This window comes from Aphelocoma coerulescens, chromosome 7 (assembly GCF_041296385.1).
Source record: "Aphelocoma coerulescens isolate FSJ_1873_10779 chromosome 7, UR_Acoe_1.0, whole genome shotgun sequence".
Taxonomy (NCBI): Eukaryota; Metazoa; Chordata; class Aves; order Passeriformes; family Corvidae; genus Aphelocoma; species Aphelocoma coerulescens.
Window position 1 is genome coordinate 644,575 of NC_091021.1, and position 281,264 is coordinate 925,838.

At 51.0% G+C, this 281,264-nt stretch overlaps 2 protein-coding genes and 1 pseudogene across 22 annotated transcripts; 2 read left to right on the plus strand and 1 right to left on the minus strand.

The window, feature by feature from the left end:
- Positions 1-39,269: 39,269 nt before the first annotated feature.
- Positions 39,270-218,123, plus strand: HDAC4 (histone deacetylase 4). Of its 21 annotated transcripts, XM_069021647.1 has the most exons (30): positions 41,289-41,360; positions 41,557-41,774; positions 42,026-42,345; positions 42,623-42,681; positions 65,296-65,545; positions 112,780-112,851; positions 135,874-136,118; positions 147,327-147,477; positions 150,413-150,533; positions 155,344-155,465; positions 164,090-164,230; positions 166,077-166,189; positions 169,700-169,816; positions 169,942-170,140; positions 173,065-173,294; positions 179,178-179,435; positions 180,215-180,401; positions 185,634-185,767; positions 187,109-187,229; positions 190,533-190,579; positions 195,744-195,851; positions 196,087-196,142; positions 196,650-196,737; positions 197,635-197,754; positions 199,529-199,626; positions 206,605-206,723; positions 208,316-208,449; positions 211,984-212,068; positions 213,128-213,269; positions 213,747-218,123. In XM_069021647.1, exons 5-30 carry the CDS (start codon positions 65,524-65,526, stop codon positions 213,784-213,786), a joined length of 3,270 nt encoding a protein of 1,089 aa, XP_068877748.1. In that variant the 5' UTR covers positions 41,289-41,360; positions 41,557-41,774; positions 42,026-42,345; positions 42,623-42,681; positions 65,296-65,523; the 3' UTR covers positions 213,787-218,123. The 21 variants fall into 21 exon arrangements, with proteins under 21 accessions (XP_068877747.1, XP_068877746.1, XP_068877749.1 ...); XM_069021651.1 differs by lacking the exons at positions 41,289-41,360; positions 41,557-41,774; positions 42,026-42,345; positions 42,623-42,681; positions 65,296-65,545 and adding exons at positions 83,234-83,462; positions 92,228-92,518; positions 93,040-93,146; XM_069021646.1 differs by lacking the exons at positions 41,289-41,360; positions 41,557-41,774; positions 42,026-42,345; positions 42,623-42,681 and adding an exon at positions 39,270-39,399.
- On the plus strand, positions 215,938-231,404 carry LOC138113288 (uncharacterized; annotated as a pseudogene).
- Positions 231,405-244,058: 12,654 nt separating this feature from the next.
- TWIST2 (twist family bHLH transcription factor 2) lies at positions 244,059-272,430 on the minus strand. The gene is made up of 2 exons (XM_069021441.1): positions 271,680-272,430; positions 244,059-244,848 (listed from the first exon to the last, which is right to left on the minus strand). The coding sequence occupies exon 1, from the start codon at positions 272,189-272,191 to the stop codon at positions 271,709-271,711; it is 483 nt and encodes a 160-aa protein (XP_068877542.1). The 5' UTR covers positions 272,192-272,430; the 3' UTR covers positions 244,059-244,848; positions 271,680-271,708.
- Positions 272,431-281,264: the final 8,834 nt, after the last annotated feature.

Genomic DNA, 281,264 nt, shown 5'->3' on the forward strand with positions numbered 1-281,264 from the left:
TGCCTGCTCGCAACAGCCTGGAGCAGTCATTCAGAATATTTTAAGAGTGTCTTTCATGCCGTCTGAAATACCTGGCAGTGCACAAAGGCCGAAAGTGGGAGTAATTGACTGCAGGATTATTCTCTGCTGCCTGAAATAAAAGTACCGTGTCTGCGAGTGTGACACGGAGTCAGAGCCACACCGAGAGCTTCGTGGAGTCTTTTGGTGTAATTAGACACAATTATCCCGGTGCCACGACGCGCTGCTTCCACACATCCCACCTTGGCTGGGAAATCAGGGGCTAGCAGACAGCAATCAAGGTCCCGGAGGCTGGGAGCTTGGGAGATTTGTAGGAGCATGGCATTCGTCCTCGGGCAGGGACTCTGGGAGATGGATCTTGACGGGGAAAACCTCCTGGGAGGATCTCAGAGGAGTTCCCGTGAACTTCAAAGGCTGCTCTGCCTGTGCCACTCCGATGGCTGCTGCAGCTGTGGGCTGCTTGCATTTCACAGCCAGCATCCTTTGGGACAGTCACCTGGGATCGTCCTGGCCCCTGGAACACGGATCCCAGAGCCCCGATGGTGTGTCAGGCCACGCCTGTGTCTTGGGGGTACTCGGCCCAGCCTCTCAAACAGCCAGAAGGTGTTTTACCGGAGTTTTCCCTCTCCCAGCCAGATGCCTGTCTCCATCCCTCCGTCATCTCTGAGAGTGCTCTTAAATCAGTCCGGGCTCATAAAGCATTACAAAACCTCGATGAAAGCCAGAGCTCCTCTAAAATGGGAAAGGTGTGTGAGAAGAAAAGGGGTGGGTGTGGTGAGAAAATGAGTGGCTGGGCTGGGAGGGGAGAAAGCCACACCTTCTCATCAGCAGAGGTGTATCCTTAGCGAGGAATCACGGGCTGGTTTGGGTTGGGAGGGGCCGTAAAGCTCACCCTGTTCCACCCCCTGCCATGGACCTTCCACTGGGCCAGGTTGCTCCCAGCCCTGTCCAGCCTGATCTTTTTACAGCAAGGGATGAATCTTTGAAGAGTAAAGGGTCAGACCTGCTGTAGATGAACCTCCGTGAGCTCTGCCGCGGCACAGCCTCCCAGCTGTGTTTTTTAGGCTCTGCCAGGTCAACAGATCCAAGCCCCCCCAGGAATAATATCCACCAGCACTAATGCAATTAGGAGAAGTAAAGAGTGGAATGAGGGTAATGAGGGGGGACAATATGGAAGCAGGCAAGCGCACCATCCAGGGAGACGTTTCCCTGGAAGGACAACTCCTTGGGAACAATCTCCACAAGGCACTCTGGAGTTAAAAGTGCGTTTTTAAAGTGTATTTGTCAGGTAGCACGGCTTCCAGCTTAAGATCTTCCTCTTCTTTTCAGGATTATGCTTTTATTGTGTGACTGTAGGGGAGGAAAAGCGTGCAAATAAGCCAGATGTGACTCCTGCAGCTTGGCAGGAGCCACGACTTGACCCCGTCGCTTAATCAAAATGCTTTCACTGGTTTTTATTCTTTCCTAGAGGTAGGCACTGATTGGTGCTGCTGACAGATGTGCACAGAGGCTTTCAGCTTTCCTCAGAGCTCCGAGCTCTCCTGAAAGCAGCCCATGAATTATTAAGGCAGGAGATTACCTTAACTGGAATGGATGTGGCTCCTTCCTCTGTGAAGTTGGGGCTCACTCCGAGGGGTGGGCGGGCTGCCCGGGGAGGGTTGGAAACCCGAAATGGGAAAGGCTCTCCTTGCTTTTACGGGAAGTTTGCAGCAGCTTCGGCTCCAGAGTGGATACGGAGCCTTCAGGTTGGATGGTCCCATTTTTGTGTTCTAAAAAATTCCTTCCAAAGACTCTCCTTGGCGCTGCTTTTACTTATTTATTTATTTTACCTTTCTTTTTGATTCAGAGATGAAAGGTTCTGGGGTGCCCATTGATGGGATTCCTCCTGGCCATGGCTTTGGTGTTCTTGGGGCAGCACAGCCCCAAGCACTGCTCTTCCTTGCTCTCCCTGAGCAACAAACTCCTTATCAGAGCAGGGCCATGATCCTTCTGGCCTCCCTGATGGATGCCTTCACCAGGGACCCATGGAATTAAAGGATTTGAGGGGGAGCAGGGAGGATGGAACAGCAGCAGAGCCCTGCCAGGGCAGAGCCCAAGATGCATTTCAGAACCCCCCAGGGCAGCAGGGCCTCCCTGGTGGGACAGGCTGTGCTGGGAGAGGGGCCCTCATGGCTTTGGGGGGTGGCTTTGGAGGGGTGGCTTTGGAGGGGTGGCTCAGACCTCGCTGCCCACCTGCCCCTTCCCCAGCCTCCCCGTGGCCAGGGCTGGGGGATATCACTGCCCCCCATCAGCTAGGCAGGCTTTGGGGAAATCAGAGCCTGAGACCCCAAGCTGGCAGCCCCGAGGCTCCTCTTGGAGCTTCGAGCTCCCTGCTCTCCTTCCAAATCCATCACCGGGACAAACATCCAACTCTGCATTAAGGCAAAGCTGTCCCTTGGGCCCCATAGGTGCTGATAGGAACATCTCAGCTCCGAGTTTATATTCTCATAAATCTTGAGGAGGGTGATTTTTCTGTTGGGTTTTTTTTTTTTTTTAATCTTCTCTCCCGTTCCCTGCTTTAATTACCAGCCGCAGGCAGCGAGCTAACGAACAGCCCGGCGCAGGGCACGCTCTCCTTGCCACGGAGCTGCCAGCAGAGCCCGGGCTTAGGGAATTGCTGGAATCCCTGAAATTCCACCACAGAGCTTTCCAAGGAGCCTGGTTAGGAGCGGCAGGGAGAGCTGAGGGGATGCTGGGCACACCTGGGCGCAGAGCTGTGGATTCAGCCTTTTTCTGGGCTGCTCCCTTCCTGGTCATTCACAGCACCATGGATTGGGCTGGAAGAGACTTTAAGGATCATCTGAGGGACACCTTCCACCAGGTGAGGTTGCTCTGGAGGCAGGCTGTGCTTCCCACCCTCTCCTCTCAGCCACCTCCCTTCACCCCACGGGATTTTCCTCTGGGTGAGGAAGTATTTCAGGGGGATAATTTTAATGGAATCTTGTGCCAAATCGGCCAAACAAAGGCTCCAGAGCACAAGACACAGCACACTGGGATTCCTGGGATGTGCAGGGCCACGAGTTGGGCTCGAGGATCCCTGTGGGGCCCTTCCAGCCCGGGATAGTCCATGACTCTCTGGTTTTACCTCCCCTGCTGCAGGTGCCTCCTGGGAACTCCACCTCTGGATGCTCCCAGGGAGGCAGCTGCTTCCCAAACTCTGCTGAGGATTCGCCCTGCTCAAGGAGCACTGAGTGACTGAGAAGCACTCTGTGCTGCTTCGCTCTCCACCTCGCACAGATCCATTTAGACAGGGAGATGTTTGATTGCAAACCCATTTAGGACTTGTTTTCATGGTTTTAGGTTCTTCCTTCACTGTAAAGTGCTCCAAGACTGCAGCCAACCACTAAAATGCAAAACCACCCATAAGAAAATATACATTAAATGGAGCAAAACAAAGAAAACCCTAAACCCACGACTCAGATAAATTAAGTGGAACACACCATAAAACAATAGGAACTATTATAAATCACACCTAACCAACAGAATCAACATACCAGTATCTGGTTTGCCAGCACATACTTCTCTGATAAAAATAAACTGTTCTTGGAATGAACCCCTGCTTTGATTTATATCTCACAGTCCAAGTACACACAAGGAGGATGTAAAATCTGCTAATATAAATACCACTGGTCTCAGGCTTTTATCAGATGCCTTCTACCAGGAAAGAAAAGGCTCTTTTTTCCCTGCTCAGGTAATTAGTGTGTTCCTTTGAGCTGAGCTCCCGTGTTTCCTCCTTTTTCAAAGCCATAATCCTGGGTGTGGGCCTCACAGAAAATTACCCCAGCACTCCGTGCCAGGGAACATCTCAGAGCCCCAAGCCCAGCCAGGCTCACAGAAAGGGTGGGCAGGCCCTGGGGAAACACGGCCACAACTGAAGGCCCCAAAGGGGGCTTAGACCCACCCTTGCACTGGCTGAACCCCCAAGGGCCGTGCTCAGTGTGTGCTGGCTGGGATTTTTGGGGAGATGCTGGGGGAGTGCCTGCTCTCTCCATAGCCATGGCAGGACCGTGCTGGTCATCATGGAGCGGTTTGGGTGGGAAGGGACATCAAAGCCTGTCCTGTTCCACCCCCTGCCATGGGCAGGGACACCTCCCACTGTCCCAGGCTGCTCCAAGCCCCAATGTCCAGCCTGGCCTTGGACACTGCCAGGGATCCAGGGGCAGCCCCAGCTGCTCTGGGCACCCTGTGCCAGGGCCTGCCCACCCTCACAGGGAAGGATTTGTCCCCAAAATCCAACCTTAACCTCCCCTCCTTCAGCTTAAAGCCATTCCCCTTGTCCTGTCACTCTGGGCCTGTGCAATACACTGCACATGGAGGAGACATCTCCCCATCCCAATTTTAACCCAGGGAGCAGGGCAGAGAATGAGGAGAATGTCCTGGAGCTGTGGGGTGCCTGTGCTTGCACCTCATCCTTCGGTAAAGCAGCAGAAACGCTGCCCAGCCGCTGCCTCTTGGAGCTTTTGGAACGCTCCCTCCCTTCTCACTTGATCCTGGGCAAACAACCTGTGATTAATAATTTATCCCGTGAGTTTTACCTCTGCGGCTTAAATCTAATTATCCCAGCTGAAGGCTGGCCAGGCTTCAGAAACAGCGCATGGACTGAGAGGGGTTTTATCCCAGAGCTGCCATTTACCCTTCTCCATCTCCTCGGAGAGGCAGCCGGGATGATGGAGCTTTTACCCGCACTCCACAGAGCTGTGCTCACACTTCCATCCTCTCTCCGTGTTCACAGCTCTGCACTGCTTGTGCAGGGGCCTCAGGGAGGAATTTCTGTGCGTGTGCTCCCCCGTGGCAGCTGAGTGGTCAGGAGGGGCTTTGGGCTGGTGCAGGGCTGGCGACCAGGGGAGCATCGTGCAACAGATCCCTCCTGGCTGGGATAATTCAGCCTGCCGGGATTTACAGAGGGCTGCGCTCAGCATGGGGTCGTGGAGCTGGGAAAGGGCACACCTGCAGTGCAACGAAAACCACAGCCCAAAAGCTGGGGGAGCTGCTAGAAAACACGGCTTTGCCTTCCTCTGCTTTTCCCTCTGAAGGCTGCGCTGCCAGGACATTTGGCACTCCTGTGCCTCCTGCCCCCTGAGCGTTCCTCATCCCCCTACAGCCTTGCTGGGGCTGTAGCTTTCCTCTGAAACAAACCAAACCCATTAATTTCATTCTCTTCCAGTGAATATATTTATTATTCTCTTCCATTCTAAAGAACACGGGCAACTACACAGGATTCATTCCTCTCTCTCCCCTTCCTACCTTGCTTACTTTCGCTATTTTTCCCGTGGATTTATGACTACGCTCCAGTTTTTAGTGGAGCCAGGGGAAGGGCTGCGCTCCCTCTGTGCCTCAGGATTTACAGTCACGGGAGTGCTGTTCCAGCGCTGGCACGGGAAGGACAATGCTCGGGAGCAGCAGGGCGTGACCAGCCGCATCCACCCGGCCGCAGGAGGATCTTTTGGGGCATGGGGAGGGATGCCTCGTTCGGGTCAGGTTATCCCGACATTCCCGGGGCTCCTGTGATGCGCTGCCAGCCGCCCGTGCCGAGGCTGCCTCGCTGATGGGCTGAGGAGACGCAGACCTCCCTTCCCCCGATGGTAATCGCTGGGCGATGCGGGAGGGACGGCGGCGCCGATATTTACTCTGCTGGTTTTCTGGGTGACTCCCCCTTTTTGGGTTTATTTTGGAGCCCCGTGGTTTTCCGTAGAGAGGCGAGTTCCAGCTGTGTCTCCCGTGCCTCCGGGGTTTGCCAGTGCCAGGGGAGAGGCACGAGGGTGTCCGAAATGGGGAGATGGGAGCACACACACCCCCCAACTTCCTGCCGCTGCACAGCTACCGAGAGCCCTCGACTGTTTTGAATCCTGTCCTGATTAGTAATGATGTTTTTAATTGAAATTTCAAGGTTCATTACTGAATGCAGATTAATTAAATTGCGAGGAGAGATAATGAGAAACGTTCCCTTTGGAGCCATAAAGGAGCACACGTGTCCTAGCGGGACTTTCCCAGCCCGACCTGCTGCCCATCTCCCCAGAGAGCCTCTTCCAGGGTGGAAAGCTGCCGTGGAGAGGGGCTTCATCCCCCTGGGCTGAGCACCAGGCACAGGGGGGCACGCTTGGCACCCTCTAAAACCAGGCCAGCAGCATCTGTGAGTCAGACTTTCCAGGTTTTTCCCAGTCTCTGCTCCGGGAGAAGCTGGAAACCTGTGGGTGTCCCTGTGGGAAAGGTTAATTGAAAACTCAAGGCTGGGAGCTGGAGACTTCCCGGCCTGGTTTCGGGGGACTGGGTGATGTGCATCACTTGCTGAGCTGACTGGGACGTCCCCAGGCTGGTGTCACCCTCCTGCACACCCACAGCGGGGCAGGAGGGCAGTGAGGGTCCCCATGGCCCCACTCCCCCTCCCACAAAGTCACCTCTTCGCTTGGAGCCCTCAAACCACGGGGGAGGTGACCCTGACTCTGATTCTGTGGGAGGGGTTTTGTTTTTATGGGTTTTCCCTTCTGCCCCCTTGGTGAAAAAATCTTGGTGAGCCCTGCTGGGCCTTGGAGAGCTGGGTGTCCGTAGTGAGTTTGCTTTCTCAGCCCCAAATTCCAGCCAAATAGGGCCAATCCTACCAGCCCTGCTCTGCAAACGTGGCAGGAAAGGTCTGCCGTCCCTCCTTGAGGAGCTGCAGACAGCTGATGGATTTCTTGCAGGTATTTGATGGTCTGGTGGACACCTCCATGCTCCTGAGGACAGTGTGGGACCTGGAAGAAGCCCCAGTGTGTGGCACAGCAAATCACAGCCAGGCTTGTCACTGTCACCAGAGGAAGGAGTGAGCACCAACACAGCCTCCACGAGGTCTCCGTGACTTCTGTACACCAGATATTTTCTGGGGAGGTCTGTGAAAATCAGAAAGCTTTAACTGGGCTCATCTGGACCCTGGTAAAATCTCTCCTGACTGCAGGATGATGGAGCAGATAAAACAGCACTGAAGATATTATTTCCTGGAAGCTTTTCTATTTCTGTCAGCTCTTACTTGCTAGCTCTGCCCTCCCTGGGGGATGAGCTCTGCTTTCACACACTAGTGGGTTTTTATTTTGGCAAAAAAAATTGTGGGTTTTGGCAGAAAAAAGAGACAGTACATCAATGAAGAAGGGAAACCAATTTTTTTCCAAATGCTTCAAAGCTACCAGTTAAGGGTTTCCAAAAAGCTTTGGCGTGGGGAATAAGTGGATGCTAAAAGAGATGGGAGTTGGCTCCCATCCTGCACAACTTCCACGATTGCTGGAAAAAGCACCGGAGTTCTGCCAGGGTGTTTGTGCAGACCCCGGTGCTGGAGACTCCCTGCTGAGGGACGGGGTTGTTTTACCCAGACCCTGCACACAATTCCCAGGAGCAGAGATGTGAACAAACCTCGTCAAGGAGCAGGCACACACCAGCGAGAGACTGCCCAGGCCCTGCCCTACTTGCAAGGCTCCTTCATGGCCAGAGAGCCCCAAAAACCCCAAAAATTGTGGTAGGTGGTTCTGTGCCTGCTGGCTCCCCGCTGTCCCCACGGGCCCCTCTGCAGCAGGACGTGCTGGGGGACACTGAGGCACCTGGCACATGTGGCCCAAAGCAGCTTGGAAGGTGGGGCCCAGGCGCTGTCCCCCTGTCACAGAAGGCCCTGGTCCCTCGCTCGGGAGGGGCAGGCTCGGGAGTGCCCCTCTGGCACGCGCGGTGTGGTGGCATTTGGGATTTCAGGCCAGCACAGGCTGCTGAGACTTGGCACAGGGGCTTTAGGGGAGCTCCACACCCAGCCAGCGACGTGCAATGGGTTATCCAGCCAAAAACACTTCCCTCCTTAATCCCATTTATTTATTTATTTATTTATTTATTTATTTATTTATTTATTTATTTATTTATTTCCCAGCAGGCTGACTGGGCCTGGGATAGCACAGGGGTGAACTCCTGCACTGTGCCCAGGCAAAGCCAGGGATGCTGCTGCTCCTCCTGCCTGTAGGGCCAGCAGGGAGACCCCCTCAGGCACCTGCTTCTGTTTCTGTCCTCTGGAAAACCAAAATCCCGATGTTTCCTGGGTTTTTCCAGCCCCCACCGAGCAGCATTTCTTACCTTGCAGGGTTCTGCAGCTCAGCATTAGTCAATATTCCAGTGGGAGGGGAATTGGGCAATTGGGCAGGGCTAGGGTTTGCCAGCCCGGGGCGGAGGCTGATGCCTGCCCCGGGAAATCTTGGTATAAGGCTCCAGCTCCCACATCCAGAGGGAAATTAGGATGGACCCATGGCCCAAAAGACCGTTCCCAAACCTTGCCTGGTGATCAATAACTGCACAGGTATCACTGCCCACTGCCCGTGGGGGAAAAAATCCCAAAAGCACCTGGAGCACAGGCGCCGAGACATGGTTTTGTCTGTGTGCTGCCTGAAAAGCTGCAGAGCATCCCCCGGTCCCGGGATGCTGCTGAAGATCCTGGGATGTGGCAGCAGGAGCCCAGCGCTTTGTGCACTTGGCAAACAGCCAGCCCAGTCCGTAACACTTAAGCTGAATGGGAGACTAAATAAAGATTAAATGGAGACTGATGCTCCCATTTGCGCCGGGAAAGGTCTTGAGTCTCCTTCAGCTGCCTCCTCCAGGATAAATCCTGGGTTTGCCTTGTTTCCAGTAGACCTCTTAATTACAGGGAATTAAAACTTAAACGAGGGGATGGCAGCGAGCAGTGGGTTGGATTTGTCAACAACTGGCCGTGATGTGGGCTACAGGACCCAGGGCATTGCTCCAGAGATCCTATTTACACTGAAATAAGGACAGGGATGAACTGGGGATAGGGAAATAACCCCATCGAGCTTGTTTGCGTATCACTAACCCCAAATTTTTCAGCCAAGTCGCTTGCTGTTTAGCCAAAGTGGAGCCTTGTCCTGGGGAGGTATTATTGGGATGAAATCCTGCCTTATTGGCAAACACAGTGAAACGCCCCAGTCCTTCCTTTCACGGGAATTTGGGGTTTGCTTTCTTTAGAAACCCCTGACCTAAATGGTAGTTACAGAATTTTGAGAATTGGCTGGAACAGGAATAAAAAGGGGAACGTTCTTGCTTGTCCCGGCACATTTTATTTTCCTCCCAAGTGCAAGGAAAATGAACGGGCAAAGCACGAGTCTGGGTTTTGACTTCCCCCCGTGCCGACATCTGGAACGAGATGCAAACGCCAACAATCGATCTCCGAATCCCACAAAGTCAGGGCAGATCCCTCACAAATCAACACAGAACTTCTCCAGCTTCCCCTCCCAGAGGGGTTTGGCTTCGAGGGGAGACCCATCCAGCTTCTTTGCAAACCCTCTCCTTCCCCCTCATCCCGTGGAAATGCACCGGCCCAGGGAGGTGCCGGGCGCATAAATGGAGAGAGCAGAGTGATTGCCAATTAAATGCTCTTTAAAATTTAATCTGAGCATTAAACCTAGCAGAGAGCTGCACTTAGGGCTCTGCCTGCTGCTGACCCCCTTGTCTGTGGGGCACAGAGGGCCCCAGGGAAGGGCCTCTGTCCCGTGTTTTGTGGGGAGCACAGCTGGCTGGGAAAAGGGGTCCTCGAACAGCAGCAACAGGGGGAGTGAGGCATGGGGGCAATTTTTTGGGGGCTGGTGACCAAACTGGGACGTCCTTCCCTGAAGAAGGACACACTGCCCTGAGAGAAGCGCCCAAAGTGTTGTCATTTAGATGGGATATTGGGAAGGAATTGTTCCCTGGGAGGGTGGGCAGGCCCTGGCACAGGGTGCCCAGAGCAGCTGTGGCTGCCCCTGGATCCTGGCAGTGCCCAAGGCCAGGCTGGACATTGGGGCTGGGAGCAGCCTGGGCTAGTGGATGGTGTCCCTTGCCTGTGTCAGGGGTGGGACTGGGTCATCTTTAAGGTCCCTTCCCACCCAAACCACTCCATGATTCTCTGGAAGCTGCTCCATGACAACCAGAGCATACCAGGAGGGCAGTTTGGAGACTTGACCTGGCAGGGATTGGCTGTGGATATAAAAATAAAGGTACTTTGGAAGCGACAAATCTTCCTTTCCATGAAGGTTTGGGGCAGCATCCACAACCATTCCCAAGACCTGGGAGCAGGCAAGGACACAGCCGCAGCTCAGGCTGGGAATCCGCGTTTTTCACCCCATTTTTTTTCGCCGCTGCTGCCGCGGTTTTTGAGCTGCGCCGTTCGCAGTGTTGTTCTCCTGCCATTAGATGTCCCTGTGTCCTGCACGGAGCTCAGGCAGGAGGTCACTCCTGGCAGGCAGAGGTCACCGAGCTGCAGCAGCGCAGAGACCGGGTTTAACCGGGTAGCACGGATGGGCTCGGGGGGCTCTGCGGAGCCGGGCTGTGCCGCATCCCTGGCACATCCAGCGGCAGGAAGGATGGAGATTGGGAGCCGCACGTCCTGCCAGCTCTCCGGGAGAGAAAGGGCCGTGCTCTGACAGCTCTCCAGGGGACACTGGGAACGGCACACGCCTGTCTGTAGCCGCGCAGGGTTCCTTCCACATTTGTAATTGCAGCCTTTTTCCCCTTTTGGTTGTTATTAATGTTGTTCGTTTCCTCAAAAATTGCATCTGTTTAGATGTTAATTGAGTTAATTGTTACCATTCAGCAGCTGGAGCAGCAATTTAGCACCTGCTAATAAAGATGCTGGGTTTGGAGCTGGGTGAAAATGACCATATTGGAGGATGGCTGCTGTGCCGTGGTGCCAGAAGTGAGGGGATGGGGTGGAGGGATGCGCTGGGGGGTGGCTTCTTTGAGCACGGCGTCAACTTTTGGAGTCAGGGATCGGTGGAGAAGCGGTGGAATCACGATAAAAACCCACTGAAGCTGCCGGGGGGGGGGGGAGCAAACAGCAGCAGAGGAAATAGAGGTGGCAAGCACAGAGTCAGCAATAAACATCATCCCTCTCCCAGGGAAGGAATGCAGCTTCCCCGCGATGGGCTAATGGGTGGAATCAAACGAGGGCAGAAACGGAATAAAAAAGAGGGACTGAGGGCACATGTGAGGAGGAGACCTTTTACCAAGGCTTTTCACGCCTAATTGTGGGAAGACCTTCCCGCGGGGAAAATTCCCAGGGAAAGGAGAGGATGGTGCTGGAGCAGAGTAGCTCGGGGATGAGCGATGGTGGCCACAGAGAGCAGCAGGGCCTGGCTGCAGATTCCCCGATGCTTTTCCCTTCTTTTCACTCTAAAATCGTGCCACGCCATGGGGCACACGGGCTCTGAGAGCTGTGACACCACCAGCGAGGAGGCACTGCAGGCTTGGGGTGCTCACCCCAAGCAGGAGGGTGAGCACATCCCACCTCGCTCCTGCCTGGAAGGGTTAATTAGGTGCCTCATTACTGACCCAGGCTGTAATCGAGTGGCAATTAAAAACTGTTGAATAAAGGTTTAAAAGGAAGGGCAGGGCTGCAGCCAGGCCTTGGGGAGGTGCTGCGTGGCAGAGCAGGGGGCTGTGTTGGCCGCAGGGCTGCTGGAGCTGCATGAGCCAGAGGTAAGGAGCCCAGCTGGGGTTTTGGGATGGTAGGAGGGGAATATCTTCCTGGGAAAGACGGGAGCAGCTGGGGAGGGAGGTGGAGATGGGCTGATGGGGCTCACAGGGAGAGTGAGGTTTGGGGAGCACAGTGGGGAGTGTTTGGTGCTCGGTGGCAGAGAGCGCCTGCCTGGCTCTTAGAACTGGGGATATCCCAGTGCTTTTTCTTTCGTGTTTTTTTTTTTTTGGTTTTTTTTTTTTTTTTTTTTTGTTTTTGTTTTGTTTTTTTTTTTTTTTTTTTTTTTTTTTTTTTTTTTTTTTTTTTTTTTTTTTGCATTCCCATTAGCTCATTTCTTTGGGGTCTGGACTCTGGAGCCCTGTGCTGCTGCCTGCTGACAGGTGTGGCTGAAACGTGGCTTTCTTGAGACTTCCAGGAGGCCAAGGGGAGGAAAGAGCAAGCTCGGCCCCGGGCCACCACGCTACAACCTCAGCAAGCTACAGGGGGTTTTTGGTGTCAGAGAGGCAACCCTACAGCCCAGTGCCACGAGGGATTTGGGGTTTGCTTCCAGGAGCTGGCTGAGCTGCCATGCCTGTGTTTTCCCACTGAGGGGAAGGCGCTGGGCTCCATCTCCGGGCTGGGTTGTTGCTCCAGTGCCCAGCACTGTGGTTCTGCTTCTGGGTGTTGGGGCTGGGCGTGCCGAGGATAAAATGGTGGATTTTAATACTCTCCAGCCCCCGGCATTCCGAAACCCGGCATGAAATCCCCGCTTATGTTTAAATAATCTGTATGTTTGAGGAGAGGATTATGAGTCAGCGGAGGAGGCAGCGCTTTCTGTGCTTCCTGCAGGGAAATGCAGAAGGGAGTCCTTGGGAATTGGAGAGCAGGAAGGGCAATCCAGGGATGCTTCCAGCAAGCTCCAAACGCGCGAGAGAGCCGGGAGACAGCTGCTCACAGAGGCAGGGGAAGCAATAGTAGCGAGAAATAACATTTAATTACTTCTCACTGCCGCCGGTCTGGGAAAGGAGGGCTCTGATGCCCGGTGGAAAGGGACTGTGCTCTGGCTGTGGCTGGGTGCTGGTACCCGGGGGCCGTGGCTCTGCGGCCGGGCACCTCCCTGGTGTCACCTCCGCTGTCGCTCGCTTCCCAGACGGGACTTTGGGGAGCGCCAGAGGTGAATTAAGCAGCGGGGTAACCAGGGGCTGTGGCAAGGGACTGCGTGCGGCCGGGCTGGGAGGAGCTGCCCCGTGGAAGGGGAGGCGGAGAGCAGCGCTCGCTCGCTCGGAAACGGCGCTTACCGCGTAATTACCGCGTGGTAATCACTCTGTAATTAGGTGGTCAGCAGGTACCGTCTGAACAAAGAGGGCTTAAGTGACATCCCTGTGCTGAGGCTTAAAATATTCCAGTGTGGTAAAGGCAGGGGGGGAATGGGGACGGGAAGGTATCGATGGAAGTGTGATGGGTGTAGCAACTCCGGCTCCCCTGAGTGAGAGGAGGAAACATCCAATTTGTTGGTGCCAGGTGGAGAACAAGGGGCCGGTGTTTAGGGCAGGAACGGAGATTATAAACTCAGGGCGGGCCGGATTGATGTGGAATCACTGAACAACCTGAGCGGGAAGGGACACGCAGGGATCATCACCAGAGTCGTGCTGGCTCTGACGGGACATGCACGTCCCTTGTCCCAGCTCACAGAGGTCCGTCAGTGCGTGAGCCTGTGGATGCTCCTCCTCGGGCATCCCGCGCCCCTCAGCCCCAGTTCCCACTCCTGTCCCTGCCGGCGGCTCGGAGGCTGCTCGGAGGAGCCTTGGAAAGCTCCTTCTCGCCGCGCTGCGCCTTGTCCTCGCCTGACTCCTGCTACAACTAATTAGCACCTTGACATTTGCGCGGCGAGCGCGGCAGCCTTGATGTTTGCGAGGGAACAGAAGGCACATCTGTCTGCGTGCGCCGCTCGGAGGGGAGGAACGCGGCTCCGCGCTGTTTAGAGCAGGCGCTTGGGGGAGGAATTAATTTACAGAATTTTTTTGAATGAAAACAATTCCAATAACTCGAGTGCCCTCTCCCTCCCACGTCAGCTGTTTACAAACTGTCGAGTGGAATCTGTCCCACATGTCCCCTGAACCTACCAGCAAGGCAGGGAAACAAAATCGAAATGCATCATGAAAAACTAATTTTGAAAGGAGCGGGGGGCGGGGGGGGGGGAAAGAAAAAAGAGAAATAATCCTGCCCACGGAGTTCAAACAACCTGTCTTGCCTCAGCTTATACCGATTTTCATGCGTTCAGACAAATGTCACCAGCGGCAGACTTAATTGACTTCATTTTGATCTTTATCCTCATTAAAGAGGAACGCCGTTGTTCCTCGCTGTCTCTGCGCCCGCCCCGTGAAGGTGCTCTGTGTGAGGCACCGATTAACTCTATTTGTTAAAGACCTCTGGAGTCTGAGGGCGCCCAAATGCCACGGTGGTGATGGGGCTGGGGAATCTCCTCCTTCCCGGGGCACCGCGCTTGGAATCGTGGGGTTGGAAGGGACCTCAAAGCCCATCCCACTCCACTCTCTGCCAAGGGCAGGGACACCTCCCACTGTCCCAGGCTGCTCCAAGCCCCAATGTCCAGCCTGGCCTTGGGCAGTGCCAGGGATCCAGGGGCAGCCCCAGCTGCTCTGGGCACCCTGTGCCAGGGCCTGCCCACCCTCCCAGGGAACGATTCTTTCCCCATCTCTAACCTCAATTTCCCCTCTTTCACATGCAGCCCATTACTCCTTGTCCTATCGCACCGCTCCTGATGAGGAATCTTGCCCTGCCCTTTCTCCCTAGGGAGGTTATGCTTTGTGGTACAACCACGGAGGCTTTCAAGGGTCTTAAAAATGTGCTTGGGGGGAAATAGAATGGGTGGAGAAGCGCAGCAGAGGCTGGTGGGTGAGTCCTGCTTGCATCCCAAGCTCAGGCTGCTGTGGAACACCAGTTTTCTCAGGCTTGCCTGGAATTTCTGATCTCTCATTCCTGCTTTTAAATGGAGGGAAGCTAATTGAAGGGAAAGGGCTGCAATTAACATGGTTTCTTGGAGTTTTTTTTCTTCCTTGAGGACGTCTCTGGCTCATTAGGGTTGTGTAAGTGTCTCTTGCACGATGTCCCTTGAAGCTTTCCAGACTCAGAGTTAACTCTGCCCTCTGCTATTTGGAGGCCTGCTGCAGCCAAGCCACATGGTGAAGCATGGGGGGAAAACCGACTTCCCCAGCCCTCCGTGCAAGGAGGACCAAGGAAAGGCAAGCCCCTATCCCTGCCCCCCCCAAAACGGGCCAAGTTGATGGGGAAACACTTTCGTAGGGAGCTGAGGGCTTTGACCTGGGGTTCCCTGCCTGCAGGTGATGAGCAGAACACATCTGAGCATGGCAGGGAGGACCTGTAACACTCAATTTTAGGATGCTGGACAACCTTGAAGAGTCTTTGATGGGTTTTGAATGCGTTTGAGAGGAAGCCCATGAGGTTCTTGTGGTAGTGCCGGGTCGAGGCCACCCCACGTGCAGAACAACCTCCTCTGAAACCAGATCCAGGGTGGCAAAGCTGCTCCAGTGTCACTGACGTGCAATCCAGCAGTCCAGGTCAGCCTCCTGCATCACTGGGGCTTGGACTGGGGGAACCTTAAAGGCCTGTTCCGCCCCAAGCTGTTCCAGGATCACGGGGGAAACGCCCAGCTCTGAATGCCTGCCCTGCATCGCACGGGATGCCACTCGCAGGGGTGGGTGCGGAGGGTGGGGCTGCTCCGTGGGTGATGCCGAGCTGCCGTGCCCCCTTCTCCCCCGGGCTGAAACGCCTGTCCGAGCGGGCCTTTGGTGGGGACGAGGCTTTATTCACTGGTGAAAGGTGACTCGGAAGGCGCAGGAGGAGCGGAGCTGAGGGCAGAACGTGCAGCAGGACGAGAAGCTGGGCTTGGGAGGCTCTGGGATGGCTCCACGTGCAGCAGGACGAGAAGCTGGGCTTGGGAGGCTCTGGGATGGCTCCACGTGCAGCAGGACGAGAAGCTGGGCTTGGGAGGCTCTGGGATGGCTCCACGTGCAGCAGGACGAGAAGCTGGGCTTGGGAGGCTCTGGGATGGCTCCTATTCCCCGCGCTGCCGGCTGCTCCTAGGCAGCAGTGCCCATAGCAACTGGTGCGAGCCAGGCTGGAGTGATCCCGCGGGCATCCCTGCCGTGCCAGGGACCTGGATGGAGGTGCTGCCTGCTGCTGCTTTGCCCCCGAAAGCCGTCTGAGCGGCGCCCGTGCCGAGCGTCCCGTCGGGAGGAGGTGAGGGAACTTTCATCCACCAGGGATGCTGAATGAGAGCCACACCTCTCCCGCCCGCGAATGCAGCAGATTTACAAACCTTCCCCCTTTTTTATTAGCAGCTTCTCCCCGTGTAGCCACGTTCCTGTGGGCTGGGGTTGAATGAAGAGAAGCTCCTGTTTTAATTTTTGCTGTCAGGAGTAACGGGTAAGTGTAGGAGGAGGAATATTAATCATCCCCAGCAGGCATTCTTCAAACTTAGAAACAGCATAAGGAAGGAGCCCAAATGGTTTAAACATTGCGGGGACCATTTGTATGGGAGTCTCATGCTTGGAAACGTGCAGGGTACTCTTTCCATTTTTTGCTTTCCCCCTGCTTTACTTTAAAGGGGAAGTTGTTGCTCTCCCACCTGCTTCCTGCAGCAGGACCGGGGCCTGGTGTGCCTGCAGAGACCAGGGAGGTGTGCAGGGGTCATCGTTGCTGCTGTTAAATTCTCTGTGGCACCAATTAGCTGCTGCTGCTCCAAATTAATTTGCTATCTGGATGCAAAAGAAAAAGAGAGGGAGTATTTTGGGTTTTGCTGGTTGAAATCTTGGCACCGGTGTTGTAGCAGGTGTAGTGCTGCCATAGCAAAATGGAGCTTTTTGCTTCTTTGGGGTGATTTGAGGCACCACTGGAGGTTCAGGAGGGACCTGAGTTGGGCACTGTGGGTTTTTATGGGTCCACCATGTGAAGACAGGGTGGCTTTAATCCCCCTCTGGGGCTTTGGGAGTCCCCCAAAGCTCATCCCCTGCCCTACAGGTGTGCAGGCTTGCTCACATCTTACCCGTGACCGAGGAATTGGTCCTCACCAGGAGAACTGCAACATCCTTGTGTGACTCTTTCCCTTCCCTTTTTGCTTTTCTCTACCCTATTTTGGTTTTTTTTTGGTGGTTTTGTTTTTTGGGGTTTTTTTTATACAAGAAGCCCCTGGGGAAGGGCACAGGGTGAGTTTTTGCTATCTGAAGGCTTCCTGTGTTTTCTCACAGAGCTGGAGCCTTTGCACCTCCAGCTGAAGGGTGAGAGCTGCCTGAACACCCCCACCAGTCCTGGCCCCACCGTGCTGACCTGGGGCCACTAAGAACAAACCCCCCTTAGCCAGGGTGCAGGGGCTCTTCCCTGGGGCAGGACACGAGGCTTTGGGCCTTATCCCAGCCCCTGTGCTGTGTTTGTTCATCCCTCACAGCCGCCTCTCTGGGGCCGGCAGGAGGCTGCAGGAACGCCACCGCACCGCTGTGCAAAATCGCTCCTCTCTCGCGCTGCGCCGCGGCTGAAATTGGTTAAGAGCCTCTGACTGGGAACCAAGTTTCCTCTCCATCTCCTCAAGCACACAGGAAAGATTGCTTGGCAGCCTTTAGCGTGCCTCGAACGTGGGTAAAGAAACGAGGGATGAGTTGTTCGTCGCAGCGCTGAGATCCCGCGATGAGCTTTCCCAAACAGAGTGCAGCCGTGCCGGTGCTGAGCCAGTTTGTCTCGCTGGGCTCCCCAAAGGGCAGCCCTCAGCATGCTGGGCTTTCCCAGCAAGCTGGTTCCTGCCTTTTACCGGGGGTCATCCAAACAGATGGGGGAGAGCAGTGGTTTTGGGACAAAGCTGCGTTCTCCCAGCCTAATCAGCGTCCCTGCAGCGCTCCCGGCCCCTTCTGGTAAGGCGTCCCGGCCGCGGGGCCTGCGGGAGGCTGCAGCATTCCTTGCTCGCAGAGGTTTGGGGCCTGGTTCCACGTGTGCAAAATGAGTTTATTCTTCTGCAGCAGCTCGTGTTCTCCTCCAGCCACACGGGGTTTGTTTGGGTAGGGAGCACATCCACCGAGGATGCCGCAGTCGGAGAGCAGGGCAAAGGGAAGAAAAAGCCCTTGTGCGGCTGTGGGCAGGCACGGCCCGGCAGCAGGAGCTGAAAGAATTGCGGCACCTGGAGCTGGTCAGACTCCCAGATCCTGTTGTCTTGCCCCAAACCTCTCTCCAGGGGCTTGTGGGCCCCCCTGCCCCACGTTTGGTCCCCCCCTGACAGCATCATTCAGTGCAGCAGCACGAGGAGCAGCAAGCTGTAATTTGCCAATGGGCCCGTGTCCCTCAATGAACGCTTCCTACGTGTCTCTTGGAAGATTATCCTATCAAATCCCCTCCTGCTCTGAAAGGTACGCATTTAAAGCATGACTAATGCCGAGAGATGCTATTATTCTATTTTATTCTGCAGCTTGTGAGTAATGTCTCATTATAGATGGGGATGCATTCAGAAAAACATCATCTGCCTGCCGGAGCGTGGGCCGCGCGGCACGGGCGGCTTGTGCCGGAGCAGCCAGCGCCCGGCGGCACGTGGACGGCTACGGGAGGGTGGCAGCACCCTGGGAGCCCTGAGCCGGCCTCGGGCTCTGCTTGCTGCCCAGGCTCTGCTTTGGAGTGGTTTTGGCAGCCCACAACATCCCAGTGGCAGCAGGGATAGCGACTCGTGAGCCCAGGCTGCGGAGCCAGCGCTGCTGGGAGCTGAGGGCAGTGGCAAAGCCAGCAGAGTCGTGCTGTGGAGGTGTTTGGTGACCTCCATGAGGTCTGTGCTTCCCTGCTAAGTGCTGTTCTCAAAGCACAGCTTTCCCTGTGGCTGAATACCTGGGAAAGTTCACCGTAATGGGATGAACGGGCTCCTGCCAGCTTTCCTGCCTCCCCAGCTGGGGATGTGGGTCTGTGCTGCTCCTCTTGAGGCCACTCAGGTGTAAAGACTCCTTGTCTGGGGATGGGCACTGTTATCCGGCTCTAAAGGAATCCTGTGTGTGTGGGAGCCGGCATCCTCTCCCTCATCCCATGGGATATGTCTGCTGTCCTCCACTTGCTTCCTTCTCCTGCAGTGCAAACCACTTGCATTTTTGGGGTGTTCACCACAAGGTGAATGACTGGTTCCACTGTGGAGTGGGAAGGTGTCAGGTTCTGCAAGCCCAGCGGGATGTCCCTGGCAGTAGTGCAGCCATCATCACATCCATGGGATCTGCTGGAGCTGCTTGGAACCACCAAGCAGACAAAATGCCTCCTCTCACCCTCACCTGGATAATATGTGTCTGCCTGATTCCCATGCCTGGGCTGGTGTGTCAGCTCTCCAGGGGATACAGTCAGGGAGCTGCAGGCTGCCCGGGGCAGTGGTGGTGGAGTCACCGTCCTTGGAAGTGCTCAAAAATGAGTGGATGTGGCACTCTGCAGCATGGTTTAGTGGGCATGGTGGTCCTTGGCTGAAGTCAGACTTGGCGATCTTGGAGGTTGTTTCCAACCCTAAGGATTCCCTGTGGCAGAGAGTCTGCCTTTGGAGGTGCCTGAGGGGGTGGGCGCTGTCAGGGCTGGGGCTGCCACGCTGATGTTGCCCAGCTTTCGGTTCAGCCTCTTCCCAGGTGTCCAGTCCTCCTCCTAAAAGGAGCTCCCCAAAGCCCCGGTGCCCGTGGTCAGTGCTGGCTAAGTGGCTTGTTTAGTTTAAGTGCCATCCTGCCCAGCTCTCTGGGGTTTGGTGGAGTGGGGTGAGGTGGCACTGACCTTCCCCTAGGACTGGTGCAGCCCAATCCCCTTGTCCTGTGCTCAGCATCACTGGTCCAGGGTCCTACCATCAACCATCTATCCTTAACAATTCTCTTTTTTAGGAAGGAATCCTTCCCTGGGAGGGTGGGGAGGCCCTGGCACAGGGTGCCCAGAGCAGCTGTGGCTGTCCCTGGATCCCTGGCAGTGTCCAAGGCCAGGCTGGACATTGGGGCTTGGAGCAGCCTGGGACAGTGGGAGGTGTCCCTGCCATGGCAGGGAATAGAACAGGATGAGCTCTCAGCTCCCTCCCAGCCCAAACCATTCTGAGATTTATCTGCCTCGTGCAAAAGAAAATGAGATTCAATTATTTATTGATATATTTTTTTCCAGGCGTTGTTTTTCCTTCACCTCCTGCTGCGGAGGTTTTGGGGTGGGGTTTTTTGTTGTTTTTTTTTTTTTTTTTCTCCCCCTTCCTTTTCTGCTGATATTGTTGGATCATTTATTTCCCCTGCTGTTTTTCTCTGTGCCCCTGAGGTGTTATTAAGCTGAAAGGCTGGGATTTGACTGAGGCACGCTTGCACCTCCCACACCCGTGCAGCCGGTGACGCACGCCAGCATCAATGGAGAGGGGATGAATAAACCCAGCTCTGCTCCCAGAAAGAAGGGGGTGGAGGAGAGAGGGAAAACTGCTCCGGGCACGCAGTTTTCCGGGCTGTTTCCCTACAGCCAAGGGGTGCCAAAGCATCCCCATGCCTTCACAGGTTCTCTGTCTCATGGGGCTGCTGCAAGTGTGGCTTTGGTGTCCCTCATGCCACCAGGCTCTTTCTGGAGCTGCGGACCCCAAGCCATACTGGCCTGGTGTGGGTGGCTTGTGGCTCTCCTCCGCTTCTAGCCGGTGCTGGAAGGATGGGAAAGGGGCTTCCACCTGCTGCACGGCTCCTGGTGATGCCAGCCTGAGAGGCTGAGTTCAATAACTCATCTTTTGGCTGTGCAATGGTCCTCAGCAGCGTATTCCAGACTGGAGGGTTCCCCTTCCCTTAATGGGATGCCAGTCTCAGGGCCCTTGAGGAGTGGAAGTGCATGATCCTGCCTGTGAAAGATGGATGTGCTTAGGCTGGACAGGGCGGAGGTGGTGGTCCCACTGACATGAGGGACAGGAGGTGGGGAATGCTGATCTCCAGGATTTGTGCACCTCCTGCCTGCCTGAAAGCAGCCCCCAGAAACAGAACATGGGACAGGGACCCACCTGGGACCCTCCATGCTGAATAAATGGCTGAACTGGAATCAGATGCTGGGCTCCAGAGGCTTCCCACAGCACTGAGAGGATCAGACCTTCCTCCTGCTCCTTAGAGTGTTCTCCAGCCCCAGGAGTTCCTCTTTTCTGAGGGGAAAGTAGCTGAAACACTGAATAATTAACCACTGCCACTTGGGTTTTTTTCTTTTTTTCTTTTTTCTTTTTTTTTTTTTAATTGTTTTTCTGCCCTGCTCTCGCCTTCCTGCATGTGCATGATTTCCCTGTGTGACCTCAAGCTCTTCCCTGTGGTGCTGGCCCTATAAAATTATGGGCCTGGAGTGGGATGAGAGGAGATCTTTTGCTTCTGGTTCAGATCATGCAATCCACAGTTCAACAGGGCAGCACTTCCCTTTGAAAGACATCAGTCCTTGTTTCTCTCCTCAAGTTCACAGGGATAGGGGCCTAAGGAGGGATGGTGGGATCATCCTCCATCATCCCTGGATCATGGGCAGGTGATCCAAGAGCTCTGCTGAGGAAACAGAGGGGAGAGTGCAGGATGATGCTGCCTGGAGTCCCCTGGTCAGCTCCTCAGCAGAGTGGGAATGGGCAGCGTGGAGCACGGAAAGTCATCATCTCCAGGCTCGTGTCTCTGCTGGATCTCACAGCTCCTCATTTCCTGTGGTGTCTGAGCCGGTTTCCAGCTCGTTTGCGTGTGGCTGCTGTCAGGGAAGCTCGTGGGACCACGTGCAGCGCTCTGTTATCCCTTATTGCCAGGTAATTGATGGCTTCTCCCTGTCCTGCATCAAACCACAAACATTCTCTGGGCTCCTGCGCTCCCAGCCTTGGCCTCGACCAAACCCTCTGGCAGCGCACCTGGGGCTGGATCTCCTCTGCACTCCGTGGACACCTCCAGGTCGGGCCCTGTTTCCCAGGAGTTCCAGCACTGAAAACACGGTGCTGGCTCCAGCTGAGGCGCTGCCCTCCTTCCACACAGCATCAGTAAGGTTGGGAAAGCCCTCTCCGAACATTGTCCCCCACTAATCCGTGTCCCCAAGCTCCACATCCACGTGGCTCGCTCTGTGCCCTGACCCTTCAGCCTGAGGGTTGCTCTTTACCTTGTTCTCCCACCCTATTTCGAGGCATTCCTCTAGAGTTGGGACACCTCTAGGTGTCCATGGCTTTCTCTGTTTGCAGGAATTCTACCCCAAAACCCACATCTCCAAAGGAACTGTTGCACATTCAGAGTTATCTTTGAGTGTTTCTGTCTTGCTAATCCCCTTCCCACCATGGGCCCAGTAAAGCCCAGCACCCCTGCAGCCCACCCCAGGCTGTTCTCACCACGTGGGCTGCCTCAGGTGTATAATCCTGGCGATGGCATCCCACCCCATTCCCTTTGGAAAATACTCCTTTTCCATCCCTCTCCTGCTTGTAGCCACTTCTGTGTCTACTTCGTGCTCACACCCTCCTGTAGCTTTTGTGGCAATTCTGGGGAGCTGGGCTCTCTCTGCTGCTCTTTTCTTCTGGTCCTTTAGCCCCCAGGACTTACAGGTGTGGAAAAGAGGAGCAGAACCTTCATGGACCGCTCCTTGTAGAACCACAGAATTGTTCAGGTTGGAAAAGGCTCCCAGGACTGAGTCCAACCTTTAACCTAACACAGCGTGTTTTCACAGCCAGAACTGGTGTGCTCTTGGAGAGAGGAGCATCCTGAAGATCCATCTGGGGCCGGGATGCCTCCAGGGACCTGTGGAGACATCCTCTGCTGGATCACCTCGTGAGAAACCCTTCAGGCAAATGGGAATTCTGACGGGGTTGGGGCAGGAACCCTCTTGTGCTGATATGGAGATGTTTTGTGGGCTGAATTTGGCAACAAGGAGCCCAGGGAGGTTTCCCTGGATGCCCACCTGCTTTCTTCCTGCTTTTCTACTCCTGTCTGCCTGTTGGGCAGAGAGGAGGGAAGGGTCCCAGTGTCTGCTTCCTCTGCTGCTGGGCAAGCTGCTTATCCTCGAGCCCACCCTGGCTCAACCCTGGCACTTGGCTGCCTCCCCTTCCACGAAAATCCAGACCCCAAACCGACCCAAACCCCCTGAAATGACACTCCATTTCTGGCTGCCCTCTGAAAAGGCAGCGCTTTCCTTTCCATGCAGCTCTCACAATGTCCCTCTTTGCTGTCTGGAACACTAAACCCTCTCCCCCGATGTCTCGGTGGGTCCCTGCAGGATTTAGGTACTTTGATGGGTATTTTCAGGCCCTCTCTGCCACCCCCTTGCCAAGGGTATTTTTAAATAGCCGTTCTGTTGGTTGGACACGCGAAAAGCCAAGCTCCTTCTGTTGCTGGCTGTGCCAATGCTGCTCCTGAGGCAGGGTGAGGGCAGTGGTGGGTTTGGCACTGCTGGCAGCTGGACCTGCCCTTAGCAGGGGCAGCCCAGATGTTTGTTTCATCTCTGCTGATGGCGAGGGGCTGGGTGGGAAGGCAGGGATTGGTGTTTGTGACAGGGGGGGGCAACAAAAGGAGAAAAATTGACACCATCAGGGTGTTTTGGAGGCACTACGAAGAACGGGGAGAAACCCTCTGCCACCGACATCTTCTCAACACGGTTCAGCTTCTGCTTCCCTTGGTCTTTCTAGGGACTCCTGCCTTCTCTCCTGAGAACCACAGCAAAATTTCTAGCTGCCTGTGAAGCAGCTGCTGTCCTCAGTGTGGAAGAGTGGGTTTATTTAGGGCTGCTGTTGGAACTGGGGAAGGCAACCCGGCTGGTCAGATGGAGAGAGTTTATATCGGGCTCACAGCAAAGTGTGCTTGGCTGGGACAATTTCCTGGGGATGTCGCAGGGGGGTTTTGATTGCAGCTGGAATAACCAGCTGAGAAGTGCCAGTAAGAGGCTGTGGCAACATCCCTGGCAGTGTCCAAGGCCGGGCTGGACAGGGCTTGGAGCAGCCTGGGATAGTGCAAGGTGTCCCTACCCATGGCAGGGGGGTGGAATGAGATGGATTTTAAGGTTGCTTCCAATCCCAACCATTTTGTGATGGAAGACAGCAGCATTGTGTGATCTGGGTGTTCATGAAGGCCCCATTTCTACCATCTATTTACAAAAAACACCATTACCTGCTGGAATGGTAGCTGTGGCTACCACGGACCTGATCAACTGAGCTTGTTTTAAACCATTACAGATGGTTTAACCTCACGTGGTGTCCTAAACACACCCTGAAATGTCAGCATCGCCGATGGCAGCTTCCATCTCCAGGATGTCTTCATGGCAGCCTGCTGGATGTGTTATTTTTCCAAGTGGTTTCAGGTAATAACAGGGTAGGAAGTGTTCTGCTGTCAGTGAAACATCAACACAGGCAGCTCTCAGCAGGTAGCTGGTAATAAAAGAATCAATTGCTGGCAGTTTTAACAATCTACGGATTCAGTGCCGAGCTGCTAAAACCAAAATGCTAATGCTGAATCTGATTTCTTTTTTTCCCCCCGTATTTTTAGATATCAGTGTATCTCGCTGTAGTTTTAATTAATTTTTTAGGGGGAGGGAGTTCTCAGCAGTAAACTGAACCTTAGCAAATCCGTCTCTTTATTCTTAGCAGGGAGGTCCAGGTCCATCGGGACACGCACAGGTTGTGTGTATTTTCTGCTGTTCGGGCAGTCTAGAAATGATTTTTTTTTTTTTTTTTTTTTGAGGTCACAAGTATTTGTGGCCAGAAGCTCTGGTAAAAAACAGCCAGGGCTGGTGGCTACGGGTTAAACAGCTCAGCTGAGTGGGGAGGACAACACTCCTGTGTGAATCCCCTGATTTATCCCTCTGTTCTTCCCGACTTCCAGAGCGGTGCTGGCCGCACAAGGGACTCCTGTGGCCAAGCCTGCCGTGCTGGCTGCCTGAGGAAGGAGCTGAGCAGCCCTCAGCCCTCTCCTATAATTAACTTGTGAGGGAAAGGCTGTTTCTCAGCCGAGCTGGCTGGGACCGCTGAAGGAGCCCGGTTTCCTACGGAAAGCGGGAAACTGTCAAGGAATAACCGATCACAGGAGAATCCCTCTAAGAAACAAACAAACAAACAAAAACAAAACCAACCTGGAAATAAATTAATTGGGAGTGAAGTGCTGCTCTGTAGCTTTCGGCTTTTAAAGAGGTTTCTCTGCCTCGGAGCTCCTGTAGTTCTGAGGGGTGGATAATTGTCCAGCCTGGCCTTGGGCACTGCCAGGGATCCAGGGGCAGCCACAGCTGCTCTGGGCACCCTGTGCCAGGGCCTCCCCACCCTCCCAGGGAACAATTCCTGCCCAATATCCCATCCAAACCTCATCTCTTCCAGTTTAAAGCCATTCCCTGTGCCCTGTCTCTTCATCCCTCATCCCCAGTCCCTCTGCAGCTCTCTTAGAGCCCCTTCAGGCCCTGCAAAATCTCCCTGGATCCTTCCCTTCTCCAGGTGAGCACCCCCAGCTCTCCCAGCCTGTCAAGTTAAAGTCTTGCAGCTCCTTGGTTTTGTCTCAGTCCCATACAAGGGATTGATTTGATTCCTTGTCCCCAAATTCTCAAGCCCTTCTCCCTTCCAGTGTAATTTCCTGAATTCCCACAGGCTGCAGCCACTCTGTGAGGAAACTCTGATTTGAATTAAATTTGGTTTGCTATCTTGCTGAGGATAGAAAGGAGCGATTCTCTCAAGGGTGGACAGCCTTACTTTTAATTTCTGGGATCCTGTGGTTTGTAGAGCAGCATCTCATCCTGTGGGCAGTGATCACAGGGCTCCCTGATAACAGCAATCATCTCATCAGAGCAAAAGGGCTTGGTTTTGGTGTTAGTGTAATGCTATCACCTTTCCATCACCAAGAAATACAGTCTGTGATTGCTAGCAGAGCCTTCAGGTGGGCAATAACTCAGCTGAGTGCAAACAAATCTCCATAATGCTCCCCAACACGAGGAGTCAGCTCCTCAAGCAGAACCCAAGGCGCAGCGGTAGATCACCAAAAATGTATTGCAGGTATTAGAGCAGCTTCTCACAGGACTCAAACGATCTCCTGGGGCCATTTGGCTCTCTTCAGTTCTTGAGGGAAGTGTTCCCCTAGCTGAGATAATTCCAGCTCTCTGGTCATTGCAGACAAGTGAAGGAATTGCGTTGTGTGGTAAAACACGGAAGGAAAATAATCCAGCCCCTGTGGGAGCTTCATACTGGAAGGGGAGAGAGTCTGATCTCGCTCCAGGAAGCTGTGATGCCCCAAAAAGACACAGGTTTTTAAACAGTGCCTGTCCTCTGGAACAGGCTTTTTAGCAAAATCTCTCTTTTGGGCTGAGATTGGTCTGGGGTGGTTGGGCAGGGCTCTGTGTTCCACTCCTGGAGCAGAGACAGAGCCTCCCTGAGCTCAGCCCCAGGGAGTCCCTGAGCCCGCTTCTCCCAAACCCAGGAGCCCTCTTTTGCTGAAAGTTCCTCCAGTGCTGGCTGTGCTGGCCTTGTCAGAGCACCTCTCCAGCCTGAGATGAGAGGAGCTGTTTCAGCCTTGCACTTCAGGGCAGGTTTTTCCAAGCTTCCAGTGAGATCTGTGCCTCTCCCCCCGAGAGCTGCTTCCCAGACGTGCTTTCTGCACTCTCCCAGCCGTGGGCTTGGCAAGGTGCTCTGCTGGTTTTCTGCTCTGCCATCTCTGAGCGCTGACACGAGCTCTCCCTCTCTCCCTTCAGGTCCCTGTGCAGCCAGGGACTCTGGTTTTGGTCCCCTCTTCCTTGAGCAAGGACCAAAACCTCTGATCCCAAGGCTCCTCAGAGCCCCCAGTGAAAAAGACTGGAAATGTTTTTGGAAACCCAGGAAAACCAGAACAACTCATCCAGGTGTCAACTCCTTCACAGGACCACCATGGTTTGGTGAGGCAAAACCTCCCTTTATGGGGATGATGCTGATTCTCCAGGGCTGTGTCCCTGTCCATCCGTGTGCCCTCCTTTTTTAAATGTAAAATTTGGGAAGAGGAACAGCTTAGGGTGACTGCTTACAAGTTCAATTATTTCATCTTTAATTTCCTTTACAAGGCACAAATGACTTTGTCAATGAGAAGTAATTGATTCCAGTGACTTTATTGTTTGTTTTATCCATCTAAACTCTTTCCCAGACACTTTAACACACAAGGTTCTCTCCCTGACTGTCCTCCAGCAAGGAAGTCATGGGGAAAAAAAAAATCCCATTGCTCCAAACTCTCCTTTTCCCTACCCCAGCAGCATGCCTTGGAAGTTACATCCATGCCTAAATGCTCTTGCCATCGGGGTGTTTTGGGGGGCTCTGTTTGGAGGAGCTGCTTTGAAAGGCCTGGCCCCATTAGGGCCGCACGCTGGACATTCTCTGCCAGCTCCTCTCAATGTGTCCCGCATCCAGAGGTAATCTGTGAAACGTGGGCTGGAGGCAGCCTTTGCTCCCTGGCACTGCCTGGCAAGGGATGCTTGATGGAAGAGGGTGTTCAATGGAATATTTGCATGGGGAAAGGGCATGCATTATTTCGGTCTTCAACCCGCATCACCTCAGAAACGTGCATTAAAAGTGCTGTGGTACTGTTAGAAGGAGCCACCACCACACAACTCCTGATTCCCAAGGGCCTGGAGTGCCAGGACACAGGGAATGGCTTCCACTGCCAGAGAGCAGGGTTGGATGAGATATTGGGAAGGAATTGTTCCCTGGCAGGGTGGGGAGGCTGTGGCTGCCCCTGGATCCCTGGCAGTGCCCAAGGCCAGGCTGGACACTGGGGCTTGGAGCAGCCTGGGACAGTGGGAGGTGTCCCTGCCCATGGCAGGGGGTGGCACTGGATGATTTTAGGGTCCCTTCCAGCCCAAACCATTCCATAATTCTGTGAATTCCTTGTGCTCTGTCCATTCCTTTGCTCGCTGCTTGGGAGTGAACTGAGGCTTGCTTTGGATTCTCTCTTTCTTTGGGAATACTGAGGGAGGGGCTGAGGTGAACTCAGCCTGGTTTTGTGTTCCTGCACCTGGGACTCTCTTTTATTGCCATGTCCCACAGTCCTTTGCAGTTTTTTTCTAATTCTCACCAATTTCTGCTGCTTTAAGTCATTATTTTTTTTCTTCTGCAAATTGCTCCAATACCCCTTTTCCTGATCCTTTAGGCTCTGAGAACAGCACATGCCACAGCCCAAACTGCTCAGGGATTCCACTGGGATTCCCTCTGCCATGAAAAATCACCATTTATTCCTACCTGCCCCTTCCTGTTTCCTACTGGTTTGGAATTCACCCGAGAACCTTTCTTCTAATCCCAGGGGAGATTAATTTCCAAGGTGCCCCCAGTGAGGGAGCTTTTGAGAAACCAGAGTACATGGTATCAAGTAAATTGCCCCCATTCTGCACGCATTGGTGGCCACAAAGGATTCCCCAGGAGCCACGATTCCAGCTACCAAAAGAATGGTTTCCTTCCATCCCACTTTTCTAATTATCTGTAATGTTGTTGCACAGCCTCAGTGTTGAACTCAGTGATAAGTAGCTCAATTCATTCTTCTTTGGATTTTTTTTAAATTTGTTTTTGTTGTTGGTTTTATTTAATTTTATTTTTTAAACTGGACACTTCCCTCCTTCTGCAGCTGACAGCCCCAGAGCTGATGCCTCCTTGTTCCTGGGTCATCCCTCGTTTCCCCTGGTGAGGGAAAAGGTGACACCTGGATGTGAAATTGTGTTTTCTGCAATACTGAGGGAGAATATGTGGGCTATGAATGCTTAAGGTTTATGGGAATCACACAAAACAAGTGCTGGAGACACTTCAAGGTCTTTCAGATGTTTTGGTGTGAGGTGCAGAGGGCGAGCACCACGTACACCTGTCCCTCCCTGTGTGTCTGATGCTGCCAAACAATCCTTGATTTTAGGGCTACCTTTGCAGGAAAGCTGGTGCCACCGTAACCAAAGCTGGCTCTGCAGGCCCCAGGAGCTGCACAGAGGTGTTGTCCCAGGATCCCTCCTGCTCCTCTCCCATCCAGGATCCTGTTGTCCCAGGATCCCTCCTGCTCATCTCCCAGCAGGAATGGATTTTCAGAGTACACTCCAGCCTGGCTCTGCAAATTCACGTGAAACAGCCCTGTTTAGAGGTGATTTTTTCCCGAGGCAGTGCAGGAATGCTGTTGAGGTTGCTGAGCTATCTCAGCTTGAGGAGCTGAGCTCTCCTTCAGCCTGCAGCAGGCAGCCCGCCAGGCATTTTTCTTATAAATATTTTCAGCATTTCTTTGAAGCCACATATTTTGGGAGGGGGTTCCACCCCCCTCTCCTCATTCCCATTGTGTCACCCCCCCATCCTTTATTTTTTCCCCATGGAGGACATCTTATGGTCTCAGGAGAGATCCCACCGAGGGCTAGAGCCCAGCGTGGAATTCCTGCAATCCTGAACCACTCTCTCAGTGTTCCCAGGGCTGGATTCAATTGACAAGAGGCTCTGCAGCCAACCCCCTTGGACTGCACATGTGTTTATTTAAATGTCAGTGGCCCACACAAGCTGAATACCTATTAGCTGCAGCATGCCTCAAATCCAAAGCAGAGCTCCAGTTCATATTTATTGTTCAAAGTACAGATCCCTTTATTGTTGTCATTTCAGTCCCCTCGTATTTATGGAATTATTCAGGCAGCTCTGAGAAGTTAACTAGCACTTTGCAGCGTTCCTTTACTGCCAGGGTATAATATCTGTCTGTAATAAATATATAGGTAAGGGATTTCAGAAACAAAACAAAACAGCAACAACATACTGCATGTGAAAACTTTACTAAGCAAATAAAACACTCCCTGCCAGAGAGGCAGAAAAAACAACAGCAAGCTGGTACCATCTGAAGCCAGTTAATGCGCAGGGGATGGGTAATTCCACTCCATTCTTTTAACTCTGTTGTTTTCTGTCAGTCTCCAGGGTTTCTGTACCCCACTCGCTGCAAAACACCCAGGCAGGCTGGAAATAAATTGCTGAGGGTTGTAACGAGAGGTTTTTTAAGGGCTGCTGGGAGCTGAGGGTTCTGCAACTCCCTGACAGGAGGGGGCAGCCAGGTGGGGGTCGGGCTCTGCTCCCAGGGAACAGGGACAGGAGGAGAGGGAACGGCCCCAGGTTGTGCCAGGGGAGGTTTAGACTGGATTTAAGGGAATATTCCTTCATGGGAAGGGTCGCAAAGAGTTGGCACAGGCTGCCCAAGGCAGTGGTGGAGTCACCAGTCCTGGAAGTGTTCAGCAACTGCGTGGATGTGGTTTGGTGGAGAATGTGGTGGTGGTGCTGGGGTGGCAGCTGGACTCAGCAATCCCAAATGTCTTTTACAACATAAATGATTCTTCTGTGACCTCAAGGCAGCCAGGCTGGGTGTAAGTGTGGCCCTTCTGGCACTGGGATTTCTGGGCATGAGTAACATTGGAAATGCCACTACCTGGTATGAGCAAAGCAGCAGTGACAGGGAGGGTTTGTTTTTGCCAGCAAAGCTCCTGGTGGCCCTGGGAACGAAGGGAGCAGCTGTGGCAAGCGGGGTGTTTTGGGCATGATCACCCCTCCACGACACGAGGAGCTGCAGCATCCTCATTTCTCTAGGCTTGGTTTATCTCTTCTGAAGGAGGAATGCAGACAGAAAACATCTTCTGCACTTGACAGTCTAAAAACCTGCCCCACTTCAGTTCCAACCGTTGGCTCGGTGAAGAGGCATCCAGCAAAAAAAAAAAAAAAAAAAAAAAAAAAAAAAAAAAAAGATACTTTCTGCTTAAAGCAAAGCTGTCTCAAGAGAGTTTTTAATTTCACTGGCAGCATTCACCTGTGATCTTTCTGAGTTTGGAATGAGGAGAATGCTCGCATTTGATTTGAGAGACTAACAGTTTAATTAAAGGGGAAGAAAAAAACAAAAAGGGAGAACTTTCTGTTTGGCTGGGGTTGTTCTGCTGACGTGAATGTGAGTTACTCCAAGCGGGACTTTGGGCTCAAGTCCAGGAGAGCAAAAATGCTCCTTTAAACCCAACTGTAAGGCTGCTGTTCTGCAGCGGGGGCTGTCCTGCTGGCTCATTAAAGCCCACGGAAGATGGGATGCCTCGGGAGCAGGGATGGTTTCTCTGCTGGTTTGAATCCCGTCCAGGCTGGCAGTGAGGGGAAGCTGCGAGGCTCCCGTGTTCCCTGGTGGCCTGGTGCCCGTTCCGGGCGCTCAGGTGGGTGCATCCCAGAAACCAGCACTTCACCTGGCTGCCACCCGATTCCGAGAGCTGCAGGTACGTATCCTGCCAAGGGTGCGGCCTCACGCTCCGTACAGCTGCATGCTGAAGACTAAGGATGCCTTTGGAGAGGTTTCCAGGTCCGACTTTGTAGGAGAAACCTCAGGGGAGGTTTTTGGAGTGTGACTTCAGAGATGGATTCGTAGACAGTCAGTAACTGAGGCACCCCAAACTGATGGATGCTCTGGGAATTCAGCTTGGGAATACGTAAGAGATCTTCAGAGAACTTCTTTCATGTTGGCACAGGAGTCCACCTTCCAAAATCCTCAGTCCTGTGGCAAGATCCCTGTGGCCAAGCATGGGAGAATGTATCACTGCAGATCCCTGCCACATCCAAACTAGATTCTGGTACCTGTGTTGGACACAGCTCCTTCCTGTGGTCTGATAATTGCAGTTCCATGAGTTTTCCAACCTTGGGAATCCTTCTTCTGTCATGTGAAGGCTACCCAGCTCCATTTTATTTTTGGCTGGCTGCATAGCACCAGCATCCGAGCCAAAACTCAATGGTAAATCTGTGACAGTCTCTATCAGGAAAAAGGATAATGATGGCACCCAGGAGTTTTATCAGCCACAGCTGTTGCACTGTTTGCTGGAGAAACTGTTCTTTGAAATATACGACCAAAATAAAGAGCTGAGCATCTGTAGCACTGTGGATAATTTAACAAGTAAACTCCTCTGAAAGAGCTGTCTGGGTTTACTGAAAGCAAGGTGATAAAAAGTGTTCTTGTGCTGGAGATAAGACAGGAGACAAGCTGGGAGTGTTCACCTTGGAGAAGGAAGAAGGCTCTGGAGAGAGCTTAGAGCCCATTTTAGTGTCTAAAGGGGCTCCAAGAGAGTGGGAGAGGGGCTTTGGACAAAAGATGGAGGGACAGGACACAGGGAATGGCTTCCACTGAAGTAGGATAGATTTGGATTAGACATGAGAAAGGAATTGATCCCTGTGAGGGAGGCGAGGCCCTGGCACAGGGTGCCCAGAGCAGCTGTGGCTGCCCCTGGATCCCTGGCAGTGTCCAAGGCCAGGCTGGACATTGGGGCTTGGAACAACCTGGGCTAGTGGGAGGTGTCCCTGCCCGTGGCAGGAGGTGGCACTGGATGGGCTTTAAGGCCTCTTCCAACCCAAACCATTTTGGGATTCTAGGATTCCCTTGACCAGAGAAGCAGGGGAAAAAAGCCCCAACACCTTCTGTCTCCCCAGTTCCACAGAAGCACATCCCAGTTTTGGAGCACTACACTTCCCACCACATGATCGCTGCTCCTTGGGCTCTGGGTATGAGCAGAACACATCCTGCCCCTCGTCCCGATCCAAGACAAGGGCTCTGCTGATAACCGAGTCTTTAATGTGCAGCAGGCCACCAGATAAGAAGCTCCTGATAAGGATGAATCGAGGTCCATGTGCCTCATCTCCTCGGATCACAGTGTGAACATCCTAAACCAATCCCCGTGCAATGATGCACACACATCCCCTTGGATCTACTCCAGGCCTCCACGGGGTTTCTGTGATCTGCTGTGTTTCAGAATGGGAAGTCTGCCTTTTTTCTTCCTTTTTTCCCTTGTGGAACCTCCTGGTCTTTCGCAGACCTGATCTTGCCTAGTGATCCTGGAGGAGGGAAGTAGCTCTCCTTTCTGCCCGTGTTTTACAGTCACACACACAGACATTTCCAGGGCTGCAGAGGTTTTGACTCCCCTGACCTCTCATCCTAATACATTCTAAACTTTATTTTTGTCGGTAATGGGCCAGCACTCACTTCTTACATTTCTATTAAACAACCTATCTGCAAATGAGGGCCGGATTCCAGAGTCCCACCCAGCTCCTTGACAGGGTCTGAGTGCAACCCTTCAATGGCTTTTCAGACATTCCTCTCATGATTTCGATGCCACTGCTGCTATTCCGGACACTTCTGCTGGCACGTCCTGCTCTACTGTGATGCTTTTTAAGAACTCGGTGAAGGTGCTCGTAAGGAACATGAATTTTCAAGATACCACATTTAAGGAGCTTGCATTAGGAAAAAACTCCTTGCTCCTTGATGAGCAGACAGAGAAAATTTGAGGTATTTTAGTGCTTTCTAGTGGATTCCAGTCCACAGCTGGCTAATTTTGGTTTTGCCATAGGAAAGGGAAAACAGGTCGGCCGAGGTTTTGCCAAATGCAAAGCACAGGTACCTTTTAATAGATATTGGTATTCAGGAAATGCTGTGACCCACATGAAATGAGATTAAACAGCCCTTGGAGCAACAGAGCAGAGGAGAGAAAAACTGGGAAATTGAAAGGTCTGTGCAATTCTGTCCCCACACATCATCTATCAGTGCAACTTCAGTCTCAAGTGCTCAAAACCGTGAGGTCATCTTGGTACCTTATCACGAAGGCAGCAATTCAGTGCTCTCCAGAGCTTGGCTTCTGGAGTGCTGAGCTCTAAAACACCTTGGTGCTCTGCTGCTGGCCCCCTTGAAACCTAAGCTCAGATCATGGGAAGATGATTTAGAAGGAAATTCTTTAGTATAAGGGCAGTGAGGCCCTGGCACAGGGTGCCCAGAGCAGCTGTGGCTGCCCTGAATCCCTGTCAGTGCCCAAGGCCAGGTTGGACAGGGCTCGGAGCACCCTGGGACAGTGGAAGGTGTCCCCATGGCAGGGGGGTGGGACTGGCTGAGCTTTAGGGTCCCTTCCAACCCAAACCATTCCATGATTCTGTGCTGATATTCCAGAACCCAAACATTCCCCAACCCTCTGTGTATCAGCTAAGCACGTTAACATCCTGCCCGCTCTGTCCTCTCGTGCACCCTGCCCACCCTGCTGCTCTGTGGTCCATCTCTGCAGCAGGAGGGACGCTGTCCTGCGCCACCACGGCCACGGTCCCTCGGGAGGAGGAACCTGTCAGGCAGAAGAGGGATCTTGGCGGGCTTGGGTCCCCCGTTCCGTGGTTGCGTGCTCTGAGCTTGAACGTGCTGCAAGGCCTGGGCATCTCCACAAACAGTCCAGGGACTCTAATTTGGCTCCTGAATAGGAGAGTGAGGGGTGGGTCCCTGGTGGAGGGCAGAACCTCCCCACCCGCAGGCCTTGGTGACAAGCTGTACTGAGGGCTTGCTCCCGTGCTCAGCGCTCCCTGCCTCCGGAACACCCCGAACCCAGGCTGCTCCCCGTGCTGGCCATTGTGGAGCCCATCCTGCCACATCCTGGCTGTGCTTGCACGCTCTCCCAGAGAGCCCTGGGCTCCCTTCCGGGGGCTGCCATTGTCGGCTTGGCTTTTTATTCCAGCTTTGGCCCAAAGTAGATTGGACCCGAGACAGGAAAGACTCCAAGCACAAGCTCTGCCAGCTGCTCCTCGTCTGCAAAATCTAAAAGTTGCTGCTCCTTGAAACCAGGCATTTTTATTTGCATGAGAAAGCTGGAGCTGAGTGTAAGATAGTCTGTGATCTGATTTTAAAAGAAAAGGATAAAAATAAGTCTAATTGTGTTCTCGTTCTGCCTCAATTTAGCTGCTGGCCGTTCTCCTTTGTGCTCCCCGCATTTCTGGAGAGCTGGTTGACACTTATTTAGGTTGGCACAAACTAAATATAACCAAGTGTGTGTGAAAGAGCACGGACTGGGTCACAGCTTCCAGAGCAGCAGAAAGAAGCATTTTGCCCTAAAATACGAAAACCCAGCTCTTCCGAGACAGCTCAATGAAACACACACAACCTGAACAAAAAGTAAGCATTCCATTCAACTCCTGAATGCTGCTGAAATTTTTTTTTTTTGATTTTTTTTTTTTTGCCAGCTTTTACAGTCCACAGCCTTCTCATTCAATCCTGAATAATAGCTTTGAATCGAGCTGTAAAAGCTTCCGAAGTTTGAAGTCTTTTGACAAGTTAATTTAGCTGTATGGTAAAAAGTTTTTCCCCCAGATAGAATAAAGCCATCATCTCATGAATGTAGTAGTCAGCCAAGGGAAAGAAAACACCATTAGGATTAGAAATGATGGGCTTTCTGGAGATAGTTTGTGGTTTAGTGTAATCTACTATCAATATTTCAGTAGAAAAATATCCTACTCATCATTCAGCTGCAAGTCAGTATCTTCATGTAAAACCAACACCCAGGGGCCAGGCTGCAAATATTTTCATTTCTAGCTTGGTTTTTTTCTTTTGGTCACGTTTTTCTTACACTTATTTAGATTTTAATTGGTTTTCACCCTGGATGATGTCTTTTTTTGTTGCCTTTTTTTTTTCTGGGTGAAAGAGACAGAATAGAAAAATGGATCAATATTTCCTCTAAGGTTCCCACTACAGAGAGACACACCCCACATTTTTCTCCCAGCAGCTGCCATGGATGAAAATAAATATAATAAATTGATACCCATTTCCCTTGTTTTTACCATTAAGAATCAGAAAATGAGCACTGATAAACGAAGTGTATCCCACAGTTACCCTAGCCTTGACTTCACAAAGATTCCATATTTATTTTAGACTTACTTCTGCTTTTTATCTAAATTTAAGCCTTAAGCGTGCTACTAAAATTGACTGAACCAAAAAAAACAGTTGAGGGGGGAAAAGAGATTTCTGTCATGCTCTTAATTCTTCAGTGCAATTTAGAGGGATGATGGCACGGTAAGAACTTTTGGGCAGTGGTTTGTAATGGCCCCAGAATAATTTTTCTCTCTGCAGTAGGAATCCTTGTGGATCCCTTCCAAGTCAGGATGTTCCATAACACAGTCGAGAGCATAGCTGCTAAACAAATAGGAAGTTTATACAAATCCAGAAAAATATTAAAAACAAACTTCAGCAAGGAGTTTTATTTTAAAAGTGCATTGCAAAATGACCGCCGTAACAACCCAGTGTATCTCCGTCAGCAAAAATAAAGTGTAAATATGGAGAAGAAAGCAAACTTTACATTGTGACCTTCATTTTGAACTTCACTTGCTCTTTTTTTCCACCCAAGTGGGGGACAGGGACTTGCTTTTGCCCAAAACAACAGCAAGAACTTGTTTCTGAGAGTCTGGCTCGTAGTGCTTCAGGATTCCAGCTCTTCAGGCCCTGAGTGCTGCAGACTTGATGAAGTGTCGGGTGTGCAGCCAAGCTGGGGAACGGCTCCTGCAGCCAAACACAGGCGTGGGGGGCTCAGGAGTGGAGGAGAACCCCCTCGTTCTGCCTCACAGCTCGCTCTGAGCCACACAGGGCTGCACGGGGGGTGGATATTGCAGCACGGTAAGGAAGAGGTGTGTGTATCTCGGAAAGAGTTGTGCAAGGAGAGGAGGAGGAGATCCAGCTGAAGCAAAATTCACCAGGATTAAAAAGAAACCCCAGTAACAACAGAGCAAAACTCCACAATAAAAGGTATGTTGGGGCAGAACACGGGAGAGGGGCGATGTAAATGTAACACTGCCTGTCCCATCAGAGCTGCGTTGTGAGTTCGGGGGGCTTGATGGGGTTTTCCTTTTGCCAGCGAAAAGGAGTAAAGCAGTGTGCTCTGGGAAAGATGGAGAACACGGAATGGGAGGTTAAGCACAGAAGGGTGATGGGTGGGGCAGGAAAACCAAGGGAGGTCAGTGATGGTGTTTGAATGATCAGGAGGAAGAAGAAGAAGCCATCACCAGGCTGGAAATTGTGTCTAGGCTTGACTTTCTCCACAGAACCAAGTGGCACCGGCACATCTTTGGTGTCTAGGCTCCAGAGGAAGTTCCTGCTGGCTCTCTTCCTAACTTTATCCTCCTTTTTTTTTAGGCTGTGGAGTGGCAGGATTGGAGTGGAAAGCTGAAGCACCCTATTTTACTTTCACCAGCTCCCTGTGACTAGCGAGGGAAATTAGCTGGAGTGTTGTGATGGCTGTTTCCTGCTTGAGAACAGAAAAAATGGAATCATTCCTGACAAACAAGGAGTTCAGCTAAAGATGAGGTGGAGGTAGGCGGGAAGTTCTGTAATTGCTTTTTATTTAAATCTTTATGAATTAGCTCTGCCAGGGTTGGATTTTTTTTTAGATTTTTATTTTCTGCTTCAACTGGCTTCTGAGTAAGTTCTTCAGCTACAATTACAGTAAAAACAGACTATATACAGCTATAGCCAATATGTTGGGTTTAACATGTAGCAAGGAGCCTTTCCCTCGTGAATCTCTGAGGTCTAATTCACACGAGCAACAACAAAGGTTTAGCTTTCTGCCATTATGCACAGGTTAGCCTAGACTGGGTATTAACAGAGACGTGTACTCACACCCACAGCCACAGGTACGGCATCAATCAAAACCTGAAGGTAAAACTCACACTCCATGGCAACTTTCAGGGCACAGCTTGCTCCTCTCGTTTCCTGTTTCCAAACTGCTCCAGCAGTGCAGAGAGGGAAGGCAGCTGGTGTGGCCAGGAGAGTGCTCTGCACCACAGCCCCCAGCTGGGCTGGGGACACAGGTGGGGCACACTTACAACCTGCAGTGACCACCGGGGCAGAAATACTGGTTGTAAGCCATGTTTAAAGGGTTTGGGACCAAATCACCCCCCAGCTGCAGCAGAAATGGGGACCACAAGGGAGGGCAGACGCTCACCTGGCTGCTGCAGGTGTGTCCTATGCCAACCTCCAGCAGCAGAGCTGTTGCCGTGGCAAATATTACCCTGCCTTGGTAACCTTCTAGCCCCAAAGCCCTTCCACCCACAGGTCTCCTGACACTCAAAAATAATTTGGGAGGTTATTTATACACATATTCCCCCATCCCTCCGAGCACACAAGCTGGCCCCGAATAAAGAGGGCAGAACAACCACGCGAGGAAACCCAAAACCTCACCAGCCAAAGAACAACAAACAAGCCCACGAGCCCAAAGAAGCTGAAAATGAAACAGAAAGGGCTTCAGCTTTAGGCAGAAGGGGTGTTCTTAGTGCCAGTGGTGCTCTCAGGTGTGTATTCCAGGGAAAATAGCCCCAAACTCCCGGCCTGCTCCAGGGCAAGCCATGCTGCCCGTGTGCTCGAGCCTAGAGCTGTCAAAGTGTAATGGTTGGAAGCCGGTGGGAATAAATTGTTATCTTAAAATTAAAGTAAGATGGAAAGCTGAAGTTAACGGGATGCTTTTGCTGACGGGACTGTCAGAGTCCACCCCCTGCCATGGGCAGGGACACTTTCCACTATTCCAGGTTGCTCCAAGCCCCAGTGTCCAACCTGGCCTTGGACACTGCCAGGGATGGAGAAATTATTGATGGATCATCCAGTCCAAGCCCTGGCCCTGCTCAGGCACCCCACCAATCCCACCCTGGGCATCCCTGAGAGCGTTGTCCAAGCGCTCCTGGAGCTCTGGCAGCCTCGGGGCCGGGACCATTCCCTGGGGAGCCTGTTCACAGCCATGAAAAAGAAAGCAATTTTAAGGGTTGGATCAATATGCCAGGGATTTTTATAAGGGCAGCCCTTTCAAATGAAAATTTAAATGCTAAATATCTCAAAAAAGGTAAAAGAGAGAAGGAGCGGTGTATATACACCACCACATATATGCAGATTTTGAGAGAGGGACAAAGTTGTTAGCAATTCCCATCAGGTCCCAGAATTTATGTAAATCCAGATGGCTGAACGACACGAGTTCATTTTTTTTTTTTTTTTTTTTCTGCTTTAAGGAAAATCTGGAAGTTTTAAAAACAATTTAGCCCGAGCCAATTAATCAAGCCCACCAGAAGCATGCTGGGACGGCTGCCTGCGAATAAGGAATGTCATGTTTCAGCTTGTCTTAGGCAAGGATGGGAAGAAACTCCTTGGAAGCTTAGCAGGGAAGTCTCCTTGCCATCATCCCAGGCTGCTCCAAGCCCCAGTGTCCAGCCTGGCCTCGGACGCTCCCAGGGATGCCGGGGCAGCCCCAGCTCTCTGGGGATAACGGGATAATGCATCCCAGGCGGGATGTTCCCATCGGATTGTGTCCCACAGGTCCCCCCCAGATACACTTGGGCTTCCCCGCATCGGGAATGCTCGGAGCAGGACCCGGGGGGCTCTGGGCAGCGGGCGAATGGAAGGTGAAACAACGAAACATGAGTTTTATGAGACGAGGTGTGTCAGTTCGATGGGGTAATTCCACGTGCGGCTGAAAGATCGATTAAATGTTCGATGGTGGCCGCGAAAACACGGCTAGTGGGAAGCGCGCCGGACAACTCCTTTTAAACTGTCTTTATTTATTTCCTCTCGGTAATTCAGGCAAAGACGTTGAGCCATGCCCTGCCCTTTCTGTCCTTTATCCGCCGCTTCAGCTGTTTGCCGTTGCGGACCACACCTGAGGGATAAAACAAAACAGCCCACTCGGGAGCGGCATCGCGGCTGCGGAAAACCGGAGGGGGAAAAAAAAAAAAACAACCCGAAGTTTCACGTTTGGCTGCAATACCGTCGAACCGGTATGGATTGCATGTGCTGTGGGCTCGCAGCCCGCCTCGGCGGGGTCGGGACCCCGCTCCGGCCACCCCGATCCTCAACCCCGACCCCGCCGAGGCCGCGGGCTCGGCGCCAACATGGCGGCCCCCGGCCCGCCCCCCGGTCGCCACGGCGACGGGCCGCGCGCCACGGGGCGTGGCCGGGGGCGCGCGGGGCGGGGCCCGATTGGCTCCCTTCCCCCCGCGCGGCTATAAATAACCCGCGCCCGCTGATTGGCCGCGGGGAAAAAATGGTTGCACCACGTGACTCCCCATCTAAAAAAATTTCCAAGATGGCGGAACCCGTCACGGGCTGAGTCCGTCGGTGGCGCGCTCCGCGCCGGGGGGGCCATCGCCGCGCAGCTTCCCCGCCTCGCCCGCCGCTCAGGTCAGTACGCGGCGCTCCGCTGCCCCCGAGCCGCGCCGTCCCCGCCGCCGTGCCCGGGCGGCCCGCGGCGCGGGCCCTTTAAGGCCGCTTGCCTCCCCGCCCGCCGGGCTCGCGGCGCGGCGGGGCCGCTCCCGGGGGCGGCTGGTCCGCGCTGCGCCCCGGCCGTGGGAGGGGGCGGTGACGGGCAGCTCCCGCCGCCAATCGGAGGCGCCCGCGCGGAGGTGGCGGGCGGATTTGAGCCGCGCGGCGCCCCAGCCCGCGCGCTGATTGGGCGGCGCGCCGGGCGGGGCGGGGCCGCCGCGCGCCATCAGCCCGGCCCGGGCGTGGCGGGCGGGGTGGGCGGGGCGCGGGGGGCGTGACGGGCAGCGCCGCCGCCCACTCAGCGCGCGGGGCCCGGTTTTTGTGAATGGGGCGGGCGGGGCCGGCGCTGCTTCCAGCCCCGCCCCCTGCGCGCCCGCCCCGCCCCTCCCGGGCGGCCGCGGCTCCGCCTCGTCCCCCCCGGCGGCGGCGGCGGCGGCGGCGGCGCTCGGTCCGTGCGGGGCTCGGCGGGGCGATGCGGGCAGCGGTGAGTGACCGGCCGAGCGAGCGAGCGCCCGGCCGCGGGCAGCGCCGCACGGGGGCCCGGCCCCGCGGCTCGGCGGGGCGGGCGCGGCCCTGCGGCGGGGGCGACGCCCGCGGCGGGGCCCTGCGGCGCCGGGCGGGCCGCGGCCCGGGGTCGGTTCTTCCATCCTCTCTCCCCCCGTGCCTCCTTCCCTTGTCCTTATCCTGGGAATAACGCGGGACTTGGGGAAAGTTTGTGTCCTCTCGCCCCGCTCCCCGGGGCTGCCGGGCTCGGCCGAGGGCCCCGCGGGACCCATCGCCTCTTAAAAAAAAAAAAAAGCCCCAAAATGGCTTTTTTTTTTTTTTTTTTTTTTTTTTTTTGTGCCTGGGAGGAGAAAACAGGGGGTGCTGCCCTCGGCAGCGCGGCGCTCTCGGGGAGCCCGGAGGTGGCGGTGACAGGTCCGAGGCCCAGGGCTGCAGCCTCGCCGCCAGAAGTCCGGTTTTGGGGGGCCGAGGGGGGACAAGCCGCGTGTGCCGCCGCGAAACCTCCAGCCTTGGCTCGCACGGGGCGAAACGAAGCAGAAAAAGCTGAGGTTTGGGGCTGGCGGAGGAGCGCGGAGGGAGGTGTTGCCCGGCAGCCGCGTGTGGGTTTTGCTGCAGGGATTTATCAGGGAAGATGCTGCGCGATCCCGGCGCTGCCCCCGAAATGTTGCCCGCGCCCCAGATGTGGTGTGCGGGGTGTTGGCCGGCGCCCTGACAGCCCCGCGGAGCAGATGGATTTACATAACAATAATTTGGCGCTGTCAGAGCTCGGCGCTGGGCAGCGTCTGGAGGGGAAGGGAACCTGCCCTTCGCTCAAAGCACTTGCGTAATTGTGTTGTGCGCCCACTCCGCGGTAGTGGAAGGTGCTGCCTTCGGTGGGGTTTTTGCCTGTCAGTAGGCTGTTTTGGCAGATTTGCATAAATTAGGCTCGTCACCGCTAACGCCCGTACGAGCGGATTTCATCTTCCAGCCTTGCCTCATATTCCAGGCTGGATTACAGCTCTGAAAACGCTCCCAAGGAGTGGGGATCTGTGTCGGGAAGGTGTGGGTGGATTCAGGGTGTGAAAATGCCTTGTAAAACCCTGGGATGGGGCGTGCGGCGAGGCACTGGTTCTCTCCCGTCTTCCCCACTTCTTTCCCACCAGGCAGCTCGGTGCCGTGCTCGTTTCCCACAGCTGCATCCCGTTGTCCTCATAGCGCTGATTTGAGGCCGGGGAGATGGAGCAAGCATTATTTTGGCCCTGGGAGCCACAGCGAGTGGATAATCCCCTGGCCAACGCGTTTTGATTTACTGGCATTATGCCCTGTCAATAAATGGGACTCGTGCTGCATTATTCCCTGCCCTCAAAGTGCTTCGCTCGGTGCCAAAGCTACCTGGAGTTAATTATCTGAATTGTGCTTTTTTTCCTTGTTGTTGTTGTAACGGCAATATTTTTTAAAAGCTAAGGAGCTCTGAAGTTTATATAATAATCTGGTTCTTGGCAGGGTTTCGTGGTGGGGTTTTTTCTGCGTGTGTGTGTGTGTGTAATGCGGTCGGTCGCGGCGCTGAGTTTTAATCGTTTCTGATGTTTCCAGCACCACTGTTCGGAGTTCTCAGCCTAAAAAGCTGCCGTCGCTGCTCCGCAGCCTCGCTGGAAGAGTTGAGGGCATTGAATTAAAGAAAGCTCAGCTGCTTGTATACAAATATACAGCAATTACAAGGCAACAAAGTTATTGCAGAACCCTGCTGTCGCCATGGCAACACGCTCACTCAATTACATTTGGAAATGTAAAATGCCACCCAGTTAGAAAGAGTAAGTTTTAGCGACTGCAGATTTTCTGGATAAAGTGAAATGTGGAAGATGCAGCTTTCCAGGATTCTCTGCTTTTTCCCTTCGTCCTTGGATGGCATGTTTTAGCATGTGCATCTGACAGATTCCTGGTGTTGATATTAAGCTGTGCTCTTGCTGGGCTAAACTTAGGGAAAAAATATATTTAAATTTTCAAAATTTTAACTTTGCCACCCTGGGTTTTTTTGTTTGTTTGTTTGTTTGTTTTGCTTCAGGATTTAGCTTTAGAAAGGATTAGAAAAAGCATTTTGAAAATCAGCTCAGAAGGCCAGAAGAATTGGTCATTTGCTCAGAGGGATGGAGGCATGGAAAGCAAGCACACGTATGGCATGGAAAGCTTGTATTCCCTTGGGAGGAGATGTTTGTTGGGCAGTCTGTGTCTGTGTGCTGCCATCTCCTAAAATCTCCTAAACAGACTATCCTAAAGTAGAGGAACACTACCAGGTGTGAATTATCAAGTTCTTGAGAAGCCCAGGGAGTGTCCAGGGTAGGAGATAACAGGTGGAGGACACCAAGATTCTGCTGTGGGATGCAGGTGAGCTCCTTAGTGGGGAAATTAGTTTCACTTTCTTGCTTGCCTTTTGATGGTGAATCACTAGGAAAATAAAAAAGGGCCAGGTTGGACAGGGCTTGGAGCAACCTGGGATAGGGGAAGGTGTCCCTGCCCATGGCAGGGGGGTGGAACAAGATGGGTTTTAAGGTCCCTTTTCACCCAAACCATTCTATGAGTAGATAAAACCAGTAAAAGTAGTTTCTTGCATAATCTTTTTGCTGGTGAAGATGCAACTCTCTGCTGTGCTTACGTTTCACAGGTAGCGTCCTATTAATGTGGGAAAGATAAAAACCAACAGTGCAGTAACAGCAGGAAAAGGTAAATACAAGAAAAGGTAAACACAAGAATGAGGGACTTTTTTAAACTAGGAGTGATGTGTTTACAGACACCTGGAGATTGATGAACTCCTGAAGAAGTTACCTGGTAGCAGGAGCTGATAAGAGATATTTAGGTAGGTGCAGATTGCAGTGCGTTGTCCTGAAGCAAGGTGTTTTGCCCAAATCTTCAGGGGCTTGAACTCCAGCTTGCCTCCTGAGCCTTGGAGCACCTGGCTGGGGAGGTTTGCAGGTCCCATGGACCTGTGTTAGCTGAGGGATGGTTTTGGGTGGAGGTTTTGCCCAACTGGTCAGGTTGTTCTGCTTGCAGCACCGGCCCGTGACGTGCCAGCCGTGTGGTTTGCCCCCTCCTCGAGAGCAGCAGCTTGAGCACGAGTGACTTCAGCCCCCATGGTCAGTGCCTGTTTTTCTCCCAGCCTTCTGCCATAAAATCATGGAATAGTTGGGGTTGGGAGGGACCTTAAAGCCCATCCAGTGCCACCTCCTGCCATGCCCAGGGACACCTTCCACTGTCCTAGGCTGCTCCAAGCCCCAATGTCCAGCCTGGCCTTGGGCACTGCCAGGGATCCAGGGGCAGCCCCAGCTGCTCTGGGCACCCTGTGCCAGGGCCTGCCCACCCTCCCAGGGGAGGATTCCTTCCTCCCAGGGGCAGAGGTGGAAGCGCAGGAGCTGCCTGTTTATAGCCTGCTGAAAAGCTGGAGTTGAGTCTTCAGCCTTAAGTCCCCTGTGGCACTGCAGGGGTGAGGAGTAGGGCTTGTTCAAAATAAAGGTTAAAACTGCCCCTGGGTTTAGCTGAGTTTGCCCTCTTTATCTCTCTTTCAAATGCTTTGTGCTTTCCAGGGAATAGACCTTTTAAAGCCAGCTTAAGGTATATCTGTGATCCAGAAACTTGGTGCAGTGCCTGAGACTTATCCTCAAGGTTCATTTGCAGGTTTTGAATCAGGGGAAGCTGCAGACTTTCTATACGTGAAGTGCCCAAACACGTTGCAGATGAAGTGTTGAGACTAAAACTTGCCCTTAAATATGTAAGATGGGATAGAAGCAAATATTTCAGGACAGTTTTCCTTCGTCTTCCAGTGTTCCTCCCATGCTGGTGTGCCACGCTGTACCTCTGTACGGTCACTGGAACCCGTTGTCCCCACTTTTTGTTGAGGTCACCCTGGGTCTGTGTGGGTTAAGTGATGCTCCCTTCAAGGTTTGAGAACCTGAGTGCTCACTGCCCAGCTGTGCCAGCTTCATCTTGGGGTTAAAGCACTTCTTTGGTGTCCTCCTCCAGCTAAAGAAGTGTTTGTGTGCTCCTTGGCACTGTGTATGTTGTATTTATATATAAAAAATACAAACCCCAGCCCTCGGGACTGTATTTCCCTCGTCTTGTACCCATGGTTGAATATACACAGAGGAGTTCATTTGCTCAGTGGGATCTGTTGCTCGCCTGTTCCAAGTGGCAGAGCTTGTCCCAAACCACAAGGAAATATTAATTGAAGATGTTATTGGGCCACTGGTAATGACATTTGTTAAATATTTGCCAAGTATTCTTCTTGCTGGCTTCTTTAGCGGTGTCATATTCTACTTTCTTGCTCTGCCAGTTCACCTTTAGCTTGTTTCCAGTTACCCCATCGCTTTTCCGTCATCCTTTTCAGTCCTGCTACCTAGTGTACGTGGGTTTAGATTTTATCAGAGTCCTGCTGGAATCCCTTGAGTTTGTGCCTTTTGTAAGGCTGTGTTTCACTGGGCAGAGAAGCTGGTGGGATGTGTCGTGCCACTGAATGCACAATTGCTTTTCAGTCTTGAGCCCCCTTCCCTCATGGATAGCTTCTGTCTTGCATGTACCTTTGCTTCCAGGTTCCCCAGCATGCCAGTGCTCCAGAGCAGTGGAAGGAAACAGAGCAGTGCAAGGTTCCCCTCACTTGCTGAGCTTAGAGGTCTGGCTTGGGGGGGGGGAAAAACCCCCATGAAAATATGTGTGTTTGCCACAAATAGCTGAAGCTGACAAACAGCAGAAACACGAAAGCTGTCTGCTTTAATAATTAGAAATGTGACAATATTGGAAACCAGTAAAAGGGGAAAATAGTCCTTTAAAATATTAAAGTAAAAGCTGTGTGTGGTGGGGGAGGAAATGGCTGTTAGCATTTTGGTTCGATTTACGTTTCCTCATATATATATATATATATATAACACTATATATGTATATATAGCCTATATTGAATCCTTGGATGAGGGAACTCCTCAGAGCCCTCCTGTAATTACTGCCACTTGCATTTTGATTGTGTTATGCACAGCCCCAAAGTGGGCCAGGTTTACTTTCTCCTGCAGTGGACCGTGTTGATAAGGCAATATATAACAGATGATTCATGAAGTGCTGCTTGTCATTGCCAGGGCTGCTTGAATAGCGAGCAGATTTTGGGCAATGCTTCTTCACCGGAAAGATTTGGGCAGTTTAAACTGAGAGGAGGAGGAGGAGGAGAGAAAAATCTGCACTGTATTTCTGGCTGTCTTAAAGGAGCTGCCTCACAGCATTTAGAAGAAGTTGGGGGGGGGGAGAATGGGTGAAATAAAGGGGGGTAGAGAAGCAGGAAAGCACACGGAGGTTGCATAATGATGTTGAAAAAGGGAACAATTAGAAAAAGACTGTAAAAATCTCTTGGAAAGCTTCCGTGGTTTTCCCTTTGCAAGGAATTACAGCTTGGCCTTCCCCTCTGAAAATTCAGGCCTTTTTCATGGCATTCAGTACTGGCATGTCTCGATCAGCTTCATTCTTTGTAGTTCATTTTCATATTGGATATTACCTCAGAGAAGTTTGAGTAAAATGTGCTCCAAGGAGCCATCTCCCAGTGCAGAGGAAATGTGTGTTGGCTCGTGGGCCTGGGCACACTCAGCCCTCTGCCCGTCTCCCCAATGGCTGAACCTTTGTTCCTCACATCAGAAGCATTTAAACCCCAAAAAGTTGCAGTTTGAAAACTGGATCTTTGGGTCACGAGAATCCTCTTTTTAGTTTGGCCAAAATTAGGTTGTCTTAATTTAGTTTAGTTTTCTAATAACAAGCCAGTTATTTTATCTATCTATTTATCTATCTATCTGTCTGTATCTGCTGGGTGAAGAATTGTATTTTAAGGGTGCCATCACAGGATAAAATAACGTGCAGGGGCTGAGCATCTCAGCCTGGCTTTTGGCAGCACAGCAATGTGTTGTTTTAAATGTCTTTTTAAGCGTGTCACTCCTTCATTCCAGGGAGCACCGACATCCAGTTGAACTGAACTCCATGTATCTTTCATGAGGAGTGAAAAACCCCTATATTTCACACGTAGGAAATAATTCACTTTATTAATTTTTCTGCAGAAGTGGTGCTTTAATGAGGTGTCTGTCAGCGAGACTTAATTACAGTTAAATTCTGTGAGCATTAGCACACTGTGTCTTGTTCCGTGTAAAATGAGCTTCCATTTGTCACGTGAGAGCGTTGGTTTGCTGGTAGAATTGGTGCTGCCTTCACTTTGAGGAATAGTGGTTACTCATAACTGGGCTCTCACCAGTCACTTCACCTCCTTCTCCTGCCTGGAGTTTCCTGATGTGCTGCAACAGCTTATGCTGCCTTTGCTCAGGGAAAATAATGCTCAGGTTAGTTCTGGGGTTGCGCTGGACAAAACTTTGTCTCCAAGGGAAGGGTCCTCCTCAATGTGAGCCTGAAGCAAGGAATTCATCCTGGTGTGTGCTGTTCCCAAGAAATTCTCAGAAAAGGAGTGAGGTTACATTTTTCCCCCCGTGGGAGCTACAGTTATCTAGTTTTTCTTACTGTCCGCTGTGGATTCTGGTGAAATCCTCAACACAGGTGGTTCTCCTGGAGAGCAAAAATAATTAGGCTGCCTTTTGCTGCAGGTTCATGTGCACGTGGAGTGGTGAGATTGGCTTCTCTGCTCAACTAATGTGGACAGAAGTGAAGAAAAATGGCATTATTCACAGCTTTATGACAATGAGGATTCTGCAAAGTGGAACAGTGTGTGAGTTTTAGACTTGGGAGCTCAGGGCAGGGAGAAGGGAGAAGGAACACGGCGGCAGCGGGCAGGTGTTTGAGAACACTGGTTTGGAAGGGAGTGGGATGAGGTGGGCTGTTGGTCCCACTTTGGATGCAGTGGGTCCAACTGTAGACAGATAGGGATGCAAAGATCATGGAGTTCCCAGGGAGCACTGGAAGGGGCAGAGCTGTACGCAGACTGTCCCTCAGGAGGGGTCCTGAAGGAAGAATTTGGGAGTAAAACTGAGCTTTCCTGCAGGCTGGGTTATATTTTACAGCTCTGCGTATGTGCAACTCATTTGTTCAAATGAAGAGAGTCGTTTCTCCAGGCAGCAGAGACTTGCAATAAAATAAAATCACTGCCCCTAGTGCTGTGGGTGAGTCAGGAGAGGGGACCTCTCCAAGTCACGGCGTGACCAAGGTCACCAGGACGGTGACACGGAGCTCGGCCTCGTGCGGCACAGCGGGGTGTGCGTCCTGCTGGGAGGCCTGGCTCATTTCTTCAGGCTGCTCCGGGAAAAGGCAGTGCAGAATGCTTTGGAGTAACTCGGAGGATACTGGTTCATGTTTCTTGGGGAGGTCTTGCTGGAGGGGATGAAGGCTGGGAGCTTTTCTAAAGCTGGAGAGGGTGAGAACACAGTGAAGTGCAGTTTCCTGCTGCCTTCCCAGGGAGATGGCGCAGTCTGAGTGTGGGTTGTGCTGCTGGGGCATCTTCAGGGGCAGGGAAAGAAACAGCTCTGGCTGAGGTAATGGTTGGACTCGATGGTCCTAGAGGGCTTTTCCGACCTTAATGATTCCATGAATGTGAGCGGGATCTCTCTTGGGTTGTTGCAAAGCTCAGCCCTTCTTTGCTCCCCATGCAAAGCAGAAAGCCTGGTCCAACCCTGCTATTCCTGCTGTCGGTCAGCAAACCAGCCCCTGGATCCTGTGCTCCTGAGCTCTGCTGTGGGTGGGATTGCTGCATGGATCATCCAAGTTCTCCAGTTTTAGGGCTGCTGCTGCTCTTACTCAGCAGGGCAATGAGGGACCAGGTGTGTTGGGTGGTGAGAATGCTCAAACTTGGTGTCTTGTCCTTGCTGTGTGCTGAAGAGGAAGGGAAGGCAAGGGAAAGAGGCTGCACAGAGTGAGGTGTGTTGGGATGTGGTGTTGGATGTCCTGCTGAGTGACCAGCCCTTCCAGTGGGCTGGGACAGGCACTGGCTACCGTGATCTGCGTTTGCCTCTCTGTTCTTCCTCACCACTTGATGCATGTGAACCTCCCAGACTAAATGACTCTCCATATGGATTCTGTTGTGCAGTTCTCCTACCCAAGACAGATTTCCTATTTGAATCAAAGAGCAGTGCTTCGGTTGGGAGGAAATGTTCTTTACTTATTTATTTCCACAACTGGTACCTGCTGTCAGATCCTGGTGGGGGCTGAAGGAAACGTTTGAGTCAGGACTGCCTCTCACAAGATATTGACCTGGAAGCATGATCAAAGGAGGAGGGAGAGGACTAGAAAGGAGTATTTATTCTGATTGTACATGGTAGGTATCTAATGCTTCCTTGGGGGCTGTGTGTGCCTCTCGTTGTCAGGCTTTTCTTCATCCCCTTGTTCATCCCTGCTGCCTCATCTGCTCCCTGTGCCTCGGATGGAGCCTTCGAGGATGGGATTAATCATAACAGTGAATGAAATATTCAACATTAGGAAAAACACTTCCTGCTTGAAGCTTTGCAAAAACCACCAGCTCGTGACAGGGAGAAGTAATCTGAGTTTTTATGTTATAAATTATCCAACCTGCAGGAAAGCTGGAGACTTCTGGGCCAGTGGACAAAAAGGCTTGATGTGATTTCAGGGCAAAGTGTGGCTCTGTCCCTGACTGTTTTATACCTTGGAGAAGATGGCCTTGTCACTGCAGTCTTGTTCACGAGGACATTCCGTGAGCTGTTGAGAGTAGAAAAGACTTTTACTGTGCAATTTTCTGAGCCATCCCTGCAGATTTTGGGTGGATTTGCACAGATCACATGGTCTCGTTCATCTCAGTTGTTATGTCTGGGTGTCTTTGCTGCTGTGGCCTCTACTAGGTTGTGTTGTGTCAACAGGAAAAGGTGGTGGTGGTACCTGGTGGAGCTGATTCTGTTATTCTATAATTGCACCGAAAACAACAAGCTGTAGTAAAAAGAAGGCAAATATTGGTATTTAGAACTCCAAAACCACCTCTGACCCCAGAAAGCTGACGATAAAGCTGGGCAGGAGCCTCATTTTGTATATTGGGGCACTTCTCCTTGTCTGTGTTGGTGGTTAAGGGCTTGTTCCAGCACCTGGTAAAGCCAGCAGGGATCTCCCCTTTGCCCTGAGCTGGCTGTGAGTGGTGACCCCAAATTATAAATGTTCATGTGGACCCAGGGGGGAAGCTGTTGGCTCTCCTGGGCCAGCACAGTTCTCTGTCTGGACTTTCAGGGTGGACATCAGGAGGAATTTCTTCTCTAAACAGTTGTCAGGTGTTGGAAGGAGCTGCCCAGGAAGTGGCAGAGTCACCATCCCTGGGGGTGTTCAAGAAACACCTGGATGTGGCACTCGGTGCTCTGAGGTTGGAGTTGATGACCTTGGAGGTCTTTTCCAGCCTCAGTGGTTCTGTGATCTTGCCTGGTTCATGGCACTGCCGGTGTGAAGAGAGGGGGGATCAGATCCTTCTCCGTGCAGAGGGCTGCAAACACACAGGGAAAAACAGTTCCTTTGCTGGAGAGGGGACTGGTGTGGCAATATTGGGCTGAGCCTTGTGGCCACCCAGGGCCCGTGGTGCGTGCAGCTGGGAGAGCACTGCAGGAAAAGCCCAGGGGTCAGCAGTGGCCCTGGGTGGCAGCCACGGAGCCACACCAATATTCTGTGGCCACCAAACCCGAGGGTCCTCCTGTCAGCTGACAGCATTAGAATCACAGCTGAATTCTGTTTGGCACCGAAAGTGTGCTGCTTCTGGGCTTTGCTCTAAAAATGCTGGTCTAAAAATAAACTGCTGTGCAGGGATGCTGGAAGCAGGGGAGCAAACGGAGAACTTGTGCACGGAACATAAGGCTTGGCTGACTGCAGGGATGGGATCATGGAGCAACACCAGCCCTGGCAGCAGCCAGGCCGAGGCAGGAAAGTTCTGCACGGGGTAGTAATTCCCTGGGAAGGGGAGGAGGAAGTAAGGGAACTGAGAGTGGCAGGTAGACATTGAACTCTTCCATCGGCCCGCCGGCGGCTGGGCTGCCCCACTTCAAAGGGAGCGGGCCATAAAAGCCCAAACAGCAGTTGGGTGAGGAAAATTGCACCTCAGATATGAGATCCTGCAGTGTAACAGCTCAGCCAGGCTGGCCTCGTGCTGGTCCTGGTAGAAACAGGCGTTTGGACTGCGCAGGCAGTGCAGCAGGAAAAGCACTCGTGTTGGATGAGGTGGCTACCGGGTCTGGAATGGCAGCAAACCCCCCAGCAGCCTGAGCCATGGTGGCTACCTGGTCTGGAATGGCAGCAAACCCCCCAGCAGCCTGAGCCATGGTGGCTACCTGGTCTGGAATGGCAGCAAACCCCAGCAGCCTGAGCCAGGCAGGAATGAGAGCATCTCCTTACCACCCTCTTCGGGACAGGGATATCCAGTCACTGTGCACTCCCCATTCCTCGATCTTCCCAAGTGCCAGTATGAATGACATTCTCCACATTCTTTCCTTAGCTGGAAGGAGCTGATCAGGCCTGGAGGTTGGGAGTCCTGCTGGAAGCTCTGAGATAGCTCAGGCTTTAGCTGCTGGGCTTCCTCTTCCCTCTGCTGAGGGTATTCCCGGTGTGGGAAGCCCCAGACCAAGGAGTTGGATATGGACATCTGAGCTTCCTTGCTGCCTTTTTGCTCCAGTAAGAAAAATCTTCAGTGTCTGCTTTCGCTAGAGGAATGTCTAAGAGCAGCAACTTAGACTATATTTAAATAAATAAAAAAAAGCAGCATATTCTTGGCAATAATTTAGACTTTTGCTATAAACTGTCTACATTCCCTGGGGGATGAGGTCTCCTTTTGAGAAAATCTGTTCTGGATTCAGCATGTTTGACAATTTCTCTGTGTGACTACCTTCAGGTTTTTGTTTTGGTGGGGTAAATGAGCACAATAATGTGTGTGTGCTTCTAAGTGCTCAGCTTGGGGGTTTATGTCTAATTTTTTTCTTTTAAATATCAAAACCCTCTCTTTAGGATACCAGGACTGACAAGGTTTGCGTTCCAGTATTGCAACACAAGGTGTTCTCTGTTTCAGACTGTAAATATTTATCTCTTGTCAAAGCAGAGCAGTTACTATTGGGAACTGATCTGGCATGTGAAAAGGTTTTCCTTAAGGAATTTGTTTCCTTTTATTTACAGTGTTATCGTATATTTAAATTCCAGGGCCTCAGCATATAGCTCTGAGGCTCCTTCCTAGCACTGGCAACGAAAATGGGAATTATCGCAGCCTCGGAACAGGGATAAGGGAATTCTGAGCATATGCTGGAGCCAGCCAGCGAGCGTGGCTGTGGATCTGAGGCACACACAGGGACAGCTCCTGTGTTTTCCTGCCAGGGCGGTGCTGGGGCTGGCTGGGATGGAAGGAGCAGGGATTGAGCTCAGGTGAGCGCAGGTGTTTCTTGGGCTGGGTTATTCCCTCTTCCCGAGGCTCTTCTCTCCTGGAGCAGGCCCTCACAGCCCCTGTCCGTGTCTCTGTCTCTCCTCCCTGCTGGCAAACCTGCTTTGTCATAACCTTCCTGCAGCACTGGGAGCCTTCCCCAGCCATCTCCCGTTGGATTGCTCTCTGTTGTGTTTGCCACAGGTTCGGGGATGGGTTCCTGCTCCTGGGAATCCCAGAGGCCTCCCTGCTCCTGGAGAGCTGGAGCCTGCTTTCATCTCCCTGCAGCGCCTGGCATTGCTGGGGAGATCGCTCCTGTTGTAGTGTGCCGCACGTGGGAGGCTTATTCAGCCCCCAGAGGTCTGGTTTTTGTTTTTTACATCTCCCTACCTTCGCTACATGCTTGTTTTTTGATGCTGGCAGTCGCTTGAAGTCCTCGATGCTCTTCCCTGCGTGCTGGAATCTCAGAGGAGCGGCCAAGGGCTGTTGAGGAGGGTGCAGGTTGTACTGTTTTCCCTCTGCTAGGGAACAGCCTCGCTGAATGGAATCAGTTGTGGAGGCCGAGTTCAGTCGCTGCCGTGGCAGGGGGAGAGCTGCTTTTGCTCTTGCTTAGCAGTGTGCAAAGTGTGTGTCTCAGACTGTAGCCAGCACTGGCCTTTGAGCTCATCTCGCTGATTCAGAGGTGGTAGGCAGATAAAATGGAGTGAAAATAAGAAATGCTTTCTTTGCCTCCGGTGCTTGAATATACATCTGTTTATTTCACACGTATATACTTCATATGTATGAAAACAAATCATGTCTATATTTAATATTTTCATCTCTCTCTCTCTCTATATATATATTTCTGCCCAGTGTGTCTGTCCAAACCCCAGGGGCAACAGATGGATGTCCAGGGAATGCCTTTATCATCTCCTGAGTTTATCATCTGCTATCAGGTCACATCAACTTCAGTTCTTGCTCTGTAATCTCTATCTCCGGGGATGCACATTCAATCCACCCTTTATTTTCTCCTCTCTGACATCTCGTGTGAAATTTGCTGCTTGTGGCTTCGGGGCAACAAGCCCTTTCCTGGTTTGGGGAAGGATTTGTGGCTGGTACTGGATGCAGCTTTTCCAGGGCGGTTTATGGCTTTATGGAGAGTTTTTAGTAGTACTTGCAAATCAGACTACGAAAAGGTAAATGGCCAAAGTTATTCATAAACACTGTGATAGTCAGTGTGGAGACTCTTAGAATAGAAAGCTTTGTTCAGGATTCCCTGGAGTGAGAAGTAAAGCTGTCTTGGTCAAAGGGAGCTGCTCTGTGTGGATTCGGTGCTGGGCTTATCTCCCTTGTTTAATGCGATATATTTTAGCAGAATCAAAGTTGGTTCTGAGTGTTGCTGGCAGAAATGGCAGCCCATTTGCATATTTACTGGCTTCTGGGAGTCTAGATATGTCAGCAGCCTCTGCTCCTTTTCACTCGATCTTATCTCCCCATTCCATTTCAGGAAAAAATTCCTGCAATCTCCTTCCCCCCCCCCCCCCGCCCCAGCCTTGGAGTGTGCTTGGCATGCCGAGTGCTCTGAGGTAATGGGAGTCGTGTTTGCTTTGCAGTGGCCCCGCACTTTGCTTGAATGTAGAACGGGTGCTGAAATGTCAATTTTCAGCCGCCTGACATCCAGAGGAGGTGTTTGTCTGTCGGCTGTGCGTGGTTTCCTTCAGGAAGGGGCTGCACCTGGCTGGAGGTGGCTGCAGGCATTGGCTGCCAGGCCATGTTTTTTCCCCCTCTGCCATAATGTAACTCGTTCATCATTATGTTCGCAGAAACACAGGATCGTTTAGGTTGGAGAAGTTCTTTAAGATCATCAAATCCAGCCGTTCCCCTGGCACGGCCACTGTCCCATGTCCCATGTCCCATGTGCTTTTAAATCCCTCCATGGACGGGGTCTCCAGCACTGCCCAGGGACTCACAGCTCTCTCCATGCAGAACTTTTTCTAAATATCCGAAGTTAACCTCCCCTGGCACAGCCTGAGGCTGTTTCCTCCTGTCCCGTCACTTGTTACCACGGAGAAAAGACCAACCCCCACCTCAGTACAGGCTCCTGTCAGGTACAAGATGTATCCAGATTAACGCTTACATGCAAAGCCTTTGGATTTGTTTTGTTTTCACCTTGTATCCTTTCCTGTTCGTTTATTTCAGAGTATCCCAAGCAGCAGGGGATCAGGTGGATCAGGTGAGAGGGGATTCTGCAGAGCAGAGCTTTGGTGACTAATGGCAGCTTCTCTTGGAAGCCGAGCAATTCCTCCTGGAAGCTGGAGCTGTTAGCGAGAAGTTACGGGAGGAGATTTAGGAGCATGCAAAGGTGCAAAATCCCAAGCACCAGGAAAGTGAAAAAAAGACCCCCAAGATTGGGCTTTGATGTTTTAAAAGGCTGAAGAAGGACAAGAGCAGGTGTAAATTACTTTGCTTCATTCCCACCCTGAAAGGGGAGCGAGTTGCAGGGAGGAATATTCTGTCTGTGCTGTGTAGTATGAAAAGCCATTAATGGCTCGGAGGTGTTGGTGGATGAGAAGCTCAACATGACCCCAAAGAGCAAAGTGCTCTGCAGCCCAGAAATCCCAAACCCCATATCCTGAGCTGCATCAAAACAAGTGTGACCAGCAAGGGAGGGGGGATTCTGCCCCTCTGTCCTGCTCAGGTGACATCCCCCTGCAGAGCTGCCCCAGCCCTGGGGCCAAAGCAGAAGGACCTGGAGCTGCTGGAGAGAGTCCAGAGCAGGCACAGAGATGCTCCAAGGGCTGGAGCCCCTCTGGAGCCAGGCTGGGAGAGCTGGGGAAGAGAAGAGAATGCTCCAGGGAGAGCTCAGAGCCCCTTCCAGGGCCTAAATGGGCTCCAGGAGAACTGCAGAGGGACTTGGGGACAAGGGCTGGAGGGACAGGACACAGGGAAGGGCTTTCCACTGCCAGAGGGCAGGGCTGGATGGGATATTGGGAAGGAATTGTTCCCTGGGAGGGTGGGCAGGCCCTGGCACAGGGTGCCCAGAGCAGCTGGGGCTGCCCCTGGATCCCTGGCAGTGCCCAAGGCCAGGCTGGATACTGGGGCTTGGAGCAGCCTGGGGCAGTGGGAGGTGTCCCTGCCCATGGCAGGGGGTGGGATGGGATGGGCTTTGAGGTCCCTCCCAACTCAAACCCTAAGTTAGGGCTCTAAGGCTTCCTTGGGGACACAGAGCTGAAGTCCCTTTCCAGCTGGTGACGGACAGTATTGTAAAACACACCTTAAAAAGCCCCCGTGGCAGGTACTGCGTCAGTCCTTGAAATGTGTCCAGTGTTTTGTGTGGCTTTGCAGTCCAGTTTTCTTATTTCAAAGGACAGTTCCAGTTTGCCTTGCTGTGTTCACGTTGTGCAAACAGGCAGAATGGGCCACATAAAATGTGGTGTAAATCCTAAAGTAAATGGAGCCCTTCCTTCTCACTGAGTTAAGGAACCACTGTGGTGTTGGGAGCAACACCTGGAAAGGAAATTCCCAAAAGTTTGCTGGCATTGTCTATCAGGGTAACCTGCAGGTACTTCTTTAAAGGGTTTTGTTCCTTTTTGGCTTTGGTGGTGTTATAAAACATAAATATATGATAAACAACCTGAAACCCCCTGGAGTCTGAGTAGTTCCTTCCTCGCTTTTCTTGCTTGTCAGCTTTTAAGACTGAAATATTTGCCTGAAGATCCTAGATTTTATTAAAGGGTGATGCTGGTCATGAAAAATGTAACCCTGTTCAGAGGGGTATGCCAGAGGGACTTAGAGGTTTGTGGTGACTGACTTGGTTTTCTATTGTTGCTGTGGATGTGGCTCAAAAATGTTACTTGTGATTTAGAACTGGAAGTTGTTGAACCCCTGTGAATATACAGCCATCTCTTTTATTTCAGCTTCCTGAGGGAATTCCTGCCTGTTCAGTTTTCAGCAGTCTGGGGCTTGGAGTCCCAGCAGCTTTGGCAGAGGAGCTGGGACTGAGCAGGGTGCCTCGACTGCCGTGTGTGCTGAGGGATGAGCTGTGAGTGGGTACAGGTCAGCATCACATTTTCACATGATGCTGGTGAGAGGAGAACAGGTTTTCCCAACAAATAAAAGGAAATTACGTTGCACTTTAAAAGGTGAAGTTGTGATTTCTTGCTTTCTGCTTGGTGCATTATTTATGGTCATATGTAAAATTTGGATTTAGGCAGAGTTCCTTTGAGTAAGATACACAAATGCACAATGCACCCACTGGCTGTAAGACAATTTTACTGGCTGTAGACCCTTTAAAAGGAGAAGTGGCAGAGTGGCACCAACGTGTTGGGGCTGGAATGAGGTGCTCTTTCGGGTCCCTTCCAACCCAAACCATTCTGAGGTTCCATGATCCCGTGTGGTCCCTCAGGGCCGGGGTCTGGCCGATGGGGTGGCTGTGGGAAGTGCAGTGTTTTGGTATTGTTATTCGCATGCAGTGCCAGACAGGAGAAATAAAGCACGCAAAAATGTAAACTTGGGAACCCATGATGGGATCCCAGAGCTTTTGTGGGTGAGGGTGTGCTGTGCCTGAGGAGCTGGGCAGCAGCCAAGGTCGAGGGCGCTCGAGTGAACCGCACACGTTCCTGCAGGGCGAGTTGGGAAGCAGGGCCCGGGTTTGGGGGCAGAGTTAGGGGATACTGGGGGACAGGAGTGACAGGGGATGCCCTCAAGGAAAATAGCTTCTTGGAGGTGGACAGTGAGTGAGTGAGCCAGTAAGCTCAGTGAGCATGAAGAAATGTAATAAATACCGAGTTAAAGTGGCTCCTCCAGGGAGAGTGGCTGGACCAGGCTCTGTGAGCAGGTGCAGAGAGGGACCCCTCTGCCTGGCAGGAAGGTGAGCTCATGCTGGGGCCAGGAGGTGATCTCAGTGAGCCTCTGAAGCAGGGGGACAGTCCAGGGGCAAGTTGGCATTGCGCTGTGTGGCTCCTGAGTGGTTTTATGTGCTGGCAGCAGATCTGCTGCAGATGAGAACGCACAGAACAGCTGTGATCTCTCTGTGCCACTGTTTTGCAGCCGGCAGCAAAGGGCTGAATGTCCACTCCACAGTGATGCAACGTGTTTGTGGAGACCTTGGGGCATGTTTCTTTCCCAGAGCATGGCAAAGGTCAGGACTTCCAGAGGCACGGGGGCAGTAGGTGGGAACGGCGGCGTGGTGAGCACGGGGCTCTGGAGAACAGCACGAAGCTTCTGGATCAAACTGGCCCTTCCAGAAAGGGATTTGGGGAAATGTCTCCTGCACCAGTTATGTGGCAGGGTTGCTTGAGTGTTCAGACTAAGTCATTTTCTCTTGGTAATCAGATAGCATTCAATTAAAAGCAAAAAAAAAAAAAAAAAAAAAAAAGAACTAGACTGACCTTAAACAATGTTTGTTCTTTAAAAAAAAGTCAATATTCGTTTTCCAAGTTAATGAAGTAATTAACAGTGATTGATGACACATGTACTCAGCTATTTTATGCTGGGAGACCAGATGGGTTAGGCACAGCTAGTGACCAGTAATTCTGATTCTTTGTCAGAAGGAACAAGAAGTTCAGATGTGGCTGGAACAGCTCAAGTACGTGAAGAGAAAAGGTAAATGTTTTTCTCTCTGCCTTTGCCTACCTGAGGAGCTGAAAAACAACCCCAGGTAAAGAATTGCTTCCAGCCAGTGAGGTGAGCTCCCCGTCTGCTGGCCACACAACCTCTTCCTGGCACTGGAAATGTCGTTGGGGGGATTCTGGATAAAAAGAATACGGAATTACAGAATTACAGAAGGGTTTGGGTCGGAAGGGACCTGAGAGACCATCTAGTCCCACCCCCCTGCCTCACTGGTTCAGGTTCCAACCCGGCCTCCAGTATTCCATTTTTAATCACTTCTCAGTCAAGCATTTAAAAGGAGTTTTGATTTTTGTGCTCCTGAGTGTGTGTAGCGAGGGTGATCCGCAAGGCAGGAATGAAGAATCGGGATAAACTCCCAGTCTGCATTCGCCTTCTGTCAGGCACTACTTTCAGCTATCTGATTTGGACTCCTTCGAATGTGGAAATAGTAGGATGGAGGAAAAACATGGAATCAGGAAAGAAGAGGGCTTCAGAAGAAGCCAAGGCAGTAGATTTTTATAGGTAGCTCTGCCCAATTTGTGCCGACTCCTGCAAGGCTCCGGTAGCAGCTGGAACAGGCTCCCGAGGCAGACTTTTATCCTTTCTCCCTCCCACGCGGATCCATCTGTGAGACTGCTTGTTCTTGCTGCTCTTGCTGAGAAACTGGATCGAGCTCAGAAGCATCCTGCTCTTTCAGACCCTCTGCCAGAGTCTTGCTAGTCAAGGAGGGCTCTGTATTCCTGCAGATTTGCACAGTCCCAGGTTTCAAACAGTCGCCCGTGTTTCTGAATCTGCAGCTCTTCCTGCTTGACTCTGAAAAAAATAATTTCCAAGCTGTTGGCCACTCTAAATTGGAGCTCCCACAGAGTGAGCACGAGGTGGTATTTCCAGATTTGCTCAGGATCTTTTGTTCAGAGTCTTGGGTGACGCATGGGAGGATTTGGGTTCACTCCTCATGCACTCGGTTGTTCCCAAAGTGTTTTTGCTTCTCTGTGTGTCTGGGATACCTGCAGTGGTTTCAACATCAATACTTGTCGAGGTCTAAAAATGGATGAGAGATCTACCCAGTGGTGCTGCTGGGAAATCTGTGGAAGAAGAAATCGTGTGGATGCTCTCCTGTACTCCTAGCAAGGAAGGAGAAGGGGCACAAAACTTTTGGGGTTTTGGGTGTCCACCAGAAGATTTTTCTTTTTAGGGTGTGGAGGCACCTTCGGTTTTCAGAGCAGCTCTGAGTGCTGGTCAGGGTGGTGATTTGCAAAAGTACAAGGTACTGTGAGGAATTTCCTCAGTTTCAGACTTAGTGAGAAAATACTTCCGGGGGCAAACTCAATAATGTCAGTTTTGTGTTAATTTAACATGGAAATGGGAGCAGGGTGTCTTCACTTCTGCTGAGGTACCACGTCTTCAGTTTGGGCTGGTGTCTCAGTGCTTGGATTTCCAGAAGTACAGGACTGCCACCAGAGATCAGTGTGAGCACCTGGCTTTGAGACACAGCTGACAAGAGCCTGGGAAAAGCAGCTTTACTCAGGGAACCCGTGTGCCCTGGAAATTAGTTGCGGAGCGTTACTTGACAGTAAGAAGCAAAAGGATGGGAACCTGTAGAAAGCGTTTGCCTTGAATTGCTTTTATGGAGAATTTCTGTTGCAGGCAATGAGATTAATTATTTCCATCCAGGTTTGCTGCCTTTAGACAGCTGCGGGTTAGCTCTGCGTTGATGAAGTAGCTCACAGTCAGCTAACAGCGTCCTGCCATTTGTGGCTCTTGCTCATTTGGGTTCCTCTGCGTGCCTGACGGTGCCTTCAGCGCAGGTGTAGCACTGCTTGCCTGGGGTAACAGCGGGATCGCTCCAGAGCAGCTCCCGGGGACGGCCCAGGAAGGCACCGCGGCTCCTGGGGGAGCTGTGGAAGTTCAGAGCAGGTGCTGGTTACTCCTTGGTTTAGCACGGAGGACGGACACGGCTGGAGGTGCCGTGTGTGTGTGACCATTCCAGCACACAGCGCCTGGCACGGGGTCACAGCGCTCGGTGTGAGCACACAAGCAGTCACTCTTCACCGTGTGTGTGTGTGCTGGAAGGTTCAGGGAGAGGCGGAAGCACCATGTTTGTTCGGCTCTGGGCTGTCATGTGAGAGTCTCTTGTGATGGCTGGCAGGGAAATGTCAGCATTTGCTAAACAAATGCACCGGGGGCTGATTCCTTGAAGTGCTGGCTGAACCTTGCTGTGTTTCTGAGGTGCTTTGTGCGTTTGAATCACCGTGCTGAGCTTTTGATGTTGAAGGCAGGCACCCCTGGTTCTGGTGCTGCAGGGTTTGGCAAAGATGGGATGTCCTGGCAGAGAGGGCTGGACTGGTCAGTCTGGATCCTCCTCACCCGGGCATGTTTGTACCTGGTGTTCCCCTGGAGAGGAGCTGTTGGTAACAGCTGGGTTAGGGTGGGTTTCCTGTTTAATTGTTACTTACACAGTTCTAACTGTGGTGAAGGCTTTGGTGCTCACACTGCTTGTGCTCCCTGTCCCCCTTCTGTGAGGATTCCTGAGTTTTGTGTCAGGACTTCCATCTGCCAGTATTTTCCTTAACTTCCTGAGTGCAGGTGTGGAAACTGTGAAGAATCTGATACATGATTTCAGTGCAATATAGAAAGCTTTACAGAGCAAACTTTGTGTTTGATGAGATGGGACTGTCACTTTTGTGTGGGACAAAGCAGAGCTGGGTTGGTTTGGTGACTGTAGGTTGGTGTCCAGGTGAGATTTGAAGGTTTTTCAAGGTCTTTGAAAGTACTTGATTGCCATGTTCTCCAGCAGCATCCAAGAGGGAGGCATTTCACAACAGGACATGCGCTGTCACTGAAGGTGACACTTCTCAAACATGCCTGAGAGCCAGTGACTTGTCCCATGGGTTTCCTGGCCTTCCCTGCTGTGTCCACCCAGCTTCTCACCCAGCAAAAGCAGGGGAAAAACTTCTAGCTCTGAAAGAAATAGATGGAAAGCAGAGCAATGAGTGATTTGTCTGTATTAATCATGACTCTGCATCACTGTGATATCTCTAAGTCACCTCTGTCTGGGCCGCAGGTTTATCATCTGCTTCACCTGCATGAGGAATTTGTGACACACCTCTGGTGGTGTTTTTCTTGCCCTTTTGAAGCTCTTATACTCTGTACTTGGCAAAGGAAGGGGAATGTCCAGGTCTGCACAAAATCCGCGTGGGTTTGGAGGAACTGGGCTAACGCAGCAGCAAATTCGCTGCTCTATTTTTATTTTCCATTATTCTGTGATATTCTGGTGGCTCTTCTGGCCCCAGCTGAGTGTGAAGCTGATAGTAGATTTTACAGTGTCACCTGTTGCTCTCACAGTGTGTGTTTAGACACAGAAAACTGCCTAGAGACTCCGAACTCTTTGAGGGTCTGATGATATTTGAGGTTTGCAAACGTATTTCCTGGAAGAGGTCTGGTTATTGCTGAAACTGCAGGAAAAGCAGCACGTGTGGAAGTGGGCAGTGCTTGTGAAACCGGCTCTCCTGGGACAGATCCAGTAAAGCTGTATTCTGCTGCAGAGACAGGAGCTCAGGGGATGTTGTCAGAGGGCTGTGGGGGGTCCTGGGGATGGCTGCCACTCTTTTTGTCACCTTGCAAGGTGGTGGCTGGGAGATGTGGTCCCCGGAGGGGAGATCAGCTCGGGAGGCTGTTCCACCCTGGCTCTGCTCTAAACAAAGCAGCCTGGCCTAGTGGAAGGTGTCCCTGCCTGGGTTTGGAATGAGATGGGCTTTGAGGTCCCTTCCAGCCCAAGCCGTTCCATCATTCTAAATAAAGACGCAGTAAATCTTCCTGTGATCACGGTGAATTGTTTTCAGGCACCTCTAAGCCTCTTCCTTCCCTCTTCTTTTCATGTATGGATCCTGTGCTGGCAGTATTTTATAAACAAACCCTGAAAAGCAAAGGCAGCTTTCCCCTGCTCCGGTTGAAGTGCAGGATCTGTTGTCAGAAGAGAGAGTTAATCAATAAAGCTCTGAGAGAGGCTGTGCCCCCCTTCAGGTCGGCGAGTGCTGAGCACGTGTGTGCTGCAGCGCTGGGCTGTCTGCAGGCTGCCTGCTACGAGCAGGAATCCAGGGAAACATCAGGGTGATGCTGGCATCTTACGTGGAGCACGTGGGATCGAGCTTGGGGCTGTTTGCTTCTGAGTGCAGCAAGGAAGGTAATTTTGGGGGAAAAAATAATGATCTTGCCGTAATCAATCCGTGGCAGGCAGGAGGAGCGGCGCTGACGCCGTCTGGAAGGTGGTGGTGGTGTTTCCATGGCTTTTGGAGAGCAAGCACCACGGTGCTGGAGTGCTGCTAAAGGAGTGCCAGGATGGGGAAGCATCCCTTCTAGCATCGCTTTGTTTCACCCAGGGCTCCGAGGGATCCTGGCTGCTGTGTCTGAGAGAGGGATCCTGGCTGCTGTGTCTGAGAGAGCCGGGGCATCAGAGCTCCTGGTCCTGGAGCAGCCCGGCTGACTCAGCCCTGAAACCTCAGCCCCAGGCCAAGATTCTTATCTGGGCTGGAGAGCAATTAAAGCTCTGAAAAATGGAGCTCTGTGTAAATAAAGTTCTGTGGTAAGTGTCATTAGTGGTTCTGCACATCTGGGCTTGTGACTAGCACTGCCACAGAATCACAGAACCCTGAGGGGTTGGAAGGGACCTTAAAGATCATCTTGTTCCACCCCTCTTCCCCTATGCCAGGTTGCTCCAAGCCCCGTCCAGCCTGGCCTTGGACACTTCCAGGGATGGGGCAGCCACAGCTTCTTGGGCAACCTGTGCCAGTGTCTCAGACCACCCTCGTAGTAAAACATTTGTTCCTAATATATAACCTAAACTTCCACTCTTTTCAGTTTGAACCCATTATTCCTTGTCCCCTCACTGCAGTTCCAGGTGCAGAGTCCCTCTCCAGCTTCCTCACAGCCCCTTCAGGCAGTGGAATGTCGCTTTGAGGTCTCCACACAGCCTTCTCCAGGCTGAACAGTCCCAGCTTTCTCAGCCTGTCTTTGTAGGGGAGCTGCTCCAGGCCTCCTGTCAACAAACCATCCTTGTGGCAGAACTGTAAGATTCTTGAGTAAAAGAAAAAAAAAAAGCTTTCTGTGGGGGTAAGAGGAGAGCTGGAATTACTTTTCATCCAGGGAAGGTGCCTGACAGGAGCTGGTGGTTTGCTGGGACACCAAACCAGTGAGAGACGAGGCGCTTTGGCAGAGGCTGCAGCCCCTCGGCCCTCGGTCCTACTCTGTGCTGGCTGCAGGGAGAGGCTCGCTTGGGATGGTGACAGGGAGGTGACAGCGTGCTCAGAGCACGGCCACCCTCTGCTCCAGGGATGTGGGGAGGATGCAGCTGCTGAAGCACCAGCCCAGTGGTTTCAGGGAGCCTGTGCTCTCAGGTGTGCCCTGCCAGAAGCAGGTTGAAATAAACAGGTGGTTCCTTGTGCTCCTGTTCCTGAGTTTGTTAAAAATCCAGTGGTGACCAGACTCCGAAAATTCTGCAAGGCAGGAGGCTGTGCCCAGGCAAGTGCCAACCCTGGCACGGCCACCATGGCCCCGCGTGCTGTCTGCCAGGACAGTTCCTGTAGCCAGCAGTAATCCTGGGGCTCGCGGCGCGCTCCGGTGGCAGCGGCTGTCCGTGCCCAGCTCTGCTCCCAGCAAAGCCCGATGTGCCCCGACCCCCCAAAACCCAGGGCTGAGCCTTGCTGAGACCCGTCTGTCCAAGGCAGTGGGGTCTGAGGTTCCTCCTGCACGCTGGGATGGCAGCGGGCAGGCGGCCCTGAGCCGGTGCCGGAGGGGAATGTGCCTCTGGAACGATGCTTGGGGTGCACTCGCTGTTCCTCAGGCCAGAGGTGATCGTCCTTGTCCTGGGAGGCACTGGAGTAGAAGTTAAACAAACTCGGGTTTGTTTTTCTTTTTAATCTTTTTTTTTTTTTTCCCAACGAGATAATTGGCTTGGAAAACCCTCCAGACCTCCAGAGAGCCGAGGCATAGGGACAGGCAGCCTTTCGCTCCTTTCGGTTTAAGGAGTGTGTTCCTTGAGACAGTGGCAAAAGGACACATGTACACGGGAATTGTTGCAGGTGGAGGCCTGGCAGCGGCTCTTTGGTCTGCACTGAGGTCAGTGCAAGGGCTGCCTGAAAATTAGAGTTTGGGGGGAGGTCACTTGGGACGTTACTGCTGTGTCCTGGAGAGAATTGTGGAATCACAGAGTGATTGGAAGGGACCTTAATATCCATCTCCTGCCATGGGCAGGGACATTTCCCACTATCCCAGGGTGCTCCAAGCCCCTGGCCTTGAACACTTCCAGGGATGGGGCAGCAGTGGGAATAGATGAAACCATTAAATGGTGCTGTTGAATGGATTTGGTGGTACTGATTGAGTCCATTTCCTTTGGGAAACTTCCCACTGTTCATGCTCACATTTTCATTCTTGTGCTGGGAAAATGAGGACATGGGGATCTGGTAACTCCACTCCAAATCCTTCTTGTCTGCAGCTGAGATGGCTTATGCTACAACAGTACCTGCTGGTTCTAATGGAAATAAATTATGTTAGTGTCTTGCTAATGCCTGGTCTAAGCTGACCCAGCTCTGTTTAGCAGGATGTGCTCATTAATGGGACTGGAACATCTTGAACATTTGGGATGGCAGAGACCTGCAGGGGTTAGAAATGACATTTAAGTGATTTTCTCTTGAATTTGACGCGTACCATGGAACGCGTTCCAGGTCTCTAAGAATGCAAGATGGGCAGAGAGGAACTTGGAGAGTGGTGATGCTGAGACACTTGGGCTGCAGAGAAACAGCCAATTAAAGAGGGCTTTAAATGAAGCACAGCGAGGAAGGGACTGTGTTCAGCAGCGCCTGCCGGGGCGCTTTGCTGCCCTGACCTCAGAAAGCCCATCCTGAGTGACTGTGCCGGTGCTGGAAGGCTCAGACCTGGTTTTGCTTCTTGGAAAGGAGCACACAAACCCGAGTGTGCTAAGAGCTCTTCCAGGAACAGCCAGCACTGCCTGAAACACCGTGGCACAGCCCTGCTGTGGACAGATGCTCCTTGTGCAAGGCAGGAGCAGTTCCCATCGCAGTTCCCATCGCAGTTCCCATCGCAGCCGTCCCCCGCCCCAGCGCTGCTGGAGGGCACCACTCCTTTTGGGATCTGCTGCCAGAGCAGTTTGGGGTGAGCAGAGTCAGCTGGATCCGTGGGGATGGGTTGGAGCTGGCTGCTGACAGCAGGGTGACCTCATCCCAGCGCTGAGTGATGCCTGGCCAGGCAGGAGGAGCTCACGCCGTGCCCCTGGTGCCCAGGAGGGCTGGGCTGCTGGTTCGATGGTGTTTTATGGTGCAAAGAAGGGAAATCACCTGTGGCTGTGGGGTGCTCTGCATGAAGGACACAGCTGGGTTTAAGCTGGGTCAGCTGGCTGGGAGCAGAATCCCTGAGATACTCTGCCTGTGAAACAGGGATGTCCAGGAATCCCAGAATGGTTTGGGTGGCAAGGGATCTCAAAGCCCATCCCACTCCACCCCCTGCCACAGGCAGAGACACCTTCTACTTGACCAGGTTGCTCCCAGCCCCCTCCAGCCTGGCCTGGGACACTTCCTAGGATGGGGAAAACTGGATGTCACTTGGTATAGTGCCAAAAAGCCCCTGACCACACCCAAAACTGATCTTGAGCAGGTTGTTTTGGTGCAAGGGTGGCTGGCTGGGTCAGCGTGGGTGTCTCAGGTGGGGTTTCTCCAAGCCAGGGTATCTACTGCTTCTACACTTCCATTTTTTGGGGGCCAGGGGTCAGGGCTTGCTGACTTCTGGGGGTTATTTCCCCTCTGTTCTCTCTCCCTCCCTTTAATATACAGCTTCAAAATAATTGGGAATGGTGGGGTTTTTTTCCCCCCAGGGCAGTATGGAGCTGCTCCTCAGTAATCTGCTGGAGGCTTGGGTAGAGTGGGAGTGGAATTGATTGTGTGGGTTTTTTCCTTCCTGCTCCAAGACCACTTCTTGGCACTGAGGAATTTTTCTTTAGACTTCTTCGGGGAACAGATGCGTGAAGTACAGTTACCACTCATACATATGGCTTTTAAAATATGGAAGCTGTTGGACTGAAGTGGCTTCATATGGTGCTGTTGGAGGATGAGAATTAACACGGAATTTTGGGTTTCTGAGACTTGAATGTGTTGTTGGAAAGTGTTGGTTTTTTTTTTTTGATTGTTTTTTTTCCTAAATAATGTTAAGTATTAATCTGCATCTTTATGGTTATTAATCAAAGTAACATTTACAACTCTGAAAATTACTCTCTCTGCAATCCTTAATGCCTAAAATAGCATTGTAGTTTAATCTAGGGGATAAACAGGTTACATAATGTACAATTTAAATGGTTGTTAATCTTAATTTGCTAACGCAGACATCTTTTTCTTTAATTGCAGGTTCCCATTTTAAAAGCCATTGGAAGATACTCTGCCACCCTCTTGGATTACTTCCCATACAACTCAGCATGTCACTGTGCCCTGGATTTTACAAGGTGGCCATGATTTAACCCCCCCTTCCCATTCCTATGTATTGGTGAAGCACTGGAGCTCTTTCGAGCTGCTGTTACTCCCGTGGAAACTGATCCGTCTCGAATCCCTTCTCCCAAGGACTAGACATTGCCAGCAATGAGCTCCCAAAGCCATCCAGGTAAGGGCAGGGCCACTTGGGATCCCAGCAGCGACCCCAAGGCACAGTTGGCTGCATGGACACGCCTTTTCCCGTGCTGAGAGCATCATCCAGCCCCCTCCCTTCGCTGCCTTTGCTGTGAGGGTGGAAAGCGCTGTTGCTGTTACCAGGAGTTAACAGGGAAGCTTTACCATGTCAGGTTTCTATAATCGTGCTAAAATTCAGCTCTCTAATTGTTGCATCAGTGCAAATTGTTGGTATTTTCTGAGTCATTAGCCAGATGTTTAATTTGTTAAATCAGCGTTAACGATGTGCAGTGTACCTCCCAGGAATGGGCACGGTTCTGCTGCTGCCTTTAGTGATATTTAAGAAAACCCTTCGACTTTTAAAGTACTTCTTAATAGGAAGGAATAGTTTTGCTGGAACAAAAGTCAATTGATCCACCTCAATGCTGGCTGGGGGATTACCCCTAATGTGTCTTGCAATTGGAGGCGTGATTCATCACTACCAAATGGTGCATTGCTGTCTGTCAGCACGCTCTGTAGCTACTCAGTTACCTGCTTTTGAGCTTAAAGGTGCCTCATACATTTGTTTTTGGGGAGTTTGGGGCAACTTTTGTGACAGGCAGAGCTTTGTAGGAGGAATTTTAATGGTGCTTGGACTGTTTGAGTTTATGGTACAGAACTGGCTGCTGGGAAGCAAATAATCCAACAACAACGGGGCACGTGGAAGGACTTACTTAACTCTGCCTCTGAGAGATTACTCTGTGACTTCAGTTTAATCAGGGTTGGGTTAACAAGTAAGGCTGAAGTGCTAAAAGCCAGAGAGCAGCTCCTAAGATTTAAGGAACTGCTTATTTGTGGGGGAAGAAATCCTGCAATAAATAGGGGTGCTGGAGTTCACTGGCAGCAGGGGTAGATCTGACCCTCTCCTCACGACTGAAAGGAGTTTGTAAGTCTCTAAAATCATCACAATTATCAAAAAGAAAAAAAAAGTGGTCTCTGCTTCCATAATGTAGCAGCCTTAGGTTTTGCAACTTGTTGGCACTATGAGGAGTTGGGAAGCTGAAGTGTGTTTGTATGAGTTCACCTGGGACACAAATGCAGAGCGGTGTTTTTCAGGAGCTCTGCTCTTCAGATAGCAGATAATTGTTGTTCAGTGTTTTCCTGCCTCTGCAGTGAGGCTGGGCAGCTGGGGCCGCCTGCTTTTCTCTCGCCGTGGCGGGGGGACACCTGAAACACCCACCTGCAGTCCAAACCCAACCATGGCTATTGCTTGGCTCCTTGAGGAGCAGCTCTCCAGAGGTTTGGGAAGTGCTGATGTCCTTCCTGGCTGGGCTGTTACTCAGTGGAAGCCTGCTGCTGGTTTTTCTGGCTTTCCTTTATAATTCCTCGCCGAACCCTTGTTTCTCCTGCCTCTTTCTGCTGGGTCTGCTGCTTCGGCTCAGCTCTAAAAACCAGTTTGAGCTTCATTTTCCCAACAACCCTGTCTAGAATGGTGCTGAGAAGGGTGGTCTGACCATAACCCAGGGGTGCAGCAGCGGGGCAGGATGGTGTTGGACATCCGTGTGCCCTTCCTGGGTGCTGGGTTCTGACTCTGGTTGTATTTCCAAGGGCTGGGCTGGAGCTCCGCCGTGTTCCGTGGTGGCTTTTCACCCCCGGTGTTCCTGTTGCTCGTTTCTCTTTCAAGAGTCAGTTGCATAATGAGGAGCAGAAACATTTCCCAACCCTTGCCAAAGATGACATCTGGACTTCTCATGTCAGTTATCATAGCCACGGTGATTATACAGCTACAGGTAATTATCCCTAATGATGGGCATTGTTTAAGGGAAGGCTCTGGCTTAACTCGAGAGCCTATTAAGCCTTGCTTCAGTGGGTTCAAGCTTTCTTCTCTAATCTTCTCCAAGCCCAGCACTAATGGGATGTTTTAGGAGCTGTGCCATAAAGTTGTTGCGGCGTAGATGAATGGAAGTGGTTTGGGTTGGGTTTCTTTCTGTGCTTTTTTGATTTTTCATTTCACTCTGCAAAGCTTTTGTGAGAAGTGTTGGGCACTGAGGGCTTCTCACCCTCAGGTGAAAGAATACGGAGGAGATTTAAGTTGGCTAAGAAAAGTGTGGCTTCTTCCCCCCTCACTGCCTCCTCTCTCGTTGTGGTTTGGAGTAAGATTCCTCAGGGAACAAGAAACAGCTTTTGGAGAAGAAGAATACCCAGGTGGGAGAAAGCTTCCAGTGGCTAAATCAGTCTGAGCCCTGGCCACACGGTATAGACCTTGAGCTTTGTTTTCTGGGCTCTCCCCACAGCCTCCTTCTTGACTCTGGGGTTGGGACCAGCAGCTCTTGTGCACACGTGGAGCGGGAGAAGCCGGTGGGCTGCCGGTGCCCCTCGTGCCACGGGCACCATGCTGGTGTGGTCCAGAGGAACAAGCAGCTCCCTGCAGCTGGCTGGAGGTGGGGAGAGGGGCTGGATCTGGCTTTTGCCCACGGTGATGGGAGCAGGAGGCTGTGCAGATCCAGTCAGGAGCGAGCTGGGAGGCGTCACGCGCCCTTTGGCTCCTGGCTGAGGAGTCGCCGCCTCTTCCAGCGCTGGAGCGAAGCTGGAGAAAAGCGCTGGAATTGTGCTGCGAAGGCTCAAGTTGCTGCGAAGTATAATTAAGAAAATTAGGCTAATTAAGATAACATTTAGGATTATGACAAAGCTTGGGGGGGGCGGGGGAAAGCGTGTTTAGTTTCACTCCTTAGCCTGGTAACGTTGGCCACAATTTAAACTTGCCTCACGTAACCCGTGGTGCTCACCTTACCCAGGCTGACTGCGTTGTGAGTAGTGTGGGGTTTTTTTATAGGGGTTTTTTTGTGTTTTGGGTTTTTTCCCCTCTCTTATTGACCTTAAATGATTCCTTGCAGTCTCCTTCTACCTCCCTCCTTAATATTCAGTGGCTTGAGTTTCACTGTCGTTCGCTTCTTTAATCAGTAAAGATTGTTCTGCTGATACTAGTTATACATAAAGATTAGTTTTAAAAAACCAAAACACTTAAAGTTAATCACTCAACTGATTTGTATTTGTTTAAAGTTCACTTTCCTTTGTAAAAGCTGAAAACCTCCATGTTCAATGAAGCATTTTGTTTATGAAATGTTATCTTGCAGGAATTAACCAGTCTGAATGCAAATGCTCCATCCTTTCTTCAGAGCCACTCTTGCAGAGATGCAAATTTCAGCTACATTTTGCAGGGCTGAATGTTCGATAATTAGGAATATTGAAGTTTTAAGAATGAGCTGCCTGGCTGATAGGGGAAAATCTGCAGCAGGGATCATTAAGGCTGAGAGGAGCTCCTGGAGGAAGCAGAAAGCTCCAGGATCACATGGCACCGGGAGAACGAGTTAGGGAGTCACGTACTGTGATTTGCTGGGCAGATAAGGACTTTTGTACGGGGCTTTATCTGCACCCAGCCACTCTCCTCCCCTACTCCAGGGCTCGGTGAGGCATGGAAAGCCATTTCATGCAGCACACAGAAGAGCTCTCCCCGTGAGCGTCTCCCGGCGTTTTGCACCGCCCAATAAATATTTGATGCGTTCTCTTTTTAAAGATTAAGAAGTTTCTGTGGAGATGCATTTCAAGCCGGCTTTAAATGACACTGACCTACTTTCTGGCAGTAATGAGTCTGTCTGGGGAAGTTATCTGGGGGCAAGAGCATCATTTCAAATAAACACAGGGGCTGTGGGGGTAGATTCCAGCCCTCCTTCAGCAGGGCCAGGGCGGCTATTGGCTGTGGAAGAGCATCCGGACGTGGTGTATCACAGAGTCGTGGAGTGGTGTGGGTGGGAAGGGGCCTTAAAGCCCATCCCACCCCCTGCCATGGGCAGGGACACCTCCCACTATCCCAGGTTGGCCTGGAACATTTCCACGGAGCCCTGCTTCCCCTTACCAGTCTGGTGCTCTGCTTTTACTGGATTATTCTAGACTGGGAATTCAGAGGCTGTTCCCCTGAGCAGTCTGGTCCCCCGGTTTTGGGGGGGCCTTTGGGGTTGTCTGTGGAGTAAACTCAGTTAGAAGAGCTGAGAACTCCAGCAGATGGGAACTGGCCATGCCTCCATTCCCTTTTCTTTCCCCAGCCCACGACAGAACACCTATTCCAGCTGCTTTCCTGTTCGTACCTACGTGGGAGCTGAGCCTGTCCTGGATTTCCTCTAGGAACGGTGTCATTCTGAGGTCCTTGAAAGTTTTCAGTCTGCTCACACTAAACCTGTGAAGTTTTTCCTTTCTGGAGCATCAAATAGCTGGGACTTTCTGTGCAAGGGTTTTACTGTACCCTCAAAAGAGAAGAATTGTTTTGTGCTTCAACTTGGGGTTCAAGTTGAAGTTCCTGCTAGGTCAGTGTCCCTGCCAAGTGCATTCCTCTCATTTCTGCTTTTTCTTTAAATGCAGTTCTCGCACTTAGGAATTCTTTAAAAGCCTGTTTCTAAAGTAAGTTTTTTAGCCTGTGATGTTTCCTGCAGTGCAAAGATGAGAAGCAGGTACTTGTGATGAGAGGCAGAGAACTCTGGATTATTTTGAATGAAGTACAGGGTAGGAAAAGGATATATAAAAGGTCGTACTTTTAAAGTCAGGAGATTCTGTAATAATGGTTGAGATAGTCCTTGGGATCTTGTGTCTCACTTGGAAAGGAGACAAACCTTTTTCTACGAGGTGTTACTACATTTTTGTTACTCACTTTTGCTCAACCCCTGTTTGCCCATACTTCCCCAAATTAAGTTTGTTACCGGCCTTAACAAGGAGTGTTTTCTCAGGGTTTGTTTTAAATTATTCAGCTTGTCACCTTTGGGGCCAGGCTCTCACAGCAGTGAGGCTTGTTGGGGTGTCCTGGATGTGGATAACTGGGACAGAGCTGATGGCAAAGGACTGTCTCAGTCACCCTGCTGATTCTGAAAGTGATTTGAGAGCAGGGGCAGAAAATCCACTTATTCCCAGAGGGATGTCAGCCAGACATGGCACTCTGCATCCTTTAAGTCTAGGACTGGCTACCTGTGCTTGGCAGGTGCTGCTCACCCTTGCTGCAAAAGGGGAAAGAGGGCCTTATTTTTGAGAGCTCTTGGTCAAACTCTTTTGGAGATTTATTTTTATTTGAAGATGTTTCCATGTAGGACCCGAGGGAGTGGCTGGAGCTGGGCCAGGGCAGGGTTAGGTTGGAGAGCAGGGAAAGGTTCTTCCCCCAGAGGGTGCTGGGCACTGCCCAGGCTCCCCAGGGAACGGGCACGGCCCCGAGGCTGCCAGAGCTGCAGGAGCGTTTGGACAGCGCTGCCAGGGATGCCCAGGGTGGGACTGGTGGGGTGCAGGGCCAGGAGCTGGATCAATGATCCCCGTGGGTCCCTTCCAGCTCTGGAGATTCTGTGGTTCTCTGATTCTGTGGTGCTGGGTCAGGAAGAAGAGTGGAGAGACAATTGCAATGACGTTTCTTATTTTAGTGTAGTTTTTAGTATGTTTTTTTCATCCCCTAACAGCTGTAGAAACTGCTTTCACAGTCAGAGGATAGCCAGGAGTGAGGGAACGTGGAGTAGCAGGTGCCTGGCTGGAGAATGAACAATATTGAGTTGGTAACTCTCCCATCCTTCAGGAAAGGCTTTGCAAGTCCCTTTCTCCCCATAGCTTGCCACATACCAGGAATTTCCTCCCTCCCCCTCCCCCCCTTTATTTATTCATTTTATTATTTCTATGTAGGCCATTAAGCAAGAAAGGCCTTGACACCTGCAAGGTTCGAGGTGCCAGGTGGGGTGGTCAAACTACAGGGAAATGGGGCACACAATTTATTCTTCCCTTAAGAAAGCTAAAATTAATACATCAGCAGGTCTTCTAAAGCTTTTGTTTCCATAACCAAAACTAAAATCCTGTTGTTTCATCAGTTCCTGGGAAAATCACTGCTTTACCTGCAGTGCCCTGGTTTGCTTTGAGATGCTCAGCAGCTCTTGGGGTTGCCCCTGGGGATTGCTGTCACCCTTTGGCTTGATGGACTGATTTGCTCAGGTGTGGGAGCAGATTTTTTTAGCCTCTCAGAAGGATGAGGCTGATATTAAACTTCAGCCCTATTGAAAGCTGAATTCCATGCAGGAATAACCCCAGGGGGGCTTTTCTGAGATCCTCCTGTCTCAGCTCAGTTCTTGTGGGAGTTTTCGGGAGCCCTGGAGTGTGTTTGGGGTTCAGTGGGGCACTGCTGATCCTGCTTTGAACCCTGTTGACCCGGGCTTTTCCAGGGAATCCGCAGGCCAGGCTTAATCAGTGTTTGTAGCTGCCCTGCTGCACTTTGATGTAGCAACATCAGCTTTGTTTTGAAGGCTGGAATTGCCAGGCGTGGGGAGGTTCTGCCAGGATGGCTGGGCAAGGTCAGCCTGGGGAGACAGGAGCCTGACCACAGCCACCTGTGGATGCCTGGGGAAGGGGGGAAGGACAGGCAGGATTGTGCCAACAGCCGTTAGCACATCCTCTCAACCTCTGGTCGTGTGTGATGTGGATTTTTGTGGGGGGGGCTGATAAAGTGAATTTTACTTTTGTTAGTTGTTCTGTTGTTTTTTGGGTTTTTTTTTCCCCTGTCATTTTGGTTGTACCAAGAGCTGAATAATCCCAGCACTGCAGAACAATTTCCTTTGTTGACTTGCCCGTGAACAAGCGGTGTTTTGCCAGTGCCACCCTCTCCTCCAGGAGAAACCTCCAGCCATGGGCAAGGTAGAGTTGCTTGCAGTGGAGAGGACTGCTGGAAACCCCCTGTGCTCTCTGTGGCAAGGCTGGCATCAGGGTGCTGGAGAAATTGCAGTCGAATTCAAAGAAATCACTTGTTTGAAAAAAAAAAAAAAAAAAAATCAATCCTGACCCTTTCACTCTCCCGGAATCTGTGGACTCACGTTGTTTGTAGCTGCTGTGCTGCCAAACCGCATAAATAGCTTTATGGGGCAGACTGTAATGGGGGCGAGGTGTGCTGTGGGAGCTCTGAACTGCCAGCCTTGGCTTCAGGTACCCTTTGTGCCCTCCAAGGCGGCTGCTGTGGCCGTGTGACCCCACCAGGATCAGAGGCGCGGGGCGAGGGCCCTGTGCTCGCCGTGCTGAGCGTTGTGACTCTCCCTTCCCCAGCTGCTGCTGTCCCTGAGCTCCTGTGTGGTGCCTCTGTGCCGCCAGGCTTCACCCCGTGATCAATAGCCCCAGATCAATGCGGCTGTGGGGCTGCGGGCAGCCGGCAAATTGGGGCAGCTGGGAGATGGGGAGTGCTCCCTCGGCTGGGTTACTTGCTCCGAGATCTGAGGGCAGGTGGTTTTTTTGTCTGCTGCTGGAAAAGGTGGCTTCAGTAGTTCTGATCAACGGACAATTCTTCAGGCAGGAAACCCTTAAAGCCTGCTGATGTTAAAATAATCCATTGGGAATTATATTTTGCTCTTCTGTTTCAGCATTCAAAACTTGCACTTTCTACTCAAACAGACTTAACCCCCTCTGTTAACTGTGACCTTTATTTTATGCTGCCTATAAAGAGAAACAGTTTTAAACTTTTTTTTCCACTCCTGATCTACAAAATGCTTGAGCTGCTCCTGTGGGAAGACATAAAAGCCTGAACTAGACCAACCGTCCCTTCTCTGGTCATAAAATCATCCAAAACAGTAAAAAGACCATACACCAAACTCCACAAGTCCATCCAAGTACTGAATCCTTCACGTCTGTCACTTCAGGAGAAATCTCTGAAACTTCCAAGAACTCGCTTTTTTCTAACTAAGGTGCCACTGGTCTCACAGAACCTCTGCCAGGGGGAAGCATGTGATCCTCACAGCTTACCAAACCCAGGAGAAGGGCTCTGGCATCTCTTCCCTGCCAGCAGCAAGAATCTGATTGGCATTAGATGGCTTTTTCCTTTCCTTTTTTTTTTTCCTTTCCAGCAGGTGCAAGGCCTGTTCTGCAGGCTCGTAACTCTTGACAGGTTTATCGTGATGTCTTCTTGGCAGGTAGGGCTGATGCTGTTCCTTCAGTCTGCATTAAGGATTCTTTTCCTTTTTATTTTTTCCCTTCAAAGTGGAGCTCTGTGCAGCAGCTCTTTCAAGGAGGTGATGGGACTGTTGCCTCTGCTTTCCTTCTTTTTGTCCGGAATTGCAGCAGATAGAGCCAACTCGCAGGGTCACCCCCCCCTCCACCTCCCCCAAATATACTTGAGACCCGTTGATCTGGACAAACACAGCCCCAGGTTGTGTTGACAGAGGTTTGGGAAAGCTCTGATTTATTCCTCTCATGTATTTTCTTTCTCACAAGGAAAGTTATGCAGGGCAGTTCTGCTCAGGCACTGCCTGATTCCTGAGTCTTTCTAAAGAAGCTGCTGGGTGAAAGTTGCCCTTTTAATTTTTTTTTTCTTTCCCTCTCTTTTTGATGGTGTTTGCCATGGGAGACCTCAGCCTGTTGTTTTTAGCAGCTCACCAAAGCGCTTAAAGAGAATTCCTCCTCCTCCACTGATTAATTTCTGGCATGGAGCACAAAATAGCTCTTGCGTCAATAAATCGTCACAACCTTTGCTTGTCTCTGTCAGCGTAAATACAGTTGGACTCTAACATGCCCCAAAGTAGGCCAGAGGTTGCCAATTTTGCAGCTGCAGAGTGGTCAAGTCCAAGAGTGCCTGCTTGGGGCGTCAGAGCTGCTGCAGTTCGTGTTGCAAGCCCCTCTGGCCCCCTCCTTAACCCCTCCTTTGGGCTCTGCTCAGGGACTCCCAGCCCTCCTTTCACCGCTTCACCTCCCAGCACCTGAGGGGCTCCTTTTCGAGCTGCTTGCTCAGACTCCTTTTATTTTTATTTATTATTTTTTACTGGTAGTCCCAGTGTTTGCTCTTGTCGGGGAGACCGCGGATGGCAGTTGCACAAAAGAACGTGATGTTTTGGGAAGGATTGCCCAAACCGTTGGGCAACAGGGACTTGATCTTTAGATGTTCCAGCCGCCAGATGAAAGAAACTTTCTGCAAAAGCCATTTGCTGGAACAACTGTTGTGCAAAGCGGGTGCTGAATGCTGCTGGAAATGGTGGGGGGTGAGAAAACCTGGGAAATGGGTGATCCTTCTGCACTGGGATTCTTGCAGGGAAGCTTGAGGGAGCTGCTGGCGAGGCTGGGATGATCCACTGGCAGCTTCTGAGTCAGAGAGTGGGATGGAACCTGCTGGTTCTCCCAGGCTCCAGAGGTTTCTCCCTGGAGAATGCCCTGATGAAACTGCTCGTCTGGGCTTTCCTGGAGCACGTTCCTCCTCCCACTGGCATCGCTGCCCCCACAGCTGCCCTGCCTCTAAATGGAGCAGTTGAGCAGACTTGAGAATAAGAATGATTTAGAAATGTTTCTAAAATTTAGATTTTTTGTTGTTGTTTATTATTCTCTCAATCTATATCTAAATACAAACACAAACTGCTGGTGGAGGGGTGGGAGCAAATTCCTCCATATCCCACCCGTGGTTGAAAGTAGCAGTTATTTTGGCCAGTTTTGAGAAACCGGCTGTAGCTGCTCTAAACTGAACTGTTTGTTTCGTCACAAACTTCTGCATGTATTCCTTCTGTCCCTGGAAAAACAGCCAGCCTGTGGATGCCAATGGGTCAACTCTGGAGGCCCCTGGAAGGGCAGGCCTCGATGTGATTTGGGTCTGGAAGTACTTCCAGAGGTAGAACACCTATTTTGACGAGGAAACTGTCTGCTCAGAGTTGACTTGCCTTGCCAGAAAGGAGAGCATGGCTTGCTCTCGGCCTGATGCGGGGATTTGATAAATTCTGTATTTTCTAGGGTTTTTCATCTTGTTCCCTTGGCCTTCCTCCTCCTCCTCTCTGGAGCTGCAAGCTAATATTCACTAATAGATGTACGTGTTTTGGCCAAAACGCAGAACGTGTGCCAAGAATACCCCCCCTGCCCTTTGTCCCCCCTCGAGCTCGAGGCTTAGAGTGGAAATACAGGTTTGGAAGTGTTTCCCTGTCGGTGCGTTCGCTGCCCGGCCGCGCTGCGCGGGGCGGTGCCGGGGGAGCGCGAGGCTGCAGGAAAGGCAGCGCTGCTTGTGTCACCGGGCCTTTCTGGCAGCTGCCTGCCCGTGCCTGTGTCGGGGTGCAGGCTGCGTGGGCTTTTCCCTCTTTTCCCTGCCAGGCAGGCGTTGCTGCCGATGCCAGGGCGGTGTTTTGGCTCTGCAGCGGGCGCACAGCAGCTCCCGCTCCCCTGATGTGGCTGCGCTGCCGCTCAGCCGTGCGTCTGTCCAGGCTCCTCCTGTCTGAACTGGCCAGAGGTTATTCCTTAGGGCCGTGCTTTTCCACAGCCTGGTGTGGGGTCGGGGTGTTGGAGCCTGCTGATCACACTCACATGCTCATTTCCCCATCTCTGGGGTGTCTGTTGTGCAGGGAGTGATGTGGGGGTGAAGACAGACCTGTAGCTGCCGAGTGAAGCTGTGCCAGCTCAGGGTGTGCTCGGCTTCTCCTTCTCCCCAGGACCTGGGCGCTGCAGAGCTGGAGCTCCCCTACCCCCACTGATCTGGCTGGGGCATGGGGTGCTGAGGGTTGGTTCAGGGAGCTCTCTGGGCTGCCCATCACACACTGAGGAGTCTTTGACTTCCTTTGTGCCTGAGGTCAAATATTTTCCTTGTAAAGCACTGGAACAGGCTGCTCAGTGGAGTCGCCGTCCCTGGAAGTGTTCGAAGGAACGTGTGGACTCTAAAATTCCTAACTTCCTTCCTGTTTGTGTTTGTACTTGACTGTTGGAGCGGCTTTCTTCAGGAGAGGCAGGCAGGAGAATCCCTTCAGGAGCCATCAGTCCCTAAAGCTGGGTTCTGTAGCGGCAGCAGCCTGGCTCTGCTGTGGGATGAGCCCTCCCTCCTGGGGAAGGTGAGCTGGGATAAAGGAGCGTGGCTGGGGTGTCTCGTTTGGCTTTTCAGGCTGCTGAAGCGAGGGAGCTCTGCAGAAGGAGTTTGTTTTTATTCAGAAATAGTGATGTAGTGGCTGGTTTAGGCACATAAACGTTTGTGGCTCGAGCAGGCAGGTATGAGACACACTTGTGCTGGGAGATGAGTCCCATCGCGCTAGAAACTCCTTTTCCTCTTGCAAGAAACACCTGGGGGACTCTTTCTTTTGGGCTGCAGTGGGTTTTTCACCCCCCCAAAACCTTCAACTGGTTTTATTTTGCAGTAAGAAGCAGTAGGTAGTGTTTAGGAACCGTTGTTGGTGAGATGGTATCTGGCAAAGATACCATCTCACCGACAGCTTTCAGAGATTCTGAAAGAGGCAGAATGCTCAGTATTCGCTCCTCTAATATTTTTTCTTTCTGTTTCCCACCAAGCCGGTGTTTTCATCGTGCCTGCGAGCTTCACTGCTTTTGTCACATTTGCAAGTTGTTAATAACATTTTGGTTTGTTAATATATTCTCGGTATTGGCAAATTCTCCGTGATTTATCTGCTTAGATCCGCATTATTTACTGCTGTGCCTCTTCCAAGTTAATGATTCCCCTGACTAAGGATACCTTTGTGCACAGGGAAGATGCAGGGAGGAAAAATTTGCCCGGGATATTTCTCCTCCCAAACTGAAACTAGGGGAGGCTGCTGGCCACTTCCACTGAGTCCTTTAATTGGAACATTTCTGACTCGGAGCTTCCACATCTCCTGGCTCAGGCCTTGCATGCAGTCAGAGGCATTTGAGCTGCGCTGTCTCTGGTCTCCAAATCATAATTTCAGCTCAAGCCCCCTTTTTAGATGCTGGGAAAATGGAATTGAGCTGTGTGAGGCATTTCACCCCTCAGTCCTGGGCTCAGAAATGCTGCTTTGGGTGCAGGATGACAAACGCTGCGGCGCCTACTGACGGATCACCCCGAGCATGCCATGCCTTGATTCACTGTGCAGCTTCTTGGAGCTGCTGACCTCGGCCGAGTGCCCTTGGCCGTGCCAGCCCAGCCTCGTGCTGGCAGCTGGGTGATGTTTTGTCTGGCAGAAGGGAAAACTTGGTGCTGGTGGGAAGAGCTGAGAGGGCAGAACGAGGGCGTGCGCCGGGTTTGGGATGGCCGGCGGTGCCTGGCGCGGCCGTGGCAGCTCGACCCTGGTGGCCAGAGGTGCCATCAGTGCCAAAAGCTCAGGGGTGCAGCACACACGGCACTGGGGCTCGCTGGCCACGTGTGGCTCTGGATTGATTGGCCCGTGCTCTGAATGAGTGGTTGTACACGGAGCGGGCACGTGGCACGGCTCTGCTCTCAGCAGGTGAAGGCACAGCAGGAAAACACCTCCGGCTCGGGAAGACACAATGGCAGAGCGCAGGGAGCTGGGGTGAGGCATGTGAAGGATGTGGGATTTGTGATACCGGAGGCTCAAAGGCAAAAATAGCACCATTTATAATAGTAAAAGAGAAGGCTCCTGCGCTACGCCTTTGCATTCTGCCAGTCTGTAGTGAATGGAGGAGTAGTTTGCTTACAGATGACAAGCAGGGATGAATAAGCACTTAAAATTTTTTGGTGCTGGAGGAACAGCTTTTCCATCTTGGCCTCTGAGCGAGTCGGAGTCTTGCAGTCCCTTTCCTCGCAGTGCCACTTGCTGCTCCAAAGACAGGCGTTGGGAAGCATGGAACTAAAACTCCGCATCCCTCGGCCTCCCCGTGTGGTTCCCTGTTCTGCTCTTGGCATGCTCTGGGACCTGTTCTGACTGGGCTGTGTGCTGATTTTGGAGAGGACCCCTGTGCTGCCCGGGTTGCCCCCCAGCAGCAGGAGGAGGTATCTGAAGCACAGTCCATGAACTCCTTCACCAGCTGTAAACATCCCGGCAGCACGGACTAGATAGATCCTGATGTGTTTCAGTGGATGGCCGCCTGAGGATCTCCTGGAGGTGAAATGCCAGAGCAGACACGTTAATTTGGATGCTTGAAGAGGAGCAGCAAAGTGTGGGTAGCTGTAAGGTTACGTCTGGAGTAAGGAACTGCCCTCCCTTGAGGTGTCAGTGCTGGGGCTGTTGGCTACAGCAACTCTGCCTCTGCTCCTTGCTCTTGTCCTCTGTGCTTAGTTTCCACAGGATTTCCTTGGGACACCTGAAATATTTTAGTTGTTGGAGTTTTGTAATGGGAAGGTGGCATTGTTTGGTTGGATTTTTTTCCTTTATTTTTTTGCTTTTCCCTTCTTTCTTCCCCTAAGCTGGTCCTTTGTGGGCTTTCTAGGAACCTAGTCCAGGGTGGAAACAGAGGGAAAACCACCTCCTGGTAAGGAGGGGAATGCATCTAGTGCTGTGTGTTCCTTCTAAGTTAATACTATTAATTGCTTTCTTGATGCTTAATTGTTAAGATGTGTCCAGAAGGGGTTCTCTGACCAGGAAAATGTCCTTTTTTTGCTGTTGTGTTTGCCTGAGCTGGCAGCAGAGAGACACGTGTAGTACCTGAAGAACAGGCCTCCTGAAAACTGGTGTTTTGGAGTGTTTTTCCACTTGCCTGCCCATGACTGCCACCTGCACCACTTCTGGTGCCGTCCTCCCACCACGGCGCGTGGCTGCGTGCAGATTTGGGTGGGGATAATGTGAGGAGAAAAGCCAGCCACCGGCCTTTGGATGTCAGCAGGCATTGCAGCAACGTCCATCAGGGCTTTCATTATTTTCATATTTGGCTCCAGCTGAAATGTCAGTGACCTCCTGCTCGGAGAGGTCCCGTCCGCAGGGAGCCTTGGCAGGCGTTTCCCAAACACAGCACGGGGATCTTGCACCCTCTTACAGGACACATTTTACACCCTTGGGGTGTAGCTGGGAGAGGGTCCCGTGTTTGCTTCCTTCAAAAATAACCTGAGGTGGTGAGGTTGGCAAGTCCCCGTGGGAATTGGTCTCTCCTGAAGGTATAAATCCAGTCCTAGACTGGGTTGTACCTGAGGAAGCTGAACGTTGACCTGGACCAGTGTCCTGCCTGACAGTGACGAGCATGAGGTGTTTATGGCCTCTAAGAAGCAAAACAGGGAGCCCAAAATGAGTATAGAATATAGAGTAATATGTGAGATGAGTTAATAATTCTGGCAGTTTTGGTGCTTGATAATCCGGTGCTTTTGCTGGCCCAAGAAGTGAGGGTAAAGGAGGCCAAGCTGGCAATTAAAGGTGCAAGGAGAAGCTTGGGGATGACTTAAAGTCTGGGGACACTTGCTGTTTGTGCGGACCATAGAAAATCCTTTGTGAATGAAATTTCCCGTTAATATTGGACTCCAGAATAATTCAGGATTATTCCGGATCGAACTGGAGAGAGAAGCTCCGGAACACCGCGAGCTCCACAATTTTCCAGCTCTTGCTGCGATCATTGCTGCGTGCCGGTGTTTCGGGGAGGGAAGAGGGATTCTGTGGCACCTGTGCTCAGCTGAGTCAGCTTTATTAGCACTGCACGACTTCCTGAATTGCTGCCGAGGAAGGATGTGCTGTTGACTCAGAAGAAAGCCTGCGATGTCTGGGGACGGGGTCAGTGGAGTGGATGCCTGAGTTCCAGCGCTGGCCACGCGCTCTCGAGGCTGTGAATCACCGTGACAGCAGAAGTGAGTGAAGTTTTCTTCTTCTTCAGAAGAAAACCAAACCCCCGATGAGAAGGTGGAGGAAGGCCCCGGAGGTCGCGCTCGGTTAGATAACGGGGCAGGGTGGAATTTGTGTTTGCATCATTAAATTTGGCACTGGCTTCACCCGAGCGTTTCGCCCGGCTGTAAGCTCGGTGTGTTCCCGGTGGCTCGCTCCTATCAACTCCGTCTGCACAGCTGCGAGCGCCGTCGAGTGCAGACTCAATTCCCAAACTGGATCGGGACAGCGGAGGATTTTCTGCACGGAATCTTCTCTGAAAAACACGCCCACACTCCCCAATCAGCCTCACTTTTCCTCTGCAGGCGCTCGTTTGTCTCCGAGCGCTCTGTCTGCCTCGAACATGCCCGTGTGTGTGGCATAGCTTGAATTTTTATGCCGAGGAATGTAAACACCAAATCCGCACAAGACTTGCCGAAGAACTCCGGGGCTCTGGTGCATCATCTGTTTGTTATGTAACCTGATAGAATGGGAGCGAAATAGAAACCAGATGTCAAGGCAGAGCAATTACAGTTTTTCATCCGCGAGTGTTACAGTAAATGCACTTTGTGTTCCTTCTCCCCCTCCCCGAATGGGGCGTTTTATTTGGGAAAGTGCTGCGGGGGACCTCGGAGCACTCAGCATGGCTCTTGCTTAAAGACTTTGTTATTCTGTACTTGTGTTCTTTTATGTAATTAGGGCCTGTGTGCTACTCCAGATCCACGAGCCAGCGTATTCCCATCTTGAAATGAGCTGGACACGAGTGCCGAGTCCCGGGAGAGCCCCTCCGCGTGTCCGGCTCTGTGGGTTACACGGTCAAGCTGCACTAAATTTAGCATTCCAAGGGAAGCTGCTTTGCTTGTCATGTTTAAATTTGGCAAGAGAATCCCGTCAGGACAGGTTTGGTGCGGGCTCTGCCGGGGATTCCGGAGCTGGAGGAACATCTGGGAGGGGAGCAGATGGGAGCTGCAGTTAGCTCGTTTGCTCCAATTCGCCGTGTGACGAGGAGGATAAAAGGGAAAATGGATAATCATTGATTCTCTCTGGTGGGGAAATGGATTCTTCCACCGCTGGTTTATCCTGGAGGTTTATCTCTGCTGTATCCCATTAAATAAGGCAAGCCCTGGGTTGAGAGAGGGATCGATGCACATCTATCTTGGTCTTCATGTGCATCTTCACGAGTCGAGGCGTGTGTGTGATCTCACCGAGTGGGAGCTGACGGGAATTTTCCTCTTCCCTTCCCTCGTGTTTTTCATCCTCCTGCGCTCATTTTTGTGCTTTTGCTGCTGGAGATGAATTTCCTTCTGTCTGGTGAAGCTTGGAAGCCCAGCAGAACCTTGCCGGTGGAGTTTGGGCTTGGATGAGGCCGCAGGGGCTGGAGATCCAGTTTTTCTGTGGGAGCAGAACCTGTTTCAGGCACCCCTTTGTTAAGTACAGGTAACTTCAAGAAACCCTTAAATCAGTTGCACGTTGCAGATGAAGGAAGAATTAAAGATTCTTGCTCCTCCTAAACAGCAAGTTTCTTCCTCTTAAAACCAGCAAACAAGTGGAAGAGATCAGTGTGAGCCCTTGCTGCCAGCCATTCCCAACAGCATCCAACCCGTGCCACCTCTCCTTTCACGGACAGCATGGAAAGAGGACTTGGGCTCATTGTATGTGGTCACTGCTCAGCTCTGCCGACACCCAGGAGTGACTTCTACAAGTTCCCTGTGGAGCCTGAGCTTAAACTGAGGATTTAAGGAGGCACTTTTCCCCCACATGAAGCATTTGTAGAAGGCTTTACAACTGCAAGGAAGCAGCAGAGCCTCTTGCAGCTCTGAAGTCCAGAATCGGGTGTTCCCAGTTGGAATTGCTTCCTTTTCAACTCCCATTCTGGAGAAGAAGAGGCTCAGTGGGGAACCTCATCGCTGTCTATAAGTACCTGACAAGAGGTTGTAGTGAAGTGGGGCTCGGGCTCTTCTGCTGTGCCTCAAGTGAAGATGAGGGGAGGTGGCCTCAAGTTGCACCAGGGGAGGTTCAGATTGGATATTAGAAAAGAAAAAAAAACACTGAAAGAGTGGTTAGGTACTGCAGTAAGTTGCCCAGGGATGTGGTGGAGTCTCTGGAAGCATTCTGGAAACACTTGGGGATATCACTAGGGGGGATTAGGGTGGTGCTGTGTGGGTGTTTGGACTGGGTGATCTTGAAGGCCTCTTCCAACCTTGAGGATTCTGTGGTTTCTTTCTAAATGGAGACCGTGGAGAGCCCAGACATGGTCACCATGGAGAACATCCCCTCAGGCTGGTCATGGTGGATGTTTGACCAGCTCTCCTGCAAAGGTGTGGGCGCTCCTCTCTCCTCGCTGAGCTCTGCAAGGCCTGAAGGTTGGAGCTCTGTGGGAACACTGCCGTGTTACTGACACCGGGCCCTGCTGCAGCGGGCCTTAAAACCATGGGAATGCAGAACGGGAATGTTGGCCAGCGGGCAGGAACGACTCCTTTCAGTGTCAGTCACAGAGGACTGGTTTTGAGAAGGAAAACAGGTCCATCGAGGAAGTGCTGGGCTCGGCCTGTCTGCCGTGGCACTGCTGCGTTGGTCCTGAGCAGCCTCCGTGACCGTCGCCGTGAGCCAGGGGATCCCGGCGTGTGCTGGGACACAAATCCTGGCAATGGCACTCGTGTGTCGCCGGCAGCTCCTACTACAAAAACAGCAGCTCCGCCGAGAGCGACCTTCAGCATGGCTCCCAACGTTCCCCGTGTTATTTTTAACCTGTCTGGGTAAATTTCCAATACAAAGGCCAGTGCCAATCTGATGTGTTCGCTTTCCCAAATCCTTATCTTCTGCTTTCTAGTGCACTGACGCATCAGATGGAACAGCGAGTTTCGGGCTCGGGTCAAGCTTCGCTTGTATGGCCACAGCATGGCAGAGAAAGAAATATTTCAGCTCTGTTTTAGTGCTAAATACATTTATTTTTCAAGGGGGTTTTTTGTTGTTTTTTTTTTTTTCCTAAGATGGGTTTTAACAATATTTCTTTTTTTTTTTTTCCTCTTTTTAAAAAAAAATACTTTAACTGGGGTTTAAAAATAGCTGAAGGCTGTACTTTGATTAGGTTGCTGTGGCACTGACGTCAGCGGGTGACATTTATCTCTGTACGGATTTGTCGCCCTGTTGACTAAGGCTGTATTTACACAAATGGGGATATTTCTGTCCCCTGTGGGGGGAACCAGCAACAGCTCTGCCCCAGCCATGTCCTTGCCCTCAGTATTCCTGATCTCTGCCTCTCTCCCATGCTGCTTCATTCCATGCAGCAGCAGCAGCAGGGGTTTTTTGAAGTGTTGGAGAGGCCTTTTAGGTATTTATGTTGCTGTGATGGTCCAGGCATGATGATGATGGTGATGGCTCGGTGGAGAAGGACGCTGGCAGAGAGATGCTGAACTTGACTTGGACTTGGGAAAGCATCAGGTACGAGCCTGGGTGGGTCCTGGCTGGATGGCTTCGTGAATAGGCAGGTAATGGATGTTGTCCAACCAGGAATTATAGAAAATAGGCCCTAAACAAGTGAAATGAATGGGAAAAAGGAAGGAAGAGCAGTGAGCAGTTTCAGACCAGCATGGCTTCGAGAGCAGTGTATTTCTCTGTCACTTATTTAATGTTTCCATCCAGCATAGCTGCTGTAATTCACTTTTTTTTCAAGCTTTAATTACTGCTCTTGGGGTTTCCCTGGCCCCAAATCCCACTGTTCGAACAGCAGCAGAGAGCAGTGATAGCTTCCTACAAGCACTCTTGTCTAAAATCCGATTCCTGGAGCCTAAGGTTTCCCAAAAGGAGGTTTCCACAGAATCCCAGAATGGTTTGGGCTGCGAAGGACCTCAAAGCCCATCCAGTTCCATGGGCAGGGACACCTTCCACTATCCTGGAGTGCTCCAGGCCCTGTCCAGGCTGGCCTTGGATGCTGCCAGGGATCCAGGGGCAGCCCCAGCTGCTCTGGGCAAGTGCTGTCAAAGCTGTGCCTGTTATTAGGGGGATGCACTTGGAATAACTTTCAAGTTATCCTTGACACTGGGACAGTAAGAAAGGGAAACCTCCAGAAAGGAGCATAATTAAAGGCTGATACAAATGAACTTGCAGACCTTTTCAATTTATCATACTATTCCAGTCTGCTTTGCAAGGAATCGTGGGTTTCAGTCCTGAGCCTTGTCAGCTCTGCGGGGAGGAGGCAGCTGATGCCGGCTGGCTTCAGGAAGGCATGAAATGTGTTTGTGTCTTCTGGAGCTGTGAATTAACTGTGTGACTCCTCTGTGATGGGCAGCCAATCACAGATTTGGCAGGTTAATCACAGTGACTTGTGCAGAGCTTTTACCTGGCCCTCATCCCGTGGCAGGAGGGAAAGGAGCACTAATTAACATCCTGGACACAGCCTGCTGGCCCAGGAGGAAATTTTGGTGCTGGTTTCAGGCAGCAGGTAGTGTACGTGTGGAATATATTTTCCCCAGATTTCACAGTGGATGAGACCTGCGGAGTGAAATGCCATTATCTCTGCTGCTAAGCCGTCTGTATTTGGGGACTTTTTTCCCAAACAGCAGTTCTTTGGGCTGCACTCACCTGCAGGCTCGCTGCCACTGCTGCAAATGATGTTTTCTCTGCGAGCTGGAGCATGGCACGGAGTCAAGCTGGTTGTTTCACGTCTCACCCCAAGGCAGCTGCTGCTTTCTAAACCTTCGTAATCTTCCCTTAAAAAGACAAGGGAGCTCGGGGGAGCTGCTGGCTGGTGGCATCCATGCTGGGAGGGAGGGCTTGCTTCCATCCCCTTGCCACCTTCCCCCCACATTCCAGCTTTTCCAGTGTCTTGCCATGTAAGTGTCTGGATGCAGACTGTAAGGTCAGTGCAGCATTTTGTGGGTGTGAGGACAATTAGAATCGGGTAAATCTTTACCTTGTTGAAGAAGGGGTTGGGTCCACATATTTCAGGTGGCTGTTAGGGATACAAGGCTTTCCATACTGTGGAAGGGACCTTAGACCTCATCCCATCCCACCCCTGCCATGGGCAGGGACACCTCCCACTGTCCCAGGCTGCTCCAAGCCCCAATGTCCAGCCTGGCCTTGGGTACTGCCAGGGATCCAGGGGCAGCCACAGCTGCTCTGGGCACCCTGTGCCAGGGCCTGCCCACCCTCCCAGGGAACGATTCCTTCCCAATATTCCATCCATCCCTGCCCTCTGGCAGTGGGAAGCCTTTCCCCCTTTTCCCAGCTCTCCAGGCCCGTACAAAAAGCACAGGGATCTGTCTGAGTGAAAGCAGCAGCGGTGGCTAATGGGGTTTCCATGATAAATGGGAATTTCTGCTGGTGTTAAATATGCTTGTAGGTGCAAAGCACACTTTGAATATGGATACATGCACATCTGTAGCGATGCATATGTGCATCTCCCGTGCAGAAACCAGCGTCTGGTGACATCCCTGTCCACGGCAGGAGGGTTGGAATGAGATGATCCAAACCATTCTATGATTCCATGATCTTGTTTCCATCCCCAGAGAGAGGCAGCAGCCAGCAGGGAGGACAACACTGGTTAAACACAACATTTTGCATTCGTTCGGCCAGGGCTGACTTGAGCTTGCCTTTTTAGTGTCTAAAGGAATGAGGAAAGGTCTTCTGGGGCCTTCTTGTTAAGATGTGAGGAGGGAAATGCCTTCTCACCTGCTGAGGCTGCAGCCTCAGTGGGGTGTGTTAGCCTGGAGGTCAAAGGGTTTCTGACTCCTTGGGAAGGCTTTTCCAGGCTCGGAGGGTGTAGGAATGGGTGTTTAGGGATTTCTGTTGGGGTGGGTCTGCTGTTTTGGTGCTGGCTGGTCAGCTGAGCTCCTCTGGGTTTCAAAGCAGCTGCTCAGGTGCAACCTTGGGATCCCTAATGTGATGCACTGCTGCCTCAGCTGGAGGAGATGGATTTTCTCCAGCAGGGCTCAGAATTAACTTCTGCAGTTGTGACAGAGGTCAGAGAGTGTTGCTCAACAGCTCGGCAGCCCTTCAGGTGAGCGCTGCTTTTGCAATGCACAGCCAGCAGAGTTAACCTGGGCACATCACTGAGGGGAAAATGAAGGCTTGCTGGTGGTTTTTCCCCTCTTTTCCAGTGGCTTCTGCCGTAGATGAAAGCGAGTTTCAGGGCCCCGAGCTCTGAGTGTACAGTAACCAGGCTGCAGCCTTGGCTCTCTGCTCCAGTTTGTCATTAAATTTTAAAATGGAGAAGCGATAAGGAATCTCTGTGCAGGGAACATTCCTCATACCGTGGAGTTAAACTGCAGCTTTTGGGCCCTGCTCTGAAAATCTGATTAACCTGAAAGAGATGAGGTGTGCCCTGGATGATGCCAGATAAAGCAGAGCGCTCACACGGGTGGTTATTGCTTCTCTACCTGTTTATAGCAGCTCCCCAGCCTTTATTTGCTCTGATAGAATCATTGGAGAGTGCTGTGGGGCAGGAGCAAATAACTATTGAAGTAGAAGGAATAGCCTTCAAAGAAATTGGACTGGCTTTCCCCAAAACAGAGGCTGGATGCGGAGCTTCCCATCGACATCGTCCAAAAGACTCGTACAGATAGGCTTAAACGAGGATTTATGGTGAGTGAAATGGAGAAAATTGGCTTTGGGGGCTTTTAAACAGCAGCAGAATCGCGTGGAAGGAGATGATGGCTCTCCTCTGCCTGCATCCAGCTTGTGACGTGACGGCTTCGCAGCTGTATTTTTGGAACATCTTTCCCGAACTCACCTAGAGCTCCCAGCTCGAGGCGCCGCAGCTGCTGCCAGCTCTGCTGCCTGCGAGCAGCTGCTGTATTGACAGGCACGTTTTTACCCCGGGAGATGCCGGCGGTGTGGAAATGAGCAAGAAACAACTGTTTATATAATCCGCCCGTGCAGATCAATTCCTGGGAAAACAAGCTGCTCCCTGTCTGCAGCAGCGGCGGCAGCACACACCTTGAGCTGCTATAAATAGCTCCAGAGCCTCTTCCCAGGGCCAGCTCCGGGCCCTTTGTGTTCTTCCCGGGCTGGAAAACTGCTCAGCAAACCGGCAGTGATTCCCACCGAGGGTGAAGCAGGGCCTGAGAGTCTCCCTGCTCCTCGGGGAGTTCCTTGGGAAAGTGCCCCTTCCTCACCTGCATCTCTGCTCTACTGAATTTCAGGGAATTATGGAATAGCCTGGGTGGGAAGGGACACTGAACCCATCCCATTCCTCACCCTGCCATGGGCAGGGACACCTTCCACTATCCCAGGCTGCTCCAAGCCCCAGTGTCCTGGCCTTGGACACTGCCAGGGATCCAGGGGCAGCCAGAGCTGCTCTGGGCACCCTGTGCCAGGGCCTGCCCACCCTCCCAGGGAACAATTCCTTCCCAATATCCCATCTAAACCCTGCCCTCTTTCAGCTTAAAGCCATTCCCTGTGTCCTGTCCCTTCAGGCCCAGTCCCTCTGCAGCTCTCCTGGAGCCCCTTTAGGCCCTGCAAGGGGCTCTGAGATCTCCCTGGATTGTTTTCTTCTCCAAGTGAGCACCCCCAGCTCTCCCTCCTTCCCCTAAATGCCACATTGGTACCCAAGTGATGTAAATGACTGATCAGCCAAAGCTCTTCAGGAATCATGTCCCTGACGTGTCTAGAAAATTCTTTGCAGTTTTACAGTAAATATTTGGAGTTGGTGGTTCTTTGAGTGGCAGTCAAAGCCCCACGTGTCAGGAACATGACTGGGGTCAGCTCTGCAGACAGTTCCTGCTCGCTGGTGGCAATATTTGCTTTATGTGGGTGACTGACACATTTTTAATCAGACAGAGCAGGCACAAAACAAACAAACCAGTACCGAGGGTTTCAGCCACACGAAGCAGAGCAGAGTTGAGGAACTGCAGCCTTGAGCCACGGCACTTGTGGTGGTCTCTGGCTTTCAATGGCTTCATCCTGTGTTCGCCTCGTGGGCTGGTCACTCATTACACGGGCAGGGGAGTCCTGTTCCTCCATCGTGCCCTGAGCTGGAGTTCCAGGAGAAGCTCCTTGGAGCCAGGGGAAAACACTGCTGACCATGGCAGGGACTCTGCTCTTGCTGACCTCCTGTAAATTAGGATTTGGGTTTTTTACCATAATGGGGTTTTTTGTGTTTCAGCTGGAGGTGGACTGGGGAGTCCTGGGAGGGGTTTGCTGTGCTGCAGGATCACTTCCTTGGGTAACTTCTCTCTGCAGCAGGAGTCTTGACAGCTTAGCAAAACCAAATTTTCTTTCCACAATCATAATTCCTTACCCTTTCTCTCTTCCCTCTCCTTTCTCTTCTCTGATGCTGGACAGAGGGGCTCAAGCAAAATCTTTTATTTTTTTTTTTTTTCCTGAAGCTTTTCAACCATCGCTCCTGCTTAAAATTTCTAAAAGAAAGCAAAATCCAACCCATATATCTGCTGCAGATTGGATTATTATTGGAAATTACCCACGTGACAAGAATGATAAAAACCAGATATGGCAATCCCAGACTGGGTTGGGTGGGAAGGGATCTTAAAGCCCATCCCATTCCACCCTTTCTGTGGGCAGGGACACCTTCCACTATCCCAGGGTGCTCCAAATCCCATCCAGCCTGGCCTTGGACACTTCCAGGGATGGAGCAGCCACGGTTTCCCTGGGAAGCCTCTGACAGTGCCTCACCACCCAATCCCATTGGGCAACACAGATCCTGAATTGGCTCAGTATTTTTAGGATTTCACACAGTCCCAAGTCCTATCATTAGAAGAAGCTTCTGAATAGATGAAAGATTCTTGTAAGAACATTTTTTTAGGGAGCATTGTGTGCAGGAAGATGTTAAAAGCCACACGAGGTTTAAGGGATGCCTGGCAGGATGAAACCTTTGGGAGCTGCTGCTTCCACTTGGAAAATCGTGGAAGGATTATTGGGTACCAAACAGCAAACTAGTTCAGTGGCCTAAAACTGCTTAACTTTTAAAACCTTTGCTTTTTTAAAATTCTTTTCAAGTGACTTGATTCTTTTTTAACAGAGTGTAATTTGAGGTGATTCCTCACGGATTTGAAGTTTTTGAACGCTGTCATCACAAGGTTTAACACAGTAGAAGAATACAGGATATGTAAAATATTGATAGGAAAGGGGTAAGGATTTAAGCTAAAAGAGGATTGATTTGGATCAGATTTAAAAAAAGAAGGGTTTTTTACATTGAGGGTGGGAGGCCCTGGCACAGGGTGCCCAGGGAAGCTGTGGCTGCTTCTGGATCCCTGGCAGTGTCCAAGGCCAGGGTGGACAGGGCTGGGAGCAGCCTGGGACAGTGGAAGGTGTCCCTGCCCATGGAACAAGAGGAACTCTGAGGTCCCTTCCAACCCAAACCGTTCTGGGATTCCATGAAAACCAGTTGGACAGTGGTTATTCTTGATGATGAAAAATCAGTGGTTGTGGTTGTGCAAAGTGCAAAACTTCTGATGTTAAGTACCAGGAAAAGCTGGAGTATAAAAAGGTGATGGAATTGCTTTGAAATAATTTTTTTGGTCTCTTTTCTTGAGGTGTCAGTGTGTGCGTTAAGCATTCTGTGCAGCTGGGAAAAATGTTTTGTTTTTAATTTTAGCCCTGCTAACAAAGTCTTGTCATGTATGTCAATGAAGCAGAAAGAAAATTACTCCAGAGCTAACTGTAGGTTGTCATTAAAGCTGATTTCCTGCTTTAAGCCAAAAACAAGGCAAGATTTCATTTCTGGACTTCCTAAAGATGTTAGTCACACTGACGGCTTCCTAAGCCCCAAACCCTGAGAGCTATAGAAATTTATCCTATAAATGAAAGTGTTTGCTCTTGTGTGTCACCTTGTCCTGTTCTTCACATGTTGATCTCCTGCTGCCCTCTCTATTTTTAAAATAATTTGCCTCAGCTTCCAGCTGTTGACTCTTGCAGGCAGCTGCTTGTAGGGTCCTGCCTGCAGAATCCCTTCCTCTCCCCGTTTGGCCAGCGGAACAAGAAGTGATCTGTTGTTGGGAGAGCACAGCTGAAGGCACATCCTGCCAAATTCCTGGGCAGCAGTGCCGGGGGGAGAACTCCTGCCATGACTGCCAGGGCACTGCTAAACTTCAGGAGGGTTTTGAGTCGTGTTTGGGTTTGTTTTCAACGATGACTAAGCCAGAACCTGAGGAGTGGTGACAACTGCAGTGCTGAGGGATTAAACTTCGTGTACTTCACTCTTCCATGGTAATGCGTTTCTGAGAAATCTCTCCTGGTGTTCTGCTCCCTCTCTCTATTTTCACCCTCAGGAGTTAGTTCTGATGTGCTGGAGCTGTTGGAATGACTTTTCCTTAGGCTGCTCCAGCTGCAGCAGTGCAGAGGTGCTGAAGCAATTTTTGACTTCTCTTTGGGAAGCTCAGGTGCAAACATGAGCTTGTTCCGGCAAAGCCAGCTCAGGTTCCAGAGGCTTTGGCATGGATTGCCGTGCTAGCAGAGCTGAAGGCTGAGGAGCAGAGGTTTGGTGCAGGCCACTGGGCAGATCCTGACACTTTTCTCCAGCCCTGATCCACTGAAAGCCACTTTTCCACCCCAGGGTGCTCCTTGGATTGATGAGTGACCTCAGAAGTCATGGCTGTTGGAATTTTCTTACCTACAGTCACGTTTGTCTTGAAATGGTTTATGAGAAAATTAGTATGAAACAATGTCTTCAGTTTATTTTGTGGTGTTGGCAGGATCTTTGTACATTCTCTTTTGTCTCCTAATTGTTTGCAGGAACATAATGGTGTCATTTTCATGAGTTAATTATGGTAGAAATTTGTTTGCTCTCTTTGTGTGTGGTGGGAGAGCTGCAGCAGCGCAGCACCAGCCTGCTGCTGGTGGCAGGGACCCTCCTGTGACCCAGCAGCTCTTTCCCTAATTCCCACTCTTTTCCAGCTAGGAGAACTAGGTATTTGTGATCCGTGCTGTTTCTGACAAATTTGCAGGTCTTTAATTAAGTTGGACTGAGATCCACGGGGAGCAGGAAGGATCCTTGTGCAGCGTGCTCCAGGATGATCCTGCTTTCCAGCCTGAGCCACTCTGTGATCCCAGCTTTATCTACATCCGTGGCTACCCTGTGCAGAGCTTCCTGAAGTGCAAGGAAAGTGGGACCAGTTCAGGGTCAGCACAAGAGCCGCGGTTTGGGGCTCTTTCCGAAGGCCCCCCTCATGGAATGGGACGAAAACGTTTGTGCCTCAGCCCCAAACCAGCCTGGCCCTGCTCTCGAGAAGCTCGTGGGATAGGAAAAGAGGAGGGAAAGCGTCTTTAGTGTGGAGAGAGAGGGAGTAGGCTGGGGTTGGGCACAGAAAGGTCAGAACACGTCCGTCAAACAGCAGGAATTCGGTGGGGTGCGGCCATGGGTTATCCCTCAGCTCCGCTGGGATTACGCCTTCACTTTATTTGACACACTAATCCTCCCTGCCAAGCTGTGGGGAGGTGCAGCAAGCTGCTAATTACACATTCGTGTCCCGAGACTTATTACAACCTGGGAAAATCCAGAACGTCTTTGGGAGGGGGGCAGAGAGGGGGAACAAGCGCTCCCCTCCCGCTGAGGGGGGCCTGCGCTGGTGCCGGCCGCGCTGCCGATGGCGCCGGCTGTTGGAGCGCATCGGCGGCTTCGTCCCCGCGCTGGTTCTGCGCGAGTGCTGCGCTCTGACAGCCATGAATCACCCGCTCAGCTCTTGATTTGCGTCAATCAAACCACATTTAAGGGCGCCTTTGTTCGCAGCTTGGAACGCCGGGCCCGGGCGGGTGCGCGAGCGCTGCTTCCAGCGGCTCCTCTCCAAGCCGGGTCCGGCAGCCCGCGCTGCAGCTCTGGGGGGAGAGCCTGTGGTTTGAGGGAGAGGTGGGAAGTTGCTGCTCTTTTCCTTCCAGCCCTCTCCCGCTGGATGTTGGGTGTGTAAATTCATCTTGGAATGCACAGATTTGGGCTTGTCTTCGAGGGACTGATCCGTGAGGTTTCGGCGTGGCAGCACGGGGTTTCTGCCCAGGGTTGCTGTGGATAAGTGTTCCTATGTGAAGGGACGCAGGTTTATCTTTGCATTCGATTACTTGTGAGTTTTAGTTTCTTGTTTTTTCTTAGGAAGAATTTCAGTCGAATTAAAATTTCTCCAGGAGCGTTCAGGGATGCACAGGGTGGGATTCTTGGGGTTGTCCTGTGCAGGGCTAGGTGCCGGACTGGATGATCCTTGTGGGTGTCTTCCAACTCGATAAATCCTGTGATTGTTACAGAAAGCCTTTTTCTGACCTAGAAACTGTGACTGCCGTGGGATCACGAGCCAGGCAAAGGCAGTGCCGAAATGCGACTCCCAGCTCGAGGGGGATTGCAAGCCCAGAAATAAATCCTGTTGGCAAACCCAGCCCTGGGGCGGGACACAACTTGCTGCTCCTGCTGCTGTGCAGGAAGGCTTTTGGAGAGGTGTTAAAAAACCCAAAGGACAGCCAAACCCTGCAAGAGTCTTGCCTGCTCTTCACTTCAAGTCTCTGGTACCTTAGAGAGGTCTCCAAGCTGGATACAGAGCTGGTCCTGGGAGCTGGCTGAGGTTTGTGGGTTCCCTTTGAGCCATCCTGGTAAGGGCTACCTTGGGCAGATGGTGCTTCTCTTGTTGTGTGCAAAGTCCACTGTAAATCCTTCTCCTTTCCTCCTCTAAGAGCCCTCCTTTCACTTGCAGGTGAGAGCCACCACATTCCCTCCTGTCATCTTTCCTCCCAGCCTTCGGGGCCGGTGGCTGAGGTCCCACCAGCTCCCATGTCCCTGTCCAGGCATTCCCTGCTCTCCCTTGTCCTAAACGCACCCCTGACCTAATTCATTCCCAAACCACTTCCCTGCCTCTTCCTCTCTCCATGCTTTCAGCCCATTGAAGTCTCTTCTCCTGCTTCCCGTCCCCTTCTGGCACAAGTCCTTGTGCTCATCAAAACATTGATCTCATGGGCTGTAGCCTTGCCAGCATAATAAGGCCACTGCTCTTCCAAGCACTTCTCCCCCCCCTCCGCCCCCCTTACAAATGCAGAAACAATTTTTATTTTTATTTTCTTCGTTGGGCTTGCTCTCACTCTTTTTCAGGCTGAAATGAGAGGATTAATTCCTGCTTTCCTGCTGACAGTTGTGAAAACGAGCTAATTTCCAAGTGTCAGGATGCTGTTCCTTCTCCCATTCAGTTCCCAAAGAAGGTAATAAAAGAACTATAAGAATAAATCGCTGTAGCAGATGCAGCACGTGGGCATATGGTGGTCTATTAATTCCCTGTGTTCCACCCAGCTTTTAAAATAAATCAATAAATGTTGATAAAACACTAGAGAGCATGCAGGGTTTTCCCCCTCCACCCATCTTTTCCTGCTCTGGACTCTCCGATCGTTAATTTTGGCGGTTTTCGGACGACCTCAGAGTTTCCCCATGGAAATGAACACTCCCAGGTCTGCCTGCCTCCTTCTCCACACTTGGGGATCGTGTTTTCCTCCTTGGAGGCAGACTAGCTGGGAGGGAGCTGTTTTCATAGAGTATCCTGAGTTGGGAGGGACCCACAGGGATCACCCAGTCCAACCCCTGTCCCTGCCCAGGACACCCCAACAATCCCACCCTGGGCATCCCTGAGAGCGGTGTCCAGACTCTCCCTGAGCTCTGGCAGCCTCGGGGCTGTGACCATTCCCTGGGGGGCCTCTTCCAGTGCCTGGCCACCCTCAGGGGGAAGAACCTTTTCCTTTTTGTCAGTTCATTGCATCACCTGTTTGCAGGGTGGGAGTTCATGGCAGACCTGAAAAACTGGGAGCTGTAGAGCAACCAGCCTTCCTGAACACTGCAGAGGACCCTCATGTGCCCAGCTGGCTTTTATTCCTCACACAGATCCCTCTTTCTGAGTTGTTCCAGCAGTTAATCCCCAGCTCTTCCACAGATGGGCTCCTCTTGGACTCAAGTTGCACAGGGTGGGTTTAGGTTGGGTATTAGGGAAAATTTCTTCATGGAAAAGGTGGTCAGTCCCTGGCACAGCTGTCCAGGGCGGTGGTGGAGTGCCCATCCCTGGAGGGATGTAAAAGACGAGCGGATGTGGCACCTGGGGACATGATTTAGTGGCAGCCCTGGCAGTGCTGGGGGAACAGTTGGATCTGATGATGGCAGAGGGCTGTTTTTGATTTTGTGATTCTGTCAAAAAGGTCTTTTCTTTAGAATCTTGTGCTGATCCCTTGTCCCTGTTTACAGGTGTGTCAGAGGAGGTGTTTGGGGTGTGTGTGTAGAAACTGCGCCTGCCCTTTCTTGGGGCCTGTAGGAGACAGCATCTTGTTCTCCCTGGCTTAAAGAAGGGAGCCGTTCTCTCGTTGTGTTTTGTCACCCACACCCCCCTGCACACGCGGCTGTTGTGCGAGGCAAAAGAAGCTCTTTGCAAGCTGCAGTGTTACTCCCACCTCCGTGTTCAGGAGCCCCTCAGGGAGCTGCCCTTCCTCAGCCTGGCTGGGGTGGGAGACAGGACAGAGGAGCCCTCTGGAATCAGGTGCATCCCTAGGGCACCTTTGTGGGTTATTTAACAAGTTCTAATTGCTTAATGAAGCACCCAAGTGGATTTCTAGCATCTTCTGGCTCACCTTGTCGTGCAGGACAAGTGGCTGCTTAATCCCCCAGTGCTTTCATGGATCCTTGGCCACCTAACCCTGCTTCTCCAGGTTACCCAACCCTCAGGAATACAGCCTAAAGCCAGAGAGGAGCTGGGGACCTGCCCAGACTGATGCTGCTGCTCCTCTGCCCGGAGTTCCAGAGCTGTAAAGCTCAGTGGCCACAGCTACAGGGAGAGGATTGTTGTGGAGGCCCTGCTGACCTTTGGTTTGTGAACAAGTGCATTTTGAAATTGGGTATGGCTGCAGTTAAGGCTCAGGAGTGAGCAAAAGGGCAGCCTGTCACAAAAAGGCAGGGACACCTCCCACTGTCCCAGGCTGCTCCAAGCCCCAATGTCCAGCCTGGCCTTGGACACTGCCAGGGATCCAGGGGCAGCCACAGCTGCTCTGGGCACCCTGTGCCAGGGCCTCACCTCCCTCACAGCCAGGAATTCCTTCCCAATATCTCATCTGACCCTGCCCTCCTTCAGCTTAAGGCCATTCCCTTTGTCCTGTCACTCTGTGCCCTTGTGCAAATCTCCTTTCCTCACTGTCTATCCTGAACAAGCTGAAAAAGCAGGAGGGAGAATGCTTTTTCCATCCTCAACTAAAGGAAAGCTTTTGGCAGTAATTCAGTGGAAATTAAAGTTCAATCTTTCTATTAGCTTGACTTAAGTGGAAATTGTTAAATGCTCCAGGATGCTGTCATTCTGGAACCTAAGACTGCACTTACAAGTTGTTTTGGGATGTTTCTGCTTTTTTCACCATTTTCTGAGTCTTTGATTTACTCCTCAACTTTTTCGAGCTCTTCACAACAAAAAGTCTTCATGTTGGGTTTTTCTTTATTCTTTCACTCTTCTCAGTGATACTTCTGAGCTCCAGCCTGTCAATATTAACACGGAATCCATAGGCCAGGGCCTCCTGTTTTATGCTGGTTTAGTGAGTGACTTTCCCTTTGATTTGAGAACTGCAGATGCTTCAAGAACCCTTTTACCCTTCGGCAGCAGAGCTGCTGGAGTGCTCTTGGAGTGCAGGCTGGAGCCTGGCTCCTTGCACTTCCCAGGATTAGGCAGACAGAAACTGGTGAAAAATGGAATCATAAAATCTCAGAATCTCCTGAGCTGGAAGGAAGCCACAAGGATCATCCAGTCCAGCTCCTGGCCCTTCACAGGACTCCCCAACAACTCCACCCTGTGCATCCCTGAGAGTGTTTCCCAAATGCTCCTTGAACTCTGGGTAGTGTGTGTACGACCAGAATTTCTAGCTGGGACTTTGACTTGAAATGAAGATGGTTTATTTCTGAGAAGTTGTACAAATGCTCTCTGTCCTTCGGAAATACAAACTTAGCTTTGACTGACTTGTTCCTGGTACTTTAAAGTGTGGGTCTTAACTTGTATTAAGAGTCTATTATATGGAGGGGGGTTGTTATATTATTGCTTTGTTTTAATTAATCCTCTTACTGGTCTGCAGGCACAGTTGTTTTGCTTCAGTCAAAAAGTTATCGCAGAGGCAGAAATGAGATGCAGGAGCAAGATGGGGAAAGGAAGGATTCTCACAAGAAAGCTGGAGAGGGAATTTCACAAAGCTGTAGACTGATGGGATGAGGGGGATTGGCCTTAAGCTGGAGGAGGGCAGGGTTTGATGAGATATTGGGGAGCAATTGTTCCCTGGGAGGGTGGGCAGGCCCTGGCACAGCGTGCCCAGAGCAGCTGGGGCTGCCCCTGGATCCCTGGCAGTGTCCAAGGCCAGGCTGGACACTGGGGCTTGGAGCAGCCTGGGACAGTGGAAGGTGTCCTTGCCCATGGCAGGGGGTGGAACACCAGCACCACACTGAGATCCCTAAACTGTGGGCAAACAAGAGCCCTGTGGGTCTGTGTGTTTCCAAACTGCATGTTCAAAGTCCTTTCTGGTGGTTTCCATACAGAGCATCAACTTGTGAGGACAGATGATAATTCTGTGTGTGCAGAATAAAACCAGCTTGTGTTTCCAGTGGAGTCTGTGAAGTAAAACCAGCTTTGCCTCAGGGGGTTCTGTTCATGGTTTTTGATGTGTGTTCAGGGAACCCGGCCTAAGGGGCTGCCCCAGGCGGGACCTGGCTCAGCTCCCCCTCTCTGGGAGCCACCTTGAGTCCTGGGGTCACTTCTGAGCCCCTTGTGACAAGAAACACTGAGGGGCTGGAGCATGTCCAGGGCAGGGAACGGAGCTGGGGAGGGGCTGGAGCCCCAGGAGCGGCTGAGGGAGCTGGGAAAGGGGCTCAGCCTGGAGCAAAGGAGGCTCAGGGGGGACCTTGTGGCTCTGCACAAGTCCCTGACAGGAGGGGGCAGCCGGGGGGGAAATCGGGCTCTGCTCCCAGGGAACAGGGACAGGAGGAGAGGGAACAACCCCAAGTTACGCCAGTGGAGGCTTAGGATATTGGATATTAGGGGAAATTTCTTCCCTGAAAGGGTGGTCAAGCATTGGACCAGGCTGCCCAGGGTAGTGGTGGAGTCACTCACCATGCCTGGAAGTGACAAGGTGTGTGGATGTGGCACTCAGGGACACGGTTTGGGGCCTGTTCTGAAAACCCCCATTTCTGTGCCCCCATCCTGGTGTGTTTTTGCTTTGCCTGGTGTGTTTTTGGTTTTCCTGGTGTGTTTTTCCCCTGTTAGCTGGGGCAAAGTGCAGGGCTGGTGTCTCCAGCACTCATGGCTGTGGAGCTGCCCGTGTGGTCACAGCTTTGTGGCCTGTGAAGCTGATCCTACCCGTGAACAGTTGGGGTTTGTTTGAGTGGAACTGAACTGAATCAAGGACAGACCTGGCTGGAGGACACCAAACAAACTCAGAAAAGCCACCCCAAACTCCCCTCTCTTCTACATCTCCTTCCAAGCGTGGAGGGAATAATTCCAGCTGTCTGAACTAATCTCTGATCCCACACATCTCTTTGGAGCTCCACTTAGCCCCAGATGATGGAATTGGTGGTGGTAATCACAAGTTAAGAAGGAGTAAAACAACCTGGCAGCCTGTTGATAATTTGTTCTCTTCTTGGTGCACTACAGCTTTTAATTTCTTGGGGTGAAAAAATCAGCCACCCTTTGGAGACTTCGAGGAGCTGCTTCTGCTTCCTGCGGTGTTTGTTCAGCACATGGCACTGGGATTGAGAGAACTGTGTGCACAGCATAGCCCAAACTGCCAGAGAAACCCCCACCCAGGCCCTGCTCTGCTGCCTGGTTTTTGGAAGGGCAGGGATGTGTAGGACCAGCAGGTCCCAGGGAGATTCCCCCTGCTTGGGACAAAGCTCTGTTGAGGCTCTCACTTCTTTGGCTGCTTTGCTCGAAAGCTTGTGGATGCTGTGAAGTCTCCCTTTCACAGGCAGAGCTTCCCAAGCAATGCTGAAATGCAGCTCTTAGCCCCAAGCAGGACTAGGAAGGTGTTGTTTTAACCACCTGTGTCCAATTTTCCTACTTCTTTTCCCCTTTCCTAGAGTTCGTGCTTCCCATCTCCCTTCTGACAGTAATCCTCTGCCGCGGGAGCTGCCTTCTTTGCAGTGAGCTCTCAATTCCTCATCCTCTCTTTACCTTTCTGCTGGGTTTTGGTGGCTGACACTGATCAATGGATCTTATTGATGGTGGACAAGATGGATAGAGTGTGCACAGCAGGAGTATTACAGGGAAAAAATTGCTGAAAGCAGAGGCAGATGCTCCTGGTCTGTAACAGTGTTGTACAAGCACACTGGTGTCTTGTGCTGGAAATACCGACAGGTGATGAAATAGAAAATGTTCTGGGTCTCACTCATTCATTGTAAATGGCAGATGAATTTGTTCTCAGGTTATTGGAGACTGTGGATGTGGCACTTGGGGACACAGTTTAGTGGTGGAGCTGGCAGTGCTGGGGGAATGCTTGGGCGTGGTCTTAGAGGTCTTTTCCAGCTGTAAGGATTCCATGATTTGGTAGGAGACCAGTGACTGGCAGGGTGGTGGGTCTGGGGTAGGGCATCTGGAGAAGTGGCTTGGGGAATGCTGCCATTCCTTGAGCTTAGCCTTTCCTCTTCGTGCCCTTGATTTTCCCTGTTAAAAAATGAGACACATCAAAAGGCTTAATTGGGCACGGTGTTTTGTGGCACTGAAGGGCATTTAGGGCTGGGGAAGCCAAAGTTTGTGGTACCTTTACAAGCCAAGCCCAGGAATTGGTGTGTCTGAGGAGGACCATGGTTATCCAGAGCTGATTGTCCTTATCCAAGAGCCTGTTTCTGCTCTCATGTGGTCTCATAGCATGGGAGTGCTGGAAAATCACAGAATCATGGAATGGTTTGGGTTGGAAGGGACCTTAAAGCCCATCCCATTCCACCCCTGCCACAGGCAGGGACACCTCCCACTATCCCAGGCTGCTCCAGGCCCCATCCAGCCTGGCCTTTGGCACTGCCAGGGATCCAGGGGCAGCCACAGCTGCTCTGGGCACCCTGTGCCAGGGCCTCCCCACGCTCACAGGGAACAATTTCCTCCCAGTATCCCATCCATCCCTGCCCTCTGTCAGAGGGAAGCCATTCCCTGTGTCCTGTCCCTCCAAGCCTTGTTAAAATCCAGAGCTTTGGGGTTTTTTCGTGTGTTGTGAGTGATGGATGTGTTAGGAAAAGCGTGCCTGCCTCCCTCTGGGGGCTGGATGGGAGAGGAAGCTCTGCTCCGGGCTGGGGGAACACACTGAGGCTCTGTGTGGTGCAGAGACAGCTGGGTGGAAGGGATCCACATAAATTAGGGACACCAGGAAAACAAGCACAGCATCTGCAGCACAAAGGGAAGGGAGAAGGAAGGGAGAAGCGGGAGGCTGGGTGCATGGTGGGACACTTTTGGAAGTGCCTGGCTTTCCTTCCTTCGGTTGGAAATCCAGCTGCTGGGCTGCATTTTTTTGTTCCTGCCGCATTCTTCATTTGGAGCATTGTTTGTGCTACCCTTGAACAGTGACTGACGAAGCTTCTTCGCTTGTGTGGGCAGCCCTGGAAGTCTGTTTTCCATCTTTCAGAAGATTCCAGCTAGTTAGGGTTCCTTTGTCATTCAATTTTCTCTTGTTTACCAGGGTATTAGGAAGCTGGAATAGAAGCAGTGTGTGTTTTGCCTTAGGAAACATCAGCAGTCCAGTCACCATTCCAGAAATTCCTCTCAATTCATTTTTTTTCCTGTCTGTAGTGAAGCTCACAAGGATTGTGAACGCTGTAAATGTAAATCTGAAAAGGTCAAACCTCATGTATGCCAGACAGGAGTACAGGATGACAGCGATGCAGGGCCACAGTGAATTTTAAACCATGGCTCGAGAACAATATGTTCAAAAAAACCTGTCCAAGGACATGCCTTGGGAATCGAGGAGGAGTTTGAGGGAAAGCAGCGAGGATTTACTTGCGTTACTCGATGGTTTAACATGCAGTAGAGAGGGCTCAAACCACAGGGTGAGGTTGGAGATCAGGGAAAGGTTCTTCCCCCAGAGGGTGCTGGGCACTGCCCAGGCTCCCCAGGGAATGGGCACGGCCCCGAGGCTGCCAGAGCTCCAGGAGTGTTTGGACAGTGCTGCCAGGGATGCCCAGGGTGGGATTGGTGGGGTGTCTGTGCAGGGCCAGGGGTTGGACTCCATGATCCTGGTGGGTTCCTTTCAGGATGTTCTCTGGCTTTGGGTTGGATGAGTCCTTGTGCAGAGCTGCAGTGATGCCGGGATCAGCTCTGCCCTGCTGCATTTCCAATTCCAGGAGCGAGCACCCCTTCCCAGCGCCGAGGGAACCTCATCCGGGTTGACACATGTCAAGTGTTCTCAGCTGCTGCTTTGCACGTGGCACACAAAGGATCAACAATTCCTGCTGGCTGGGTGCTGGGGGGATCGAAATGTGGGCCAGGATTGATTTTTTTGGGGAGGCCATTGATTGGTGCTGCTGGTTGGGTGGGAGTGTCAGCAGGGCCAGCAAAAGGCAGCACTGCAGTGTGTGATTCCACGGACAGTGATGGATTCTCCATCAGTGGCTGGGGGAAGGCAACCCAGAAATAGCTGTTGGTGTAAAACACTGGAGGATGCAGCCAGAACTGATGGAGGTCTTTGCTGTTTAGTAGATTTGTAGTCACTGTGGTTTCTTATTGTAAATAACATCCAGGTGGGATAATAGGTTCAGGCTCGCCGTGTGCACTGGTTCTGGGGAATGGGAAACTGAGCCTCCTGTTCTCCAGGCCCAGCACATTCTGATTATTATGTGGGGCCCACTCCCCCATTTGCTGATCACCTTGTTTGCCGTGTTTTTCCCCTCCCATGATAAGCAGGGACCTCTTGGCTGCAGAAGCTCTAAAGGAATTCTGATGGATTTCTGGGAGGTGCCAGCTGGTTTTCAGTTGGGGCACACAGAAGGCTAGGGGAGGAATGGCTTTAAGTGAGAAATGGGAGAGAAATAACTCCAGGTTAAGAAAAAACTCGTAAAAACAATAAGAAAGCAAAACCTGAAATCATCCCTTTTTTGTCTGACTACTTCTGAGTAAATGGTGCCTTAAGGAGCAACTTAAGTAGTAAACCCAAGTGTCTTAATTTATGCTTTTCTACTTGCAGTGATGAAGCAAAAACCAACATAATGACACAGAAGTGAGTTAAAATGAAAAATCAAGGCTTTTTCTTTGTTGTTTCCCATCTATTTTTTGCTTACCAAGAACAGTGGCACTTCTTGGCACTGCTGTTGGTACAGATGTGCTGGTGGTGCTGCCTGTAACTCTCAGCCTTCGCTGTGTTTACCTGTGGGGTTTAATTCCCTGCTCGTGCTGGGGTATGGGATTGTCAAGTGCTCCCAGGGCTGGAGCCCCCCTGCCCTGGAGCCAGGCTGGGAGAGCTGGGGGCACTCACCTGGAGAAGGGAAGGCTCCAGGGAGACCTCAGAGCCTCTCCAGAGCTTAAAGGGGCTCCAGGAGAGCTGCAGAGGGACTGGGGACAAGGCATGGAGGGACAGGACACAGGGAATGGCTTCCCAGTGCCAGAGGGCAGGGCTGGATGGGATATTGGGAAGGAATTGTTCCCTGGGAGGGTGGGGAGGGGCTGGGATGGATTTCCCAGAGCAGCTGAGGCTGCCCCTGCATCCCTGGCAGTGTCCAAGGCCAGGCTGGACATTGGGGCTTGGAGCAGCCTGGGACAGTGGGAGGTGTCCCTGCCCATGGCAGCGGGTGGGACGGGATGAGCTTTAAGGTCCCTTCCCACCCAAATCACCTATTCACAATTCCATTCACAATCTCCAAGGGAGACCTCTGCCCAGTACTTTCTAGAACACTTGTTTCCTTTTGTAACACACAAAAAGTATTTCATCATGCTGATGGTTCACTCAGGGAGATCCTCAGGGACTCCGAGGTCCCCCGGGTGTTGCAGCTCCTGAGATTCTCGATTCCCTGTGAAGGCTGTCTCCAGACAGACCCGGAGCAATCCGGGCAGCCATGGCATTATCAAAGTGCAGCCCATGAGGTGTTCGGTGCTGCTTAGCCCCCTGTGAAGGCTGCACCTTGTGGATAAAAGTTCTGTGCCCTAAAGGAGCAGGCAATAATACTCATTAAAATGCTTTTTAGTTTCTTTTCTCCTCTTTGTCACATTATTTCGAACATACACAAAGTCCAGCGTTGGGGCTGCGCCTTGGATCCAGTGGGTTCAGTTTTGGTCCCTCACAAAAAGAGGGACGTGGAGGGGCTGGAGCGTGTCCAGGGCAGGGAACGGAGCTGGGGAGGGGCTGGAGCCCCAGGAGCGGCTGAGGGAGCTGGGAAAGGGGCTCAGCCTGGAGCAAAGGAGGCTCAGGGGGGACCTTGTGGCTCTGCACAAGTCCCTGACAGGAGGGGGCAGCCGGGGGGGAAATCGGGCTCTGCTCCCAGGGAACAGGGACAGGAGGAGAGGGAACGGCCTCAGGCTGGGCCAGGGGAGGGGCAGGGTGGATATTGGGGAAAATGTCTTGCCTGAAATGAAGGCATCATGCCCAGGGCACCATCTCTGGAAGAGTTCAAACACACATGGGATGCAGCACTTGGGATGCAGCACTCGGGGACGAGGTTTAGCGGCGATGCTGAGCTGATGGTGGGACTCCGTGATCTTGGAGGGCCTCTCCAGCCTTTTCTGTGATTCCATGATTTTGGATCAGCCTCGTGGTAAGACAGACTTGCTTCTCCTTGGCTTGGAAACAGGAGCAGCTCCTCTACACACCGGGAATTAGAAATATCCGTTTCAAAACGTGCCATTCTCGTGTTGCTGTGTTTAATGCAATTTCAAATGCTTTTACTAAAGCAAATCCATATTACTGGTATTATCTACTATTACTGTATTAGATTGCCATGCAATAATGATCCATTGTGGTAAGGAAAACCCATTATGCGTTGCATGAGCATTTCAGCTTGTGTTAACCCCTTATGTGCCACAGAGCCGGAATAAAGGGGATTTTTGAGCGCGAAGGAGCTGTGGATTGTGCCTTTCCGGTGGCATTGGTGAGATTTTCTTCTCTTGGAGCTTTCTGCTCCATCATCAGGATGAAACAGAGAAGGTGCTGAGGGTAGGTGCTGGGAGCTGTGCTTTGGGTTGGGATTTGATGGTCTCCATCCAGAGTTCTCTGTAGGAAGTGTCCAACTTCTTCATGGTTCTAATTTAAGGACAGTAATTCCCACAGAAATACTTAGTGTGAGTATTTTAAAGCAAAACAGTCTTTTTGATGAATGACTCCACGTTCTTATCTTCAGTTAAAAGTAACCTCTGGTGCTTGGCACTCTTGGGGGGTTTGTTTCTTTTGAGGGTGAAGAGCCAGTGTTGGAAGTTTGGAATATGGGCACTCTGGACATGACTGGTTTTAATTGCGTGATTGGTTTAATTGCTGTTTGTTTGTGTGCTTCCAGGATTGTTGAACTGATGATTTCGGTTTTGACCAAGCACTATCTCCAGTTTTGTTTTGAGCACCCTGAATTAGCGTGTTGGGACAGGATCTGCATTTCTGGGTGCCAGCAATTTCTGGTCCAAGCTTTGTACACAAACTTACTCAATTTTTACGTGCACCTGCTTGAAATCTGGGCAAAGCAGGGAGAAACCTTGTCTTCCTCCCTGTCTGAGGGTGAGGGTGGCACTCAGATGTGTTGTTGTCACCTTCAACAGGCGTAGAGTGACTTGCAGTTCAGGCTGCTCACAAGCACGGTCAGCTGGCCTGTGGTCCTTAAAATGTTAGACCAAAAGGCTTTTTCCCTGATGAGCCACAGATGTTCTGCTGTTACAGGCTTGGATGTGGTATTGCATGTGAGGATGAGTTTTCCACCCTGAGACATGGGGAGTGTAGCAGAAAGGATGGTGGGGCACTGGGAAGGGTTGGGTCTGGAAGCCTTTGGAGCCTGGCAGGCACCTGGGACCTGCAGCCCCATCAAACCCAAGGCCTGATCTGTTTGCTGACCCTCCTGTTTCCATATCTCCGTATTTATTTCCCTCAATGAAAAATTCCCCCTTTTTTTCCCTCTGCTCTTTCCAGTTCTGCCATGTGCTCAGGGAGCTCCTAAGGCCAGCAGGCATCTGCTTACTCATGAAATCCTGGATGGTTCCCGTTGCCAGCAGTGCCCAGGGAGGGCTCCAAGCCTCAGTTTCCTTTGCCTCTGTTCTCCCTGCCCTCTGCTGCATCCAGGAGTTTCTCCTGGGTTAGTGTGAGTGTAATGGGTTGCTGAGTAAGTATCCTCGCTTCCCTTTCCTGCACTGGAAAGGATTGGAACCTTTGGATGCAGCCTGCATTGGAAGCAGTTCATAGAATCATGGAATCTCCAGAGCTGGAAGGGACCCACAAGGATTGCAAAGTCCTGCTGCTGTCCCTGCACAGACACCCCACCACTCCCACCCTGGGCATCCCTGGCAGCGCTGTCCAAACCCTCCTGGAGCTCTGGCAGCCTCGGGGCTGTGCCCATTCCCTGGGGAGCCTGGGCAGTGCCCAGCACCCTCTGGGGAAAGAACCTTTCCCTGCTCTCCAGCCTGATACCCAACCTGACCCTGCCCAGAATCATCACTTGTGTGGATCAGTCTCATTTAGCACGTGTGCTAGCCGGCCACGGGGCTGGAAGGCAATCCATGCTCTTTGCTTCCCATCACAGACATTTTGTTCCCTCCTGGAAGGAAGGAAGCCTCTTCTTCCCGTGGCATCTCGTTAGCTCGAACATCGCGTCCTGTGAGTGCGTGGGCAGGAGCTGGAGCCTCGTTTGAAGCTGTGGAAGAGCCAGGCTATCTTTCAGCTGGATTTCTTCCTGACAGTTTATTCATCCAGAGAGAAGGGAAAATTAAGCAGGTTATTGACCCTTCTCTCCTGCCTCGAAGATGTGCTTCGCCTCTCTCCCGCTGCTGACAATCGCAGATAATTTCAAGGTGCTTCTTTTCCCCCCCCTCCCCCCTTCCCTTGCTTCGTTCTTGTACCAGCAATCAGTTTTGAAGAACCTGCTGGAATATTGCTTTGGATCCAAGGGGCGCTCTGTCTGCGGATCCGTGGCGCTGCAGTGGGGATTCACGTGCTGTGAATAGCGGGTGATTGGGGAATGGCCGGCTGCCAGCAGCACCTCTCCCGCTCAACGCCCAGGCAGTCCTGGGGAGTCGGCTTTTTTTACTGTGCTCAAGTTCACGGGACCTGTCTCAGCAGATTGAACACCTCGCTTTGATAACGCCGATCTCCCGGAGAAGCATTTAACCGGGAGGGTGGTGGAGTCCTGCCTTTACCCCGTTCGCCTCCCAGGGAGGATGGAAAATTTTATCCACTTTTGTTTAAAGGCTGCGTTAAAACTTAAAAAAAACCCCCAAACCCAGCACCGTGCAGGGAGCAGGAACATTCTGCAGAATGGCTCTGGAAAGAGCCTGTTGGTTGAACATAATATTCCAGAGTGAAGTTAAATGCTTGGACTATGCTAATTTCTTGAGGACAGTCACCTTTTCAGATGGATTGCACCCTGCAGATGGTGGCAGATTGTGCCCTCCTCCACTCCTGCCAGGAGCGTGTGCTCACTGACAGAATCAAAGCAGCAAAAGGATGAAGCTCTCCAGAAGAGTTGATGAATCTCTTGCCTTTAAAATTGAAGTGCTTTGTGCCAGGGAAAATATCTATGAATATATTTATAGTCATGAGCAGCGGAGTCTCGGCTCCTTCGTCGCAAGTGGGGAAATTGCTGTTCCACCAAGTCTGTGAAAGTGGAATCTACTTTTAGATGCTTTGAAATGGGAGTCTGTTTTTTTTTTTTTATCTGGGATTTAAAAATATCTGAAGTCCAAATTTTAGAAATCTGTACATAATTGACACGAAGATGATGTATACAGACAGCCTAAAGCTGGCGGGTAGCAGCAGGTATTATGGAATCACAGAATCCCAGGGCGGGTTGGGTTGAGAGGGACCTTAAATCTCATCCCATTCCACCCCCTGCCATGGGTAGGGACACCTCCCACTGTCCCAGGCTGCTCCAAGCCCCAATGTCCAACCTGGCCTTGGGCACTGCCAGGGATCCAGGGGCAGCCACAGCTGCTCTGGGCACCCTGTGCCAGGGCCTGCCCACCCTCCCAGGGAACAATTCCTTCCCAATATCCCATCCAGCCCTGCCCTCTATCAGAGGGAAGCCATTCCCCGTGTCCTGTCCCTCCATCCCTTGTCTCCAGTCCCTCTCCAGCTCTCCTGGAGCCCCTTTAGGTCCTGGAAGAGGCTCTGAGCTCTCCCTGGAGCATTCCCTTCTCTTCCCCAGCTCTCCCAGCCTGGCTCCAGGGCAGAGGGGCTCCAGCCTTGTGATAAGGAAATTATGTCAGGAACAGGTAGACAGGGGTGCTTTTCCTGCTGCCCGGTGTTGATCCCGGCTGGCTCTGTATGGGATAAGGCTGGGGTAGCGGGGAGGTGCTGTGCAGAGTGCCAGGCTGATCCTGCAGCATCTCACCGGGGACCGATGGTGCATCCTGCAGATCCCACTGCGAGTCTCCCAGCGCCCTGGGAACACCGGGAATGCTGGCAGCAGAAGCCCTGAGCTGTGCGTTGGGGTTTGCTGTGCGCTGGCCAGCGGGAGGTGTTGGGTGGCCACCAGCAGAGGCCTTCTGGCCTTGGCCACGGCAGAGAGACTGCGGGACACGGCTCGGCCTGAAACAGAGCCGGGTCTGGGACAGGGCTCCGTGCCTGGGAATGTCACTCCGTGGGCGGCGCCTGCGAGGGGAAACCAGAGCTCAGCCTTTCCTGGCAGCGGAGAGGCCAGACGGGCTGAGGCTGGCCGGCAGCAGAGCGCCCGGGCTCGGGATCCCGCTGCTCTGGGAATGGTCGGGACGCCGCTGCTCCCCGGGCCCGCACAGCTCTGTGGGAGGCTGTGCCTGCCAGGTGCGTGTGAGGCGGTGCGTGGGGACAGGCGCTTGGAAGGGAAAATAGACATGAAATGTGTAGTGCACATTCTCTCCCTTTACCGTGTTTTATTCCTCCTCCCCTGCTTGCTTTGTTGGGGGGCAGTGGGAAGGCTGGCTGGGGGGAGGTTTCTGGCTTTCCTTGCCCACAGGGGAAGGGAATCAAATCTCCTGGAATGGGCAGCTCCTCCTTCTGGCTGTCTCCGGTGGAGTCGATGGGTTGCTCCCAGCCTCTGCTCACTCGCGTTTACACGTAAAGGATTATTTTGTTCCCGTGGATCTCCAGAGTGACACATCTCCTCAGCTGTGTGCGGATGAAGTCATCGGAGTCTGCTGAGGAGGCTGAAGATTGTCATGTTTGGTGGGAGTTGCTTCGTCCTCCCACTGCAGGGAATTAAGGAAAATAATGGCATAGGAAGTGGAACACAATGCTTCCAGGGAAAAGTGGTGTCTTGTCATTTGGATATCAGCCTGTCAACACCTTGAGGACCGCAGCTTCCTGTTTAAACGCTTCTTAGGTATTTTGGCTTCTAGGATCACTTCCTAGCAGTAAATTAAGTGTTGCTTTTTGTGTTAGCAGCTGCTGAGCATTAGAATCCCAGGAGGGTTTGGGTTGGAAGGGACCTTGAAGACCGTCCAGTTCCAAGCCCCTGCCATGGCCAGGGGTGCCTCTCACTGGATGGGGTTGCTCAGAGCTCCATCCAACCCGGCCTTGAACTTTTTTATGTTTCCTTTTATGCTTTTACCTTGATGTTAACCAAACTGTGACCTGCAGGATTTATCTTTACAGGGTCCAGGGTAGGAGAGCAGTACCAAGCTCTTGTAGATGTTTACCTGAGTACCTTCAGATTCTTGTGAGGTATTTGTGTGGATTCTAATGCAAAAGAAAGCTTGGGCCCCATCCTGGTTCTCACTAGTGAGGTGCTGAGTGCTGGGGTGGGCTCCTGGCTTCAGTGGAACTGACATCTGGATATCTGGACCCTGGAATGTCTCTGGAGCAGTCAGGATTGTCAAGGGCACGAGGGGATTTGCTATTCCAAGTGTGCCAGCCTTCTCCAGAGCTGAGGAAGCCACCAGCCTGACCTACTTTCTACTGCATCCACAGCAAGCAGTCAGAATGAAAGCAAATTAAACACACACACACATATATATATATATATATTTATTTATATATTTATATATTTATATATATATATATATATATATATATATACCAGGCCATCCTGGTGATGGTGATGCACGATGGCACTCCCTGGCAAGGCACTTCAGTATTAGCTGTAGTTGTAGTAACCCTAATAGTTAAAAAATTCCCCCAAACAACCCCACACAGACGGGGTTGGGTTAACTCTCCTCTAAACGGGTGTTCTGGTAACTCCAGCAGACCCATCTCTTTTTCACTTGTCTCCCCTCCTCCTGTGCCCCGTTCTGCCCGTGCGTGGCTGCAGCGTTTTTATTTTTACCATCCACCTTTAAGGGATGAGTAAACAGTGCTTAAATCCCGGGTTTGTTTGCGCGGAGTTCCGCGGGCCGGGGCGGCGCGCTGGGTTTTTATAGCAGTCGCAGTCGGTTCCAGCCGAAGCCATAATTGGTATTTGGGCTTGATGGCTGCTGTAAATCTCCGAGAAGGGAAGGGAAAGGATGCTCTCATTTTGTTAGGCTGCTTCTCTTTCGGATGCAGAGTGCATCTTCCAGCTCTCTGGGCTAATTAAAATGCCATTACAGTACATGTGGTGCTACAATACAGTCTAGGGAGACTTCCAAAAATAGCTCCTTGAGTGCAGACAAATTAGAGAGGAAATATGCACTGAGCATTTTCTCATAGGTTTAAAGAGAAATAATCCATTTGCTGCCCTAATTGCTTTCTTGTAAACGTTGAAGGATTTTTTTTTCATCATTTTTTTTCTCCCCCCTCTGTAAATTTCGCGTGAGCAGACAAATAAATAACGCGCCCATGGTAATTAGCGTTCTCATTGCTAATATTGTAACTTGTCACACACGCTTGATATGCAAGTCAGGGTGTTCCAGTGGCCTGTGCTTAACGGTCAGGGGTGGAGGCTTTTTAATTCCTCAGCCAGCCTGTTTTAGCTGCCTGGCATCCCAAGGCTCCAAGGGTAGTGCATGATCTGGTTTTTAAATTCAGCCAAACGTTCGAGCAGAGCCACCCACGGACCCTCCCCAGATCCTGCCCGGAAGGGACGCAGAGAAGCCCTGTGTGCACGTTGTGCCCCCCGGCCCGGCTCGGGGACAGAATGCAAGGTGCTTTTTATAGCCTGGCTCTGGTGCGTGGATACTGATAGCAGGGGGAAGGACACCCCACGTTCCTGTGCCTGGAGGAGATCCATGGAATTGCTGTGGGCTGACACGTGTAATGGAGACAGCACAGAGCTGCTGGGCACTGCCAGGGCTCTCGTGTGGCACAGCCTGGGCCTCTCTGTGAACAGCCTGGTGACAAGGGATGAGGCTTGTGCTGGCTTGTGGAGCACTGGGCAGCCTTGCTTAGGGGCAAGGAGCATGATTTGGGGCCTCAAAGCTCATCTGCTTCCCCCCCTGCCGTGGGCAGGGACACCTCCCACTGTCCCAGGCTGCTCCAAGCCCTGTCCAACCTGGCCTTGGACACTGCCAGGGATCCAGGGGTAGCCACAGCTTCTCTGGGCACCCTGTGCCAGGGCCTGCCCACCCTCCCAGGGAACAATTCCCTGCCTGCTCAGAGGCCCCTGATTGCTGTTGTGCAGTGAGGTGCTGTCCAGAAGATTTATGAGCAAAGGAGACAGAAGTTGGTCGAGTGGTCTCAAACTCGCAGCGTTAGCAGAAAACTGCTCATCCTGAAAACGCCTCTGGACCACTCTGTTGCCTTCCCTCAATGGAGAACCAGGCTGATGCTGGCAAAACTGAGTTCTGCAGCTCCTCTGTCCCATTAAAAAAAAAAAAAATCTTCTCTCTGAGGTTTCTCTCTTGGTTGCCCATAATTCATCTTCAGGTGTTGAACCTGAAGCCGTGGCCGCTGAGGCTGCTGCGTCCCCGAGGGGTGACCTTGCATGTGCCCCTGTTCATGCGTCCAGGAGGGAGCTTGGATCCTCTGCATCACTGCTGAGTGGGGACTGCTTGGTTTGGGGAAATCCTTTTGGCTTTTCCTTCTTCTGGCCTTGCTTGGCCAGCTATTTCCCATTGGTAGTTGTACTATTTTCTGTCTCCATCACCGTGGGAAGGTTTTACTCTTCTGTCACTGCATCTCCCATCCATCTGTTTTTCAGCTTGGATTCTGCATGTCGAGCTCCAAAGGGAGCAAATCCGAGTCACTAATGCTGATCTTCTCTACCCTTTGCTCCTGCCTTTCTCCCTGTCTTCCCTAAACTTTTACTTCTGCACCTCTGTAGAATTTTTCCTCTACTGCAGGTATCCTTTAAAGATAATTTTTAGTTGCTCATCACTTCCCTCCAGGAATTCAGGTAGGCCAGGGTGATTTGCATCAGGTCGAAAGATCTGAATACATGGAAAACTATTTAAATAACCTCTTCATTCCCAGTTCTGCCCTACATTTTTAAGCTCATCAGAGTTAATTATAGTCAGGCTGCTTGCAGTTTTCTTTAAGACCTCATTGAATGTTTCAGCCTTCTATTCCTCTTCATTTCTTGTCTTTTTTAAGCGGTGAAGTTGTATTTCCTTGTCCTCATCTGGTTTGGTTTTGCCCTGGATGGACTTGATGATCTCAGAGGTCTTTTCCAACCTTGACAATTCTCTGATTCTGTGAAATCGTTCATTTTGCTGCTTCATCCTTTCTGAGGGTTTTTATCTGTCATGTTTCTGGTTTGTTCTGGAGTGAACTTGTAAATATTTTGCCTTTGTTTTGCTATTTTCAACATCTTTAAATCCTGCAAGCTCAGCTACTTCCAAACCTGTCCTGGCTATATTTTCTGAATAACTTAAACAACTCTTTGGAACAGATTAAGATAAAAACAACGTGTTCGAGTTTCCATCAATGAATTATGGCTTCATTTTGTTAATTAATGAGTAGAAATACCCATCTGGAAATTAAGCTCCACTAAATGTTCCCTGACTCGAGCCATGAATCAGACAGGCTGGTGTCTGCCTCCCTCCAGGCTCGGTGGACAGAGCACTTTGTTGCAGAGTTTTGGGGAAATCATCAGCCTGATTCACACAGAGCCAATTTGGGAGGATGTTTCCTGGCCAGTTCTTTTTAGTAGCTTAGGACCAATTTGACCAGCAGAGAGCTGGGGAATATTTTGTAGCTTGTCTGGGTTGTCTCAGTATTCAAACCAGGGTCTGTGGCTTGTAAGAAGAGTCAAACCCTGATTATGTGGCTTGACCTCTCTGCACTGCTCCAGCAGCTCCACATCCTTGTGCTGAGGGAGGACTCCAGAGATTCAGAGCTTTATTTTTTATTTTATACTTAATGTTTTCTTTTATAGAGCTTTATTTGGACAGCAAAGACAGAACCTCAGTCTCGCATCGCTCGGTTTTGCTTCGAGTCTTTCAGGTGTCAGTGCTTTAAAAGATGTTCCTGAATGTTCTGCTGTGATTAATCTAATCCTCATTTTGAAACAAAGGTGGCAAAGCGTTGGTTTTTGGGTTTGGGTTTTTTTTAAATGAGTGGAAAGGAATACTTTTTTTTTAATCAGTGGAAAAAATTCTTTATTTCTTAGAATTAAACAGGTCTTAAAAGTCCCTGAAATTGACCTGGATTTGTCTCACGGAGCACCTGGGTGCTGCTGCAGGGCTCTGCTTAGTCCATGGGTTCTTCTCCTCTGAAGGCTCGTCTTCATCTGAAACTGCTCAGCAGAGAAGCTGAAAATACTCTGCTCCCCAGGAAAACTGGGAATTTTCCTGGGCTGTGCTCTCCACTGACTCTGATGGCTCAATTACATTTGAAATAGTGATGTTTTGCTCTTCCCCTTCAATCCGTGGTCAGTGGAGGTGAACCCAGGCAAGACATGGAGAAATCCCCGACTGTGCTTTCTCTCCAGAAAAATGGAGAAAACGGGGAGAAGAAAACAAATCTTAACGTTTTTCTAACACTGTCCTTTGCCTGAGAGAGATGGAGTGGCTTCTTTGATGTCTCCAGACAGGGTTTGGCTTGATCCTATCAGAGCTGCAGCACAGAAAGGGGTTGGAGGGGAAAAGTGAGACAGACTGGCAGAGGTGGAACAAATGGGTTTGAGATAAATTTTGTGTATTCCAGTGTTCATAATTGCACTGAAAACATAATTTAGCACTTTTTGCTTCAGCTTTCCTGGGAGGGGAATGGGTGACTAGAAACTCAGGTGTGGCAGTCTCCAACACTGGTTGTTCTGTTTAACTCTACCTGGATGCAAGATATGATCTTGGAAATATTTTAAATAGGGAACTGCTTCAGCAAGATGGATTTGTGCATCTCATTTACAAAGTATGTTTTTAATGCCTTTCTGAGATCCAAACTTATGCAAAATGGGGCTTGTTATGCATGTCTCTGCATTTTAATCTCCTGCAGTGATTTGTCAGTTTTCCTTAACATCTCCCTGGCATATTCCAGCCATTCCTCAACTTTGCTCCGTGGGGCTGCGTCTCTGTCTTACCTCAGTTCTCCCAGCAAGGAAGGATGGCAGTTTAGCTGTTCTCTGGTAAGGTCTGTGAGCTGACATCCCTATTTCCTCAGGTTGGGATCAGCACCAGCTGTGGGCTTAAAGACCAGGAAAACCTGAGCGTAATTCGGGGTAGAGCCTCCTTTATTTCCTGCTTTAGCTGTCCTGGGAATGTTCTTGTTTCCATTGATTCATGCTACTTGTGTTTCTGCTCTGCATCGATAATTGGTTGCTGATTATTTTTTCTGCTTGGAATGGCTAAAAATAGCTCAGCTACCCAAAGTGTTGATGTGATTTTATTTTTTTTTTTCCCTCCCCTCTTTCCAGATGGGCTTTCTGGCAGAGACCAGCCAGTGGAGCTGTTGAATCCACCTCGAGTGAACCACATGCCCAGCTCTGGTAAGGAAAAAGCTTCCTATTAAGCCTCGTTCCTGTGCTGGGGGTGCAGGAAAACTCTCTGCAGCTCTGCCTTGCGAGTGGGAGAGCAGAATGCAAATGCAGAGTGCTGGAACAAAGTCTGTTAGGACTTGCACACCTCTGCTTTCCCATGCTGGGAGAGTGGGATTTGGGAATGGAGCACAGCAGTCCTGGAAGTCTTGCAGGGCGCTGAGGGGAGCCCAGCCTGGTTGGGGATGCTTGGTTTGCCTTGGAAAGGAGAGGACGGGAGCACAAAGCAGCATCTGAACGAGTCCTTCCCCAGCCCAGAAGGAGCACTGGGGAGCTGAGGAGGTTTTGGAGCTGCTGTTCTCGTTAGGGAGAAGGGACAGGGAGCCAAGGCTGGGCTGATCAAAGCGTGTCACGCCGGGCTCCGGGCTGTTTGCTGTTCTCCCTCTCCTAATGATCCTGCCACGGCGTCTCCTGGGGCTTGTCCTCCTGCTCCTCGTCCTGGCTGCTCCTCACCAGGCTGGGGGAGCTCTTAAAGGCTCATGGCTGCAGCTCTGTGAGTGATGGAGACCAAAGTTCTGCTCCCAGCACATGGAATTCTGTGGGAAACAATCTGCTGCTGGCTGTTGTGTTTCCCCCTTCTGTCTTCCAGGTACAAGCAGGTATTTGTACCAGGGGTGATAGGATACAGGAAACTTTATCTGCTCTGCAGGGAGCAGCTCAGATCTTCCAAACCCCCAACTTTCCCTTCTCTGTTGCCTCCCAAAATTCCCTCAGGCCCTTTTCTCTTAAGGATGAGATCTTGCAGAAGATCTGAGCACTTCTGGTAGTGCCAGTTGGAAAGATGTAAACGAAGTTTATTCAAAACAACTTCGCTACATTGGGAGGGGGAGAAGAAAGTGGGCTGTGACCTAACCTAGATTTTTGTGGCCTCAAATGCATATCTGGGGAAGGAAACTTTCAAGGAGGTAGAGTTGTAGCATTGGGGGGAAAAAGGAAGAGATGGTTGTTCACCAGGCACGGGCGTTTGGCTTCAGACTGTGAGAAATCCCTGTCCCCTCCGCGTGCTCCCAAACGTGTCCGTCAGGTAAGGGAGGTTCTGTTGTCCAAACCCTCACAGGCATTCTCGTTTTAACATCCCTGTGGTAGCACAGGTCAACTTACAGGTTTTACTGCCCTCACCTCGCTCGTGAGCCAGGCTGGATTTTGTGGCTCTGTGGATCATCGGCCAGGACTGGGAAAGGGATGGGTTGGAATCTTCAATCCCCTTTATTTTGGCATTGGTTTTGATTGCTGGCTAAATTTAATGTTTCTTTCTGAGGTATTTCAGGCCAAAGGCTGGTGCTGGTTGAGAGCTTGGGGAGCCTGATGGTAGAGTCTGTTCTGGCTGGTTTTGCCCAGGTGAAATGAGGCTGTTTAATGGAGCCATGCAGGATTTGGGGAGTTCCTGCTGTTTGGACTCCATTTTGACAATTTCTAATAGCTCACCTCTGTGCTTTTGGAAGAACAGCAAGGCAGGGATCCCTGGGGAGCTGTGCTGGTGTGACGTGGGTGGGATGAGAGGTGGGCAGTCCCATCTCTTTGGCAGATGGTTCTCCCAGTATTTGAGCTGTGGGAATGGAACTCAGGCTGGGAGAGCTGGGGATGCTCACCTGGAGGAGAGAAGGCTCCAGGGAGAGCTCAGAGCCCCTTGCAGGGCCTAAAGGGGCTCCAGGAGAGCTGCAGAGGCACTGGGGACAAGGCATGGAGGGACAGGACACAGGGAATGGCTTCCCAGTGCCAGAGGGCAGGGCTGGATGGGATATTGGGAAGGAATTGTTCTCTGGGAGGGTGGGCAGGCCCTGGCACAGGGTGCCCAGAGCAGCTGTGGCTGCCCCTGGATCCCTGGCAGTGTCCAAGGCCAGGTTGGACATTGGGGCTTGGAGCAGCCTGGGACAGTGGGAGGTGTCCCTGCCCATGGCAGGGGTGGGATGGGATGGACTTTGAGGTCCTTCCCAACCCAAACCATCCTGGGATTGCCGTATCTGGTTTTTATCATTCTTGTCTTTAGGAGTTTGCTGCAGATCTTTGTGAGAGAAGAAATGAGAAGCAACACCAAGCATTGCTCTGGAAAAATGAGTTGTGTGTGGGATTGTGGGGTGGTGTTCCAAGTCTCAGGCATGACTGAAATAATGGTGTTAAAAAACAGCTTAAGGAGAAAAAAAAGGCTTGATTGTGTCCTGGGATATTTTGATTAAAACATTCTCCTGCCCAGGTCAGGGTAAGGTTGAATGAGCTTGAGTGGTCCTTGAGCTTTTATGCTGCATTTCTATTTCAGATAAAATCACTGTGGTGTGCTTGTAGGAAACCAAAATGTTTTTCTCTTCACCATGAACCAAGTGAAGGAGAGGTTTGACCCTTGTTAGTTGTTTTTCTCTGATGTGAAATGGTGAGAAAGTTCTAAAAATCCTCCATCCTGCAGGGCATTTCAGCTACAAACCGAGAAATATTTACAGCAGTTTTATGAGATGGTTTTTAGGAGCGAATTTGGTTGAGTAGAACCGAGTTCAGTCATCGGCAGTGAAAATTATTTCTATCTTCTTTTCTGTATAAATTAAGGATTAATTGGAGGAAGGGAAACATTTTCCCTTTTCAAAGGCGCATCAGCCGTAATTGGTGCTTCTGAATTTCTGAGGTGCTCGCAGAAGTACAACAAGACAAAGCCCCCACAGCCCACATCCTGCTCAGGAGTGCAATCATCATCTGTCTGATAGCGCTGCCTCTCTGCCTCGGGCTCCCGAGGATCGCTGCGCCTTTGGCCCGGGGGAGGAAAAGGAATAGATTAACTTTATTCAGCAATGTTGCTTCCCTTCATTCTTTTTTTTTTTAAAATCAGAGGCTGGTGAGGCCCTGGTACAGATTTCCCAGAGAAGCTGTGGCTGCCTCTGCATCCCTGGAAGTGTCCGAGGCCAGGCTGGACACTGGGGCTTGGAGCAGCCTGGGATAGTGGAAGGTGTCCCTTGCCTGTGGAAGGGGATGAGGTCCCTTCCAATGCAGAGCATTAAGTGGGAGATTTCAGCTCCCTGCTGCTTTTTCTCCTTGCTAGATCTAATTATCCACTCTCACTTCCACAGCCATTCGCAAAAATAATGTTGATGTATGTGGGAATAAATGGTTGGTACGAGCCTCTGGACTAATGCTGTCGCCTGGTTTTGCAGCCAGAGATTAATCCCTGTCTGTGAGGGGAAGGAGGGGTGTTCCAGCTGGTCTGGGCTGTCGTTAATTCCCCCTCTCAGAGGAAGGGGATGCCCTCATGGCTCCCCACCTTCAAACCCTCCTTCAGCACCTCCTCCAGAAAGGCACCAAGCAGCTCTGAAGCAGGTCCAGGGAGCTGCCCAGGCAGCAGGGACTTGGGCTCCTGACAGGATCCTGTCCTGGTTCACACTGGGACGTGTCAGCTCAGGAGCAACATGAGCATTTGTTGTGCCCCAGAAGTAGCTCCCCCTCAGAAGGGCTTTCCTTTAGTGTTCAGAATATCCTGATGTATAATATGGATATACACATGAAGCCCAGGATGGGGGACAAACCCATCCAAACCCTCCAAATTATCATCAAAAGTGAGTTCTAGGAAAAATAATTTTAATGTCACACCTGGACACTAAGCAGGTTCAACCCTGTCCTCTCGTTAGGTTATTGAAAAGCTGCAGCTCCTTTTGTCAGCGGCCTTGGTGTGGTAATTTTGCCACCACTTTAGATGCTCTGGTGTAAGGTAAGATTCCCAGAGAAGCTGTGGCTGCCCCTGGATCCCTGGAAGTGTCCAAGGCCAGGCTTGGAGCAGCCTGGGATGGTGGAAGGTGTCCCTGCCCGTGGCAGGGGGTGGCACTGGATGGGCTTTAAGGTCCCTTCCCACCCAAACCATTCCATGATTCCAAGGAAGCAGGGAAACTGCAGGTTAGTGCAGCTTAAAGCCTTGAGAGTTAAAATCAGCTCAGCATTACATTTCCTGCGATACTTATGGTTTATTAATGTTTGTCTTTCATTTCTAGCCCTAAGCCAAGTGGACAAACCACAGCCCCTGCAATGAGAAAAGGAGTGTTTCACCTGCTAGAGGCTCTCCTGAAGTGTGCCCAGCCTCAGAGCCGTTCCTCAGCAAGGAAAGCCCTGCACAGCCCTTCAGCCAGCTCCCAGGTTTCCACTGGGGATTTGCTGAACTGCTGTGCTTCTATTAAAAGCCCTTTGCATTCAGTGAATTTGGGGTTATTTGTGCAGGAGAGGGGAGGGAACTGCCACATCCAGAGGCCCTGGGCAGCTTCCTGCAGAGGAGCAGGGAAGTTCAAGCTTCAGAACCTCTTCTCTGGACTATTACTGTCCCCAAACTCATATTTTGTTGGTCACAGGATAATTTAATGACCCTCTAACTCTGCCTCAGCGCTTTGTGCATGTGCAGGGCTGTATGGAAGAGGGATGAGCTTTTTGGCCACCTCTGCCTCAACTTCAGTGTCCATGTTCCACATGGAATGAAACCACTCCTCTGGCCAGGCTGGAAATCGGAGAATCACGGACTGGTTTGGGTTGGGATGGACCTTGGAGCCCATCTTGTCCCGTGGGCAAGGACACCTTCCACTATCCCAGGCTGCTCCAAGCCCTGTCCAGCCTGGCCTTGGACACTTCCAGGGATGGGCAGTCCTGAACTGATCTTACTTCTGGAGCCCAGAAAGTGGATCTCCTGATCCCCGTGGGTTGGGAAGAGCAGGAGCCCACAGCTCCTCAGCTCTGGTTTTGTTGTCTTTTGTCTCAGAAAATGTATTTATCTGTCATGATTTATCTGTCTCCTTTTCTTACCCACGAGGAAATGGTTATCAGTTAGAGGAGCTGGGATGAATTATTAATGATTATCCCTCTTTTAACAGCTGAAAGCAGCACTTAAATGTGAAGCTCGTGAATGCAGTGCTGCTTTCCTGGATGAAAGGCAGGAAAGTTTGCTCTGCTGCAAGCCCCAACTTGCTATTTTTCTTTCTTCTTCCCTCACCTTGCTTAGTTCATGAATTCACACTGAGCAGCTCCGGAATTCACTGGGTTCTCTCAGTCCTGACTCTCCACCAAGTGTAATTTTCAAAAATAAGAATTCTCACCGATTCCCTGCCACAGGAAAGGCTGTTTTGTGCTTTTGATTTATATAAAAGCAGGTGGTGAAGGGAAGAGCCTTTGAATGCTAAAATTTTGTGGCTTCTTAGGGAAGGAGGAGATGGCAGGATACGAGCAGGCAGGCGTGGAAAGGCTCCCTTGAATGGTTATTCAGGAATTTGTTCCCGTTGCCTCTGGCTTTGCTAAAAATAACAGCACTGTGAGGTGAATGAGGAGTGATAAATGTTTCATGGAAATCGATCATGGGTTGAGGCGTTTCTTGGGGAAGAATTTCCGTGTGTCTCAGACGGGATCTTGGAGGCGACGCTGCCATGGCCTGTGTGCCGTGTGTGTTTCCAGCCCGGGTGTTCCACCTGGATTTGCAAGCTCAAAGAGGCAATTGGGGTGGAACCTTTGCAGTCTTGGTTTTATTTCATTTTTAGTCCCTTCCGTTTTTCGAGGTAACGCTTGTCCTGGGGCTGTAGTGGTCCCACACAGCGGTGCTCGATTCCTCTTTTCCATCAGCTTCTCCTGACAGATGGATGCCAGCATTGGCTGGAGGATGAGGATGGGCTGTTCTTTATTTCCAGGAGTTGTGTCTCCTTTGTCTGCCTGCCCTTTCCGTGGCTGTGCCCTGCACTGCAGAGCTCCCCAGGGTGCTTTCTGCCAAAATTAACTGGGGGTACTTTATTGCCGAGGGGGGAACGAGCAGCCACCTGCGTTCCCAGGATTTTAGGAATTCCTCCTCTAGCGTGACACGCATTTATCAAGATCCTGGAGGCTCTTCCCCAGCGTATATTGATTTTCAGGGCTATATTTGGCTCTGCTTTGTCTTTGGGCAGTGGAGGGAATATCAGGTGAATGCTTTGTGCAGCGATGCCTAAAATACAGCAGCAGTCTCCAGATGCTTCCCTGGGGAATTGCTGATGGTTCATTAAAGAGACCTTTCCTTGTTGCCCAGAGAAGCTGTGGATTCCCCATCCCCGGAAGTGCCCAGGGTCAGGTTGGATGGGGCTTGGAGCACCCTGGGATAGTGGGAGGTGTCCTTGCCCATGGCAGGGGGTGGAATGGGATGAGCTTTAAGGTCCCTTCCAACCCAAACCATTCCATGATTCTGTGATTAAATATCTCCTCCTTTGGCTTAACTAATATCTTGTGATCTAAACCACTTAATCATCACTACTTTTCCATCTGTTTCTCATTCAAGGAATTGTGTCATATCAGATGATTCATTCATATTTGATTAGGGATTTCATTATAAGCTGGCCTGAAGTTTTTTATGATCTAATGAAAGGCTTTGGAATCACTGATTTGGAACTGCAGTTGTAATATGCAGAATAAATGTACTGCACATTCTAATGATACTTTTCCTAGGTGTTTTTTAAAGCTCTGGCAGTTCTTGCCAGTGAATTGTGTACACTGAATTTTTTTAAAAGTTTCTGATGAAATGCAGTGATCTTTTCCATTGCAGAGAGGAACTCCCAAGCTACTACCGGACTTCTCCAGGTTGCACTGATTGACCAAACAGAGAAATTTAGATCAAAACTTGCTTTTTTTGACCCATTTGTAGTCCTACTCATAGACAGTAACACTGTAATGATACTAACCATCTTGAGGATCCTGAGTTGTCAGGGCACTGCTTAAGTGACACATGGGAGGATTTTTATGTTCACTGCGGAGTCATCTGCCACCTGTGTGCAAATTACTCCTCAGATTAAGGAAATTACTACAATTTTTTTTCATTTTTTTTTGAAAGCCAGATGAAGTGGTTGCAATAATGTGTTTTTAAAAATATTAATGGGGCAGAGTTGGAGGCGTTTGCCCAGGGAGTGCTGGGCCTCTGACGATACGGATCATGCCAGGCTCGGCTGGGGTTTTTTTTCCCTCTGTCTCTGAAACTCTCCTCTGACGAGCAGTGGGATTCTCTGTTTGTTTTCTGCTGGCAGAAGGGGCTGAGATGAGCTCTGGGGCTCAGCAGCCGCTTTGGGAAGGTGTTTGTGACGCACTGAGAGGGGACAGCGAGCACAGCCAATTCCTGCCCTTCCGCAGTGATCCCGGGAGCTGCTGTGCCTGTCACTTAAATGGGGCCTTTCTGAGGGTGCCATCAGACCTGCCCTGTCTGCCTCAGCCCGGCGTGGGTCCCAGGGGTTTTGCTGAACTGAGCAGCAGAGTTTTGCTGGTAGAGCTCAGCTCAGAGAGCAGCAGGAATTCCCTTCACGGAATGTGCTGAGCCCTCGGACAGGTTCCCCTCACAGACGTGGCTGGCTGAGTCCTGGGCTCCAGCAGCACATGGGCTGGATACCTCCAAATCCTCAGCAGTCACAGAATCCCAGGATGGTTTGGGTTGGGAGGGACCTCAAACCCATCCATCTAGCCCCACCCCTGCCATGGCCAGGGACACCTCCCACTGTCCCAGGCTGCTCCAAGCCCCAATGTCCAGCCTGGCCTTGGGCACTGCCAGGGATCCAGGGGCAGCCACAGCTGCTCTGGGCACCCTGTGCCAGGGCCTGCCCACCCTCCCAGGGAACAATTCCTTCCCAGTATCCCACCTAACCCTGCCCCTCCTTCTGCCTAATGGCTTTATAGTGGGAGCAGGATATTGGGAGCAGCACCCAGCTCTGTCCCTGGAATTCAGCCAGACCATGGTGTCCACGTTGCCTCTCCAGTGGAATTTTGTGTGTGTGTGAGGACATTTAATCTCACAAATCACGTTTAGGGCTGTGAATCCAGTTCAGATGTTCCAGAGGGAAAGGCTCCTTGTCTCCCTGTCCTGCCTTTGATAGCCCATAGGGTCTAAAAAGCTGCCAGCTTTTCCTGGTGGGAAACACCAGGCTCGACCTTCGACCAAATGTTGTGCTGGCACACTACAAGTGGAATATTATCAAAAAAATACCCCTAACCACGGTATCAAATGTCTGATACCGTGCTTGGAGGTATCAAACGTTTTTGTAGATGGAAAAAATAAAATTCCTTTCACGTTCTGTGTAAATCCCTGATCCAGGGATTTGTATATACTTGTATATGTACATATATGTGTATATATTTGTATTACGTCTGTATAATCCCTGTCCCAGGGATTTATCATGTCTTGAATTAGTGCTCAGCAGAACTCAGATCCCTCTCCTCCATCCCTGGCTGTGCCTGTAACAAAGTCTCTAAAGCCTCAGGAGTTCAAAGCCCATCGGAGCTGCCGGGTTAGGAGATAACACTGTGGAAAAGGTAGAAGGAAAGGTTGTTGCTAACAAATAAGTAAATAGATTTAAAAAAAAAAAAAAAATTCCTTTGGGGACCTTGAGGACTTTACCTTGGTGACCCCACGCTGGCACGGAGTAATCCTTAAAACTGCAGAGAAGGAAACTCTAGAATTCTCTGGCGTTTCCTTTCCAGCGTGGCAGCACAGGGGAAGGTTTAACTCCTGTTCAGAGCCTTGATACACGATCTGGCCGTGTCCTGCTGCTGATAAGGGATGGGAGTGACATGGCAGGGAAGGTGCTGGCTGTGTTGACACAAGTGTCAGGTGTCCTGGGTGAGCAGCCAAGAGACTTCATCTGCTTGCATGTGCAGCCACGAGTGCAGCGTGTCCGTAAGGAGCCGCTGCACCTCCATCCGTACGGCAGCAATTGGGGAACCACCCCCAAAACTGGCACTTTTTCTGGGTCTGGGAACACATGGATGAATCCACCCTGCTTTTAACCATCCTCTGCTGGAATCAGGCTGCTCCAAGCCCCAGTGTCCAGCCTGGCCTTGGACACTTCCAGGAATCCAGGGGCAGCCGCAGCTTCCCTGGGCACCCTGTGCCAGAGCCTCACAACCTTCCCAGGGAACAATTCCTTCCCAATATCCACCTAACCCTTCCCTTTATTTCAGGAAGGCACAGGCAGGTGAAGCTGCCTTTCTGCCCTATACTGAAGGGGATTTTGGTCATTCAAGACACCATTCCCCCTGCCTTTCCCAAATATTCCCTCGCAGGTGCCAGCTGTACGCTGTCAGGGTCAATAACGTGGGGTTTACTCATATCCCAAGCCCCCCATATTTGTTGGATAATCTCTGTTTTCCCTTTAGTTTCAGCAGGAATTGTGTTCCTTGGTACAGAGGGGCAGCTTTGGAGTTGGGCTGCTGTTTGCTGGGTTGGAAAAGGCTCGTTGCAGCAGAGAAAAAGAAAATGCAGTTACTTGGCAACTTCTCTGCACCTCATTGAACCCCTCAGCAAGTTCCTGCAGCTTGTAAATACTCATATACTCAAATATTCATGGACTTTTGCCAAGCAAAAGGGTTTTTTTGCACTGTTTCTTCAAGCAATACGTTCAAGCAATACATTCAAGCAATGTATACTTTTCCTCGTTGCTTCGCTTTCTTTTCATTTTTAATTTTATTATTTCTTTATTATTATTTTGAAATCATTTGGGCTTCAATGTAGAGATCTGGCTACGTGTTCTAACGAAGTTACTGCTGCTGGGCAGGATGCTGGTGCAGGAACTGCACCATGGTTCTGTTCCACAAGAGAAAAATGACTTTTTAAGTGAGGTGCATGAGGTGACAGACAAATAAGTATTAACAGGTGATTTAAAAATCACCATAACATCAAGACAAATTCTAGTCCTTTCAAAGCAGCTTTAACAGGGGTTTCAGCCAGTCCTGGAGCACGGTGGATATTAAGTTTCTGTGCAGTTTAGAATGCGCTTTACTCTTTATCCCACAAAATAAGTTCTTGCTCAGGATGGGAATTTCAGCCTCTGAGGAGCTGTTCCATAATGCAGGGTGCTGTTTACACCTTGGAATTAAGTACTAACTGCTGGTTGCTATCCAAATGCTGCTTTACACCCGAAATCCCCAGCTGTGCATCTCTGGGTGGATATGGCAGGTATTGAGGACAGGTTTCTGACTTAGAATGAGCAGGTTAAACCCAGCTTAAAGGTGTCAGCTGCTTCATGGATTCAGCACCATCAACACCAGTGTGGGTTCCAAGTGCCCAAGGCCATTTTGGACAAGGCTGGAGCAGCCTGGGATAGTGGGAGGTGTCCCTGGGGGTGGAATGGGATGGGCTTTAAGGTCCCTTCCAACCCAAACCATTCCAGGAGCCTTTGCAGTCCATCGCTCCAGGTTCTCCTTTAGCTGTAAACAGATTTAGCCTCCCTGGGCACAGCAGTCTGAAGGAGTGCAGCATTTTAGGGGAAGCTGAACTTGTTTGTTCTTTGAGCCACTGCAAACGCTGATTTTTGAGACGCTGATCTCCACAAGCAGCAGATACTTTGTCTTACACGCGCTGGCGTCGCTCGTGAGATTATGGTCAAGACAAGGACAAATCCGCTACAAAATTCCAAGACCTTACTGTATGATTTTGTGTTTGCCTTCCCAAGGATCAGCTAGTTGTCACAGTGCTTTCTTTTGTCGCTGTCAGGGTGGCTGGTAAAGCTTCTTCAGGCATCTGAGATGGGCTGGCAGTGAGGGGAGAGGCCTTGCAGTGAAGGATCTCTCCCAGCCCAGGTTTCATTTCCTAATAAACTTCACATTCTTTTTATATTTACTAAGGTCATTGTAGAAGGTTGCCAAACTTTTGGGCCTGCAGGAGAGCTGGAGAGGGACTTTTTACAAGGACACTGAGTGGCAGGACAAGGGGTAATGGCTTCTCACTGAGCACCCCCAAGCTTTTGCTGCACCCTTTTTCCATGATCCAGGAGTATCCCACGCTTCCACTGCGGTGATACGAACCCAAGCTGCTGCTGGTTCCGACGTCTTCCAGTGCGTGTAGGGCACTGGGGATTTCGGAGACAGCACTTTCCTTAAGCAGAAATTAAGGCAGATGGTAGAACCGAGTGACCTACAAAATATAACCGGTTTTCTCACCACAAATGTACAGTACAAACAAGTGTACTGTCCCCTAAAAATACCGAGATAGCGTTTCTGACAGAGTGATGATCGTACGGGGAAGTCAAAGTTTGGGTGAGGTCAGGAATGAATCCTGCATCCTCTAAGAACACACTGGTGATCAAACTGACTGCAGCGAGCTTCAGCCTCTTGTTTCTTCCTCCTTGGGGCTTGGTTTGCTCGGGTTTGTCTGGTTCTGTTGGATCTGTGAATTCAGTCATTGCCTAAAGTTGCCTGTGCTGATGTGAACACCTCAGTGTCTTGTGGCCAACAGCACTGGCTGGGACAGTTTGTGTTCTTTTCCTCTGAAAATGTGGCCCAACTTCCTTTCTAAATAACGCTCTTCATCTGCCAGCCGTGGGCTTTTCTATCTGTCCCTCATGGATCCATCCTCACAAAGGACAGAATCATGGAATCAGCAAGACTGGGAAAGACCTCCTGAGTCCAGCTGCTCCCCCAGTGCTGCCACCACTAAGCCATGTCCCCAAGTGCCACATCCACACGACTCTGGAGCACTTCCAGGGGTGGTGGCTCCACCACTGCCCTGGGCAGCCCATTCCAAGGCCTGACCATCCTTTCAGGGAAGAAATTTCTCCTAATTCCTCCCCTGAAGGCCGTTCCCTCTCCTCCTGTCCCTGTTCCCTGGGAGCAGAGCCCGATTTCCCCCCCGGCTGCCCCCTCCTGTCAGGGACTTGTGCAGAGCCACAAGGTCCCCCCTGAGCCTCCTTTGCTCCAGGCTGAGCCCCTTTCCCAGCTCCCTCAGGAATTCTCCAGCCCCTTCCCAGCTCTGCTCCCTGCCCTGGCCACGTTCCAGCCCCTCAGGGTCCAGCTCCTGCAGCTTCATCCCTCCCTCATTTTTCAAGCATCACTTCTGGACCCTGAATCTTTATGAAATCTCCCAGGGCTTGGGATCCGTGGCCAGGAGCTGGTGCTGTCTCACGGTCCCCGCCAAAGCCGGGCTCTCTGCAGTTGAAGGCCACTGCCACAAGCGAAGCAAACTTGAGGCAAATCGGCTGTGAAGTGGAAACATGGGAATGAAAACAGGCGAAATCAGGGGAGGATTAGGCTGTGGTGGTTTAAGGCAGCTTTATTTTGGGATGGAAACACTGACGCAGGATTTAACGCACTTGGAGTTTGGCTCGTTATCTCCCTCGTTCAGAGGGCTGGTCTGACACAGGCGTGTGCAGGAATCCATCTCCCTGCAGACCTTTCTATATGCAAAAAAATGGTAATAATGGCATTTTGGAAATGCTGTTCCCCGTGTTGGCTCCTTGAGCTGACCAGCTGGGAGAGCAGGGGGGCTCTTGTAGGCATCACGTCCCATGGACTTCTGGAACGCTGGGAGATGCTGTGGCATTCACGTAGCAAACATGGATACAGCAACCTGGGCTAGTGCAAGGTGTCCCTGCCCACGGGACAAGCCCCATCCAACCCTGGACACTGCCAGGGATCCAGGGGCAGCCACAGCTGCTCTGGGCAGCACTGTCACTCACGGTGTTCTGTTCTGTGCGTGTTTCAGCTGGTCTGGCTTTCCCTGCAAGGACTTGTTTCTGTAACCTTTAGGAGGAATGGGCTCCCAAACTTGAGGGATGAACCTGTAGAGTGCAGAGCTTCATTAAAGTGGCCTGAAAATCAAATGCAGTTAATGCAAGATGTGGTTTGCTCGGTGGAGGAGGGATTATCTGTGTGTTGGGATCAAGCAGGAGTTTTGTCTAAAGAAGGTTTTGGTAGTGATTATCTGTTTTCTTTGGCGCCTCTTTACACAGTGTCTTAGCCAGGAATGTTGAAGCGAACCTGAATGTCCCATTTCCATCACTTATTGCTAATACCCAGGGTGTGCAGTGCTTCAGGGAGGCAGCAGATAAGCCACTGCCATCTCTGCTTGCCTCCAGATACCACTGAACCAGATTTAACCTCCTTAGACTTGCTTTCAGACGCCTTCCTCTCCAGCTTGCCTCCTGCAGCTGTCCCTCAGCTGCTGCCTGGATGTCCTTTTTATCTCTTCCTCCAACCTTCCGAATGCCTTTTGTCTGGGGTGTCCTCCTAAGCCTGGCTTGGCTGAATCCCTGAACCCCTTTCAGCTCCTTCCCCGAGTCGTTTATCTTTTTCTGAGTGCTCTGAAAAGTGAGTCACTGTTATTTTGGGTACATATAGGAGCTCCGTCCTTATATAGATATTTTATGTCTCTCACCTTCGGGCTTCTCACAGCATCCTGTTTCTTTTTGTGGAAGGACCAGGCTGCAGTCAACTCCTTGGCAGGGGAGTTTGGTGCCTGAACGTAGCTGGAGCAGAGTTGTAGCCTCCCACTGAAAGAGGCAGGCACCATTTAATTTGCCAGCATCCCTAAACCCTATATTAGGTCCAAGTTTCACAGCTGAAATGGCATTTTTAAGCCAGATAATCCAGAATTTATTGGAATTTCTGAGGGAGGACTCGCTCCCCTCTTGCTGTGGTTGTAGTAGACGCAGTGTAGGTGTATTGTGGTTTGGGAAGCTGCTTGACACTCTCAGCAGGCGACCACCCAGCTCAGAGCTTTTAATAAAAGAAACGAGAGCTTTGAGTCCAGAAGCTTCCAGGGACAAAAGGAAGCTTTTTGTCCATTCACAGAGGTGTTCATCGCTGCACTGTTCCTTCCTTGGGAAGGCCAGTTTAAAATGAGTTGGAAAACAGCATTCAGAGAGTCATGGGATCACGGAATGGGCTGGGTTGGAACCAACCTTAAAGAGCATCTGGTGCCTCTCCCTTGCCATGGGCAGGGACACCTCCCACTGTCCCAGGCTGCTCCCAGCCCCAATGTCCAGCCTGGCCTTGGACACTGCCAGGGATCCAGGGGCAGCCCCAGCTGCTCTGGGCACCCTGTGCCAGGGCCTGCCCACCCTCCCAGGGAACAATTCCTTCCCAATATCCCATCCAGCCCTACCCTCTGGCACTGGGAAGCCATTCCCTGTGTCCTGTCCCTCCATGCCTTGTCCCCAGTGCCTCTGCAGCTCTCCTGGAGCCCCTTTAGGCCCTGCAAGGGGCTCTGAGCTCTCCCTGGAGCCTTCTCTCCTCCAGGTGAGCACCCCCAGCTCTCCCAGCCTGGCTCCAGAGCAGAGGGGCTCCAGCCTTTGGCAGCCTCTGCCCTTGTTCCAGCAGCTTCACATCCTTCTTATGCTGGGGTTTCCAGGGCTGGAGGCAGCTCTGCAGGTGGGCTCTCGCCAGAGCAAGGTAGAGATGGAGAATCCCTGTGAAATTCCTTGTGGGAAACACCTAAATCTCTTTACAACCACACCTGGGTTTAACCTGTTGTCATGTTAAAACCCACCTTAAAGCCGATCCCTGGGTGGCTCTGTTGGAGGAGCAGCACCTGGCTGGCTCTGCTGAAGGAAAATGCAGTTCCCTGGCCACAGGCTGGGCAGATACTCAGCAGAAGCAGCACTGGGCTTTTGTGCCATGTCTAAAAGGCCACCTGATGTCAGTGGTTTGGGCATGAATGCCAAGGGAGAGCTCGGTTTGAGAAGAGCCGTGACGTGGGGAAGCCTTGTCATGCGTGGATCACTGCTAGCACGGGGAATGCAGGGAACATCTGCCCTGTCCTTTAGGATTTGGGTAGCAGGATTGTGGGTTTTCATGTGCTCAGTTCCTCTGGTGGGTCTTGGGAAAAAATAAAGGAAAATTTTTTAAGGAAGAAGGCAAGTTTTTAAAGAGAAGTCTTAACTCAGCTGTGTGTTTTGGTGTGTGCATCCAGGCACGGCAAGCCCTGCCTGTTCTGCCAGAATAAAAAGGTGCTTTAGTGCCATTTCTTGTGCTGTCCTGGGGTTTGAGTGGTTGGAGGTTACTTGAATTTCTCTGGGAAACTGCCTGTGTTTGACAGTCTCTTAAAAGACTTTTTTTTGTATTTTCATGTGTGTCTTCATTGCACTGAATGGACACCAAGTAGCATCCTGGTCCTAGCGCAGCTGATACCTGAGAACATCCATTATCTGGAAGTAAAGCCCTTCCAGAGGGGGCTACAGGAAGCTGTGGGCTACTTGCCCATGTGGATGGGCTTCTCTTTCACCAGTCTGGATTTCTACTCAAAACTGCAGCCTTTGAGCAATCTACGAGTTCTCAAGAGCTGTGGAATAGCTTTCCTGTTACAATTTGCTGTTTAGCTGCTCCTTTTGCTGCTTTTACTTTATTTCTGCCGTGATGGAGGATGTAGCATTGCACATTTTGGGGCTTCTTGGACAGCTGGGAGTCCCTTGGCTGGTGACAGAAGGTAGCTCACTGTCCTGGTAGTAATAACCATTTATTTGCTGTATTTGAAATACAGTGGGACAGGTAATTCCTCAGAATTTTGTTTCACCTTCTCTTTTGACAAAGGGGAATGGCCTTAAGCTGAGGGAGGGCAGGGCTGGATGGGATATTGGGAAGGAATTGTTCCCTGGGAGGGTGGGCAGGCCCTGGCACAGGGTGCCCAGAGCAGCTGGGGCTGCCCCTGGATCCCTGGCAGTGTCCCAGGCCAGGCTGGACATTGGGGCTTGGAGCAGCCTGGGACAGCGGGAGGTGTCCCGTGGCAGGGGGTTGGAATAGGATGGGCTTTAAGGACCCAAACCATGCTGTGCCACTGGCTCATCAGTGGCTTTGTTCCTGCTATCGGAGGGGTCACCCCTTTGGAGGCTCCAGGGAAAACTCCCGAGGACCTGGTGAGAATGTCCAGGTGTTTGTCCAACCCCACCTTTCCTGGGCATCCCTCAACTCCCCCATGCTGACCCAACCCGGTGGATTATTTTCTTTTCTCATGGGAGGTTTTTCATGTATAATCTTGGGATGAGACTTTCTGGCTCCTGCTGCATCTCTTCCATGTTTAATTCTCTTCTCCAAAGCATCATTTTCCCTTGAAGGAAGCTCAGAGTGAGTTTAGAGAGAGGCATGTGGGAAGTCCACATGGGTTTGGCTCTACAGAAGTGCAGCTGAGCTTCCTTCAACTCTGCTTTTTGTCCTGGGGATGTGCTGAGGGGAGAAGTTTCCTGTTCTGAAACCAAGACAGATCCATCAAAGAGGTTCAGTTGCTGGGTAATGCCTGAGGCAAAGAGGCAGGTGAAATTACATTCCCAGGAATCACAGAATCCCAGGATGGTTTGGGTTGGAAGGAACTTTAAACATCATCCAGCACCACCCCTGCCATGGGCAGGGACACCTCTCCCTGTCCCAGGCTGCTCCAACCCCAATGTCCAACCTGGCCTTGGACACTGCCAGGGATCCAGGGGCAGCCACAGCTTCCTGACCCTTTTGAGAAGAGCTATACATTTATTTTTGTTGTTTTCTGGTTTATTATTTATTATTTATTTAGCTTTTTTTTTTTTTAATGGAAACTCAAGTGGGTTTTGCTTACCCACTCTGTTCAAGGAAACTGTGGCAGGAGAGGTTTCCCACAATTGTATGAAGTTTGAAATGAGAAATAGTCTGAGCCGACTCCTTCCATTCCATTATCTTTAATTTCACAGAAAGCTCTGGCTCCATCCAAGACACTCATTTGTTAGAGATGTCACTGATGAAACCAGCAAGGAGATGAAGTGGGATAATGGTTGAAAAGGAGGTGGAGAAGCTGGTGTGTCTCCTTTGGAGCTGCTCTGTCCTGCACAGGCTCATCTGTTGGAGACATCTCTGTTGGAGGCATCTGTGCCATCAAGGGTTTGGAGCTGGCCTTGAACTCTCCACATTCTCATTAAGGAAATACCCCTGGATATTTGTCCATGAAAGTTTATAATTTTCCAAACTCTGATGTCCTGCTCTGAGGCGAGAGGGGTTGGAACCAGATCCCTTCCAGCCCAAACCGTTCTGGGATTCCTTGCAAACTCTGGAAAATGTGGTTTTCTGTCTGTTGTGTTTGTAGCTTGGTGGGTGTTCTTTTTCTTCAAGTGAAGAGACTTTTTTTAATGCTTCAGATCTAAGATGGAGATAGTAAGATAAGTGGTCTGCTCTTCAAGTTTTGGCTTCCTTGTCATCATGAACAAAATCTCCATGCAGGTTCCTGATAAACTCTAATGAGGTCCGTTCAGGGGAGGAATTGGGCTCGGAAAAGCTGAGGACGATAGAAATCCCGAATCTCTGCGCCCTTATTGTGTCTGCAGGTCTCGGTAGTAATCAGGGAGAAGTTTTGCTTGTGATGAATGAGAGAGTGACATTTAAAGCTCCATCTGTTGCCTGCAGAGCGCTGCCTCACGACGTGTTTCCATGGCTGATGGGATGATTAATTTCGGTTCCCATTCACAGAGCAGGGAACACTCCCCGAGCAGGGAGTGACTCCAGCTCGCTGAACTGCAGCGTGCGTGGAGCTCGTAGGAAACCTCGGCTGCTGTTTACTCCCAGTCTGTGCTCCCAGACAGGATCCAGGCTGCCTCTGCAGCCACCCACCTGGGCTGTCCAAAAATTCCCGGGGTGCTGACCTGCCTTTGGCTCTAGCTGGGCTGCCATGCTCAAGCTTGTTGGCTGATTCCAGCCCGGAATACCCTCCCCTGGTCCTTGGAAATGGCATAACAGAGGTAAGAATTCAGTGGGACAGAAGTAACCACTTCCTCCTGCTGTCCCACCTGGCAGGGGTTTGGAACCGGGTGATTTTAAGGTTCCTTCCAACCCAGGCCATCCCATAATTCTGTGACAGTCCTTTAGTTTGCCCTGGCGTGGTGTGGATCCGCGGAGGAGCAGGGCAGGAGTCTGCCTTCATCCAGCCCCCGCCTGGTGCTCGGGATGTGCTCCAGAGGATGTTGGTGTCCTGCCGTGACCTGCTCCCACCACCTGCTCTGGGACAAGCCCAGCTTGGCACAATCTTGTCCAGAGAATAAACTGAGGGAAGCTGGTAATGCGTTGTTTCCCCCTCCTGTGTTAATTTCTCCCTGTGTGTGGGACATGGCCCGTGCTGGAGGTGGAACCAGCTCTGGGGGTGCTGTGCCGCGGCTTCGTTCCGCTTCCCCACCGAGGCCGCTGCTTTTATCCCGGCACTGCAGTCACATACTGCAGTAGCTCCGTGCTATTTATAGCTCTGATCTCACCGTCTCACAGTGTTTCGGGGAGTTTTGGCAATTTGGGAAAGGGGAGCCCCGCTGGAAAAGGATCCCTGGGTCGGCCGGGTGGCGGAGGGGATCCCAGCATTCCAGCCACTGCCGGGAGGGATGGGTTTAATTCACAGTAATCCAGTGATGCTCGACTGACACACATCTTCCTGCCAGAATAAACCACCTCAAGTGCTCCCTTGGCTGTGCTCGGAGTCAGCAGTAGCTGCTCGCCTCCCTTTCCAGGCTGATTCTGAGCAAAACTGGGGTGATGGGTTATAGGAACGGTGTTCCGAGGATTCGGAGCCAGCCTCACGCTCCCCACATGCCCAAGTCATTCCTGCAGGCAGCAGCTTGGTGTTTAAATGTCTTTAAACTATTGCTGGACACCAAGGACAGCCCTGAGGAATAAAGTCAGGGAATAAACACACGATTTTCTTGCTTTTCCCCGGGGATGGAAGAGCTGGGAATAATGCTGAGAGGGGGAGGTCTGTGCACACGCTTCCCCAGCGTCCCACTGGGTGGTTCAGTGGGATGGGCATGATCCGACGGCAGCAGCCAAGAGTTTGGGATACTGAGCACATCCTCTGGCTTTGTGTTTGCCCAAAGGCTGACGTGCTGCTCCTGGCAGAGCCTGGCCCGAGGGCACGGCTGGCACAGCGGTAATTAAGCAGCAAACTCATTAGCTGGGAATAAAGCCCCGGCCCGGAAAGGATGGGAAAGGTGGGGAAATTGAGTCCACGGGCTCTGGAAAGCCCTGGCTGGGGAAGGTCAGCCACAGCCAGCCCCAGGAACATCTCATTCCTGGTGGGCAGCAATCTGGGAGGGCACCAGGCACTGGAGAGTCACCGGAGGAGCTGGAATGCTCTTTCCTTGGGATTTTGGGAATCTCCCAGGCTCGCTCTGTCATGGGCAGGTGGGATGTGTCCTGGAGAGGGAGCTGCTTTCTTCCTCCAGCCTTGCCCTGACTCTCATCCCCAGGGTTTTGCAGCAGATTTGGGGAGGTTGATGGGATTTTTTCCCTTCTCCAAAGGGAATTGCCGGAGGAAGAAGAGCTGGGAAGGAGCTGTTTGTGTTCAGCAGGACTCGCTCTGTGCCGGAGGGAGGGAGAGCTCAGGGAAAGCATTTCCTGCACTTTCCCTTTGAAGGTGATGTTGGGTTTCAAATGTGAGAGGCAGTTTTCTGTGCTGCTTAAATTTAAATTATATTAAAAAAAAAAGATAGAAGAACAAGTTAAAAAAAAAAAAGGAAAGGAAAGAGTAATTTTGGCAACAGCATTTGGTTAAAAAAACCTCCAGTTTGATGTCTAGTGGAAAGTGTCCCTGCCCATGGCAGGGGGCTGGAATGTGATGGTCTCTAAGGTCCCTTCCAACAAAACCCCTCTGTGGTTCTGTGATTCTGTGAATATTTTTTGAATTAACCTTAAGTGAAGGTTATGCTGAAACAAGGTTTGAATTTAAACACTCATTTGGTGCCTCTCATACTGAATTTTTGGTTTAACATTTTAGTGTGTTCCAGGACTCAATCCTGTATTTCCATCCTTTAAAGACCAGCATGAAAAGGCTGTATCAGAGAAGGGGAAGGAAATTCAATTATAGATGTTAGTTTTATTGAAAAGTGTATTCACAGGTTTAGTGTCACCTTCCCCTAATCCCTTCCAAAACACTCAGGGTTTACGGAGAAGTTTATTTCCATTTTGGAGTGTGGAAGAATCTCAAGGTACAACTTCCCTGATAATGTCTTATCTACAGCCTTTGTGTGAAACGTTTTTGATTTTTCCAGTGGAGCCAGGCTGGGACAGCTGGGAATGTTCACCAGGAGAGGAGAAGGCTCCAGGGAGAGCTCAGAGCCTCTTGCAGGGCCTGAAGGGGCTCCAGGAGAGCTGCAGAGGGACTGGGGACAAGGGCTGGAGGGACAGGACACAGGGAATGGCTTCCCAGTGCCAGAGGGCAGGGATGGATGGGATATTGGGCAGGAATTGTTCCCTGGGAGGGTGGGGAGGGGCTGGGATGGATTTCCCAGAGCAGCTGTGGCTGCCCCTGGATCCCTGGCAGTGCCCAAGGCCAGGCTGGACATTGGGGCTTGGAGCAGCCTGGGACAGTGGAACCCCCATGGCAGGGGTGGCACTGGAGGGGCTTTAAGATCCCTTCCAGCCCAGACCATTCTGATTCCATGATAAATACTTTTTGTAGGACGTGCACTTTGCTTGCAGGTCGGGGATTGTCACTTCATTTCCCCATTTTGGGTTATTCCCCTCAGTGTGTCACAGACAAGCTGGGAGGTGTCGAATTTCCAGTCTCCATCAGCAGCGAGGGGGACTGAAGTGCTTTAGGTCTTAATTAACGTGCAGCATGCAAGCAGGCTTTGATGTACAGCCATGTTTTATTTATTTGGGAAGGGAAACACCAGCAGAGTGGTTCCAACTCAGTATAAAAAATCATCGTAACATGACCGTGGAATCAAAATCAGGCTAACTTGACCACGGGGAAGAAATAATTCCCTATATGGCAAGGGTGGCAGGGGGGAAAAAAAATTAAAAAATTAACATTTCTCTGTTCCTGCAGGGAAGAAAAAAAGCAGGGAGAGACCGTGAGATAGTTTATTATTCATAATCAGGATCTTGTCTCCTAATTCCTGGCTTTGGCATTTCTCGTCCCGGCCCTGAATGTCGTCTTTGTGCCCTGGCTCACGTCACGGCTGCGATTGTGCTCGTGTGTTCTCAGGGCAGAGCCTGGAGCAGCGATTCCGAGTGTCCCGGCAAGCGCTGCCCGCAGCACAGGCTGTGTTTGTTGTGGGGCACGGAGGGCTGGCTGCTCCCGGCGGGCCAGAGAGGGGCTTTTTTGGAGCCTGGAACAGTCGGGAGTCAGGGATGACGCAGCTCTGCCGGAGCCCTGAATGGGAATTGTGATCCCCGTCCCTGCGGCTGTGGGGGGATGAGTCCCTTTGGATGGGAAATGGGAGGTTGGTCAAGTTCTCTCAGGAGCGTTTTCCGGCGGGGAACAGCAACTTCAGGCTCTTCTTAGGGAGTAAAGCAGGAGGAATGGATCTCAGGGCACGCTCACGAGTGGCAGGGTGTACCTTCTGCTGGAAACTGGACTGATTTTTGCATGCTTGGGAGGGTTGGGGGTGTTCACTTGGAGAAGAGGAGGATTCGGAGACACCTTAGAGCCTCTTCCAGGGCCTGAAGGGGCTCCAGGAGAGCTGGAGAGGGACTGGGGACAAGGCATGGAGGGACAGGACAAGGGGAACACATGAGATCCCAGAATGGTTTGGGTTGGAAGGGACCTTAAAGCCCATCCCATTCCACCCCTGCCATGGCAGGGACACTTTCCACTGTCCCAGGCTGCTCCATGCCCCAGTGTCCAGCCTGGCCTTGGACACTGCCAGGGATCCAGGGGCAGCCCCAGCTGCTCTGGGCACCCTGTGCCAGGGCCTGCCCACCCTCCCAGGGAACAATTCCTTCCCAATATTCCATCCATCTCTGCCCTCTGTCAGAGGGAAGCCATTCCCTGTGTCCTGTCCCTCCATGCTTTGTCCCCAGTCCCTCTGCAGCTCTCCTGGAGCCCCTTTAGGCTCTGGAAGGGGCTCTGAGCTCTCCCCAGAGCCCTCAAACACACTGTTTAGGTGAGTTAGAGCAGTTATCTGTAGGTGAGAGTGTGCTGCTCTCCCCAGAATCCCTGGCCATGGCTCGGGAATCCATGGCAAGGAGTCCTTGCTCTGGTCCTGCGGGGGAGAGGGGGGAGCAGAGAAAAGGCCACAGGAAGGAAAACAGTAGGGAAGTGGAGGGAAGAGCTTGTGGGTTGAAAAATAGCAACACTTCCAGTAATGTGACCTTTTGCTGAAAATGTTTCCATCAAAAAAAGAAAGTCTCCTCCTCCTCCTCCCTGGCCGAGCCGGGTGCAGGGAGGGGTGAACACGCTCCTGGACCTCTGCTCCACGAGAGTGTTTGGGAAAAACCCTACGAAAACTCTTTCCCCTGGGATGGGTAAGATTAATGTCCTGATGGAGGATATGGAGAAAAAAACTTTATTTTCCAGTTGTGCTGAAGCCCAGTGTTTCTGAGGGATTAGCCTCTTTACCCTGTAACTGGTGTTCATTCAGAGCTCTCAGCAGAGTTATTGAGGGATTGCCCCGGAGAGAGAGAGAGACAGCAAATGTTGCGAATACAGAATGCCTGTGAAAGGCAGAACTGTCATGCAGGTGAAATTTAGAAGATTTTTAGTCATTCATGGGGTAGGAGTAATTTCTTTTTTTGGGAGATACAAGCTGAGTTCAGTTGTTGCAAAGGGAGAATGGCTTGCCACTGCCGGAGAGCAGGGTTACATTGGATATTGGGATTGGGAAGGAATTCCTGGCTGGGAGGGTGGGGAGGCCCTGGCACAGCGTGCCCAGAGCAGCTGTGGCTGCCCCTGGATCCCTGGCAGCGTCCAAGGCCAGGCTGGACACTGGGGCTTGGAGCAGCCTGGGATAGTGGAAGGTGTCCCTGCCCATGGCAGGGGTGGTGCTGGATGGGCTTTGAGGTCCTTCCCAAGCTAAACCAGTTTGGGATTTATCACGTAACACATTGTGGTTTTCTGCATAAATCTCTTGAAGTGAGAGCCTCATGTTCCTGACCAGGGGAGTCCATCAGCTCATCCATCGCGAGTCTAGATGAATCCTTTCTGTGAAGTCTTGGAATAATCTTTATCCTCCTTATTTCCAGTGGTGCTGGATGGGTGGAACGGAGGTGTGTGTGTGTTTTGAAGGCACAGATGGGTCACACGCGATGCTCTTTGCTTGTAGCAAACACATGGGTTTGTGGGAGGTGGTGCCTCGTTGATCCCTGAATTCCTGTAGTCCTTGGCTACCAGTAAAGGAGCGGTGTGAGTTTCATGGTGCTGCCCTTGGTTCAGTCCGTGGTTCCTCAGGGCTGGGTGAGGACCCCACTCAGCCGTGCCCTTGTTTCCCCCGTAGCTGACGTGAGCACAGCGCTGTCCTTGGTTCAGCCCATGGTTCCTCAAGGTTCCTTTGCTGGATGAGGACCCCACTGAGCCCTGCCCTTGTGTTCTCCCCGCAGTTGACGTGAGCACAGCGCTGCCCTTGCAAGTGGCGCCGAGCTCGGTGCCCATGGACCTGCGGCTGGACCACCAGTTCTCCATGCCGGTGACGGAGCCCACGCTGCGCGAGCAGCAGCTGCAGCAGGAGCTGCTGGCCCTCAAGCAGAAGCAGCAGATCCAGAGGCAGATCCTGATCGCCGAGTTCCAGCGGCAGCACGAGCAGCTTTCCCGGCAGCACGAGGCGCAGCTGCACGAGCACATCAAGGTAAGGGCGGCTGGGGACCAGGGCACTGTGGAATTGTTGAGGTTGGAAAAGTGCTCCAAGATCGTGGAGCCCAGCCACCACCCCAGCACCACCACCACCACACTGCATCCCACACCTTCGGAGCAATTCCAGGCATGGTGACTCCACCACTGCCCTGAGGAACCTGTTCCAATGCCTGGCCACCGTTTCAGAGAAGATGTTTTCCCTGATCTCCAACCTAAACTTTCCCCAGCACAGCTCAACGCCATTTCCTCTTGTCCTGTCCCTTGCTCTCCACCCTCCTGTCAGGGAGTTGCGCAGAGCCACAAGGTCCCCCCTGAGCCTTCTTTTCTCCAGGCTGAGCCCCTTTCGCTGCTCAGCTGCTCCTGGTGCTCCGTACCCTTCCCCATCTCCACTCCCTTCCCTGGACACAAAAAAAAATGCCCCAAACTGGGAAGTTCCAGCAGAATTGAGCCCTGGAGGGAGTTGCCTGTTACTGTGGTCACACATTTGGGAGTGGAGTGGCACAGGAACTCCTCGCTGCACATTTGCCATCAGCACGAGGTGCACAGCGAGCCTGTGGGCCGTGGTGGGAGTGCGGGACCAGGGAATGCAGAGGCAGCGCCTGCGGGTGGGTCTGCACACACAGAGTCAGGCACCAGGCAGGTGCTGTGCCCTGCGTGGGACAGGGAGGGAGCACCAGGCAGGGTCAGCGGGCAGTCCAGTTTGGAAGATGGCTGTGGCAGAGTGAAAACAGGAGACATTATATAAATATTTCCCAGTGCTGGACTATTGCTATGGCAACGTAAGCTTTCCGAATTGCTAATAGGCTCCTTTTTTCAAAGGGGGATTAGTGCTGCACATGGTAAATAGCCTTAATGTAATATTGAAAAGCAACCTCGATTCAACCTTATATAACTTTCATTTTAATACAAAAAGCATGTCAGAGTGGGGAAGATGGGATTAAAAGTTAATGGGGTGTTATTTACAGACTTCTCAGTACAGAGAGGAGCTGGGGTTTGTAAGAGGTGTCCCTGTTTGAGGCTGGATTAGCAGCAAACTCCCCTGTCCCTGGGTGAGTCCTCTGTGCTGTTGCCAGGGCAGAGGTGAGGAGGTGCCTGGGTGTAGCTGTATTTATACATGGATGCATAATGTGGGCATCTCTGGGGGCGTGTGTGGAATGTTGGTGTATCCCCACGTTCGTCCACGGCTGGTGCAAGCACTTGGCGGGGGGGGGAAAGGATGGGGAACTCCTGTGGCAAATATTTGCATTCTTCCCTTCTAATTGCCCGTGCCTGTAGTTATTTGTCTATGAAAAATGAGGCCAGCCCATTCCCATTTAATGGCCAGGCTCAAAGCTGATAGGAACATATTTACTCTCACTTATGGTAAAGCTCTGACTGCCTCTGCTCAAAATCTGTGTTAGGTGGAAGCTGAGCTCTAATTTTGAGAGGCCACGGTGTATCCAGCCCATTAGGTAATGAAGCTGTTCATCTCGTGTGTAAGCCTGGCTAAATGAGAGCCTTAAAATAGGGATGATATAATCCTGTGCAGAAGGGTGGCCTGCAAGGTGATCTCTGAGAGTAGGAAGTGTGTCAGTGGGACCCGAGTTGCTTTAAAAATCAAACAGCCCCTTGTTGAAATAAGCACTGTGATGCCTCACAGAGGAAACAACCCCACACCCTGCCCCAGCGTGTGGCTGTGGTGTGCTTTCTCTGGGGAAATGTCCTGCCTGTCTCTGTGTGCAGAAGCCAGCCCACATTTAGGTGACTCTTACAACTGGCAGCTGTGTTAAGTCCAGTGGCTGTGATTGCAGGGAAGCGATTATTGTGCCCAGAGAAATAAAATATATAACTTTAAATTTGGGCTTGGAGCTGCCCAGCTCCTTTATGGCTCATGAAGAAAGCAGGGTGGGGATGTTAAAGCAAATAAAACCCATTTATCTTCTGCAGGAGAAGCACTTGAGCTGTGAAACCTGGTATAGGAATAGTCCTGAGTGAAGATGCAGAGCTCTTTTTGGAGAAATTTAGTCGTTTTTTTGGGTTTTTTTAATCCCATGTCCACACAGGCATGAACACCCCCATGGCAGGGGTTGGGAATGGGATGAGCTTTCGGGTCCCTCCCAATCCAAACCATTCTGTGATTCTATGGTACTGTTAAACCTGCAATTGCTTTGGAAACTGCTTCTGTGAAGGAGGAAGAATTTCTGCATTTTACTCTGTTCTGTGTATCTGCTGCTGTCTAGAATCGATTAATTTGGCTCTTTCCATTCCAGCCTGGCATCCACCATTTTACTCAACAAGTGCAAAGCTTTCATGGAATCCCCAAATGCTTTGGGTTGGAAGGGACCCTGAGGATCATCTAATTCCCACCCCTGCCATGGGCAGGGACACCTCCCACTGTCCCAGGCTGCTCCAAGCCCCAGTGTCCAGCCTGGCCTTGGGCACTGCCAGGGATCCAGCGGCAGCCCCAGCTGCTCTGGGCACCCTGTGCCAGGGCCTGCCCACCCTCCCAGGGAACAATTCCTGCCGAATATCCCATCCAGCCCTGCCCTCTGTCAGAGGGAAGCCATTCCCTGTGTCCTCTCCCTCCATCCCCAGTCCCTCTGCAGCTCTCCTGGAGCCCCTTTAGGCCCTGGAAGAGGCTCTGAGCTCTCCCTGGAGCCTTCCCTTCTCCAGGTGAGCACCCCCAGCTCTCCCAGGTGGTGAAGCTTTCAAACAGCTCCTTTGTTTCCAGTGCTGATTTCTGTGCTGGTACAGGGGAAATCGTGGTTTGGGGTCATTTTATTTCCTTTTATTGCCGTGGTGTTGGTGGGAACAGAGGAACTGGTCTGACTTGACAGGAAGTGAGAAGGGGGGGAACATCCCTCCATCCCACCCCCCAAACAAAGCAGGAGTGTGAAGAACACTTAAGTGAGTGAAGTTTGGCCTGGAAAATGCTGGCATGACTTGCCTGTTTTTCTATCCCAGTAGATAACTTTTTCCTATTGAGAGCTGAAGTTTTGGCTTTTTCCAGAGCTTGGAATCGCTTCCATCAGCTCAGTTTTAATCATCTGACCTAGTGCAGGAGGAGAAGACGATGACTGCCTGAGCATGTGATCCTTTCTCTGGTGTGTCCCAGTGCTTGCTGTTAGAGACGCTGTGTTTTGGCCTTCACATGAAAGTGCCAAATTCCCCAAAGTGGTGCAATTTGGAGAGAGCCAGGAAATGAGTGAAAAAATATTTGTGGAAGGGCTCTATAATGGACACAGAGTTCGGCACAGGGGCTAAGTGGGAGGGTAAGGAGAAAACAGGGGCATGGAGAGAGAGATGGGAGAAGGGGGAATGGCTTTAAACTGAAAGAGAGGTAAGTTTAGATTGGATATTTGGAAGAAGTTAATGAGGAGGGATGGGGCTTGGAGCAGACTGGTCTAGGGGGAGGTGTCCCTGCCACAGCAGGGGGTTGGAGTGGGATGAGCTTTAAGGTCCCTTCCAACCCAAACCATTCTGTGGCGATTCTGTGAAAAGCCTGACGTGTTTAGGGAAAGTAAGAGGAGCCTTTTGAAGGCTTCACACCATACAGAGCAGGGCAGGCTGCTTCTTCCACAGCTCCAGAGCAGCTCTGCAGATTGCCCAGGCCTGACTCCGGAGAGCGCCGGGGGCTGGAGGCACCAGCAGTGGCTGCTCTCTCCTGTAGCCACTCACCTTCAGCCAGATGGATTTTCCATTCCTCTCTGCCTCGCCAGATGTGGGACAGACAATATTTATGGCCTTCAAATCTGCCTTCCTAAACAAAACCAAGGATGGAACAAGGAGCCTGGCTCTCGGGTGAGATGGTGGAAAGCCTCTCCGCAGGTCCCGCTGTGAGCTCTGCCTGACCTTTGGTTGTGGAGGAACCGGCAGGGAATTTTTTCCTTTGTGAGTCACTCATTCCCAGCCAAGATCAGCTGGAAGTTACCAAAAGCTTTTCCGTTCGCCCTTCTGGTCAAGGGCTGGAGCAGGGCGATGGAAGAGGGGCAGGATGGGCGCTTTGGCAGGGCCAGAGGCACCTCGGGCGCTGTGAGCTCAGCGGGAAGGGAAGGACGTTGTGGGGAATGTGGTTCATCTCCTCTGTCCGAGCTTGGAGCAGGGCTCTTCCCAGCTCTGGCTGTTTTATAGCCACAGCCGGAAACTTCTGGGGGATGCTGACGCACGTCGGCGGGAGGGATAACAGTGCAGGGAAGCAGCTGAGCCTCCCAGCTCCTTGTGGGCCTGAAATCCTCACCCGCGGCTGTGCAACCCCATTCCCAGTTTCCCCACCATTGGAGAAAGGACTGTGTGCAGAGGGAGTGCTGGGCTGTGCAGCCAGCCTGGACGGGATGGGCAGGGAAGCAGCAGCAGGGAAAGGAGCTTTGAGAGGACGTTTGCTGTGCAGTGATCCTGAAATTGTTCTCTTTCCCTTGACAGAATGAATTCCTGCATTGAGTGAGGGGTGGTAACACCTCCGAGGGATCAGCCTCTTGTTCAGAGACACGGGGTGAAACTCTTGAGCCATTCCTTTGGTTACAGAGAGAGAAAATCTTGCAGGGAATCTTCCAGGCGGATTTTGCTGTGCTGTAAAGAAATGTAATTCTTTCCCAAAGATGTCTAGACTTGATAGTTGTCATGCTGATGCTGAGGGGAGAAACTGCTCCTTGCTTTCATGTGGAGCCGCCTGCCTGTGGAATGGCAGGTTTGCCTGCAGGATACCCCTGGAGCTGCTCAAGGCCAGGCTGGACGGGGTTGTGGTGGAAGGTGTCCCTGCCTGTGGCAGGGTGTGGAACTGGATCATCTCTAAGGTCCCTCCCAACCCAACCCAACGCATTCCATGATTCCGTGGTAGCTCACTGGGCCCAAATAACATCGTCCTGTAGTGGGGCTGCTCTCAGCGTAGCCCCGACGGTGCCCAGAGCTTCTCTTTGGTGGCCTCTCCAGGTTGATTCCCGCTCAGCAGGGAAGGCTGGGCATGTTCCAGTTCTGCTGCTGGGACCGGTGTCACCTGCTGATCCCCTGTGGCACCGGCGGGACGGTGCCAGCAGTACCGTGGCTCCTGCAAAGCACCCGCTTCCCTCGGACTCCAGAAGGGCAGGCTCCCGTCTCACCCCCCGATATCCCAGCTCCCCATCCCGGGCCTGTCTGCTCCGTGCTCTCTTCCTGCAGCAGCCAGTGTGGAGGGGCTCCCTCTGCTCATTTTTGCGCGGCTCTTCCGCAGCGCGCCCGTTGCTCGCGGCCTGCGTCCTTTTCAAGAGCAACTTTAAAAGCCTGGAGATACCAGGTGTCTGCCTCTGTCTGGATTCTGGGATGATAGGATTATTCATCTTAGGAAGCTGCAGCTGGGTACAGTCGGTGGTAAAAGACCAGACTGAACATTTTGTGCCTCGTTACCACTCGAGCGCCTTGGAACTCGCGCTATTTCCAGACGGCTTCCTGTTCTTTCTCAGTGACCTTGCCTTGCTTTTCTGGCACACCGAGCCGGCTCCAAAACTTACACCTTAGATCCTGCAAAACTTAACTTCTGATGGAAGCAGCCCTGGGGAAGACCTTTGGAAGATCAGAGCGTTTGCTGCCTTTGAAGGGGGTGGGTGGTGACTTCTCCTCAGCCTCAAAGTCAGGATCTTTTCCGAGAGCGGTGAGGACAAAGCTGCACAGGGAGGGCTGGGTTCTGTCAACAAATCCATGGAGCAGCTTGGACACCTTTTACCCCATCTCTCCGCTGAAGGAGTCCTGCTTCAGGCTGGGATAATTCAGGCATCCTGCTGCCATCCAAGCACTGTTGGTGGTGTCAGGAGTGAAGCTGGAGTGCTCATCCAGGGGAGTTTGTCTGCTCTGGTCCTTACAGAGCCACTGGAAATTGGTGAAAGAAACGTCTCCTGGTGGTTTCTTCTGAGATGGGCCACGGTTGCTTGGCTGGAAGGAGCACAATGAGAACTTCAGCCCTGTCTGGAGTAAAATACGTGTGGGGCACCATGATTGTTTCTTTGCCAGCTTGGAATTCCGAAGTAAACGGCAGCAGAAGGGATATTCTGGCAGTTCCCACACCTGAATGTTCGACTCCAGTTTTATCTTACTTTTGAACTTACAAAACATTTGGAAGTAGTCAAAGACAACACAAAGAATCAGGGCAGGGATGAGGAAATATGCCACTGGATCCTGCTGTTACGCCAGGAATACTGACCTGTTAATGTAGACCACTGCTGATCCAGAAACGTGGAGTTCCTGTAATACCCAAAATACTCCCAAAACAATTCACAGAGGATGTAACTGCTCCTCCAAGGACCCAGGTCTCATCTCTTATTTAGCATTAAACATCTGGGGTTCCTCCTTTACGTGGTTTTTTTATGTGGTCCTTTGGTTTGCAGGGCTTTGGTCTAAGTCAAATTTTCTGATTTACTTATTGCCATCCATGCTGGGATGGGCATTCCCTGCTCCTGATTGTCTCCCCTTCAACAATAACCACGTAAAGCCCAGCAGAGGCAAACTCAAAGGAGTTTTCCTCACTTTTAAAGGGGAAAGTTGGAGAAGGAGCTGAATGTGCTGGAGACTACAAACGGAGCTTGCTGCTTTCTGAAAAGGCTGTGGGATATTCTGCTTCCAGAGAGAGGGAAAAGTTAGGCTGGAGTGGGAATCAGGGAGCAAGAGGCTCATACAAAAGCATTCCCAGTGCTGAACCTTTGCAGGTATTCAGGACCCAGAGGGCTTCCGGCCTTTTAGGAGAGGTAATGGCACGGGAAGGAGTCTGGGATACAAGATTCCATATCCACATATGAGCTGCCAAAGTAAAAGCACGGGATCTTATCACCGTCATTCCTGGTCCTGGAGACGGTTTAGCCTCATAAACCTGAACAGCAGACGTTCTCAGTAGGTGTCTGACCGAGATCAGCCTCTTGCCCAGGGAGCTGTCGGCTGGGAGGGATTGTTTCCCTGTGGAAAATTCCCTGCCCATGGGAATTTCTGGCACGGGATCGCTGGCTGTCAGCTGCCCGATGGCGGGAAGGGGGCACGCGGGATGCGTGTCCCAGAAAAGAGATGAGAGGTGCTCGCTCTCCCAGATCTTTGTGTCTCGGCTGCTGCTGGAAGCCACAATGATCCCCCCTCCCCGTGTCCCAGCACAGCTGATTTGTTCTGCCCGGCCTCTGGTGCTCCAGGAGATATCCCAAACACGCCGCCACGGAGCCAAGAGAGCGGATCCTGAAACCGGAGCCACAGCGCGAGGCTTCAGTAAACAGGATGGGGGAGCACGAAGCAGAGAGTCCAGCCAGCGCTGGGATCGTTGTAAAACAACCCAGCAGAGCAGTGCTCCCAGAAATCCACCTCCCAGAAATCCCAGTGTCTGTGCTTTGCTTCCACCCGTAACCACAGATTTTTCAGGAGGTGGTTTGATGTGTACGTTCTTGGTGAGTTTTTCTTCATCCTCACCTACGACTTGACTTTATTTTTAAAGAACCTGAGCTTGAGATCACTTTAAATACCTGATTTAAGCTCCCCAAACCGTAGAATTTGGCCAGAACAGGTGGCAGAAGATCCCTTCCCTGGTATCCCCCCGTGCTGGAGCTGATCTCAGGTGTGGGTTGAGGCGCAAGTTGGGAGCTGGACACAGAAACTTTGGGTGCCAGGGAATATTTGTCAGCCAGAAGTGTTCCAGCTGCCGTTCACCCAGGCTCGTGCTTATCTCCACAAGCTGTCTGGGCACGGATTATTTTGCTCTCCCTTCCACTAATTGCTGCTATTCAAAATAATCTCTTATAAACACCCAGGAGCCAGTCTGAGCTCGGGGGGGGGGGGGGGCAGGAAGGATCTCTGTGCTTGGCTTCTTGTTTGGCAGCTGGAGGAGTGGTTGTGAAAGTCTCCATGAAATACATCCCGGTTCTCTCCGGGAAATGGGATCTTGGTGGCAGCACCCCACTCTTCCTGGGAGGGCACTGCCTGGCTGCTGGAGGATTTTGGAACATGACCTTTCCACCTCTAATGACTAAAGGGAGCCATTTTAGCTGCGTTTCCCTTAAAAAGAGGTTTCTCTGTGACAGTTTCCCCACTGATAAGGTGTCGGTCCCCCTCCCAGGCTGAGAAGCTGGAGCACTGAAGACAATTGAGGAGTGTGATGGCAAAATCCTCTGGATTGCTGAGTGCTCACGGCAGGCTGGCAGTTGATAAATACCTGGAAATGCTCTGCATTCTCCCTGTTACCTCTATTAATATTAATATATGCTAAAGGAGCACCAGCAGCACTAACTGCAGGTACAGTTGAACATTTGTGCAGTTTTCAGAAATAGTGGGAGCAGTGACATTAAACATATGCAGGAATCCCCATAGTTATGAATATTTACAAATATTGATTTTGGCAGGAGCACCTAATTCAGATGTTCTGAGCTCCCTGATGCAGCGTGTGCGTCTGTCACATGGTGCTCCTCAAACTCAGGGCTGAGTTAGTCTCAGATCCTGAGGGATTTCCCTCAGTGAATGAACTTTGTGATGACATTTCAGTGTTTGGGAAATACAGTTGGGGAATAAACCCCCTGCCCCAGCTGCCTGTGATGAACACACAGGGTCTGAGTGGGCAGTGCCTGTTCAAATTGGCCTCGGTTGCTTTAAATGAACCAGAAATTGATGTTTTTCTGATGTTTTTTTCTGACAACCCGACACTCCTGGAGCTCTGGCAGCCTCGGGGCCGTGCCCATTCCCTGGGGAGCCTGAGCAGTGCCCAGCACCCTCTGGGGGAAGAACCTTTCCCTGAGATCCAACCTAAATTTCTGTTTCCCCATAACATTCTTGGTAAGTGTGGAGAAATATTCATGCTCTGAGAAGACACCCGGATGGGTTTTCTTCTCTCGTTTTCCCAGGCTACAGCAGACACCAACAGTGATTTCTTCTCATTTTTCATGGATACAATCGGAGACATGGCTTCATTATTTTATTTTTTAAATTTTTTCTTTTTTCAACTTCGAAATGATTCGAAAAACTATATTAAGAATAGGCTTTGTGGAAACTGGGGTCAAAACGAGCAGAGACAATACATCCCTAATGAAACTTCCCTAAACCATCCAGCTACAAATTGGGCTTTTCATTCCCATTTCGCTCCAGATGTCAGTGAAAGCACAGCTCCTCCTAAAGCAGCCTAATGTATGTAAACCATCGCAGGAAGCAGAGCCCGCGGAGCCTAGGAGACTGCAGATGGAGAGAAAAGGCTCCTGATTCCATAAAAATAACAAAACCTGTTTTACCATATTGTGCATTAAATATTGTTCATTTGCATACTTTCCATGGCGAGGTTCTCAAAGCCCACCATGTGGTGGACTTGTTGGAAGTCGGAAAAGAGACTCTTTCCCCAAATGGAGACGTGTTAGTAGAAGCTGCTGCTTAATTAGAAAACAAAAATAGCTGGTTTCCTCTATTTTTTTCCTCCTTTTCTAGGTTTTTTTTTTGAGTGTGGATTTTCGGTTGTTTACACATAATTCAATAGAATTAGGAGGGGAGGCATAGGTGCAGTCGCTGCAAATAACTGGATTTTCGGTGTTTTACAACAGCCTGCCTGCTTGGAACAGGCAGCAGCAGGGATTTCTCCATGGAGAGTTTCCAGCAGATAGCCAGGCAGATTGTAAATACTTCTTAGATTGTGGTTTTTTGCATCTTTATATAGAATGGTGTGATTTTATTTGTATCTGTGGTGCATCCGTGGCTCAAGCATTGAGTGGGGCAAGTGTGCAATGCCACAAGTTAATCAGAGGATCCTAGAATATCCACTCCTGGAAGGGACTCACAAGGCTCATCAAGTCCAACTCCTGGCCCTGCACAGGACACCCCAAGAATCACAATTAGAGGGATTAAAAGGAAGATGAGCTCAAGGAGAAGGAAAACCTGTGGGGTGGGAGTCTCGTGTCTGCAGGAGCTGGCAGGGTCTGGAGAAGGATGGATTGAGAGCTTGGAGAGAGCAGGTTCCCTGTCCCAACAGCCGTGGCTTGGACCCTGCCCACAGCAGGGGCTTGGAACGAGGTGATGCTTCAGGCCCCTTCCAACCCAAACCATTCCACAATTCCGTGCTCCCGATCCCTCTCCGCCGCGGGGATTTCTCGGGAGCGGTGGGTGGTATCCGAGCACAGGCCCCCATTAAGCGCAGCCCTGGAGAGCTCGGGGCTCTGAGGCTGGAGGCTGCCAGCTCCCAGTCAATCCCTCGGTTTATAAGCTGCCAACGTAAAGAGTGCTGGGTGGGCGCCGTGCTCCGGAGGGCTCCGGAGGGCTCCGGCATTCCGGCCCTTGGCGGGAGGCCGAGGAGCGGCCCACGCGCTTGGCTGCGGCCTGCGCCTCGCCGGGGAGGGTGCAGATCAAGCGGGCAGCTGCGGACTCAAACGGATCAAAGCTCGGCTTTTGTAGGGAAAAGCGGTTTTAGATCCCCACGGAGATCCCTCCACAGCTCTGCAGGCCGCCGGGCCGCGCCCTTCGTCGCCTGCTTTTCCACAGCCTGGCGCGCTCCCGGCCGGCGCTCGGGACACGGGGCGCTCCCTCACGCCGTCCCGGGGCACAGCGCACCCGACCGCCGCCCTCCGTCCCGTGGGAATGCCCTCTGCGCCCAAACGGGGGGACACGCACCCCAAATTGCCCAGGAGCCTGGTGGGGACGCTGACGCCTTCCAGCTGCTGGGACTTGGGGACCCATGGCGGGACTTGCGCTGGGGTAGGAGCCTCTGGTGCTTCCAGCCTTGAAGGTCCCGTTTGATGGAAGCTTTGCAAATAATTACCTTAATTAGACATCGTGTCTCCTGATTATTCCCATGGATGTGGGAGAATCGAGAGGCTCAGGGTAAATCCTTCCTGGAGAAATTATTGGAGGACTTATTTTTTTTTATATATTGAGGAAATGATTTTATAATTAATCACAGAATCCCAGCGTGGTTGGAGTTAGGTGGGACATGAAATTCCACCTTGTTCCACCCCCTGCCATGGGCAGGGGCAGCTTCCACTATCCCAGGTTGCTCCAAGCCCCATCCAACCTGGCTTGGAACACTCTCCAGGGATCCAGGGGCAGCCACAATTTCCACAACTTCCCCGTACAACAAATAATACTGAAGGTGCCCTAGTGGGGTTTTATCTAAAACAGGTGATGGAGATAAAAGGAAGGCCCGTGCTTGTCCTTATTTCCATGAATTAAGCACTGTCCTTGTCACCTGCCTGCAGCCTCTGCTTTGGCCCTGGGAAGGCTGATGGTGTTAATTTGCTCCTTTTCCCCGTTCCCTTCTCCGCAGCAGCAGCAGGAGATGCTGGCCATGAAGCATCAGCAGGAGCTGCTGGAGCACCAGAGGAAGTTGGAGCAGCACCGACAGGAGCAGGAGCTGGAGAAGCAGCACCGGGAGCAGAAACTGCAGCAGCTGAAAAACAAAGAGAAAGGGAAAGAGAGTAAGTGGCCAAAGCTCCCTCGTTTGGGTGGTGACAGGTGGATGGGAGCCATGGAAGAGCCTCAGAAAGCTGGAGGAACCTCCTTGAGGGCACGGGGAGCTTGTGAGGACTCATCGGGGGGATTGAGGGGAAGAGAGAAACGTATTTCTCTGCTTTATCTTCATTTTCGTCTCGCTAAATGCCATTTTAGCGTTTTTCAAAAGGAAGCGTATCCTCTCTTCCCTTGATTTAACATTTTTTGAAGTATTTTTGGCAGCATTCCTAATGGAGGCAGAATATTAAGCCCATGAAATACACCAGATGCACGCTGCACTCCTTTTCTCTTTCTGCTGCTCTGAATTCCACTCCTTTTAAGACGTAGCCTGAGTTCTCAGCTCTCCCCTTTTTGAAGCATTTCCATTCAGCAGGAGCCTTTTTTTCAGGAGGTGACAGCTTGTGGGTGCCTTCCCCACTATGTGTCATTATGCACTTGAGGAGATCATTGTGGCCTCACAATGTCCCTTATCAGAGACGCTCGGGGCTGCTTGTTCGGGCTTCTTTTGCAAGTGAATGGGGGGAAAAAAATACCTCCCCGAGTTGTGCCATCAACTCCTCGGGTCTGGTTTCATGATGGGAGGAGTGGTGGAAGGAGGATGGGATGCTGGCTGGAAACTGGGAATAAGATAAAGCTCCGAGAACTTTTTTAGTAGGGAAAGACTGGGGTCTGGGAGACCTTTCTAAGTCCTAGAAAGACCAGAGGTCCAGAATCCCTCAGCGTTTCCCCTGCCCCCTGCTGCTCCCATCAGCTGTTGATGTTTGATCCATGTTTTGCTGGGCCTCTCCTCAGAACTGATACCTGCCCATCCTCATTAAAGTAATCTGGAAAGGAATTTAAATGCCCGAATCTCTGGAAAATAGGAGCAAAGCATCTTTTGGGTGAAACACAGAGGTGTAGAGGAAAAAGCCCCGAATTTGGGGATGTGAAGTTGAAGATCCTGTTCCCATGGCTACGGGTTTATTTTTAAATTACTTTTTGTTTAAGAAGTGCTGTGGTGTAGAATCATTATCGCACCTCGGCTTTTAAGGACACTTAAGTTATTTTTCTCACATCACAGAATTTGGTGAAGAGAAGCTAAAATTGTCCTGATCTGAAATATGAAGAGAGTGTGAGAGAGGTAGAGTTTGTTCTTCCTCCTTGTTAACACCTCTGCTCTGGAGCCAGGCTGGGAGAGCTGGGGGTGTTCACCTGGAGAAGAGAGCAATCCAGGGAGAGCTGCAGAGCCTAGAGGGGCTCCAGGAGAGCTGGAGAGGGACTGGGGACAAGGCCTGGAGGGACAGGACACAGGGAATGGCTTCCCACTGCCAGAGGGCAGGGCTGGATGGGACATTGGGAAGGAATTGTTCCCTGGGAGGGTGGGCAGGCCCTGAATGACCCCAGCTGCCCCTGGATCCCTGGCAGTGTCCCAGGCCAGGCTGGATGGGGCTTGGAGCAGCCTGGGATAGTGGAAGGTGTCCCTGCCCATGGCAGGGAGTTGGATTTAGAGGATCCTCAGGGTCCCTCCCAACCCAAAGCACTCTGAGGTTCCATGGTATCTTTCAGCTTCCAGTAAAGGAGGAAGAGCTTCCAGGGGAGCCTTTGTAAACCTCCCAGTCCAAAAATGTTGAGCTTCAAGTCTTCGAAGCACCGGGTTTATCCCAAACTGCCAGAACACAGCCAGGTTTGGTTGTTGTGAGGATGCTAATGGATTAAGGGTGACACATTCTGCAGAGAGAAGGCTTTTAAGCATGCATTTGTCACCTCTTCTGCCACTCAGGGGTTTATCTCCATCTCTTTGCTTGAACTTTCCTCCAAGCCTGTGTTCGTAGAGCTGGTGAGAAATGCAGGGCTCCAAAAAAAGGGAATTTTCTCGCTTTGGTGTTTGAGCAGTTTTACACCTTCAGGCAGTGCCTTGTGGAATTGCTGCAGCCCCCTGCTCCCGGGGAGAGCCCAGGGCTTGTTCCCCCAGCGTGTCAGATGTCACCACATCGTCGAGCACGGCGCGGGAGACGAGAACATGGCGGGGTGATCTTTTAGTTCTCACTCCCAGCAGAGCAGGCAGCTTCCCCGGCCTTTTCCTTTCATCCCAGCTTGGATATTTTCCATTGGAGCTCCTGCCTTACGCCACGGTGTGGATGAACCATCATTTTCCACGTGTTCCCCTGCCAAACTTTGGCTGCATGGCTCTGTCAGGAGCCCTGCCTGGGAGTCTGGGCTGTCAACCTGATGATCACTGGGATCCATCATGGCAGGGAAGCAGCCTGCTCTCCATTGTGCAGGGAATCATGAGCGGGGATTACGCAGTTGACATTTTAGCTCTGCAGAATCACTGACTCCCTTATTTTTTGTTTTCTTTTTTGTTCAGTGTTAGGTTTTCCATTTGCAGCGAGAGATTTGCGCGCCCGTAAATGAAGCGAAATCCTGCGTCGGTCGGGGTGTACACAGACTCTTGGGAACAAAGAGGTCCCTGTTTACAGGAGTTTGCAAGACAAAACCTACATATGAGCCATTGGGCTCATTCCCCTCCTGCTTTCAGATGTGACATTTAACAACTTGAGGGTGCACAAGACCCCTTTTCTTAAATAACTGTGGTTCAAAGAGAGCTAGGATACCCCGGACAAGTGCTTTATTCTGAGTGTGCTTCTATGCAAGTGTAACATCCTCTTCTAGTGAAATAAACCCGATTTCATCTCTGTTTTCAAGCATAACTTGTGAATATATGCCAAGCTAAAGGGATGAAAAGGGAGAGCTCCTTTCTGGAGGCACTTTGTTCTTCTCGCTTTGAAAGCAAAGTTCCTTTTTTTCAGGCTGGCAATGAAAGATTTGATTCGGAATCTTTTTTAGAAATCTAAAATTCCTTCAAGTGTGTGAGCTGGTTTAATAGCCTTTCTAATGCATTTCTTTTTTTTTTAATCCCAGGTGCAGTGGCAAGCACAGAAGTGAAGATGAAGCTGCAGGAATTTGTGTTAAACAAGAAGAAGGCTCTGGCCCACCGGAATCTCAACCACTGCATATCCAGCGACCCTCGCTTCTGGTACGGGTAAGTGGTGCTGGGCTTCCTGCAGGGTTCAGCCAGTGCCACCTTTGTCCCCCATTCCCTGAGGGAACAGACCTGGTGTGCTTGTGGGATGAGCCAGAGCAGTGACAGGAGTGCTGTGCATTCCCAAAATGCATTTTTCAGAGGGTCCCAGTGCGAGTGGTTTTTGTGCCTGCTGTGATGGTCACGGTGCTCTGTGTGTACAGAGAGGTCTTTGCTGTCATCCTGAATCCTAAATGATTCAAGCTCACAAGTTCTACAGTCAGAGATCAGTTTTTTGTAAGTCCTCCAGCTTTTCACCCAGGATTTGATCCTGCCTGGTGTTATAAAACTCGAACTTTAGTCAAATGAGGAGTCATTTTTTCTCTTCAGGAGTTGGAATTCGATGATTCTTGTGAGTCCCTTCCAGCTCAGGATGTTCTGTGATTCAGTGAATTCCTGCAACTCAGGATAGTCAAGCTTTGCATTTTAAAGCCTTTAACACTTATTGCTCTTCTGAATCTCTCAAAGTTGGAAGTGTTGTTTTCTTGGCTCTTACTGGAAACATCCAGTGGGTCCAGTGTGCACTTTCAATCACAACTGTCCCAACATCTCTGTTTTCAACTGAAAATATTCAACTGCTGGTCTCCAGTTTCAATTTCAGAAATTAACTTCTTCGCTGTACTAAAGACAATCAGAAAATTTGATGTGCCTTGAAAGCTTCCGCTGCTATGGCTTTGTCGCTGTCTACGTTAAATAAAAACCCGAAGTGCTTTGGATGTTGGCTTTAGTGACCTTAAAACTCGTGAGATTTTGAGCTGCAAAAGTCATTTCATTTTGCCATGAAACTCGTGTTCAAGCTGAGGCACTGACAGTGTTTTAGGTCTTAAGAAATGAACGTGTGTACAGGGAGGATGAGGTCATAGCCAGGAGATGTTTCCAAATTCCAGAAACTAAGCTGAAATGAAATTTGAAATCTGTCCCAGCTCTGAGCCAGGACAGAAATGCTGAAGTGGAGTTGGCAGAAGAATTCAGATGTTACTGGAGGCAAAGTGAGATTGAGCACTTTTAATACATCTCTGAAAATCTAATCTGAGGCTTGGGGATTTCATTAAAGGTGGTTGAAAGCTCTGAGCCCCCATTTCTTTAAAAACTGGTTAAAATAACAGTTAATGCAGGAGTGGTACAAGGTCAGTTAGAATTCAGGGTGCCCAGAGAAGCTGGGGCTGCCCCTGGATCTCTGGCAGTGTCCAAGGCCAGGCTGGATGGGGCTTGGAGCATCCTGGGACAGTGGAAGGTGTCCCTGCCATGGCAGGGGTGGAATGGGATGGGATTTAAGGACCAAATCCCACCCAAACCATCTGGGATCCTGTGATGCAAGGCCAGGGGTGCTGCAGGTTTTTGGCCACGTCGTGTTTGGGGTTTCAGGATGGTCTGGGTTTGTTGTGGCACTTAATAATCCAAGCACCCCTTTCCTGTGATGCTACGAGGTGCCAGCAGGCAGAGACAGCACCCAAAGCATCACACAAGGGCTTAAGGTCATGCCATCCCCTCATTTTCCATCTGTTTTGGGGTGGGGTGAGGGTTGGTATTCTGGATTCCAACACAAGATGGACAAAGCCTTGGGGCCTCACACAGATCTTTCTTGCTGCTGAGTTGTCCTGCTGAGCCCTCAAAGGAGGGCAGCAGTGCAGGCTTTTTTAAATGCACCCTTCACTTGTTAAAGCAGAAGTTGAGGATTTTTCTCTTTCCATCCTATTATTAAAAAAAAAAAAATCCTTTTTCTTTTTTTTTTTCCCCTCAAGAAGAGAAACAACCTTAAAATTCCTGACATGTTAGTATTTATTTATATGGCATCTCATAGGTTACCAGCTGAGCTCTGGAGGCATTCCTGTCCCCACATAGCTGTGATGTGATGCAGTTGGGTGGTGGTTGGGTTGAGCACACGCGAGCGGGGCTTGCAGGAGATCCACTCCACGCTCCCACTGTGAGCAGGCGAGGCAATTAAGTGGGAACAGATGCTGGAAGAGCCTCTCGAAGCACCACGCCTGCTTTTAAGCACTTCCCTCGGTCTTATTAAGGTTTGTGAATTCCTTTTTTTTTTTTAAAAATGGAAAGCATTGCTTGGAAAAAAAAAAAAAAACAACCAAAAACGTCTCCTGAGGGTATTGAACACCATGATGGTCTGACGTCAGTGGCTGTGGCAGCAAAAATGTTCTGCTGACACGGAATCACAGAGGTGTTAGAGTTGGAAAAGACCTCTAGGATGGTGTCCCATCCCTGGAAATGCTCAAGGCCGGGTTGGACAGGGCTTGGAGCAACCTGGGAGAGTGGAAGGGGGTGAGCAAGGTGGTCTTTAATGTCCCTTCCAGCCCAAACCACTCTGGGATTTTGTGCTAGGCAACAGCAGAAGAGGTTCTCTGGAACTGCATTGTCAGACTGTGCCTCCCGTGGGTCCTGATCCCACTGGGCAGCGCAGCTCCCAGGAATTTCTGCTCCCTGTGATTTCCCTGGGCAGTTGTCAGCAGTGCTTGGCAAGCAGCCGCTCCGTGTGCAAACAGCCGTGAGTGGAGTTTCTCTGTCTGCCTGGTGAGGAGGTGGAGAGGTACAATTACACTTCGAGTTACACACCCAGTTACCCACTGAACGGTCCCAGCATCCACAGGTGCGAGCACAGAGCATCCCAGCACGGGTACACGTGTCTGCATGTGTGTCCAGTGCACCTTGGTGAACACGTTGGAGGGAGGATCTAGCAAGTCATGGAATCGTCAGGGTTGGAAAAGACCTCCAAGATCATCCCTCCCTTTCTGTCTGTGCACGTGGGTGTCTGAAGGAGCTCAGGGGACAGGGCATGCCTCGAATGAAGGGATGTGCTTTCAGGAATGCCTGCAAGCTCCGTGGAGTGTCCAATTTCCTCTCGTTCCAGAGCTCTGAAATTCCTGAAGGGGCACGCAGAGCAGTGCATGCTGCTGGGAGCAGCGTCAGCTCCCAGTCCTGGAGCCAGGGAATGTGTTCCTGTTTGCAGAGCTCAATATCTGTCATTCAGCAGCCCCAGAGCACATCTAAACAGGCCCTTTGAATTCCTGCACATTCCCTAACAAAGTGGTGAAAATAGCTTCAATGTACCCGATTGTGCTGCTTAGGTCATGGTTTAAAGAAAGAAAAAGAGGGGGGGGAAGGTCTGTTGCTCATAAAGAGCCAAAAATGTCATTGTGGGACTCGATGGGGCTCGGGGCTCTTGGATCACAGCGTCCAGGGTTCCTGGGAGTGAAACATCTCCGCATGCTGCCTTCCCACGGAATGAGTGGATCCTGGCAGGAAAAGCCACGTCTCCTTCCAGGAGGGACTCAAACATTTTTCTGTTTGGGTCTGTTTTGATTGCAGGTGAAGATTGAAGTGCCAGTGGGGGCATTCAGGGGCAGGTGTGGGTGGCAGTGGGAAACACAGCCCTGCAAGAGCCCCAAAAGTCATGTATGTTCAGAGAAATCTGGGATATGAACAGGGAGCATCAGGGAACCACGGTCATTCATACCTCCAGAGAATCCCAGAATGGTTTGGGTTGACAGGACCCTAAAGCCCATCCCCTTCCACGCCCTGCCATGGGCAGGGACACCTCCCACAAGAAGGTCTGTGGGAGTAGAAAATGTTGAAGTAGGTGTTGGAATAAAAATTTCAGAGGTTTTTTTCCTTTTTGTAGTAAAATTATGTAGAAAATTCAATGTGTTTTCCTGGTATTTCATTAGCCCCTTATTTTTTGAAGGCTTTGACTTGCAGTGGAATTGATGCTCTGGATCTCAGCAAAGAGCCAACCTGTGAGCTGAGCTTGCCCTCCAAGGGTTGGTACTGCTCGAGAAGTTGCAGGAACTTGTGCAATTTTCAGCTGGGAATGGCTCATTTTGGTTCCTTGAAGAGCCTTTTGTAGGAGACCATTTTCAGCTTGGTTTTTAGGCAGTATAAAATTGTAAATATTCACCTTTTTTTTTTTCTTTTTTTTTTCTCCACAAAATGCTTGCTTTCTGTTGTTCCGAATCCTTCAGTTCTTAGAAGAAATACAGGGTTTAAATTCTATTTATTTAAAGTTAAGTTGTGAGAGCCCAGTGAGTGCCACCTGCACGGCTGAATCAGTCATTCTGCTGATGGAGCTGCTCTGCTGACTGGAGACTTCTCCCAGGCTGGTGAAGCTCCTGAGAAACAGCAAAGCTGGGCACAAGTCATTAAGCAGGAAAGATGCAGCCAACAAACTGGTAGGAGGCTGAGAAAACTCATTCATTATTTAATATCCTCAGCAAACAGACTGTAATTTACTTCCAGCAGCCTGCTCAAACAAAGCCATAAATTATCAGCTCGGAGAAGTTCAGCTGGAAAGGTGCTGAGTGCTTTGGCCCTGTCTCTGCTGAGCTCCTGGGATGGGAGGACAGGCAGGAGGAGAGGCAGGAGCCACCTGTGTGGCCTTGGACTTTGTCTGCTAAGCCTGGAGTTTATTTTAGGGAGGGAAGTGGTTCACTTGCTCTGAAGTTGAGGGGGGTAACACCACCTGTGCTGAGATTCAGGAACATGACTTAGCAAAACCCAGCCCAGGTTACAGGCTTAGAATTTGTACTCGTGGTTCAGTACCTGCACAAGCTGAGCCAAGGTGGAGTCTTACGCTGAAAACTAAGTTGATTCCTTCCCGTAGATTGGATTTTAGTGGGGTTTTTTGTAGGAGCACCAGGAGGAGAAAGCCAAAGCCTTTGCCTGTGCCCCGTTCCTCGCTCCCTGAGGCGGCAGGCACTGTGCTCGTCCCCTCTGTGTGTCACCGGTGTAAAGCTTGTCCCTTCTCTTTCCTTCTGTGCAGGAAGACCCAGCACAGCTCTCTGGACCAGAGCTCCCCACCCCAAAGCGGCGTCTCCGGCACCTACAACCACCCAGTCCTGGGGATGTACGATTCCAAAGACGACTTCCCACTCAGAAAAACAGGTAGGGCTGCCCTTCCCTCGCTGCTCTCCCCACCGTCACGCTCGGCCCGCTGGTCTGATTTTCCTGAAAAAGAAGGGCTGTTGCCAAAAACCCGGATTCCAGGCCACGCTTCATTTACCAAGCCCCCTCTCCATCTGCTCCCCCTTCACCTGCCCCTGCGCTCCCAGTGTTCCAGGGAGCCTGGGGCTGCTCTGAGCTGTGCGAGGAGCGCGGGAGACAGCGGAGCCGCGTGTCTAAGCTTGGGAGATGTTTTCCCAGCTCCAAAGCTCGCACAGAGATCCACGTGTCTCCAGCCCAAGCGTGTTCTGCTGAGTGAGAAAAAGTGCATTTCTTGGGGGATTTGCGTTTTATGTACGAGTTTGTACCTGAGGTAAATAAGGAGGTTTGTGCCAGGGCGAGCGCCGGGGCTTCCTGCGAGGGTTTGGTTCACACCTAGACAGTTCTCTCTCAGTTTGGCTTCTCCCTGCACGGTGGCCGAGCAGGTCAGTCACTCCTTAAGCCTGCATTATGTAAACCAGGTTGTTTGGGTTGGCTGTGCTCCTCAGCTCCGTATCACATGCCTGAGCCAGCGCAGCCTGGGCTCCCGACCCAGCCAGCTCGGGGCTGCTGCCTTCGGGGAACGGCTCAGCTCGGAGAGCTCAGCCTCTCCCAGGGAGCAGTTCTGCTGGGAATCGCTTCAGGACAGCAAAAAAAGCTGCTCTGGAAAGATCTCACAATCATTAAGGTTGGAAAAGCCCTCTAAGATCATCCAGCCTTTAACCAGCACTGCCAAGGCTACTGCTAACCCATGGCCCCAAGTGCCACATCCACAGGTGTTTTAAACACTTCTGGTGATGGTGACTCCAGCACTGCCCTGGGCAGCCTGTTCCAATGCCTGACCATCCTTTCTTGGGAGCTTCTCATTATGGACCATAGCACCTGGCCTGCTGGGTGGATTCCCTCAGTGCAGTTGTCTCTGTTCCCCCTTGGGCTGACGAGTAACAAACACTTCAGCTGCACCCAGGAACCCAGTCAAAAATTGGCTCCAAGATGTGGGTTTCCCCTGGGAAAGGTGCCCCTGTGGCTCTGGGGATGGTACTTCTGATTGTGCCCTTTCGGGAGGACTCCAAAAGCCTGGATTTGCTGAAAGACAGGGCATGCTCTCCTCTGTGCTTCCAGATAATGGAAGAGCTTCTGGGCTGCCCTGGGGAACCACAGCGTTTCCACGCAGGGAAGCATCCCTTGGCACCAAACCTATCGCTCAGGGCCTGTGGGCAGCCTGATTCCAAGAGATTTTTAGCTGTTTCCTATGCCTTGTGATGGCAGGTGATCCGTTCCTACCCCGTTAGTGTTCCCACAGTGGAAATAGGCTTTGCCATGCTCCCAAACCCGCCTGGCTCATCACCTCGAGGCACCTTGTCAGAGTGGCTTGGAGGAGCGGTCGCCCTTCTTGCTCCCAGTGTCCTGGAAGGGAATTTCTGCAGGGGAAGGAAGACATCTGCACATCTCACCCTGCGCCGCTTCCCAAACTGGGATCTCACCAAGGCTCCTGCTGAACAGGCTCCTGCTGTCAGACAGGGAGAATTAAGGATGATAAATGGAGCTAATCACGTTATTAAAGAGTGGAAGCAACCAAAGGCATTGTTGTTTTCCAACAGGAGGACGTTCAGCTGATTTGGGTTTTCCAGAACGCTGGCGCTCGTTCTTTTTGGGCGCCAGCATTAATCTCCTGGGCGCTGCTGTGGGATACAAACGAGTTCACTTCTGTAAGGTTCAGGGGAGACTTTTTTTTTTTTATTTTATTTTCATTGTTTTCTTTTATTTTCCTTTCAACGCAACAGCACGTCAGGCTCTGGCACGGCAATATCCTGCAGAATTCCCAGTGCCAAGAATGTTAAGTTGCTTGGAGAAGAAAGGCTCCTGAACAGTCTGGTGTAAACAAAAGGCAGGGAAGGCTGGAGCCCATCCTAAATAAAGTTCTTTATTACGGGTGAGCTTTTCAGATTTTTGGCACCAGGCAGCGCTCTGGCTTTGTGCTGGTAATTTAAAACCGCCATATCGTGTAGTCCAATTTTATTAAATTTGATTAAATATTTGCAGCTCAAATAACAGAGCCCATCACAATACAGCTCTGATTACCAGGGCTGGAATCCAACCAGCACCGTTGCTGGGGAGAGGGCGGCTCAGGGGGCGGTGGGAAGGCAGTTGGAATGATCATCTCTCCCAGTTTGCAGAGCTGGGAGCGTGTCCCGCAGGTTGAGACATTTTTTGGGAAGAATAAATATTCCCCTGGATCCCTGGAAGTGTTCCAGGCCAGGTTGAATAGGGCTTGGAGCAGCCTGGGATAGTGGAAGGTGTCCCTGCCCATGGCAGGGGGTTGGAACAAGGTGAGCTCTAAGGTCCCTCCCAGCCCAAACCATTCTGGGATTCCATGGAATTTGTCATTTCACTGCATTTTACCAATACTCCGTGTTTTTACTCTGATTTCAAGAAATCCTGATGGTCACAGGTTATGGTGGAGGGAGGATGTGCAGGAATGATCTCGCAGGAGTGCTTGAAAGCCTTCAGCAGGGGGAACAGTCAGCTCCTGCAGCGTGCTCCAGAGGCCTCCCGTGCCCCAAAATCCAACTCCCTCTGATTTGTTTTCCTAAATTATGTTCCAGTTTCTTGGCTGTTCGGTTTCAGCGTGAAATTGTTTTCCTGGTGCAGTTACTAATTGCTTGAATCCTGTTCTTAGCCTGGCTGGGGGATTAATTTCACTCTGCTCCCTCTCTCCAAGCACTTTGGGCTCTTCCTTTTTTTTTTCACTGAACTAAGACTGGTTTGGTTGGTGCTGCTCCTGCCTTTGCTGTTAAATACCTGGATTAGCACAAGGATTTTTATTTCCCCTTTCGGGGAGTTTCCTTTGTTCTGTTTAGGATTTAGTGTCAGAGTTTTATTGACAGCTTTTGAGAGGGGAGATTCTAAGTGACCTTTTCTGCTCCCAGATCAGGGTTGGTGCCTCCCAAATTTAATAACATTCGTTAAGTGCTGCACCGGGGTCCTCTAAGGAGAATCCCTGGAGAATCCTTACGGAGTGATTTTAGACTCTGCATTGGGACAGCCTGTTTTCATAACCCCAAGAGTTGTTTGTCAACACCTTTCCTGGAGCTGCTGAAGTGGGTTTTAGCAGAGCTTGTCAGTTTTGCATTTCTAAGGAATCCTGTCCTGGTTTTCTCCCCAGGAACAAGGTTGTTGGTGGCATTCCCTGCTCTCTGAAGCTCGAGCGGTGGATGCATTAAAACATGCTGTTCCTTAGAAAGCTGACACCGCCACCATCATGTAGATCACTTCTTGACATGCTTTTCCTCTTGGGGTTTTTGGCTGTTTCGGGGTTGTTTTAAATCTGGTGGAGAGCTGGACCGTGTCACGGAATCCTGGAATGGTTTGGGTTGGAAGGGACCTCAAAGCTCATCTGCTTCCACCCCCTGCCCTGGGCAGGGACACCTTCCACTGTCCCAGGCTGCTCAGAGCCCTGTTTTGTGAAGCATTACTGAGGCTCTGGATCCTGGCTTTTCCTTCCCCTCCAGTAGCACAGCTGGGTGGAGCTGGATGAGCTTTAGTGTTCCTTCCAGCCCACCTTGTTCTGGGATTCTCCACTAGTGCCAGAGTGGGAGCTTACAGGGACACCTTTGGCCGGTGCATCTCAGGATTTCCTGCCTAGACAGTCACTGTGGATGTGCCTGTGGGATGTTTTTGGGGGAGAAATGGGTTCATGGTGGGTTTGGCAGTGCTGGGTTAATGACTGCACTCAATCTTGGAGGGCTTTTCCAACCTAAACGATTCTGTGACTCCATGATTCTTTTTCCGTGCAAAAGAGAGGAGCCTGAGAGAGGAAAGCATCCTGTGATGATGTTGCTATTGCAGAAACCTGGAGCTGTTTGGGTATTGTTTGCAGCTAAGCAGGTGAAACTGGTGGGTTTAAAAAGAAATAAAAGGGAAAATGAAAAGTTTTGTCAACAATTACAGCGCTGCATTTGTCAAGGAAAGCGTAATATCCCTCTGAGCTGGTTCTGATTACTGGAGTGCTTGGAGCGGTTTGTTTTAGGACAAAAGGTTGTTTGGAGGAAAATAGACCAGTGAGAAACCCTGGTGTAACGTGGGAGTGTAATCCAGAGGAAATCTCGGAGCTCTGTGTGGCATGGAGTGTCGCTGTGGTTCGAGGCAGCACGGTTGGAAGCCTGGCTTCCCACAGACCCACCCATGCAGAGGAGGCCCTGACCCTCCGGAGAAATCCCTGCTGGAAATACCCTGTCCTGCTCCAAGTGGAGGACGTCAGTCTGGCTGATCCAAAAATAACATTCGCTTGGATATTTGGGAAAATTTCTTCACTGGAAGGGTGGTCAGGCACTGGCACAGGCTGCCGGGGGCAGTGGTGGAGTCACCATCCCTGGAAGTGATCAGAAAACGGGATGTGGCACTGGGGACACGGTTTGTGGTGGTGCTGGATTGATGGTTGCACTCGGTCATCTCAGAGGTCTCCTCCAGCCTGAACGGTTGTGGGATCGTGAAGACACTTCTTGAGGGGTGCTGTCAGTGGTGCTCCAAGAGAGAAACCTCTTCCAGTAGGAGACCAAACAAAATCTTGTGGTTTAGTGTCACCTCTGGGGGACCTCAGTCACTCAGGAAACCCACCCTCCTCCTCCTTGGTCCTCCCAGCTCCACCTCTGCTTCACAGGGGCCTGCACTGCTCATAGAATCCCAGGATTGGGCTGGAGGGGACCTCAAAGCCCATCCCAGCCCTGCCATGGACAGGGATACCTCCCACTGTCCCAGGCTGGTCCAAGCCCCAATGTCCAGCCTGGCCTTGGGCACTGCCAGGGATCCAGGGGCAGCCACAGCTGCTCTGGGCACCCTGTGCCAGGGCCTGCCCACCCTCACAGGGAATATATTCCATTTCACCTTTCCCTCCTTCAGCTTAAGCTCCCTCTGCTCATGGGGTTTTCTCATGGATGTTAGAAGGGAGACAAGAGAATTCTGTTGGCTTTTGCCTGACTGATAAAGCTTAGTCTGAAGCTTAATAATAACAACAACAACGACAATAATAATAATAAAAATAATAACATCCCTTAATAATAATAATAAATGAATGAAGTCCCCACCTGGCGAAATGAAGGTGTTCAAGGACTGGGGGCAGGGCTTTCATGCTGCATTGTTTGCTTTTATCCCCCAAATGTGGACAGGCAGTGGGAACAGGGCAAACTCTGCCCAGGACGTGGTGGGGTTTTGACTTGCACAGGCTTAATGTCCGATTAGTTCAGCAGCTCAGGGGCTGCAGTTCTAGGAAAAAAAACAATGGGAATGACACAAATGTTGGAAGAATTGGATTACATGGGTCCTGCTGCACTCAGTGACGTATGAGAGGGGTAAGTTGGGCTGGAGCCTGTGAAAATGAGGGAAGCTTTTGGCTTATGTTCTGGTTATTAATTTACTCGGAGGAAAACAAAATATTCTTTGTATAAATCCTTGTTATAGGCCAAATTAAGTATGGCAGTGCTTAAGAAATCCCACTGGCTTTGTGGGAGCTGACTCACATTTGGGCATGGGCTTCTTGTGTTTGCTGGAGGGGAATTTAGATAATTTCACGGCATTTGTTTTAAATGTTTCACCTGGAGACGTAGAGGAGCAGTAATTTTTTAACTGAGGTTTTGTAATTTAGTCTCCAGTTTTTAGATTTACTCTAGTTAGCAAGGCTTTGTTTGGGCATACTGCCTGGCAGGGTGAATTTGGGGAGATTTCCAGTGGAATCGGTGTTCCTGAGACAGCACTGAACCTGCACTGACTGCCAGGTATTGATGCTTCTGTGTTGTTTAAATTCCTGTTTTACACTTGTGAAAGACAGCTCTCCTCAGCTTAAAAATGTTTTCATTATATAATAGTTTAAAAAGCATCTGAATAAGCCCAAACTCCTGGTTGGAGCTTTGGAAATGCCTCTGCTGGAAGCTCCTATCTTTTACTATAAAGTAGGTTTTACGTGAATTCTGTGAGTTTGAGGCTGTGCTGCGCTGCCCGCGCTGAATTTTAATTCCCCTGCTTTGGGCTCTGGAGCACCCAATTAAATCCGTGTAGGGATTATGCTCTCGGGGGTCCTGATGCCATGTTAGATTTGGGATTATATCTGAGGGATAAAGAGCAAAATCAGAGCGGGGCTTTAAATAGACCTTTTGGTGCTTCGAGACTCCACCCCCCAGCTGAGGGAGCAGAAGGGGAAAACACCGAGTGATTTTGCCTTAAAATAGTTTAATCTGACAAATTCCAATGCGTTGCTTTGGCAATCACTTTTGCTGGAGGTACTTTCTCTTTTAAGGCTGTCATTTTCTATGTTTGTTCTCCTCTTGTTATATGGAAGGAGGTTTTTATTGTGTTGGGATATGTTGGGTGATGGGATGTGTTGGGTGATCTGTGACCCCAAATCTTTCGTTTCCCTGCCCATTTTTAAGGTGTTTCAAACCCATTCCTTCTCTGTGTTTGAAAGCCACCTAATTACCTGTGTGTTCCCAACAGAAGCCATCCTTCAGCTGAACACCAGGAATGAAACTTGGGCCGAAATACAGTTTTTATTGCCATGTTTTCCTCTGTCAGAGGACAGATTCCTTCCAAGAGCTGTGGCACAGGCTTGGATTTCCTTGATTTAAAATGGATATATCAGCATCCAGCTGTGACACCTTCCCCTTCCACAGAATCCCGAAGTGGTTTTGTTGGAAGGGACCTTGAAGATCATCTCATTCCAGCCATGAGTGTGGCATCCAGGCAGCTACTAACACTCAGAAATTGGGAGGAATTAAAGCTGTGAATGTAAGGATGTGGGAGGAGGCGTGTACCCAAAGACTGCTCTTAAAATCGTACGCCAGCTGCTGTTTCGAAGAGAACTTGGAGAAGTTGCTGTTTGGAGCCTGGGCTTGTATTTGAACTGGTCCCCTCTTCAGTACTGCCCTGGGAGCAGATTTGCATTCAGTCCCCTGCCATTTTATATGCAAATTCTCTCTCTCTAAGATAATTCACCCCTTGCTAATGCACTTCATTCAGCATTTGAAGCATCATCTTGAGGAAGCACTTTTTTTTTTAAGTGCGCCCTTTATCTCTTGCTGGCGTTTTTCTGTCCAAAGCATTCATGAAAAAGCTCTTTCCTTTCTTTTTTTTTTCCTCCTCCCAAAAACTCCATCAAAGCACTGTTTTTATGGCTTAACTTCAAGCATTTGATCTTGAATTCATCAGCCTTCTGATTTTTTGAGCCCTGCAATTAACGTCGACAGGCTTGATCTTTGATGTGACCCGGTGGTCAAAGCCAACTGTAGGGAAATACAGCTGCAGCCAGACTGAGTTAATTCAAATCAGTTTGTAAACCCTGTTGTAATTCTTCTGGAGAAGCGTAGATTTTTGGCCCTGGAGTGTGTTGGTTGGTAACAGACTGAGCACAGGATTTGCTGGTTCAGAGGATGGAGCGGCGGAGTTGTTGGGAGGTTGGGGAAGGGAAAGGATGGGGCTGGTTTATGCATCTCAGCTCTGTTGGGAGCCCTCAAACCCCAGAGCAGGTGTTTCTCTCAGGACTCAGGAGGTCAGAAAGCATCCAGAGGAAATCACCTCACAGGAAGAGTCTTGAATTAAAGCTTCATGACTCCATGGAGACTCGATAATGTGTGCGCTGTCACCGGCTGTCCTGGCCCCACGGGCGCTGGGGCTTCCCAGGAGCTCTGCCTTGGCTTTCTGGGATCTCAGGATTTGGGATCTGGAGGGAGTCTCTCGAAAGCATGCTGTACACAAGGCTGTGGTCACAGGAGATGCATCCACACCTGCCCTGGGCAGCCCGGACCTTCCCAAGTGTCTGATGTGCTCTTCGATAGGGTTGAGCTGTGGGGCTGTGATGATGTAACCCAAGTTGCTTCCCAAATAAACAAAGAAACCTCCTCCTCCTCCCTGGCCTTGGCTTTCCTTGGCCACGCTCTCATGCCCTTTCCCTTGAGTTGACACTGGCTCCAGCTGACACAGACTCATCTGTCTGCAAGTTGAGGGTGACCCAGCAGGGAGACAATCACCTGCTTTGCTTGTGGGGTTTGATTTTGGCGTTTTCTTTCCCCCTGCCCCTCAGCCAGCTCTCCCTGGGGTTGGATGACTCCAAGGGTGTGGAGCTGCCCGTTCTGGCAGCACGTCAGAGATAACCAACAGCAGCCTCTCAGCTGGCTCACCCATTCCTCTGCTGATTCCCTGGATCCCATGGGTTGGGTTTGCCGCTGGGTTGGGAGCAGGTCGGGCAGAGGTGGGAAGCCCTGCACTAATCCCGGTGAGCTGTCAGCAGTTTGTGCCTCTGTGTCCTCGTTCAAGGCAGACTTTGCAGGATGATTATTACATTGTCAATTCAAATGCCTGCCGTTGTTGTTGAGTTCAGATGTTGCATGGGCTGGGACCTGGTTGTTACGTTAAAAAGTCTGCATTCCGAATATTTGTTAGGAAATGGCCTCACTTAATTTAACCTCCTGCAAATGCTCGACTGCAGCCAACTCAACTCAACTCAACTCAACTCAACTCAACTCAACTCAACTCAACTGCAGTCTGAGTAAAACACTGCTGAGACACTCTTAACCCAAACACTGTTTCCTTGTCCTGCCCAGCCTCTGAGCCCAACCTGAAGCTGCGCTCCAGACTAAAGCAGAAGGTTGCTGAGAGGAGGAGCAGCCCCCTCCTGCGCAGGAAGGACGGGCCCGTGGTGACGGCGCTCAAGAAGCGCCCGCTGGACGTCACAGGTACGGCGGGTAAGCGACAATTCCTCAGTTCCTCACCCCTTTGTCCTCTTCCAGAATGCATTCCTGGCTCCTTTGTGTGCCTCAGTGGAACCAAGCTGAGGGCACTGGGCTTGTCCAGCCTGGGGGAGGCTGAGGTCAGGCCCCGTCCGGATCCACAGCTTCCTCACGAGGGGCAGCTCTGATCTCTGCCCCTGTGACCCGACACACACCTGGAGCTGTGTCAGCTGGGATGGAAAACAGGAAGAGGTTCTTGACACAGGGGGTCTAAACATGCAGCTGATTCTTTGACTACTCACTTGGTAGCTTCTTATTGAAAAGTCCTGTTCTTCCAGGAATAAAGTTTGTAAGTGGGATCAGAGTAGAGAACATGAGGAGATTACCATAAAGTTAATTCTTAGCACCATCTAGGGATGTCTCTGGGTAAGTACCACCCAGGGACAGCTTTGCCAGGCTTGTCTCGCTCCAAGGCACACGATCATCACTCCATCAAACTCAAAAGGAGCTCCCTTTAGACAGCGGGGTGGGTTTGGGAGACCCTGGGGTGGCTCAGTGCTTCTCTGCGTCAGAGCCTCTCTGTTTGCAGAGGGGAAGGATGATTTCAAGAGCTAAGAATGGTGGAATCATAGAACATCCTGAGTTGGAAGGCACCCACAAGGATAATCTAGTCCAAACCCTGGCCCTGCACAGGACACCCCAACAATCCCAGCCTGTGCCTGAGAGCGTTGTCCAAACCCTCCATGAGTTCTGGCAGGCTTTCAGACCCGAAAATCCAATTTCCTTCACTCACACACTATGTGGCATGTGGCTCCTGGGATAAGTCAGCCTCTGCTGGCTGACCATTTCTCTGAGCAATGCCTTCAGAAATGGCAGTGGAAGCTCCCATTTCTCACTGGCATGGACATGGTTCAAGAAGCCAGCCTGGAGCCTGCTAGAAAAGTATCCGAGTTCTCATGGAAAGAGGGGACTTCTAAATGGAAAATAGGTTTTTAAAACAGTCCCACTTGAGGGAGTAGAAATTATGTTTAATCCCTGAAGAGTGCAGTGGGTTCTGGTGGGACACCTTCCACTTGACCAGGTTGTTCCAACCTGGCCTTGGGCACTTCCAGGGATCCAGGGGCAGCCACAGCTGCTCTGGGCACCCTGTGCCAGGGCCTGCCCACCCTCCCAGGGAACAATTCCTTCCCAATATCCCATCCAATCCTGCCCTCTGGCAGTGGGAAGCCATTCCCTGTGTCCTGTCCCTCCAGGCCCTTGTAATAATTAGCTTTTATTCCTCCTGGAGCAAGGAGGAGCCTGCTGCAGCCTGAGCCACTGCAGCTGCTGGGAGATTCTCCTGCTGCAAATGCTTGGGGACAGGGAAAGCTCAAAAGAAAAGGTTTTAATCTTATTAACCCTCCCAAAGAAAAGGAGGAGCACTGGCAGCTGTGCCATACAGCAGGTGAGAGACCTTCTGAGGGAAGTCTGATGCAAGGAGGTGTCTTTAGGATTAGACGGAAAGAGGGTGAGAGAGGCACTTCTAGAAAAATGAAGCAGAACAGCTCCTGCATCCTCCCGTCTGACCTCTTCAAACCTTCCATGTCTTGTATCATCTTTCAATCATATTTCAAGTTATTAATACACTCTAAGACAAATCCCCGTGGGGAGAAGACTTAAATATGCTGAGTAGGTACTTGGATGAACCATCTGAAAGTGTTTGTTGGTATTTTAAGAGCCCTGGGAAGATTTAGGGGGAAGAAGGGGAGGAGGAGGAGGGCTGCTTTCGTCCAAAATGAAACTTGAGGGGTTGTTATCTGTCTAAATCCCATCAGAGAGATGGTTTCTAATGTTCAGAGTTGGTTTTGGATGTGTTTTTCAGACTCGGCATGCAACAGTGCTCCTGGATCTGGTCCCAGCTCTCCGAACAACAGCTCCAACAACATCAGCACCGAGAACGGAATTGCAGGATCAGTCACGAGTATCCAAGCAGAGGTACAGAGCCCTCCTTCCCTCTGGTTTTTAACACTCATCAGCTTTGGGAGAGTTTTAGGGCTAAACCACACGAAAGGAAAACCCTGGCTTGTGACTTGGAGCAGACTTTGGGAATTACCTCTCAGCCTGGGCTGACAGGATGCCTTATCTGTTTATTAAATCTGGCTTGAACCAGCTCACAGGCAGCTTGTGGTAACTTGCAGTGGTTTTATAGTGAGGAGAAAGTAAAAATAAAGGGATCCAGCAAGGTCAAATGCAAGTATTTTAATGTTTGGAGAATTTTTTCTTGTGTATGGGGTGGATTTATTGTGTGCAGTAGGCTGGTCTAAATATGACCAAACCAGAACCGGATTAAAGAGAATGGGTTTAAACTTTTCCTCCCAGCTGGGGATCTGAAAGCTTGGTGCCATGTGCTGGTTTATAATCCCATAAACTTTCACCGTCGCTCGAGGCATCGATGCATGTCCAGGGCAGGGTGTTGGACTGGGTGAGGTGGGGTTGGATTGAGCACAGCAGCTCCTGTGTTCAGGAATCCTGGATCCCTGCTTTTCCAAGGGGTCTGCGCCATGTGAGCTGGCTCCCAGTATAAACTGTGCCTGTAGAAAACCCGTGTGGTTGTCTGATGTTACTGGTGCATTTCTTGTTATCCAGTAGCTGTTCTCCCCATGAATATAGAGTCTGTCTGAACACCAGGGCTCCACAAACAGGCTTGGGCTTGTTCTCCACAAATATTCCTTTAGGATTGAAAAGGCCTTCTGATGGTGGAAATGTCAGCCCTTATTGCTTTCTAGTTTTGTACAGATTCTCACTTTATTTTTATTTCTAATGTGGTGTAACAGTATTTAATATGGGGGACCATGCCTCCTTCTCCACCCTCTGCCCTGCCAAATTATCCAGCACACATTCCAGCCCCTCTAGTCCGTAGTAAACCTTACAGATTCGGGTAATTGGTGGGAAGATAAAGATGGTGTGAGGTGGAGGCTTCACTTGCCCCAGAAGGACGAGCACTGAGTTTTGGTTTTGCTGATCCAGGAGCTGTCAGTCTTGTCTGTCCTTAGCAAAGTGCAAATCCCCATTTTCCATCATGCTGCTGATGGAAAAACCATTGGATTTGACAGCTTTTTGTGGCATAAACAGAGCAGGCAGCTTCCCACAAGTCCCTGTCCAGGGCAGGGGGTTGGAACCTGATGGTCTTTAAGGTCCCTTCCAGCCCAAACCGTTCCATGAAGTCGGAGTGAGCTCCTGCAGGTGAATGTGAAGCTGGAGCATTCTCCTCCTCCATTTGATTTTTCAGCTAAATAACTGGAGCTGATCATCTGGGACTAGACCACCAACACCTAATCAAATGGACACTGACCACAAGAAAAAGCCTTTCCATCAACTGCTTGTAGTGCTGCAGTTTTGTGACTTAGGCTGAGGCACGAGCGCCACAAATGATTTGGAAAAAAACACCCTGTCCTGCCCAAGCCTTTCCCTTTTCCAAAGAAAAATAACTCTGCATTTTATTTCAACATTCATGTCATGTGATCCCAGCTGATCCGTTGGTCTGCATTTGGGAAAAAATCAGTGGGGTTTGATGTCTTTAAAACCTTCTTCTTCAGTAGGAGCTGTATGACCTGGGAGCTCAAGTGTTGGAGGTTCCTTTAATACCAGTTGACCAGGATTTCCCATGTTCCCACCATTAAATGTTTAGAAACATCTGAGTGTTTCTAAAAAGATGAAGCTGTGTTTCGTTCTTGGCTTCATGTTTTGTTTCAAGTGAGAACTATATCTCACTGCTGCTCAGTTCGCTGCGTCAGCCCTTGGAGCAGGTATGTGGGGAGATGGTGTCCACGCTGAGTGTCCTTCAGTGGGGAAAGGCTGCAGCCCTGCCTCCTTCAAAACAGGCCCTTTCTGTTTAGAAATGCTGCTTTTAAAGGCTTTTCCCTCTCTGAAAGGCACACAGCATTCACTGCCAGTGCAGTTGGTACAAGCCTGTAGAAACTGCTTGAGTACAGCTGCAAATTGTGCATTCAGCAATGGCTGTGTGCAATTCAGGCCCATTTGTGCACAGCCCAGCGATGGGAGCTGTGTGTTTAAAGTGATGATAATGCTGCCAAATCCCATATGCTGAGAGCATCAAGCTGCTGTGTTCTTCTCTCCTCTGTTTTCTGTATCAAATCCCCAGGAGAGGCTTTGAGGCACAACTCCAGAGTATTGATTGTTCAAAGGGAAAATGGATGTAGTTTTGTTTCATTTATGATATCAGTAAAATATTTCATTCCTCTGCTGACAATAAGTATCTTATTTTCAATGGCACACTGACATTGTGTAACTTAAATTAAAGCAAAATTGCCAGGAGTGCTCAAAAATCACTTGGAAGGAGAAGTGTGTGGGTACAAATAATCACATGGAGAGTCACTTTAGATTAGCGAGAAAAATGAAGATTTATTTTTTTTTACAACAAGGCTGGTAAAAAAAATGGCACAGGCTGCCCAGAGAAGCTGTGGCTGCCTGATCCCTGGAAATGCCCATGGAGAGGCTGGATTTTGGGTTTGGAGCACCCTGGGGTAGTGGAAGGTGTCCCTGCCCATGGCAGGGGGTGGAACAACCTGGCCATGAACAATCCCAGGGATGGGACAGCCACGACTTAGGTACAGATTGCCCCATAACAGAATATTGAGTTGAACAAAATCCCCTTTTTCACAACAGCATCTGAGTTTAACAGACTTCTGCAGAAGTCTTCTTGAAGTCTAAATTCTATTTATGTTGGAAAATCACCCGCAGAGACTTCAGGGTGATCAGAACGCTGCTTTCCTAACAGGAAAATTAGGCACTTTATTGTAATTTTTATAATGGGTTTTCTCGTGCGTATTTCGAATCAGTCTTGTTTGGAAATTAAAGGTATTTTTCCTAAAGTGTTCTTGCTTCAAATGCCCATAAGACAACTGAGCAAATCTTGCATTTCACCCTGAAAATCAGGAAATAGCTCTGTAAATGCAACCTTAAGGGTTTTGGATGAGATCTTGAAGTCTGATTTGTGCTAACACATGCTAGTAAATAACATAAATTGTCTGTTATTTGCTAAAGAGAAAAACACCAATTGTAAAGCCTTTTTTTTTTTTTTAAGATAACCTGTTTTACCTTTAAAAAAGGGCAAGTGCTTGAGAAGGACAAGTACCAAGGGAACAGCACGTAGCTGTTCCAGGGGAGGGTTAGGTTGGATGCTAGGAGAAGATTCTTCCCCCAGAGGGTGCTGGGCACTGCCCAGGCTCCCCACAGAATTGGGCACAGCCCCGAGGCTGCCAGAGCTCCAGGAGCGTTTGGACAGCGCTGCCAGGGATGCCCAGGGTGGGATTGGTGGGGGGTCTGTGCAGGGCCTGGGGCTGGATTTGATGATCCTCATGGGTCCTCTCCGGCTTTGGAGACTCTGTGTCTCCTCCTGCTGTGTTGTCCTGGTGATTGTGCCATGTCCTGGTGGGCTCTGGAGATGGGGTCTCACCAGGGCCCCGTTCTCGCTCTCCTTTCCAGACCAGCCTGGCTCACAGACTCGTGAACCGCGAGGGCTCCGTGACGCAGCTCCCGCTCTACACCTCGCCCTCCCTGCCCAACATCACGCTAGGACTGCCTGCCACTGGCCCTTCCAGCGTAAGTGCAGTTGGGCCCAGCCTCTGGGATGTCAGTGGGGTTGGGATCAGCCTCTGGGATGTCAGTGGGGTGGGGACCAGCCTCTGGGATGTCCCTTAACCCCCTGTGCCGTGGTGCGTTTGCAGGCGGGACAAGCCCAGCAGGACGCGGAGAGGCTCGCAATCCCAGCCTTACAGCAGCGGATCTCCTTATTCCCTGGCACTCACCTCACTCCCTACCTGAGCACTACAACGTTGGAGAGGGATGGGGGAACTGCACATAACCCTCTCCTGCAGCACATGGTCTTACTGGAACAGCCAACTGCACAAACGCCCCTGGTCACAGGTGAGCGCTCCAGGGGCAGCACTCGGGCACCTGGGAAAGAGAGGGAACCAGCTGGGATCTGTTGGGTTGTTGTCAAGGTCCTGCATCCCCTCTACCCCCTGCAGGTAGAACATAAAACCTTCGGGATGTGTTTGCTGATTCATTGATTAGTGGTGGTTTTTCCAAAACCAGATCTCCCACCTCATTTTGGTGAGATGAAAATAAATGCTGTTCTTCCATCAGGACAGCAAAAGTTGGTAGGTAAAAGTTGAAAACTCTTGTTTGTTGGAGTTCTGACAGTTCAGATCAAAGCGAGGGCAAAAACGTTGCGTCTTAACAATTCCTGTTTTCCATGGATGCTTTCTATTCCGTGAGGGTATGAAGGGCACGCACTTAGAAAATGATGGATCAAAGCACTTCCTCTCCACCATTAATATAAATAGCAAAACCGTGGCAGAATCAGCTGCCTCCCAGCAGATTGGGTTTGTTTGTGTGCGTTCCCTCTCCAGGATGTTAATTGCCGTGAGTCACTCCCGGTGCTGGAGTTTCAGAATGAGCTACCTGTGGGAAGGCCTGTGGCAATGAATAGGCTGGATTCAAAGCAATAATTCCCACTGGGATGCGTTCCTGGTTTCCTGTGTGTGGTGCTGGGACAAAGGATGTTCTGCCTCAGTTACTGGCGTGTTGGTTTTCCTTCCCTTTCTTCCATTTCTAATGGAAGTTCTCGGGAGGTGTCAGCCCCTGAAGCATTGCAGCTCGTGGCTGGTTGTGCATCCAGATCCCAGGAATATCCACGGGGTTGGGATAAGCTTAGGAGCACGTAGATGTGGGGAAGCTGAAGCAGAGAAGTGTGTTCGCTTCCCTCGGTTTCCAGCGTGCCGTGTTGGTTTCCAAGCGAATTCCTTCTACTCCACCTGCTCCGTGCGGTGTTTCCCGAGCGAGTACAACATGTTACAGCCCAGCACTCAGGAGAAGGAGTCAGGACACAGCAACAAGGAGAAACACACGTTCCAGAGGCAGCAGCTGAGAGGCAGCGAGCTCACACGTGCTCCCCAAAGCCTTGAGTGCACCGGCTGCCAAGCTGCAGTTAATACTTGGAAATTCCTTGGAAACAAAGTGGAGTTTATTAGGATTCTGCTGGAGAGCCTTGAGCTCTGGAGATGGTCCCCTGACAGCTGCAGAATTATCCAGCCGTGATGGCTCTCTCTGTGCTGGAGGGTAGACATGGCCAGCTTGGGAAGCTAGACCAGAATTCCTTAGTTGTGGCATTCCTTTTGGGACCGGTTACTCCGGGTAGTACCCTTCATGTTGTGGTACATGTCCTGATGTTCCATAGTCCTCATGGAACGTATTCAGGGCTTGGAGCAACCTGAGATAATGGAAGGTGTCCCTGCCTGTGGCAGGGGGTGGGATGAGATGAGTTTTAAGGTCCCTCCCAAGCCCAGCCATTCCAGGATTCCATGAACTTGGTGTCTCCTGGAAAGCTTTCCCAGGAGCACCTTGGCCATTGCCTTGGAGGAAGGTAGTCTTCCATAATATCCTGTGCAAGCTCTGCTGTCTGATTCGAGCTTTTGGGAGGAGGAGCTGTGCTCTCAGGGAAAAGGAGAGCTCTGCCAATTATCCGTGTGTTGGTGTGCAGACCCGTGTGTGTACACACCGACATCTGTGGAGACACGCATTTATAAAATAAAATACCCTTTCACATGATTGCTTTCAGAAAAAAGCAGAGAGTGGGAGAAACTCCTTAAGTCTTCCGAGAAAAGAGGCTTCCACATGAGTCAGCTCCTTCCACGTGGGGCAGTTCTGCGAATCGCTGGGAAAGGAGGTCACATCCTGGGACACAAATGTCAAGGTGTTTCTAATCCTCAGCATCGAGCTGGCTGCAGACTTCTGGGCAGCTTGACTCTGTCCTAAACCAAAGCCTGAGGAGAGCAGAGGGCTTCTTGCCCAAAAAAAAGTGACTGCAGCCCTACCCCTGTTCGCAAGGCAGCAGTTCCCAGCCGTGCCTTTTTATCCCAAGGTGTAACCAAAATAAAAGTGTATCCTCAGCTCCTCCCGCCTTGGGCTGGGCTTTGGTGGGCGTAGCTGGTGTCTCAGCTTTCTCAGAAGAGTGGGAAGGAGTGTTTTCTGAGAGCTGGGCAGGAACTGGCTCACCCCAAGAACTGCTAAGGAAAGAGGACACTTCCTAAAGATGTGTCCTTCCCAGAGCTCAGGGGGTATTTCACACGGCAGCCATGAGTGACACCCAAATCTCCAAGGGTGTGTCAGTAACCCCAATCCCAAAATAACCTTTTGAGTTTCGTTAACTCACTGGCATGTCTGCACAGGACAGTGATGGAAACAATTCCAGCTCTTTGTCACCTTGGCCTCTAACTTACCTTCTTGCTGTAGAAGCTCTGAGGCCTGACAGCTCCCATGTTCCTGAAACAGTCCCTTTCCCAGCTCAGAGCTGGCCAGGGGCTTATTACAGGGATTTTCCATCCCTGTGTGTGGAGCAGAGCACAGCCAAGGGCAGCCGTGCACTCCTTGATCGTCATCAAGGGAGTATCCAGGGAGCCCCCATGAGGGATAACTGCTGGTTCCTGCAGCTTGAACCTGGGATCAGTCCCTGGACCAAGGCAAGCTGTGAGGTTTAAACTCCTCCAGACTTCTGTGGTCTCGGAAGGGTCTGTGAGGTGTTGCTGGTTTCAAGAAATTAAATGTTTCCAGAGGGTCTCTGAGTCACCAGGCAGACACAGAGCTCAAACCAAGCAAAGCATCGCTCCGTGCAGTGGTAATTAATTTATCTGCTCTCTCTTAAGGCAGCTCCAGCTGTAGGTGGCGAGGTGGCTGGGTTTGACATGGTATCACTGTCACCATCAGCGTTACTCAACAGCCGTTTTCTCCCTTCCTTTCTTCTTCCTCTTGTTTCTCCTCTGCTGTTTTTTCCTCCATATTATCTTCAGACTGGTATCTTTCAGGACTGCCCCTGCACGCACAGCCCCTGGTGGGTGGAGAGAGGGTCTCCCCTTCGATCCACAAGCTGCGGCAGCACCGCCCGCTCGGGCGCACCCAGTCTGCTCCCCTGCCCCAGAACGCCCAGGCCCTCCAGCAGCTGGTGATCCAGCAGCAGCACCAGCAGTTCCTGGAGAAACACAAACAGCAATTCCAGCAGCAGCAGCTGCACATCAACAAGGTAGGCACGAAGCTTGCAATGCCTTTCTTCTTCTCTAGCAGCTTCAAGCGTGCGATTTTGGGGTCCCTAGTGCGGGTGTGTGTGTGGGCTCCACCTCCAGCATCCCTGGACCTCTCATCCCTGGACCTCTCACCCTTGGACTTCTCTAAGGCATGACAACACCAGGAAGTATTTGTGAGGGAAGTTACTCAGATTTATTGAAGTGTTTGCTGGAAGGCTGAGAGACTTAAGGGAGTTCAGCCTGGAGGAGAGAAGGCTCCAGGGAGAGCTCAGAGCCCCTTCCAGGCCCTAAAGGGGCTCTGGGAGAGCTATAGAGGGACTGGGGGCAAGGCATGGAGGGACAGGACACGGGGAATAGCTTCCCTCTGATAGAGGGCAGGGATGGATGGGATATTGGGAAGGAATTGTTCCCTGGGAGGGTGGGGAGGGCCTGGCACAGGGTGCCCAGAGAAGCTGTGGCTGCCCCTGGATCCCTGGCAGTGCCCAAGGCCAGGCTGGACATTGGGGCTTGGAGCAGCCTGGGACAGTGGGAGGTGTCCCTGCCCATGGCAGGAGGGTAGAACTGCATCATCTTTAAGGTCCCTTCCCAGCCAACCCATTCTGGGATTTGTCCTACTTTGAGGCTTTCAGAGCACTCCTCCCAAGGAGTCCCAGTGGTGGCTTTCTGTAGGACAGCAGCAATTCCAGGAGAAAGAAGTTTGGGGCTCAGGACCAGCCCATGGCAGGCGGCCGTTCGGATCACGGTGGTTTCATTTACAGCAGAGCTTCCTCCAAATGTTTCCACTGTTCCAGTCCTGCGAGAAAACACAACCACCGAGGGCTGGATCAAAGAGTGGAAGGAGCCACAACCCCCCCCCCCCCCCACAACCACCCCTAAAGCCTCGTTTATGGGCTGGGCTGAGGCAGGATGGTTACACAAGCCACTGACGTCAATGCTGTCCTCCTGGAGCACTGCCACAGCGGGTGCCAGCCCTGGCCCTGGGTCAGCCCCGCACACGGGGCCCTGGGGAGCCGCTGCTCCAGAGGGATCCCATTTCCTCCCCCCTCCACACACTCCTCAGGAGCAGGGCCGTGGGATGCGGGGCAGTGAGTTGGGGTTCTTTGTTCAGGCCAGTGTCAGCTGGAGGGATTTTTCGCATGAAGGTTTTTAAAGCTTTTCCAAAGCCTCGGCCGTGACGTATCCGCTGAGCTCATTCAGACTTTCTCCCGGACCTCCCAGGAGCTGGAGAGCCACTGGAGCACTCTGAATTCCAGCTTTGTCAGAGCTGGGACCCATCGCTCTCCACAGCAGAAGCAGAGGGGGTTTAATTGAACTGATGGCAGCGGGGCAGCTTCCCAGTGTTTGATTTATAGGAGTCACGAGTTAAAATCACTTTGGTGCTAGCGCTGCATGCGTGTGGCGGATTTATCCCGTGGGACAGCATCCAAGTGCTGACATGGAAAAAGACTTTTCCCAGATGTGGGGATATTTTAGGACCCTCGTGTGTAGGAGAGTTAAGGGCACGGCTAAAAATAAAAGAAAAAAATATTTAATTATTAACAGGACCAATGGCAGTGCCTGTTAATTTTTTTATTTGTGGATTTCCCGTAAATAATACTCCTGAAGTCTTTTATATATTTATATACTCCGAAATAAGGCTCTTCTTAATTCCATATGATTTTTCCAAACTTTGAGATTTTGGCCCTAAACATTCCCTGTTAGGTGTCTGCAGCAGATGAAATTTTTGAGGGGACTGCAGCCAAAACAAGTCTTGCTGTTTCCAGGAAGGCAACCGAGAAAAAATACACTGTTTTACTTTAAAATAATAAGAATAATTATCAGAGAAGCTGTGGCTGCCCCTGCATCCCTGGAAGTGTCCAAGGCCAGGTTGGACCGAGCTTGGAGCACCCTGGGCTAGTGGAAGGTGTCCCTGCCCATGGTAGGGAGGGAATGGGATGAGCTTTAAGATCCCTTCTAGCCCAAACCATTCTGTTTTTCTCAGTGAGCTGAAATTCCACCGTCACCCTGTGCTCCTATATCCCACCTCTTTTGCAGGTTTAATGTTCAAACCTGGGGAGGTTTAGGTTGGATTATCAGGAAATATTTCTCCACTGAAAGGGTGGTCAGGCACTGGCACAGGCTACTGGAGGCAGTGGTGGAGTCTCCATCCCTGGAAGTGATCAGACAACGTGTGGATGTGGCAGTGGGGGACACGGTGTGGGGGTGGGTTTGGTGGTGCTGGGGGAATGGTTGGACTTGATGGTCTGAGAGGGATTTTCCAGCCTTAAGGATTCTGTGATTTGTAATATCAGAAGAGTTTTCGCTCCAAGCCTCATCCAGCCTTGCAGGTGGGTTGTTTCCTCCCCTCCAGGCACAGCAGCTCCACAGTCTCCTGGTCCTTCCAGCAGCAGGACTGAGGCTGCCTCAGACAGTTGTTTTTCCCCTGCTGTCTCATCACTTCAGGGGGAAAAAAAAACAGATCAAGAGATTTCTGTAGGCTTTGGCTGCTGCAGAAGGCTCTGCCAGCTCCCTACATGGCTGGTGCCCAAGTCAGCCTCTCCCCGTCATCCCTTATCATCTCTCGTTTCCCCTTAGTCTGGAAAAGTTAAAAATTAGAACCCAAAGGGAACGTGGGAAGAGTGATGTCGAGTTAAATGAGTTCAGCCTTTATAATCTCTTTTTTTTCCTGTTTTTTCCTCATTTTCATCAAAGCTGTGTCTCCAGCTGTCCAGAGTTGTTCTGTTTCTTCCTTGAGTTTGTCCTTTGCCTCCAGAGGGAGGAAAAGGAGGTTTCTACTGCCTTCTGCACATCATGGCATGGCTGGGGCTGAGCTAGTGTGACATCCTCCTTTGCTTCCTGCCTCCTCTCTTCCTCTGGTTTTCCTCCTGTGCTACCCACCAGTGGGGATCAGAGTCCCATCCAGCCCAAGCCATTCTGGGATTCCATGATTTTTGTGCTGGGGGCTCCCCATTGGTCTCTGATGTGTAAATAGCTGTCCCTAACCTGTTTAGTAGGACCTTCAAGGTGTTCAGTGTCCCAGGAACTTGCCACTGTGGAAAAAGGTGTCCCCTGGAGCAGTTGGTATGGATTGATGGGCCTGGTGGTACTCAGAGGTTGGGTTTGGTGGTCTTGGAGGTCTTTTCCAACCTTAATGAATCTGTGAGTCTATTTATCACATCTGCTGGACAAATCCAGTGGCAGCTGAAATGTCACTAGCAAAAAATGCAGCTTTTTCTCCCTCATGAAACATTCCACAGAAAAATGACGAACTCTTTGTTTTCCCTGTATTTATGACGTGGCTTTGCTATGTGGTGTTTTTTTGTTGTTTTGTGGGTTTTGTTTGATTTCTGTTCTTTGTATCTCGAAGCTGTGGAGGAGAACTCTTGCCAGCTGCGTGGAGCCTTTTAAAAATGCTTGTGACTAGAGAGCTGTAATTTATTCCGGAGTGAAGTCGTTATCTGCCCGAGGCTGGAGAGGCAGTGCCTTTACCAGAGGCTTATGGTGGTGGCACTTTGTGACAGCCAGAGGCCACTGGGTATGAAAACAGAGGAGTAACCTCGTGGCAGAGGAAGCCAGAGAGCTAATTGAGGGAGGGAGGAGTTATTTACGGTGCTCTGTGTTTACTATTCCAGAAACATTTACAAGCAGCTTCAGTGCTACCTTTACAGCCAGCCCCTTGCACTTTGATTCCCTCCAGTTTTCAACTGCATGAGCACGTGCTCGTAAAACTGCACAAATGGAAGATTTTTAGGGAGTTTGAACGGGGCTGGGATGCAGATAGTCAGTGCATTATGTGGAATGTGTTGGGAACAAAGTGTCTTCTCTGCAAAATCGTCCTCTGAGGGCAGGGTTGCTGCAGCTGGATCTGGTGACAGACCAGGAGATTCCCTCTGCAAAGGGAGAGCAGACGGAATCTCTGAAATGTCCTTGTTGTTGACCACTTGGTCTTTTCAACCTTCACTGTGCTTTTCAATTAATTCTCACGTTTTTAAGGAGCAGGAATAATTTAAAACTTTTAGGGACTTACACGGTCTCTCATTCCCATTAGGTACGACAGTGGCATTGTGAGTTATTTTTCCCAGCAATTACCTTGTGCAGTTCAGAAGTTCAAAAGGTATTAAGTTCAAAAGCTTGAGACCTTCGATCCAAGCAGGGAAAAAAAGCCACAAGTAGCAGATGGTTTGTGATGATTTAATTATCTTTAAAACAGATTATATTCATCAAGCCTAAGAGGGCTTAAAGAAAATTGGTGGAAGAAGTTTTAGCTTAATGTGGTTTGGTTATTCAGTGTGTGTTGTAAGGAATGAAACTGGGGGGGCAGGGGGAACCTCACAAAAATCCTTGAGGGGTTTTGATCCCTGAATCTTTGCAGGGACCTCCTGAGGTCACTGAGGGCAATGTCCCTGCGTGAGCAGGTTGCCCGAGGATCTCCAAGGATGGAGACTCCAGAACCTGTCTGAAAAACTTGTTCAAGTGTTTGACCACCCTCACAGGAAAAAAAAAAGTGTTTTTTTGCGTTCAGAGGGAATTTCAAGGGTTTGAATTTGTGCCCATGGCCTCTTGTCCCATCACCTGTGAGTGCAGCCCATGAGAGTCCCATGGACTTAAGTATATCCAAGTTTTCTTAAGTGTTGCCTAAACCTGGTAGTTCCTGCACCGAGGGAAGTTTTCCTTGTTCCAGACTTTTCCTCTGGTGTCAGAGTCCTGGGATTCCTGAAGGATGGTCTTAAATAAGGCATTAAGTGCCGTGGCCTTTTCTGTGCCACGTGCCACCAGGTGCCTTCCCTCATTCAGCAGTGGGACCAGGATCTCCCTGGTCTTCCTCTTTTCTTTCTTCATGCCCTTCGTGTCCCTTGCCAGATTTAACTCCATTCCTGCCCCTCTGCCTTGCTTAAGTTATATGGCAGAGCCTTCCTTCCTACTTTTGGGGAGGAAAAAAGGCTTAATTCCAGGTTGGAGCCACTGTTCTTCAAAGAGCAAGTTACTGACAAGCAGCCCCTCCTCCTGCATGTGTTCAATAACCATGTTTTGATTTAGCTTTATTAGATTTAAAATCAATATTGCTTTCCATACCAATGACCTAATCCTCATTAAACCTTGCCCTGACAACTTTCAAAGTGCAGCAGTTTCTTTTTAAGCCTGTGGAGCAGGGGCAGCCTGAGCTCTTTGAAAGGGAGGAAATGGATTGGTTTTCCCATGCTGGTGTTAAAAACAGGTCACATTTGGGGTTTTTTTAATATCCCAAATAAAAATCATAAGCAGTCTGAGACAGAGGACTGTGAATTTTATCTTGCCAATGAACTTAAAAAAGTCTGAGTGAATTACAGTGAAAATTAAATTGTTCCTTTCGGTTTAGGAGCTGCTCTCAGAGGAGTTTACTGAGTCTGGTTAGGGAGGTCAGGTTAGAACAGTGCTGCTCTTGAGGTTTGCTCTCAGCTGTGTGTCCTGAGTTTCCTCTTCAGAGTGCAGGTTTTCAAGTAATCTTTATTTCAGCCTCACAGATGAAATGCAGGGGGTGATTCGAGGTGAGGTTGGGCAAACAGGCAGCAAAACCCCGCTCGGAGGCTTTGTGTCCCTCGTATTCTTTCAGAATTTAATTGCCAAACATCTCGATGGCTGCTCTGCGGGTTTGTGAACGGAGCAGCATCTGGAGGCGCGCAGGAACAAGAGGCCCTTATTCCTTCAGAGGGAAAGTTGAGTGGAAAATGAGGGGGTGTCATTACCTGGGCCACGGGATTTCAGAGCCCTTCGTGCCAAGGTTGCCCTGACCTTTCCCTGGATTGTTCCGGGCCTGGATTGTGAGGCGGAACCACCCAGAAGTGCTCTTTTCCCGTGAGTCTGGAGGACAGGGCGAGCTTCCCCTGTGGTGAGTTGCGCTTCGCTGATGGGCTCTCTGCTTTCAGATCATATCCAAACCCACGGAGCCGGCGCGGCAGCACGAGAGCCACCCCGAGGAGACGGAGGAGGAGCTGCGCGAGCACCAGGCCCTGCTGGAGGAGCCCTACGGCGACAGGGCCGCGGGCCAGAAGGAGGCCCCAGCGCTGGCCAGCGTGGTGCAGGTGAAGCAGGAGCCCATCGAGAGCGACGAGGAGGAGGCAGAGCCGCAGCAGGAGCTGGAGTCCGGGCAGAGGCAGGCGGAGCAGGAGCTGCTCTTCCGCCAGGTCAGCTCACGGAGCGCCAAGTCCGGCGCTTGGGTTGTGGTGTAGAACGTGGATTTGAGCTTGGAAGTCACCTTGTGCTGCTCCGAGGGGGAGACCCTGAGGGGAACCAGCTCCTGGGGGTTGGCTGGGTAAAGGAACCCGGTGTAAAATCAGTGATTCCTTCACTGGGAGGAGAGTCTGGCTCACCTGCACAAAACACAGTCACAGTGTTAACAGGCACTGAGCCACTTCTGTGGCTGTTTCTTTGGGAAGACAAAGTGTATCCTAACATTCCGGAGCACTAGCCACCAGCAGAGGATTTTATTTTGGCTTAATGATTTAAAACTAATTTCTCCAGAGAAAGACTGAGCAAGGGAGCAGGGGACAAGTGGAGGGTGTTCCTGCTTCAGAATTAGAGATCCTAGAGCCTCCAGCCAGGCTCATTTCTGGGGGAAAACACTGGAGGCTTGTGGATTGCAGGTGATAAATCCAGTAACAAGGTAGCACAGTGTAGTGGAGCTCATCCATGTCCTCCAGAAATGTCAGGAACTACATTTGCCCAGAGCAGCTGTGGCTGCCCCTGGATCCTTGGAAGTGTCCAAGGCCAGGCTGGATGGGATGGTGCAAGGTGTCCCTGCCCATAGCAGGGGCTGGGGCTCCATGTGCTGTGCCTGCCTGACTTGGCCCTAGAAACACCACATTCATTTGCTGCGTGTGAGGAAAAGGAGTCCAAGGCCACCAGCCTTGACAACTCTTTTGGGAAGGCCCTTTCAGCAACTGCCTGCTTCTTTTCCCCACAGCAAGCCCTGCTCCTGGAGCAGCAGCGGATCCACCAGCTGAGGAACTACCAGGCGTCGCTGGAGGCGGCCGGCATGCCCGTGTCCTTCGGGGGACACCGGCCCCTGTCCCGGGCACAGTCCTCCCCCGCCTCGGCCACCTTCCCCATGTCCGTGCAGGAGCCACCCACTAAGCCAAGGTTCACAACAGGTGAGGTTTGGAGGGGCTGGGGATGACTGGTGTGCCTTCCATTGAGCTGTTCTTCAAGGGCATGGAGTGACAGGAAAAGGAGGAATAGCTTTAGACTGGGAGGAGGGTTAGATGGGATGTTGGAAGGAAATCCTTCCCTGTGAGGGTGATAAGGTTGCCCAGAGCAGCTGTGACTGCCCCTGGATCCCTGGAAGTGTCCAAGGCCAGGTGGGATGGGGCTTGAAGCAGCCTGGGGAAGTGGAAGGTGTCCCAGCCCTGCCCACAAGATGAGCTTTAAGGTCCTTTCCTACCCACACCACTCCATGATGACGATTCTAAGATTTTCTTCCCCGTCCCTGCCAATCCATAAGCGTGGGCTCCGCGTCTCATCCCCGTTTGGGTGCTCCGTAACGTCCTGCCTTCTTCAAGGAGCAGACTGAGTCATCCCTGTTGTCCTGCATGTCCCTTCCCCAGAGCAAAAACAACCTGCCCACACCAGCAGCAGCACAGCCCTGGAGTTCTATGTCTCCAGGCAGACAGAGCGAGTCCCAGGCTGTGGCAGAGCTGATTTAGAGGCAAGGCAGGGAGAGCCAGTGCCCCTGAGGGACAGAGTGCAATGCTGGCTCTGCTTCCTCCACCTTCTCCAGCCCCTCCATAATCTTGTGCCATAAGTTATCCACTCCGGGCTCCCTGCCAGCCTTGCCTCCTCCTGTAACACAGGAGTCTGTGCCCACAGGTCAGGAAAAATGAGGTGAGCTGGTGATTTCGTGTTGTCTTGAAGAGACAGAGACCAAAGAGTGTTTGCTTACCTGTGAAGGAAAACAATGAGTGCAGTCCTGCATATGTCTGGTGGAAAGCACGAGTGCAAAATAAGTGTTGATCCCCATCCCGGGAAGTGTTCACAGCCTGCTTGGAGCACCCTGGGACAGTGGAAGGTGTCCCTGCCCATGGCAGGGGTGGAACAAGATGGGCTTTGAGGTCCCATCCAACCCAAACCTTCCTGGGATTCTGTGAGCTCCCCACCAAGATTAAAAGCAAAAAGCAAATTGTTCTTCCTGTATCCTGACAACCAGCTTTTCTCCCCAAAATCCTTTCTGCCTCTTCAGTACCCTTAGCAACTGCTGAAAGTTGCTTTCCCATGCGACTTCTCAAGCCCTGTGCTGGGTGATGGGGACTGATTTTGAAGTCCGCCTTCTCCCCCAAATGTCAGGCCTTATTTTGTGAATGAACAGTTTGCAACGTGATGTGTTCCCTGGGAAAAGGAAAAGGAGGGGGGAGAAAAATCCACAACGCCCAAATAAGAGCGACTCATGATGTTGTTTCCCTTTCACTTCTGCTTTTATTCCATTTTTAACCTACACTTCTTGCATCACTCAGCTCAGTGCTGTGAATCGGGTTTATTTTCAGGCCCTGCTGGTGTAGTAATAGTGGCATGTTCAGTGTGACTTTGTTCCTCAGCTCCTGGCTGCAGGCAGGCTGGGAAGCGGGTGCTGTCAGCTCTGGAACCCAGGGAACAGCTCCGTTTTTCCCTTTAAAGTCTCTTATTCGTTGTTGTTGATGTTGAACCCCGGAATTTCAGCAGAGCTGCATTTCTAATGCCGTCAGTTCTCACAAAATTAATAGATTTTGGCTTTTGCCAAGGGTGCAAGGAAAAGTCCCCTGGCTCAGGGTCAGAGCAGATGAAATTTGAGCTCCTAATACACTTAACCCCAAACCTTGGGGCTTTCAAAACAAGGAAGCCTGGCCCTGCTTGAAGGGATTATTCATTCCTTCCCTTTCTTCCCTCCTCCTCCACCGGTGTTGAAGCTGCCCAATCAATCACATACAAGACTCTGGACATACAATAAATAACATTTCCTACCAGAGGATCTATGTTTGACTCAGATCCGTGCCCCTGAATTTCATTTAAAATTGCAGGCAACAGTAAGAGTGCAGATTCGAGAGCTGTGCTGCTTGGAAAAGGTGCTGTTCCAGTGTCAGGGTTTATTTTCCTCGGAGGCAGGGTTTGAAAAACTAAAGAAGTGGCTGGAAATGAGGTGGAATATCACGCTGCTTCTATCCAGCACTGCACAGAGTGATGAGGTGCAGAATGCTTCGGGTAGTTCACCTGTAAAATACCATTTTCATGGCATTTACCCAGGTTAAGATTCCAAGGGCTCGACTTTTCCCTTCTATCTCTGCATTTATGCTGGGTGAATGGAGGAGGAAGCACAATAAAATCAGGCATTCACTGGCACTAATTAAGGTGCAAAGCATAAAGGCAAGACCTCTGTGCTGGACCTAAAGCTAGTGCTAGGTCTCATAAGAGGTGCGGGACTGGTTTAATTAATCAGCACTGTCTGCTTAAGAGAGGCAGGGAAGAACACCCACTGCCATGGGCATGGAAGCAGGAGAAAGGGAAGGAAAGGCATTTCAGCTGCTGAGCATGTGTGTGAGTGAAATTGCCTCATGTTTTGCTGGAGTTGTCCACGACGGCGTGTCGGAGATTGTGTTTCTGGAGGTGGATGCTGAAGCTTAATCACCGGGATTGAGCTATTCTTTGGAAGGCAGGAAATGAAAGTCTTGGGTATTTTTCAAAAGCAAGCAGTGCTGAAGTGCATCAGGCTTCTTTTTCCCGAGGAAAATCCATCTGGCTGATAAGCGGCTGCTTTGGAGACTGATCCTAAGGCAGAGGGCTGAGGGTTGGAATTGGTGTGATGGGTTGGTGAGAGGGCGGCAGGGAGCAAACCTCGCTGAATGGCCCTAATTAGGCCAACCGTGATCACTCTGGATGTGAATGTGGCCCTTAAGAGATCAGTCCTTGTCCAACAGACAGGGGAATTGTTCCTCCCTTTCATGTGTGGGATATTATATAGAAATAACACCGAAAGCTGATGCTTTCCCTGGACTGAGTTAGCTGCAGACAGCTGGAAGTTCTGGGGTTGATGTATATTTTATTTTCCTGTCTCTCTCGGTGACCAACACCTGAGACTTCAAAGGTGCAGGGGAAAGAGCCACATACTGCAGCTCTCAAACATGATGTCCATTACTCCACATCAAAGTGAAAGCCGTGCCCTTCCTGAATCCTTCCAGCAATCAGTTTGATGTCCCGAAGCATGACATTTAATTTTCCTTCCTCCCAGAAAGCCAGTCCTTGAACTTGCCCTCTCTAGCTCGAGCAGCCCCCGTGACTTTAATGAATACTTGTGCCTGCCCTGTTCTACACACTTGAATAAGGATCTTCAGGTTAGGCCATTAATTTGCATAGCTCCAATTATCCAGTCTCTGATCTCCTGCAAAAATGGGTCCACAAATTATTCTGATGTTCTGCATTAAAGGGTTTTTCCTTTCTGATGAAGGCATTTATTCTCTCCTGTGCAGAGCAATATAATTATCTGAACCTCAGATCATATGTTTGTTCTGCCAAGAAAAGCCAGTTGGTTTTGCTTTAGTGCTGACCTTTAAAAATGATTGTTCTTATGTCTGAAGAGAGTCTTGCTTCCAGCACCACTTCAATTAACTTGTGACAGCCAGTGTAGTTTTGTATTTTAAGCTTAAATTGCCGAGCTTCCCTTTGTGTGTGTGTGTGTGTGAGTGTGCATGTGAGTGTCCCCAGCCACAGGAAGGAACTGGGAACAGCTCCCTTTTCCACTGGGCTGGTTTCTAGGAAAGAGAAATGATGAGTGACGTGTGGTTGCAGCACAGAAGGACTTCGCTGAGACACTGCTGTTATCACTGAGCCCTTGGGAGAGGAGAAACCAGTGATGAACCAGATTCTGCAAACGCCAGGTTTGGAGTGGGAGAGAATCCTTGAGTGGTTTGAGTTGGAAGGGACCTTGAAGGTGATCCAGTTCCATGGGCAGGGACACCTTCCACTATCCCAGGTTGCTCCAAGCCCTGTCCAACCCGACCCTGGACATTCCCAGGGATGGGACAGCCAGGGCCTCACCACCCTCACAGCCAAGAATTTCCTCCGTAAATCCAATCTAAATTTCTTCTGGTTTAAGACCTTGCACTCGTTCAGTTAAACTCAGGCTGGGGTGAAAGCTTCTCCTCAGGTGAATTCCGAGCTTGCCTTGGCCCAGCAGCTCCTGGTGGTGTTTGATGCTGTGCATCAAACATGGGAGACCTCGAGAGAGCTTCGCAGCACAGCCTCCTCCGAGTGAACTTTGGCTGACCCGAGGGCAGCCAATTACCAGGGCTCTGTTCTCTCCCTCGAACCCAGCGTGGTTTGGCTTTTGGGGGGTGTTTTTTCCCTCTGCACACACCTACAGCAGAGCGAGGAGCTGCCAGACACCTCCCCTGAGGCTGGAGACCTGCGGGTGCCGGGGCCAGAGCAGGGAGCCAAGATTCCCGGTGGCACAACGTGCCCACACCCAGCCAGGAGGTGGGACTGCAGCTGGAGCCAGGCTTGGGAGCGTGCAGGGGCACAGCCTCAGCTCCAGCTGCGTGTCCAGGGCTGCTCCTGGATCCCTGCAAGCCCCTTGGAGCTCCCAGATTGAGCTGGGACTGGCTCCTGCCACTGCTGCCTTCAGAGGCTTTGGATTCTCATCAAGACCTTTGGAGTCCATAGAAATCATGGAAAACCTTGGGTTGGAAAGGACCTGAAAGATTATCTGGTTTTAAATCTCTGCCATGGCAGGGACACCTCCCACTGTCCCAGGCTGCTCCAAGCCCCAATGTCCAGCCTGGCCTTGGGCACTGCCAGGGATCCAGGGGCAGCCCCAGCTGCTCTGGGCACCCTGTGCCAGGGCCTGCCCACCCTGCCAGGGAACAATTCCTTCCCAATATCCAATCCATCCCTGCCCTCTGGCACTGGGAAGCCATTCCCTGTGTCCTGTCCCTCCATGCCTTGTCCCCAGTCCCTCTGCAGCTCTCCTGGAGCCCCTTTAGGCCCTGCAGGGGGCTCTGAGCTCTCCCTGGAGCCTTCCCTTCTCCAGGTGAGCACCCCCAGCTCTCCCAGCAGAGGGGCTCCAGCCCTTGGACCAACTTCCATACAGACATTTCCTGCAAGAAACCTTTTTCTTGGGAAAAAAAGCCCCAAACTGACCACTTTTATTCTGTTTTCTGGAGTCTCATATCCCTTGAGGATTTCCACGGGAAGGGCTTGGATGCAGGTTTGGATTTTCAGTTCTCTGTGGCTCCTGGTCGAACACACAGTTCTGGCCTAGAGCCGTTGACTCCAAAGTGCAAAATATGCTCTTTTTTGCCCTGTAAGTGGCAATTTTTTGGTGTTTGTTGTAAGCTGAGAGCAGTTCTGTCCCCTGTGCCCAGGCCTCGTGTACGACACGTTGATGCTGAAGCACCAGTGCACCTGTGGAAACACCAACAGCCACCCCGAGCACGCGGGCAGGATCCAGAGCATCTGGTCCAGGCTCCAGGAGACGGGGCTGCGGGGCAAGTGTGAGGTGAGGGAAACACCAGCAAAGGCCACATGATGGCTTTTAGTATTACTAATAATGTTATTATTGCTTTATTATTGTTGTTGCTATTTTTAATTATTTTTATTATTATTATTACTATATTATTATTGCTGTTATATTATTCTTATGCCAAAGAAAAGAGCAAGACACGATGTAACCCTCTCATTTGTTATCCTTCCAATGATTCCAGCAAAAGCAACAACTTTTCTCTGGTTTAATAACTTTTTTTGTGCTCTGTAATGAGTAATGGTCAATGCTGTAAAAGGAATGGGGGTAGGAGGATGGCACTGAGCACCATTCCATCACAAGAGGTTAAATTAGATTTATTTGGTACATTTTTAAGAGCAAGCAGACGAAGGGAAAAGCTTAGATCTGAAATGGAAAGAATGGAGATTACTAATCAAAATTAACGAATAATTGTTAGTTGTAACTAACAGCAGTGGTGATAAATGGGGGTGTAAGTGTGTGTTCATCAATTCTTGGAGCATCTGAGGGGGCTGAATCCCAGAGCATAAATATTCCAGCAGTGTCAGGATCTGGCTGGGAATGTTCCCGAGCCATCAGATAAGACATCCACGTGGTGGCAGCATTGCCATTGCCTAAATTTCCCTGTCCTGCCTTCATTTATCCCTTTCAAACCTGGTTCTGTCTGTGGATACCCATTTAATCGAATTTTGGGATTATTTGGGACCAAAAGAACCTCATTGCTAATTGCCTGGCCTCCTCAATGGGTGTTACAGATGTTCTCTAATGTCTAAGTTCCTCGCTGTAGGATCCCAAGGAACTGTTACTGTCCTTAATTCCCTGCTGATTTCCTTAAGGAACATTTATTTTCCTTGATTTCCGTGCTTCACTTGGCACTTTTGGTTGCTCTCACGACAGGAGCTGTTGTTGATCTTCACCTGCTTTCCAGTGTTTCCCTCCTGGCCACCGGTGACTTGCAGCCTCGCCAGACTCTTCTTTTTGTCCAAAAATGCTAAATTTCGGCCTTAATTCCCTGCTAGCTTGCTTCAAGCTCTGCCCTGCCATCGCAGGGTGCACTCCCTTATCTCTCTGGTCACCTTTCCTTCATCCCCACCAGCTCCTGCCAGCACCTGTCTCAAAGTTTCCTTCTTTATCTTGAACGAGTCTGAGGATGACTTTCTATGTCAAGCAAATAAATGTTGTGAGTCAGGGATTAACCCAAAACCCGAATTTTTCCACCTGAGGAGCCATTTCAGTGTTGTACTGTCTGTCTTGCTGGCTTGCTAAGGAAGCAGGAAAGCTCTTTGATGAGAGCTGAGCAGTTCAGCAGTGATTTCACCACCCTTCTCCTTCCCCTTCCAGTGCATCCGTGGCAGGAAGGCAACGCTGGAGGAGCTGCAGACGGTTCACTCGGAAGCCCACACGCTGCTCTACGGCACAAACCCTCTGAACAGGCAGAAACTGGACAGCAAGAAGCTCCTAGGTATCATTCCCGGGGGGGAAATCCCCCTTCCTGACCCCTGGCACCCACAGTGCTGACTGAGCAGCGCAGAGGGTTGAGATGCTGGGGCTCCCTCCATCCTTAGCCCTGTGCAGCTCCAAGAGGATTGTTCCCAGCTCCATCTGTCCCCACAAAATCCATCTCCCTCTCTTCAGGCAGATCCCTAAACCCTGGATAGCTTAAACCTCCTTCCTTTGATGTCTTCAGAACCTAAAAGGATGTTTTCCTGAGGAGGAAAGATAGTTCAGGCAGTTTGTTTTATCCTTGGACACTCTGTGTGTTAGGAAGTTATCCATGGCTGGGGAGGAGCTGGAACTCCCTCCCAAAGGTTTGGATCTGCAGCCCCCCAGCCAGCTGCACAGGCACCAACAAATCCCTGTCAGGTTTGTATGGACAGTCAGCAAGAGAGATGCAGGGGCCTCTGCATTTGTTTAATCTGGGGTGGGATTGTTTATCCCTTTCAATGGAGACCGAATTTTCCTGAAACAGGGCCGTGTCTGTGGTAAAATACAGACAAAAATATCCAAAAAATGGTATTTTCCCAGCAAAAATCCTAAAGGGTGGATTTTGAGATAACCAACCCCCCCAAAGCAACCAAACCACACGGATTTTAGCACCTCCGTGGAGTCATCATCACCTCCCTTTACTTCCTGCCTTTTTGCAGCAGTAGGCTGGAGGGGCAGTTTGGAAAGTTCTCACGTGGGGATCAGCAGGAAAAAAAAAATAAAAAAAGAGACAGTTCAGGAGCCTAGACGTTGAGAAAGTTTATTTTGGGATTAGCCTGAGTTTGGATGATATAAAAAGAGGATTAACTCCATGGCCTGCATGATGTAGTGGCCACAGCAAAGGAGCTGGAAAGATTTTGCTCAGTGTGTCCATGAGCTCCCAGAGAGGGAAGCCATTAGCCAGGAGTTAAACACGCAATTAGCACCATATTTATAGCTCACTTCCCACCTCTTTAAAGCCAGAGAACCCAAAAGTAGACACCTCCAGCTGAATGATAGCTCCATCAGGACGTAAACTTCCAGGAATTTATGATGTCATATGCTTGGGAGTGGAAAACCGTCAGCCCGAAGGAAGGCTCGGTAAATCTTCCCTGGGGGATCTGAGAAGATTCTCTTGGGATACTTTTCCACTCCCTCCTTGGCTCTGGGCACGATCTGTCTCAACAGTTCCACAGATGCCTTTGGAGATACAGTATCTTTGGGGGGACACCCAAATTGCTGGACCATTCCTCACGGTTTGTGTAGAGAACCTGTGGGGGAAGCAGCTCTTGCTCTGCCTCTGCTCCTGTAGCTCTGTGCCCCCCATGGCTTTAATCACTCATTTTAAAGTGCCTGTAGAGATCAAGTTTAATCCTGTAGAGAGGAGAAATTCTAACACCTGAGGGCTTTCCAGTACAGAACATTCCCTGTTTGGATATAACTTCCAGAAAAGCCCTGGAGCTGCGAGTCTGCTCCCCAAGGATCTCCAGTAGAAGGGGATGTCCAGTAGCTCTTAACTGGGCTTAGACCTGGTTTCCTAAGCCCATGTGGCACTGTTTTAGCCTCGAGATGGTGACAGTGGCACTGGCTGCCAGCCCACATGACCCCCTTCTTTCCTGATGGCTTCCACAGGGCAGGACCTGAGCGAGGATATCAGGGAAAAGCTCCGTGGGGAGAGGGGAAACTCCTCCTTCAGCCATCCTCTCCCGTTGGGGGGTTTAAAACGCTTCCAAATTTACAAACCAGCTCTTTAAACGTTAGAGGGTGGATTAAGGGCAGGTTTGAAGGCTGGGGGCAAAGCTTTGTGTGAGGTTTAGGGATGCAAATGGGAGTTTGTTAGGGCTGAGTGTCTTGGCAGGTGCCTGATGGCTCCGTGTAAACTCTTTGCCTTTGATAGGTCTGTGAGGAGGAAAAAAGCCTGAGAAACCTCAGCCTAAAAGGGAAAAACTTGTAAGGCTTTTCAGGACACAGGATGTTTCTTGTTAAGCTTCTGCAAATGAAAAGGGGGGTGTGCCTTCATGGAACCACAGAATCCCAGAACAGTTTGGGTGGGAAGGGACCTCAAAGCCCATCCCATCCCACCCCTGCCATGGCAGGGACACCTCCCACTGTCCCAGGCTGCTCCAAGCCCCAGTGTCCAGCCTGGCCTTGGACACTGCCAGGGATCCAGGGGCAGCCCCAGCTGCTCTGGGCACCCTGTGCCAGGGCCTGCCCACCCTCCCAGGGAACAATTCCTTCCCAATATCCCATCCAACCCTGCCCTCTGGCAGTTTAAAGCCATTCACCCTTGTCCTCTCAAGGATACAAGATACAAACCTGTCTTTCCTTGGACAGTGGAAAGACTTGGAACCTGCTTGACAAGTTGAAACTTAGGCAAATAAGGCTGCTTTTAATTTGTGGGGAGCAATCCTAAATTGTTGTTAAGAAGGTAAATATGGAAATAACGGGTGGATTATCAGTGAGAGATGTGACAGGAGTCGGAGGCAGGATGATCCAGCAACTTCCATGTGGGTCTGATCAAAGAATGGATCTCACTTGGAGCTCAGATGAGTCCAGATGCATTAACTCCTCTTCCAGCAACAGAATCCCAAATGGTTTGGGTGGGAATGGACCTTAGAGGCCATCCCATTCCACCTCCTGCGTGGGCAGGGACACCTGCCACCAGACCAGGCTGCTCAGGGGCCCCGCAGAATTTTGAATGGAGGAAAATTTCCTCACACAGGAGCCCAGAAAGCGACGTTACATTTCCTACAGATCCGAAATTAGCCCTGCAGATGGTTTTCTCCATTTTTCTCCAGTTCTTCTTGTTGGTTTTGCTGTTTCAGTCAAAACACATGGTTTTTTTTCTTTGCTTGCCACTGGTGTATTTTTCTGTCCTCCTCTTTTATGCTCACCAAAGTCATCTAGTAACTGCAGATGAGTGATAATTGGGGTGTTTTTATGGTTTCCTGTCCTGCCTCGGTGGGAAGGGGTTAAAGTGCTCCTCTGAGAAGACACGCTGAGCAATTGTTGGTGGCATCTTCATCATGTATAGTCTTGAAACATCAGACTGCACCCAAACTTTGCATAAAGATGAGTGAATTACAGACAGCTTTTGCAGGAGCCCGGGCGTGCACATTGTGTGTGTGTGTCTGTCTGTCTGTCTGCCTGCTGTAACAGGGCTGGCTGAAAACTGGAAGCAAACCCCCAGTCTGTTGTTTCTGTGCTCACAAAGACAGTGGCATGGCCACAAAATTGGCCCCAGAATCTGGTGACCTCTGACTTCTTGACTCACGGGGTGCGTTCTTTGTCCCCCCCGCAGGTTCCCTAACGTCGATGTTTGTCAGGCTGCCTTGCGGTGGTGTCGGGGTGAGTAACTCCCTTTAATGTGTAAATAATGTCCTGTTTGTTCTCCCGGTCCCCTCAGCAACAGGAATTGTTGCTTTGCATTCCATCGAGTGGGTAATTGCAGCCAGATGCTGCCCACAAACAGGGGCTGCCTGGGGCGCGGGGTGCCTCGGCCTCACGTGCCTTCCTTCAAAAGCAGCGTGAGGGTTTCGGGGCCCTTTCGGAGAGCCCGAGCGTGTGTGTGACATCCAGAGGTGTGTTTGGGCTCTGGCTTTTGGGAGGAAAAACCTCATTTCCCAGGCAGGGATGTTTGATGGAGTAGGGGTTGCCGTGTTTGGAAGCAGCCCTTGCATCCCAAAGTGCTTTTCTCTGTGGAAAGCAAGGCATGCTTATTTTGTCTTCAGTCCTGGGACTTCAGAGCTGCCTGCCTCCCACAGCAGGTGGAAAACGTGGCCATGAAGTAGTGATGGTGAAGGACATATTGCTGTAAACAGCAAGCTTGCTACGGTGCTGCCCTGGAATGAAACAGCACTTGGCATCTTTTATTCTCCAGCTCCAGAGTAATCCACGTGGATTCTCCAGGAGGTGACTGAAATACCCCTCCATCCCTCGTGGAAAAGCTGAACGTTACTTTTCAGCTGTTACATTTCCATATAACCAGACTTTTTGTTGTTGTTTGTTCCCATAAAGCCAAAAAACCCCCAAATACCTTGTTTTGAAGGTTCTCTTTTTTCCCTTTGAAGCCTGAGAGCTTAAAAGTTTCCCTTTCAAGTCAGACTTTCTGCTCCAGAGTTTCTGTGGAGGGTGACAGAACAGAAAATCGTGGAGAACAGGAAGGGGAAAAGAATGAGAAGAGACAATAAAAGGCATTGTGTTTGAAAATTCACAGTGGTAGTTCTGCTGCATAATTGTAGCTCGTGAGGTTGAATTTTCAAGGTCTGGATTCTGTTATGGAAATGAAACAAAATTGTTTTCTTCCTGAGTCTTTGCAAAATCGCTGCTTTGAAAATTACCCGTCAGAAAAAAAAAAAAAAAAAAGAGAAGGGGGAAAAAAAAAAGAGAATAATCGTCGTTTATTCGTACCGCCACTCGTGGAGATATTTTATTTTGTATTGTAAATATGCTGCAGTCGCCTAATTCATGGCAAATTTTTGGCTAGAGCTTAAAAGGTTTGGATTTACTCTGCCCTGCAGTCAGGCATGCCATTCAAAGCAAAAAAAAATTATCATTTGCAAATGAAGACTGAATGGTAACAAGTAGAGACGGTGTCTGAGCCCAGCACGGGCCCAGAAGTCTTGCATTAAATCCCAAATCAGGGCAGGAAGCGCCTCAGTGCTGGTATTCCTGATACGCTCCCAATAAAGATGGTGCTTGCAGTGAATTGCTGCTTGGTTGTCTCCACAGACCCTTGGTACTGAGTATTTGCTGACTTTGGCACAGTGTTTTAGCAATCCTATCAGCAAAACCTGTGCCAGGGCCTCTCCACCCTCACAGGGATGAATTCCTTCCCAGTATCCCACCTCGCCCTGCCCTTTCTCCATGGGAAGCCATTCCTCCCTGCTTTCCCCCCCCCAGATATTTTTCAGGGGGCAAACATGATGCCATAAAGTCAACAGGAAAGGGGAAAAAAAGCCCCAAACAAATTAAAAGATCAGTAGAGTAATGTGGGACAGGTCCTGTCCTGGATTTATACTGGAGCAGGATAAAGCTGAATGATGGCTGATGGTTGGAATTCGGGAGCTGAGGGTGTCACATTTGAAATTATGGGCTGGAAAGCTTTGAAACCAGGTTCTTTCCCTGCAAGCATCAAGTGTGGTTCTCTTCCTTAGGGGATGTGGTGTAGATGAACAGGAAGGATGGGTCTGGAGGGGGGTGCAGGGCAGTTTGGGGGGGAGAAGCTGTTTTGCCTCAGGATGGAGGATGGAGCTTGGGCAGCCGTGAGTTCTCCTCAACAACGAGCGAGGTGAAGGACAGGCAGGAGAGTGAATCACACAATATCCAGAGCTGGAAGAAACCCACAAGGATCATTGATCCAACCCCTGGCCCTGCACAGACAGCCCAACAATCCCACCCTGTCCCTGAGAGTGTTGTCCATATGCTCCTGGAGCTCTTGGAGTGAAGCAGCAGGAAAACAGCTTAGAGCAAATGCCTTCATCTTATAACACCTTTCAAACTCTCTCTTTGAATTAAAAACTCACTGACAATGACTTGAAATCAAGGAGAAAAAGGGTAAATTTGTTCCCAGGTGCTTGGAAACTCCGTTTCCTTGTTGGTTTATCCCAGGAAGCCTTCCCAAGGCTGACAAACCTCCTCCCTTCCGCAGCTGTCTGGTCCTAGCAGGAAAGGAAGAAAGAAAGCACAGAAGCACTGAAATCAACAGATGTGAGCTCTGATTGAAACACCACTCATTTATTTCTGCTGATCCCTTGGGAATTTTGCTCAGCTTCACTCCTCTGCAGCTCACACCCCTTTCCGACGTCTGACTTCCACGCACCACGGCCTTGCCTAATCCAGGATAATCAGAAGAAGGTTTTGGAGAAAGGAGTTTAAGCTTTGAAAATCTGCAAGACCATCCCAGCACACTTGCCTCCAGATTCTTCAAAGCACTCCAAAGCTTGATTTTGGGATAGCTGATGAAACGTGTTTTCTTTCCTGTGTAGCATTTTGCTGCGCACATTCTAAAAATATCCAAAGATCTGCATCATTTTTCTGCACGAGTTCTAAAAATAGCTAAAGATCTCCATCTCTAAGAGGTGTTTGTGTTGTTGATCTTCTCCGGAGTGGGTGATTCTATTTTTGGGTGCAAGGGCTTTGATGAGAATCTATCAACGATTTTAAACTGTGCCAGCAGAGTAAGTTCTTGCAGAGCAGAGACCATGGGAAGGACTTCCGTGGAATGGAGATGAGGAGGAACTAATTAGCAAGTCAGAGGAACAGAATGTGAGGATTATTTAATTGAGAACAGGAGGAGACACTGTGGGGTGTCTTCCACTGTGAGGGAAGAGCAGAATTCCTTCACTTTGGAGGGTCTGGAGCTCTGGTACAACCTGTGTCAGCCTGTCCTGGTACTTGATTTCTTACCTGTGTAGTTTTTCAGCTAAATTAAATAGTAGAATAATGGAAATCTTTTGTAAGGTGCTCATTTAATTCTGAGATAGCTGCACATTAGTGCATAGGAGAGTTTACAGTGTGAGTAGGAGGAATTTACACTGTGAGTAGGAGGAATTTACACTGTGAGTAGGAGCCTCATCGTGGATATTAATAAAAAAAATCCTCGAGTTTTTGTTAAAGGAAGGAAATAATTGTAAGGAAATTGTAATTTTTTATTATGAGGAAGGAAAAACTCTTTGGGGTTTCATTGTGGACATTCCTTGTAGAAGGCTTTTTTCCTAAGTACTCAATTTCTTCCTGCAGAAATAATAGCACTGCAAATCCTCTCCGCCTTGCTCTCCTTGTTCTTCCTGGAATGCTGCTGGCATAAGCCTGCTTTCTGCAGGGGCCTGAACGTGGCAGTGCTTGGCTCTGGCACTGCTGAATCCTGTCTGTTTTGTGGGAAAACCTGTCCCCAGCAGCCATCTGAGGGCCTGCTGGCCCCTCAGGACTCGTGAATTTGGGTGTTTTGTATTTCCATTCCCCTGGTGCCTCACAGGGAGCGAAGAGAGCCCTCAGCAATCCTGCATCCATGGAAGGAGCCCTGAACTCACTGCGCCCAGGCAGGAAGGGGAGCTCTTCCCTGCTGGTGTCCTGAGGCATTTTCTTCCAAAGACCACGAAAAGTGGGTTGGATTTGCTCGAAGATGGGTTAGATGTGCCCAAAGATGGGGTAGATACACTCGTGGATGGTCAGATCCAGTGACAGGAGCCCAAAGATGGACCCTCACAGAGCTTTATCACGCTGGTCAGTGGGGAGGAGAAGCAGCTTGGTCTTCTTGCCACTTTTTGAGAGCTTTTGGAGAGACCTGCTCAGGTCAGTCCCCTCCCTTTGCACGTGTGCAGTCCTGATCCAGGATTCCTGGAGCTGGCGTGTGTAACTCAAACTCCATTGTGCTCCTGTTCCCCTGTTACTGCCCAAACTTAGAGGGGTCCAGAGGAGCCCTGGGGCCACCAGTAGTCACTGTAGGGCTTTCCCACAACGCAGTGGCATTCCCCAGAGGCGTTTTGGTGTTCTCCAAGTGCTTTCTTAGGTTATTGCGGCTTCCGAAGCATCCTCAGGGTGGATGCTCCCAGAAACCATCCATGATCACAGAGCTGGAATCATTTCCAGTCATGGCTTCAGCCTGGCAGGGAAGGAGGTGGATCACTCCTCTGTGGGGCCACTTGTGTCTCCTCACGGCTCAGTGAGCCAGACACAACAAACAATCCCTTTCTTCCCATGTCAGCCTTTTGCCATTGTTTTCACAAGTACACTCAGGGCAGACTAAAATGTGAAGAACAGCTGGTGATCCTTCCCGGTGAGGAGTGTCCCGTTTATCTGGGACATGGTCTGCAGTAACAGCAGCACGGGCATGCCTGCGGGGTGCCTTGCCTTGCCCGTGGCCTGTCTGCACATTTTTTGGGGGGAAATAGGGTGGTTCTGTCAGCTGTTCGGCGTTGAAGCAAATCTGTGTAGTCAGCACTGGTACTGAAGGTTGGGTGAGCTTGTGGTTGCCCTGGGAAGCTGCTGTCAGTCCTGGGTTGTTGTCTTTTAAATGCCCATCACTGAACATCCTTCTTTATTGAGGATTTTTAGTTTTAAAGAATCACTGGACTATTTCATAGACCTTTTCATTTCGTCTGGGATCGGTTTCTTGCAGAAGTTCAAGAGAAGTGCTGGTCCCATGGTCACAGAGCCGTAGAATCACGGAATGGTTTGGGTTGGAAGGGATCTGAGAGAACATCTCATTCCATCCCTTGCTGTGGGCAGGGACACCTTCCACTGTCCCAGGCTACTCCAACCTGGCCTTGGGCACTTCCAGGGATCCAGGGGCAGCCACAGCTGCTCTGGGCACCCTGTGCCAGGGCCTGCCCACCCTCACAGGGAGGAATCCCTTCCCAATATCCGAAATAAACCCATTCCCTTTCAGTTTCAATCCATTCCCCTTGTCCTGTCACTCCATGTGAGTGATGTCTTTATCAAACAGGGGTTAACCTCTCGGTTCCTGGCTGCCCTCCCTGCTCCTAACCTGGTTCCTGTGTGTCGCCCCCAGGTCGACAGTGACACCATTTGGAACGAGGTGCACTCGTCCGGCGCCGCTCGCCTGGCCGTGGGCTGTGTCATTGAGCTGGTGTTCAAGGTGGCCACGGGAGAACTGAAGGTATGAAAACCACCCTCAGCTGTGCTCTGTGCAGGGCTCTGCTCGGGGCTGTGCCATGTCCAGCACCTTTTCCCCTCTCCACAGCAAGGGAAAGCATCATCCAGTGCCATGGTCTTGTGAGGAATCCATCAGCAGCAACTCCAGAGTTCCCAAGCAGGATTAAGGCTTCTGGCTGCAATCCCTGCATCCATCTTTGTCCCTCTGACCTTTTCCTTCCCTTATTTTTTGTGTGCAGAATGGATTTGCTGTTGTCCGGCCCCCGGGTCACCACGCGGAGGAGAGCACACCCATGTGAGTATCTCTGCTCCAGTGCTCCTTCCATGGGGGATCCGGAGCTGGAAATTCCAAAGGAGTTCCGTTTGGTTATGGCTATGGAATTCCTGTTTGTTGCTTGATGAGATGTATGGTAGCTCCCCAAATTCTCTGGAGCAGAGTAAGATCCTGCTTAGTGCTTGTGGGGGGATGTTTTCTAGCAGGAATCAGCACTGCAGCCTCTTCTTGCAGTGGGTTTGGGCAAGAGTGGGACATTCCCTGTTTCCCTAGAGCCTGCTGCTGGAATTCAGCACTTCCAGTGGGAAATGGATCTACTGGAAGCTGTCCCTGCCCATGGTAGGGGGTTGGAACGAGATGAGCTTTAAGGTCCCTTCCAACCCAAACCATTTCATGATTCCAGGGAGGAAAGAAGAGCGAGAGCAGAAGGAATTCCTTCCTGCTGCGTTCCAGCTAGGTGATGGGTGCACTGGGACCACAGGAATCTGTAATTAACACCTCTCTTTTCCTCTTGTCTCCCCTCTCCAGGGGTTTCTGCTATTTTAACTCGGTGGCAATCGCAGCCAAGCTGCTCCAGCAAAGGCTCAATGTGAGCAAGATCCTCATAGTGGACTGGGTGAGTCAATGCCCCTTTCTTTCCTTTTGGGAGAGCAGGTGGAAATTGTTCTGGGTGGGTTTCTTCTAGCAAGGGCAAACGTTGTAAGTCAGTGAAGAACTTTTTGCCTGTGGTCTGCAAGCCAGAATTTGGGGGTTTAACTGAGTAAAAGTGTTTTAATCAGAGAAAAAGTTCTTAAGGGGACCACAATTTTCAAATAAAAAGAAAGGGTTTCTTTGGGATTCTGCTGTGGCAATGTATAGATGTTTATTTTTTAATAGATTTGTGTGGCTGGGAAGGCATTGGAGTGACTGAGTATCAGCCAAGAGTTTTGGTTCTGTTGCCACAAATCACCCACAGGTTAAACCCACAAGTTAAAATGGATTTATTTTTCCTTTTGGACCTACTGGGTGGACATTTTCTTCCTCACTTCCCACCTGGTTTTCATGTCAGGGAGGGGCATTTTGAATACCTGTCCTGTCACAGGCTGTGTTTGTGCACCACACAGCAGCTCAATAGGGGATCTCTCATGGGTTGTGTTGTTTAACCTGGGCCCAGCAGAGCTTTATTTGTATCAGTGCTCACCCCACAGACTGACTAAAGATTGGGGCACCAAATATCCCACTATCCCAGTGTCTCCATCCCCCAAGACTGGTGTGAATCCAGTTCTTTCCATCCAGGTGAATTGCCCCTGTCTCAGTTTGGCAGACACTTAGGACTGTGTTCATAAACAAGGAGTGTAACCTGAAGCTGGGTGTGCAAAGCGGGTTATTCCCATTCCCCAGAAACTGCTTCAGCCCGGTTGGAGAAAACCAAGCACAACAGCAAGGAAAACCCCTCCAAATCCCAAACTGCTGCCTTTAATCCGTGTTTTACTGAGGGATTAACCTCCCTCCTGTGATCCTCCCGTCCCTGCAGGATGTCCACCATGGGAATGGTACTCAGCAGGCCTTCTACAACGATCCCAATGTTCTTTATATCTCACTACATCGCTACGACGACGGCAACTTCTTCCCAGGCAGCGGTGCTCCCGACGAGGTGAGCACACGGGTCCCAGAACCCTGGGGAACCCCTGCCAGGCTTGGAGAGAGCTCTTCCCACCTCCTCAGGGCTCCTCTGGGTTTGTGTGTTGCCATCCAAGGCCGTGCCAGGTCTGTGTGATCCAACAGCCGCGGGCACCGTGTCCCGGCTGGCCGGAGCTGGCGGGACAGCTTGGCTAACGAGCAGCAAATGAGTCACTGCAATTAAGCTCTCCAGCCCTTGTGGGACAACCTGTTCCAGCTGTCCCAGCACTCCGTGTCCCGTTCAGGATTTCCCCTCCCTCGGCAGAAGTTGTTTCTTAGATGCAGAAGGAACAGATTGTCCATGGCTGCACCGCCCGCACTCGGTTTTTCTGGCACAGCCATGGAGCCTGTCCACCCCCCTTCTCCACCTCCTCTTCTCCACCTCCTCTTCTCCACCTCCCCTTCTCCACCTCCCCTTCTCCTGGCCCTTCTCCACCTCCCCTTCTTTCTCCTGGCCCTGCCCAGGCATCACTCACCACCACCACGGCTGCACCTCCACCCCAGGTTTGTGGGATTTGAGGACCGGTCATGGATGCTGCTGGAGCAAATCCACCTTTCCTGGTGGTATCCTCAGAGCCTGCAGCAGGAGGGCTGGGCCACTGAAGCCGGGAGCTGAGCTCTGGATGGATGCATCCCTCCTCTCCCTCTGGGCTGGCAGGAAATGTGGTCCTTCAGAGGGATTTAGCAAAGGGAAATTTTATGGAATACACAGAGTGCTCTGAGACACTCCAGGTGACACCTGAAAACTTCTTCCCCTGTCAGTTTTACATTTTCTGTTTGAGAAAACATCAGTGTTTCCATTCCAGCCTCTAAAGAAACTTAAATGTGACGTGATGCCACTCCATCACTGTTGTGAAGGAACAGCCCTTTGTATCAGCCTTAATTCCTGCTTTTCAGTAATCTGGTTTACCAAAAGAGTCATTTTTAGATGTGTTGTTTTAGACCAAATAAAAGAAAGGATACAAAATAAGTTTGATTTGAGCCAACAGTGAATAAATAACCCACTGTGGACAGATGAACACCCACCCCTGTGCTTTCCTAGCAAAAATATTTGCACCAGTACAAGGAATAATTTGCAGTGAAAGCCATGCAGTTTTATCCAGCTGTGCAACACATTCATTTTCACTTTTTAATTCTCTGTTTTCATATGCAAAGACCTTCTTGGCAAAAAAAACAAACAAAAAAAATCGCTGGAAACTCCTGGTTTATTTTTCAGTTTTCCCCCCCTCTCAGGTAGTTGCAGGCAAGGCAGATGGGGACATTTGCAGTACAAGCAAGGAGAGGGATATATTTACATCTCCCACCCACGTGTCCCTCAAGCAGCCAAAATCCCTTCTCTGTGAATCCTATTTTCCTCCAGCAGAGGGGGAGCTCACTCTGATTAAAATGTGCTTTTTCCCTCAGTTGCAGCTGTAGTGAAATATAAAACGTGCTCCTCAATCAAGCTGAAAATGAATTATGGAAGGTATTACATGCAGCACTCTGCTGCAAAAGTATCAAGAGGGTGCAGTTGATGATGGGGGTTTTTTTTGGGTGAGCAGCAGTCAAACACCACTGGTCCTCAGCTCCCATAAAGCTCTGAGCATGGAGGAGCTTTGTTCTCCCTCTTGTTTTGGGGACCAGGGAAAAATCGACCTCATTACCACCTCACTACTGAATCCAAATCCAAATTCAACTGGGAGAACATCAAGACAGCAAAGATGTGTTGCCAGAATTCGCTCATTAAGAGTCCCATTTCCCTTTTCCAGGTGGGCACAGGAGCAGGAGTTGGTTTCAATGTGAACATGGCATTTACTGGTGGCCTGGATCCGCCCATGGGAGACACGGAATATTTAACTGCTTTCAGGTACTATTGAATTTCCCCTCTCACAAATGTATTTTTCACCTCAGCTGGGTTTCTTTCTCCTCGTGCCATCCTCCTTAATTTGGCTTTTGGTAAGGTTTGGATTTTAATATTATTCACCCAAGAGAGGCCCTGGCACAGGGTGCCCAGAGCAGCTGGGGCTGCCCCTGGATCCCTGGCAGTGTCCAAGGCCAGGCTGGACATTGGGGCTTGGAGCAGCCTGGGACAGTGGAAGGTGTCCCTGCCTGTGGCAGGGGGTGGGATGGGATAAGATGGGCTTTAAGTCTCCTTCCAGCCCAAAGCATTCCATGACTTTTCTTAGACACTGTCCTGTCCCACTGTCTGCCTCCCCTGTGCCATGGGTCCAGCTGGCCTCTCCTTTAACAACCTGAGGTGCTTTTCTGTCCTCACACCAGGTTCAGTGCACCTCTGGTGCCCTAAATTCAGGCAGACACACACTTGCCAGAACATGGGGTGTGAACTTCTGGAATATCACCTTCATGGAACAGCCCTAAATCCGGGAGCACCATTTCCTGCTCTTCCCTGTTACCTCCCGTTACACTGAGCAGAAAGAGCCTTTCCTCCCTCTTCGTTCTGCCATTAAAAAGCCCTCACACGATTCAAAATGACATCAAATCACTGCCATTTGTGTCTCTGCTGGCCCAGGAAGGCAGCACTTTGCTCCAGAGTGGAGCCTGGCTGTCCCAGCAGCCACCAAGATGGATCTCTCCAGCAGCCGGAGCGCCCGGAGCTGGGGCAAGCAGGGACATTAAATACTGAGTTTCCAGCTCCTGGGAGAGGCTGCATGGTGAGGCCTTTGCCAGCCATTCCTGGGGTCTGCTTGCCTGGACACTGCAGCTATTTGGGTCACAGCCCTTATTTTGGGGAGTTTTGGGAAGCTGAGGGATGCTCCTCCCGGAGCCTGCCCCATGTGCACACCTTCAGTTTAACCATAAGTTAAACGAGAAGCTTTTTTTTCATCCCATGCCAAGTTTGGCCATGATAATACATTATCAAGTGACCTTTTTAAATCTTAACCAGCTCCTTTGAAAAACAATTTCCCCACCCCCCCACCCCCCGAATCTTTCTATTGATTTTAATGTAAAATAAGGCTTTGAAGTTTGCAATTTATGGTCCCCCGAGAGTTAGAAAGTGAAGGGAATGGGTCATATATCCTATTTTTTCCCCCCTTCTTTTCTTGCTTTAGCCCCTTGAGACAATACATGCCTTCAAGGCAGCACCTTGTTATTCCACCCCGTCGAATGCCACGTTGCATTTGCTGGGGATCAAACCGAAGATGAAGAAAAGATAAGAAAATTGGCCATAATGAACTCCAGAAGCAGGAGGCATTTTCACCATGAACTTGGAAACTCGCAGTGGAGAACTGAGCTTTAATTCAAACCAGTCCGAATGCCAAACTGTGAGGCTTTGAAGTCTGGAGAGGAATCAGTGGAAATCCTTTGAGCTAGGCAAAGACACTGATAGACTTTTTCTTTTTTTATTTTTTTTTAAGCCTTAACTCTTCACACACCCGCCTGTTTTAAGGGAGAAAAGTCCTTTTTCTGTGTAAAAGGAGCAGATTTAAATAAGCAACGTGCTCCTCGTTTTTTTGTTGTTGCATTTCAGGATGAGCCGGTGTGTGGATTTGAGAAATGAAAATAACTGGGATAATTGTCCTTCTAAAGGAGAGAAATGAGGGAATAAATAAATCCCAGTGAAACCACTCATCCCCACGCTGAAAACCTGTCTCGGTGCGGGTTTGCTCCATCCAAAAAACAGAAGGGAACTCACATCAGTGGTTTTCATCCTGTCTCCAGATACTATCTCCCAGTCTTGCAGGCCAGCGTTGGGGTGCCCAGGCTCTCCTGACCTCTGGATGGTCCTCCATGCCAGAGAGACGTATCAGAAGTGAGAGCAAGAGTTAAAAATGTGCCTTTCCCCGCACTTTGCCCCTCATTACCTTCCTAACCTGAGGCTGAAATCACTGGCTGCCCTGGCTCCAGGGCTTTGGGGAGTTTTCTGGGAGCCTGGAGCTCCTGCACCCCGTGGTAGCAGCGGCTGTGTCGGGTCAGCTCCACATCCCAGCTCAGGCGAGCGGGCACGGATCCTGTGCCTGAGCTCACCCCCCGAGCGTGTGGGCAGTCCCAGATTTCCCAGATCCGCCAGAAATGGGTTCAGTGTAATGGGAACAGTGCAGGGCACGTCGCTCCCAAAGTGCTGAACTCCGCAGAACGTTCCCGGTGTCTCCGCTGTTGTTCCGTCGTTACAGAAACAAGCACTGTAAAATTCGGAGGGGTTTTTTTGGACCAGGATGTGTCCTTCCCTAGTGTTTTACATGAACAGAAATCCCAATTGCCTCTCCCAGTCCTCCTGATCCGGGTGCAAACCCGGCTAAGAGACCTGCAGGAAAAAAGGGAAGGCTCCGCTGGTTCCTTGTTACACAGGAACAGCAATCAGTGAAATTAAAATGTTTTACCCACAGCAGTTTCCCTCCGAATTTACTGCAAGGAAGTTTTCCTGATGATTCCAGCAGTTATGTGGTGTCTGAGAAATTTTTCCCCTGTCCCGAGGTCTCCTCCACAGACAGAATTCCATGTGCAGCTCGATTCCACGTTCGTTTTTATTTAAAACACCTCAAGCAGAAGGAGAAGCCAGGGCTGTGCTTCCCCTCCTCCTGCTGCTTTCAAAAAATTCAGGAACCAGTTTTGGGGGGATTTGGGTTTTTTCCCTCGATCCATAAACCATTTCAGGAGCAGGGAGGAGGAGGAGGAGGGGGAAGAGATGATGATGTTTTGCCTGGAATGGTTGTTGCTGTATTTTCAATTTCATGCTCTCCCCATGCCGATTTCATCCCCAAATTCCTAATCCCTTCTGACACGGTAAACGACCATGGAGAAGCAAAGACCGGAATTTTCGGGAAGCTGGTTAGCCTGAGGAGCAGTGGACAACATTTTTAGTTTCTATATATAAAATATATAACGTGTATGAAACCATATATACATAACACATATAGAAAGATATACCTGATAGATACAAAATATAAAATAAATCAATATGTATAAACATATGCATAATATAAATATATCCACTTAACATATAAAAATACATGCATAGCATATATAAAAATACATACAAAACATAGACATGGCCAAGAGTGGGGAAAATGTCTCTGAAAAAGTGCTCAGCCTTTTAAGTTTCACCAATTTACTCGCTGCAATTGAGCATTTAAAGCCCAAAATAATCCTCTGTAGGATTGTTTCATGTGCCTGTGGTTTATTAGGCATTTAATTGGGGAATTGGCTAATGCCAGGCTAAAAATTGTTCATTCAGCCTTCTGGAAAATAGATCTAAAATTGCATTTATTTTTTTTTCCTCTCTCCCAAGCGATTGCAGAACACAATGGGGAGGTTTTGCTGGTTGCAGCCATCAGTTTGCTCTTGTGTAGAGCTGTTCAGCTCAGCTGTAACCAGGCAAATAAAAGGATTCAATTTGTTTTAAGCACGCAAAACAAGCCTCTGAAATTTAGGAAATTTCAGTTTCCTTGGTTTTTTTTTAAAAACTCTGCATGGATTGAATGAACATTCAGTGTCAGGAATATTCATCCCTCAGTGAATAACTTTACAGCCACCTCAGCCATTCCTTAAAAGACCCAGTTCCGGGCAGAGCTGCTTATCTCCTGGGTAATAACTTGAATTTCTGGCTTTTTTATAGTCTCATCAGCAGGGCAAAGCCATGGGGTTGTTTGCAGTTTAATCCTCGTTTCCTCTGGAGGGTTTGGCTTTACTGGGATGGATCTGAGCAACGGGGCTGGCTTTATCTGTGGACAAGGCAAAATTAAAAAGCAGAAAGCTGGATGAGATGTGTCCAAAATGTTGTCCACAGATGGAATCTCGGAAACACACCGGATTTCTGTCCTTTTTTTTTTTTTTTTTTTTTTTTTTACAATTAAAAAGGCAAAATGAGGGAGTTCTGGCTTTGATCCTTCTGGCTCAAGTTTTACATCCATGGAGAGCATCAAACAGAGCTGGGGCTGTGGCTTTGGAATGCCGGTGTCACTGGATTTAGGAGCAGGGCAGAAGCAGGAGCAGCCCTTGAGAGGTTGGGTGGGAGCCATGGGGAAAAGAAAAGGATTCAAGTTTGGGTTGGGATTTGGGATTTGTTTGGGTGTCAAGGTCCCGAAAGCCTCATGGACACAGGCTGGGCCTCTTGGAGAGGGAGCCAGGGGATGTGGAACTCCTTCCTTAAACCTGTGAGGGACCTGACAGCCACACCCAGCACCCACAGCACTGCTTGTCACTGCTCCCAGCTGGAGATTGCTGCTGGAGTCACCGGTGGTGGCTGTGGGGTCACCCTGGCCTGCATGGGGAAACTCTGGACATCCTCACAGCAGCTCCTCCTGACTCCTGTCAAGGAGCGACGGATTTACCCCTGAGCAGCAGCTGCTGCTTTTTGTCTCCTCAAACTCCCCCTGACAGCGTTCAGGGTTAGCCCTGGGGCCGTGTGGCTGGGCAGCAGGAGGCCACCTCTAGGCCACTGTCACCCACAGCCACCTCCAGCCGGGGCTCACCAGCTGCCCCACTCCTCAGGAGCCTCTGTGCTTGGCATCACTGGACACCCGTGCCAGGAGCTGGAACCAGATGGTCTTTAGGGTCCTTCCCAACCGCTCTGTGCTTCCATGAGCTGTTCCATGGCCGGGAATCCCTACGGATCCGTGATCCCATGGGTTGCTCAGTGCTGATGGACCATGCCCACATGACACTGAACTGTGCCCTAAATCAAGTCCCTCCGGATGGGAGAGAATTTTCTAAAAGTCCTTGCAAGGAGTTTCAAAGAGAAACAGAGACTTTTCATGGAGTTTCAATGCTTCCAGATAGTTGTTTATTAAGTCTTATCAGAGGAACAGAGCCACCAGCGTGACCCAGGTACAGCATAGAGCACAGAAAAGCAGGAGTGAGGCCTCTCTATCGAGATTTACACAGCCTTTTAAAGATAATTTAACCAATGGTTACTAATAACGTGCATTATTTTCACTTTCCTACCAATTGTTCAGTAGCACGGGCAGGAACTGTGGAATTCTCTATCCAATCATTCCAAACTATTTTTACTGCAGAACATGGAGTAGTAGAAGAAGGAGAAGAAGGTTTAGAGAACAACAACAATCCTCCATTTTGATATTTTTTACTCTTATCTATTTACTACAAAGAGAAGCCCAAAACCTCTAAATTTTTCACCCTGTGACAATCTTACTCTGGGTTCCTACACCCACACCTTTGCAGGTTTGGTGATGCCACACTTCCATTGAGATCCTAGCAGCTCCCATGGCATCATAACTTGGGGAGGGGGGAAATAAATCTGATGATTTAGCAGTTTTCCTTGGGTTACGAATGAAAGAGCTCGGCAGCACTTCAAAGCTCAGGGAAAATAAACCCTCGGCCGCTGCACTTGCTCTGGAATTGCTGCTTCAGGCCTTGGTGAGGGAGGTGGTTTCTCCTAAAAATGCCTGTGGGTTCCACCAAACTGTAAAGTCACCAGCCAGAACTGTGCTCTTCTGTCTTCCTGAGGGAATCATCCCCCAGCGACAACATGGAGAGGGCAATCACATTGTTAGAGGAGAAGATTCAGATTCCTTGTTGGGATTTTGTGTGGATTAAGGGAAAATCAGATCCCTTTTTTCTCGCAGAGCTTTCTGCGTCTGCGCGCAGAGATTGGCAGCAGGGAGGCTCTGGGGTTGCTGTGGCAAACAGTTGGGGAAATAATAAAGCTGGGAGGTGTGAGGGGGGTTTTTTTGGTGTCTGGGTGCCTGTCCCTGCTCCGTGGTGGCAGTGGAACGTCGGGGATGGGTTTGCTCAGTGCCTGGCAGGGGTTAATGCCCTGTTAAAAATAAACTCTGCGGAGGGCGGTGGCACGAGCTCCGCGGGATGTCACAAGCTGCTGACTCTGGCAGATGCCTCGTGGCTGTTTAATATCCTTGTGGCAAAACCTGGGAGCTTTTATGAGCGCCCCGAGAACACTTGAGCTGTCTCAGCATGGAACAGGTCCCCCTGGGCTCTGTTTTTAGAGCATCACATAAAGACTCGACTCAATAAAGTGAGGTTCTCGTGTGTGCAAAGATATTTACAGGTCCGTGCTTTGGGATGTGGGTAAAATAACCTCAGTTCCTGCTGCAGAAAGTTATCCTGGCTGGGGGCTGTTCCTGGGATGGGGAAGTGGGAAAATTAGAGGTCAGGTTGCCCTGGGGATATGTCCAGCATTCAGTAGGTGCAGCTACAATGGGAAAAACCTGATTTGGGAAGTGTGTCTTGACATGGGGAATGGGGTGTTTGCAAATGGCGGAGTTCAGAGAGAGAGAAATCAGAGGGCAAAAAGGTCTTTTGGTGAGCAACCAGAGGAACAGACCCCTTGTTCCACTTAAATGCAAGTTTAACAATCAACAGCATACAGATGCTAAGCAATTCATCCATTTTTCGGTGTCAGAGGAGGAGGACCTGGCATTGGGAGAGGTGGATTTGTGTGGGATATTTGCATTTAAAGCTGTTTTGCCCCATGGGACACTCCCAGCCTTTGCTGTGGGAAATGAGAAGTGCAGCAAGGGAGAAACGAATCACTTTGCAAACCTAAAGGAGATGTTTTGAAGGGAGGCATGGAGATAATGCCTTGGAGTGAGGTTTCCCAGGTGGTTTTGCAGCCTGTGCCAGCTGCCCTCTTATTTTACCCATATTCCCATGTATATAAAACAGGATTTGATCCCAAATGGGAAACACAAGGTGTGACAGCTCATTTCCCTGCTCCAAACATGAGGGTGTTGGTGGAGGAAATCACCGAGAGTGAGAGTGGGGAGTTCTTCCAGCCAGGCTCTCACCTTGTGGGGAAATAGATGGGCTTTGCTGCTGTGGAATAAGGGTTTGGTGAGAGGGTTTAAACGTCCCTGCCTGTGTTCAGGAGCCACCCTAACGTGTGTGCCATGGATATTCTGTGTTGCAGGACAGTAGTGATGCCCATTGCCAACGAGTTTGCCCCTGATGTTGTGCTGGTGTCATCCGGTTTCGATGCTGTGGAAGGGCACCCCACACCTCTCGGAGGATATAATCTGTCAGCAAAATGTAAGTGGGGGCTTTGCTGCTGCTGCTGTCCTCAGGATTAAAGGACAGCATTCCCAGATTTCACTTTTCATGGCATTTCACTTTTCTATTTCAGATCTTTCATTTCAAGGTCAAAGCTTCCGTCCTTTTCCTTTGAATTCTCATGGCATTTATCTCTTCATAATGCATATTTTGGCCTGGCTGAAGCCTTAATAACTTTTTTTTTTTTGAAGCATTGCTTATTTCAACTTTGAAATATTCAGTATGGAATATTGTGTAATTTATTTGTAGCCACACATCTGCTGAATTAGAGAGTTCTGCTGGCTTTAATATAAAATTGCAGAAAAAGGCAATACCAGCTGTAAACACTCTCATTGCTACCAAAAGTCCATTTCTTCCTCCAGGATACCTTATTAAAATGTTGAGCTGAATATTATTGCTCTCCACCTTTGAATTAATTACAGAGACCCACAAAAATCTCCTTTTTACTTTGGGTCTGGGATGTTTTTGGGAGATGCACTGAAATCACCCTTCCCCCAACCCCCCGCCAAGGTTATGTGGAGTTTACCTGGCTCTGTTTCATTCAAATTCATCCAGAGGACAGTTTTTCTTGCAAAAAAAAAGGTTTTATTACTATTTTTTAAGAGTTTGCTCCAGCCAGGAAAGTTGTTCTCTGCAGTGAACTTTAAAACCTCGTAAGGGAGCTGAACCTATAAACTTTATATAAGAATAAAGCGCAGTAGATTTACAAGAGACAAGTTCCTTGAGATATCCAGAAACACTTGGGAAAGGGAAGGTCTTGTTTACCTGCTGGTTGAATCTGCCATGCTCTGCTCCTCTCACAAAACCACTTGTGGGATCAGCAGTGCGTGTTTCTCTCTGCCTGTTAATTTGCTAATTTGCCGACTCGCAAAGGGGCTCGCTCCGAAGCGGGGAGCGGGGATGGAGGGTAGAAATTCCCTGGCTTTTCCTTTGTTTGGCTCTTCTTTTATTTTTTATTTAATTTTTCCTAGAGGGGGGAAGGTTGCTTTGAGGACACGTTTTTTGAATCCTGGCCGCTCGGTTCTGTTTTGTTTAAAGGGGGCAGAAATGTATTGTGTGTCATCTGATCAAAGTGCCGGGTGCCCCTGGAATTTTTATAGCGTATTATAGCCGGGAAGAGCCGTCTGCTGAGAACGAGATGTCAAACCTAAATCTCTCTGGGGCACGGCACTGCTGCTCTCCCGACCCAAACTGTGCCGACTGCCCTTCCTCCCCCGCTGCAGCTCCCAAAGCAGCGCAGAAATCCGCCCCTTTCCCTGCTTCCAAAGGGAACGTTGGCTGCTGGGTTTAATTTGGGGTGCCGAGGGAAGGGTGGCAAGGGGAGGATGGTGGTGCTCTCACCTGGGGAGAGCACCCCACGGCTCCATCCCAGGGCAGCCACGGCTGGAATCGAGCGGCGAGCGCGTCCAAGCCCAACCTGGCTCGTGTTATGCGCTGAGCCCTTTCAAATCCCCGGTGGGTTTTTAATATGATGTAATTCCTCTCCCTAATTCTTTGATCCTTCGCCAGGAGCCCGATTCCAGCCGCCACCTTTGCCCTTCTCCTGCATTTCCTCTGTTCCCTCGTTGCAGGCTTCGGGTACCTGACGAAGCAGCTGATGGGCCTGGCCGGGGGCCGCGTCGTGCTGGCCCTCGAGGGTGGCCACGACCTCACTGCCATCTGTGACGCCTCGGAGGCTTGTGTGTCTGCCCTGCTGGGAAACGAGGTACAGGCACCCCCAAAACCTCCTCCCCCCTGGGGTTTGGGCGTCTCATCCTCCCGTCTGCCAGGGTTCTGTCATTGTTTTGTGTCCTTCGGACACTTGGTGCTTTAAAGAGTGTTTGTTTTGTGCTTACAAACCACCTGTGCTTTGCAGTCCGCGCAATGAGTGAAACAGCTAGGAATGGGTTTTTTGGGTTTGTTCTTGCTCCAAGTAATTTGCTTTGTGCTCTTTGAAAAACAAGCTTTTTAATTAATTTCTGAATTTGTTGTGCAAGCCTTCCCTTCTCTTTGCTCCCCTCTCTCGTCCTACAGCCCGTGCCTGCTGCGTGGGGCAGCTTGCTCGGCATGGTTTGCAGTTGGACTTTTTTCCCTGCAGTTACATTTTCTGTTTTCTGCACGTTGCTGTGTGGGAAAAGCCTCGGCTGTGTCAGAGGAATTGGCCAGAAAGGTTAGGGGGGGTGGTTGCAAGATGAGAGCAAGACAGAGAAGTACAGCAAGATTTTGGGTTCTGGAGAGCTCAGGGTATTTTCCTACAGAGAAAACTTTGGATACTCCATCTTTCCGCCTTTTCCCCCCACTTTTAGTGTCAGTGGGAAGAAAGATGCTACATCTACACATCTTTGAAATCCCTGCAGGGATGGCGACTCCACCACTGCCCTGAGCAGCCTAATTCAGTGCCTGAGCATACTTCCAGTGCAGGAATTTTCCCTAATATCCAACCTAAACCTCCTCTGGTACAACTTGAAACCACGTTTGAGGGTACGATTAGTTTGGGCCAAGGTGCAGCACCAGAGAAGCTGGGTCTGTCTCCAGTGGGAGCTGGTTTCTGGGGAGGGTTGTAGTTCAGTGACCATCAGGTGTCTGGGAAGATGGAGAGGGAGCTCGGATCTGCGTGGATGTGTGAAGCAGTTTGACTTGCAGCCTGTTGGAGAAGTGCTCTGAGAGGGGAGGCCGGAGTAGCCAGGCCAAGAGAGAAACCAGCTGGGATTCATCAGAAGGATCTGCTTCCATCACCCAGCATCCCAGTTCCCCATGTCCAGGGAGCATCCTGCTCCTTGTACTTGGCCAGGCAGTTCTCCTAAGGCTCTGGGCACGGGGAATGGCTCCAGCCTGCACTCAGCCCTCGGGACAGCTGGAAACTCGGGAGGCAGCATGGAGACAGGGGGGTTCCAGTGGTGGGGCACTGGCACAGGTTTCATAGAGAAGCTGTGGCTGCCCCTGGATCCCTGGAAGTGTCCAAGGCCAGCTTGGATAAGATTTGGGTCAACTCGGGATAGCGGAAAGTGTCCTTGCCCATGGCAGGGGGTGGGACTGGATGAGCTTTAAGGTCCCTTCCAACCCAAACCATGCTGGGATTCTGTGAGGTGTTTATTGCAGCACCCATCTGCTTTAAGGTGTCACCACAGACAATTCTTCTGGCTCCATTCACCTTTGGGTGCAGGATGCACTTTGAAAAGGAAGCAGTGGGAATTACACCTGGAGGATGTCATTCCTCCTGCTCAACGTGCTCCTAGGTAAATAAGTGCTTGAGCCAAGCCATGGATGTGTTTGGGAGTGTGAGGGTGTGGGGAGAGCTCAGCACTCAGGATACCTTGGGTGTTGTGAGCTGCCTGAGTGGTTTCATTGAGCAGAGGGAATATTGATCCTTAAAGGTAAAAAACACTGATTATTTCAATTGCAGCTACAAGGCACTTCAGGACACCTGAACCCAGACCTGTTCTCACTTGTCCTAGGTGGGCTGTGCAGATAGGATTTTATTCCCTGGCTTACCCACACATCAGAAAGCAGGAAGCACTGGTTTTATCCAGGTCTTTCCTCGAACCTTTTGAAGGCAAGGAAGTCGGGGGGCACGGCCGCAGCTCTGTGCGGCGGCCCTTTGATGCGGTTTGATGTACGGCGTGCCGGAGGATCCTGCCTGCACACACACGGACAGGCAGCTGCGGCCAGGGCGGCCTGCAGGGAGCTGGGCTGGCTCAGGAGCCGCCCCGGAGCTGCACCGGGGCCCGTAGGAAATGAGGGGAACGGTGCCAGTCCCCCGAGCGTCGGCGGAGATCAAACCTCGCGCGAGCGCAGGAGCCGGCTCCTTTCCTTTCCAGCTGCCAGGAAATTGCAGCAGAGCCGGGCTGTGCAGCCGGTGGCTGCGCTGGGGAGGGGCTCAGGGCTGCCTGCACTGCTGTGGTGGCAGAACGGTGCAGAGCTCACGGGGCTTCAGTGGAAATCAAAGCTGGGTTTGCTGCAGGGAGAGACGCTCCGATGCAGTCTGAGAGAGTTTGGATTGTCCAGCCTGGAGAAGGCTCCAGGGAGAAGTTGTCCAGTGCCCAAAGGGCCTTCAAGAGAGCTGGACAGGAACTTTGGACAAGGTCCTGAAGGGACAGGAAAAGGGGGAGTGGTTTTAATCCATTTTAACCACAGAGGGCAGCATCAGGTGGGATACTGGGAAGGAATTGTTCCCTGGCAGGGTGGGCAGGCCCTGGCACAGGGTGCCCAGAGCAGCTGGGGCTGCCCCTGGATCCCTGGCAGCGCCCAAGGCCAGGTTGGATGGGGCTTGGAGCAACCTGGGATAGTGGGAGGTGTCCCTGCCCATGGCAGGGATGGGATGGGATCTAAGATCCCTTCCAACCCCCATCATTCCATGACTCCATGATTCTGAGGCCTGCTGATGGCAATCCAGACCAGTAAGCCACCATTCCTCTCCCATTACCCTGCAGAGCTGCTCAGTCCATCGTGGGCATCACCAGCCTCTGCCTGTCAAACAAGAAGGGAATAACAACCAGGTGCCTCATGCCCAGAGGGTTTTGCTCCCTTTTCCACAGGCTGAGGCTGTTTGGGAGTGTTGTTTCAGGAGGAGAAGTGTGCTCTGGAATCAGGAACGTGCTTTGTCTCAGTGTCAACCAAGAGGCCTTGGAAAGCTCTTGCTTAAAGGTTCATCGAGGAATTGCTTTTGCCTTCACTTAATGTCATGCAGAAACCAGTTTGGAGCAGAACTATTTTTAGAGCGGAGAATTAATAAGAAGTGCAATCCATAATTACTAAATCTGGAATGCAGCATCCCGTGAAGTACCTATGGAATGGCTACCATGTGCTCATAAGAGCAGTCTTGGCTGCAGCTTCTCTTGGCTTTGAGCAGAAGTTAAACTTTGCCATAGATATTTTTAACTATTGAACTCTGGCTGTTCTTGGCTGGGGAACATCCCTGGTTGGGCCTTGAGTGCTGTTTTCATCACAGTTAACAGCAGTGGACATCTCTTGTTCTGGACAGCCCACCTTGGAGGTTTGGGATGAATTCATTCACTCGTGGAGAACCTGGGAGGGCAGAGGTGTCTCCTCTTCTTGGCTTTTTCTAAAGGAAATCAAATAAATCCTAAAACATCCCTCCAGCAGTGCTGTCAGGCCTTTCCCTGGGATGGCACAGGCACATTCCCACTGCAAAACTGACCCGTGGAAGATGGAATGGGATGAGCTTTAATGTCCCTTTGCACCCAAACCATTCTGGGATTCAATGGTAACATTTCTTTGGTGTTCCTCTCTCTCTCTCCAGCTTGACCCTCTTCCAGAGAAGGTTTTCCAGCAGAGAGCAAATGCTAACGCAGTGCATTCCATGGAGAAAGTCATCGAGATCCACAGTGAGTGCAGCCCCACCGACCCAGCTGGTTCCCTGGGGGGCACCCCCTGGGCTTCTCCATAGCTCTGCCAGCTCCACGTTCCCGTTTCCTGGCAGTCACTGCACCCTGAACTGGGTTTGTGCAGCCACAAACTGGTGTTGCTGGGGATGGAGCCGTGCCCAGCAAGGCTTTAGTCCTTGAGGGGGAATTACAGAATGAGAGCACGGCTTAGGTTGGGGAAGACCTTCAGGATGGTCCAGTCCAACTGTTAACCCAACACTACTTAAAGCTCTCAAATCTCTGCTAAGGACAGACTGTGCTGCCCTTAGAGGGTGCATTATTTCTTCAAAAGCAATTAAGTATCTCTGAATAACACCAGTCTCATTGGGTGTTGTGGCACCCATTAATTAAGAGTAGATAGGCATGGAAATGAAACAGGCTCTCAGGCACAGGCTGGGATTCTTGGGATATCCTGAGCAGGGCCAGGAGCTGGACTCGATGATCCCTCTAGGTCCCTTCCAAGGATATTCTATGAGCATTGCTGGAAGTTGTTGATACTTCAGGTTTATTTAGCCAAGAAAGTTAAAATCATTGTATCGAAACTTTTTTTGGAAATTCTTTCCTCTGGAGCCTTCCCTGTGCTCTTCCCAAAGCAAAAGGGTGTCAAACTGCTGACATAAAAAATACATTGGAGGTTGAAGCTTGGAGGTGATCTTGGAGGTCTTTTCCAACCTTAATGCTTCTAAATACACCTTGGACTTCTTTAGTCTTCGGTGATTTGCCCACTGAAAGCACCCGGCAGGATCCACGTGATCAGTAGCTGGATCCAGATCTGGACTGCGTCCTTCCCTGTCCCACAGTTTTGGTAGAGAGACACTTCCAGGCGCATTTGTCCTTAGGTCTGGAAGTTTCTGAGGGATTCGAGGTGGGAAAGGAGTTATTTTGTGAGCACCTAAGGCCCTTGAAGTGAGAGTTGGGATCAGACGAGTCTTCCCTGGGCAGTTCCGAGCCGGCGGCTGGGTTTGGGAAAGCAGGAGCAGTCATGGTGCCCTGATGGCCCTGTTGTCACCTCTCCCCCAGGCAAGTACTGGCATTCCCTGCAGCGTTTCGCCTCCACGGTGGGATATTCCCTGGTGGAGGCCCAGAAGTGTGAGAACGAGGAGGCGGAGACGGTGACGGCCATGGCATCGCTGTCGGTGGGCGTGAAGCCAGCGGAGAAGAGGTCAGTGGTTTTCCATCCATCCGTCTGTCTGTCCATCCTCACGTTTCCGGCTCTGCTCAGGCACGAGGAGCCGCCTTCCTGGTTAATCCTCTCCTTTCAGCCACTGCTGCTGCGTTCCCCACATCCCCTGGCCTCTGTGGATTCACAAAAGTCCTCCCGAGCTGCAGGAGAGCAGCAGAGCCATGAGCTCTGTGCCTGAGCCTTCTGCTCCGAGCGTGGCTTTGGACCACGAGAGGGAATTTATTTTGCTGTGGAAAATGTTAAATGTTGCCCAAGTGCAAACAGATTGTCCAAAACCCCTTTTTGGTGGCAAGTTTAATTCCAGGTGAGCCAGCTGATCCGAGCTGGCTGGGTGGGAAGGCGATGGGAACATGAGGAGTGAGACTTGGCACCACAGATTGTCCAACCATGTCATGCCCAACCCTCTTTTCTCTCTCCCCGCCCTCTCCCACCCTGTCTGGCTGTGCAATCCCTCAGACCTGAGGACGAACCCATGGAAGAGGAGCCTCCCCTGTAGCATCCACCTTCGAGCTGGAGTTCTCCTGTCTGTTCGTCTTCGTCTTGAAGCTCTGCCAAGAAGCTTTCTCTTGTTACTCCTGCGTCCTGTCGCGGTTATTTCCCGAACACGGAAGGACAGCCAGGTGTAAAGCAAAGCAAGCGACACAAAAATCAAATCTCTCCGCATCTTTGAGTCTCTTTTTGCCGAAAAACCGCTGGTGAAGAGCAGCAAAGGACTGACACGTTGGGCACTCTTCCTCTGGTCCTCACCGGGAGCGGAAAGAGGAACGACGCCCGGGAAGTCTTTGGCAGAGTTGCCAAACAAAAACAAACAAACAAACAAACAAAACACGAGAATAATAAAGAAATCAAAGATTCAGCAACACAAATCAAACAAACCTTAACGTAAAACTGGTGCTTACAAAGTTGATCACCCACAACTGAGCAATCTCCGCTTGAACCACTCGACCCATCGTGTACTTTCATTTCTTGGATATTTGGAAATGGCTCTTGCCTGCCTGTGAGTCAGCGACAGCTCTTGTCAGAACGGGAACGTTGGGAGATGATGGTGAATTTTTAACGGGGAGGGACAGGGAACGAGGGACTCATCTGACACCTAAGGAAAGGGAAGGAGGAGGCGGGGAACGGTAGCCCGGATGGAGTCGGCTTTATTGTCTCCAAAGCCATCTGAAGATGAGTTTGTGCCTTTTTTTTTAATTGATGGATTTGGTGCAGCTGGATTTTCTGAAGTTTGAGGAACAATGCCTTAAGTAAAAATTAATTTAAAAAAAAAAAAAACAAAACACACACACAAAAAAAAAAAAGGAAAAAAAAAAGAAAAAAAAAAAGAAAAATAAACCACAAAGAACACAGCAGTTCCTGAATATTTTTCCTCTGGTTGGGAAAGCCAAGGACTGCCATCAGGAAGGAAGACTTTTTGGCTTGTGCTGGCATGATGGTGGGAAGCAGGCATCAGCTGAACAGAGCGTCTCCAAAAACTGTCGACAAGTTTGGATTTGTTTTGTTTTCTTTCATTGCTGTTTCAGAGAAAAAAAAAAAAAAGGAAAAAAGGAAAAAAAAAGGAAAAAAAAAAATTAAGGTAGTTGCCAAAAAAAGTGGCAAATACTGTTGGGTCTTTGAAATTCAACCATTTTTAACAACCAATTTTCAAATGTTTTCTCTCTCTTCTACATTATCTAGTAATTGAACTTATCAATTTGGTTGTCGAAGCATGTATTAGACACAAATGCAGGTTTTAAGACTGGAATGCTTTTTATGAAAAGCAACTAGCATGAGATATTGCTTAAATTGTTAGGTATAAATATATATATGTGTATAATGTATATTCCAAATGTATTCCAAGCTTAGAAACCGGATTCCTATGAATTATTGAGAAAAATATTTATGATGCATTTATAGAAAACCAGAAAAAACTATATGTAATAAATGCATACTCTAACAGTAGCCATTGGAAGCTCCCTAGGGACAGATTTGGGAATTGGAACGTCAAAGGTGCTTTTGGAAAAGGATCCAGGTTGAAACTCGAGGACTTTTCAGGCGACAGGTTGGGAAGTTTTTCAGAAAGCCAACACTTTAGCCACTGGGCAACTACCCTAAACATTTGTATTTTAATTTAAGGTTTTTAGTTGTGATCCTTTTCTAACAAAAACGAGAAAAAAAAGAGTTTTTTATAGCAAAGACGCTGAATTTGCTGTTAATTTTTATATGGATATTTCCCGAAACCCTCCGGAAGCCTTGTTTGTGTGACTCTGACATTTCTTTTCCATTTGGCAGGTTTCCTTTCCGAACGGCAATAGCATCTAAACCTTTCTTCCTCCCTCTTTTCTTGCTTGTACATGGATTTTCCTTTTTTTTTTCTTCCCCTTAATTTTATTTTTTTTTTAATTTTTTAATTTTCCGTATGATTTTCTCTCCTTTTTCCTCAACTCTTTTGTACAGTGAGCAGCTTTCTGCAGGTGTAAGGAACTGTGGGCAGACCGACAGAGTTTATTTTTTTCTGGGAAAGGGGGTGGTTTTTTACCGAGGAGGAGGAGGGACCGTGATGGGCTCTTTTTGTGTGCCGATTCCGACTGTATATTTCCTCAGCTCTCTTGTCGTAGCTCTGTAAAGAAAATAAGGAATTTTCTTACCTGGTAGCACTCGGTGGGCGATGCCTTTGTCCAGCCCGTGGCTCCTGGCGCTGCCTGCCCTCGGCAAGGCCCGTTGGACACTCCGGGACCGCTGGCGTTTTCTCTCCGCCGGACACGCCCGCAAACTCCCCACCTCCTCTCTCCCTCTTTTTCTCTCCTCCTCTTCTTCTTCTTCTTCTTCTTCTTCCCGGCGCTGGGAGGGGTTTTGGAGGTCTTTTTTTCTGCCCCCCACCCCGAGGAGGTCGTTGCCTCCCGGGAAGGCCGCGAGCCCTGCCACGGAGCGCGGAGCGTCTTGGGTGCCCGCTCCCAGCAGTGTAGGACAGCACACCCCTCTTCCCAGCGCAGCTTCCCCCTAACCACCCTTCTTTCATCCTCTTCCCACGGTGGCTGGCGGGGCCGCTTCCAGTAACTTCTCTTCTTTCCAGTTCTCGAAGCAGCTGCTTTCATTCCGTTCAGGACTCGCTGGCGGGAGGAATCGGGAGCGTAACCCCACGCGGGAGCGAATGCAGGAGGCTTTTGTTTCCTTCCTCGATTTCTAGCGCAGTTTCAAAACCAGACACTACAGTATTTGAGTTGTGCAAACCCAAGTACGTCCTAGAACCCCAAAAGCCCCGGTTGCAAGGCCCGTCCTCAGCATATCCTAACCCCCCCTCCTGTCCTGGGGATGTTGTGGTTTGGGGTCTTTGTCCATCCAACCACGCTGCTGCTGTGATCCCAAATCCATCTGGCTGCCGAACCTGGTGACTGGCGTGGGGTTTTGCTCGCTGTGCCCTGGGCAGTGCCCCTGTTTACACCTCCCTTTGTGTTGTCAGCTCTTCCCCGGAAGGTTTTTGACATTTCTCCTCCCAGTTCGTGGCAAAGCTTTTTCCTTCCTTTTTGCGTTCCCGGGAGCCACCGGCCGACCGTGCTGAGCTGGTTCCTTTGGAAAATCCGGAGGAGCTTGTCGGGATGCCACCTTCCTTCCTTCCTTCCTTGCTTTCCATCCTTGACCTCAGCTTTTTGCCGGGGTGGAAAGATTTTTCCCGAGCCGTCAGAGCTCGTCTCCTCCAAACTCCCGGCGATGTGGATTTTGTTTCGCAGCATCCCCCTCTTCCCTGGGAACGCTCTGCCCTGGGGCGTGACCTTCCCTGGGGACACTCTTCCCCAGGGATGCTTTCCGGGGCCGGCGCAGGCACGGAGAGAGGGGAGGGAGCCGTCGTTTTGAGGCTCTCCAGGGGTTTTTTCACCTTTTTGAGCCATTAAAGCTTCTTCATTTCAGATGACTTTGCCACGGGGTGGCTGTGCCAGCGGGGCGGGAGCCCGGGGTGCTCCCGCATCCCAGCACGCACTGCCCAGGGCATCCTTTGTACCTGCTTGGGAAGAACAGGAACATCTTTCAGTCCTCTTTACAGTGAAGTGAGGCCCAGTTTGCAGTACACAAGTAACCATGGGGGGGTGGGGTTTTTCTTTTTTGGGGGGGGTTTTTGTTGGTTTGGTTTTTTTTTGTTGTTACTTTCGATACAAAACATTCCTTTTTTTATTAGTGACGGTCATGTATTCATTCCATTCTTCCTTTTGTAAACTTTTTTGGGCCCACGTTCTTTTACGGGCATTGATATATATAAATATATATATAAATATATATGAATATATTTTTTTAAGTTTCCTACACCTTGAGGTTGCATGGTCTGTAAGGTTGGCATGTCTTTATATTGTATACAGATTTTGCACGCCAAACTTGGCAGCTTTGAAAACGATAACAAGAAAAAAAAAAAACAAAAACAAACAAAAAAATTATAAGAGGTGGTTTGGGGGTTTTTTGGGTTGGTTTTTGTTTTGTTTTGTTTTGTTTTGTTTTGTTTTTATATTGGTTTTTTTTTTCCTCTCGTGGCATTTGCGGAGACTAAAGGTTGGGATGTTGTTGTCACACACACACACTCACCCACGCAGCGACACACAAAGGAAGGAGAGTGGGAATTCTTTTTTTTTTTTTTTTTTTTTTTTTTGGAGTCTTACTGAACTTAATAAGAAGAAATTGTGCTTTTTATTGTTAAAAAGAGTAAATAAAGGAAAAAAAAAAAGGACTACTTAAACATTTCTCATTTTAAGAAGAAAAGAAAAAAACTAAGACGTTTATCTAGCACTTGTGACTTACCAATAATAGAGTTTATTGTATTTATGTGGAAACAGTGTTTTTAGGGAAACTACGCCGAACACACCAAGTAAACTGCCTGTGTCATTATTATTATTATTATTATTATTGTTATTATTATTATTTCCCTTTGGGTTGGTGTTTTTGCTTTGATTTCTCGGCTGGGTGGGGAGGTTGGATGCATCCCTTGTGTCAACACACGGAGTCGTTCATTCCGAGGAGCCGGACGGACGGACGGACGGGCGAGGAGGACTTTAAGGAGTTAACTCTTCAGCACAGCTGCGTTAACTTTTTTAAGAAATTACTTTTACATGATGTATTATTGCTCGGTTTCACTTTAAGCAGTCGTGTACTGTGCAACACTGTGGTTTAAAAACGAGACTTTACAGCGAAAGGCAAAACGTGTTTCTTCATTGTCACGAAGTTGGGCTCGTTCTCAGCTCATCTTCACTTTGTCTTTGATATTGATGATGAAAAAAGAAAAAAAAAAAGGTATCCTATTGAAAGAAAATAAATTAACACTTTTTCTGTGCTCCATAGTGGAGGCGCTATTTTCCAATTTATGAGGATGACAAACTTATATATATAATATATATATAAAAGTGGGGGCAGGGAGGGGGGGGGGGAAGGGGTTGAAACATTATTCACCCGAGAGCTTATTACAGATATGTAGTATCAAAAAGTTGTAACTATATTATATTCTACTTTATACCTATACATGCTCAGTATGACGTCACCATTGGTAGCAGCTACCGGTTTACGCTGTAATTTAGACACAATTTCACTCTTATTGTATGGACCCTACTTTCAGTGATGGTAGCATTCTTTGTGCTCGATTTCCCGATGGTCCTTTCTTTTAAATCGGTGGAGTTGGAATATTTTTTCTCATTCTTGTTTTTTCTTTCTTTGGTTTTCTTTTGTTTTTATTTTATTTTCCTCTTTTTATTTCGTTTTACCTTTTTTTTCTTTTTTTTTTTTTTTTTTACTGGCCAATGGTGTCTTTCTCTGACAGTACCGACTTCAATTTCAACTTTATTAGGAGTCCAGTATTTTGTACCACATTATGACAACTTGTTATTCTTGTGGTGTAAATAAAAGAAAAAAGTTAATTATAGTACCACCCGGGTTTCTGCTGCTGATCTTCTTTCCTTCCTTTTCTGGGATGGGACGTTTCATCTGCTGGGTTCTTGGTGTCCTGGAGGGGGGTCTTGGTGCCAGAGTGGCTTTTTGGGCAAAATACACCTGTGTCTACCTCGGGCTGTTCATGGAAAAGTTCCCAGAGCTTCCCAGTTCCTTGTGGCTCCCAGGTGCGTGTTGAAAAGTGCCTGAAAAACAAAAATTGAGTTTCCAGGTGAAGCAACTCCACCTTTATACCTTTCATGGCCTTTTTAGGAGTGTTTTCCCTCTAATTGGCTTCCCAGTTGTCCCTGGAGCCCCCTGAACCCTCCAAAATCCAGCTGCCCCGTGTGCATCGCCTGGAATTATCCTCTGCTCACAGGGGAAGAGGCCACGCTCCAGTTCTGGGCTCCTTCCAGTGACTCCCAGGAGAAGCAGCCAGGTTGGTGCTCCCGGGCTCTGCAGGGCTCCTCGTGGGAGGGGCAGGGGGGAACTCACAGGGAGAACTTGGGATCGTCACGATTCCCTCAGCAGTGAAGCGGCTTCAGCGCGATTCATGGGAATCATGGAATGGTTTGGGTTGGAAGGATCTGGGACATCCCATCCCATCCCATCCCATCCCATCCCATCCCATCCCATCCCATCCCATCCCATCCCATCCCATCCCACCCTCTGCCACAGGCAGGGACACCTCCCACTGTCCCAGGCTGCTCCAAGCCCCAATGTCCAGCCTGGCCTTGGACACTGCCAGGGATCCAGGGGCAGCCCCAGCTGCTCTGGGCACCCTGTGCCAGGGCCTGCCCACCCTCCAGGGGAACAATTCCTTCCCAATATCCCATCCATCCCTGCCCTCTGGCAGTGGGAAGCCATTCCCTGTGTCCTGTCCCTCCATCCCAAGTCCCTCTCCAGCCCTCCTGGAGCCCCCTTAGGCTCCAAGGTCTCCCTGGAGCCTGTATTTGTGGCAGATGTGGGTGTGGTGATTGTTTTAGGACCATGATCTGGGGCTTCCAGGCTGGCTGGGAGGGCACCTGCAGCTCCCTTGAGCAGAGCCAGGAGGGCTCCTCTGGGCAGAAGGCTGGGAAGGGGCTCGCAGGAGCTGGGGGAGCTCCTTTCTGGGAGTGAAATCCCACTGCTGGGCGATCCAGCTGAGGCAGAGGCCTGGTTTTGAGGGGTGGGGGCTGTTTCAGACATGATCCCAGTCCCTGGATCTCTGGGACTCACCTGGAATGCTCTGAGCTCACTGTGGGCACAGGGACACAAACCTGAGGGGAGGGAGGGTTGAACTCGATGCTATGGCACCTGCTGCTTTAGCCGTGGGGATTTTTACAGCTAGAAATCCGTAAATCCCAAGGAAAACAGCATTGTCCCACAATGAATGTGATCCAACACCATTCTGAGGTGGTTCCCTCTTGGCTCCTCCGATGTGTGCCCGTGGCTGGGTGTGAGGGATGGATGCCTGGCCTGGCACTGGGGTGGGTGATGCTCCACACCCTTCCCAGGGTTCTCCCAGGGTTTCATTTTCTTCATTTCTCTTGTTTTCCTAATATTTTTAAAGGAGGAAGAGGCAGTTTCTCCCTCTGGGCAGCAAGTCAAGGCTCTGTGCTTTAGATGGATGTCTGTGGCAGTGGGAGCCCTGCAGGGGGAAGAGCAGGGTCCAATACTAAATGTACAACCCGAGCACACGGTGGGCAGGAGTTCAGTCTGTGTCAGCAAAATGTCCTGGATTTATGATGGGATTTGGATCTGTGTGGAGTGGAAACTTTCTCCTAAAAAGTGCTGGTGCAGGGTTCATCTCTTAGGGGGTTGTCTGAAGCTCTCTGAGGGACCTGGGAACTCATTTGTTTCCCCTGCCTGGATCTGATGTGTCGATGTCACCTGCAAAGTTGTCCTGGGACAGAGAAAATGCTTGGAAAAATAGCATGTGGGGTGAAATTCCAGGGGATGTCAAAGGGACTGGGAGTTCCTGGCAGGGAGAGGCTGGGAAGTGCTTCCCACTGCTTCCCTGGAGGAAAACCCTGTGATAATTGATGGAAAGGTGCAATAACAGGGTCACGTCCAAGAATTTAAGAGCTTTCTGTCTGGGTATGGGAGGAAAAAGCCAAAGCTGGCCCAAGGAAGGAGAAAGTTCATGGCAAGAACGACCCTGAGGGGCTGGAGCGTGTCCAGAGAAGGGAACGGAGCTGGGGAGGGGCTGGGAAGGGGAGCTGGGAAAGGGGCTCAGCCTGGAGCAAAGGAGGCTCAGGGGGGACCTTGTGGCTCTGCACAAGTCCCTGACAGGAGGGGGCAGCCGGGGGGGAAATCGGGCTCTGCTCCCAGGGAACAGGGACAGGAGGAGAGGGAATGGCCTCAAATTGCACCAGGCGAGGAATTAGGGAAAATGTCTTGCCTGAAATGGTGGCCAGGCCTTGGAATGGGCTGTCCAGGGCAGCCACCACCCCTGGAAGGGTTCCAAAAGTGGGCAGGTTGTAGCCAGGCCCTCACTCACTCCCTGCAGCAGGATGGGAGAGGAAAGGAGAGGAGAGGGAGAAGTGGGAAAGCTCGTGGGTCAGATGAGGACGGGTTAGAAAGTGCAAGGGCCGGGGGGTCGAGCAGGAAGGAAAATACAAGGAAAGGGCTGGCAAACCATCCCTGAATGGAAAGCGGTTCCTGCAGGAGCTGCTCAGGGAACAAACCTCCAGAGGTGCCTGAAATCCAGGGCTCCCCAGCAGGGCTGTTCGCAGAGCAGGAGAGGATGAGTTTTAAGGATTGTGGGAGTGCTAAAAACACAGCTCCCCAGGCTGTGGGGAAGGCACAGTCTGCCTTTTTTCCAGCAGCACAAGCTGGCAAAGCCAATTCCTGCTGAGGATGGGGAATACATTCCCGTTTCACAGCTGTGCTAATGGAAGGCCTCAGCAGGAACAGAGCAAATGCCGAACTAATTATGGGCTTCTGAGGGAAAGGATCCTGCCTGGGGGACACACAGAGGTGTCTTCTGGATGGCCACGAGGGAAGAGCAAACCTCTGCCCACGTTTACAGCAAATTAAATGATTCAGTAGCAGAGGGAAATGTTTAGGGCCAGGCCTTGAGGAAAGGTGGTGGCACAGGCTGCTCTCTCCAGGGCTTCTCTGCCTGGCCAAACTGCTGCCCCTTGGAAGGGAGTGTAGGAGGTTGAAACAAAAGCACCCCAAAATCTCACTCCTGCACAGCAAAAGTGGGGAAAACACTTCCTGTGTAGGTTGGATCACACAGCCGGAGCATCAGTGTGCACCAGCCACAGACAGGTGCCCTTTATCTGATTTATTACCTGTCTTTTGAGCCTTTTGCATCTATTTTTTTTTTTATTAATTCATTCCCCTGCCCCAAGGGGGAAGGTTTGGAATCACAGAATCACAGAAAGGGACTTTAAAGATCATCTTGTTCCACCCCCTGCCATGGCCAGGGACTCCTTCTTCAAATTCAGTGTAATTAAAGGGGAAAAAAAAAGGCTTTTTACTGTATTTAGGAGGATGAGGGTTCAGACAGAACTGTGCATTTGTGCTGTATCAAGGCACAATTATCCAATGGTCACCAGCTTCAGAGCGCCTGCAGGAACAAGAAACCTGTTTCCCATTAAATCAGGAAGGGGACAGGGAGCAATTCCTGGGCTTTAAAGGCAATTCAATACCCAGAGTCCTCGAGCGAGCTTTCAGAATTTCACTCTTCAATTACAGGTTCGAGTTTGAAAGGGGCAAAAAAATAAAAAATTAAAAAAAAAAAAAAGAATTCCCTCCTTCCCCACCAGCACAGAGCAATTCCTGCAATCCTCCCCCAATCCCCGTGGATAACGCAGCCAGCCCAGGCTTAGCAGCTGCCTTTGAGCCGGCTGGGTTCAGCCGCTGGTGAGCGGCAGGAATTTCTGGAGCCCGTTTATCCAGGAGGAGGTCCCGGCGCTGCTGAGGGTCCCTGCCCGGCCCCCAGCCCAACCCAACCCAGCCCAGCCCAGCCCTGCCCAGCCCAGCCCAGCCCAGCCCAGCCCAGCCCTGCCCAGCCCAGCCCAACCCAACCCAACCCAGCCCAGCCCAGCCCAGCCCAGCCCAGCCCAGCCCTGCCCAGCCCAGCCCAGCCCAGCCCAGCCCTGCCCAGCCCAGCCCAGCCCAGCCTTGCCCAGCCCTGCCCAGCCCAGCCCAGCCCTGCCCAGCCCAGCCCAGCCCAGCCTTGCCCAGCCCTGCCCAGCCCAGCCCAGCCCAGCCCAGCCCAGCCCAGCCCTGCCCAGCCCAGCCCAGCTCAGCCCAGCCCAGCCCAGCCCAGCCCAGCCCAGCCCAGCCCTGCCCAGCCCAGCCCAGCCCAGCCCTGGCAGTGCTGCCCCGGGGCTGCTCCCGAATCGTTCTGTGCTGCAGCAGGAGGAACAGCGGGACCAAAAGGGATGGGAAAAGTGGCTTTGGGAAAGGTGGAGAGAACTCCGTCTGGGAAAGGGAGGGAAGCTGAAGCGGAGACGGAGTGGGGGAAAACTCCGCTGGGAGCATCCCGAGTGCATACCGAACCCTGCCAAGCCTGGGGAGCACAGGGAAGAGGGGCTGCATCCCCCAGCTGTTTTTAGGGGATGTCTGCAGGATGGGGCAGCCAGGTGCCCAATCCCAGCTCCGGGGGATGCAGCCTGGGAGGAGGACGAGGAGGAGGAGGCTGTGGAATACCTGCACACCCGAGCCACAGAGCGGCTTCCTGTAGCTCTGGCTGGAAGCTCAGCCAGGCCTGCCTGGTTCCCCCTGGGCTGATGGATGGTGGCCCCTGACTCCCTGGGACACTTTCCCTGGTTCCAGGGGACAGGGGATGCTCAGCCTGTGGCTGGTGAGGCAGCTCCGTGCTGGGGATAACAAATTGCCTTGGCCAGGTTGATCTGCTGGGCTCTGGCAGAGCCCTGTGCTGTGACAGATCCCGGGAGTGCTGAAAACAAGACTGGAATTGAGTTATTCCGGGAGAGCTGCAGGCTAATTCCTCTTTCATCTAAAGCCTTCTTGTGTTTGACCTCTCTCCCCTTTATCTGCGATGGGAAATTTGATTTGCACTGTTATTCCAAAACAATTCCTCTCGGTCCCTTTTGTGAGGCGAGAAAGGCAGGACTTAGGGCTTAAGTATCCAGGGCTGCTTCCCAGCTCTGTGGTGGAGAGGCTTGGAGGGGGATGGAAGGGAGAGGAATCCAAGCAGGGCAGGGAAGTGTCTGCAGGTTCCACCTGGGCTCCTCCAGAGCGCAGCTCGGATCCGCTCTGGGGACAGCTGGATCGGGCCCTCGTTCCCAAGGGTCCTGGCTCCCCGTGCTGGTGCTGCCGGGCTGCTCAGCCCGTCCTTCCTGGGGCAGGGCCATGCAGCCCCCCGAGCTGAACCCTGCTGGCCTGTCTGGAGGCGGGGAAGTCACTCAGAAACACGGAACTTGGCGGCTCCCAGCAGTCGGAAGACACGGTGCCTTGGATTTATCGTGGAATCATAAAGGTTGGAAAAGCCCTCTGAGAGCCCTGAGTCCAACCATTCCCCCAGCACTGCCAATCCCACCACTGACCCATGGCCCCACGTGCCACATCCACGTGGCTTTTAAATCCCTCCAGGGATGGGGACTCCACCACTGCCCTGGGCAGATGCACCAGTGCCTGGCCTCCCTTTTTAGGGAAGGAATTTTTCCCAATATCCAACCTAAGCCTTCCCTGAGGGACTGAAGTGGCAGTTGACCTTGGGTGCAGGACGAGCAGAGGTCATGCCAAAACCCTGAGGGCTTGCAGGAGAGGTGGAGATGGATGTTATTCCTGCCATGTGGAGCCTCATCCTTCTTCCCTATGAGGGTGGGCAGGCCCTGGCACAGGGTGCCCAGAGCAGCTGGGGCTGCCCCTGGATCCCTGGCAGTGTCCAAGGCCAGGTTGGACATTGGGGCTTGGAGCAGCCTGGGACAGTGGGAGGTGTCCCTGGCCATGGCAGGGGTGGGATGGGATGGGATGGGATGGGATGGGATGGGATGGGATGGGATGGGATGGGATGGGATGGGATGGGATGGGATGGGATGGGATAGGATGGGCTTTAAGGTCCCTTCCAACCCAAACCTTTCTGGGATTGTCTGATCCTCCTGAGCAGAGCTGAACCACGTGGACCACCTGGATTAAGGTACCTCTGGAGATGTCCAGGTGTTTTCGCTCTTCCCCCTTCTCCTACTGCAGGACAGGTTTCTCCTCCTCCCTTGCCCTATCTGAAAGTGGTTTTGCCTAGCTCATCCTCAGCTCTGGGATTCTGGGGAGTTGGGAGATTCACAGCAGAGCAACTTCCAAAACGAGGAAATGAGAAGTCGTGGCAGAAATGCTCTGAAAGATGCCTTGGCTGGCAGCGCTCATGGGGCAGCTCTCAAAGCAACATCTTTCTAAAGAAGCTTAAAACTAATCTCCCAGTTGTGCTTTGGGTTGGTTTTTTTTTTAATTCTCTTCCCCCTTGGGCACGATCAAAGCTGTGATCTCAAAGGAACATGTCATATTTTGGCTGGTTGCTGGAAAAGCCAAGAGGAACGGGAAGAGACACCCTGGCTGCCACCAAACCCATCTGTTGGCTGAGCAGCACCACACTCGTCCTGCTGGGTGCCTGGGGAGAGCCAGCTGGAGGCTCAAGTGCTTTCCCAATTTTTAGCTGGATTTTCTTCCTTTCCAGACAACTCAGACTGTGCTTGGAACCTGTCTGGCAGTGTTTGGCTTCCTGCCTGCTTGGAGCCAGGGCCTGTGGAGATTAATGACATGGAAAATGAGGAATGCTGGCCGTAAAACTCTGTGGGGAAAAGGCAGCTTAGGGAGGCAGCCTCTGGTGAGGTGTGTGGCTGCTTCAGGGCTGGGGTTTGGGGAGGCAAGGGCTCCAGCAGCTCTTCTAACAGGATTATTGTCCCCATCCCTGCAAGTGCCCAAGGCCAGGTTGGACATTGGGGCTTGGAGCAGCCTGGGATAGTGGAAGGTGTCCCTGCCTATGGCAGGGGGTGAGATGGGATGGGCTTTAAGGTCCCTTCCAACCCAAACCATTGTGGGATTCTGGGATCTTTAAAAAAAAAAAAATCAAGTCATGAAGGGGCTGGAGCGCCTTGGGTACAGCAAATCCTTCCCTTCCCCTCCCCTCCTGAAGGAAATGATCCGGGTTTCTGCAGGTGAGGACCTGTTTGGGATATCTGAAGGGGCAGGCTGTGGCCTGGCCGTGTTGAATCAGCTGGAGAGCAGGGGTGCTGGGTGAGGGAGCCCCTCCAGACTGACCCCACCAGCTCTCCCAGTGAGGAAAGGGAATCCCATTCCTGGCACAGCAGGAAGGCTCAGCTCCAAGCCACCTCATGCCGTGCTGACAGGGCAGGGTGATCAGGCTGGGAAGGGCCCCTCTCACACCAGTGAGAAACCAGCGCCTCGGGAAGCTGCTGCCACGATGTCAGCGCTGCTTCTCCTTGAGGCTGAAAGAGGAGAGCTGCTGAAATGCAGCTTCCCAGGCCTGTTTGTGCCCAGACAAACCTCCTCTCCAAGGGCAAAATCCCCTGGGTGCAGGTGCATCCCTCCAGCAGGCAGCTATGGTCCATTCCCAGCCGGGGAGAGGAAACCCGTGAGGATTTGTATCCGGAATTTTCCGTGAGCTCTGTTCCCATGAGGGTCCCCCTGGACGTCCCTGCACCCTGGGACACCCCCCTTCACGTGTGCATGGGCTTCACCTCCTCCTGGATTCTGCCTGCAATCCGTGCAAGCACGGGAATTCTCGGCCATGAAAAGGGGGTGGCCTATGGGAAGGATCCCTAAATCACCCTGGAACTGGCAACCTAAATCCTTCAGGCAGCAGGGGCAATGCCAGCACCCCCTGACTCCTGCCAGAGCTCTGGCTAAAGAAGAGGAGAGAGCCCTTCAAGAGTGGCCATGCCAGGAGCCTTTATTCATTACAAAATTCACCTAGGAACACACTTGAGGCCTTGTTGTCCTAAAAGAAGGGGCCTGGTCGCCTCTTGCTGGAGCAGGGCAGCTTGGCCATGGCCAGGGAAGGAGGATTTGAGGCGGGGGCAGCAAAGCTGGAGGAGGGATCCATGATTTGGACACGGGAAGAGGGAAAAGGGGATTTCCAGCTGTTTGTGCCGCCTCTCTCCAGAGGGATGGGTGAAACGGGGCTGCAAAGCCACGTGTCTGATCTGGAGGGGAAGGAGCAGCAGTGCCACAGCTCAGGGTGGGGCCAGCTGAGTTCTCCTGGTGTTCCCACCCTCCTTCATCCAAAGGGAGAGACAAAAACTGCCTTCCCCCCTTTCTCCCTGTCCCTCAGGCACAGCTCCCAGCCTGTGCAGCAGTGGCAGGGAGCAGGCCCAGCCCCTGGTTCAGCAGAAAAGGTTTTCCACGTTCCTCCTGCAGTTTCACCTCTCTGCTGGTCCCTAAAGGCTGTCCCTGCGCAGCTCCAGCCCGGAGCATCCCTCGGAGCAGGGGCAGGTACGTGATTTTGGGGACCCTCCACACCTCCTGCCTGTGCTTCCCAGCATCCTGCTGGGGCAGTGGATACAGGGATGAGCCGCAGCAGCGCTGGAGGAGCTCGGGGGGCAGGGATTTAGGATGCTGAGGCACTTTCTGATCGTGACCCTGTGAAGGTGTGGGAGGAGGGACGGGGCTGTTTGAAGTCCCAGCCGCCCATCTTCCCTTTCCAGCCCCTTGAGCCGAGGCTGAGCTGGATGAAATCAGCATTTCCTGGCTGGAAGCGGGGTTGAGGACAGGCTGGGTGCTCCTGTGGAACCCACGGCAAGCAGCAGCGTGCAGCATCCCCACCCTGCAGGGCATGGCTGGGGGCTTTGGCCCTCGGATTATTTCTTTCAACCCAACCCAGGGCAACAGGACAAAACCTGGTGGGGAGGGAAGATGAGGCTGAATGAGTCTTTAGGTGGGGAAAGGTGGAAATCACCTGGAAAGAAAGAAAATAGACACGTGTATTTACAGATGTATGTATTTTACATACATAAATATGAATAAAATCTGACCCAGCCCTGAATTTTTCTGGCAGAGAAGTGAAATTCGTGAGGAAATACAGCCCAGGCTGCAATTCCTCATTATATCAGTGGGAGCTACGTTGCTGGGGCCAGTAAATCTGCCAGATGGCAACGGGGGGGGAATTAGGTGGGAAGGTGGGACCCTCAGGAGGGTGCTGTGCGTGCCTTCCCCCAGCCCCTGGGCACCCCCACCTTCCTCGTTAAGGAATGTTAATCACCCCAAAGTGCTCCCAGAGGTTTGTTTATAATAAAACCTTTACGGTGCTCAGAGGTTTGGGTTTTTGTTTTTTTCCTTTCCCTGTTGCATGGGAAGGGTTGGGAGGGATGGCAGCTCCAAGGAATGTGGCTGCCCCATCCCAGACAGGCTGGATGGGGCTTGGAGCAACCTGGGGTAGTGGAAGGTGTCCCTGCCCCTTTTCCAGAGATGTTCAGAAATGTGATCTTTCCGGGATCGCTGCCCTTGCCGAGCAGGGTGGGCAGGGAATGGGCTCAGGAGTTATCTGGGACCCAGACAGATCCATGCCTCGTTAATCCCCGAAATCTCGTTTGCTTGAGTAACCAGCCCGAGGCTGCCAGGCCAGGCTCAGTCCCAGCTGGGTGTTGGCTGCCCCGTGCTCTGCAGAACTCGTGACACATCAAGGAAAAGCCTTTTCAACGAGCAGAGCTAAATAGAAGACTGAAAAAAAAAAACCCAAGCCCTAAAAATCAAGTGACTGGCAGAGAACGCAGCTGGCTCCTTCCTCCTCATCCTGGAAAAGCCACGGGGTGGTTCTCCATCCCCAGCCTGAGCTTCCTCCTCTCCCTCCCCAGCGTCCTGCGTGAAGGAAGAAGGATGAGCTACGAAGGATGAAGGATGAAGGATGAAGGATGAAGGATGAAGGATGAAGGATGAAGGATGGGCTGTTTCTCCGGAGAGGAGGAGGAGGAGAGAAGTGCTTTTCCCTCGGGAGCCCTGCAGTTCCTGGTGAGTGTTGACAGGACCCATGCTGGCAGCAGGCAGGCAGGCAGGGGCTGTGCCAATGGATGATATCACGGGGCTGACGGACTCCAGAGCTGCTCGGACAGATCCGGGAGAGATAAAAGGGGGAGCTGTCTGCCCAGGACAGAGCCCAGCCCATCACCTTCGGGAGATAAACGGAGCCGCTTTCATTTGGGAGGGGGAAGGAGATAATAAATGAAATGCTGCAGTGACCTCTGGGGGATCCCAGAATTGTTTGGGTGGGAAGGGACCTTAAATCTCATCCCATTCCACCCCCTCCCTGCCATGGGCAGGGACACCTTCCACTATCCCAGGCTGCTCCAAGTCCCACCCAGCCTTAAACGGATGCATGGATGGACACAAGTGAAATGTTGACCTGTTTCCTAGAGGAGAAAAGAAGATGCTCCAGGGGGAACCCCCCACATTTCCCATTGCCAAAAAATACCAAATTAATGGGATAACTCTCCCTGCCCACCACCTTTCTGCAAAGGGAACTGTTGAATTTGCTTTATATGTTAATGTTACAGCTCTTTAATAATGGCCTCATCGTGGGGTGGGGACTCAGGGCAGTAAAATGTAAAATGTGGGTTTTCCCAATGGCAAAGCCAGAAATATTCCTGGTGTCCCAGGCCTGGCACTGAATTCCCTGTACACAATGTCCATCTCCGCCATCCCCAGCATCTCCTGATGACTGGAGCTCGGGCTGGCTCGGACACACTGAGACACACACGGAATTGTTTGGAGAGGAGAAATAAAAACACCTCAAGGGCTTCCAGACTGCAGGAAAAGAGTGCTCAGCCTTTTCTCCATGTTTCCTCCACATGGGAATTGGCTCCAATCAGCACAAGCCCTGGAACCCTTTTACTGATTTATTTCTCCGACGCCAACAGGACAAGGAGCCCAAGCTCTGCCTCGGGGAATACTCTGGGCAAAACCTCGCTCGGTGAACCCCACGGTCAGAGGAGTTCTTGGGTGGCCCCGTGGCTTTCTGTCCCCTCTGATGAGGGACCTGGGACCCTGAAGAAGCCAAGGCTGACCACAGTGAAATCTGTGGTGCCTGTGCCATTGGATAGCACCGGGGAAAAGGTGAGCTAAGGGACTGGAAAAGGGGGAGATGGCCTCTCACAGCTCCTGAGTAACCCTTTCCCTGTTGGGGGAAAGACCCATCCTCTCCTGGGGCTGTGGTGCTTTCCTCTTGCCTGGAGGATCATTTCCTCCCATCCAGGGGTTGCTCCATGTCCATGGCCTCCTGGAAAACAGGAATTTTGAGGGGCAGCTTGATGCTTATCTCCAGGACATGCCTGGGCCTGCAGCTCGTGGGGTGTTGCCAGCTCCCTTCCCTGGAAGGGCGCCGAGACACGGGAGTCAGACACAGCTTGGATCGGGATGCCTTCAACCCCAGTGACCACCCACAGCTGGATTGGGCTGCCTTTAACCCCTTCCCTGGGTGTGTTGTCCCACCTTTGCATCTCGGAGCTGTTCCTGCAGCTCTCCAGACTTGCCTTGGTGCATTTTTCCTCCGCAAAGGGGAGGGGAATAAAGGAATGAATGAAAGAACGAATGAACGAACCCCAAGGGGTTCTGTTCCCCACCCAGCATCCCAAAGCTCTCCCTGGACAACAATTTTCACCTCCCACCTGGCTCCTCCATGCTGAAGGTTGCTCCAGCATCATGCTGGTGCCGTGGGGTTATGGGGAAAACCTTCTCGTGTGGATGCTGTGAACTTTGGGTGTGGTGGACACCCAGAGCTGCAGAACCTCCCAAGCCACCGATGTTGTGCTTCCCTGGAGGACACAACCATCTCCTCAACTCGTTACCTTCCACTCCCCTCTAGTGGTTATGGAGCCAGGGAGGCAGAGAGGAGCACAGTGGTGCAGGGAAGTGGCTTTTTAGTCATCACTGATGCCATCTGAAGGGCTCAGATGGGTTCCTGCTTCGGGCCAGAGAGGCGTGCGCCTGTGTGACACACCCCAGGCTGAGCCAGGGTGGTGGAGGTGGGGTCTCACCCTGCACCTTCCTTTCTTTAAAAAAAATAGAAATAAGTTAAAGACCAAAAAAATTAGTTCCTCTCCCTAATAAGAGAAACTAAAAAAAAAAGTAACTACAAGTGGCCACAGGGCATTAATCCTGCTGTCCCCATCTCCCCCACCTCTGTCTCCAGCCCGTGAGATTCCAGGGTGTCGGTCTTGTAGCCAGCCCAAACACGTGGCCAAGAGCCTGGAGAAGAAAGATGCTGTGAATCTGATGCTCTGGCCTCAGTTCCTGGTGCTGTCAGCTACCAGGAGAGTTAAAAATGAGTAGATGAGAAGGGAGCTGAGATGGGATGATAAATCTCAGGCGAGGACCCCCCTCACTTTCTCCACTGCCATCCCAAGAGGTTTTCTCGGAGCTGGTGCTGATCCTTGCTGAGCAAACATCTCTGGGTGTGCATCTCCTCCTGGCTGAGCACTCCCCAGGCACAGGGGAGGCAGCAGGGCACCTGGGGCTTGGCTCTGCCTTGGTTTGTCCCTCTGTGATCCAGCAGACCTGGCTGTGAGGCACCCCGGAGCTGGGGGGCTCCAGCCAAGAGCCAGACCGTGGTGCCAGCCCTCCAGTTGGTTCAGGTGGGTGGTGACAGGGCGGTGGTGGAGGGGCACAGAGTGATCCCACAGCTCCTGCCCTCCTGTTTCTCCGCCTGGCAGCAGCTTTTTGGTGTATTCCCATCTGCTGGGATGGCAGATCCCTGCCTGCAGGGATGGGAAAACAGCTGGCCTGCCTGCACAAGGAGGTGCTGGGACAAACCCAGCCCTGGAGATGGAACCCCCGTCTCTCTCCACGCCCCCCACCCTCCCTCGGGATGGCTCCTCTGCCAGCCCTCCTTGGGACCATCCCCTCCAAGGCCCCTTCAGTGCCACCACGCCGGCCCCGACCTTTCTCCCAGCACGGGGCCGGGGACCTACATGTTTGCTTGAGAACTGAAATTCCTCTTCTTTCTTTTCCCTTTTCCCCCTTTGGAAGTCGGGAAGTTTCCAGCATGAGTCACTGCCCGCCTCTCCTCCGTAATTAGCGCGCTGGGAGTTGCGAGGATGACTTGGGGGTAGTCTCCTCGAATTAATCAAAGTGTGTCTTCCACACTGCAGTGCAGTAAAACCATCATCCGGCCAAATCCCTCCTGACTGGCACAGCCCTATCCCAGTCCTTTCTCCCTCTGCTCTTTCCTCCTCTTTTTTTTTTTTTTTTTTTTTTTTTTTTTTTTTTTTTTTTTTTTGTTCTTGGTCTCTTTTATCCTTCCCCTCTTCGCGGCGTTTCCCACAAATGCTCGTAACCTCTCTTCCCCTTGAATTTGGCAGAGCCCTTCTCAGGGAGGTTTGTTTGTTTTGTGCTTGCAGCCCTTTTCCTGGTGTCCATCAATGTGTCGCTGCGGTCGGATGTTGGGAAGTTTGGGCTTTGTTTGTTTGGTTCACAGGCTTTTGACATGTTAAACAACAGGATGGTTTCGCCTCTTGACAATAGGAACAAACCCCGAGTGACCCTACTGCTGCTTTCAGCTCCCCATTAAAACCTCCAATTTTAATTGTTTTCAGGATTAAACGAACTTTTTAAGGATCAAAAAAAAAAAAAAAAAAAAAAACCAACAAGCCATTTTGAGCATTTTTCCCCTCTCTGTTGGTCACCTTGTTCTGTGAGAGCCGTGTGGGTGGAAGAGCTTTGTCAGTGTGAGCTCTGTGCGTGGAATCCCAAATGGTTTGGGTTGGAAGGGACCTTAAAGCTCAACCCAGGTGGGCAGGGACATCTTTCACTCGTCCAGGTTGCTCCAAGCCGTGTCCAGCCTGGCCTTGGACACTTCCAGGGATGGAGCAGGAGAGAGGGAATGAGACAGATCTGATGGAGGAGGTTCACCAAATTAATTTGTTTGACCCTTGCCTTGCTGAGCTAAAACCTTTAGGTTTAATTCCCATGAAATCCAGCGCCGCCTTTCCTCTGGAATTTGCATTTGAGGGCAGTGCTTGTCCGGGGAGAGGCAGCCGGAGCTGCGGCCACCACGGAGTGGTTCTGGTGCTGCCTGTCCCGTGTGTCAGCAAATAACCAGGAGCACCATCGGGCAAACCCGGGGGGAATGCGCCATGGGAATTTCGGCTTAGCGGGATGGGACAGAGGATAAAGCCAAGACTAGACGCGGGAGGCTGGGATGGGGGAAGCTGCTAGAGCAGAACACAGGTTTTCCTCCACACTGAGAGCCGTGCTGCTGAGATAAAAGGCACGCTGCAGAAAAGGCTGGATTTGGGGATTTAGCAGTGCAGGCAGGAATGCTGAAAGCTCCGAGGGGGCTGGTTGCCATCCGGTATTTTTCCTTGTCATCGTGGAATGTTTCTTTCCTGGAACTGGAGCACAGATTCCCGTGTCCTTTGATACCCGAGGTATCTTGAATTCCTTCTGGGTGACTGGCAAGTCCTTAAAGACAAACTTGGGAGCCGGAATTTTGCATTGCCTCTTCATTTATCCAGCTCTGTTTTCAGTTCTCGCGGTATACTTGGATATACAGGCCTTGACTTTTCCAGCAGCAAAGCTCCAAAGACTTGAAATAATGATTTGGGGTGAAAAATCAAACGATGGAAATTTCTGGTAAACCAAAATTGGAAAAGAAAAGAAAAGAAGAAAAGAAAAGAAAAGAAAAGAAAAGAAAAGAAAAGAAAAGAAAAGAAAAGAAAAGAAAAGAAAAGAAAAGAAAAGAAAAGAAAAGAAAAGAAAAGAAAAGAAAAGAAAAGAAAAGAAAAGAAAAGAAAAGAAAAGAAAAGAAAAGAAAAGAAAAGAAAAGAAAAGAAAAGAAAAAAGAAAAGAAAAGAAAAGAAAAGAAAAGAAAAGAAAAGAAAAGAAAAGAAAAGAAAAGAAAAGAAAAGAAAAGAAAAGAAAAGAAAAGAAAAGAAAAGAAAAGAAAAGAGAAAAGAAAAGAAAAGAAAAGAAAAGAAAAGAAAAGAAAAGAAAAGAAAAGAAAAGAAAAGAAAAGAAAAGAAAAGAAAAAAGAAAAGAAAAGAAAAGAAAAGAAAAGAAAAGAAAAGAAAAGAAAAGAAAAGAAAAGAAAAGAAAAGAAAAGAAAAGAAAAGAAAAGAGAAAAGAAAAGAAAAGAAAAGAAAAGAAAAGAAAAGAAAAGAAAAGAAAAGAAAAGAAAAGAAAAGAAAAGAAAAGAAAAGAAAAGAAAAGAAAAGAAAAGAAAAGAAAAGAAAAGAAAAGAAAAGAAAAGAAAAGAAAAGAAAAGAAAAGAAAAGAAAAGAAAAGAAAAGAAAAGAAAGAAGGCACATTCTTTGGAAAGAGGTGTTTGAGTCAGCTTGAAGTTAGATATTTTACTTGAACCGTGGTTTATATTGTAATTTTTTTTTTTAATCAGAGTTTTCATTTAGAAGCACTTGAAATATGCCTTCCTAATATTTTTCCCTGATTTTGCTGTTGTTAATTGCTCCATGAAGTTTCTGCAATTCCTGTGATTTTAGAAACATGCTTTTAAAAAAAAGCATCACCCACCTCTACTTCCCCAGGCTTTCCCACATCTTCCCAAAGCCCCAGGCAGCATTCCCCGAACAACGAGCGGCTCCCTGCAATCCAGGAGCTGCACATCTGCCAGCCAAATTTCACCTGCAGTTGAGCAAAGCCGAGGACAGAATCGAAGAGCCCAGGAGTTGATGAAGAGGAAGATGATTTTTGGCACCAGTTTGGGCGAACAGCAGGCCTGTAAGATGTGCTCAGACACGAGTGTGCGCCTAAGTCCTACTTGGCACGTGCTGGGAGCGCTTTCCTGAGCTGAGGCCTCGAATTTTAACCTCCTAAAAAGCCTTGGCAAGCCATGAAATGTGCTTAAAGACCAGAAATGAAAACACGTCGTCGCTGGCAATAACCTTTCGGTTCTGAGGGATGCTCGTTTTATAGGTCCAAGACATATGGGAAAAATTCATACATTTCCCAAATAACAATGGGAACCACTTAATCTGAAACAGCACCGTGGGGCTGTGTCACTTGTGGGGTTTGGATGCAGATGCTGCCAAACCTGGCTGGGACAGGGCGCCGGCTCCTGAGAGTGGCTGTGCCCTGATGGATCACCAAAGGAGATCCAGGGGGATCCCACCGGCACCTGCAGGTGCTCCAAGCCCGTGACTGCCAGCACAGAGCCACTGAGGGCTCGTGGTCGAGCCCTGTGACCAGCTGGTGCATCCCTTGTGCCACTTCCAGAGCCAAGATCCAGAGCTGCTCCAGAGCCATCCTGGCAGAGCCAGTGGGACTTTGAGGGGGAAGTCCCTCTGCAAGGGCTCCGCAAAGGCCTCGGCAGTGGGAATTCGGGGGGAGCCAAAACCGTGGCGGGGGTGGGGAGGCCTGGAGTGCGTGTGGGAGGCACAGGGGTCGGAGAGAGGGAGGCTGGGCAGTGCCTGGACAGGGCCCTCATGGAATTCCTGCCCTTCCTGTGGGAGCCAAGCCCATGACCCCCATCCACGTGTCCGAAGGAGTCGGGGCAGGTTGCTCTCCATCACAGCCAAAGGGGTTTGGGAAGGAGCCCATGAGAGTCCGCCCTGCAGGATAATGGGAACATCCCAGCCAGCAGGGCTTGGGATTTTGACTGCCCAAAGGAAACCCCAGGCTCCTGATCCGTTATCCCCCCTGCTTGTCATGTGGCTCCTGTTCAGCTCCAGGCTGTAAAAGGCAGTGGAAAAATGACACGGAGGAACTTGACTGCACTGTGTCAGCTGACCGCCGAGTGGCAGGGCCCTGTGGACCCTTTATTTTTATCCCGGGCTGGGTTTGCTCCTCAGTTTTGCAAGAGAGTTGGAGGTTGGGGACTCTGTGACTTCCAGGACAGGATGCAAGCCCAGAGTGGAGAACCCACCCTCTGCCAGCGGCCAAAATCCACAGCCTGATTCTCCTCCAGGTTCAAGACTGTGTTTGTGTTGGTCGAGCAGACAGTGCTGGAGATCCTGGAGGGGATGACACACGCACGGGTTGTGTTCCAGCCCCGTTTCCAGCAGGAAAGCAGAGCAAGGTACAGTGGTTTCAGCTTCTGAGCCCTTTGGCAGGGATCTAAATCTCAACCACTGCTGCTTTCCTTAGGGAAAACTCCCTCTGGGGATCTGCTGTGGCACCAGGAGATGCTGTAGGGTACGAGTGGTGCAGGTGGTGCGTCCTTGTGCTGTTCTATTTCTTCACCTGCTGGAGGAAGCAGCACTTAAGCCCACCAGTTTCTCTAGGAGGGAACCGGGTTCAGACCCTGACTTGGACAATGCCGGATTTGTCCTTTTCCCAGCATTCTGCCTCCCACCTCTCCTCTTCCTCCTCCTCCTCTTCATTGCAGCTGTATCCACACGATGGCACCAGCCCCCAGGCACTGTCCTTCATGCTGAGCTGGGATGGGGAGGTGGGGATGACCCCGTGTGGGGGGAAATTGTCCTTGACAGCAATCCAAGAGGGCTGGAAAAGCAGAGCCAAAGCAACCCTGGCCAGGCTGATGCAGGAAGATCACCAAATGGTTTGGGTTTGGGTTGGAAGGGACCTTAAAGCCCATCTCATTCCAGCCCCTGCCACTGGCAGGGATACCTTTCACTATCCTATGTTGCTCCAAGCCCTGTCCAACCTGGCCTTGGACATGAACCTCACAGCTCAGGAATCACCCCCAGGCAGGATTTGAGCAGCCAAATCTCTTAACCTGCTCTGAGGTGATCTAAATCACCAAATTCTTTCCCCACACCAGCTGAGCTCTGAGACTTCCCTGGAAAGAGGAGGGCAGAGCCCTGAGAACCACTGATGGAAAAGTTCTGGAAGAGATTTCAGGATCAGTGAAACAGTATCAGGGCTGAACTTTTTGGTAGTCTCGGAGATGTCCACAGAAACAGAGGGCTCCAGGACAAGGAGAAACACAGATGATGCTTTGCACTTTGTCTCGTGCATTTTGGGTTGCTCTTCCCTAGGACATGAATGAGTGCAGGCAGCCAGCCAGCCTGGAAGCCAGCTGCATCTCCTGCTTTTTCCCCCTTGTTTTCTCTCCAAAGCAAAGCAACCACATGTGTTTCGGACAGTGGGGTTTGGTTTGGCACTTCCCAGCCTCTGGCACGTCAAACAGGGCCCTGATCCTGTGGGAACACAGGTGGCAGAGCCATTAAAACCAGGGGCAGTGGGACCAAGAGACAACTGTGGGGTTTCCCATCTCTGCCCCTTTATTTTTCCAGCAGTCCTGACTGGCACTTGGTAAGTTGAGGCATAGGGCAGGATCCTGGCCAAAGCTTCCCAAAAAACCTTGGGACTTGGGGTAAGAAGGAGCTGGTTTTGGGGAATGAAACACCCCTCTTGTTAAAGAGAATGTAAAGCCGGGGGGAAGTCATCTAGGTGGTACTAAATGAAAATTTATGAGCCAAGCCCTTTGAGGAGGAAGGTGGAGGAGGTGGAGGTTTTGTTTAGAAGTGAAATCATCGGCTCCGAGCCTGACCTTTGGCTCCCCTGACCCCAGCAGCAGTGAAGGGGAAAGGGTCTGGCTGTGTAAACATGTCACAGCACGAGGTTCAGGGGGCTGAGGTCTGGTTACAGAGCTGTGCCAGGGCTGGGGGTGTGTCCTGCAGGCACCTCTCACATCCGAGCTGTTGCCTTGGTGTTCTGCTGGTCCCAGAAGGTTGCGGAGTGTGTGGAGCGAGGGCTCTGCAGATCTGATGGACATTTTCAGGAATGTTGAGGAGTTTGCCCAGAGAAGCTGTGGCTGCCCCATCCCTGGCAGTGCTCAAGGCCAGGCTGGGCACTGGGACTTGGAGCAGCCTGGGATAGTGGAAGGTGTCCCTGCCCGTGGCAGGGGTGGAATGAGATGAGCTTTAAAGTCCCTTCCCACCTGAACTGTGCCGTGATTGTAGGAATTTCTAGCAGGAAAGAGCAGCTTTTAATAACATAAAATACCTTCTCCCCAGCATGGTGCTCCTGCAGTGTTTGCAACCGAAATGTTGCCCTCATAGATTTAATTCTGCTTTAATGCAGCGCTAACAAAGGGGCTTAGCAAGGCACTGCTGAAGTCCCGGTGCAGAGCAGCAGAGTCCAGCAGGAATGAAACGACCACCTGACACACGGATACATGGAAAATGACTCGGAGCCTGTAGGAGCCGTCCGTCTCCACCCTGAGGTCCGCATGTGTGGTCTGGAAGAGGCAGGTCCTTGCCTCCCTTCCTGTCTGCACTTCATGCTAATCCCCTTCTTCCCTTGCACCTCTCTCTTCCTTCACACTCCTCCTTCTTCTGCTTCTTTTTTTTTTTTTATTTTGTGGTGTGACTCCAGGAGGGACAAACCTCACCTCACCTCATCCCTTATGTGAGAAGGTTTGGGGCTCAAGATTTGATGGGTATTTATTTTTCTGCTGGCTTTTACCTGGCCCAGGTTGCCCCAGCAGCTCTGTCTCCTCAGGCCAGGATGCTCTGTGGTGGTAACTGGTGAATGAAGCACAAGGCCAAACCCTAGCAGGAGGGGCCCATGGGCCACCAGGCATCCCCAGAGATGATGGTGGCACACAGGAAGCTTGGATGTCTCTGATGGTGAGGATGATGACGATGCCTGCAGGGAGAGTGGCCCAGGCAATAACTTGTGGGAACATGCTCACACTCCAGCCAGCCCTTCTGACTTCCTGTATCCCAGGGAAAAAAAAAAAGGAGAAATAGAAATCAGTTGACAGAATCCCACATCGGGGGCTTGGGACCACCTCGGACGGATCTAAAGGGCAGCCAAGGTTGGCCTGTGTGCCGCTCACCCTGGGTGTGGTGGGTGCATCTCTGGCCCCATGGGGGGACTCTGCCAGCTTTGGCACGTGGTGTGGTGTCCCAGGAAAGTCCCTGTGGCTGCCCCTGGATCCCTGGCACTGTCCAAGTCCAGGCTGGACACTGGGGCTCAGAGCAGCCTGGGATAGTGGGAGGTGCCCATGGCAGGGCGTGGCACTGGATGAGCTCTAAGGTCACTTCCAGCCCAAATCATTCCATGCTTTTATGGCAAGAAGAACTGTGGCCACGGAGGTCCCTGCCCAGCATTTTGGGTCCATCACCCCGCCAGGACTGCCCTGTCTGACTCCTGGATGGACATTCCCCACCTCCCGTGAGCTGCTGTCCCGCGCAGCACCGGGGCCGTGCCAGCTGGTCCCTGGCCCAGTTCCTGCTGCGTTCCCACCCGATCACTGATTTGGGAAAGCAAGCCACGGGTGGGCAGGGCCCCTCCTGAACCAGGGTTTCTGCAATGAGGGATGTTAGGAAATCCCATTACGGATCTCCCGGCCATGTGCGAATCAGGGATGTTTTTTTTCCAGTGAAGTGCCCAGACAACTCCAAAGACGTGATGAACTGCGAATGACCCACGGAGCCCATTGTCTCTAGGAGCTGGTGAAAAAGCCACAGCGACCAGGCAGGGGTGTCACACCCGGCTGCAAAACAATGATGCTTGAAGTGGTGGCGTGAAGCCGGGAATGGGGACAGTCCCCTTCCGGAGCGCGGAGCCGGGAGAACACGCCGGTGACAATGAGGGACACCCAGAGTGAGCCACGCACATCCCCAGCCTCAAACCACCTTTGCATGGGAGCAAATCCACTGGTGAGCCGCAGCCCTCAACTGGAAGCACATGCTCCGGCCGTATCCATCGTCCAGGCTGGAGCAGGGATGAGGGAGGAGAACCCTTTTGTAAGTGTTGGCCGGGAGAAATGTGGCTTATCTTCGAGAAATGAATCATGTTTCAGCAAATGCTTCCTGCAGAAATATTTTTCTCACAGCCTTTGTTCGGGGTTTTGGCAGATCTGGAGTTGCTGGCGTTAGCAAAAGCCGTCCCTCCCGCCCACTGTTCCTGGGGCTGGAGTAGGAAGTCAGGAATCAAGGCAGAGGGGACGTGGAAGGCTAAATCCATCAGTGCTCCTGCTCTGCGCTGCAGCAGGATGTGGAGCTTAGAGGAGAATTTCAGAGGAGATCCCCAGATAAAGTCCAGGAGAGCTGAGTGCTTGGCTGCTCTTGCAGAGGTACCTGTGCTGGGCGGTCAGCTTGGAATTCTGACACCGGGACAAATCCCTGTCAGGTGCTGCGGCCCGTTGGAAGCCAGCCCTTAGCTCCTCCTTCCTCTCCTGGAAACCAACATTTTAGGAGGGGGAAAGGGCAATATCTCCCGTTCCCATGTGTGGTTGGGCCCAGAACGTGGAAAGAAAATGAAGGAAAAATCTGTGCTATGACACGCGAATCAATGCCGAGCTCCTCGTCTGCCTCTCCAAAGGCTTTGACGAGGATCCTGTCTGCCTTCCCACCAGTCCCAAACATTGCTCTGGGTCTCAGCTCAGGAGGGCAGGGAGGAAAAATGTGCATCTTGGTTCTGGAGAACTTCAAGGATTTTTCTTCCCAGTGGCAGGGAATTTTTCCTGGGAAGGCAATTTCATTCCTGAGCCTGGTAGGTTCCCTGATCATTTTAAAGTAGACCCCTGGGGGGAATAAGGCCTTTAAAAGCTCCATTTGCTCCCAGTCATTTTACACAGTAACCCAACCTGAAGTGAAGGATCTTTATTTAAATATGAATTAAGCCCCAGCCTTCCCCTTTACTGCATTATTTTCCTTTGAGGTTTACTTTGATATTATTTCAAAGTCTTGAAGCTAACAAAACGCTGGCCCATATTTAAAGTGACAGGAGAGTTCTGGAAAAAGATTTAGGAGGCAACTGAAGTCTTTCAGTGCAGGGCTCCGAAACAGGACAGGAAATCATAAAAGGGCTGAGTGCACTTTACCACGCTCCAAACAAATTCTGAGACTACAAAGGCAAGGGGAATGGCGTCGAAACCACAAAAAGCATCAAGGTGCAGCTGGAAAACCTGGAATTATTCTGTTAAAACATGGGCAAAATGCTGGCAGTGGTGGAATCATTGAACCATGGAACGGTTTGGGTTGGAAGGGTGGTTGAAGATCATCTCATCCCACTCCCTGCCATGGGCAGGGACACCTTCCACTATTCCAGGCTGCTCCAAACCCTGTCCAACCTGGCCCTGGACACTGCCAGGGATTCCAGCCACAGATTCTCTGGGCACCCGGTGCCAGGGCCTCAGTCTGTGGTGTTTGCTTCTTCTTGGGGTTTAGGTGAGCAGCTCATGCCCAGCTTTGGTGCTCCAAGGTTTAAAGATGAGACATAAATTCGTGATATTTTGATGTAAAGCAGAGAGAACATGTCTGAGCGATAAAGGAGGGGCTGTGTCTCCTGCTGGGACTGGCCTTTCCTTTTGCTTTCCATCGCTTCCCAGCCACCCACCTGCTGCTGGAGCAGCTGCTGGGAGAGGTTTTGTCTGTTTTCTCTCCTTCAGGCTGGAGAAGCCCTCTAAGATCAGAGTCCAACCATTCCCCCAGCACTGCCAAGGCCACCACCAACCCCTGTCCCCAGGCACCACATCCAAGAGGGTTTTACTTCCACATCACTTCTGCTTTCAGTTTTTGTCTTTCTGCCTCACCCTGATTCAGGTGCCATTGCCACTGTGCTTCACAAGAGCAGGAAACAGAGGATTTATCCTCGTCCTGCCCGTGCAGCTGCACGTGGGTCGTCCCCTGGCTCGCAGGCTCCCTCCTCTCCCAGGTTTGTGTGGGATGCAGCTTCCCCTAGCCAAGATCTCCGTGCTGAGGTGACACTGACCTCTCTTTGCTGTCACCCTGCGAGGGGAGGCTGAGTTTGCCATCCCAGAAACGGTGCCTGGGTGGTCCCAGCCAAACCAGAGCTTCCAAGTTTACAAGGATCCCTGGGGAAAATGGTCAGCGCTGCCCCCTTTCCCGATCCCTCCTCGCTGTCAGCACGCCTTGGTTGTGTGAAAACGGGGTGGCCTTGGGGGAAGCCAGGAGAACAGAGATCCCGAGGCGTGGGACTTGGGGGTTGGATTTGTTTGGGGGTTTTTTGTAATTATTTTTTTTTTTCATGTGGACTTTGGCTGAAAATGCAAAAGCCTTTTTATGCCCCCCTTTTGAAAATGGAGGGGTTGGAGGTGCTAAGCTGAGCTGCGACTGAGTAAAAAATTATTTTAAAAAAACCCCCCAAATCAGTGCATTTTACATCCTCACCTCAGTGCTTGGCCTCTTTCCAGCAGATATTTTGCTTTGTGGTTTGCTGGAATAGTTTGTGCTGAGGTTTTTATTTTTTTTGTAGCCTTTCAGGCACGCAGAGACCAAGCAATCCAGGACCAATATTTTAGCCAGGCTCCCACGTGTGTGTGTGCACTGCCACGGAGGAGAAATCCCATTGTTGGGACCCATCTGATCCTGCTGCTTTTAGGGATTTCTTGCTTTAAATCCCATTGTTGGGACCCATCTGATCCTGCTGCTTTTAAGGATTTCTTGCTTTAAATCCCATTGTTGGGACCCATCTGATCCTGCTGCTTTTAGGGATTTCTTGCTTTCATCCTCTTCTGCACAAGCCACCCTGTCCCTGCCCTTGGTGACATCCCTTAATCTCTCACAGGGCGTTGTGGTATCAGAGGTGGGATTGGGAAGGACAAATCCAATCCCCTTGGGAATGAGGGGTGATAAATGCCATGGAAAAAGACTCCCATGTATGGAAAAGAAAACACAGAAATATATCCATGCGCTGCCCACGAGGACACAGCCGCAGCTTTTTGGGGTTTTTTTGGGTTTCCTGACTGCCCAGCTCACGCCAGATGAACTCCAAGCACACAAAAAGCCTTCGCAGCAGCTGATGGAATTGTCTGCCTGCCTGTTCATGGAGCCAGGTGTGTTTGCTGTTAAACATCTGTCACCCAGAGAGTTCACAGCTCCCAAAGTTTTTGGAGCGTTTCAAGGCCTTGGTTCTCCCCTCAGGAGCTGAATCCACCCATCCGAACCCCACGGCACGGCTCTTTCCTGACCATTTGAACAGTTACTACTTTTTCTGCCTAAAAACAAATGTTGTATCCTAATTCCAGGCTCCAAATTGACCTTTCCAAGGCCATCTACCCACAGGAGCCTCGGCTGACCCCCAGAATTCATGGAAGAGGTTCCAAAGGTGCTTGTGGGCAGTGATTTTTGTTAGGAGTGGCAGGGGGAGGTCATATGCTTTGATCTACCATGATAGACCCTTAAATCCCTGACACTGGAGGATGGAGGGAGCAGCCCTGACCCTCTGCAGCAGTGGGGAAGGCACAGGGCACCGATCCTCGGGGAAAATCCAACCGTGTCCTCCTGCTCCTGGGCACCTCATGGCTCCCTGACAAGCCCTCAAAAGAAAGCTGGGTTTGGATTGCAGTGGAAAAACATCACTGCTTGTGGTGAAACCACAACCTGGAGCACCCTGAGAAATCCCCGAAATCGCAGGAACTGATGCAGAAGCAGGCATTCCTGGGAGCGGGGGAAGCCTGGCACCTGTTAAATGCCCCTTCTCAAGTGGTGGCTGTGCCTCTGCTGGCACCCAGAGCCCGCACTGAGATGCCATTTACTTTCAAGCAAGAGCTTCTAATGGATGTGATGGGTTTTCCTCCACGCAGCCAGGCTTGTTTTGACATAAACACTTGACATCGGGGCTTGGAAACCTAGCAGGGAATTCATGCATCCGATGCACACATGGAGGGTCGGGATTTGGCGTCTTAAAATGTTTTCCCCCGAAGCTGCTTTGGATGGAATGACGTGATTTATTTTTTAATGGCCCTGGACACGACAGCAGGGAGTTTTTTGGGTTGTTTTGGGGTTTTTTTTTCTTCCCGTAGTCGATGGGGAGAAAAGGTCATTTGGGATAATTTAGCCCCATGTTTCCAGATCCCGGTCTGGTGGAAGATGTTGGGTTTTAAGGTCCATTCCAAGCCAAATCGTCCTGCAGGACATCAGCCCGGACAAGTGAGGCTCACACCCATCACCCACTCCCTGGGAAAGAAATTTTTAGCCAAAATTCTGAGTGTCAAAACATTGTGGGGTGCAAGGAAGAGTCTCAGCCTCTGCTGGGGGCTGTGGAGTCGAGAACATAAATCTCAAAGCCCCGGTAGCTGCATGACATCTTTATTTTTATTGGCAAGAGAAGCAGTATACACAGCGACATTGCAGTCTCTTAGCTCGTTAAAAATATCTCAATAAATAAAACAAATAAGCAACATATACACTGGAACAGAAAATGAAAACAAAAAAAAATTTAAAAAAAAAAATAAAAAAAAGGGGGAAGGGGATGAGCGGTAGCAAATCATGGAGCAATAAGGGAGAGGTGGCAGAGTGTGGAGGGCAGTCTGTAACCCAGGCTGTTCTTGAAACAAATCATGCAGGGAGCTGGGGGCATGGTGGGCTTTTCTCCTTCTTGTCCTGTTTTTTTCTGAGAGCCTTGGTCCAGTTTTGCCATGACTGTACAAGAAATCAGGTTTGGAACATAAAAAAAAATAAAAAAAAAGAGAAGAATACAGCTAAGGGGAAGTAAAACTCGAACCCAAAGATGCCTCATAAATGTGTTTCCTGAATTAAGGTTTTTTCCTCAGAAATAAAAATAAAAATAAAAATAAAAAAACCAGCGATAAAAACACCAAACGCACAGACAGACAGACACAGAATCCCAACAACAATGAACAACCAGGAATGTTGCTTCTCCTTCTCTCTTTGGTCAGTCGTTCTGGGGAGAGATGCTGCAAAGTCTCAGCCCCTTCTCTTCGGTGCCGTTTTGCTGCTCAGTCTAAAATGCTCCGCAAGAGTTCAGAGCGAGGGAGGTCAAGAGGGGTCTTTTGGAGCAGTTTTCTTGAGGTTTTTAAGGTTTCAGAAGCTACAAACTTGGATAAATCCCAATTCCACTTCAGTTGCAGACACTGGACAGTCTGGAGAGAAGGGGAAAAAAAAAAAAAAAAAGAGAAGAAAAATAAATACACCAAATCCAGGACATCTTTGTGAGACAGGTTGTGTGGGAAGGGCTTTTTCCCTACAAATCCAGGCTATGGTCTGAAACCATGTGTTGGATCCTGCCCCTGGTTCCAGCAGCGTGGAGTTAATCCAGGCACAGGGCAAGATCCAGTCTGCCAGGAGTAAGTGGAAGCACAATTCCTTAGACTTTTGGATAGATAGCCTAAATTCAGAGTCTGGCAGGGACAGACAGGGACACCTCCCACTATCCCAGGTCGCTCCAGCCTGGCCCTGAACACCTCCAGGAACAGGGAACATTTTGTGGGACAAACTCCATGACCCTGCAGTGCCCACAGGATCCCCCATCCTGCTCAGGGCCGGGCGAGGTGCTGCTCCTGCCTTCAGCAAAGCCACCTCAGCTCAGATATCAAAAAGCAGATATAATTATTTCCTCCCACCGAGGAAAGCTTCCATTTAGCTGATTTCCTTTCCTTTCGCTCTCCAAGTTATTAATTATCTAATTACAACCACATTCTGCAGGCGAGCTCAGGGACTTGTCAGGCTGCCCAGGACCACTTAGGAAAGCTCCACCTCTCCCGGTGGTTTGGGGATGCCCACATCTGACAGATGACAGGCTGGTCCTTTCCCTGTCCAGGGAGGGCTCCAGGAAAGGAAAATTAAGTCCAGGGAGGAGGAAGATACCACGGAGCAATTTTCTGGTTTTTTTTCCTAATTATTATTTTTTCCAGTGAGCAGGAGAAGGGGGTGGAGGATGGTCACAAGGTTTCGCTGTGCCCTGCTCTTCTCTGAATGTGGCTGACACGAAAACGAGGTAAAACCAGATAAAAAGCTGGTCTAATTCCAGGGATTTTTAAAATCCCACCCAAGAGTGAAGAGCTCAGCACAAAGCTGCTCCCAGGGCAGAGCTGACGTCTTCAACCCCGGCTGAGACCCCCTGCTCTGGCTGCTGCTGCCCTGAGGCATCTCATTCCTGCTGGCTCTTTCTGGTTTCCAGCTCCAGCTGGAGAACTGGGAATTTCACAGCAGCTTGGTGCTAACGGGGTGATTTTCTTCCCTGTGACGGTGAGGCCTACCCTGTGGATCATGGATGTTCCAGAGCTCTGGAATGGCTCTGCCACATCCCATCCTGTGCTCCCGAGGGATTGGAACTAGACTGGCTTTGAGGCGCCTCCCAGCCCAAACCGTGCTGTGATTCTGTGAAATCAGACTTTGATACCAGACCCTGAATCTGGCTTGTGATCCTCATGTCAGCAACCTGGCCCCTGCTTGCTGCAGTATGAGTCTTGCAGGGGGAAGGAAGGGCTGAAGAAGAGGGAAAATGCCCCCCAAAACCTCAGCAGGCTGCTCTTTTCTCCTCTCCTACCTGGTGTGTGGAGGCTGCCCTTGGCATCCAGTGCCACCCCTGCCATGAGCAGGGACACCTTCCACTAGACCAGCTTGCTCAGAGCTCCATCCAAGCTGGCCTTGAGCACTTCCAGGGATGGCAACTGCTTTCTCCTGGGATTTCCAAGCTTTTCTCAGGGATTTCCAAGCGTTTCTCTTACCCTGACACAGAACACAGCTGTGATGCGCTGCCACAGTGCAGACCCAGCGCAGCTTCCTCTGGCTGAGGCCTTGCTGATCCGCTTTTCCCTGCTTTAGGAGCATTTCCCAGCCCATCATGGAAATCACAGGAGCAGAGAGCTGCTGGCCTGATGGAAGGTGGCAGCAAGAGCACGGCCCAGCTTGCAGGAAATTTCGCAACAGGTCCCCCAGGCCTTTGCTTATATAGGATTGGGGCGGGTTTGGTTACAAAAGGATTGAAATCATTTCCATGGCATGGCCAAGAGTGCAAATGAAATGGGAAATGCAGGAAAACCGTTGGGAGTTTGTTTGGTTTTGCTGGGTTTTGCTGGTTTTTGTTTTTTTTTAAAGGCAGCTTTTCCAACTTCTTTTAAAGCTGAGGATGTAGAAAAAAGGCTCTGGCCCCAGGGCCCAGCCTCTCTCTCCCTCCATGTGGGATTCTGCCAACCTGAGTCCCTGCCAGGAAAGTGCTGCCCCACCTTCCTGCCCTGTGTTTGGCGCTGGGGAGGGGGTGAGAGGGGTGAGAGGGGTGAGGGGTGCAGCTCACACCAGCTGCCCCCGATTTTGCCCATCACCAGGAACTTTATGGGTTGTTTTCTCCCCACTTTCCCTTCAGCCTGGGGAAGTAAAAAGCAGCGTGGGTCCAAGCTGAGGGCCCAGCACTGCTCAGTGCTGCCTTTGGGTTCCGACCAAGCATCCTTTGCTGGAAGGAGCTGGAATTGCAACAACCGTTGAGATCACTGCTCCTCATCAACACTGTTAATTAAGGATTTACTGCTCAAGTGCTGCACCATAGCTGGGAAGGTGTCCTAGGCACGTTTCAAGGTGAATGGGGCAGGAGAAGTCCCCTGCTGAGCTGCATCTGCTCAGAGGTAAGGCCTGAATGAGATGGGACAGAGCAAACACGTCAAGGTGAGGAAGATGTGGCATTCATAGAATCCCAGCGTGGTTTGGGTTGGGAGGGAACCTCAAAGCTCATCCTGTTCCACCCCTGCCACGGGCAGGGACACCTCTCACTAGACCAGGTTGCTCCAAGCCCCATCCTTAAACGCTTCCAGGGATGGGGCAGCCACAGCTTCTTTGGGTAACCTGTGCCAGGACCTCCCCACCCTCAGAGTGAGGAATTTCTTCCTCCCTTAATCTCCTCTTTTTAGTGTAAAAAATTACTCTGGAATAGCCCCACCAGTGGCTCCAAGCAACCCTGGGTTACAGCACAAAAGGCGACACTCCTGCTTTAGAAAATCACTAAAATCCCATTCCTGAGCTCAGGGACCATCATTCCCAGCTGTTTTGGGAATAACCCCTCTAAAAAGCCCTATGGCACAAATCAATCAGAGCATCCACGGTCAGGTCTGGACACTTTGCCTCCCAGCATCCCATGGGGTGTGATCTGCTGGAAAACCTCCCGAAATTTAGACCTCTTGAGCTGAAAATTTTCCACACCCGACGGTGATTCCTCTTTCTCGCCGCTGTTTTTGTTTTCTGGGCAAGAAAAATGGCCCAGCTGTTTCAGGCTACAGGGGGAGTGGAAAACAGCCGTGCTCCAAAAATGCTTCCCCATGCCTGGGAGGTGTTGCAGGCTGGAAAAGCTGGAAGGCAACACGCAAACTGCCCGGCTTGCAGAGCTCCATCCCACCTGGAGCTGGGGGACAGGGAGTTTGTTTGGCCCCAGCTCTGAGCCTCCCCACGTCGCCTTCCCAGCCGTGCCTGGGGCTGAGTGTTCCTGCGAGACCAAAGGCAGGGAGCAGGCGGAGTTATTTTGGCTTGGGTTCATCTCCGTTGCCGGGATGGAGGCACGGTGGTGGCTGGCAGGAGCTGGACTCGGGATCACGGAATCACGGAATCACAGAATCACGGAGTCACGGAATCATGGAGTCACAGGATGGTTTGAGACTGTCAGGATCATCCAGTTTCAACCCCCCCTGGCAAAAGCCAAGCTACAACACACGGAGAGCTTCAGCTGGATGGGAATTCAGGTGGGGTGACGGGAACATAACACGGGGCTCTGCTGGGGCTGAGCATGGGGAAAACTCTCTCCCCATGTGTTTCATCCCTGGTTTTGCATGGTTTAATACATTCTCTGGTATTTTTAGAGCAAAGCTGATGGAAGAAGGGCAGCACCGGCCTATGGATTGCCTACACAAAGCTACACTCGCTGCAGGATCACTGCTGAAGGGATCTTCCCAAATTATTTCAGGGAGCTGTCAACGGTCCCTGGATGTAAAATTGATGGCAGCCACTTCACAGAGTGGTTTGGGCTGGAAGGGAGCTTAAAGCTCATCTCATTCCATGGGCAGGGATGCCTTCCACCAGACCAGGTTGCTCAGAGCCCTGTCCAACCTGGCCTTGTTTAAATTCAAATTGTTCAAAATTGATTTAAATTTATTTTCATCTAAACGTCATTTAAATTTAAGTTTATTCATTTAAATGTAAGCCTGTTTAATTTAAGGGATTTTTTTCACCTCACAGGTGAACAAGGACCATGCAGAGCCCTTGGAAAGGTTGATTCCCATCCCTCTGGATCTCCGTGCCCCAGATTCTGCATGGAAAAACCCCATTTTATCATCTTAGAATTATAAATCATTGTATTATAATCATTTATAATAATTTAAATTTAAGCTGGTTGAATTTAAATATAAACCTATTTCAACTTAAGCCCGTCCTTGTTTAAATATAAAACCTTTCCAGGATTGGGATGGTGCAAAAAAAAAATGCACCTTAAAACAGAGGAATTCCCTTGAGTTTTGGGGTGTTTCCCACCAGGAAAGGCTAAACCCAGCAGAAATCCCTTGATTTTGGGGGTGTTTCACACCAGGGAAGGCTACAAAAGATGGGGGTGGGGGATAAATTTCCAGCCTCGTGGTTGTTTTCCGCTGTCTGGGGGGTGCTGGTCCCCCTGGCACAGACCCCTCCCCAGGCCAGGAAAGGAGGGAGCCCCGGAAAAGGCAGCAGGGCCAGGCTGCGAGGCTTCAGAGGGGAGGAAGCAGCGGAGAAAGGAATTCAGATAATTGTGTCCGTGCGAGGGGGCGGAGAGAGGGCCAAAATCAGATCTAATGCTGCGGGTATGGACAGACTGAAACCAGATCCCCTGGCTCGGGCTGCTCTGCCTTTGCTGCTCTGAACCCTTATCACCCATCTGCTCTTGAAGTCTCCCAGATGAAGGGAAAGCCACAGTTATGTGCATCTCACAGCTGGGAAAATGTTTCAAAACACATCCCCGGCAGAGAGGTTCATTCCTGAGCCGCGGGGCCCCCCTCGGACCCTTCCTCAGCCAGGGAGAAGCCTCTCCTCTCTCTGATTCATTCATCCCAGCCTTTTCAGAGCTTGGGGCATTTATCTGCCCGTGGCTGGCTGGAGGTGAAACATCCTCCTTATGCTCTGCAGCCACCCAGTTTGTTATCAGGAGCAGTTTGATGGGGGTGTGGCATGAGGAAATGGAGATTGAAGCCTTTTCTCCTCCCCCTGGGGCTGTTTTTCCCTCTCCAGACCCTCTTGTGCATCACTGAGGAAGGCCCATGGTTTGCTAACACCTCGCTGTCTGGGGAAAGCTGAGGATCCTAAAGGGATGATGCCACAAGAAGAAGCCCTGGTCCCTCCTGCCTGGGTCTGCTCCCAGCCATTGGAGCAGGATGGAGCACGGCCACGAGGCTGGGACTGGCTTAAAAGCTCCTCACCCATGGTTGAAAGAAATTTGGGGCAGTTGTGAGTGCTCCTCTTGCATATTGCCAGAAATTACTCCATAATTTTGCTTAAAATATTTTTTCTCCCCTCACACTGCTGCAGAAAGGGTTATTGGTCTCCACAGAATCCCAGAATGGTCTGGGATGGAAGGGAGCTTAAAGCCCATCCAGTCCCACCCCCTGCCATGGGCAGGGACACCTTCCACCATCCCAGGCTGCTCCAAGCCCCATCCAGCCTGGCCTTGAATGGAATGAACCCCTCGAGAAGAAGAGAGGGATGCTCACCAAGGAGAGGAATTCAATGGCTGCTACCCACAGGCTCAACAATTCCCCATGGAAAAAGCTGTCCTTTGGGGCCCAAAACACCTCGAAAAAGCCAATTCTTCAGCATTTCTGGTTGTAGCCCAGCTGAAATCAGTCTCCTGGGGCTGTGCTCACCACAGGGAGGAGAAGGGAATGCTGAACAACGAAGCATTTTGCTGCTGGGATGCTCGGAGTTGCTATGTTATGTCCTTCCTCCCTGCAGCAACCTCTGGGCACTCAGGAATGTGTTGCCCCAAGGTGCCGTGTCCCTCCCTGGCCAGAAAATTAAAACAAACATAAAAACAGCTTTAAACCAACAACAACAAAAAGGAGCTTTAAACAGGAAGAACCCCCCTTGCCAAAGGCCTGCACTCCTCCACAGGCCGAGTGGGGCTGGTGGCAGCTGGAGGAGGAGGAGGAGGAGGAGGCAGGTTTGTGGGAGCCCCTCGTTAAAACCTTGGCAGCCCATCACTGGAATGGCAGCTCGGAGCTGCCGAGGGGCGGAAGCTGCTAATGAGCAGCCGGAGCAGGGAAAAGCAGAGCTGCCCCAGCGTTTGGGAGAACCATGGGAGCTGCCTCGTGGGTGGCTCAGAGGAACAAGCACTGAGGGACACCAGCAGCATCTCCCAAGGCAGAGAAGGGTGTGTGGGTGGGGATGGGGGGCAAAGAGGGGCAGGAGATGGCCCCCACCAGCCCTCCTGGCTAGCAGAGCTCACCAGGGCTTGCTGCAGCTTGGATCTACTGCCCCAAGTCCCTCACTCACAGGCCACAGGAGAAAGGTGTGGAACCAAGCAGGGAAAAGGCAGGGAAGGAGGTGTTCTCCTGGTGCAGCTCTAGGGAAATACCCAGGGCTGGGGAGGAGAACCTGCACAGACACCGACGTGTCCCGAAGGAGCAGCTCTGAGGCTCACGCCAAGGCTGAGAGCAGCCACATCCCACCTTCCTCTGCCGCCCGAGTCCCACATCCTGCGGCCTTCTCGGGTCCAGACGGGCTCCAGCTGCCCAAGCACCGGCAATCCTGGGCAGGCACTGCCTCAAATGCCCACCCAAAACGGGGCCAAAGCGGTGGGAACGGGTGGAAATCAGGGAAGGAGGGTGGAGTTGCCAGAGGTGGCCCGTCCGCTTCTGCTGAGACAGATCCCACCCTGCACAGACACAACTCACAGGCTAAGGGGGAATTTAATTTAGGACCAAGCTCCCTGGGATGTGGTCTCTGGACCCTGTGTGCCTCTGCAGGGATAAACACAACTGAGATACCAACGGGGCTGTGAGAACACCCTTCTGCCTCCACCCCGTTTTAGGAGAGCAGATATTATTGGCCAAAGGGAAACCTTTCCTCCTCCCCCTCAGCGTTCCTGCCAAAATAATACAGATCCTAGGAAAAACACCTTCTCTAAAAATAAACATATACATCTGTGGCTTTCTTCTTTTTCCAAGGGAACTCTCTGGGTCTGGCCCGCTCAGCCAGCAGCTCCTCTGCTCTCACAGTTTTCCTGCGTGCAGCTGCAGTTCCCAAACCTCAGCAGCGGCAGCATCCCTGTGGGATGCTCCGGGATTTTCCTACCCCATGGACGAGACTTTTCCTACCTGTTTCCCCACTTTACCTGCCCTTGCATAGATCAGATATTTTGGGAGTGAGTCTGGCTCTATCTGTGGCTGAGCACAAGGAGGAACAGCCTCAGTTTTTTCATCAGTGCAGCACAAAGGCTCTGTAGTAACATCTACTCCTAGGAGTAAATCAGGGAAAGGATGATAAACATCCACTGTGACTGACTCAGCTGCGTGGATTGATGCCAGTGGAATTAATAACAACAAACCCCCCCTGTTTTAAAAGCATCTAGGGTTTAAACTCCTTTTTTAAATAAAATAGTAAAGGAAAAACAAGCAAAAAAAAAAAATTGGGGCCACCCACTGAAAGGCAGAGACATAAAATCCACAGAATCCTGGGGGCTTCTGGGAACAATCCACGGGACAGGTACGATTGCCCCAGGAACTCGGGGTGCTTTTTCATGTCCCTGACAAAGAGCAGCTGAGACACCTGCGGGCCAGATGTGCACAGCTGTACGTGTGCTGCTGCCCATCAATCCTCGGGTTCCGTCCCGCTCCAGACGCCGGCCCTCACAAACACAGCTTGGAAGGCCGGGCTGGAGCTGGGGAACGGCGAGCCCAGGCATTTCCCTCTTCCCAGCCGTGCTGCTGAGTCTCCTCCACACGCAGAGCCCTGCCCTTGGAGCCTGCCTGATGCAAATGTGGGGCAGAGACCCTCAAGGGAAATCTGGGGAGGGACACTGGCATCCTATAGCCAGGAATTTTTAATGCCCCTGCATGAGGGACCTGGCGGGGTAGGTGCCCCCCACGCTGCGTTTCAGACCCAAGAACCCATCAACACCCGCCCTGGAACGGGTCTGTTCTGGTGTTTATTGCCACGTGGCACAGTTTTGCCACCTCTCCACGGGCACACGTGTAAAGGATTTTAGTTTTTCCTGCAAAAAGTACGGCACTCGTGCCCACAACTCTGGGAAGAGAAACCTCACCTGTCCTGAGTTAGCCTTGGAGGCGATTGCTGAAAAAAGAGCTGAAAAAAGACCCTTTTCCTTGGCATCTGGAGCAGGAATGAAGCTGTGCTTGCTCCTCAAAACTGCCAAAGAGATGCTGGGGCAGCTTCCCTGAAGCGTGGATGGATTTAATCCTGGTTTTACTCTTATGGATCCTTACAGAGCACCACAAAAAGCCTTTGGTGGGAAGCAGACAAGGAAGATTCCCCATCTCCTTGCCCGCTGTGCTCAGTGCCCAGGTTTTGGCCTCCCATCCCAGGTGCCATTCCCAGATGTTTGCAGGAGAAAGGTTGCTGCTCTGGCATCTTCCCCGCTGCTACAAGGCACATGCTGAAGGTCCCTGAATTCCTCAATCCCAACTCCCTGGCCCCATCCTCAATGTTTCCCTCATGGCAGGTGCTGCTCCTCGTTCCTTGATAACCACCCAGGCTCTGAGCAACGGAGGTGATTCAGTCCCAGGACTTTGGGAAGGGATTGTACCCGGCCAGGTCTGCATCTGGGATTAATCAGCACGGCTTCCTTGAAGTCAAGGGGCCAAATTCTCACTCGGAATAAACCGGCTTAACCCTGCTGCAGTCAATAAAGCCCCTCTGATCTTTTTTTTATGGCAAGAATCGCTCAGCTCTTTAAAATACCTGGGGTTACAGGGCGCTGCCCTCGTGAAGGGGGAGCTATATTTTTATATGACAAACAATCCTGCCGGGGGAAGGAGTCCTTGGCGCGGCATGAGGCACTCTGGATTTTGTGGGGCTGGGGTGAATCACTGGGATTGGCATTTTGGGCACCCTGGGAATGGTGACAGTGGAATTTGAATGGGCGTGATAAGCTCGGCATTCCTTATCTCCTACTGCCCCGAGGCTCTCTCTGTCCCTTTTCCTTGGTCTGGCAGCTGCATCAGCACGGCACAAGCCTGGCAAAAGCCACCCTGGGTCCTGCATCTCTCCTCGGTCCCACCGTTTCTCCCAGCCCTTAAATGCAAGCACCACGCAGTGCACTCGTTTTCCTAAACTTTACAGCTGCCGCCTTCCATGCAGATGGCGTTGCCCATGCTTGGAATCACAGAATATCCCGTTAAACCAGGTTTAAAACCCTTAGACCAGGCTTCTTAAACCAAGCCCTCTAGATCGCAGCCCGCTTAAGTACCGTTTGAGGTATGGAACCCGTTCCCTGCCCTGGTGTTTACAATCAGCTCTACCCCTCTCTTTCCTCTTCCTCCTCCTCTCCTTGCCAGCCTCTTCCCACGGCTGCCTCTGCTTCCCGGGGGTGCCCAGCTCCTTGGGGTGTCCTGTGCAGGGCCAGCAGTTGGACTCGATGGTCCCCGTGGGTCCCTTCCAGCTCTGGAGATGTCCTGGACGCAGCATTGCATGAGGGCCAGGTAAGGCTGCTGCTGTGGCCTGAAGGGGTTTGGGGGTGTGCAGAGGACTGATTTTGTTGTTGTTTTGTCGGAATATGCTGCACTTCAGCGTGGTTTTGTCTGGCTCTGCCCGAACGAGGGGTCGGATGTTGTTTGCCAGCTCCGGTTGGGCACCCGGGGCTGTGGTGGCTCCTGAGGGGACAGGGCTTTCTGCAGGCAACGGCAGAGTGGCTGTGAGTCTCCCTCGGGGCTGGTCGGGGGGGATGTTTTATCTCTATTTCTGCGGGTTTGGATGCTGCCATCCTCCTTCAGCAGCGTGGTCAGCGCATCCCCCCCGCTCTGAGCTCTGTCCGGGCTCTGAGCACCCATGAATCATTTTTCCAAGGCTCTCAGGAGCAGCATCACTCCTCGCACTGGGCGTGGGGCTGGCCACTGCTTTATGGGCTTCCCTGAAACTGCTCGGCGGGCCGGGCCGGGCAGGCAAACCACGGGAAGGGGACAGGGAGCCAGATCTTACTCACAACCTCTTTAGCAACGCGCTTCCAGCCCGGATAGCGCCGGGAGCTTCCCAACCCCCTGCTCTGCTCCCAGAGCCTCCAGTCCCACAAAAGAACACCCCGAGGGGTTTAATTCCCGGTGCGACGACTGACTAATCATTTCTAAAATCTTGCTTTATTCTGCTCGCTGTCTGCGCCGCTGCTTCGAGTTTCTTTCCTATCAATAAATTATCCGCTTCAGAGCTCTCGGGTCACCTTTTCACCGCACTTCTGGGTTTTACGGCTTCGCGAGAGGTAAAGCGAAGTTATCGCTCCCTTGCTGCTGTTTCTCAAAGGGGAACAAACAGTCTCGTTCAAATTTTTGGGGGAAGCAGCGGGCAGAGATGGAACCTCTGCTCGAGGAGCAAACAAGTCGGCTTGTCTGTGTCTGGTGGAGGATTTAATCACATGTTTAATACTGAAATGCATGCTGTCCGCCCCGATGGCTGGGGTGGGGTGTAGCACTCGCCCTGCTGACTCAGAGCAGCCCGGCTCCCAGCAGCATGATTTGTGTGCAGCACGCACTCCTCAGTCTAGGAAAAAAAAGCCCTGGAAAATCGGTTGCCACGGTCTTTCCTAGCCGGTCGTGCTGCAAAAGGCAGATGTGCGTTTCGCTGTCTGCAGTTGTCAGGTTTTTGGGGTTTGGGTGATTAAGTGAACGGGTTAAGTGGACGCTTTCAGGCGGACGAGTGCGGCTGACTCAGCTCGGCAGCAGCTGGCTGGTCTTGTTTAGGTTTGCCAGCTGCAAAAGCTGGACTTGTTTGAACCTCGGAGAGTGACCCCTGCGAGGTTCCCGCTGGGATAATAACCTGTGTCACCGCGGCTCTGATGCAATCCCCGCTCTGGGGGGGAGCAGGACGAGCTCCCCGCAGCATCTGCTCCGAACAAAGGCTCCGTGCTCCGGCTTTGGCAGTGCCGCTCCCCTCTGGGTTTCACCAGCGGTCTGGGATGGGCAGGGACACCTTCCGCTAGACCAGGTTGTTCCAAGCGCCCCGTCCAAGCGGGTCTTGGATGTTCCCAGGGGTGATGGGAGCCTCTAGTTGATGCTGAGCAGCTTTTCTGCTCTGTACAACCGAGTTTTACCCACGATTTGTGTTTGCAGTACAAGATGTTTCTTTAAGTTTCGCATTCTCCAGGTGAAATCTGCATGTGATGCTTGTGAAGCGGGAGGGAGGCTGGGTGCTACCTTCGGTGACTGAAATGAGGGTTCCGAGGCTTATGAGGGAATCAGATGGAATGCAGGGAGAGAAGAGGGAAGCTTGGATCTGCCTCTGTCTGGAGAAATGTGCTCGTGCTTCTGCACACAACACACAGATCATCTGTGAGCCCGGATTTAATTAACTACGCCGTGGGTGTGGAGGATGGCTGGGGTGACTTAATTTAAGAACTTTTCACTCCTCTGTGTGCTTTTTGCCTGTTAAAAATGCTTTGGGTCTCCCTTTGAAATTTCTCTTTGCCATTCTTCTACAGGCACAGATGGGCCTCGTCATATCATAAAATCACAGAATGGTTTCGGTTGGAAGGGACCTTAAAGCTCATCCCATGGGCAGGGACACCTCCCACTGTCCCAGGCTGCTCCAAGCCCCAATGTCCAGCCTGGCCTTGGACACTTCCAGGGATGGGGAAGATCCGTATCTGTATGTGCACTGCACATTTCACCTCGAATGCAGCACTTCCCCATCAGTAAATATCGGTGTGAATGTACAGACAGACATTCCAATTAAAGGCTCCCTAAAAGCAGTGGGGATTGAAATCAACACCAATAAATGAGTGAAATGAAGCTTTTTTTCAGGGAGACTGGCTGGTTCCCGTGGCACATGGTTTTCCCTGGAGATGGCAGAAGAAATGCAAATGCTGGGCCACACTCCCCTCCTGGAAGTGCACGGATGCACCCGACAGGAAACTTAACCTGACATCCCACACGGTTTGGCTGAGCAAAGTGATCTCTGCCCTTTCCATACTTATTTATATTTTCAGTTGACTGCATAATCTGGCCCTCTAGAAAGTCCCTTCAGGAGGTCACACAGCTGAAATAATAGCTAATGAATTTGTAACAAATTATTTCAGACTTATTAAACACTTTCTTCCTTCCCTTCCAAGTGTTTGCATGCTGCTCCCAAACTAGGTAGGGCTGGATTAAGGAGGCTGGCAGGACTGTGCCAGCTCCAGAGACTTAAGGAGAACTGCTGGCATCACTTTTCCTTCCAGAGATATCCTCATTCTGCTCCCATCACCTCATTTGGCTGTTCCACCTCTGCTTTTGGGAAGGTCTTAAGGCCAGGGGATGAGGCTCTTGGACTTCTCCAGTGTTGCACCATCCAACTGATTTCCATCTCTGCTCCATTAATCAGGGATTGGTTTGGGTTGGAAGGGACCTTTGAGTGTGAAAGGACCTGGGTTTATTCTTTCCAGTGCTTGGTTACACAAGCCAGGCCCTGAGAGCAGGAATTGGTGATTGGTGTCTGCTCTGAGGGGATCTGCTCCCCTTTTCCACAGATGCAAAGATCCTCCTGTGTGCATGGGCTGGGGCTGAATTTTTGGGGACTCACTGCCTGGCCCCCTGATGAGATCCAGCCAAGTCATCCTGTTGGCTGAGCAAGGGAATGCCTGTGGGCTGCCTTCCCAGGACAAGGAGCTGTCTGGTCCAGGGACCAGGCACATCTGCAGAGACAGCCCAGGACATGTAGGGACAGCTCTGAACCAACTTGTGCCTTCATCTGGACTTGAGCTGTGTATTCCAAACCTGACAGTGCTGCTTTATCCTTACTTAGGTTGGTCTTGTATGTTAGGGGTTTTAGTTTTTCCAAGAGATCCAAGGAGTAACTAAATGATAAAGGCTGTTGGATACGAGTTTAGGCTGGAATTCTCAAAAGGATGAAGGAAGCTTTCAAGAAAACTTGGTGTCTATCAAAAAACTCCCAGCTCTGGAAGGGCCCTAAATCTCTTTGGTTTCAGTCTGCTCGTCAGCTCCTGTCCCTTCCCCAAAAACGGGTCAGAGGAAGGTGGTCCTGGCTGTTTGAAGCTGTGCTGGGGAGCGGGCAGTGCCACAGAGAGGGTTAAATCATTTTGTGATGCTTCAGCTCTGGGGTTTGACCCTGTTAGTGCTGCTCAGACAGAGCATCCTGGCTGGGTGGGCAGCTCTGAGACCACCAGGAGGAATTTTAACCTCCCACATCCCTCGGCTTTGTGCTGTGCCTTCCCCTGGTTTGGGGCTCCTTGCTGTGTGCCAGGCTCGGCTCAGTGCCAGCAAGGACAGGCTGACCTGTGTGAGCACTCCTGGAAGCTCCCAGAATATCCCTTATCTCACTGATTAAGGCTCCTCCCTCACACAAGGCCCCAACAGATTATGTAATGTCTTCATTTAGCAATTAATGTAGAAGTTTTAGTGGGGTAAAGTTCCAGCCTTTGGGTTTTAGGTGGAAAAGCTTGAGCACATAATCTCCAAAGAGTTCAAAACTAGCAAAAAAGAGCTTAAAGTAAAATGCATTTTCTGGAATCCTGTCCCAGTTCACGTCTGATTAGGGCTGGAAATTGCCTTTGGAATGGGGAGGAAAATTACTCCAAGAGGTATTTGGGTCTGAATTATCCATCAGCACTACTCAGGCAGTTTTCCCTGCCCTGAGTTTTGCATCTGTGTGCTGACCAGAATGGTGACTTGTATTTTTATTTAAAGCATCCCCATCCCTACAGAAACCTCTGGTGGTTTGTGAACCACAGCGCTGCCGATTTCAATCATGCCTAAATATTGAAGGCGAGCCTGATTTGTGCTGGAAGTGCTTGCTCATCAGCTTTCCCTTTAATCAGTGGGGTTGTTGGGACTCTCCAGCCCCCCTTGGCTGCCCTGGTCGCTTTGCAGGATCCTGCTCGAACCGGAGGCCTCGGGATGGCTCCGGCCCAAGTGACCTCCTCAGGATCCTGGTGCAGAATTCTCCTGGTGGTACCCTGAGATCAGCAGATGCTGGCCTTTCTCTCAACTCCCACTCAGTGCCTCAAATCCCAGGGAAAGCTCTCCTTCCGCTGCTACACCCTCTGCTTTGAAGACAAAAGATGATTCAACAAGATATTGGAGGGGGGTGTGGGGGTGTTGGATGGTTCAGTTGCCTTCCAAAACTCACAGGGCTTTCCAAAGCTGGAACCAGGACATTTCCAAAGCTGGAATTAGGATGTTTCTATGCACAGCCTGCCCTCTCCAGAGCTTCCCTGGCACTGATGCACAGCAAGACATGCAGCAAAGCTAATTCTCCTACTCGCAATTCTTCTCCCAGCCCTTCCCCAGTTACCCAGCTGAGATGTCCTTTGCCTCCCAGCCCCAAAAAAGCAGCCTGTGGATAAATGATTTGGGATCATAAGGGATATGACGAGTCTGTGCAGTTCCAAGGAGAGTCTGGGTGCACCGAGTGGGTGCCTGTGGAACCAGAGTCCTGCTATTGGTTTGAGCTGTATTTTATTTTATTCATGGCACAGCCTCTCTCTGATTGTTTGGGAAGTTATTCCCTGCCTTTGCTGCCTGGAGCAGATCCCAGAGAGCAGCACAGCCTGCTCTTTTTATTATCTGCCCCACTAATGCCTCTTTTTTATTTTTTATTTTTGCCCTCCCTCCTTAGGTCGCTTGTTTTGGGTCACTTTATTCTCAGTACTGACCCCACGGCAGGGTTTTCCAGCTCTGTTGCTTCTGTGACTCTGGAGGGATGTTTTGCTCTCATTTATTAGTTTTTCTGGCCAGAATACAAGAGGTTAAACACTTTGGAGAAGCTTATTCTGTATTTACAGCCGAGGTAGGTTTCTAAATCAACAGTAGGTCGTGTATTGGAGTGACTCACAGAGCTGCTTAACCTTTTTCCTTCCGTTTTTGTCCCTCTCCAAATCCGAGGCGCAGCAACATCTGCAGTTTAGATCTCTGCGATGAGGAGCTGCGAAACGAATAGAAACGGCTGAATGTAAATCCAGCCTGGTGGCACGTGAATCCCTTCTGTGCTGGCAAGGTCCTGCCTGCTGGGGACGTGCCAAGGTGGGCACTGCAAGTGTTGACATCTGCTTTTTGGGGGGGAAATGGAGGCAAAATTGCAGGGCAAGGTGGGCGTGGGCTGGGAGTACGCTCAGCCTGGCCCTTCCAGCTTAGAGAGATGAGCCCAGGGTGGGCTGTGGGTGCGAGGAGAGCAAAACCCACTGGTGCCATCCCATCAAATGGTCACGAAGGAGGTGTCACCCTCTCACTTAGCCCAGAGGCTCTGGTGGAAAGTGTCCATCAGAGGAAAGGGCCCCAAAATCCCGCGGCACTTTTGCTCCCTGCCGGAAACGGTGGGAAACGGGCTGGAGGGGGACAGAGCAGATGGGAGCAAACTGGGGGCTCCTCCTCAGCCATCACCTCTGCAGTTTGCTGTGCTTCAAACCCCCTTTTCCCGTGGATATTTACAGACCCCATCCTTCTTCCTGAGCAGCAGAGCAGGCCTGAGACGTTTTCACTCCCAAATCGCAGCCAAACCCCTGCCTTTCCCCTGCCCAGCAGCATTCAGTGACTCTCTTCTAAGGAATGTGTGGAATGTCTCAGATTTTGGGGTTCGTCCCTCTCCTCTCCCTGCCCCAGGAGGTTCCAGGATGGTCCTGCCAGCTCTGTGTGCAGTTTTTGGGGGTCTCGGCTGGGTCTAGGCCTGTGCAGGAGCCCCGTGGGCACAGCATCTCTCTGGGGTCCAGCTGCTCCTCATGTACCCCAATCTTTAGACTTTTAAGGAATTCAGTCCCTCAGGGAAGGGCAGATGCTTTCTGTGGGTACCAGCAGCTCTGGGGGGAGCTTGTCCTGCAGGATTTGGGCTGACCTGGGAGGCCTGAGAGGTTTCTTTTCTTGTGTTTAGACCACAAATTGCCTTGCTCTCAATGCCTGCCAGCTCTGTGGGGTTTTCCCCCATGGAAGGACTGCGCTGCCCAGCCCTCTTGGAGTCATCTTTTAAAATTTGGGTTGTTTATTGAAGTGGCTGTTGGTAAAGGAATGGAGTAGACCTGTGCTTGTTGTGTTTGGAGCTAATTTAAAATCTCCTGTTAAGAGGAGGACAGGGCAGGTTTAATCACATGCTCAGGCAAACAGAGCAGAGAAATGGGATTTTTTTATAAAAAAGAATTTTTCTATCAGAAAGGCAGCTGTGGCTGCAAGGTGGAAGCACCTCTGATGCCGCACTCTGACCCTAAATTAAATAACCTGGGAGTCTGTTCTCCTGATGATCACTGATGTGGGATGTGCCCAGTGCAAGATTTGGTTCCTCCTTTTCTTGGGCAGTGAGACAGCTCCTGGCTGCTCCCAGATATTCCATGTGCTCCCTGTTAGGCACACAGGGGATGTTCCCCTTGGTTGCAACCCCAACCCCACCTTATTCTTCATTTAATGCCGTTTATCCTGCCCTCTAGTGCCAGCAGGTGCTGAGTCAGCAGCTCCTGCGGTTTTCCACCTTTTCCGTCTCCCAGCCTGGGAATCTGCTGGGGCTGCTGGGGCTGCCAGGGCGGGGAGAGCTGCCAGAAATGTTTGTGCACCGCTGGGATATGTTGGGAATGGGTACCTCAGAGCAGCTTTGGAATGAGCACGGTTGCTTGGAAGGACCTTTTGGAGATGTTTGCAAGGAAAACGAGCTTTGTGAGGGAAATGGGAATACACGTGGCAGGCTGTGTGAAGGGAGCCCTTGGAGTTCAGGAGGTTGTTTCAGTGACGAGCTTAAAATGAAATCTTCAAGCCTGGGAAGTGCTTGGAGATGCTGGGGACAGGCAGGGCTGGGATAACACCTGGAAATGGATGTCTTGCTTTTCTCTTGAAGAAAAGGGGGAATAATTTCCTGTTTGAGGAGACTTTTGTCACCCACTCTGCTGGGAGGGGAGGAGAGGGGAGGCTCCCCCAGCCACGTCCTGGGGTCTGCAGGCACATCAGTGCTCCCCAGATCTCCCCCAAGCCCATCACACACCTCCCTCCCTCCTACTGCTGCAACCCTCCTGCTGTTTTGAAGACCCCAGCAGACAGAAGCTTTAGGATTTAGAGTGCAGGGACACCAAAGCTGCCGAGCTGGGTGTCCATGCAGCCGGGCAGGACGGGACCCGCCGCAGCTTTTGCACAATTTCCTGGGTTATTTCAAGCTGTGGGGAAGGTCCAGCCGTGCATGGGAGGGGCAGGCAGGGCTGTGGTACGCAAGCAAGGCTGCAGAAAATGGAAAAACAGCCTTGGATAAGTCTCCTCCTCCCCTGTCCCCTGGTCTTGGATCTGAAATTGGGGAAAGGCGGGGGGGGGGGAACACCACAACAACACCCCAAGCCTGTGAGGTGACCCCTGGTTTTGCTGTGCTGACGCTGGCGGAGCTGTTAGGGTGGGTTTGTTTCTTTAAGGTGTCTCCCAGAGGGAGGATCAGCCAAATGCGATGTGGCAGCTCTGGTAACTCCTCTTGGCTCTCAGCACGGCCCTCGCTGATCACACAACTTGCTAGTGAAGAAGGTACAGCTGTCCAGGCCTTGGCAGGCGTCCCCACCCTCTGCTTGCTGCCAAATCCTCGCTTGCTTTTTTATAAAAATTCTTAGTTTCCTCAGAGAATGGAAATGGAGCAGCCTCATCTGCCTCCCAGCCCCTTCCAACGCCTCCTGGACCTGCTGGAGTAAAGCCTGGTGTCCCTGCATCCCTCCGTGGTGCTGGGATGTTGGCAGCCAGGGAGAGCCCCGGTTCCAGGGCTCCTGCCCTGCTCTGAGGGGCTGGGGGGGACCAGGCTGAAGGGTTGGGGTCCCAGCAGTGCCTGCACATGGCTGGAGCTGTGCTTGGGGGTGGTTTGGCATTCCTGGCACGGGCATTCCCAGCTCTCATGGACACCTGGGAGCAGGGAACCAGCGGGAGGTGGGGGTAAAATCAAGCTCACCATGGGGCCAGCAACTCTCCTGAGTCCCTTCCCTGGCTGTGCCACAGCTGCAGAGCTGGGAGTGCCTCCTTATCCCTGTTTGCCCCTCGATGGAGCAGCTCCAATCACCCAGGTCCCGAATTGTCCCAGCAGCCAGACCCCCTGAAAAGCTTCAGGCATTGATTCCTGGCCTGGGCTCCCTGCGAGAGCTCCAGGAAACCTTCACCTCCTCCTCTCCCTCCTTCAGAAATGACCCAAACCCCCCTGGTTTTGGAACATTTTAGCAATTTTAAGGATGTGCCTGATCTACAGAAGAGCTGCAAGGCAGCCTGAGCAGTGCAGTGGATGAGTAATTCAAGGAGGGGGGGAGCCTATGGATTTCCTCTCCAGAAAGCGCTTTTGAATCTTCAAACAACGCAAATGTGGCTGGAGCCGTCGAGAGGCTGTGCAGTAGCATTTCAGGGAAAGATTAAGGAAAAACAGCACTGGGGAACAAGAGGACATTTCACAGCTGGTGAGATGATGGCATTAGGAAATAGCTCCCAACATGCCCTAAACAGGAGGTTTATTTTCTGGAGGAGCAGGGATGAGTGGGCAGATCTAAGAATTGTCCTTGGGACTTGTACACGTGCCTCGGGCTCTGCAGTGGGCATGAAAACCTCGCTAATTGCAGCAGAAAATGAGCCGGTAATGGCAAATACGAGAACAATAAACCAGTATGAAAAAGGGGGAAGAGATTTGCAAGTACTGCTGTATTTCAGGCCAGGTGTTTTTCTCTCTGGTTCGGACATGATAATCCTGAAAAATCATATGATTCCGTGAGTTGATAATGACATTTTAGCCTGAAAAACCTTATGATTCCATGAATTGATTCTGGCATGATTAGCCTGAAAAACCTTATGATTCCACGAAGTGATACTGACATTTTTAGCCTGAAAAAATCTTACGATTCTACGAATATGCACAGCTAAAGAATAGCTACAATTTTCAGAGCCGGGTCTGTTTCCCTCGACAGCTTTAAAATATTTACCTTTTGCCACTCGTGGAGAGTGAAAGTATTGCCTGGTTTACAAAATAACGGCGCTTAGGAGGAAAGCTTGCGGATTAACTCGGTCCTGCTGAAAATTGGCGTGTTTTGAGCTCCCAGTTCCGTATCCTCAACCCTCTGGGCACATGGCAAAGCCCTGGGGGTGCCTGGAATTGTATTTTTGGTGTGACAGGGTCTTTTTGAGGTGCTTTCCACTACCAGTTTCCCTGGCACGAACAGTGAAAGCAGCGGTGAGTTACTCCTTTGAGCGCGTTATAACGAGAAATATTGATCATTAGGCTGTTTGATTTTAAAGTTTCCAAGGGGATCACTGGAAAAGGATCTCTGATCTCCGCTGTTCTTGAGGTACAAGCTGATTTAAACATTTCAAAAGCCTGAGCCTCTTCTCTGCCCCAAAACTCATGTGCAAACTCATCACATCGCGATGGAGGTGAGAGCGCTGCGCTCCAGCTCCCTTCCAACAGCAAACATTTCAGGCCCATCTGGTATAAAACAGATTATTTAGTGCTGGCAATCCCTGGAATCTCTTAAACAGCCCCTTTCGTGGCCAGGGATGAAAAAGCCCTTGTAAAATGTCGGGTTGTTCCGTGCACAAACCCCCACGGAGCTGGGAGGGAGCTTTGGCGATCGCGGGGCCGCGCCTGGAGCGTCGCGCTCGCAACCAGTGCAGCAAAAAGGGCTTGGTGCTAGCAGAAATTTCCTGGGCTCATCAGGCAAAATAATTAAGCAAAATAAATTAAAATATGCAGGATAGGCATCCTATCTAATGTGTAAAAATACAGGTTAACATGCTGTGTGCAGAGTGCTTGTGTAAAAGCTGGTATTACCTCATCCGGCCTGTTTTTATCATGCGGTTTTATGCCCTGGTTTCTCACTGGGAAATTTCCATGGGGGCGATTCCCAGATGTTCCTGCACAGGCTCAATTCCTGCCACCCATCCCATGTTCTGGAGCCCACTGAGGCAAGCTCACCTGTGTGTTTGGGGGAAGAAAGTCTCAAGCTCATGAGAATCGGCAAAAAAGTGCCTGTGGCATGAATTTTGTGGGGTTGTGGCATGGAGGTGGTGCTGGGCATCCTGGTGGGACACATGAAAAGGACAGAGGGAGGCAGTTGCTCAGCTGGAGCAAATTGGAAACCTATTTTCCCCATCCAAACCCCTTTGATTAACAGGTCATTAATAAATTTCGTTGTGTCTCTGTCCTGGCCATATTCAGGGTGGGATTTTTGTGCTGCAAGCGTGGTCCTGATAGAATCCATAGGGCCATGGCACCGGCATTTCTGGTGGGCCCAGGTGGGTTTTGCACAGCTGGACTGAACTATAAACTCCTTTCTTGTCCTCAGCAAGGTGGTTTATCTTCAGTTTCCAATGCTAAGCTGTTTGCTGGGAAGCATCTCCCTGTTCGCCTTCCTCCTGGGTCCACAGTTCTATTTGGTTTTTTCCTCACGTTTCTCAGCTTCCCCTCCCAGACAGGAATTCTGCCTAAGGAGCCACATCACACAGAGAAGTTCCACTGTGATGTGCATAAAATTCGCCATAAGGGTCAGCCTCAAATGTGCATTTTTGTGTCTCTGGCAGGTTAATTTTGTTGAGGAGCTTGGTTTTGGGGACACTGAGTGTGGATGCCTTGGGGAACCCCCCCAGCCACCCAAAATACTGGTTTTTCTATGAAAGCCTCTCCCTGGGTCCATCCCACCCTAGTGACATTTCCAAGCTGGATTAACTAATTTTTTTTAATAGGAAGCTCAGCACAGCCGTGATTCCCCCATTTCAGCAGAGCAATTGGGTTTATTTACATTTAAGCACAAACATATGACTTTTAAAGGAGGCCTGAACAGCTAAAACCGAGGGCATAATCAGATAAATGACTGCATGAGGATTTCTGGTGGCTAAACTCACCCAAAACCCACTTCATACATTTTAAAGCATGACTTTGGCAGGTCTAATATCTCTTAAGGAAATGCTTCTTGGGGGTGGCAGCTAACAAGGCAAAACTCTCTTATTAGGAATTCAATTAAAGCTAGGCCAGGCTTACTGGACCTCTTCCAGTAAATATACATCAAGCTGAACCCATAGACATCTGTCTCTTCTCTCGCCCCCAGCTCCTCCTTTTGCTGTTTTCCAAGCTGTGGTTAAAAGGTGGGGAAGAGATGGGAGGAAGAGGAGGGACTGTCGCCCGCCCTAGAGTGCAGGGCACAAGGATTATTTTCTGGTTTGGTGTCTGACCACTTTTGTGATCTGGGGAAGAACGGATCTGCCTCAATCCCATCCCTTGCTGAAACACAGGTGTAAAAAAAAAACCAATTAAAAATCCTAAATCACGTAATTATAACAAAGAGAGGAGAGGTTGGATCCAGGTGGATCCCGGCCCTGGGCGCTGGTTTGGCAATGAAGAATCCACGCTGCTTTTCTGCGCTCGTTTTGGAGTAGTAGAGCAAAACACCTTTTCCACCCAAAAGGCTCAGACCTCGGGAGAGCCACCCGGAGAAGTCGGGGATCTAATCTGGAGAATTCGGGGATCTAATCTGGAGAATTCAGGGATCTAATCTGGAGAATTCAGGGGTCCAATGGCCACTCTGAGCCCGCTGTTACCAGCAGGGTTTAGGAGTTGTTGTCGCTTATTTAACGTTTTTATGGCAGCGGTAACCAAACCTCCCTGTCTCGTTTGCACCCTCCTCCTGCAAGGAACCTGTCTCCAAATTCCTGCTGCTGCTTCCCTTGGTAGGATAGAGAAAGGCTGGTTTATTTTTTCCTCCCCTTCCCGAAGGAAAACCCTCCTTACTGCTGAACAGTGAAAACCTTGGGCTCTAAGGGTGACAGACCACGAATAAAATTCAGAGAGGGACCCTCTATTTTACCGCCCAAATCCCTGCTCTAAGGCAGGAGGAGAAATACATCCCAAAGGGTCCCGGAGCCCTGATTCCCGTGTTTTGCTGCACAGCTGCCAGGAGAAGGATGAGGGCATTGGGGCTGGGGGGACTGGCTGGGGCTGGTGTGGAAGTGGTTAAAGGGATGGGTCTGAGGGCAAGGGCTGCCTCGCCTTGATTTATGGGCTGGCTGAGTTAATTTGCTCTTTTGTGTGTGATTAGTTGTTGTTGCTGAGTGGTCATCTTCCACAACTACAAATCTAATTAATGCCGGGGTGCCAAGTGTTGGTTTGGTGTTTTGTTTTGGGGTCTTTTTAAATCCCTGGCAAATATTGCTACTGTTTCAATTCTTGAGAACTGATCATTAATTAATACGAGTCTGCTAATACCCAGCTAGAGGGTTGCTTGGCTTTCCTCACTTCCAAATTTGCCTGAAGAAGGAAATCGGGAGCTGTGGTGACTCTCCGAGCAACCCACCGAGGTGTCTGGTGGGATCGGCAGCTTGCAAGGAGTTATCTGCTTTTTTTCCCCCTTCCCAATTTTCTGCAAGACCTGGGAAGAGGGGTGAAAAAGCTCCCCGAAATGTCTGCTTTCCCCAAGCAACTCTAAGTGCCTGGCGGCATTTCGAGCTCGCTCTGTGCTTCGGGCTTGTGGTGCCGTCCCTTTCCATGTTCGTGGCCTCGTCAAACCATTCCTGCAGCTCTCCAGCAAGACATAAATTCTGGAGGTTTTGGGCTCGGAGATTTCAAAGTCGTGCTGAAGCACATGGAAATGATTCTCAGGGCTGCGGCTATAAAAATAATTATATTGCCGGGGGAAAGAGTGACATGAAATGTCCCCAAAAGAGATCTCAGCGGTGGTTACAGGATCTGTCCCGGCTCTGTAAGAGCCCGCTGTGATCTCCAAGGCTCATTTATCACTGCTACCTACAACTGCAGGAAATATGCCCCCAAAAAAGCACTGAAGGAAGGAATGCGAGGGGAGAAGCGTTTCGGTCTCCCCCTTTGTTTTAATGAGGATGCTTTGAAAATCAGCGCTGCTCTGCCGAGCTGCGCGGTGTGAGGATGACTAATTTGGAGACAAATTAGGTCTACTTAGCCGAAATGTCTGCCTCGATTGTTCCCTTAATGACCCTTCAACGCACATCTCTCCCGATAGGACTTTTACCGCAGCTCTGCCTCCAGCAGATTAAGTAATAACATGTTTTTACCACTTTTCTAAGCGCTCCTTCGGACCCGATCCAACATTTCCCCTCCGCCATGCGTGTCCCCAGCTCTTTCTGATGGGTAATTCATTTATTTGCGTCTAGCCCCTGGCAGATTTGTCTCTTCGCATGTCTCCTTCTCCGGAGCGTTTCCCTCGCACCCTCTTTTTCAAAGCTCCCTGAGCCTGAGCGTTTTTTGGCTGACTGCAGCGTGTTTGGTGTCTGCTGGGTAACAGATTTATCCTTTCCCAAGGAAAGACACGAACGTAAACAGAGGATCCAAAATGCATTTTGCTGGGCTTTTTAAATGCGCTGAGATGAAACCCCCGCCCCTCCCTGCCGCTACAAGGCTATTAATGTAAATACCAAACTTTACAATCCTTCCTGTCAAGGAAACTTATTTACATTTTTTGAAGGATGCGTATAAAAAAAATGGGGCTTTTGGGACAAAAAGGGCTTCGTTCCAGTGTCGCTACACCCCCAGTTCACTGTGCTGCTCTCATACACTATAGAATTAGGTTTTGTTCCCAGGGCCAGCAGAGATAACATCTGTTTGCTTCTTTAAGGAGAAAATGAAATAGGATGCTGGTGTTTTATACTGGGAACAGCCCTGCGAGTCTGAAGGGGCGATGGAATGAGGGCTGTGGATCGAACACACGCGTTAAACGGGGCTTCTCCAGCATGAGAAAGGTGGGGAAGGGGTTACCAGCGCCAGTGCCAGCCCAGGGGAGGCAAAGGGCTCGTCCTCAGTGAGTGGGAAGAAGGGGCAAACTGGTCTTACTGGTGCGGGGCTCAAGGCTGTGTTGTCCTTTACACTTTGTGCTGGTCCTGCCATCCCGGCTGGATGGGTTTTTTCCCTGCTAAAAGGCATATCAGCAGTCATACTGCCTTTTTTCCCCGATTTATTCTTTTCAGTGTAGAGCCTGTGGAACATTCCGAAAGCAAAAGGGAAAGGCGGCTGCAAGGGAAGGGGCGCAGGTGGCGGCCGTGAGGATGGGGAGATGTAGGGGGGAGGAAGGCTCGGCTGAAACATCCCATTGCAGCCCTAGAGGTGCACAAGCTGCCCCTGTTTCTCCTGAAACTCCCAGAGTCAGTTGTCTGGAATTCCGTGGAGCTGAACAGGAAAAGCTCTCGTGGCCAGGGGAGCGAGCAGCAGTGACCTGCTGGCGTTCGCAGGGGCCAGGTGGCATTTTCCCAGTTCCCAAGGCTCTGATTTTCTAATCAGACTGCTCCTCCGATTTCTATTTTGCTTGCAGCCAGAGGGGAACGAGCGTCCCTCCAAGGAGAAAACCTTTCCTTGCTTCTCTCTCCCCAAAACCTGGGGAAAAGGGAGGATGGCAGCCCAGCCTGAGCGGCGCTCACCCCACGCCTGCAGTTCCTACTCCCTAGGAAAGGCAGGAGCTGATCCCAAATCCACACAGCTATTTCTTGGGGATTGTTTTGTCCATTGAGGCAGCACAGGCTGCTCCCCACTCATCCATAAAATGTCCCACCACCCAACTGTATTTGCCCGTTTTCCAGGGTTTCTTGAGGATCTCGGTGTAGTTTCTTTTTTATTTTCTGGCAGCCGTAATTTCTGTCGCCATAAACGATCGAATTTGACACCGCACCGCACCAGGCCATTTGTCAACAACCTTTTCAACAGTCCAACCACACGCGTGTTCCTGCACACACAGGCACAGGGAAAGGGGGGAAGGGTTGGCATCTTCCTCTGCAAGAGCCGCCCCGGAGCACCGGGTTGGAAGTTGGGTTATGGCGAAGGCGCCGGATTCCGATTCATTCCAAATCAAACCAAAACGTGCCGGGCTTTGGTTCTGCATCGTGGTTTTTCTGTAATGTCCTCATAATTTTTTGGGGGGTAGGGACAATCTGAGCACCTACCTATAAAATCTGCCTCCTCAGAGCAATGTTAATAATAATTTAGTCGACGTGGGGTTTAAAACATGGTTTAAAAAAGGCAGGTTTTGCCCCGTACCGTGTGCTAGGAGTGGTTGTGTATTAGATAACAGATTCCCAACCATCCTTGGCTAATGGCAACACATCATTTGGGAAACAACAGAATCAATGCATTGTTCCAACCCAGCACTTTCCTATTCGGCCAATCTAAACTGCTGAAGAAATATGTGTTCGGGACATTTTACATCTGGTTTTGACAAGAAGCCTGGGTTTTTTTGTGCATGGGGCTTTTTTTTTTTTTTAATCTGTTTGCTGCAGTTTTTTAGCCAGATTAGCATGGGAAAAGGCTCTCTGTTTTATAAACGGAAGGTTTATCTTTTGAAAAACCCACTCAGCTTTGGATTTTTGTAGTTGAAATCAGCGCAAGGCGTGCAAAAAATAGGAATGCCAGCGATGGCCATAAACCCCACAACAACAGCGTTACCTATTTAAATAAAGCTGAACAGCAGGCAGCTCGTGCAATCGGTAGAATAACCAAACTTGGGACATTTTTCTTATTTCGGGGACTCACTAGAAGAGCGCGTGGACACGTTAATTGCAGCAAATTCCAAACTATTTCAGGATGCAAGTGAAACATTTACATCTGAAGTGGTTTTAAGTCTGTTTTACACCGCTAGTAAGTCCTGGTTTCACATTTTTTAGCTTTTTGAACCGAGGCACTGCAGTTGCATCACGTTTTTGCCTGGTTCTGTATTTTATTTATTCCAACGGGCTGCTCATTGCTGCCCGAACAAAGGTGGATTTGCCTCTTTAAACAAACCCGGCCAATGGGCTGGGATATACTTTCCTCTTCGGTCCTGCACATGATGAAATTATTTCATTTCTACATCACAGGGGTGGTGGGGAAAACGTCCCTTCGGTGTGTTTGCCTGGTGAAACGGGTTCGTGGGCTCTGTTTTATGTACGGAGCCCCAGACAGCGCCCAGCCAGACCCAAACTCCGGCTGACACAACGCAGAGCTGCTCTGCTTAATTAGCTGGAGATGAGGGTGTTATTAAAAGCCTTTTTCCCCCCTCCTTTCTGACTGTTTATTCCTCCCTCCCCGAATATTACAAACGCAGCTGAAGAGGAAGTAGTTTCCTGCTAATGGAAAGCGACGAGGAAGGGTTTAGTGAGGAGAGTAAATAAGAAACTGCACCCAACGCCAGCCGCTGCTTCACCGGCACTTTGGGGAAGGGAAACTGAACAAACCCCCAAAATTTAGCAGAGTTTCTCCTGTCTCTGTTTGCTTTTTGCTGTGTGAGGGGGAAGGGGCGCAGCCTGGGACTGCAGCCGACATCTGCTGCTCGTTTCTTTTAAGAGAAACACAACCTGGGGCGAACCCGTCGCCGAGCCCCGCGTGGGTCCTGCCGACCCCCTGGCCCCCAGCTGGGAGGGGATGTGGCCATCACGGGGCTCAGCGCTGGGGTTTTTGGGGTGCAAACGCCCATGGAGTGGGGCAGCAGCTGGTTTGGATCCCCTTGTCAGCCTGTTGTGGCCATCACCTTTTCCTCTCCGAGCCCTCCTCCGAAGCAGCGCTTTCTGGCAAATCTCACGCGGTGACGGTTTCCCCTCTGTCCCTCATCATCCAGCTCTCAACACCAGCCCTCTCTCTCTCTTCCCCGTTCCCACAGAGCAGAAGCATGCTGATTATTACTTTTCCCCCCCAAAAAATTTGGGGCACATCTCATTTTTGCCTTCCTGGGAGCTCCATGTATTTGAATTTCCGCCGGCGCGGGGGGAGCGGGAGGAACTGGACGTGCCTACGCTGCCCTCCGCGTCGGTGACCCCAAACCCATCAGCGCCCCCGGCATTCCACACCACCTCTCCCCGGGCAAAGGGAAGCAAACAGACCCGGAGCATCGTCCAGGAGAAGAGAAACGGGTACCTACCCCTTGGGCTGGCCCGGCCCGGGCGGTGGCTAGTGGGAGGCCGACATGGACCACGCTCCCTCCATCCTCCACACGGAGAAGGCATAACTGAGCCTCTCGTGAGCCACGTAACTGCAGCTCGTCATCTTACTGTCCATCTCGTCGCTCTGTAGCACCTGGTAGAGGAAGTCTATGTACCGCGCCGCCAGCTTGAGCGTCTGGATTTTACTCAGTTTGTCAGAGGGCAGCGTGGGGATGATTTTCCTCAGGGCGGCAAAAGCTTCGTTGAGCGACTGAGTCCTCTGCCTCTCTCTGACATTGGCCAGGATCCTCTGGCTCTGCAGTTCTTCGTAAGATTGGGAGCTGGGACTGGACTTTTTCCCCCTCTTCCCTGGGTTGGGGCTGCCATCTTCGCTGGACTTCTTACTGTATCTTCTCTTCCTGCCAAATCTCTTTGGCTGCCTTTCCAGCTCCTCTTCACTGGTCCCCAAGCTATCCACAGGGGAAACAGGAGAACTGGAGCTTTCTTCCATGCTTTCTGCAAGAAGGGGAGGGGAAGAGCCTTTCCCCCCCTCCTTATGTTATGTGAGTGTGTGTGTCTTAAATGTGCTTTAAATTCCTGAGACAGATCCTTTGGAAAAACAGGAGGACTCCTTTTTTCTTTTTTTTTCCTTTTTTTTTTTTTTTTTGCTGACCAAACGTTTTCCAGGTTGCTTGAAGGGCTCTTATTTCAAGGACCGAGGTTGTGTAAAAAAATTGAGGTCTTGGAGAGAGGAAGTTATTCTAACTTTTTGGAAACTTTAGCTGAGCTCAGTTGCTAAATAGTTGTCAGAAGTGAGGGAGGTGCGGGGCTCCCTCCTGATTGGCCGGCCAGGTCGGTGGGAGGAAGGCTTTTCCCCTGCTAAACTTTCACAGTTTTATGTTACACTTAACTAAAATCTTGGGAATGCACCTCGAATCAAAGATAGCTGGCGAACGCCACCCCCTGCCCCCGGGGATGCCGCGTTTGCAGCACCCCTCCAGGATAACCCCCCGCACCCACCCCGGGGGTTTTTGGGGTGCTGCCTGGGGTCCCGTTCCCAGCTCCATGGCCAGGCTGCAGAGGTTCCATGCCCAGATCAGGGGGAGAAGGAGCGAGCCCCATTTTTATGGAGTGGGACCCTATTTTGCAGCCCCCGGTCCCCTGGGGGTCTTGCGAAGCCCCTGTCCTGCAGGGATGGGGTGGGGACCTGCGTCCCCGTCCCACAGGGTGGCCTCGGAGTGGCAGAAGTTCCCTGGGGCACGCTGAGCCATGGGAATGGTGGAGATTTGGGGGCAGAGGGGCTAAACCCCTATTTGTGGGGGGCATGGAGAAAACGCTTCTGGACAAACCCAAAATATGGGTGAGCTGGGAAGCAGTTCGTGGAAAACCCCATGGAAATGACCCCGGAGAGGCAACACTGGCCATGCACTGCCATTTTCTCGCCGCTTTTCCCCCTTCCATGAAATGCTAAACAGTACATTTAAGGGAATCTGCAGCCAAGGTAGGTAGGAGGACATTTTTTCCTCCTCCAGAATATGCTCCTGCTGAATTCGTGGTATCCCAGCACACAAAAACTGTGATAGCAGGATTTTTGATCTATCCAGCAGAAGACAACAGGTCACTTTTTCTCCTCTCCATCACACCGTAGGGGAAAATGTGGGAAAACTCTGCTTGCTTCTGTGCAGCTAAGGCAGGGAAAAATCAGATTTGGACCTCTGATGTCAGTCACAGCCCAAATTGCAGGAACAGATGCATTCCTGAGCAGCAAAGATCATGTTTTCAATACGGAGCAGGGAAATAAAATAGAACAATGATAATAACAAAAAGAAATAAGACAAAAGCAACTCGTAAAACGTCGATGTTGTATCAGAAGAATTAGTTTGGAGTGGATTTCTTTGCAAAGTTTTCCAGTAGGCATCAACACTCATTAATGGAAAAAATAATGTCTGGTTTGATTGGAAAGTGTTCCTTGGTAGGAGAAGGAATTTTTGGCTGGCCTGGGGCTGGCTGCACTGCTGGTAGGTAATGTTTATAGTGGAAAGCCTTCCCCAGGCAGCCCCTGGGGACAGCCTGTGTTTGCTTTCCAAAGGAAAGGTTCTCAGGTGCAGCACAGAAGTCGGAAAGCGAGGCTGTTCTGCAAATAGATTTTTAATCCAATTTAAGACCCCGGTGAGCTCCCGCTCACACCCCAAATCCAGGTTTCCAGAAGGGTTCGGGGCTGGATCCGAGAGTTGATCCAGCATCTGAAACCTGGAGTTCCACGAGTGCAATGGGATGGTGCCCACCAGCCCCACGGACCTCAAAGCAGATGCCACCCCTTGTGAGGGGTATTTGGTTCATGCTGGGGTTATTTAGGAGTCTCCTGAGTGCCTGGAATTGCTTCCAAGTATTGAGGGAAGCCATAACAGAAGGCTGGAGAGGCACCATTCCTGGTATTCCCAGCAAACAGGTTCCCGCCTCACGGCACCGCATTTGTGGGGTGAGGCACCGGGGGTTTGCAGGGATTCATGGAGCACGGGAGGACAGGTGGGATGCAGGGCTGAGCTCCCAGAGTGCCCTGCCCAAAAGGGCTGCAGGTGCCTGCAAAAAGCTGCTCGAGGAGGCAGCGGGGATGTTTTGGGCTGTGTTTGAGAGCACCAGGAGCAAGATCCCAGCTTGTGAGGGTGAGTGGAGCTGCTGGTTGTGCCTCTCCTCTCCCCCTGCCCTGCCAAAATTCATTTCCCTGCTTTTTATGCCCCTGCCATGACCACCCAAAGCAGGGCTTGATCTTCCAGGGTGTGAGGGGTTTCCATGGAGTGGGACTTGATCCGAGGGGTTCACGGGGTGGGCTGTGTGGGTGGATCTCAACATGCCCCGTTCTCAGCTGGCACAGGGAGTTTGCCTTCAGGGGAATCCCGCACAAGCATGGCCACAGCTCCTGGGCATCCTACTGGGCATCCACAGCTTTTTAGCTGTGGCCACGTGGCGTGATCCTGGCCCAGCCGAGCGGCTGCTGCTCCTGGCACTCTGGGATGTGCCTCTCTGGCTGCACGGCGGCAGCAGCAGAGCGGCCCCGCGCTCCTCCGGATTAAAGAGCTAATATTAAGTAAATAAATTAAATAAAAACCCGCCTCGCTTCAGCAAACGAGAGTGAAGGAGTGTTTGCAGGATCGGGGCACGGTTTCTCCCTAAGGGAATGGCTGCTGTGCATAACCTCTAAACGTGCAAAGCCTTTTAGTATCAGGCAGGCTTCATTACGGGAAATTTATGGTGGGATTTGGCCGTGGGATAATTACGGAGTCTCTGAGCCCGGCTCCAGCGAGCATCGCTCCGGAGCTGCCGTGAGTGTGTGGACCCTCCACTGCTGCAGTGCTCGGTGCCAGGGCTGAGGCCGGTGGTGACAATCCTGCAAATATCTGCCCTGGAGCACACCAGAGGCACGAGAACAGCCCCGGCTGAAACGTGATCCGGCTGTCCTGGAGGAAAAGGGGAGTTCGGGGAGGTTTGTGGGGGAAGCAGCGCAAAGGTGCCGCTGGCAAGGCGGGCTGGGCTGGATCCGTCCTTCCTGCTACCCCGGCAGGGTGGGAGGCAGGTTAGGAAACAAAAACTGCCACATTAAAAAGGTGGTTTTGGTGGAAGTTGAATGCCCTGTTTGAATGTGACGCTCACGATGGTGCTGCTCCTCTGCCTTTACCAGGCTCCTAGACTTTCTTGTTAGAGGGCAATGATGAATGTGGATTGGGATTTGGGGTCAGTGCTTGTTCTCCGTAGGAAGCTTGTGGTCCAGTTGTCCCCTTGGCAGGGTTTGGCCAGAAAATCTAACCCCTCTGTGCTGAGGAGGAGAAGGTTTGGATTTCTGTGTCCTGCCACCCCTCCCTCTGCTTGTCGTGGGTGGTGGGAAAAGACTGTGCAGGTAACATCCTTTCAGTGCATCCAGGCTGCTCTTCCAGCTCTCTTCTGCCGGGGGAGCTGCCAGGGATGCCAATTTTCGGAGCAAACTGGAGGAGAACCAGACGCTGTTGTTCTTTTTGCCTTCATCCTCCACGCTACCTCCTGCTACAGAGGAGAGCATCACTTCTCCTTTCAGAAACATCCCGCTCCCAAACTGCACCCAGCATCGAACCACCTCCACTACAGACAGTAATTAAGCTGATTCCTTTTTTTCCTCCTTTTTTAAGGGATAGTTCCTTAGTGCTTGTGCAGCACCCACCGGGAGCGATCCTTTGTGGGCACCTTCCCCGTGCTGCCGGGTTTGTCCCTGCTCCTCCTGCTGCCTGGGCTTTGTTCCCCCATCCCTCGTGTGGCAGGCGGATGTCCCCCATAGCACTCCCCCTGCGGTGACAAGTTCATAATCAAAAGCAAAGGAGCGGCGCAGATAAGGGGCGGGAGGTGCGGGGAGCGGGGCTTTAGGGATGAGACGCTTGGAGCGGAGCGCGCTTCCAAAGTAATTGGATACGCTCGGGCCGGAGTTCTGCGCAGGAATGTACATCTGTTTCTGAACTGTTACCAGCTGATGTGCCCTCTCTTCCTGTCTGCTTCCTCCCCTTCCAAACCCCCGGAGCAGCGGGACCAGCAAGGAGAGGCTGACCCACGGCAGCTGTTCCCACTGCGGGATGATCCCGGCCATAAGCGCAGCAAGGTGTGCTTTGCATCTCCCCGTGAGGAGTGAGGTGGTGGCAGCTCTCTCCTTGTTCTGGTGGATCCACCTGGAGCCCTCAGCTTGGTGCTTGAGGAGGCTGGAAATAGGGATCCTTCTAGGCAAGACTTTGCAGGAGGCTGACAGGAAAAAAAAGATAAGGGGAGGACTTTGAGATTTTCCCAGTGGATGTCCCTTTTTCCCAGGAAATGCCCACAGGCCCTTTGTCCATCTCCTTTATGACCGTGGCAGCTCCATCCAAGCTTTGACCAAGCAAGGCGGGAATTTCAAGGGTCATCCTGTTGCTCATCCCGGAGGAGAAGAGGCTCCAGGGAGACCTCAGAGCCCCTTGCAGGGCCTAAAGGGGCTCCAGGAGAGCTGCAGAGGGACTGGGGACAAGGCATGGAGGGACAGGACACAGGGAATGGCTTTAAGCTGAAAGAGGGTAGTTTGAGATGGGATATTGGGAAGGAATCCTTCCCTGGGAGGGTGGGGAGGCCCAGAGAAGCCGTGGCTGCACAACTGGAGCACGTCTTGGAGAGGAGAGGTGCTTCTGAGCCCTTTTAACTCCTGTAGGACATGGACAGGTGTTTAAGGTGATGGATGTGTTAAAATCAGGCCTGAATTTCTTCCCCTCTGGAATAAGAAGGGAGATCTTTAGTGGCTTCAACAGGTTTTGGGTTGGGATCTCAAGCTTGAAGCTGCTGAGGACCCATTCGCATCTGCACCGCTGTCAGTCGGACAAGGATTATTTAGGCCAGACCCAGTTCTGCCTCAAACATCGTGTGCAATATTTCAGATCTGATCACTGATTTGTGGCAGGATGAGCACTCCATGTAATTTCTCCTGTTGGCAGCGCTGGAATGGCAGAGGAGGAAAGGAGCCCAAAGGCAGCGGCGTCGCAGTTGTGGGTTCTATTTTTAACGACAGCAGAAGGAACGGGTGTTCTGGGGAGTAAAAACTGGTGGCTATCGTGGTTCCAAAAATAACAATTCTATTTTAGATCACTTGCCTGAGGCCACCACTAATTGCAGATCCGAGTGGAATGTCTCCCTGGGAATCCACGGGCAAGAAATTGTTTCTTCTTTTCCCCTCTTTTTTGGAAGGTGGAATATTAATTGTGGCTGCAGCAGTAGCAACTGGAGCTTAAAAACCTGGGCTAGGAGAAATGAAAATATTGTTTCATGAACTGGAAAATCAAAGCATGGGAAATATTTTGTTCTCCTCACCTTTTCCTCCCCCGTTTCCGGCCTTGTTAAATCGGGAAAGAAGGGCTTCCCACTAATGTAAAGGTGAATCCAAAGCCAGCCTGGGTGTTCCAACAGCATCCAGGCATGGCTGCAAGGGTCAGGCTTCTCTTAAATTCTTTGGGATTGCAGCACCAGCTTACAAGGGGGTTTTGCACCTTTGACTAGACCAGGTTGCTCCAAGCCTGTTGTTTGTATTCCTGCATTCCAGTATTTTTGAGGATTAACCAGAATCCTAGAGGTGGACCAGCCTTTTAGCTGACAGCGCTGGGAGGTGAAAAGATGGAAACGAGGTATTGGGAGAAACAAAGCAAAGCCCTGGAGTCATTTCACTGCTGTTGCAATAAGTGGTTTTCCTCATGGGTCCAGGGAAGGACCTCTCTCCCAGCAAAGTTTTAATTGCTGGGCATGGAACGGAACCGTTGCCTCTGGAATTTAAGCACGGAGGTGCAGCATTTGGCAGGTCAGATGGGGAGAGGGGAGCCAAAACAATGAACCTGACAGGGTAACTCTGCCTGCAGAGGGAAAACTGCTTCCAGGAGCTGGGCACGCCTGCTGGAGCCCACCGGGATTTTGGGAATTGTCACGATTTGGAAAAGTCGCAATTCTGAACGCCAGGGCAAAACAAGGAAAAATTTGTTAGGGCTTCTCAGGTGAGAAAAACAGAGTTTTGCAGAAGAGGATGGGGTCAGTTAAAATCAGTCATTTGCAGGTTCTTAGGCCAGCTCTGAAGCTCCCCTTGGCTTTTGGATACCGGAGCTACTCACGGTTTGCAAACCCTGGAGCTCTCCTTTGCCTGGATAACACCAGGCAACCTCTGTCCTCATTTCTCATCCCACAGCACTGCAATTCCCCTATGATTTCGTCCTTCCCAGTGGTGAAAAGCCCTGCCTTTGGAGCGTTCCCATGCCCAGCAGCCGGGCTGTGGGATCACAGAGACAGGACCTTGGAAAGGAAGAGTTCTGCTGGTTTGGCAATTGGGTTCATCCTCCCTGAGCATTCATCTGCTTGGACAGGGGAGCTCCACCTTCTGCCTCAAGGTTTGGGTCCCTTGGGAGTTGCTTTCCTGGATTTAAGTGGCCTGGAAGAGGGAAGGGATCATGAAGAACCCCCTGGGTGACTGGTGAGTTTCTCTCCAAGGAGACAAAGGAGAACCTGTTACTGAGGGGAAAAAATGTTTGTTTTCTAAATAAAACAACATTTTGTGAAACGTGCCAGCATTCCTAGGGAAATATGGTTTATTTTGGAAAACCAGGCACCCCGAGTCCTTCACCTCCATTTGTTGCACTTTAGGTTTCTGCTGCAGCAATGGGCTGGTGCCTTCTGATCAAATTTCTTGGCTACCAGCTGATTTGGTTTCACTTTAGTGTTTAATTTGATGCTGAAAGGTTGAAATCTTCCATTTAAGGAAGAAAAAAATAATAATTACTGAGTAAACTATACTCACAACATCAGAAGGGAGAGCCAGCTCTGCTCAGCTGAGAGAGGAAATTATTTTTCTTAGACTGATTAAAACTTCTGCTTTTTTCTTTGTCTTTACCAACACCTGTTTAACTCAGGCACCTGAATAAACTTTGAAGAGAAAAGATAGTTTTGTTAAAGGCTCAACCAGACCCCCAAAAGCTCGAGTTCCACTTCTGGGACCCTCAACAAGTCCAGGGGAAACCAGGCTTGACATTCCTAGCGAGATCTGGGGAGGAAAAAGCAGGAAAGGCCCATTACTTCTTTCAAAAACAATTAGGTGGAAAAGCCCTGAGCCAAACAAACAAGTCCTCAAAACTGAAGGCTGGTTAAATTTAAAAGAAGCAGCCATAAAAATTCATAAATGAGTGTAATTGGGTTCGGGCTGTTGTTGCAGAAGTATTGAGTGGACTGGCTGTTTTCTCAGGAGCAACAACCCTGTTTGGTGGGATGTCATGAGCACAGACTCCCGGATGAAGCTGTGGCTGTAGACACGCGGCCTATGGCCACCAGCCTGCCGTGAAGGAACGTGTGTGCAGTAGCCCAAGCGCTGGAAATGAAACGATCAGGGAAACAGCTGCACCCCTCAGAGGCACAGGAAGAGCATTCCTGCAAAACATCTGTGGATTTGCATGTGTAGAGTCAGGGAAGATGTTTGGATGAGGCAGCAGGTATGAACCTGCCAGGCCTGCTGCTCCTGGGGTCCTGGGCATCCTTCACCCTTTCCATCACATCCCTGCTGTGCTCGGCTGGGCAAGGGTGACCTGCTCATTATTGTCATTGAATCCCAGAATGGTTTGGCTTGGAAGGATCTTGGAGGTCCCATCCCACACCTTCCACTGTCCCAGATTGCTCCAAACCCCGTCCAACCTGGCCTTGGACACTTCCAGGGATCCAGGAACATGCACAGCTTCTCTGGGCACCCTGTGCCACGTCCTCCCCACCCTCCCAGGGAACAATTCCTTCCCAATATCCCATCTGTGCCTTTCCTGTCTCAGTGGGAAGCCGTTCCCCCTGTCATGTCACACCAGGCCCTTGTCCAAATTTCCTCTCCAGCTTTCTTACTGGCCTCCTTCAGGTATCCTGAGCCTCAGTGGGATTGGCCAGTGGGGAGCAGTGCTCCAGCAGAATTCCTGGGCTCTTAATTCCTGTCCCAGCTGTCCACACCTTGCCTTGCAGCATCTCCCAGGAGAGGTGGCCTTGAGAAACATTCCTTTGGCAGAAGCCACAAGGTGCATTCCCGTGCTCGGATGTATCCTCGCGGCGGGGCAGGTTTTGGTCTCAGCGGGAGAGAAGAACACCCTATATGGGCATCTTCAAGTGTATAAATTATTGCACGAAATTAAGGGGGCGATGCACTTGCTCAAACCTTCTCCAGGAGGTGACCTGGGTGGCAGCTGCGGCCTGTGGATACAGCCCAGCCTTCACGTTATCCTGCCCTGGAATTAAATACCGCTCCCTCTCTGCCAGGAGGACGAGCAGCACAACCTGGGGCGGATTGCAAAGCGCTGCGTTTTTGTGTCTTTTAGCTCAAAACGCCTTTTAAGTCGCTGCTGGAGGCGGAGGAGAGCTGTAAAACATACCTGTCCTCGGCCTGAACCTCCCCCAGCTTTTTCATTATCAGTTGAGCTTTGCGATTTGTTTTTTTTTCTGGCATCAATACGGCTGTGAGGTTTCATTTCCTCCTCCTTGGCACTTTTGGCAAAGCTCGAGTTTGCTGTCGGTTCCACTCGAGGCCCTGTCAGGTGACTCGGAGTCTGATCCACAACTTGCAGCGTCAGCGCAAAACTTTATGTTGCTCTCAGCAGGCTTTGCAGCGACCTTTAATAATTCCCTCCTCCCAAGGGGGCTGGAGCAGGGATCCAGTAGGCATTTGTCGTGCCTCGCTCTCCTCAAGGGCCAATAATTTCGTGCAATATTTTCGTAGGCCTTTGATCCATCACTGTTGCTCGATGGTGCTTTGAAGCCTTAATAGCGCCCCATATCCCGCACTTATTAAATTCAAATTCTCCCGTCGCATTTCCCTGGAAGATACATAAAAATAACACATGGAGGAAATAGAGCTGGAAGATCCTTTGTGTGAGCTGGCTTACGTCTCCTCTGTGGGGAAGACACCGATAGCGTTGCCTCAGCACTCGTGACAGAGCCATCTGCACAGTTTTGACCGAGTGGGGAATATCTGAGAAAGCAATAATAGGGCCGGGGAGCTGCGAGCCAGCTTCAAAGCCTGATTTTCAGGATGCTGCTGGGCAGCCTTTCAT

Bases quoted from the DNA above. Each gene is read 5' to 3' on its own strand.
- HDAC4 (XM_069021637.1), top strand. From the start codon at position 106,796: ATGGTCGGGACGCCGCTGCTCCCCGGGCCCGCACAGCTCTGTGGGAGG. The intron at 196,738-197,634 runs GTGAGTCAATGC...CCGTCCCTGCAG, and splicing joins AGATCCTCATAGTGGACTGG to GATGTCCACCATGGGAATGG. The intron at 199,627-206,604 runs GTACTATTGAAT...TCTGTGTTGCAG, and splicing joins GAATATTTAACTGCTTTCAG to GACAGTAGTGATGCCCATTG.
- TWIST2 (XM_069021441.1), bottom strand. From the start codon at position 272,191: ATGGAAGAAAGCTCCAGTTCTCCTGTTTCCCCTGTGGATAGCTTGGGG.